Below are 288,358 nucleotides of genomic sequence, written 5' to 3'. Positions count from 1 at the left end.
CAGAGGAGAAATGGGTGCACCATTTTGAGGTTATGTTCCAGTGTTCACCTGACATGAATAGACCTGCCGGACCAGCGGTAGAAGAGGTTAGGAAAGGTATTGTGGGGCTGTCAAACAACAAAGAACTGAGCGCTGATGATATCCTGCTGGATCTTTATAAATCCGATTTAAATCTTTGTGCACCTGTCCTCACAGCTGTTATTGACGCTGGGTAAAAACTGGTCCTCCTGGCACTTGGGCCACCTCCACCATAGTGCCAGTTGTTAAAAAGGGTAATTGAGATAGCACCCATTGTTATAGAACAATTTCTTTGTTAGACTAATTGGTTAAGGTGGTGGGCCGTGTTTTTCTAGATAAGTTGACAAGCTGGGCCGAGGATAATGATATTCTAACCGACGTTCAGTATGGGTTTTGCCCGGGAAAGTCAACCATAGCCCAGTGCCTTAACAATACACAGATGCCCGCCCCGGTACCATTTTATGGGCTTTTATGGATCTGTCATTTGCATTTGATGTGTGAACAGGGCTAAGCTTTGGCAGACTATGCTGTCCATGGGGGTGGTTGGTGATATTGTTCATTTTTTGGAGGAACTTCATAGTGATGCAAAAGCTGAGGTTTGATATTCTCAAGGCCTCTGGCCAGTTCTCTATAAAAACAGGAGTACGTCAAAGGTACATCTCAGCCCCTTTTTTGTTTAAATTTGTACATCAACAAACTGGAGAAAGTTTTTTGGGAGATTAAGGTATTTTATCTTCAGGTGAGTCGGCGAGGCATGCCGGTTTTATTATACGCAGATGATACAGTCCTCATGTCTCCGACTGCAAGAGGGTTGCAATCACAGCTTAACTTCTTTTCCTCATTCATGGGGACTTGGACTTGTCAATAAAAGATTCCAAATCCTACAGGATGCAGGTGGGACCTCGCTCTAGAAAGCATTATCAGTTTATGGTTGGATCTGCTATGGTCCTCCGCACAGACTCCTTTTCGTATCTCGGGTTCCTGATAGACGATAAGATGAAATGGGGACCATTAAAAGAGAGAAAGAGGGGAGATCTAGTGTGCACTAACACGCCCATTTTCAATTTTGCCTCAAGATCAGGCAGGAGACCGATTGTGGCACTCCTGCAGTTATACCAGGCAAAATGTATTACTAAAAGTTCCTATGGCAGCGAAATATGAGGCTATGTTGCCATGGAGGAACTACAGGTAGCTGAGAACAATTTTTTAAAACGTCTTGTTTGTGTGCCCTAGCGAACCCCAAAATTGGCGGTTCATGAAGAATTGGGGGTGCCTGTTGGCCCTTTGCCCATTAGCACTACGGTTGCAGCTCTGCCTGAATCAAGGATTAACTTTAAGTAAACTGCTCCTAAAGGAGTGTATGGTCCTCGAATACGCCCACTACATCCCGTGGCTTAATCCATAAAGAGTTGCCTTGGGAGGCTGGGAAGAGCTGATCTACTCTTCATCCCAGATTCAGTGAATGAGAAAGACCTGGGCTGGGTTAGGGAGACTTTTTATAGCCATAGGAAAACAGATAGGGAAGAGTGCGAGTAGTGTTCATAAATTTGTCACTTTGAAAACTGCGATACACTGAGCCATATCTCCTAGGTCCTCTTAGTATTTATGAACACTTTTTATTGACTAGGTTTTGTTTTGATCTCTTCCACCTTCTGTTGGCACAGCCATGTGGGTGTAGTAGAGGTCAGAACTTAGAGTCCTGTGGCTGCAATGGTAGGTCTCCACAGGACATACTTCACTTTTTAATGTTTTTCAAGTACTACGAGTTCCCCATGAAAAATGTAATTATTCCCTTTTTGAAAAAATTAGACTTTAGGCAGGTGCGACCAGCTTTTATTTTGTTACAAATATCTGGTAACACAGTTTTTTATGTTCTGAATTTTTTTTTAATCAGTGGTGAGGCTTAGAGCTTGCTGCGATTTATTGACAGTGATCCATAAGTGATTGCACTGTGTCCCATTATGTATGGTTGTGGCGCACACAGTACAGTTAGGGAGCCCGTGCCTATTCGCATTCTTCTTCTTTTTTTATAATAACTTTATTCTATTGATTTTAAGCAGACAGAGGTACATTAAATCAAGGTGAGACAACCGATGCCCCTAACAGAGCCCAGCGGGGGAAATCATGAACAAAAACATCAAACCACAACACGTACAGTCGGCGTCCCCCTAGCAAACCCCCGGGAAAGAGGTGATGTATCTGCCTTAGGGCTATGAATGTCAAGGGTGCTATAGCCATCAATAAACGCATCTGTCCCTGAAGCGCACCCGTCCGTATACCCCCCAACCATCCCACCCTAGCCCAACTCCCCCCCCCCCCTCCCACACCGGAGCCCGGAACCGGTGTTCTATGTGCCCTGTAGGAACAATGGGTTACACATCTTGAGACCCGCAGGAGTCGGAGCGTCTGTGAGCCTAAGCAAACACAGATATTTGGGGCAAGCCACTTCATTGAATTCTTGCATCAGCAGCGAGAGCATCGGTCGCCACACCTCATGGAAAGATGCTGTTGAGGCCGTGAGGGTGGCTTGCAAGCGTTCCATGCCAATAGTGTACCATAGTTTGTGCAGCCACCCAGTATGCGAGGGCCGGGTTTTAGTGCCCCAGAGGGATAAGATATGATGTACAGCTGCTCCTAGGGCTATCCCCATTTGTTTCCCCCACAGAGACTTGAAAGGAAAAGTGAGTGTGTTAGGCAAACCTAGGAGGGTGTATGCGGGAAAGCGGGGGACCTCTATTTCAAAATAGGTGTCCACGTCTGTAGGAACTTCCTCCCAGAACCCCTGCACTTCCCTACACTCCCAAAGTCTATGTGTCAGGGTGCCCGGCTCTCCACAACCTCTCCAACAATCATGGTCGGGATTAATTTGATGCAGTCGAGCCGGCGTCAAATGCCAGTAAATGGCCACCTTGACTGCTGCTTCCTTGTTCCCCATATTCCGTGCTGTGTGGTGAGATCTATAGTAGATCTGTTGCCATTCCTTTAGCGAGAGACTCTGTCCTAATTCGGCCTCCCAACAGCGCTGACCAGCTGACTTGTCTTGCGCAGCGGGGGGAAGCAGCATAGGGTACAATTCAGAGATCAGTTTGTGATCGCAGTGCTTGGAGAGGAGCCATTTCCCATATGTCGTAAGTTTGCGGCTTACCCAGGGGCGCACATCTGAATGGAGCAGCCAGTGATGGAGCTGAAAACATTGAAACCGTTTGGGATCCTCTATGTCATACCAGTCAGGCAAATCCGAAAGGGGGATGAAGCCCTGAAGATCAAAAAGGTGGCCCGCAGAGTGGCAAGGCGATGCGCGCCATTGAGGGAAAGCTTGCGCTTCCTAGCCCGGGGGGAATTCAGGGTTGTCAAAAAGAGGAGTAAGAGGCGAGGGGAAGGAAGTGAGATGTCCCTGTACAGTGACCGAATCCCATACCCTCATCACTGAGCGGGTAATAGGAGATCTCCTCAGATACGAGGGGCGGTCGGTCGGCTTCAAAAAAGGTACCTTCCACAAGGGGAGGCGGGCCATGGCCCTATCCTAAAAGAGCCACCTCTTTTCGGATTCTGGTCTGCTCCATTCCACTAAATAGCGAAGCTGGGCTGCCTTATAGTAGGTCATGAGATGAGGAATTCCTAGGCCGCCCTCAATGGTAGAGCAAGAGGCAAAATCGCGACGGAGCCTCGGTCATCTCCCGGCCCAAATAAAGTGTTGGAACTCAGACTACAACGTGCAAATGTAGTGTAGGGGGGGTGTTACCGGTATCGTCTGGAAGATATACAGTATTTTAGGCAGTATGGACATTTTTTACTGCAGCCACCCTGCCCAGTAGCCACAAAGGGTGCGTTCTCCATCGTCGCAGGGCTGTGGTCACCTGAGAGATGAGGTTGGTGTAGTTGCGGGTAAGTGTAGAGCCGGTAGACGGGGTCAGTGTGATGGGTCTTTAATCCCCCAGTTCCTGAAAAGCATCCACCGGGTCACCCTCGTGGAGGCCCAGGGGCAGAAGCATAGACTTCCCCAAATTGACCTTGAAGCCCGATACCCTGCCAAACTCTTCAAGCTCCCCCAGAAAAGCTGGAACGGACCGCCGAGGAGAGGCGAGCGTCGCCAAAATGTTGTCTGCATATAAGCTGACCGTGTGCTGTTCGCCCCCAAAGGGGATACTGGATATCTGGGGGTTGTCTCAGATATGCTGCACGAAGGGTTCGACATACAACGCAAAGAGCAGGGGAGATAGGGGACACCCCTGCCTTGTGCCTGTCGAATATCAAAGAGTTTTGAGCAAATTCGGTTAACCTGTATCGTTGCCCTGGGTTTGTCATAACAGCTCGCCACCCAGGCCCGGAAGCGTTCTCCCACCCCGAAGTGAGCTAGTGTCTTATCTAAGAACCCCAATCCACCTGATCAAATGCTTTCTCAGCATTGACCGAGAGCAACAGGGCATCCAGGCCCATATAGTGGGCTTTGTCTATTAAATGCATGATTCTCTTGGTGTTATCGCTGCTTTGCCGATTAGGGATAAAGCTCGACTGGTCAGGTTCGATTATGCCGGGAAGGCGCGGGCCCAATCTGGCTGCTAAGACACCCGTAAATAACTTTAGATCGAGGTTGAGGAGGGAGATCAGCCGATAGGCAGTACATTGGGTGGGGTCTTTCCCTGGTTTGGGAAGAACGACGACGTCTGCTTCCAGCATCTCCAAAGGAATCGAACCTGGGCACTGAAAGGAGTTGAACAAGCGCGTCAAGACAGGCGCCAGGGACTGGCAAAAGTCTTATAAAAGCCGGTGGAAAAAACGTCCGGCCCGGTGATTTCAACGGTTTGAGGCGTGATATCGCACTGATCACCTTCTCCACCCTAATGGGAGCGTCGAGCGCTGCTGCCCCCTAAGCGTTAAGAGCTGTAGTCGCAGCCCGGCTAAGGTATCCCTCTCCTTCTCCGTCAATGGTGGGGTCTGTGCTATATAAGGAGGCATAAAAGGCACGGAAGGCATCTGCAATCGGCTCATCGCCTTCGACCCTATCCCCATTCGAGGTATGGACAACCGCAATTCTGGAGCGTTCTATGCTCGCGAGTAGCTTCCCTGTCCTGTCACCACCTATATATTAGGAGTGTTTAAGCCGGAGAGCGGCATACTCCGCTCTATCAAGATCCAGACTTGCCAACTGTGCTCTGGCTGCTTTGAGTTGCCGCCACATACGCGGGACCCCAGTCCGGCTGTGGATACGCTCAAATTCCAACACCTTGGCCGCCAACTCCTCTCTCTTTTCCCTACTTACGCGGTTGTCAGCCGCGGAGATCGCAATAAGCTCCCCTCTTACCAACGCTTTGAGAGCCCCCCATAAGGATGTCAGCAGAGTGTCAGCGTTGTCAATGGATGCCAAATAGTCCGTCAGGTACTTTTGCACTTGCCGGCAGGTATCCGGCTGCTGCAACAGAGACTCCCGTAGACGCCACTTCCCCCTTTTTTGGCTCATGGAGCGCAGGTCAATAGTCAACTGTACCGCGTCATGGTCTGACAATGCCGCAGGAATGATTTCGACCGAGCGGACCAGGGCATGGAGTTCGGAAGACCCTATGAAGTGATCTAGGCGAGCATAGGTATGGTGGACATGGGAATAGAAGGAGTATTGCGTGCTATGAGGATGGACCACCCTCCAGATATCCACCTGACCCCTATCTCAAAGCCAGCCCACCCCCCCTTGGAAAGAGCCCCTGTACCCCCGTGTCTATGACCTGACCTGACCTTATCTGGGTCCATAACTATATTAAGGTCCCCCCCAATAAGACCCTTCTGTCCTGATGACGGAGGATGTCCGAAATTGAGTCGACGAGAAATGGCTCCTGTCCAGAGTTAGGGGCGTAGATCGAACCGATAACCACTGAAACGTCACCCACCCAAAACCTGTATGCCAAGAGTCTTCCCTTCGTGTCTGCCACCTTATCTCCAACCCTACCGCGAAAGTGCTTTGCAAGGAGTATGTCCACCCACCCCCCCTCTTATCCGGCATAGAAGAATAAAATTGATGAGGCAAGGCGCGGGACCTCATTCTATGCCAATCTTTGGGTAGCAAATGTGTCTCCTGCAATAAACAAATAGAGGCCCCCGAATTCTCTAAATAGCTCAGAATTGCACGTCTCTTAATGGGGTTGTTTAACTTCTTTACGTTAGGCGTTAAGACTTGGGTCAAGGGAAAAGACCTAGAGATGGTGCTGTCCTACAGGGTCCCATTGGCTAGGGGAAAAAGATGTAAGCGTCGCTTGCGTGGGCCTCCGTGATGCATAAGCTCTTGGGCGCGCAAACCCCAATACCCACCTACCTCCATGACTGCACACCGGTTCCTCCCCCTTGCATCCCGTCCCGCCCCAGTCCTCCCCCGCCCTAACTCCGAGACAACCCCCGCCATCTTCCCCCTCCCCCCTCCCTCACCCCAACAAAACTGCCCCATCCCATCACCATTGTACAACGCCTGAAGTCCACAGGTACCGGCACTTGGAATGCAGAAAGAATGAGGGTCTACGTGGAATCAGGGCAACCCCGGCCTGCCAAATCATCGTGCTATGCAGACCCCGGTTGCTATTGTACAGTCACTCAATAGGGGAGGTATCTCGCTTCACCGCCTCCAGGGCCGTTTCTCTTTCTTGAGACGACACCAGAGTGTCCGGCTTCATGACGGTTTTGGGAGAGCGCCTGCGTTCCACTGTCTGCCAACCATCCCTCGACGGTCGCTGTGCTGGGGTGGGAGAGGACTCGCGGCTCTGCCTTTTGATGCCCAGCACAGCAGATCGCAGTTTTCTTGAAGTGATCGCAGATGCTGTAACTTGCCATTCCACTTAAAAAATTATGCGAAAGAGGTGCCCCCACGAGTAAGGCACCCTTTGTCTCTCAAATAGGATGTCACTTCCTTAAAGGCTTTTCGCTTTTGTAATGTTATGGAGGCAAGGTCTTGATAGAGAGCTACAGAATGACCCTGATACGGGAGAGGATGTTTCTTCCTGGCCTCCCTCAGAATACGTTCTTTTAGTACGAAGTCTGGGAGGAAAGCCAGAATGTCTGGAGGTGGGGCCGGTGCTCACCTACCCAGGCCCACTCGATGCGCCCAATCAATGCGTATTTCGAAGTCGGCTGCTTCGCCCAAAATGTCCCTTAAGAGGCCTTGTAGGTAGCCCACCATATCGGACCCCTCATCTCGTGACGGGACTCCTCTGACGCGAATGTTGTTGCGCCGGGACCTGTTTTCCAGGTCATCGACGTGCGCTTGAAGGTCCAATTGTTTTTCCTTTAGGTGAATGATTTCCTGTTGCAGAGATTCAATTTCCTCGCAGTTGGAATGTGCGCTCTGTTCGATAGCGACAACACGCTCCCCCAGACCATCAACATCTCGGCAAATGTCTTTTATCTCACCCGCTACATCTTGCTTTATTAACCGGAAATCCTCCCGGAGGGTATTGAACAGTGTCTCTAGTAACTCCCTCGTTACGGGGTTCTCTGTAGGCGTCAGGACCTGCGATGGCCATGCTGTCGTCGGAGATGCATCGCCAGCATCCCCTGTAGCGTGTGATTTGATGAACATGTCCTTGAGAGATCGCTCCCCCTTCTTCCTTGTGTTAGCCATGACCCACCCGTGCCTCGGTGAGCAGAAAGCACGGTCGGCCGCGTTGTCACGTGGGCCTCTCTGCTAGGTATCACTCTCTTGGCGGTATTTCTGTAATGCCGGACACCCTTGTGCGTGTGGGAGCGCCTTTGACCTTCTGCGCCAGCCGCCGCTCCTCTGTGGGCCCCCGGGCCCTTAAGCTAGCTCCACAGGCCTTGCGAGAGAGTGGTCAGGTGTTGCTTCAGAGTGCTACGGTGGGGGCGGGGTGCCACCTTCTGCGATATGGGCCCCAAGCGATGTGTCCATGCAGGAGCGGCGAATAGGCCCTCTGCGCCGCCCCACCTGGGGACTCCGGCCTCCGGTTCTCCCAATCCTCGTCCGTGAAAGCCGCCGTCTTAGTCTCCCAGGGCCCCCTATTCCTACCCTCCGGGAGCCCCGGGCTGGAGGTTTGAGGCCCTTCGTCTCCTCCTGTGGGGGTGTACTGCCAGCTCGTAGAATCGGGACCCCTGCCATCCCCGATCGAAAGAGGACCCAAGTTCAGCTAGGAGTCGGGGCCGCCGCCTCCATCCAACCCCCTGCCAGGGGTCTCAATTTCTGACCCAGTCCTCTGCTATGGCCACCCGGCTGCTCCCGGGCCACTCAGAACACACGGCCCCACAAGAGGTATGGCGGGAGCAGGGCTCAGTCCCTCCGATGGCCACCATTGTCCACTTCTCACCTCAGGATATGTAGATGCACCCCAGGGCCGGACTCCATCGCTGCAACCATCCGCCGGATCTCGGGCCGACAGGCCCACGTATCCCAGTATCAGTTTTTGCGCCTGCCCCAGCGGGGCTCTCCAGCCGCCCCGGCCACTGGCGCTGTGCTCCGCTCACCCCTGCCTTGTACCTGTCGAATATCAAAGAGTTTTGAGCAAATTCGGTTAACCTGTATCGTTGCCCTGGGTTTGTCATAACAGCTCGCCACCCAGGCCCGGAAGTGTTCTCCCACCCCGAAGTGAGCTAGTGTCTTATCTAAGAACCCCAATCCACCTGATCAAATGCTTTCTCAGCATTGACCGAGAGCAACAGGGCATCCAGGCCCATATAGTGGGCTTTGTCTATTAAATGCATGATTCTCTTGGTGTTATCGCTGCTTTGCCGATTAGGGATAAAGCTCGACTGGGCAGGTTCGATTATGCCGGGAAGGCGCGGGCCCAACCTGGCTGCTAAGACACCCGTAAATAACTTTAGATCGAGGTTGAGGAGGGAGATCAGCCGATAGGCAGTACATTGGGTGGGGTCTTTCCCTGCTTTGGGAAGATCGACGACGTCTGCTTCCAGCATCTCCACCGGAATCGAACCTGGGCACTGAAAGGAGTTGAACAAGCGCGTCAAGACAGGCGACAGGGACTGGCAAAAGTCTTATAAAAGCCGGTGGAATAAACGTCCGGCCCGGTGATTTCAACGGTTTGAGGCGTGATATCGCACTGATCACCTTCTCCACCCTAATGGGAGCGTCGAGCGCTGCCGCCCCCTAAGCGTTAAGAGCTGTAGTCGCAGCCCGGCTAAGGTATCCCTCTCCTTCTCCATCAATGGTGGGGTCTGTGCTATATAAGGAGGCATAAAAGGCACGGAAGGCCTCTGCAATCTGCTCATCGCCTTCGACCCTATCCCCATTCGAGGTATGGACAACCGCAATTCTGGAGTGTTCTATGCTCGCGAGTAGCTTCCCTGTCCTGTCACCACCTATATATTAGGAGTGTTTAAGCCGGAGAGCGGCATACTCCGCTCTATCAAGATCCAGACTTGCCAACTGTGCTCTGGCTGCTTTGAGTTGCCGTCACATACGCGGGACCCCAGTCCGGCTGTGGACACGCTCAAATTCCAACACCTTGGGCGCCAACTCCTCTCTCATTTCCCTACTTACGCGGTTGTCAGCCGCGGAGATCGCAATAAGCTCCCCTCTTACCAACGCTTTGAGAGCCCCCCATAAGGATGTCAGCGGAGTGTCAGCGTTGTCAATGGATGCCAAATAGTCCGTCAGGCACTTTTGCACTTGCCGGCAGGTATCCGGCTGCTGCAACAGAGACTCCCGTAGACGCCACTTCCCCCTTTTTTGGCTCATGGAGCGCAGGTCAATAGTCAACTGTACCGCGTCATGGTCTGACAATGCCGCAGAAATGATTTCGACCGAGCGGACCAGGGCATGGAGTTCGGAAGACCCTATGAAGTGATCTAGGCGAGCATAGGTATGGTGGACATGGGAATAGAAGGAGTATTGCGTGCTATGAGGATGGACCACCCTCCAGATATCCACCAGACCCCTATCTCAAAGCCAGCCCACCCCCCCTTGGAAAGAGCCCCTGTACCCCCGTGTCTATGACCTGACCTGTCCTTATCTGGGTCCATAACTATATTAAGGTCCCCCCCAATAAGACCCTTCTGTCCTGATGACGGAGGATGTCCGAAATTGAGTCGACGAGAAATGGCTCCTGTCCAGAGTTAGGGGCGTAGATAGAACTGATAACCACTGAAACGTCACCCACCCAAAACCTGTATCCCAAGAGTCTTCCCTTCATGTCTGCCACCTTATCTCCAACCCTACCGCGAAAGTGCTTTGCAAGGAGTATGGCCACCCCCCCCCCCCCTCTTATCCGGCATAGAAGAATAAAATTGATGAGGCAAGGCGCGGGACCTCATTCTATGCCAATCTTTGGGTAGCAAATGTGTCTCCTGCAATAAACAAATAGAGGCCCCCGAATTCTCTAAATAGCTCAGAATCGCACGTCTCTTAATGGGGTTGTTTAACTTCTTTACGTTAGGCGTTAAGACTTGGGTCAAGGGAAAAGACCTAGAGATGGTGCTGTCCTACAGGGTCCCATTGGCTAGGGGAAAAAGATGTAAGCGTCGCTTGCGTGGGCCTCCGTGATGCATAAGCTCTTGGGCGCGCAAACCCCAATACCCAACTACCTCCATGACTGCACACCGGTTCCTCCCCCCTGCATCCCGTCCCGCCCCAGTCCTCCCCGCCCTAACTCCGAGACAACCCCCACCATCTTCCCCCTCCCCCCTCCCTCACCCCAACAAAACTGCCCCATCCCATCACCATTGTCCAACGCCTGAAGTCCACAGGTACCGGCACTTGGAATGCTGAAAGAATGAGGGTCTACATGGAATCAGGGCAACCCCGCTCCCCCCCCCCGGCCTGCCAAATCATCGTGCTATGCACACCCCGGTTGCTATTGTACAGTCACTCAATAGGGGAGGTATCTTGCTTCACCGCCTCCAGGACCGCTTCTCTTTCTTGAGACGACACCAGAGTGTCCGGCTTCATGACGGTTTTGGGAGAGCGCCTGCGTTCCACTGTCTGCCAACCATCCCTCGACGGTCGCTGTGCTGGGGTGGGAGAGGACTCGCGGCTCCGACTTTTGATGCCCAGCAGATCCCAGTTTTCTTGAAGTGATCGCAGATGCTGTAACTTGCCATTCCACTTAAAAATTATGCGAAAGAGGTGCCCCCACGAGTAAGGCACCCTTTGTCTCTCAAATAGGATGTCACTTCCTTAAAGGCTTTTCGCTTTTGTTATGTTATGGAGGCAAGGTCTTGATAGAGAGCTACAGAATGACCCTGATACCGGAGAGGATGTTTCTTCCTGGCCTCCCGCAGAATACGTTCTTTTAGTACGAAGTCTGGGAGGAAAGCCAGAATGTCTGGCCCACTCGATGCGCCCGATTAATGCGTATTTCGAAGTTGGCTGCTTCGCCCAAAATGTCCCTTAAGAGGCCTTGTAGGTAGCCCACCATATCGGACCCCTCATCTCGTGACGGGACTCCTCTGACGCGAATGTTGTTGCGCCGGGACCTGTTTTCCAGGTCCTCGACGTGCGCTTGAAGGTCCAATTGTTTTTCCTTTAGGTGAATGATTTCCTGTTGCAGAGATTCAATTTCCTCGCAGTTGGAATGTGCGCTCTCTTCGATAGCGACAACACGCTCCCCCAGACAATCAACATCTCGGCAAATGTCTTTTATCTCACCCGCTACGTCTTGCTTTATTAACCGGAAATCCTCCCGGAGGGTATTGAACAGTGTCTCTAGTAACTCCCTCGTTACGGGGTTCTCTGTAGGCGTCAGGACCTGCGATGGCCATGCTGTCGTCGGAGATGCATCGCCGGCATCCCCTGTAGCGTGTGATTTGATGAACATGTCCTTGAGAGATCGCTCCCCCTTCTTCCTTGTGTTAGCCATGACCCACCCGTGCCTCGGTGAGCAGAAAGCACGGTGGGCCGCGTTGTCACATGGGCCTCTCTGCTAGGTATCACTCTCTTGGCGGTATTTCTGTAATGCCGGACACCCTCGTGCGTGTGGGAGCGCCTTTGACCTTCTGCGCCAGCCGCCGCTCCTCTGTGGGCCCCCGGGCCCTTAAGCTAGCTCCACAGGCCTTGCGAGAGAGTGGTCAGGTGTTGCTTCAGAGTGCTACGGTGGGGGCGGGGTGCCACCTTCTGCGATATGGGCCCCAAGCGATGTGTCAATGCAGGAGCGGCGAATAGGCCCTCTGCGCCGCCCCACCTGGGGACTCCGGCCTCCAGGTCTCCCAATCCTCGTCCGTGAAAGCCGCCGTCTTAGTTTCCCAGGGCCCCCTATTCCTACCCTCCGGGAGCCCCGGGCTGGAGGTTTGAGGCCCTTCGTCTCCTCCTGTGGGGGTGTACTGCCAGCTCGTAGAATCGGAACCCCTGCCATCCCAGATCGAAAGAGGACCCAAGTTCAGCTAGGAGTCGGGGCCTCCGCCTCCATCCAACCCCCTGCCAGGGGTCTCAATTTCTGACCCAGTCCTCTGCTATGGCCACCCGGCTGCTCCCGGGCCACTCAGAACACACGGCCCCACAAGAGGTATGGCGGGAGCAGGGCTCAGTCCCTCCGATGGCCATCATTGTCCACTTCTCACCTCAGGATATGTAGATGCACCCCAGGGCCGGTCACCATCGCTGCAACCATCCGCCGGATCTCGGGCCGACAGGCCCAGGTGCCCCAGTATCAGTTTTTGCGCCTGCCCCAGCGGGGCTCTCCAGCCGCCCAGGCCACTGGCGCTGTGCTCCGCTCACCGCTACCTGAGTCGCCGCTGCCCTTTCACCGCTGCTCACCACAGCCCCGGGGGCTCACAGCAGGGCCCAGCGCCCGTCCGCCTCCCAGGGGCACTCTGGGGCCGCGACTAGGCCCAGGTCCGAAGCCCCAGATGCCCGGATCTCAATTTTCGTGACCCCGGTAGCTGGGCCTCACACCTGCCTGCCGCACTCCCGGACTGCCGTCTCTCGTTCTGCCACCACTGCTCAGCTCCACTAGCACCTCCCGGCCAACCAACGACCGGCTGCGGCAGCTCTTCACATCCACAGGGCCTCCCGTGGGGATCAGGCACACCTTCCCCGGCGTCCAACTCTCGCAGCCGCCATTTCACGGCAGCCGGCCCCAATCGCCGCGTCACTCCACCAAACGTCTCCGGGGCTTCAAAACTTCTAATTGCTCGCCTCTCGTTTCTGCACAGCCCCGGCTCGGTTTCTTGCAAAACCGGGGTGTAAATGCGCAAAAACGGCCGGAAAGGGGAACTCAGAGCGGGGAGCCTCGAAGGTTTACTACCTCCTAGGTCGCCATCTTGGCCACGCCCCCATTCTTCTTTTAAAGATCTATTGAACACGCACTTTATAACTCACTTTTATGTATTGTATATGAGACTTTTAAGCAAGATCTGTTAATCATGTCACTTTTCTGTATTAAAGACTTTTCTAGATTTTTATCTTGTATAATATTTGGTTTTAGTTTATTTTTATGGTTGTACGCAAAAACCGAATAAAGTGCAATTGATTAATTGTTTGATTGAACTGAGGATTCAGTGTGGCGTAAACCCCCATGCCTTACCTCTCTTTCCAACATGGTCCAATGGTCTCCTTTGCACAGAGATTTCTAAAGTGATTTGTTTCAAGAGCTGAATGAATACAGCCCTGAAATTGACCCTGATTTGTTTACCCATTTACTGCAGTTGACTTTAGTCCCAGGACCTGCCCACTATACTGCAGCACTTTTTCCAGGACCAGTGCCTAAGTGGTACACCTACATGGGGGACAGACACCAGTACTAGACAATGCAGTTGCTGGAACACACATTGTATGTGGTCCAGGAAGGTTGGTCTGTGAGCACTGAGTTAGCACCACTTGAAGAGCAGTTATTTCAAGGTCCAGATTCAGAACCACATGTGTCTGTAGCTGTGGCAGCAGGCTATTACCCCCGAGATCTGGGCCCGATGATAAAACATCTTCAAGACTTACCAAAAGCAAAATATGTTACATTTCCTTTGGGTGTTGTGTTGGGAAATGGTCATGGATTGGGTGGACTTTGTGCGCTCTCAGAAATGACAGGACTGCAGTTTTTGGTAATATGAAGGGAATGTGATTTTGCATAAGACTAAAAACAAGGTTCTTGAGCAGGTGCCCCCTGAGGTTTGGGAAAAACACAAAATTGAGGCAGGATTGTTGAAAACATACCTTCTCCATAGTGATGCTAAAGGAGAAATGCAGAGTTACCTCATGTGCGTCAGTATAGACTGTCACCTCAGGCAGAGGAAGGAATAAGACCTGTGATTGAGTCCCTGTTACAACACGACATCCTAAAAAAGACTACCAGTCCATGTAACACCTATTCTTTCTTTGCCCAAGGGAAATAGTGAACACTATAAATCTGTACAGAATCTAGGCCGGATAAACAGCATTGGGATTCCCTTAGCACCTCTTGTGCCTGGCACCAATACTATATTATCCTCTATTCCAGTAGAGGTGGAGCTGTCTAGTTTCAATGATCTGATCTCTACTTTCTTTTCACTAAGAATACCCCCTGGGAACTGGTTCCTCTTTGCCTTTAGTTTCAGACAGCAACAAATGACCTGGTGTCATCTCCCACAAGGTTTTATGGAGAGTCTGACCATTTATGCCCAGGCAGTGAAGAGAGACCTTGAAAGTTTGACTTGGAAGGTGTTAGCGGAATCTTGCAGTACACTGATGACCTTCTTGTGGTATTTCCATCACTTGAGGCATGTGAAAAAGAAACTATAGCATAGCTGAACCACTTACACCAAGCCCCATTGTCAAATTGTCAGTGCTGCCAGCCAGCCAGAAGGGACTTCCCTGGGTTATGTGGTGTCCAAAAGCATACACAGCATACCCTTGACAGAATTAAAATGATTCAGAGCATGCAGCCCTCTTCCATCAAGACAGGAATGATGTCCTTCTTGGGGATGATAAACTAGTGCCACAAATGGATTCCTGACCTGTCAATCCTATGATGCTACCTTGAGACAATGCACAGTAAAGATGCCCGCCAGCACCACTGTATGTACTAATGGACCTGCAGACTGTTTCATGAAACTGGAAGAGATTTTGTGCACTGTGCCATCAATGGTGTTGCCAGATTACAAACTGCCTTTCCACTTCTGTGTGTCAGAACAAGATGTCATTACAAATGGTGTGCTGAGACAGCAACATGGCTCTGGAAAAAGGCCTGTGGTATACTACTTTGTGACTTTGTCTTTAGCGGTGACTGGTCATCCTGCCTGTTTGTAAACTGTGGCTGCAGCTGCTGTAATAGTTGAGAGAACAGCTCCCATTGTGTTAGATTATCCTTTTATTGTTATTATTTACACATTCGGTGCAGTTGTCATCTGCAGCAACACATCATTTCTCAGCTGCCAGTCACACATGTTATGAGGTTACCCTGCTACCTAACACTAATATTACCATTAAAAGATGTCCACATGTTAATGTGGCAACATTATTAGCTGCCACAGGTGATTCAACCCTGATCATGATTGTGTTGAAGTTGTACCATGCCCAGACCAACCTTGCTACAGACGCCATTAGACAAGGCTGACTAGTGGTACACTGATGGTTCTTCCAGCAGACTGACAAGCACTCATTACAGAACAGGATATGCTATTAACACAGTTGACAACATAGTAGAGGGTGCAGCCCTGCCACCTGGCATGTCTGCCTAGTACGTTGAGCTGTGTGCTGTAACAAGAGCACACATTCTAGCTGAAGGGAAGACTGTTAACATTTAGACTGACTTGCTTTATGCCTTTAGAGTTGTTTATGATTTTGGCCAACTGTGGCATTATTTTGGTTTCATATCAGCTACAGGGTGTCCCATTCAAAATAGTCCTTAGTAAAGAATTGTAGAAGGCAGTATTACTACCTCACATGACAGCTGTAATAAAGAGTGCAGCCACACAGGAACTAACAATGAAACTGCCAGATGTAAGGTAATAGCTGACACAGCAGCGAGAGAGAGCATGTTGCAACCAGTGCAGATGGTGCCTTTAATGGCCGAAAGCATACCAAAAGGACAATACATACAGAGACAGTTGTTGCTAGATGATGCTAAGGGAGCACAATGGTCTGCAACATCAGGGTCCCTTCACCAACATTTAGGTGGACTTTGCTTACATGCTCCCAGTGAATGGATTGAAATACTTGCTATTGTGCATGAGTCCATTTTCAAAGTGGGTAGAGGCTTTTCCCACAAGGAAGTATGATGCTGCAGCAGTTGTGTGGTGTTTGATTACAGATGTCATGCCAGGTTATGCGTCTGACCAAAGCATAAATAGTGACTGTGGGGGTGAGTTTGTGACTGCAGTTGTGCAAAAGATGTGTGTGATTGGGAATAGAGTGAAAACTGCATGCAATGCCCAAAGTTCTGGCCAAGTGGAAAGAATGAATTCCACTATTAAAAACAGATTTACCAAGACCACCGAATGGACAGGTCTTAAATTGCCCGACACCCTGCTTTTAGTGCTGCATTCAATAAGAGCAACACAATTTAGAAACAACTCTTTTGTCCCCACATGAGGTCTTGGTGGAGCAGTCTGTGTCAGCGGGTGAGGTTACCTCGCCCAGCATCCCAAACAGCACTGCTGTGGGTGGGTGAGAACATTTATGATCATGAGGCACAATTATCAGCTGTCTTTAGGCACCATCATCTCCAGGTGAAGGAAGCTTTGTCCCGTCTGTACTCAAAGCCAAAATACCCTTTTAAAGCTGAGGACATGGTCATGGTAAGAAAAATAAAATATGTTTCTCTTAGTTCTAGATGGACTGGGTCATACCTTGTGATCCTGGTGACACAGGTTGTGGTTAAGGTGGAAGGTCGTCCAGAGTTGATTTATGGGACAGGATGCTGAGCTGCACCAACAATACCTGAGACAAAAGCACCAGCAACTGATTAGCACCTGTCGCCGGATTGCCATTGCAAGACACCAGCAAAGGGGGAGCCAGCCCAGACCACTACAGACAGTCAAGTAGAGAGCCCATCGCCTTGTGTCACTGGAACAGTAACAGCAACTGATGCTGCTGAGTGAAGAATGACAGAGAAGTCTCGAAGAAACGTGATGGTCTGCGCGTGCAGAAAAAAAAACTGAAGAGACACGGCAGGACAGGTCTGGGAAACCACCCCTGAACAAGACGATTGTGGACCAGGAGGAGTAGAGGATAGCACACCATGTGCCTCTGAATTATTGATACCTGGTGGAAGCGTCCTAGGACTTGCTAAGAGACACCATTGTGAAATATATTACATTTTTTTTAAATTTCCATATCAACCTTTGCCACTTTTACTATAATGGATTACATAGAGCAAACAATATTTTGTAGCTTATTACAGCCACCAGAGGACCATCCCCACATCGAGGTCATGAGAAAGTTGCCCAAGTTTCAAGCCTAGATGACTGCTGGATTTGTAGACAGTTCTCAAAATAACCCAGCTACCTCATTGGACTATATGAAGCACCTGTTCCTATAGAGAATTATGCACAGAGGAAGGCTGTCTAATATCTAATGTAACTGGGGACTGTGGAGTGGGAAGAATAGGATGGCACCAGTTTGCACTTAACTGCCCAATGTCCAGGCCCATTATCAAGTGTCACCTGTGGTGGGAGACGTCACCAGAGTCAATGCATTTCTTGTGTGTATTAAGCATCATGTTTCAGGCTGTAAGCCAGCTGCCCAGTGCTTAGGGAATTTAGCAATCGATAGGTGCCCTAATGTATTAGAATTTCATAACACCACTGGTAATTAGAACATGAAGGACAAAGAGTTAGTGAGTAGGCAATGGACCACTAAGTTAAAAGCGAAACAGTTGAACTAGACTTTACATTTTTGGAACATCTTTATAGAAGAAGAGACTTTGTTGGTAACACCTAATGGGCTTTTAGATGACCTGCTAATGGAAAGAGAGAATGATAAGGCTATTAAACCATGTGTGATTTCGAAGATATTAGAATATCCATTATGGTCAGCTCGCTGTTCTTACATGGCACCATGGGCAAATGATTCGCCTAGCAGTGCCACCTGGATTAATTACAAATGGTGTGATAGATTTGAAAGCACTTTCCCCGAGGGGGTAGGCCTTCCTTCTAGCAAATATCACACATTAGACACACAATTACAGGGAGGTATGTATTTAATTTGGGACACAAGGGCATACAAGGTGCTTCCCCGTCATTGGGAAGGTATGTGCGCCATCACTTATCTTACTTATCTTACACCAAACATTTCAGTAGTACAGCACGTTGCAACACACGAGCCATTACATTTGGGGAGTTTTGCTCATAAGTATAAGAGACATACACCTATTTTAGAGACAAGGCAAGTCAATTTGTTTAGCTAATGCATACATTTCTCCCTGAATATGGCTTATATGACTTAGAGTGTAACGCCTGAGTCAGAAAGGTGTAGCGCGTGTCCTCACCTGCGTGCTGTCTCCCGCCTGGGACCCCGACCTGCCACAGCATCGTTTGTTTGGGGAAAGCAGTTCCTGCCACTTCATCGCCTCAGCTGTGTCCTCACCTGCGTGCTGTCTCCCGCATGGGACCCCGACCTGCCACAGCATCGACTGTTTGGGGAAAGCAGTTCCTGCCATTCCATCGCCTCTGCTGTCTCCTCCCCCCGCCGCAGCCCTCCAACATCGGGACTGCCGCCGAGCGGGGGAGTAGAGACTACAGCCCCCAGAAGCCTCCGCGACTGGCCCGGAAGTCGCGTAGAGGCTGAGCGCCTGGAGGCGCCGTAAAAGGGGCTGTTCTTGCGGCGGAGCGGGTGTGTAACGCCTGAGTCAGAAAGGTGTAGCGCGTGTCCTCACCTGCGTGCTGTCTCCCGCCTGGGACCCCGACCTGCCACAGCATCGTTTGTTTGGGGAAAGCAGTTCCTGCCACTTCATCGCCTCAGCTGTGTCCTCACCTGCATGCTGTCTCCCGCCTGGGACCCCGACCTGCCACAGCATCGACTGTTTGGGGAAAGCAGTTCCTGCCATTCCATCGCCTCTGCTGTCTCCTCCCCCCGCCGCAGCCCTCCAACATCGGGACTGCCGCCGAGCGGGGGAGTAGAGACTACAGCCCCCAGAAGCCTCCGCGACTGGCCCGGAAGTCGCGTAGAGGCTGAGCGCCTGGAGGCGCCGTAAAAGGGGCTGTTCTTGCGGCGGAGCGGGTGTGTAACGCCTGAGTCAGAAAGGTGTAGCGCGTGTCCTCACCTGCGTGCTGTCTCCCGCCTGGGACCCCGACCTGCCACAGCATCGTTTGTTTGGGGAAAGCAGTTCCTGCCACTTCATCGCCTCAGCTGTGTCCTCACCTGCGTGCTGTCTCCCGCCTGGGACCCCGACCTGCCTCAGCATCGACTGTTTGGGGAAAGCCGTTCCTGCCATTCCATCGCCTCTGCTGTCTCCTCCCCCCGCCGCAGCCCTCCAACATCGGGACTGCCGCCGAGCGGGGGAGTAGAGACTACAGCCCCCAGAAGCCTCCGCGACTGGCCCGGAAGTCGCGTAGAGGCTGAGCGCCTGGAGGCGCCGTAAAAGGGGCTGGTCTTCCCGCATCGCGGGACCGCACGCGGGGCCAAGCCCGGGCAAAGGGCGGGCCCTCTGTGGCCCTCAGAGGCCTGAGGAGTCTGGGCTGGGCACTACCTCCTGGCCAAATCTCTACCATTCACAAGGTATTTACATTCCTGTCTAACACCCTCCATATACATGGCACCTATGGAGCCCAAGTCTAACACCAAGAACCTGGTCAAAAAGACGCCCATTCATACACGTTCTGTCACAAGGAATGCTGCTCCAGTAAAAACACCGCTACCGACTTTAACTGCAATAGATCGCATGTTACAACAGACTATTGTGGTGGTAGCGAACGCAATTGAAAATACTGAGAGACGTCTATCTCTACCACCTAGTGCCTGCTTAATTCAGCATATATCACAACCCGTTGATTGCAGTGTAAACAACACTAATAACATAAACGTGACATCTCTATCTATTTTAATGCAATCTTACACGGGTCTTCCCGGGGGTGGGCCTACCCATGTGGAAAATGATCCTATAGTTCCTGCATTATTTCAAGACAGGGAAAGTCGGTTGTCCATAACGCCAAATTTACAGATTAATGTTACGCCACCTGAGATATCGGGGCATAGTAATACGCCTAAGCCCAGTGTAGTTCTGATTCCCTGTGAGAATGAAGATCTTATCCCCATAACTGATTCATCCATCAATAGCTGCGTAGACAGCACTCCTGTTCATGGCTCTGCCCTCAGCAGACCTAGACGCACACGAAATAGAAAACTATTGGCCCCAAGTAGGGTGTATGCGAAACAAAGGGGTAGGAAAAAGAAGGCAACTTGGTTACCATCAGAGCAGGCCAACAGAGGAGAAACCCCACCCCCACAGTTAAGTTTAAACCCTGGGCCAAGAGGCAATATTAATCCTACCACATTTAACGTGGAATTTCTAACGTGTCAAATTGCAGATGCTATGAAGCTCCTTATCTCCCCCCTAACCGACAAACTGGATCAGATATGTAAAAGGGTGGAAAATTTGGAGAAACTAGGTCTAGCCAAGTTAGACATCCTTCAACTCCTGGGTTCGCAAGTTATTTCAACCCCCTTGCACGTACCTCACATAAATAAGGACAACTTGACTACAACTAACACAACCAACACACAGGTTCCTTCTGTAAGAAACGTCGCCCCCACGGCTATTACTGCCAAGTCCAGTAATCTGCATACCCTTACCACAAGTAATACGTCAAGTGGGCCTCCTGAGGCCAGAGGTAGAGAGGCAATGGGTCATACCCCAGCAAACGGGAATCCATTAGCACACAGCCAATATAATTACATCATCCCTGCAGTGATTAATCTCCCGCCAGAAAGTAGACCATACGTGGCTATCCTTGCTAATGTCCCGAAATTAAAACCCTCCCAATTTGAAAATAACGAAACACTTAAAAATAAAATTTTACACTGGCTTGTCCACAATTGTGGATTCCCCCTGAGAGGGGCAAGTCAGATTCTTTCGACCCAAAGGGTAGGGTGGGTGGGTCCTAGTAAAAAGGAAATAAGTGGGGACTGTGTTATTATAAACTACAAAACAACTGAATGGGCAAGAGATTCCATCTTGAACGCCCCGATCCCATCCGATAATGACTACAACACTACCCTGTTCCCATTGGACTACTTTTATAGGAATCAGGTGGGATTTAAAGTCTCAGTGCAGAATTTCAAACATCCCAGAGCAACAAACATGCAACATCCACCCGTACAGCAGGCTCCAGTGCAACCAGCTGGGCACCTTATGTTTCCCCACGGCCAAAACATCCAGCATGTACCACAGCAACCACCGAATTTATTTAGAATATCAAACCCCAACTATCTCAACTCTAATGCTCCTGGGTTAGGTACTAGTGTTTATGGTCAATATGCAGTCCCAACATCTAACAGATTCCAGATATTTAACTCATTAGATGAAAACGACTGACTGGGGGATAATGTTGTTGCTGGATCACCTGTAATTGAAGAACCTAGGTCGATGGACGCCAATATAGCTGAGGAAACCCCAATAGACACCGCTGTAGTAAATACTGATGACTCAACCTTGGCAGATGTAATCATATATAATGGTGAGAACGAACTGGAGAATTATTTAACACCACAAATTATAACAGTTACCGACCCATCTCACGCAGTCACAGATGAGAATTTGAAGGTCATCACGTGGAATATAGCTGGGTTAGCGTCTAAGGTCAATATCCCTATTTGGGCTGACTTTATCAAACAGGGTTACGACATTATTTGCCTGCAAGAAACCTGGGACAGGGAAGATGTACATGTTGAGGGATATACATCTTTTAGTGTGCAGGCTGTTGCCACCCCGGCTGGTAGAGCCAAGGGTGGGCTAGTGACTCTGATATCCACCGCACTGACCGAATTCCGTGTTAGTGACCATGTTGTACTAGGAGAACACGCTTCTGTTCTGCGTATGATTCACAGCAGATATAGAGATCTAATAGTAGTGAACTTCTACAACAATATTGCGGGGCACAAACGGGGATTGATCATTTCCGATATTGAGCAGGCTATTGATGTGACCTTATCAAGTACACCCAAACCAGCTGCAATCCTATGGACTGGAGACTTTAACACTAAAATATGCAATTATGCTTTCAAGGGGTCATGTGGCCACAGGGAAGAGTATACGGGAAGGGAAATTAATGTATATAATCACTTCCCGCATAATAATTATGGTGGTGTATTAAACAAATTACTTGCCAAATACGACCTGGACCTCTTAGAATGTAACAAGAACGCAAACAACGACAGGTGTCCGACGTTTCATGGGAGAAACAGCCGGTCTTTTATCGACCATATAATGATATCCTGTTCCGTAGCTTACATCAACGTCTGGGTGATCGAACAAACTGTCAGTGATCATAATAGTGTAACTGTTGAATTATTGGGCTGGGGAGCCAAAAGGAACATTTATGGCAACCAATCCAGGACATCGTGGCAGAAAGACCTAATGGGATGAGGGTGAAATGGATAAAAGTGTACCCCAACCAACTTGTAGCTAACGTGATTACAAACTGTAGCAGTGAGGTTGAATATTGTTTGTCTTCTAACCCATGCCCACGAACTTTGTTATCAAACTTCCTAAATATAACAAAAGCGATTGAGAAATCATTGACACACAAAGTTCGAAAATCAAGGAAAGTCAAGGCGGCGTGGTTTGACGACAATTGTGCACAATCACTTAAAAGGTTGAAAACCTCACTCGATGCTACCCCAAGAGACGCTAGCAAGATTAGGGAAGAGCGCCACAACTATAAAACTGCACTTTCCACTAGGAAAAAGGAATTACAGGATGAGACATGGGCCAAATTAGAATTGGCTGCTGACACCAAAAACCACAAACTTTTCTGGGACACTGTAAACAGCCCATTCTTGAAGAATGATAACTTTCCCGAGCTAACTTCACACGTCAGTTGCCGGGCCTGGATAGCACACTTTACAGGGATTTTTAATTCTGAAATTACCCCAGGTTTTTTTTCTGATTTTAATCCTAATGTTTTTACTGATATATCAACCTGTTTTAAATGGGAGAAGATATTGTTTCCTGTGACATTAAGCGAGGTGACTGAGGCAATTGAGATGAGTAAGGGGGGGAAAGCCCCGGGACCGGATGGGGTCCCTGTGGACTTTTACAAATTCGAGACTTCCCTATGGGCTCCTATTTTGACACGCTATTTTAATGCTGCTATCGAAGATAAGTTGCCAACTTCATGGGGACAATCAATTATCGTGCCTCTTTTTAAAAAGGGTTCTAGGGCAGAAGCACGTAATTACCGCCCAATTTCACTTTTGGACTCGTCGCTAAAGATTTTGAGTCGTGTACTTTTGGTAAGACTTGAGTCCTGGGTTGATGACAATAACATCCTCTCACCTATTCAATACGGGTTTCGTAGGGGTCTAGGGACTATGGAGCAGTGCGTGAACCTGGAACTTATCATCGGCAAGTACACGAAGGCCAAGGAAGGGAATTTGTTTATGTGCTTTGCCGACCTAAGTTCCGCATTTGACTTGGTGGAACACGCACTGCTCTGGCCCACACTACTTGCCATGGGCGCTCCGCCCGAAATCATTCACCTTTTGGCCAGAATGTACAGTAGCCTCTCCAGTAAGGTTAGATTTGGAACTGATGGTGAATGTACCCCCTTTTTTTAAAATTGGCAGAGGGATCCGACAAGGGTGCGTGCTAGCCCCTCTTTTATTTTCCCTTTTTATTAATCAGGTTGACCAATTTTTACAAGAATCTTATGCTGATGCACCCATTATTAATGGAAAGCAAATACCCGTCCTGTTATACGCGGACGACGCGGTTCTGATCTCTAGGACCGCGAATGGGCTGCAAAAGTTATTTGAGAAATTTCATAATTTTATTCTTGGCAGAAAGCTTAAAATTAATAAGGGCAAAACAACGACTATGACCTGCGGAAAGAAAATGAAGAAAAACAAAACATTCTTTTTAGATGGGGATAAACTCGAGGCTGTTCAATACTTCTGTTACCTAGGTATCACTTTTTCAGGCGATGGGAGATGGGTAAACGAGCAATCAAGTGTTGACCTGAAAATGACTAGAAATGTAAACTGTATCTTTAGATTTGCTTCAAAACTAGGGGGTCGCAGAATCCGAGAGATGATGTCCCTTTATAATTCAAGGTGTATGTCCTCCGCTTTGTATGGAGCAGGGATATGGGGATATAATCCCCAGATTGGCCTGTCCATCCAGCAGGAGGAAAATAAGTACCTAAAGCGACTACTATGCCTCCCTGCTTCGGCCTCAAACGAAATTACCCACAGAGAGTTAGGTATAAATCATGTTACAGATTTAATTACATTGCGCCCTCTGTCCCTATGGCGGTCCATATGGGCCAAAGATGAAACCAAGTTTACCCAGGAAGTAATCATTGACTGTATCAAACTTGATCATCATTCAAAAATCCCCTGGCTAAAACACATTCAATCTTGGTATAAGATGCTTTTTGGCCAGGACATTTTTAAAGACTTGCTAACAGAATCAGTTTTAACTAAGCGTGACCTTAAAACCATTTACCTGGACCACGTACAAGGGAACAGAATGAAGCAGTATGCAACACAAAGTACGTTCAAATTATACATGGAATACAACCTTAGTACAGGTCTTTCCTTCTACCTCACATTTGTTAGTATCAATTCCCATCGTTTTGTCCTAGCCCGTTTGAGGCTGGGAATAGTTCACCACCTTGTGGCTTTCCCCACAGCAAAAAAACCTGGAACATGTCTGTGCCCATGCGATGGGAAATCCAAACAGAGCACCTGCCACTTTTTACTTTTTTGTAATTTTTATACTGGTTTTAGAAAGTTTTATCTGAAGCAATTATTTTTAGATTACAATATGTGCAATTCAAGAGCCGCAATGCAATTGATGTTTTACTTGGCTTCCCCGGATGTGTGTTATCGTGTGGCCACCTATATTCTAAAATGCATGTGGCAAAGAAAATCTATAATAATATGACCTTTTCCCTCCCGAATACCCTCCAGACTGTTACATTTTAAATAGTACTTGTTTTTTGCACTAGTGTTTTTTTTTTGCACAAATCCTTATTGTAAACAAATTGCTGCTATAACGTTTTTTTTTTTTTTTAGTGGAAAATAGCCTTTGCACTTTATATTTATTTATTTGGCATGGCTTGTCAATAGCACTTTATGTATATAACAGGTTCTCTGAACTTTTGCACTTTACATCTGCATTTTTTTTTTTGCACTTATCCATCGTACAATAATTGCTGCTAGAATAAACAGAGTGACTTCAATTAACTGTTACATCTTAAGTGGTACCTGCCTTTTGCACTGGCATTTTTGCACTAGCGCTTTTTGCACAGACCTTTAGTGCATACAATATGCTGCTACAACGTTTATAGGGACAAAATGGTCTTTTGCACTTTATATTTATTTGATATGTTAACAGCGTTTTATGTATATAACAGGTTCCCTTGCACCTACCTTTTGTATAATAACTGCTGCTAGAATATATAGAGTGAACAAAATTTAACTTTGCTCCCAAACGTGATATCCCTATACTATAACTGAATTAAAACAAGACTGGTATGGATATTGTTGTTATTCTTTTTAATTGTTTCATTATCTAATTCACATAAATATGAATTTGTAACTGTATTTATGTGTTGCTACATGGTTGTACCTGTACAAACCGAATAAAGCATTTTGAAACGAAACGAAACGAAACGACTTAGAGTTGGCACATATTAACATTTCTGCTGAATTAGCTAATGCATTTAATGTAACTAGGGATGCTCTTCAAGAGTTGCAGGTGGAAATTAATTTGGTTGCTGCCATGACTATTCTGAATAGCATTGCACTTGACCTTCTTGCCCTCAAGCGGGGGGGGGGCTTTTTTTTAATTCTACCTGCTGTTATTATGTCAACAGAAGTGGCAACATCGCAATGGATGTTGCCCAAATAAAACACACTGTTAAAGTATTTAGTTGAGCAGAGAGGGTCACCGACTCCATGGATTGGTCCTGGCTCTGGTCTTGGCTACCAACAGCATGATTAAAAGGTTTAGTTCCTGTACTTACAGGTGTGGTTGTAGTAATTGTTTTAGGTTTATGTTATCTTCACTGTTCTTTCTCTATAGTGCAACAGTTATGTAGCAAAGGCATCCTTAAACTTTCCGGAGTTAAGGTTCTACGTCCAAAAGAGCAGGAGCTAGCTCGAAGATATCATAGAGTACAACAGGAAGTAGAGGAAGCACACAAGGCCATTTTAATTTAATTGCCATTTGCATATAGCATATCTGTGCATTGAGTACTTTTATATCATTATATCTAAGTTTACCTGTTGATTAACTTATACGTATACCAATATATCTCTATAAATCCAAATATTTGAATTATCACTGAGCAATCCCATGAAACGCTTTGTATTGCACTTTTCTATTTTAATATTATGTTTCATACCATATATATGTTTACACTGTTGTTTGAGTTTTTCGCTCAAAAATAATGGATTGTCAGGAAAAATATATATCTATATGTATGTCCTATGTATCTATTTCCAATTCTTATCTGCACCTTGCCAAACCACTGAGCTATCTTGCAGGAGCTGCCGCTACAAGCCCTCCACAGCTCAGCCCATTCCTTCTTGCTGGTGTCCCGTCACAGGACCAAGCCTCTCACCTCCTTTTACAACCCCCCTCCCTTTATCTTGTTTGCTTTCGGTCTTGTACCATACACATCTGGTACCAATTATCTCACAGGAACTTCAGCAGGCTGCTATGCTTCTCTGCATCTCCCACATTGAACAAGCTAATCATAGCATTCTAAACACTTGGACCAAGTGTTACACCTTTTCCCTCTAACAGCCCTCTGTGCATGAGTTATGGTACAGAAAAACAAAGTTTTCCATTCCCTTTTATGCTTTCCCTGCATTTCTATACATGTGGTAATGTTTGGCTCTTTGCCTTTTTTTTCTTCTATACTGCATATAAGGCTCTTACACTGACCAAGTAAGGAAGAGGGGGACCCACTGTATACACAGAGTTTGTGTACTGTTGCTCTTCTTCTTAGGCCGCCCAACTAGCATTTCTACCTACAAATATATTCTGTTTGTTCCTGAGCATCTGGTGTTTTTTTTTCTGTCTGTCCGGGGAGGGTGCAGGTGTTATTCCCTAACAACAATGGGCACTCTGAGAAAAAAGGGCACCCTCTTCTCTACTGTATGGGAACGCCCAGGCATTCAAACATTAGGTAGGACATCTTCACATTCCTATCAAGGGTGGTGGGGTGGTCAGTCCAACCCTCCCCCACTCCATGTAATGAAGGGCATTGATGCCAACAAATATCTCAACTCCTTAGTGAACACGTAGGTGGTATTAGTCCAAATGAATATTGCGCAACTCTGATGTGCAGCAAAACCCTTAAGAGGACGGCCCAATAGAATGAACAAGGGCACATTCCTCAAACAACCAATTTGCTAAGCAATGTGTTGCACTCAGAAACAACAGAGAATTTGGGAGTTATTGCAGGAACACTTTTACCGGCCAACACCTCCAAATAGGAGCAAGTAAGAGAACTTTATTGCCATCTCTTTTGTGTATTATCTGTATTCATAAGTCTCTACTATTTATACGATGCTCACTCTGATTAACCTTTACCAGAGAAGTTGACAAAAAACGTTGCTTTCAATTATTAAAGGTTTTTATAGCTCTGATCACCCCAAATCATATGTAGTATCTTTTACAATTAAGCTTGTGGCCCCTTTACACTATAAGAATTTTTTTTTTTTTTTAAATTCTGTTTGTTGATTTTCAGAAACAAAGAAGGTACAACCATTTGAAAATGGCAATACAACAAATACCAGTACATTTCCGCATTCAGCATCCCAACATGTATGATACAGAAAGATCAGTGTTATAGTCAGTACAGTTTATGTGCTAGCAGTACGTTATTGCACATGTGTCACGGGTTCCACCTATTCAAATTGATGCAAGATGTATTAGCATTCACAATGTGTCAGCGGCATCATCATTCTGCAGATACGTTGTTAAATAAGTCCAATAGTCTTTTGGCCTAGATCTAGCCGATAGTTCCTCCTCGTAGGTCAGCAGTTGAGCTCTGCAATGCGTTAAGTCTTGCAGCCATTGTTTCGTGCCCGGCATTTTCGTGCCTCCCCAACATTGAGAGATTTGCCTTTTAGCCAATAACAGGGAGACTGCACAGAACTTACGCTTCCCGGCTTTGACCGTGGGAAGAAGACCCAATAGGCACACTTTTATAGAGCATTCAATCTCAACCCCCACCATTTTCTGAAGCATTGCGGTTACTTTCCCCAGTAGTCCTGTAGTTTAGGGCAGTACCAGGCCAGATGCACAAAATCTGCCTCCTGTTCCCCACATCGTTTACATTTAGCATCGTCTCGTAATCCATATTTATGGAGACGCGACGGGGTGTGGTATGATTGATGTAGATACTTTAGATGGAGGATGCGCAAATTCCCATTCGAAGTGAGTAACCTAATCAGTGCACATGCGGTGTACCATTCTTTTTCAGATAGTGGATCAGGTAATGCTTCATTCCAGCGTGTCCACGCTTTAGTGGAGGTGAATGGGATCTCGCTTTGGGCTGTTCTGTACAATCGTGAAACTAGGTGTGTTGAGTTGGAGGAGGTGATTATGCACTGTAGTGTTTCCAAGCAGGGGTGTTCTATCGGATAGTTCGGGTAGAGATCTCGGATGGCCCTTTGTAATCTGTAGTATGTGAAACGGAACAGTGTGATTTGATTGCTAATGTAAGATAAGTCGTCTATGTGTCTGAATACAGCATCACAGTAGAGGTCTCCAATCGTGTCCATGGCAGTCTGTTTTAGGAGCCCCGTACCTACTTGCTCACTTGTAACCGAGATCTGGGGATGATGGTGTAATGGCAGTGCTGGTGCATAAAGTGGCGTTTTGTGCATCAACCGGCCTAGCGATCTCCAAGCGGCCGCAGTCGTGTCAATCGTGGCAATTTCTGTTGCGTGCAGTGGTGGGCGTTTGTGCGTGATCATCGCAGTCAGTGGTATCGGAAAGGCGTCCCCCTCCTCAACCGCTGTATGTGTTAAATAAGGAACAGCATGGTACCAGTAGGTAGCATACTGAGCCTGGGCACAGAGATAGTATAAATAGAAGTCTGGTACACAAAAGCCACCTTTTTCATAGGGTAATGTCAACGTTCGTAGGTCTATGCGTGCTTGTTTACCTGCCCATATGAGTTTTAGAACCAGTGTGGTTATGTTTTTGAACACTGTTTTCGGGGGTGTGATTGGTATATTGTTAAATAGACATAAAAGTTTAGGTAGGATATTCATCTTTACTATGGCAATCCGGTCTGCCAATGATAGTGGCAGTTGTATCCACCTGTCTACTTTCTCTGTCAACTTATCTAGAACTCTACCATAGTTAGTGCGTATAACCTCCTCTGGGTCTCTGCTGTACCATATCCCCAAATACCTGATTGGGTCAGTTTGCCAATCCAGCGGGAAATCTGTTACGTGTTGTGAAGTGGTGTCAGTGAGTGGGATTATGGATGATTTATCCCAATTAATCTGTAGGCCAGAGTGTCTGCCAAATTTGATGTATTCGCGTAGTAACGGGTTCATATTCTGGTCGGGGTCTCTGATATATAAAAGCATGTCGTCTGCATACATGGATATATGCAATGGTCGACCTGGGAAGTGTAGCGCTGAATGATTATGCGACTGTCTAATGATGCATGCAAGGGGCTCCAGTGCAAGGGCAAATAGCAAGGGTGACAGGGGGCATCCTTGCCTCGTGCCTCGTTCGATGTGGAAGGGGTTTGATATGTAACCATTTACACGTACTCTTGCTACCGGGTCTGTGTAAAGAAGTGTAATCCAGGTTATGAATCGAGAGGGAAAACCCATACGCTGAAGTATCGTGAGCAGATATGGCCATTCGAGCGAATCGAATGCCTTGGCGGCATCGAGCATGACCGCCACCGCCTTGGTGTTGGGCGTTAAATAATGGGACAGTGCAAATAAAGTTCTAGTGTTGTGGGAGGTTGCCCTTGTGGGTATGAACCCCGCTTGGTCAGGCAATATCAATTTAGTCATTAGCGGCTGTAGTCTTACCGCCAGAATTTTGGCCAGTATTTTCGAGTCTACATTTAGTAGGGATAGGGGTCGGTAGGATTCACAGAGATCTGGGTCTTTATTAGGCTTCAGGAGTGTTATCAGTACAGCTTCTCGCAGCGACGGGGGTAATTCGGCTTGATCAAAAGCATTACCGTACATGGCAACCAGATGTGGCGCTAACGTGTCTACGTATGTTTTGTAAAATTCACATGTATACCCATCTGGGCCGGGTGCTTTACCATTGGGAAGCGATCGAATGAGGTCTGTCACCTCCTCCACTGTGACGGGCATCGCTAAATATTCTCGCTGCTGATCTGAGAGCCAGGCAATGGCAATGTCGCGCAAATATTCGAATGTTTCTTCAGGGGGCGCTGTGTGCTTGGACGTGTACAGTGCGCTATAGTTGTCAACAAAGCAGCGGAGTATGTCCTCTGGTCATGTCAGTGGTGTGCCCTCGGTGTCACGTATTTGTGTTACAGTTTGTGGTTTCTTCCCCTCACAGATTTTCGTTGCAAGCACCCTACCTGGTCGTCCTCCCTCCCCAAACTGCTTGGCTAGGGGTCGCTTAGGGATATATTTTAGTTCATCAGCGGCATACGTTTGATGTTCGGTGTACGCTTGTCTGAGGTCACCCAGTGTGGCAACATTCTGTGTCCTGTCATATTCCTTTTCAAGCGTTCTCATTTTAACCTCGCATTTCGTTATCTGTTCTCTGATATCCCTCAATATCCCTACTGTGGTGCTAATACAGACTCCCCGTAATGTCACCTTAAATGCCTCCCAGAGTATGCCTGGGTCGTCGGTCGTCTCTTCGTTAAATTGGAAGTATTCTTTGACAGCCATAGCTATTGTGTCTGCATATAATGGGTCAAGAAGTGCTTTAGCATTAAATCTCAAACTAAATGGGGGAGGTGTATAGTGTGGCATTTGTAACTGTAACATGATCAGGTTATGGTCCGATATAGTCCTAGGTAGTGTGGTGAGAGTGTTTGTCCACAATAAGACATTGTCAGTGCTCAACCAATAGTCTATCCTGGGCCAGCTACCGTACATTACATTGACGTGAGTGGCAGTGGTCACTTCCCGGTTCCTAACTCTCCATATATCTCGCAGGGAGGCATTATTCATTATGTCCCATATCTTACTTCTAGCCCGTTTATGTGGTCCCATGGAGGCCTCGGATCGATCTAGCGTGTCATTCAATGCAACGTTAAAATCTCCTCCCCAGATAGTGTTCGTGTCAACGAATTCCAACATATGATTCCACAGTTCTTGGAAGAATTCAGGGGAGTCTATGTTTGGGCCATATACATTCACCAGTGTTAGGTGCTGCCCACGCAGTCTCCCAGAGACAATCACATACCTACCATTTGGGTCTAAGATGAACCTGTCGATTTTGTAGTTAACACCTTTCCTGACTAGCGTCATCACCCCCCTGGAGTAAGAGGAATAGGTGGAGGAGTAACAGGATTCGGCCCATTTCGTTCCAATCTTTCTGCACTTATGCGGAGCTATATGGGTTTCTTGCAGTAGTGCAATATCTATATCATGTCTATCCAACTCTGCGAATATCTGTCTAGTCTTTTTAGGATTAGTGATGCCCGTACGTTCCAGGTCAATAGGTTTAGATTACTGTTTCTAGCCATAACTAAGCTTTTGTGCAAAATACAATTGTACAAATCCCATGAGAAAGGTAGGTGACACAGTACTCATCACATGAAATCGGCGTGAACGCTTACTCTGTACTTGATACACAATTCGGGAATTAGCAATGCATCTCAAATGCCCTGGTACTGTCTGCTTAACAAAACCCCAACTTGTCCCATACCCACCCACTTCAGCAACCCAATTTTGCGGGAGCCATATTCCCTTAGTAACTTCCACGGAAACCATAACTTTTTGGGGATCTCCCATGTGGAGGTCCGCCGGGGATACACTTCCACCACCCTACTGAGAGGGTGGGGCAGATCTTATAATAAAAGTACAGTATGTAGGTTGAAAGTTGAACAAATAATCCAGCAATACACGAATAGGGTACACTCGGGACTTCGTCCCTATCAAAGTGAGCGACTTCGTCCGTGTGAAAACACCCCTTGACAGTCTTGAGGTACCACCCCGCAATATGTGCATCCGGCTGTCTCTACTTTCACCTCCAGATCAAGGCCAAACGTGACCCATAGTATGAGTGCTAGGGTGTCGTTGTGCGAGTCATGACAGTATGATAACGCAGTGGCGTACCTCAAAAACGCAGTCCAAGCATGTAGTGTCCAGTTGCCAGTGAGTGCTAAGTGTACAGAACCCTGCATGTCCGTCAGCGTGACTCTGAGGAGATGGAGTTCGATAATGTATCACGTACCTGGGATTGTGTACATCCCACATTGCAAAGTAGCAGTTCGTCACCTTACCTTTACTCAGAGTCTGGTTGTCTCTCTCTGCCGTTCACCTTTTTACCCTTTGACGCAGTTCTTTTGATTAAGTCCATGGCAGCTTTGGGAGTTGTCAGGAAGATCGACTTTTCTTCCCATGTGACTCTTTGACGTGCTGGGTAAAGCATGGCATAGGGTATCTGTAGGTCCCGAAGCTTGGCTTTTGCAGCGTTGAATTATTTTCTCGCCTGTTGCACTGCGTATGTGTAGTCTGGGTAAAAGTCTAATTTATTACCTTGGTGGGTGATGTCGCCTTTCTCCCTCGCGAGGCGGAGGATGGTGTCCCTGTCTCTGTAGTTTAAGACGCGGGCAATTATAGGTCGAGGAGTCGCGCCTATCGGAGGGTTGGGCGCTAGTGACTGATGTGCTCGCTCAATGATGAAAATAGATGACATGGAACCCTCACCAAAGATGTCCTTGCATAACTGTTCGACATATGTCTCCATGCGCCGTGTGTTGGTGGTCTCGGGCAGGCCTGCGATGCGTATGTTATTTCGACGCGATCGCGCTTCCAATTCCTCCGCCTTAGCCTTGATGACTTCTAGTACCTTCTCCATGCCGGTGCATTTGGTGGTGGTGGAGTGTGTGTCATCTTCCATCGTGGATATGCATCTCTCAGCGTCGTCTAGTCTCTCCTCGTGTTTCTCCATTTTGGCAGCCATACTATCCATACGTCCCGTCAGGTTGTCTAGTTTGCCGTTGATGTCCTGGAGGTTGGTTTTAATGGCCTTGAGAATGTCCACCATATTGCATTCTTCTGAGCTCCCGACGCTGTGTCTTCTTCAATTGGTTCCGCCTGTCCTTTTGGGGGTTTGCGCGCTTCAAAGTTAATTTTGGGTTGTTGTCTGTCCGGTTTACCCATGGCTGTCTAGTATCAGTGAAGCCCCAGTTAGCGTTTAGTGGTGATCTGGCACTAGTTTTCTTGTTGTTAGGTTTCGGGAGGCGTGGAAGTCTGGGCAGTGATGGTGGTCGCTCCTAGTCACCATCCAAGAAAGACGCACAGACCTCGACAGCGTACGTCGCCTCCTAAGGCCTTGATCTTGTATGTGGATAATGTAGACTGGCTGATGAATGACAATCTCCGGTGCGGAAACGCGAGGTCAGGTTACACCACGTGTGTAGGAGACATAGGCCTGATGAGTTCACGCCACCCGGCGCGAGAACGCATACTCCGCCTGCGTAGTACACCCTCGAAGTCCGCAGCCTCCACCTCAGCGCTTAAGTTATAGGATTAGAAATAGAGCCGCAGGTCCTCTCGCAGTGGTGTCGGGTCGGGTGAAGAATGGTACGGAAGCTGGAGGCCGTCCGGTCAGCACTCGCTGTTGTTTACTGCCATTAAAGCGATGGGGGAGGGTTATGTCGCGAATCTCGCACTGCAGGCAAAGCGGGGGTAGGAGTGTGTCGAGTCACTGTTACAGGTCTGGCAGAGTTAGTAGCACAGACCGATTCATTCCCGCAGCACTAGCGCACTATATTTATGGCAGGATATAGCATCTTGCAGCAGAGGTACTTCCTAAAGTATGGGCGCCGCCATCTTGTGATTTCATATTTCCCCCTGTGTGAACACACATGCAAACGTCAAAGCTGTGGCATAAAGATAAAGTCCCATGGAGACAACACACTAGTGCCCTGCAGAAGCGCTGAAACATTCACGGCTCGTACCGTAGTGTGCGAGTCTTCATTACTTCATTTGGGGCTGGGTAAAAGTTCTTTTTTTTTTTGCCGGTGAGTCGGCGCCGCCATTTTGCGCGCTGGGTATTTACCGAGTCAGCCTCACCTTGGTCGCCGATATTATGGATCTCCAATTCGGAGCTGCTCGCCACGTTTGCCCCGTTGTCAGGTACGTCCAGTGATACTGCTCATGTACTTTTTGCCGTGTGCGGCGGGTGCCGGCATCTCATAGCCAAGTCGGGCGGCAGGCCGCCATGTTGCTGCCTGACCTTCGTTCGCCGTCCGGAGCTTATTCATCCAAATAGGAGGCTTGCCTTGATCTTTTAAGTCGCTCCGGTTGTGCAGCTAAGGCTTCTGTTTAGCTCCACATGTGTCCGTCTCGGTAAGATGCCTTTTTAACAACCATAAAACGTTGGTGTTAGATCCGCCCGGCGGAGCTGCTCGTTTAAGCAGCCATCCCGCTGTGCGCCCCCTAGCGCCCCACACTATAAGAACATTTAAACTAGAAAAGGGGAACAACAACTATAGGAATCACATAATGCCCATTCAATGTTGTTTGATCATTGGGCTACAAATTCCACAGAACTGGGATGCCGACTGGAAAGAGTTTAATTTCTTGATATTAACTTGAAATAATTATCTTTACGTCCGACATTTCTAACAGGGTTGAATGATATTAAGCATGGTGATACGCGTAATTGTAATTCTTGATTCGAGCTGAAGTTAGTGTAACTCTCAAACTGGTCTGACATAATAAAACCTTTTTTGAAATAGTTCTGTATTTATATATACATCTTGCACTTCCCAATATCCTCTCCTCACTAATCACTCTCATTTATATTACTATCCTTTCACACTCCCTCGGTCTCATCCATCAATCTCCCACCTCTCACATGCCTCTACACATCTTTCTCATTTGTCTCGCTCTCATATTTCTCTCCTCCATCATCCAGTTATAGCTTTGTGTGAGGGCGAGTAAGTTGTTAGTTGTAGCAAAAATAATAATTTGTTTTTCGCATTTTCCTTCCAATTTGAAGAATGGGGTTTTTATTCTGGAAGCCACTTCTACTCCATTGTTTGGTGATCTAAAGTGGCACCCCCACCCCACCTTTGTTTCCCCTGGTGGGTCAGCAACTTCTGTATTTGAACACTGAGGTTAACTATGGTAAAGTGACCAATCCTATATTAGTTTGGAAATGGGCTCAGATAATTTCCAGGCCCTGTGTTGGATTTAGATCAGATTTATTGTGGTAGATTAGTAGTTTATGGATCATCAGGACCTGTCAGACAACGCTCATATGCTCCTGAATAATTATCCTTGATAACTGAACTAACCAAACATCCAGATGTGGAAATATCAACATATCTCTGCAGCGAAGGAGAGCTACAATCAGTGTCAACAACTTTGTGAATACCCAAATAAAGGATGTTAGGTTGAAGGGCAGTACTCACAATTGTCAAGAGAACCTAAGATAGAGGTGGAAATATAGGCATATAACCTTAAGCATCCTTGACATCTAATGCTGTCATCCTCTCACCTGGATTCACCACTAGGAATCTTGAATCAAGTCTTTCTTAACAACTGATTCACATTGCTTAGGTTTTTTACAAGTCTGAAACGTTCTTGTGATTTCTGTACCAAAGGGAGACTGGAATAAAAGCCTTGTCCTTCCTGAAATTTTGGTACAGTGCAAATGGCATTCTTGGTAGAAGATCTGAAATCTCTTAAATCAAAGCCCATTGTTTTAAGGGGCCTTGTGCATAGTAAAAACGAAGTGGAACTAGCTCTGGAGGTCTCCTCAAACTCACAAGAGTAACTTTGTCTTATTATTTGCAGAAACCAAGCATGTGATATATCTTCTATCCATCATACATGATGAAAGTATGAAAGATGACTTAGTCGGGAACTTTTCCTGTGTCTAATTACCAGAACGCCTGTGATGACTGTCTGTGGAGGCAGACAAAAGAAAACAAGAAGTGTTGTGGGCTGCCTCCGTCTTTATTGTCCAGGTAATAGGATGGTCAATGGAGAGACACAGAGGGTAAGATTAATTTTGATTGGCTTACCCTGGGTCAAGTGGTACCTGGAAGGGAAGTGGTCACCTTATTTAGTAAGTATTTTTACGGGAGATTGTTTGAGGACATAATGCTTGCTTTCCTACCACTTCTAAAAATCCCATTACGGAAGAGGCAATTTTTTATCATCTGCAGCTAAAATTCAAATTAATCTAAGTGCAACATAATGGAGGTTGCTTGGGATACAAACCCTAACAGCCAATCAGCTGTTACTAAACAGTGTGCCAGGGAAATGAAAGGCCAGGCTATACGTCTCACTGCCTTCTACATTTTCATACAAACTGAGTGGTGGTATTGGGGCCTTAAAACTAGCTTCTACCTTTGTGCTGCTATGTAAAGACCTAGGTTGCCAGTGGACTCTCCTCCAGAAGTCATCAGTCTTCCAGGAAAGGGTTCCTGTGGCAGAGAACAGCCGAACAATTTCCTGTACAGGGTGCTAGTAAGTAGACTTGTGGCTGGTGGCCATTTTGTGGTGGTAGTTATATAAGTGTGCTGCATTTACCATATAGGCCTGCATGTTTCCTCTGTTCCTTTTTGGCCCAGGCTTCTTGTTGTTGTGGCCTGGCCATGTGGCTGGTGGAAATTTTGAAGCCAGGGAGTGTGCTTTTGCCATAGGCCTGTATTGTCTGCCTTCGCTTTCTCGTTGTTGTTTTGGGCCTGGCCATGTGGCTGGTGGCCATTTTGAAGCAAGGCAATGTACTTTTGCCATAGGTCTGCAAGCTTGTGGTCTAGTCTGCCAACAGGACTTTCATCTAGTAGGCTCGGAGTTAGTCATGGCTGCATGAAACAACTGTTTCTGTCTGTTCTGTTGAATTTAAACATCATTTAGGGCATGGATGGCATTGGATTGAGTTGCAAAATTTATTTTTTGGGGGTATTTCACTTTTTTGGTGTGTGTTAAATAAATGCCTTTGTTGTGTGTGGTGTTTGTTGTGTACCTTGCACACCTTGTTTAGCCCTGTGGATTTTCGCTTTTGCATTTTTATTGGATTAAGCAGTGTTGTTTAGCATGCCTCCTTTGCCTGGCTATTATAGGCCTGTTTCAGTTCATTGTTTTCCAGGCCTCCTGCTTGTTGCTTGTGACTGTGACCATGTGGATGTCGGCCATATAGGCCTGCATGTGTTTCGTTTGTTCCTTTTTGGCCTAGGCTTCTTGTTGTTGTGGGCCTGGCCATGTGGCTGGTGGCCATTTTGAAGCCAGGCAGTGTGCTTATGCCATAGGCCTGCATTGTCTATCTTCGCTTTCTCATTGTTGTTGTGGGCCTGGCCATGTGGCTGGTGGCCATTTTGAAGCCAGGCAGTTTGTTTTTGCCATAGGCCTGCAAGCGTGTGGCCTAGCGTCTTTCCTATGTTCCTCTGTCTTACTGATACCATCCATCCCCTTTGCCATCTGCAGCTCTCTGAATGACGTGATGAGCTAATAATTTAATGCCAAACAAAAAGGTTCCACTTCCATGACATTTGTATTTTTGTATTTGTTCTTCTTCTTTCCTATCCTTCCTGAGTGTACACAGTATAACATGAACGCCCTTGTTGTCAAAGTCTCACAAATGGCTACACTGTTATGTTTTTTTTTTATAACTTAAACTGCATTAATAAAATGTAATAATATATAGCACTAACAAGTGTGAACACCACATACTAAGTTATATATTACATTTGTTTGTTTGTACTAGTAGTAATTGAACCACAACATCAAATGCAACATTTCACTGATGTTCTTCTGGCTTCTTTGCTTTTAGGTGCACAAAAAGACTGAGGAGGAGGTGTCATCATCATCCCTCGTTGCACTGCCAGACTGAAGTCCTGCTTGTGCAACAGCGTCCTGCTGACATCTGAATAAGATGTCCCCAAAGGAAGTTACCAGGTCCCCCAGTACCAAGAAAATTGCTAGTGAGGAGAAGTAACAGAGAAGGAAGTGGCACTTGCCAAGACTGGTGTGCCGCCCTTGTTGTTTTTTGGGGTAAACAAAATTTACGCCTGCAGCAGCAGTGTCCGGCGGGAGCAAGCTGGGAGCAGCACCTCCGCATCAGCGGGCCCACCCCAACAACCTAGGCCCAAGCCATGAGTGTGGTAGAGGTAGCCAGTCTACTAACGAGCAGTGATGTTGAAATGTCATTATCGCAAAGTAGTACCCAATCAACGCAGGCAAAAACTCAGCAGATAAGTGGGCAACAACAGCCGCAACAGCAGCCGCAACAGCAAACACAACAGCAGCCGCAACAGCAGCCGTAACAGCAGCCGCAACAGCAGCCGCAACAACAGCCCACAATAGTAGTTGTTCCTCCTGAAGTAGGGGCAGTTCAGGAAATCGAGCTTCCTGCAGACGCAGAGGAGCAAGCCACTCTTTCAGAAGACCCATTGTCTTCCAGATCCTCCGCAAGAAAAAGGAGGGTTAGTCCATCAACTTCTTCTTCAAGCCCCGCTTCTGAAAATCTAGATGGCACTTGGAATCCACCAGCTCAGTCTGAGAGTGATGCACGCCAAAAGACAAGGCTAGTGAAAAGGAAGGTTCCAGAAAGCCTTAAAGTTATGGAGGTAGATGTAGAAGAGGGGGATGATGATGATGACGAGCCAGTCATCGCGAACATCACTCCCGGCCCAGAGTAGATGGAGACCAACTTTATTACCTTATCCAAAATCGCTGCGAGGGATGTAGCGCGGATACCACCAAGACATGTAACACCACCTCCAGCTTCCATATTTGCATTTGCACCTACATCAAGCTCAACCACCACCTCGGGTAGTGGGACTGTAAGTGCACAGAGTCAAATTCCACACCCACCCTCCATTTCATATTGCATTGAAAGTGGCACCTCCAGCAGCACCAGAAAGTACACCTCCCCAGTTTGGGACTTCTTTTCAGTTAGCAGTACGGAGGAGAACATTGCTATATGCTCAATTTGTCGAGGCGCTGTTGGGCGGGGTAAGTGTTGAAATGAAGAATCTTACTCAGGCAGGGTAAGTAAGAACGTCTTTATTCTGTCATCCACTCTCCGTACTGACATGCTTCCCAACATTCTAAGGAGAACTCTAGGAACAGTCCAAAGGGGAAGGAAGGAGGGGGGGAAGGAATGTACCTAGGAAAGTAGAAAGGAGATTACAACACATCTCTCCTAGTAGGGGAAGAATACAATGGAACCAAACAGAGCTAAAAGGGGTGAACACTGTCCTGCTAAGGAGGATAAAACACTCAAGGTCACAAAATTACAACACATCTCCCTTCGCAGGGGAAGGATACAATGGAACCAGATAGATGCTAAAAGAGATAACAAATTGCTGCTCAGGAGGGTAAAATGCTATGGTACATCTGTGAGACGGAAAAAATATACTGTAGGTTACAACTATGAGAAAGGCTAGATACTTGATTTGGCAATCGGATCTCTTCCCCTGATGGAAGCAAAAGGGGTTACTCCTGTTACCAAAACGGAAGCGGTGTGATATGCCCAAATGCCTTCTCTTACCGTATTGTCCACATCCATATTATTGGCAAAAGCTAGTTGCGTTGGATATCTTAGCAGGATTACCGATTTACTTGTGAGGTCAAAGTTCCCACAAACTTGCAACGTGATTTCCTCATGCTTGATACCCAGATCGTTTAAGAATGCCATAATTTCAATAGAAGAGAACTTAATACTATTGTTGGTAACTATGCAATCTGGCACACCTTCACATGCGAAAGAATCTGTTAAGAAATGGATGAGGGACTTGGTCGAAACCCCTGGAGCAAACTTGTATTTGATCCAGTCCACAAGTTTAGTCCACAAGTAAGATCAGAAATCGTTTCGGAACTCCTTAATGATCCATGGGGCCAATTATTTCTAATCCTAACTTAGTCCAAGGTGTTTTGGGAACTGTAGTAGTATTTCCCTCCAGAGCATTGGTTTCCTCTCCAGGCCCCATTTTAACACCATCAGATCCAGGGCCAGAACTTTGGTTCTTGATTATGTTCATTTCCGTGGGAAGTACACCGCAGGCATTACAGTCTACTTGGTAACCTCTTCCGGGAAACACTTCAAATGGATTAGATAAATTACTGCTGGTTACCTCCTCCCACTCAGCTAATTGGACCTGATATTTATTATTGGGGTCGAGCACAATCCCCAACTCTCTTTGAAGATGCCAGCCCAATAGATTGGAACCCTTGCTTACCATGTACACTTTGCCCCATATGGTTCTCCCTTTGAATTGAATATTCGCCATCATCATCCCTACTAACGGGATTTTCTCTTCTGCATACCCTACAGCTGAAATATCAGGTTCCACAATGTTAAGACTGGGGGTATCAAATAACTCATTTATGAAATCTATATTGAATAAGGTAACTGGGGCACACGAATCAGCAAACACCTCAATGGGCTTATTATTCAAAAGGATGGTACAATTCGGATATTCAATGGACTTGTGGTCACAGTATTGTTCATGAGAATTTGGGGAAGTTTGACAAACTCTGGCTTTTACTTGGAACACATACTTAGGGGGCACATCACCTTCACTGTGTACTATTTTCACTTGGTAGTTTTCACTGTTATTACACACTCTACCCAAATGCCCCTTCTTGTTACATTAAACACACGTGACATTGCGGCCAGTGCAACGTGCATCATTGGCAAGATGATTGCTGCTGCCACACCTATAGCACTTTAACCTTTCCTTTTGTTTGATTGGATGATTATCCTTGACCTCTCCAGGTCTGACCTTGAGCACTTCATTATCACTGTAATTGCCTTGCACATCCTTGCTATTTCGAACATTGGCAACAAGCTCATTAGGAGCCTTCATCTCTTTAATACACATAGCTGTGTGTTCTACTGAGACTGGTATATTGACTGCTTCTTTTAATGTGTTTTTTTTTGCTAGAAGCTTTTCTTGGATGCGACTATTGTTCGTGCACCTAACTAGTTGGTCCCTGATGAGTGAGTCAGTAAGTTCATCAAAGTCGCATAGTTGTGTCAGGCCTCTAAGTGCCGCTATATAATTAATGACAGACTCCTGTTTGCCTTGGATGTGGGTAAAGAACTTATGTCGCTCCAAAACTACATTCACCCGGTCACCAAAATGTGTTTCTAACTTTAAAAGGGTAATTTTGAACTCATCTGTATCATCCTCATCCTCCTCTAACTCAGGTTCAGGTAAGGTGTCATAAATTTTCCTACCTTTTATACCTAGGTTATGCAGCAATATGTTTTGTTTGCGAACTGCTGAATACCTTTCGCCGCCTATGGCAATGAGGTATGAGGCGAATAAATGTATCCATTCCTTCCAGTGAATTTCCGGTTCCCCGATTTCATTTAGGAAAGGAGGGGGTTGACTCATAGCTTGTCCAGCCATAGTGGAAGGGGCAGAACTAGCAAGCTGCTGCAGGAACCACAGGTCAGAAAAGGCCACACAATACAGCTGCACTAGGGGAGAGGATGGGGACTAAATCATAAGGGTGGGAGTTCCACAAAGGGCTATGGTATAAATAACTTGATATGAAATATGCATATAAGGTAGCACTACATAAATCTGGAACACAATATTTTACCTGGAAGGAGTAAAATTGGGTGGAATCAATCCACACAGACCTTAAAATAGTACTAATGTCCTTGAAGAAGTAGTAAAACAACCCCCAGATGGTATAGCATAGGAAATACTGTGTAAATACAACTACACTTTTTTGAGGTGTAACACTGAAGTCACTGAAGCACTACACAACTTCCTTCAGCAAGATATAAATTACGAAAGGGTTGTGTTCTGTAGGGAAGGTGTACACATCACCATAAGAACGGCTCAAGTGGAGAAATGCAGTTCACAAGATCACGTGCCTGGCTAACTTGGGGAAAATAGCAAAAAGGTAACAAAACCTTTTTAGATTCTTAAGACGATGGGGAGCAAAGGTAAGGACACCTAAATACATTTCTCACAAAGGGGTGCACACAAAGGTAGGACAGTGAAGTGTGTTTCACCATGAACTATAGTCCTGTAGAATGTCAGGTGTGCACATCACTTTGGGGTGCACACAAAGGTAGGACAGTGAAGTGATTGCCCAACCCGGAGGGAACATAGGCAAAAGAACAAGTTGGCTGGAACAGTCTGGTGAGAAAAGAAAACGTGGAGGCCTGGAAGTATAGGCAAACTGCAAGAAAGTCTGAGGCAGCCGTGAAAACGACAAAAACGCTTGAAACACCAAGCGAGGAAAGCTTACTTGTAACGCCGAAAGTTTATTTATTTATTTATTTATTTATTTATAGTGTTTTATATAGCGCGGACATGACCCGTGGGTATCAGAGCGCTTAACATATGGAAAACAGATTGACATAGTGATAACATTTATAACAGCAAGACATATATAGGGGTAGGGCAGTCTGCTTAGAAAAGGGATTACCTAAAGACATAGAAGAATTAAACAGTTGACATTATAATAGCAATTATAGCAGCAAAAACAAATCAGATGTGGGAGGTAGTGTGCTGTCTACGGTGATTAAAGTAAGATATATTCCTAAGGTCTAAGTTGTTAGTATTAGGATGTGACTATGTTTAGGTACGGTCATAGTCATGCAGTCAAGTTCTATGAGGTAGTATGGTATATTATTAACAAGTCAATATCGGCGTAATAAGCCATAAGAAAAGTATGGGAATCGTTGGGTGCATCGAACATAAATATTAACAGGTTCAGGTATGGGTGATATCTTCCGGTGAGCGGTATGGAATAGATATCACCTAATAATGAGGTAGCAATAGGTTGTAAAGCCGATGCTTGAGTGGCATCAGTCGTTTGTCTAATTGGTCTTCCAAGAGTTCGTGGTGACTCCAGTCCTTTTTGGCAGAAATGTTCGTATCACAAGTCTGTGGTCATCTCAATATAGGGTATTTACTCATCATGTGACTTTTCAGTTCCCTTTTAAAAGCTACGATATTTTGAATCCTCCTGATGTAAGGAGGGAGTGAATTCCAGACTCTGGGGGCCGCTCCTGAAAAAGCTCGGTCATAAGTCTTTTTTTTCTGGAAGAATGCCGGCCGCAATAGCAGCTCTTTGGAGCTTCTTGTTGTTCTATTACCTCCCGATATCTTAATTTTCTTGGCGAGATATCTCGGCGTGTTGTAGTGAACCGCTTTATGTGTGATGCAGGCCATCTTCATTTTAATTCTAGCATCATAAGGTAACCAGTTTAGGGCCTTCAGGTGCGGAGATATGTGGTCGAATTTCCTAGTTCCTGTGATGAGTCTTGCCGCTGCGTTGAGACAGGCTTTTAGTGGTGCGGTGGATGTTTTTGGTAGGCCAGCTAATGTGGTGCAGCCATATTCGATCCTCGAGATAACTAACGATTGGATGGCAAGTTTTAGGTCTGCTTCGGAGATAAAGGGCTTCAGTTTCCTTAGATAGTTTAAATGGAAGCGGGCGCCCTTGGCCATCAGGTTGATGTGTTCTTTCATGTCTAAGTTCTTGTCTAGTGTAATTCCTAATGATTTGGCTGAATTAACTAGGGTCGGGGTGCAGTTCAGCGCAGTCACCAGTTTCGCCCATTCCTTTGCCTCTGTGTAACTCCTTGTCGGTGAGATTAACAGGAATTCAGTTTTATTGGCATTCAGTTTCAGGTGGTTGGCTGTAAGCCACTGCAATGCTCTTTTTAGCGTTTCATTCATAAGATCAATGTCTTCACTGCAGGCAATCTTCATGTATATTTGGGTGTCGTCTGCGTACATGTGATAAGATATCTGTGAGGTCCGAAGAATCTCTGTGAGAGGTTCTACATACAGGTTGAATAGATCTGGGGATAGCGTTGAGCCTTGAGGGACCCCTATTGTGTTAGGGCATGGGGAAGAGGTTGCTTCGTTGACCCTGAATAGCTGAGTCCTGTTCTGCAGGAAGGAGTTAAACCACTTCAGAACGTTACCGGATAAACCCATCCTGTCATGAAGTCTGGTCATCAGAATCGCATGATTTACCGTGTCGAATGCCGATGATAAGTCCAGTAGTATCAGTAGGCACGCCTGATTTTGGTCAAGGGCTTGAAAAGCGTCATCAACAATGTGTAATATCGCAGTTTCCGTGCTGTGACCTGTTCTGAAACCTGATTGGCAGTCGTCTAGTAGTGAGAACTTAGCGATATGTTGACTCAGTTGATCTTGTACACATTTCTCAAGAAGTTTGGCCAGTAGAGGGATGTTGGTCACTGGTCGATAATTGTTCGGGTCTGTTGCATCAGCTGTCGGTTTTTTGATAATGGGAACTACCTGCCCCGTTTTTAGGCAGTCAGGCAGGGTCCCTTGTATTAGTGAAGCATTTATTATCTCCGTCCAGATTGGAACTAGAGTGTGACTGATTTCTCTTACACATTTTGCGGGTAGCGGGTCTTGGTAGTGATTGTTAGGTTTAAGTTTCGCTAGCGTTTTGGCGATCATTTCCTGGGTGTATAGTTCAAATGTGTCCCAGCTTGCCTTGTTTTTTGAGAAAAAATCCATCGATGGCGCATTCGTCTCCTTTTTTGAAGGGGGCGGGGTCGAGATGTTAGCCGCTGATTTTGTGAGCTCCGCTTCTAGCAATTTAGATTTGTCCGTGAAAAATGCGGAAAATTTCTCACAGCTTATAGGGTTTTTTGGGTTCTCTTGGGCGGTTTTAGTTAGTTTGTTTGACTGTTGTTTTAGGATCTCGAAGAGTTTTCGGGGTCTGTTTGTGGCATTGTCAAGTTCAGCCCTTATAAATTCTTTTTTGGCGTTGGTTATCTTTAAGTTATATTGTTTCCTCGTTTTTCTAAGGTCCTTCAATTCGGGGGAGGCGGGATGTTGTCTCCATTTCCTTTCAGCCATTCTCAATTTTCGCCTGTCCTCGTTCAGAGCCTCATTAAACCAAGGATTTTTGGGTTTTTCCGAGACTCTTTTCAATTTTTGAGGCAAGGTGTCATTGACAATATTACCGATTGAAGTTATGTAGTGGTCAGTCAGCTCATTCACATTCTGCCAGTTGTTAGGAGGCTTGAGGTCTTTCTCACATCTTTCAACCAACCTTTCAATATTAGCTTCTTTAGTATCTCGTATCAATTTTTTGACCCTGTGCGGTTGTATGTTCCTGCCCTTTTTCATTGTAGGTATCATGAAAGTTATAGCGTGATGATCAGACCAGTCACATGGGTCTATATCGGTAATTAGAATTTCTTTGTTTCTAGAAATTATCCAATCTAAAGTCGCTCCTTGTGAGTGAGTGGGCTGGGTGCATATTTGAGTGAGGTTTAGCTCATTCAGGAAGTCTTTGATCGATTTAACCATTTTGTCATTGCCATCATCCCAGTGTAGGTTAAAGTCACCTAGGAATATGTTGTTAGCGTCTGGGTTAGAATTAGCAGTTATGATCTCCATGAGATGCTCTGTGAACTTTGCATTATCTCCAGGTGGGTGGTAGATCGCATGCAGGTTGTAGCTCTGATTATTTGGTGATCTTATATTAAGGCCAAGGTATTCACATGATTCTATAGGGTCTGATTGGAATTGGTTAACCTTTATCTCTGAGCGGTGAATGCACGCTATACCTCCTCCCACTTTCCTTGGTCTGTCTAACCTGATAATGTTATATTGTGGTGGTACTAGAAGATCCATGGTTGGGGAAGATGATTCATTGAGCCAAGTTTCCGTGAGGATGGCCAGGTCGATTTCTTTGTTGAGTATTAGAGCGGCTATGTCGGATGCATGTTTATTAGCTGATCGACAGTTAAGTAGTAGGCAATTCAGTGTTTTCAGTGAGTTGAAGTTGTTTCCGTTTTCAGCTTCGGTTGCATTTATCTGGATGGGTTGTAGGTTGTGGAGGATTGCTTTCCTATCCTTTGTTGAGGCCGTTCTATTAGGGTCAATAGGTACAACTTCGATAATCTCTTCCTTTTTCGGGGCCTGTTGTTCATAAGATCGAAGTAGGGCCTGAGCTTCTTCGTTTGGAATGGGGTTGGTCCTGTTTGGTCGGTTGGGTCGAAGTATAATATTCTGGATGTGTGTGATCTTGGAGTTCGTGTTTATCGTCATCTCCCAAATTTTCTCAATTGTCTGTGAGACTTTTATTGAGTCTTGTGCCATGTAGCTTATTAGTTTTCTAAGCTCCTTCATTTCTTTCTGTGTTCGGGGTAGCTTCTTAAGTGCGGTAGGTCTGGCAGTTTGCGTTCTGTATTTGGCTCCCCTCCGTGATCGATCTGTTCTCAGTGTCCCAAAGTTTATCGTTGTATCCTTAATTTGGTTGTGATTCTGGATTCTATTAAGGGTGACATCATTATTTTCAATATTGTTAAGTTTCGGGGGTGTTTTTGTGGGTGAGGATCCGTGGGCCTCTAGTCTCGTATTCGAAGGGTGTAGGGGAAGGTAAATATTCTCTACTATGTTCCTTTCGTAGTTCTCGTCGTAGAGGGGCTCGCTCTGATCTGAGTTGTCCTCTGCCGTTGGAGTGGCCACGTGTGATGGTATCAGCGGTCCTTCTAGGACTGTCAAGTTCTTCTCTTCGTTTCCAATGCTATGATCCACCGTTATCCTTTCATTTTCATTCTCCGGTATTGTCATCACACTTCCAGGTGAATCTCCGGCGTTAGATGTTTGGTTGTCAGTTAAATTGACATCTCTAATGACTGGGTAGTTGTTGTCAGGTGTGGTCTCAGGAGGGGTCACGTTTTGTTGATGACTAAGTCTCACTGTATTTTGCAGGCGATTTGGTCCTACTATGGATTCCTTTAAGGCTTGGAAAGTTATCTCAAATTTCTCAAGTTCTTTGTTAGTTCCTTGTATAAGCACTATTCCCGTTTTGTATATAGTCACGCATACATCTGTATTACCTCTTTGAGTTAATGAGGTCGTTATTTGCGTGCCATGTGGTATATTTTTTACCGTTTTTATGAACAGTCTTTTTGTAATGATATTACGCCATTTAGCTGTTTTGTCTGTGTGGAATATTAGGTCATTCATCATGATACCTTTAACTCTATCAAAGTATGGGTCCACGAACAACGTGTCCGGGTTTTTTCTCAGAGTTGCATGTTTGAATTTTTTGGCTGCATTTTTTGATAGGGTGGAAGGATATTCTATATGTTTTGCATGAGATCCGGGCGACCCGTGGTATCTGCCCTCCATTTCCGCTTCTCCTTCACGTTGTGGGTCTCCAGCAGCCCTTTGTCTATTTAGGGTTGAGTAGTTCACTGTTATGACTCACTCCAGACTGAATATTGACTATGTTTATTTCGATGTGTCAATATAATTCACTTTAGAGTTTTCAATATGGCAGTGATGTTACTTTCATTTCCCATTCGTTATTTCAGTGTGACCATATAATTGGCTTTATTTAACTTTAACTTTAGTTAATTCAATGTGTCCGTGCTGATACTTCCACATTCACGATATAATTGGCTTTATTTGACTTTTGTTAGTTCAATGTGTCAGTGCTGTTACTTCCACTTCCAAAGCATTTCTTGCGCCTTGAGTGTTATAGTTTCTGGTGACACTACAGGTTACTTTCTCTGTGTTGTTTGGTAATTCTTAGTCCTTTTTCAATTTCTTGTGTTATTGAATTGTTTCCTTCCTTCTGAGTGGGCAGGGTTCGATGTCACAATGTTAATTGGAGTTTCTTTGTTCTTTTTGTCCCTTTTCAGTTTCTTGTTTTCATTTTGTTTACTTCCTTCTGTGTGGCTTCGATGTCTCAAGCGGCCGCCATTTTAAGGTCAGGCGCGCCGCTTTTGAATGCTCCCGCGTTAGTTTTCTTAGTCCCAGTTCTTTCCCTTTGTCCTCCCGTAGTGCCGCTCACCCGCTGTCTCTCTCCGCTTCCTGTCCTCGTTCTTCCTTCGCTCCTGGCTCCCGCTCCTCACCCGCGTCTCTAGCCGCACCGACAGTGCTCACTTGTCACCGTTCCTCACCGCCTCGCACCTCAGCCGGTCCCCGGTCCCGGGCCTCCGATATCAGTGTCGCTCTGTCGTCGGCGCCAGTGACCCTCTTCTCTCGACCACCTCTGGGGACATCGCGCAGCTAGGGCGCCATGGGCGTTGCCTCCCTCGTGACCACCGCTCCAGCGTGGGGGTCGGTCAGTGCCCCTCTGTCCACTTCCCCTCACGAGTCACCGGGCATGGAAGCGCTGCATTCGGTCCTCCGGGCCGTCGATCCTCCGTCAGGCAGTCTGGTCGATCTTCCAGGCAGTCGATTCTCAGCGATGGTGGTCCGGTCCAGCAGGGGTCAATCGTGGTGGACACTCGTCTCTCCCCACCAGTCAACCCAGGTATGTTGACGCTTATTTACTTATTCCTTGTGTTGTGGGGGCATTGGGAGGGGGCAAGGATGACTTTTTTGGATGGGTTTACAAGGATTTAAACTAAAAATAGTTATCCTTGACCCAGGAGCTCTCACCGGAGCTCCTATGTAGCGGCCATCTTGCTTCCGCCGGCAGCCGTCGAGCTGTGACACAGCTGAGCAGGAAAAGCTGGTGTGTCGCTGGTGTGGAGAACACCACAGTGCGCTTGACAGAATTACGGTCCTGAGAGGCTGGTACCAACGCTTGTGGAACTCACCACAGCTTTCAAGAGGTTCCTCTTGGAGACGACAGACTGAGGCAAAGCGAACATGCAGACGACTCACCACAGCCTTAGAGAAAGAAACGGCGCTGAAAAGGCTGGTGCGCCGGCAGCCGTCGAGCTGTGACACAGCTGAGCAGGAAAAGCTGGTGTGTCGCTGGTGTGGAGAACACCACAGTGCGCTTGACAGAATTACGGTCCTGAGAGGCTGGTGCGCCGGCAGCCGGCGAGCTGTGACGCAGCTGAGCAGGGAAAGCTGGTGCGTCGCTGGTGTGGAGAACACCACAGGGCTCTTGACAAAATTACGGTCCTGAGAGGCTGATGCGCCGGCAGCCGCCGAGCTGTGACGCAGCTGGGCAGGAAAAGTTGGTGCGTCGCTGGTATGGAGAACCCACGGGGCTCTTCACATAAGAACAGTTTTGAGGTACTGGTGCGCAGGACGGTAGTGAGTTGAGGACTCCTCCTACCAGACACTTCGGCGGATGTTGACTCGCACGCCAGGATGTCCTGAAAAACTGCAGAAAAAGTACACTCCTGAGGAAACACTCTCCGGCCAGCCAACCCCGTCAGGTATCGGGATGGAAGGGACAGTCGATAACAGGGTCCTCAACCAAGGCTATCAGAGTGGAATAATGACAGCGCCTCAGAGAAAGCAGACACGTGGGGTACCTGCTATCGCCAACACAGCAGGGCAGGAACGATCCGCAGAACAGCTTCCTTCAGGCAACCCCACGGCCTCGAGGCAACAGCAGGTGCAAGGAACCCGGAATTCCAGCAAGGTGTCACAGGTTAGGAGAAAATCGAAGAATCCACAGGGATGAGAAAAAATCTTAAAGGAAGATGCTGTAGACTTCTTCACAGAAAGAGACCCTTCTCTGTATTCAAACGAAAAGAACTGGGGAATCAGTAAGTGCTTGGTAACCTTCCGTGAGACCTCCACTCCATTAGAAAGGGAGCAAATTCTTCACAGCTTAAGAGAACGCTTCTCTGGAATCAATACATCAGAACTGAAGAATCATTGAAGAGTCGTCATGTTGAACCAGTAGGAGGGAGAGAGTAAAGAAAGGGGAGATGACAGGAATGGCCCCTTTCGCCAATTCGTCGCCAGTGTTGAAATGAAGAATCTTACTCAGGCAGGGTAAGTAAGAACATCTTTATTCTGTCACCCACTCTCGGTACTGACATGCTTCCCAACATTCTAAGGAGAACTCTCAAGGAACAGTCCAAAGGGGAAGGGAGGAGGGGGGGAAGGAATGTACCAAGGAAAGGAGAAAGGAGATTACAACAGTAAGCTTGGTACAAACTATGGTACCGGAGGCCAAACAAGTCATCTAAAAAAACACCACATGATCCAGTGGGAGGCTCACATACTTTACTTACAAAAAATAAAACTGCACCCATTGCTGTTGATGGGGATAAAGAAGTAGAAGAAGATATGATTGCGGTGGAAGGTGAACAAGAGGGAGACATTTCTAGCCCAGTCCCTAGCAGTGTAGTGGTACCGCCCACATCCTCAGCAACATCTCAGTGGCACCGTAGTAAGAGTCAGGCTGAGACACCAAGGCAACAGAGTACCGAAATGAAAAAAAGTACGTCATTGAGCCTAAACGGGTTCAAGAAGACAGCTGCACTACAAAGGAAAATATTCCAGCCTACCATTGACAGCATTCTTAGGTTAGAGGGCAGTACGAACGCAAACACCCAACGGCACGTTTGTAGAATGCGAAGCTGACTAAAATGTTAGTGCTGGACCTTCTCCCTTTTTCTTTTGTGGAAGGGTTGGGTTTCCTTGAATTTGTGTCAGCCATCTGCCCTTATTAGAAGGTTCCCAGCAGGATCTCTTTCATCAGAGTTACTGTTCCAGCACTACATCACGATGTGCTGGAATTGCTTGGACAAGCTTTGCAGCAGAGTGCTGTTCACAATATCCACCTAACAACAGACATGTGGACCAGTTGCCAAGCTACTGATTACATGTGCATCACTGCACACTGGATCTCTTTTGTGGGGGTTAGAGAGAAGATATTTGAAACAGGTGCTGTTGACACTGCGAAGATTTTTAATGCTACTCGGAAACATACAACTGTAGCCATGTTCCCCAAGGAGAAATCTCATACTGCTGCAAACATTTTGGAAGAGTTTAACAGTAAGGTCTTTGAATGGCTACACCCAAGAGGGCTTAACATTGGTTTTGTTGCCACGGATAATGGCAGTAATGTACTTAAGGCCATCGAGGATAGTGCCTATTTCAGGGTCCCGTGTTTAGCGCACTGCATTAACATTATTGTTCAAGACTTTCTGAAAAAAGAAGCCATAGTCAGCAACTTACTGACCACCTACAGAAAAATATGCACACATTTCGCCATTCTTTTAAAGCCCGGAAGCAGCTGAGGATCTTCAACGTGAATATGGAATGCCAGTCAACATACTCATCCAGGAGGTAGCAACACGTTGGAACTCAACTTATTACATACTTGACTGTCTGTTTGAGCAGTACAGACCAATCAATGAATATGTCATGCAAAGAGGGGATGTCACTGTGAGAGGCATGACCCTTCAGATGGACCAATGGTGCCTAGTTAAATGCCTGACAGAGATGCTTCTTCCTTTCAAGGTATTCACACAAAGTCAGCAAGGAGGACTGTACTATGGGCGAAGTTATCCCATTGTTGCACATGCTACAGCAACAGCTGAAGGAGGTGTCTGAAGCATACATAGGCTTGGAGGAAAAAAAAGAAGCATATGAGTTGGAGGAGAGCTTATCCTGTTGCTTAGCTGAAAATACAAGGGTGCAAACTAAGATTGTGTCAGAACAACATTTACAACATTACATTACATTTGTGCCACAATTCTGGATCCACAGTACAAATCGGCACTGAACAGTAAGACATTAATTCCTTTTTCAGAAGTGGACGTTGCCTGGTACCAAAGTTCGATAGCTGAGGTAGCCAGTCACTTTGAAAATGAACGGCTGGTAATTAAAGGCCAGCTACTCAAACCCACAACAAGTACTGCAGCAGGGCATGCGTCGTCAAGTTCCACTTCAGAGCCTGAGGGCAGTGCGTTTGGCTCAGAGCAGTCACCAACACTATCGACATCAAACAGCAAGAACCTGATCATCAGCCCCAGTAAAATCTACACAGGATTGGTATTTACAGCAAGGGCTTGCTAGGTCCAGTGCTTATGCAAAGACAAAAGAGGCCAAACAAACTGTAGCACCCCTGAACATTGAGCGTATGGTCCAGGCCTATCTGGATGACCCAACAGAGGTCTACATTGATCAAACCCCATTGCGGTATTGGTATGGGAAAAGGAACCAATGGCAACTGCTGAACAGGCTGGGGATAAACTATCTGGCTTGCCCTGTCACAAGTGTCTCTTCTGAACGTGTTTTCAGTGCTGCTGGTGCCATTGTAACAGTGAAAAGGACCAGTTTCTCACCCAAAAACGTGGAGAGGTTAAGCATGATCAAAATGAATCAGCACTTTATACCACCGAATTACACAATACATGAATCGACGCAGAAAGATGAGGAGAGCAACTTAGGCGACGGAGGTAGTGTGTTAGATGATGATTGCCTACTTCTGGTTGAACCCCCAGAGTTTGAGGACGAGCTATACTTCCCTGACAACTAGGCTTGAACTTCTTACTTTCTTCTTCCCTTATTTACTTTTATTTGTGTCTGTCTGTATTTCTGGTTAGAAACTTCGAATCACAACAAATCCATCTCCACCGTCATCTAGGCTTTTTATTTGCCATATTGTAGTTGCAGCTGTCTGCATTTCACTGGAGTCCACTCCTCCGATTCCTGCTCCTCCATCCTCCTGACTCGCCCTAAATGCATTTCCTCAAGACAGATGAGGATTGGATATAGAATAAAAGAAAAAAGAAAATGTTGCCCCGTTGAGTTCCTCCAAAATAACCTAAGTGGAACATGATTACTACTATAGCTATCGTCCTTTCCGAGTCAAGAGAGACTACCCCTTAACTTAAGATGAGAAGGAACAGATAATGAATGATGTAACCCTGGGTGTAGTGTGCGGAGTGGGGCTCCGCGGAGCTACGCGAAGTGGGCGCAAAACTACGCCCACCCGCGCACTCCGCGTAGCCCCACTCCGCGCCGCCCGCCTCCCTCCTGCCCTCCCTAAATACTGAAATAAAAGGATAGAAAGCTTTTAAAAACACTTACCTTGTCTGCCGCGTCCCCGGGGCTCCCTCTCGCCGTCCCGCGATTCGCGCCACCACCGATTCAGATACTAATGCGCATGCGCGGGCGCCCGCGCATGTGCATTCCTCATGAGAAATGCGCATGCGCGGCCGCCCGCGCATGCGCATTAGTATCCGAAATGGTGGCGCGAATCCAGGGACGGCGAGAGGGAGCCCCGGGGACGCGGCAGACAAGGTAAGTGTTTTTAAAAGCTTTCTATCCTTTTATTTCAGTATTTAGGGAGGGCGGGAGGGAGGCGGGTGGCGGCCGGCTATGCACCGTCTGCGGAGCGCGCGTAGTGCCGCCTGGCTACGCCCGCTACGCAAAATGCGTAGGAGACGGCACTACGTGCACTCCGTGCACGGAGCGTAGCTGGCCGCCCACCCTTAGAATGATGGCATGCACTGGACGCTGACTAAGTGATTTGTGTTGTTGTTGGTTGTGCATGAAGTGAATTCATTGTATACTATTATTTAATCTACACACTAAAAGTAACTCAAGTCAATGTTTCCCTTCTTGTTTTTTAATAGCAAAATTGTACTTCGACTGCTGGCAGATCCATTGTATTTTGAATATGGAAAGTGGACTCACTCTGTACACTGCACACTGAGTTGGACAACACCATGATGATGACCACAGTGACATATATCTTTGCAGTCATTCAGTAGGATCGGACATGATTGATGGAATACGTCAGGATGTTTCATGAGTAGAATAAAAGGTAAACAAGTCAACAACAACCCCACCAGACCTACGTGTGTGTGTAGAGGTATGACTGACAGCGGTGCATTGATTTAGTCACTTAATTTGTAATGTGTTTTGTCTTCCTCTGTCAAAAAATGTTCGCTAAATGGAGGATGGGTCACGGGTGCCGTGGGCCTGCTCTGTCCTGTTGTTGTTGTTGTTGTTGTTGTAGATTAATGCTGGAAGCAGAGTAGACATAATGTATCCTATCCATGCCGCCACTGAAAGTGTTCTTGTTGCACTTCACCGTAATGTATGCTTTTTTTCTCCTTGATGTTTTAATATCCCTTTTGTTTTTCCATCTACAATTACAGGCCGGAGCTTACCCTGTGCTATACTGGGAAAAACAACTCACACCTACCTTACCAATCCACAGCCGCCAGACAGGCAGGGCCGTCACCGAAGATTGATGGACGGAGCGTCCATGGAAGGGAGGACCAAGAGAAATGCCGAAATGCAACTCCCCAATTTGCCCAGGATAACAACATACAGTAACAGTATCAACATTCATCATCTTTTAAATAATTTGATTAATTTTTTATCTTCAATCATTATGACTGTGTTGTTGTTGTTATTATGTTTGCTTGCTGCTTTTAATTCATCCCTACAGCTATTTTTTAATTTTCTTTGCTATCTTTAAAAGTAAGCCCTGTACAACAGAACAGAAACTGTATGTAACTTGGGTCTTTCTGAGGGCAGACAGGCAAGGCACATTGCATAATATACCGCTGCCCTGTACTGTGTAATTGTCCAGTAGTAGTTAGTAAGTACTACTTACCATTAACCATCAAGTTATCAATATCATCATCATGCACGTAGTGTTTTTCTTTGTCAAACCTTTCCCCAAACCCCCCTTCCCAACCATTCATCAAACCCTAACCCTCTTACCCCGGGCTATGTGATTTATTGAGGTGTGACTAAATTAAATGTACACCAATAATTGATTACACGGTTGCTGGGGCGGATGTGGCGAAAGCAACACTAATTCAATTTCAAGGCAGGGTGAGGATCTTCTTCTACTTGCCTACCCATTCTCAGTATATTTAAATTGCAAGTCAATTTTTTTTCCAATGGAACCTAATCCATCATAATTAATTCCGGGCATCAATTGGATTCATCAACATGCCCTACACAGCACTAAAGGTTACGCTTGTGTCGAGTGACTCGACACAACTACGGTTTGTAACTTGTTATACTAGGCTATCCCCGCTACCAGTATGTTTTACTACTCCTCCCAGAGTCTCTCTCGGGAAACTGACTGTCTCATTTTCTTTTTTTGCAAATGCTACTGCCAGTGTCTCCTACTACTACCACAACCATGGCATCTCCGTTCTTTTGGGAAACCACACCATCATTGTCATGCAGTCATCGCTGTGCCTAACTTAAACATCAATCACAGTTAAGAAAAGAATTTTGGGGAGGTATAATAATGGACTAGGAGGAGAGACTGACAGTACTAGTAGGACAAGTCACTCAGTGAGGGGTACCACATCTATCTGTATGTTACAAAATTGGCAGATTATTTAAATCAAACACTGCAGCAGCAAGGAAGGAAACCATGTGACGTAAAACAGTAACCCCCCACAAAATATTAACAACGTATGCTATGTTTAAGTATAAATATAATTTAATGCCTTAACAAAAATAAACTATGAAAAAAATCCCACAACACCCGACCTACCCCTCTCCCTATCCCCAACCAATGTCCAAAACGAGAAAGTCCAACAGTAACCAATATCCAAAATGTCCATAATAAAGCCCAACGCCCATTTCCCACCCACCAAAAAAAAGGATTAAAAAAGGGGCAATCAAATAGGGTCTTTAAGTTAGCGGTGAGCTCTTCGGTTTTCCCTCCCCAGGACCTTGACCCTCTTCTTCAGCTCCTCTACCTGCTCCTCTAGTCACGCATTTAGGAGGAGCATGCTGCGCGCATATGCCCTGTAGTTGCAACCACCGGGGGGGCAGAGCTCACTGTTGAAGTACAGCGGCGGGCGGCTGCTTGACCGCGGTGCTGTACCACTGGAGGGGCCTGGGGCATTGGAGGAAGCTGAAGCTGCTGCCACATCCTCCTCCTCCGCCAGAACCACCAGCCACCGGTATTCATTGCGGATAGCCTCCAGCTTTCGGCGCCGGGCCATGGCTGCCAACTCCTTCCTGGTTGGTTTTGCTTGAGAAGGAGAAGCTATAACAAGAAAGAAAAAAAGACTATTACCAATACTCTTAGCAGAACAGTAACACAAAATTAATTCAACACATAGTGGCACAGTAGCACTATCAAGCACAGTACATAACATGTGTGGTATATATCTGTCCTCCCACTTCCTCTGCCTCTAACATTTGTGGGAGTTTCAGGCATTATATTAGCACTATGGACTCGAGTACACAGTACACAAGTCTTCTTCTTCTCTCTTGTTTAGCGAAATTACATAACCTTGTTGTAGCCAGCATGCCAGCTCAGTCAGCTTGCGCCCATTCAAACATACTCGAGTCATGACGCAGACTCACTTTAGTTTTATTTACTACGGTCTGCAGGTGGGAAAGCTTGTATTTTTCTATTACGGGTGGCACTGGCCATACTCTCTGTTACATTAAGGGCAACTGCTTAATTTCACTTTCTCCCAGCCCTGACTATTACAAAAAGGCAGATGATATCTGATCCAATGATCATTGCATACATATGGGATGACATGAGGTACTTTGTTTCGATTGATTGTGTAACCAGCCGATAAGCCACCCATGGCAGGCTGGCTGACACAGTGGAAAATAAATTAACATAGGTAGGGAGTAGTCCTCGGCATCGGAGGATGGCGCTTGATAACTACATACATACACAATATATATATGCTGTACTTGCAAACTACTGTGAGTCAAGGGAGTATTCTGAAAATACAACTTATAGTCTCCTCAACTTTGCTACTCTGGCGCGGATTCTTTTACATTCTCTTCAAACTAAGACTCTTTATCCAGTGACAGTCTCCACCTATGCTATCTATGATGAATAATCCAGGCATCCATCCATTCAAAGTAAATGTCTATCATTCTTCTTAATCTCTCAACAAACCTTAGTTTGTTTCACCAACAACAAACATTTATTCTTTTTTTATAAGCCGCCACCCATGCGTCCTTAATTGCTTGCTTTGGCTTTGAGTTTGACCCAAACACAACTGACGATTCTTGCTATCCACCCAAACAGTTTTACCCACCTAGGCAGGCATCTTTTGTTTCTCCTTCCACCCATCCTTCAACCACCCACGCATCTGATTCCTATCAGCCACCTATGCATGCTTCCCACGTATCCTTCACTGCCATTCATATTACATCTCGCCCGTCTACCCTTCTTTCCCTTTTCGTTCAACACATCCATCAAGGTCATCTGATCTGACTTTAAGTCTTCTCCATAAAACTTTCACAACTGAGTTGAAGTCGAATAGAGGAGGCCATTGGTTACTCAACTCCCGCCACTAATGCTATTGCTAATGCTAAGTAAAGGGTGTCTGTCTTCTTCAACCGTTGTTCACTACAACTTCATACTTACTAAGTCTCGTCAGTACCGTGAGTGTACACCCTTGCAGCGAGTTTAATGTCAAGTAAGGAATATAACTTACCACCGCGCGCCACTGCTGCTGGCTCACCCCCTGTAGCTCCTGCAAGTGCCACATCTCCTGCTCCCTTCCAAATGGCCGCGTCGCCATCGCCGCTGGCCCCGGCACTGGTGGTTGGTAGTACGCCCAGAAAAAACATTACACATTTTTTAGATGCCATATACACCCCCCTATTTATTCTTTTTCACTAGCAAGATTGAAAAAAAAGTTAATACATACATATACAACATGGATCACTAGTAGAAATCGGGTACTAGAGTAGAGTAGACACTAGTAGTGTTATATGGTCCCTAGGGTAATTCTAGTCTACTATTTGCTAAGTTAGCCTGAGCCATGCAACTATTTTAGCTTCGTGTCTTTGCGCACGTTACCGCGCAGCGTATTGTGTAAGACGCCTTTGAACCCACATGATTTCAAGCTTCTAAGGTGAGTGGTCCCCCACAATTCACTCAGAGATCTTTTGTCTTCTATGGACTTGTAGTTGTTACAGTATTAATTGTTTTAATCTTATGCATTTTGCTGTTGGTGCTGGCTCGTATACTGCATTATAGAACAACGTACAGAAATTTTTAGTTGAAAATAAACCTTTTGAACTTACATAGATTCTGTGGTATTTGTATTTGGTGTGGACTTACACGAGTGAGTGAGCGAAAGGGTGTGCATTGCTTCTGTGACTCTGAGAGGTCGGGAGTGTTATGTTCTGGATTGTCTAATCATTTATTTATTTATTTATTTACAAGCTTATATAGCGCTGGAATCGACTCCAGCTGGAGTATCTCTGCGCTTTTGGGCCAGTCATTGGGTATCTTTGGGGGGTTTGGGGAGCTAATGAGACACTATAGCTAATCGGTCAGGGGATTGCGGGTTCTGACTGAGGTGTGAGGAAGGTCCAACCTCCCATCACCAACATCCTATTTTCTTGTGCATAGTTCTGTATGTGCAGAATCCCTACAACAGTAGCAGTATGTACTATCCTATAAAAAAAAAGTAAAATATCTGGTTGGGCATTTTGTTGATGGGAATTGTCAAAAAGCCTAAAGATTAAGAAGACTAGAAGAGGACAACCCAAAGGACTGTGGCTAGAGCTATTGGTGAATCTGAGTTTTATTTAAAACATTTTAAATAAAGAGTGGCCAACTGGGCAAGCTTAGCTACAGACAGACTAATAGTAGTAGTACAGAGAGTCATAGCAGACGCAGTTAGAGGCAGGCATAACAAGAATTTAGAAACAGATAGTCTAGATCGAAGAAGATTTTGTAAAAAATAGAATTAATAAATCGAAATAATAGTTCGGAAAACATAAGGTGCAGTAAAAGTTAGGAAAATATAATTATTATTATTATTAACCACTGGAGGACTTACTGGGGCCAGCAGCAGAGCCCTTGGTAGAGGAGAGGTCCTGGCCCTGGGTGGCATCTTCTTCTTGTCCCGCCTGCACCGACTCTGACCCCGTCTTCTTGCCCCTTGGTGCTGATCTAGTAAGATATAATAAAAAGAAACAAACATTAATGATTGGTGTGAAACAAATAAAATATTTTTGAAAACGCTCAAAAAACATTTTAGGAAACAACAATTGCAATAAAATTGACCTATCTAATCTGATCGACTAGTAGTATTAAGGGATTCACAGACCGTCTACTTATTATTATTATGAACACTAATCCAGTGTTCCATTCTGATTACAGAATACTAACTAAGCCTAAGTACCACCTGACCTAGCCCACCTATTCCAGACGGGCCAATTGTTCACTAAGTCTGCATTTCTATTTATTTCAGCCCTCAAAAATGCATAGATGGAGGACGCATGCATACATTTTTGCATACACCAAATTGTTGGTTGGTTGCTGCTGATGTGCTGCTAGTGATAAGCCTATTACCACTCACTAAACAAACTACAAAAGATTCTACTAAGGACTGGGGTAAGCAGCACTCTGCAGCACATGACGTGACAGAGGATGCGTCACGCAGACCACAAAAAAAATTACCAACTAATACTAATAAGTAACTAAACCTATCAATCCACCACTATCTCTTCTTAGTGGCAGGAGGACAGAGGAAGGACTAGAGTCTCTCTAGCATTACCTAACTTAAGTTCTCTAAAGTAAACTCTTACATAATCAGGTCAAGCAAGCTGAGTACCTGTGTCATAACAATCTCAGAAGATTTTTAAACATAATTTACCTGCAATGTAAGCAGTAGCATTCTTGCTGTTCGGAAAACAAATATATTCGCATTATATAACACAGAGCAGAAGAACACAAAGTAGTGATATTAAATAGCTACTCACCAAGCCCCGTGACCTCCACTCCTAGCAGGTCCAGCAGGTCCTGCTCCCGGTCCAGGATATCGGACCATCAGCTGGGTATCGGTACGCCGGACACCAGAGCAGCGAAACACTGCCCGGTGCACCTTTCCCCACTGCTGGCGACGATCCCGGAGCTGCCTGCTGCTAGGGTTAAGGGGAGGTGGCGCTGCACAAAAAAACCAAGTGTGTCCACCTCCGTCTCACCAAATAAGGCCCGTGCCTGCACCCCTTGTGGGCACCGCCTTCCGCAGGGAGGCGGTCACAGCTACAGGCAGCCTTGCCCTTTCCCTTGTTGCCCCTGCTCTCTCCCTTGGGCATGGTTCTGGCCTGGGACTCGGGGGGCTGGAAAAGAAAAGGGAGGAATTAGAAAAGTAAGTAAAATAAATGAAAAAAGCAAGTTATAGAAAGAGTGAAAAAGTAGTAGAAAAAGTCACAAAAAAGTTTTTAAAAAACTCAAAATATAGATTCAGGAAAATAGAGAGATGAATAAAAAAAGATTTTAAAAAGTGCACAGAAACAAAGGATTGCAAACAAAGAGGGAGGATAGAAAAGCAAGCCCAGAACCATAGCAAGTTTGAGCGATATTTCCCCCCGAACACGCAAAAAGCGGCGCAAACACGTAATACGCGTTCCCGAACTGGAAATAGTCATCGCGAACGGACCGGAGCACGCAATACGCGACCCAGAACAGGAAAGAAGCATCACGAGCGGGCGGGACAAGTGAAAAAGAAGATGGCAGCGCCCCTTAGCGACCATATGGGCAAGTTAGCGATATATTTCCCAGCGAGCACGCAAAACCACATCGCCAACGGGCGGGCCAAGCAATTCCGCACATTCGCAAAATTTCAGCGTCCTGGCTGGGATTTTTTACAATTTCGCGAGAATTAGCGTAACGCAACTATGCAAATTACGCCCACCCTTAGTCTAAAGTTCCTTCCACTGATCGGTCAAGTGGGAGCGGTGATTTCCTATGGTGTCACTAATGGATCTAAGACCACATGATGCATTTCTGTTGATGTCATTATGCCAATTGGTGGTTTTGAAACCTCAGAAATGTTATTTCTTTATGATCACAGAATGTTAGCAAGTGTGGAAATAGACCCAAATGTGAAAGATGGAAGGGGCTAATTCTTATGTTTAACAAGATTGAGAAACTTGATTGTGCCACACAGGAGTAAGCAGGGACAACAAGTTGAAGGGAAACGTAATGATAAAAGTAATTATTTAGACCCAATGGCTCAAGAGAGAAAGAGTGAAGTTGGAGAATGTTAAGGTTTGTTGAATGTGCAAGAAATGGCCATCAGGTTATGAATTCTGTCTAGGGACATGCAAGATACACCATCATAATGACAATTGTCTGAACTATCCTAGCCTATGAGGAGGTAGTGATCCTCAAAAAATAGAGCTCACAACTCATCAAGAGTCTTTTGCTGGCAGTTTTACCCTGTGCTACTGCATTATCTCTCACAAAGTTCATGTGAGTTCTAGTGGTTAAGCTAACCATAGTTATTATCATCCCTCATCATTACAGGTGCCAAGGCATCTGTACCTGCTCCAGAAACTAGCCACTACCAACACCTGCACAATGCAGTCTCTGTGAAAAAGCGAACTTAGGGGTATATTTACAAGCAAAGTGATGGAGTGCGACTCTAGCCGCGCTCTGCCACTTTGGAAATGCAAGGCTGCACCTAATTTACAATACAGTGCATCCCTGCGTTTCCACCTGTGCTGATGGTAATTACAGCAGACTAGCACCAACACAGGTACCTTTGAACCGTAGTGGCAAGGGTGCCTGCATTGTGGGAATGATTAGTAATTTGCTGGAAGGTGCCCCTTCCTGCCATAAACAATCTTATATTGCGATTTGTGACTTCTATGTGTGCTGCATTGAGCAGCACATATAGAATTTGCAATTCATAATTTTTAAAATGATCGTTTATGCTCAATGCAGCACACACAGAAACAGCAAAAACGAGGAGTAATAAAGCATTTATCCTCATTGTGTATGTTAACACCATTTTTTTGGTCTTAATTTTGGCGCTGTCTCCTATTTACGCCACCCTTGTAAATATGAGGAAGCGCCAAAAACAATAGGTGTTGCGGCGGAATGCCTACCGTAACACACATTGCCCTCCCTTTCACGCCAGGTATAGCATGAAAGGGTGCCTTATTTACAAGGCAGCGTTAAGCCACATTATGTTGGTCAACGCTGCCTTGAAAATAAGGTGAAGCCTTTATCACCACAGGAACGCCAAAAAAAGTGACACTTCTGTTGCAATACAGGCTTGTAAATATTCCCCTTAGTTTAGTAGCACTTTTATTTGCATGCATGGTAAGTTGTAATCGCAGTGAGAATTGGGCACTTGGCCTTCAGAGACCAATGATTGTTGGTCGTGGTGGGATGACATGGACTGACTTTTGAGGGGTCTATGTTGAGATAAATAACCAAATTAGAAGGAATTGGATGAATGTACATTCTGTTGACTATGCAATATGGAGGATAGTCGACACCCAAGCTGGCTTCTGTCCGGGGTCCGTTATATCTGATGGTTTGGCCACATGTTTGGAGGCAAACAGAAGCGTGCTCTGTGCTTCTCATAGTAGACCCCGGACACACATTTGTCATGGGAGTCGTTGCCTCAAATGGCTTTAACTTAATCAAAGGTGAGACCTATTGCATTTTCAATGCTTGTTACTTCCTGCTGTGCTGAGTCGTACTGCTGCAGGAGTTTGTCATGGATTAGGTCATCTGTGTAATGGAGCCTCAGTTTCAGAGGTGTTACAGTTGGATGTTGTACAAAATGAGCTGAGATCCCTGCAATAACTTATCCTTGAATCATGCATGGGTGACTCTGAGCTATTTTGAGAGCATTATTAACCTGATGAAGAGGTAGTCATCGCGATTCCAGCATTGCTCCTTCAACCGTAATGTCAGCTTATTGTGAAATTTGCATTGTCTGCACGATTTACATAAACTGAACATAAATGGTTCCAAATAGCAGTTGAAAAACTGAAGGCCTGATGAAACGTCATTTTGTGGTTGCAACACCTACAATGCGCAAAATCCGAGGGTTTGGGATGAAAAAAGCCTTTTAGTTATGTACTAAAACCATTTAGCGATTCTTTAACTGGTTACTGAATAGGAAATAAGTTTAGAAAGTATAACAATTCAATATTCTGAAAGGGCGTGTTTAGGGGGTCCATTCCAAATAGTAATTTTTTTAATATGTATCTATGTTTTGCAACTGAACTCCAGTTGCAAATGACATTTTATGAATGCTTCAAAGGAGGTGGTAACCCATTCGCAAATGGGCAGGGGTCCGTCCACTTTGTGAATGTTCAAGAAAACAAATATATTGAAATATTTGCAGTGGTCCATAGGACAACTACCAACTCTCAATCAAAAACATTTCTTTTTAAATACAAACCTGTTACCTTTAAGGAAAACGGGCTACATTTACATATTTTTTTAAATGACTATTTAAAATGCAATCAGACAGATGGTCTGTCGACCGCAACAAGCCACCTTCCCTGTGATGGCATCCAAACGTGGAGATCTTTCATTAATATTGATACGGTAGGTTGGATTTCCCCTCACTATGATTCATAATTTTGTGAACTGATCTAGTAGTGCAGAGGTCGATTCGTAAAGTTCCTTTCCGTTCACAAAAAGTTGTTGTGCAATTTGTGTCCAGCTTTGAGAAAGGAAATTTCGTACAATGTGCACTAAGATGATTATGAACTTTGGTGAAGCACTAGGCCTCTGCGTATATCTAAAAAATTGTTGTGTACAATGTTATCATCAGTGAGATGTGCTCATCAGCCCTGCGGGACCGCTCATCCATGCTGTCCCCCAAGCTACTCAATTAATTGATGGCGTTCTCTGCTCCTGCCCCCACCACTTCCATGTAGCACTAATTATGTTCAATGCTGTGGAGAAACAATGACAGTTCTTACTGCGGCCTCCCGGCACACATCTGTTACTATGGATGCGGGAGTACCACATAGTTTAGGAAGTGATAGTGCATGGTGAACTGCACCATAAAACTGCATAGAAACTGCATGTTAATGTAGGAGATTTGTAAAGCACTCTACCATACAGTGTCCTGGCGCTTGTGAGGTTACCAGCGGTTAATCTGCCAGACTGGTAAAATCTGTGCTGTGTGCTAGGTGATCATTATTATTACCACATTTTTAATAAAGATCCCAGGGACCGTGTAGCATTACTATGTGATCCGAGTACTGCTGTTTTGGGTGGTGTAGAAGTACAGCTAGGCCAATCTAAGGTACAAATATTATTTTGTTTGCTAGAAGTGCCTCTTAAGTAGGCCCTGCAGCAGTCCAAAGTTGAAATTCGAATAAATGTATAGTTGTTTTTCTGCTACCTTACATAAGGTGTTCAAGCCCATTGTTGGGGAGGTTCAGCAAAACTAATTTGTTTTCAGCTGATAGAGGGCAGGTCCATGCCCAGGGAATAGTTCGGTTTCAGAAAGGGCGTCCTCCGGCCTGTGCACAGGTGATTGATGGGGATGTCCTGTGCTGCCTGGGGCAGGGGCCCCTCCCTCCAATGGGGCCCTCGCTTGGACTTGTATCGCTGAGATACTCAGCACTTTGGCGGTGTCTGTTGTAGCAGCGGACCGCGGTTTGTTTTCATGGTCGCGCAGAGAGATCAGTGATGCTGAGGGCCGCGTGCCTGCATGTGCTGCAGCCACGAGAGCAGAGCGCAAAGATCCAGGACCAGAGAACCCGGTGTTTGTGGTACACATGTGTTTTCAGACCCTGTAGTGGCCGTCCCATAAGGCACTGCGACAGAGCAAGCTGCGTCTCATTGACCAAGGCGGAAGAGAAGAACCTCACAATGACCATAGAAACACACTGACTGGAAGCAAGGTAGCGCGCTCTCAGATATCAAACAAACTAAGAGAAACTCAGGTGCTCCTCATTAACCAGAGACACAATAAATATGAACAGGTGCCTCTCAATGATGGTAGAGTAATACACACTGACCGCAAATAGGTACCTCTTCCTAACTATAGACATGTACACGCTGACCACATAAATATACACACTGAAGCAAGCAAGCCCCCCCCCCTACCATTGCAACAGACACTGGGAGCAAGAAATGTACATCTCACTGACTTTAAAGTCACAACGCCCGCAAGCAGGATGCCCGTCACTTAGAGGTGCGCGAGCCACTGAAATTGTCGGGAGCCAAGCTCGATCCAGATTCCTGCTCTGGCTGATTGCAGCGACTTTGTCATGTTTTTACATGATGCTTGCTGCATAGTTTGCCTGGCAATTATTTTTAGGCCTCGGCTCATGCACCGACTCTTAGATTGAAACTAGACCCCTGGCTTGGTGTTATCTGTTAAATTGTTTAACTCGCCCACCCCTCCTCTCACTAATGCTAGAAACGTGCACACTGAAATCAAGTTAGGCACCCCACACCAAAGACACACACTAACAAGTAGGCATAGTACGGTCATGGGCATCTGCAGACATTTTTCCAGGGGGGGGCAAAATGTTAACGTCATCACCATCCTCTGACATGATGTGTGCCAGGTGGGGCACAAGAAACACTGGGGCGCAGAACTTGGATAGACTCAATTAAATGCCAGGAATCCAGGACATGTGACTGACCCTGCCACAGGCCAACAAACACCGCCTGTAGGGAAAACGCTAAACTTTCTGACAAGGTGCTTTATCTGTCTGCTAGGTGTGCAGACTTCCGGGTCCTCGATCCAACAGCAATCAAGGCTGTCTTACCACAATTCGATTTTTATCAGAATCACATCACAAGTCCAGGGATGCTGAGTCTTACACAGTGGTCGAAATGGGGAAAAAAGTAGGGTAACAGTGGGCGGAGAATCAAAGGCCGGGAATAACCCAAGGATTGGATCTGTGGGTGGAGCCAGAGGTGTGGCCAGAATGCGCAGACATCACAATTATTAGTATTTGTTTGGCATTTCACTGCCCAGTTTAATCAACCAATGGATACACATGATTATTTAAGGTTATAATGAGTTATTGACATTAAAATATATTCACAAAGTGGGATATGCTTCTAATCACAGAATGTACCAAATACGATAAAATGTGGAAACACAAGCCATTTGTCTCCCAGCCATGGAGTTTCTGTCATCAGCACTTCTCCCTTTTTCCACAACAGCAGATCAAACATGAATGGCAAAATATCCTAGTTTGCAAATGTTTTCTCTAAAATTATGGCTCTGCCATATTTGCCTCATAATGCAAGATCTGCTGCATGATCTGACCATTTGAACTAATAAATTGTTTGTAGCTCAAACATATCAAAAGTTAATATAAAATGTGACCTGTGTTGCTGCGTAGTGGATGGCCTATTGCAAAGGTTGACTGGTCACCTTTCTCACTGCTGCGTTTATATGTTACACTGGTACTAATAAGGCTAAATCTTTTCAGAGACTGTTAGCATGTGTACACATGTCAAAATAATAAAATATCTGAAAATATACTGCATTACGCTGCAGCCTTTTTTTAATGCATAATTTAGTCAACACTACGGCATAATGTTGTCATCCTTTGCTGCATAATTAATTCCAGTGGCCCCACAGCAGGCAGCACATGTTAAAAGTGCTTGTGAATGAAGCAGGGAGTCTGTGAAGTTTGCGAACTTAGTTTGGTGTGCGTGCAAATCCTGCATTGCCACTCCCTGGCGAGTTGCAGCTACTACTGCTGAAACAAGGCCAATGGAGGTATCTATGGGTGAGGCAGACTGGCCTCAAGGGCAGGGCCAGCCATAGCACTGGTGGTGTCATGTGCATTAATGTTTGTTAGTGCCCCCCAATGACAACCTCTGCCATGGATTCCCCCACTGCCACCCTTTCACTGTGCCCCCCAAGTCTTCATAACCACTCTCTCTCAGATGCATTTCATTTGATTTACAGCGCCACCCATACCATTGTAGGATGTCAGAGCACTTTACATCACACACATTACACAGAGACAATCAATATGTGTGTAAATCACTGTTTAGAAAATGTTACATAAGACTAAGGACTAAAAGTTGTAGGAGTCACATGACAACCATACTAGGAGCCCGTATAGTTTTATAGTGATTGGTCTGGAGAAACACAATACCCGGAATTTAAAACGTAATACCATGGTTGGGGGTTCTCCTTAATAATCAGAATTGATTTCTGTCCAAAAGAACACTTTTTGGGACATTAGGCTAATCAAAGACTGGGGGTGGGTGGGGGGAAACATAACGCTTTAATTTATACCTTGCAGTTTGTATGCAGCTCTTAGATGACAGTTAATAGCTCACTGTTCTAAGTTAGGATTTTAACTTATAAACTGCAAGTAACTAAAGGATCTCTCTGACAAAAGCAGTAGCCCACTGACCTATTTACATTATGTGCACTTTGTGATCTGCATGGCGCATGTTCTTTGCAGCCGGTACATTAACCCTTTGAGCTACCTTTCCATGAGTCAAAACTTCCACTAGACAAAATTCTGATCTCTCTCTAGGAAGAACATTAATCACCAGAGTCATCATGACATTTTTATTGTTGCCGAAAATTGCTGGAGGCCAGTAAGGAGGCAGCAAGCGTTTTTAAAACCATAATATACTTGCAAACATGATGCCTCCACCTAAAGTCAGCACCCGGTGCGGTCAAACTGGTTGCATCGCCCTAGAGTTGGCCCTTCTCAAGGGTCCTGTGACCTCAGTGACTGTTGTTCTAGGGTGTGCTGCTTCATAGGCCTGCCCGCAAGACTGGAGGTGAACTTCAGTATGGATAGTGGTGGACAAGCCTTGAAGGTTAACCTACACTTGTCATGCTAGGGTCCACCTACTGATGCGAAGACACCAGGACTTCTAAGGTGTTGCGAAGCCTTCTAAGGTCTAGCATGTGATTGTGCTCTCGCAGAAGAGTGGTCTAGTGGACTGGTTATTAAGGCTGAACTTGGTTCCCAGTTCCAAATTCAGCAGCTCTGACCATAGTGCCACATCCTCTGCCCCACTGAACACCGTACTGTCCCACTGAAAAAAACTCCCACTGTCTTCAACTACAACCCAATTGTTGTCCGCTATAAACACCTGGATGCGGCTCAAATTAAATTACGCACTAGACAAGAGCAATATGCAGCCTACAAAAAAAAAAGTACCAACATCCTGGAAAAAGCAAGCACTTATAGGGAATGCAAAATTTAGCAAACCATGGGAAATGTAAGCAGGAACAACATGGTTACCTTAATGCTTTTACACACACTATTCAGAAATCAGTGAGTGCTTTTGCCTGAAAAGTTAAGGACACGATTTCAGAGCCCTGAATGGACCCATTTCAATGGGCATTGCTTATATCCTTACAAAACGTAAGCAGTATGGTAAAAAGACCACATCCCTGGACGCAGAGCTGCAGCACATATTTTGTTTTCCAATCCACACATTGCTGTACCTCCACGATTGGTGCACTAGTTCCAAGTCCAGGGAAAACAAAGACAAGAAAACAAAAATAGCGCTTCACTGGCAAACTCTGTAAAAGTGGCGCTAATGTGTTTCAGTGTGAATAAAATCAGTTTGGCCAGTTTGCTACCACTCTGTCTTACTTTATTTAGTTATTTATCTATTTTTCATATTTTTTGCCTTTTATTTCCAATGCTGCACTTAAAAAGTCAGAAAAATACGACATTTCCAGCAAAAGCTTGTTTCTTTTTTGGATCCATTCCACAGGGAAGCAAATGAAAGAAAAGAGAGGAGAGAGAGTGAGAACACCGTCTTGAAGTCACGGTTTTCATGGGCGTCCGCTGGGGGAGGCAAGGAAGGTGGCTCCGGGGGGGCAAGCGCCCCTCCTTGCCTCCCCCTGCAGACGCCCATGAGTACGATGCACACTGACTGCGAGTCTATCGCCACAGGCATACACCATTAGCATGCGATGTCCCTCTAGCCAGTAGCACGCTCTCCACTGGCGGGCAGTGTAGATTGTGGGGACTGAGAAGTGCCTCCCTGCAAAGAGACCACTGAGTTTTGATCGTGTTTTTTGGACACTCCCGCCCCCCTTGGCTCTGCACCCTGGAAACTACCTTACCCGGAGCTTATTTTTCAATGCGAATTTAAAAGCTGTTTTACAGTAAATGTCTGTACATGTAATAATTAGGACTCAAAATGTTTTCTACATTAGGAGGCTCTATTTTCGAATGGGGAGAAAGAAGACTCACTGTGGGTCCCCAGGCGACTATACTGACTGGGAGAGATGCCACCATCTTGGACCATAAACACCTATCCACCGATCGGGAGCAAGAAGATTTCGAGAATTCGAGACAGCATTCACTCGTATTCTTCTGTATTCAGTGTGTCAAAATATTACCACACTTCAAGCTATTCCCTTTGGACTTGCAAGGAATCTGGGAACTTCATCAAGACACACAGTATGTGGTAACATACCCTTTCCATTGCTGTTTTGCGCAACTTAACATTAGTAAACCTAGCGCTTGGTAATTTATTTCAGCGCTGACGGTTTCTTGGAAATTTGCGTGTATACACAGCACCCCAGTGGTGTTCTTTTGTGTGAGAGCGACTGTGGATTTGAACCTGTTACCTGTGTGTGTCACTCCTTCTGTGACCATTGTCGACCCCATTAATCGAGCAGTGAGGAACATTCTTCTCTCTGCATTTTTTTTTAACTGTAGCGCGTGTGCCTGCATGTTCTGAATTGCAACTCGTGCACACGAACAATACAGTTACAGACTCTAACACTTTCAGAGCGCTTTCCATGTTCTGCTCTGCTATGACGCTTTGTTTATCCCGCCAAGCATCCTGGGATTTGGCAAAGTTCTAGTTCACGCCTCCATTTTCAAGTCATTTTCAATCCGACTTTACCGACTAAGGATCTACGGCTTATATTTTCTCAATATTAGCGTTTTAGTTATTTATAAGTTCAGACCAGCGCATAGATTACATCTGCGCTAAATACTATCATATGTGCATTTTCTATTAATATTTTATTATTTGGCTGTCAGCGCATCATGGTGATGCGCACACCTTTCATCATCATCATCATTACTTGTAGGTACCATCTACAATTTATATATTTTTTGGCCATTTTATTTGATTATTTTCATTGTTTAACTACAATTTTGTAATGGCTAATATTGCTGCACCCCCACATTTTTTACAAGTAGCAGGTGAACCCAATATTGAATATGACCTTTGATTTCCTATATTTATAGCTTATGTAGATGTTCTTGAACAAGATGGTTGCTCTGCAAAAAGAAAACTAGCATTGTTTAGACATTGTTTGGGTGGTGCAGGTATACAAGAATTCAACAATCTTCCCCCTATTGAAGATGCTGGTGATATTGATGTTTTTGGGAAGGCTACTAAACAGATGAAGATTCGTTTTGGAAAGAAAATCAACGTAGTAATGGAAAGATTCAAATTCTATTCACGTGCCCAAAAAGTGGAAGAGTCAATAGATGATTACGTCTCTGCTTTACGTTCCTTGGCTTGTTCTTGCACATTTGAAACTATTTCATATGAACAAGTCCTCAGTGTTCAAATAAAGATGAAAACTAAAAGTAAAAAAAATCAAGAAAGACTTTGGTTGGGCACAGAAGCTTCTCTTAGTGCTATCATTAATATTGCAAAAGGAACTGAACAATCTGAAAAATTTGTAACCAAAATTAGAAACCAAACTTCAAAGGTACAAAATACAGAGCCTGAAGTTTCTTTAGTCAAAGGTCAAACAGGTACTAATGCCAATCAAAAAAGTTTCATCAGGAAAGAGGTTGATAAGAAAAATGTTGAGAACAAATCTTATTTTAAAAGGAATACTATTGTTTGCTGTATGTGTGGCAGCACCAAACATGTTGGTAATTATAAAGGGTGTCCTGCGTGGGATAAAGTCTGTGAAGTGTAAAAAAAAAAGGGCATTTTAGCAATGTTTGTCGTTCCACTCAAAAAGTTAATTGTATTTCTCATAAGGTAGAAGAAGTTCTTCATGGTCTAAATTGTATACTTTCTGTTAATGAATCTGAACAAAAGAAATTTCCCTCATGCACAGCAAGGATTGATGAGAAACCAGTTAAGTTAATGGTAGACTCATGTTCGTGGTACAGTATAATTAAAAATTGTTTAATGATCTTAGAGGCACGAAAAAATTGTTCCTTCCTGGCATTCACCCTGGAGGGTATTCAGGACATAAAATTGATCTTGAAGGTTTTTTTGGGGCTAATATTGAATTTGAAGGATGAAAAATTAAATGTAAAGTGTATGCGGCTACGAAAGGAGTATCTATTTTAGGTTGGCCACACCAACAAGAATTAGGTATAAAACTAGATCCTAATGCTTCTCCTTCAGTAAGTGTTAAGTCTATTAATAATGAGACATATGTTAATAACATCAAAGATACATACCCCAAAGTTTTTGACAACACATTAGGCAAATACACCAATTTGAAACAACAAAATCATTCTTAAAGATGGTGCCATTCCTGTAAGACACAAAGTCAGAAATGTACCTTAAGCTTACAGGATCAAACTTAAGGATATGTTAAATGATTTGGTTCATAAACACATAATTGAGCCTATTGAATCGTCCCCATGGGTTTCTCCCATAGTTTTATCACTCAAAGGCACAGGAGATCTCCGTTTACGTGTGGCTCTCCGCAGTTTAAACAAAGAAATTTGGATTGACAAACATCCCCTTCCCAATATTCATGAACTAATTTCAACCTTGTCTGGTGTTACTGTTTTTTCCGCAATTGACTTGGCAAGTGCCTATCATCAGGTGGAGTTGCATGATGATTCTAAGAAACTCACTGCTTTCGTAACTCCTGAAGGTATGTTTCAGTTTTTACGCATGCCATTTGGCTAAGCCAGCGCAGCTTCCATTTTTCAACAATTAATGAAAGAACTGTTAGTAAATTGTAAGGGAGCTATTGCGTTCCAAGACAATATTTTGATTTTTGGAAGTAATTGTGACAAACACGACAAGAATTTAGATTCTGTTTTGAAAAATATTCAAGAGAAAGGTCTTACCTTGAAGTTTTTCAAATGTAAATTCAGACAAGATAAGGTTGAATATCTAGGTCACGAAATATTGAGTAATGGAATTAAACCTAAACTCAACCATGTACAAAGTATTATTAATGCTCCTACTCCAATTTCGAAAGAACAATTATTGTCATTTTTAGGTCTTACAGAATTTTATGGAAAATTTGTACAAAATTATTCCACTATTGTCCATCCTTTCGGTTATTGTTAAAAAAAAAAAGCAAAATATGTCTGGGAGAAAGACCATCAGGAGTCATTTGATACCCTTAAAAAACTTATGTCGTAGGCAAAGAATGCATAGTTTGTGTTGATGCAAGTAATGTGGGACTTGGAGCTGTATTAATGCAGAAAGATAAAGGAGGTGAATGTGTGGTATCATATGCTTCAAGAACGCTTCGTGATTCAGAATTCAATTACTCTACTATTGAGAAAGATATATAAGCATGCACTTGGGCCACTCAGCATTTTCAGCAGTTTTTGTGGGGTACAACATTTTCTTTTAAGAACTGATCATAAGCCCTTGATCAATATGTTATCAGCTGGAGGAGGTAGAACGCTAACTGCTCGATTAGCAAGACTGGCTGCTAAACTGCAATAATAATAATAATAATATCCACATTTGTAAAGCGCACAATCACCCGTTAGGGTCTCTAGGCGCTGGGGGCTGTCGGGAAGATTAAGCAAGCTATTGCCCAGAGTCACATGGTGCTGGTCTAATCTGCCGCCGGTGCCGGGGATCGAACTGTGATCCCCAGATTCCGGAGTCAGTCGCCCTGGCCGCGGCGCCACACCTCTGCAAGAGGTTCGCTGTGAGGTTGTATATGGTCCTGGTCGTTTTAATGTCCATGCTGACTGTATGTCACATTTGCCTATTGGTAATTGTTCTGACACTGTACATTGCAAAGATTGTGATGTAGCTTACACCATGGATGACATCAATAACAATTTAGGGGAAGAACATTCCGCCATGGTGATTTCAGAAATTAAGTGGAAGGAGGCTATGGAACAAGATGATGTCTTGAAAGAAGTTCACGTTTTTCCACGTAAAGGTTGGCCTGAAGAAAGAAAACTAAGTGGTGAGTTAGCTTCATTTTTTAAAATAAAAGGATGAGCTCATGTTTTCTCAAGGAATGGTTGTTAGGGCTGACAAAATTGTTCCTCCAAAGAATCTCAGAGAGTTTATTTGTAAGCTAGCTCATGAAGGCCACATGGGAATGTCTACAACCAAAAGGAGAATCAGAGAATTTTATTGGTGGCCCGGTATAGACAGTATGGTTGAAAGATGGGTTAGGGATTGTTCTCCGTGTACTCAAAGTGATAAGTCTGTGAAACCACTTACTGTTGATTTAACTCCTATTGAATATGCTCAAGGTCCTTGGAGGAGGTTAGGCATTGATATCATTGGTCCTTTTTTAATTATCAATCAGGCAATGATATGTGTGCTTTAGTCCTTTTCGAAGTGGCCAGAATTAAACATTGTTGAAAAGGTTACTTCTGAGAAAGTTATTGAGGTTTTTTTTTGTACATACTTTATTGATGACTGTAACATCACATCCAATGCAACCAATATTATAAGGAGACAGTCCTTTTGTACTTGTAATTGGTACCATATGGTATACATTGCATGAATCTATCATACGTTTTTCATCCTATACGACAGAAAATGAAGAACAGATGATTCCTGACGACAACGTAAGTACCAGGTCAATACAGTTATGTCAGATAAAATTACAGCATAAAGCATTCACATTTCCAAATAACGAGAAGAACAGATTCAACCATGTCCCCTTCCTCCTTAACTCTCCCAACCCCTCCTCCTGATGTGTAGCTTCTGTGGTAACCGAAAGGGGGTTGTTAGTAGTGTGGTGTAACACCGAGGAGTCCTCAGCACCCGTGAGTTATGAAGTATGGGTCTGAACCCTGGAACCTATTGTTAAAGTAGCATAGGATGAAACTGTGTGTTATGTGGGTGGGGTGCCCTGTGGCGGCAGTAAGTCAAGTGATTCGAGGTTGTGTAGCATGATCTCGCAGTCCATCAAAATGGGTTGGCTTCGTAGTCCCCTCTCTTCTTCCCTCCGAAGAGCCGCACCCTCAGTTCTACCCCACTGCATCATGTCGGCCTGCCAGCTGGATACCGCCGGGCACCTGGGGGACTTCCACCTCATGGTGAGGGCTCTTACCGCCAATATGAGGGCTAAATCTAAGAATCGTAGTCGTACCTACTGCACCTTTCTACGTCTACGTAGACCTAAGAGGCAGTCCAGGGCGTCGTCCGATAAAGGGATTTGTGAGACTTTGCTTAGAGATTGACAAACTCCCCCCCAGTAGCCCCGCAGGCAGGGGCAGGACCACAGCATGTGAAGGAAGTCCGTCTCGTCTCCCTTACAACGGCGGCAGTAATGTGAGGCGTCCGGAACCATGCGATTAATTCTCTTGGGGGTGAGATACGACCTATGCAGGACCATCATGTGAATGAACTTTAGTTTAGCCTTACGGGACACTCTTTTGGGGTGTTCTAACATGCTCTTCCAAGCCTTGTCAGTGATTTCCGTAGCAGAGTCCTCGGACCATTGTGATCTAAGGGATTCAAGTGAAGGTGCGGTGTTTGCCCGAATGCCCGTGTACAGCCACCGAACTAGGTGTCCGCCACTCCCCATATAGTATAAGTGATGTACCAAGTTATGTTGTGAGGGTTTACTGCATTGTGGGGCCCATGTGTTCTTTATGTAATGGGAAACCGTAGCGTGTAGTAGATACAAAGGTTGGTGGGCCCATAGCCTGAAGAAAGGAGTCGTGATCAAGCAAGTTACCATCACCGAAGAACGCCCGACGTCTTACACTCCCGCCTCCGCCCAAGCATGTATCCTGGCCTTTGTAAGCCTACCCTGCGGTGTGGGGATGCCCAAGAGGGGGATGTTCCTTGAATAGGGGGTCGCCAAGGAGGTATATGACAATGCCTTCCTCCAGCACTGTAGTGCAGTCTTCAACAGGGGAGGGCTGTCCACAGGGATTTTGGCCTTAGGGAGGAGCAGGGAGTGCAGCACGCCCTGGTCTAAATCCCTAGGCGAATATCCAAATTCCTGTAGATTCCTCCCCGCGGTCCAGTAAGACAGCCATTGGAGCTGGCTGGCGTAGTAGTCCCTGATGTCCGGAACCCCCAGGCCGCCACCCCGGGTCTCTAGTTGAAGTTTCCGTAGGCTCACTCTCCTACGGCCCTTTCCACAAATTAGGCCCACCAACATAGTATTCAGTGTATTGAAAATAGCCTGCGGGACCATGACAGGTAAGTTCACAAAATAATATAATAGACGAGGGAGCATCACCATCTTGGAGATGGCAATACGCCCCATCACTGACAATGGCAGAGAGGACCAGAAGGCCACACTGGCACGGAGGGCTGTTATGGCCTGCACTATGTTGCCCTCGATTTTATCCGCCTGCTTTCTATAAAAATGAATGCCTAAGTATTTATTTCTTTATTTCTTTATTTATTTTTAAAAACCTTTATTGTTCAGTTCTGTAAAACATAATTTCAAGCCTACAACCCAGGGGCCGGCAGACATAATCAGAATTGCATCAATGAACACAGCCCTTATTTATTTATTTATTTATTTATTCAAAGTTTTATATAGCGCGAACAGGATCCTTACAGATATCAGAGCGCTTCACAAAGACAGGGTAGGGGCAGTGGGAGTCAACAGAGATAATGGGAACAGTATGATAGTCAATAACATGGTAATAACATGGATAATAAAAACATACATAAAACCAATCCATATACAATCAGGTAAGGAAGTAATATAGGACAGCACAAGTCATTGATCCCACTACAGAGGTGTTCAGGTGGATCAGTAAACCAACGTGTATCATATCTTGGACGGTAGTAAGAGAGTAGCGTAGTAGTGCCCCCAACAAGTAGAGTATAGTGCCAAGGGATAGGGTGAGCAGTGATACAAAGCAATGCAGAGTCTCTGAACCAACATCTATAGCGATCAGGAGATCTTGGCCAGAAGGATTGTTTTCACCTCTTTCTTGAAGAGTGCAGTGGAGGAGATCAGCCTGGTTTCAGGAGGGAGCGCATTCCAGATCCTGGGTGCCATTCCTGAGAAGGAGCGCTTGTAAGTTTTCACTTTCCGGAATCTACGAGGTTTCAGGAGTAGATTTTTTGTACTCCTATTGGATCTCGAACCTCCTGATATAGACAGCTTTTGAGCGAGGTAGTTGGGTGCCTTGTGGTGCACGGCCGCGTGTGTCATAACTGCAATTTTTAGCTGTATTCTGGCTTCAAAAGGCAGCCATTTTAGGGACTTTAAGTCTGGGGATATGTGCGAATGCTTTCTAGAGCCAGTAATGAGTCTCGCGGCAGCGTTCAGGGAGGCTCTTAAGGGTGCTGTTGTGGATAGCGGGAGACCGCTGAGGGCCGCAATTCCGTAGTCTATTCGAGGGATGACTAAAGCTTGTACAGCAGTTTGGAAGTCTTTGGCCGGGAGGAAGGGTTTGATTTTCCTCAGTGTGTGAATTTGGAAATTAGCTGCTTTTGTGGCTTTGCTGACGTGCTGCTGCATGTTGAGCTTGGCGTCGAGTGTGATGCCTAGGGATTTCGCCGAGTCCACGATGGTAGGTTGGACATTGAGTGCTGTTAGGTTGTTGAGCCAGGTTTGGGTGGTGGAGATTTTCGCCGGGGGTGTGATGAGTAGGAACTCAGTTTTCAGAGCATTTAGTTTGAGGTGATTATCGGCCAGCCATGATTGGGTGTTAATAAGCGTGGAATTCAGATGTTTGATATCTTCCGGGGATTGTAACTTTAGATAGAGTTGTGTGTCATCGGCGTACATATGGAATTGAACATTGGATGCTTGAAGCAAGGTGGCGAGCGGTTCAATAACGAGGTTGAACAGTGTAGGGGAGAGGGTGGATCCTTGTGGGACACCTAGATCTGCAGGCACAGGTGTAGATAGCACATTGTCGATCTTGAACCTCTGAGACCGATTGTGAAGGAAGGACGAAAACCACTTGAGAACAGTTCCCGATAGCCCCATTCTAGTGCTTAGCAGCTCCAGCAAGTTCTCATGTTTGACCGTGTCAAATGCTGACGAGAGGTCAAGAAGGATGAGGAGGCAGGACTCATTGCGATCCAGAATTTGGAGGGCGTCATCAATTATGTGTGTCATAGCTGTTTCCGTGCTATGTTTCGCTCTGAAGCCTGATTGATGAGGGTTGAGGAGGTCAAATTGATCAATGTGTTTTGTTAGTTGGAGTTGGACACATTTCTCCAGCAGTTTGGCCAGGGTGGGGATATTGGTGATGGGCCGATAGTTGTTTAGGTCAGACGGATCAGCTGTAGGTTTCTTGAGTATAGGCGTGACTTGCCCCACCTTAAGGGAGTCTGGAATGTGGCCTTGTTGCAAAGAGCTGTTGATGATCTTGGTCCAGAGAGGGAGGAGCAAGGGGATAAAGTCTTTTACAGCATTAGCAGGTAGAGTGTCTGTGAGGTGATTAGAGGGCTTCAAGGTGCAGAGCAGTTTGTGTATTTCTTCTTCCGAATAGGTATCGAAGTACTGCCAGGATGCTTTGTTTTTAGGTTGAGTGTCTGCCATTCTGGTGTGGTTGGGGTATCGGCTTACATCCATGATGAGGTCATTTCTTATGTGGTCAGTCTTTAGTTTAAAGAAAGCAGAGAAGGCTTCACAATGTGGGGTGTCGTTTGTTGTGCTGTTTGATTGTGTGGGTTGTGCCTTTGTTTGGGTCTTGATTAGCTCGAACAGTTTTCTTGGCCTGTTCTTCGCTTGGTCCAACTGGCGGCTGAAGAAGTCCGACTTTGTGCGCTTTATTTTCCTAAAGTAGGCATTTCTCTTGTTCTTAAGCTTTTTGAGATGCAGTGCTGAAGGGTCCGATCTCCAGGTGCGCTCTGCCATTCGCATATTACGCCTTTCGTCATTGAGTCTGTCATCATACCAGGGGTTAGAGATTTTGGTGGAGACTCTCTTCAGTTGCAGAGGGACGACTTCATTGACTATTGTATTCATAGAGTCAAGGTAGTGGTCAGTCAGTGATTGAACATCTGAGGCCCCTGAAGGGGGAAGGAGGAGGTTGCCGATGTGGGGAGGTAGGGTAGAGGGGTTGAGATTCTTCAAATCTCTTTTCCATGTTTTGGTTTTGATTGGTTGAGTAGGGTTAGGTTTAACTTTTTCGTTGATAAAGAAGGTGATAATGTGGTGATCTGACCAATCGCAGGGTAGAATCGCCTCCAGTTGAATAGCGTTCTCTTTGGCAATGATGAGATCGAGTATCGCGCCTTTGTCGTGTGTTGGTTTATCGCATACTTGGGTGAGGTCAAGCGCATTGAGGAAAGTTTTGAGACTATTCACCGTGGTGTCTTTCTGATCGTTCCAGTGGAGATTGAAGTCACCCAGGTAGACTTGAGTGGTCTGCCGACCGGCATTGGAAGTGATCAGGTCCATGAATTGTTGGGTGAATATGAGATTGTCACCAGGCGGGTGATAGATGAGATGTAAAGCACAGACTTGTTTGCCCTCACTGGTGATGTCGAGGCAGAGGAGTTCACAGGAGGAAAGGGAGGGGGAGGTGACTTGAGTAACGGAGAGGTTGCTCCTAAAAATGCATGCAATTCCCCCGCCCGTCTTGCCAGGAGACCTGTCCAGCCTAATGATGTGATAATTGGGGGGGACTAGTATGTCCATAATCGGGGTAGAGGCTTCAGTGAGCCACGTTTCCGTTAGAACGGCTAGGTCCAGATCCCTATCTGAGACGAGATCCGCGATGTCGGAGGAATGTCTCTGGGCCGATCTGCAGTTTAGTAGGATGCATTTGAGTTTGGGAGAGAGAAGGATGGTCGAGCTTTCTAGTGTGAGGGGAACTTTTCTGAGGTTGTTAGGGACGGAGCCTCTGTTGTTGAGTGTTGGGGGCCTTAGAGGGTTTGTAAGAATTGTGGGTATGGGGATGTGTGAGTTGGAAAAGTCTTTTACCGGACCTGGGCCATAAGAGCGTAGGAGAGAGCATAGGTCGCGGTCCGACAAGGGGTTGAGAACACGACGGGGGCGGTGGGAATTATTGCGAACGGGGATAGTAGGCCATTGCTGGTGTCGTCGGGGGCGAGGGTATGTAGGGAGGGTGCGTCGTTTGTAGGGTAGTGGGATGGTGGAAGGTAGACTGGGCTGTGAGGAGAGAAGGTCTTTGATTGCGTGAATGTCTTTTTTGATTTGTAAGATTTCCTCTTTGACTTGTTGGAGGGTGGATAAAGTCAGGTCAGGAGGGTCATTGGGGAAGGTGTTGGTGGAGAGAGCCGTTGGTGAGTGGTTGAGTGGTGAGCTGGAGAGCAGGCAGGGTATCGGGGGGGGGTATACTAGCGTTGTTGAGGGGTTCCGCGGTGCTAATGAGTGGGATGGTATTCAAGGTGTGGACGTGTTTGTGGGCGAGGGGTGTGGGTGATGTAGGTGAGAGAGGCGGTGGGTGGGAAGCATAGGTAGTGACTTCAGTGGGAGACGGTGCCGGTGGGTAGAAGAGTAAGTGAAGGCTGAGGACAGTGGGGGAGACAGGAGGGTAGTGAGGGCTGAGAATAGGAGGTGGGAGAGAGGGGGATGCTAAGGTAAGGGAGGAGGTATGTTCTGTATCTTTTGTTGGGAGGGAGATAGAGTTGTGAGTGGGAGTGGGGAGGGAGCAGGGAAGGGAGAGGTGTCTGCCGTGGGGGGGATGGGTGGATAAACTCCGAGTGATGGTGTGTGCAGATGTAGGCGTGTTGTGGGTGGGAGTTGTTGTGTCAGGTGTGAGAGACTCGTGGGTGGGAGTGGGGAGGGAGATGGGGAGGGAGAGGTGTCTGTCGTGGGGGGGATGGGAGGGGGGGTGGATAAACTTTGGGCGGTGGCTTGTTCAGATGGTGGTGTGTTGTGGGTGGGGGATGGTCTGTCCGGGGGGGGAGGGATGGAGGGGGTAAGAGTGGGGATAAGAAGGGTCATGTTAGAGGGGCTGCTAGTATGTGCGGTGGGGTTATTTGTGACTGTCCTTGGGGAGTGGGGGGCGTTAACAGCAGGTGGGCCATTTACTTGGGTGCTAGGGGTAGAAGTGTAGTAGGTGGTGGCTGCGACATCAGGGGTGATAGTGCTGGCGGAGTTCTGGGTGGGGGTCCGCAGCTTGGAGAGGTGCTCTTTGAACTTGGGGAACAGGTTGTCTAGTAATTCCAGGTTCTTGTCCGTGGATTGGATTAGGACAATCCCGTTATTGTAGATAGTAATGGTAGACCTGCCAGGGAAGAGGTGGGAAGGTGTGATGGTGAGAATTAGGCCATGAGTTGTTTTCCTAGTGGTGGAGACTGTGAGTAGGGATAGGAAAGTTTTTCTCCATTGGGCTCTGCGTGAGGTGTGGAAGATGATATCAGTATTCAGGGCTCCATTGCCCGGTGAGAAGTAAGTGTCGGCAAAGGGTGTTTCAGGGTGCGACCTCAAGAAGTTGTGTTTAAAACGTTTAGTGGCATTTTTGGAGAGAGGAGTGGAGGGGTAGTTAATTCTAAAAGTGTGCTTGCCGTTGAGCTCCATTTTATAGAGGCTGTGGTGTTAGGAGTAGGAAATAGGACGATAGTACAAACTGTCAACCGCTAGTTACAGGGCCAAGGAAGACACTAGTGAGTGTCACTAGTGATAGCCTATAATATAAATAATATACTGGAATAACATAAAATACCTATGCAGGCAGTAAAATACCTGAGTCGAAAGTGATAGTAGTGTGTAGTCAAAAATATGTGAGGTACGTGTGTCAGTAACAAAATACAATTGCAAACCAAAGTCAAATGCAGAAAAAAAGTATTCTCATTCTGTGCATTACAAATGTTCAAAATAAAGCTAGGAGTGTAATACTGCAATAAAAGGCAGACATTCTTTCATATATGAGGTAGCAATCTGCGCGATACATATGTTCAAAACATAGGTAGAAGTATAATACTACAATAATAGGCAGACATTCTTTCACACTAGTCTAAAATACTAAAGTCCAATAGAGACTAGTCTAAAATGTCCGCCAGGTAGTACAGATCGAGACAGTAGACCTCTGTTTGTTGCTGTTGCTTCGATAGCAGGGGAGAGCAGCTTCCCTTCACAACCATGCAGGCAAGGGGAGATAGAGATATTAGTCCTCTGTCTGCTGCTAAGATATTAGTCCTCTGTCTGTCTACCGTTATAGGTATAATACTGCAATGATATGCAAACAATCTTTCATATATAAAGTAGCAATCTGTACATAACAAATGTTCAAGATAACACTAGGAGTGTAGTACTGCTATGATGGCAAAACACTCTTTCACAAAAGAGGTAGCAATCCATGTCTTAAAAAAGTTCAAACTTAAGCTAGGAGTGTAATACTGCAATGATAGGCAGACATTCTTTCCAACAGAGACTAGTCTAAAATGGCCGCCACATAGTTCAGATCGAGACAGTAGTCCTCTGTTTGTTGCAGTGCCGGCAGGGGAGATAGAGATGTAGTCCTCTGTCTACTGCTGTTACTTTAGCAAAGGGGAAGAGATAGCATTTTCTGTTTAAGCAAGCAAAGCTCAAGGCTAGCTGGGAGGAATTCTTATCTCTGTGTGGGGGAGTTAAGCAGAGGGGCCACGTGGACAACAGAGGTACGGGGGGATTTATTGCTACAGTTTTATGGTCCCAGCCATTTTGAACAAAGGGGTTAGAATTTTTCTTAAAAGAGAACAGGCGGGTGGGAGAAGTAAATACCTTAAGTTTCTGTGCGCCTGTAACTATTTCCAGTAGAGTTTTACAGAAACACTGCTTTAGTCCATGAGAAGTATGTGGCTGTATGTACTGTATGTCCTTGTTCTCACATCGGGGCTCCCAGCCTGTATTATCCTGAAAAGCGGCTCAGCAGTTTGCCAGGTATCCACCGGTGTCGATGGGGGCAGGCTTCGGTCTTCTGTCGCCCCTACAGCTCCTGCAAGACTCCCGGATCACTTCACTCGCTTGCACCTATTAAAAAGCTCTCTTTTTTTAATTTTTTTTATTTTAAGTTGAGCTGTGCTTAGCTCACACTGGTTTGCCTCGAGAGATGGTGACACCACTGTGTCACTGTGCCAGCAGTCAGCGTCCCTCTCAGCCCTCCCATCCGCTAGTGTTCCTCAGTTGCGGAGTGGGCAGGAGAGGGGGGGGGGTTGCGTAACCGTGTCCCGGTGCTTATTTCAGTGCCCTTTGCTGCCGTCGGGAGGTCCCTGCTTCAGGTCGTGCTTGCGTGGGGAAGGGGTCCGGTGTTCCTCCAGCCTTGGTCCTGGTGCCAGCTCCGCTAGTGCCTCCGTCGCGCTCGTCGTTCTCCCTACAGGCTCTCTCAGCAGGAGGGTCGGCCCCGTCGTCCCGCTCTGCACCACTGTGCTGGGGCACCTCTTCAACCATCACAGACAGCCCGCCTCGCCTGCATCACCTCCCCAGTGCCCGTCAGTGGCGGCGTCACGGCAGACGGTCCCGACAGTCCTCACACCGTCAGCAGGGGGAAACCGGGGCGGGTGAAATGACTGATCCTGTGCCCGCCAGTGATCGGCGATCGCAGCAGACAGTCCCGGCAGCCACGGCCGCACCGGGGCACCAGACAGTAGTGCCTCCCCGATGTCCACAGCTTCCCGGTCCCCAGCCGCCACCAGCCTCCAATAGCAACCGCCGCATACAGTATGGCACTCCCCCGCTGTCTCATGCTCCGCCGATGCTCCGATGTTAGTCACAAGGGTCCCAGCCGCCAGTGATGAAGAGGTAGATGTCGTTTTCGATGGTGCTGTCCAATCCATTTACTATTAAAAGCCAATCCAGTTACTCGGTGAAATCCAGTTACTCTTAATTAAATTTCACGCAGGAGGATGGGTGCTATCCGGGATAAATCCCACCGAGGGATCCCGAGCACTAGGAGCTCCGGCTGAGAGCTCCTACCGTGCGGCCATCTTGCGGCAATTTCCCTTCAGCCGACAACCCTGGGGCCCGGCGGCGTGATGAAGTAGGGTGCATACAGAACCACCAGTCTCACCAAGGATATACGAACTACTTGGTTTTTGATTTTTAAATTAAACAAGGAAAGCAGAGTTAAATATCAGTCGCGCACACTGCAATACACATAGAGTCACATACAAAGCAATCAATGTCACTTCGTTACAGTAAAGGACCTCCCACATGGCCATCCCGGGACACGGGCCTAAGTATTTAAAGGTGGTGAGGACTACTGGTAATGCATAGTCGCCGAACCGTAGATTGTTAGGGTACGGAGTTTCTTGAAAGAAGGACGCTACAGACTTTTCCGGGTATATAGCCAGCCCGAGAGACATTCGAAGGTGGCAAAAATATCAGGAAGGGGGGTATTCTCGGCTGTTAGATCACGTAAGTACAAGAGGATGTTGTCCACATAAATGGAAATTAGATGGGTTGAACCATCAATTGGTATGACAAGTTGGTCTGCTGATTGCCTAAGCGCTATCGCTAGGGGTTCCAGAGCAAGAACGAACAACAGGGGAGATAACGGGCATCCCTGTCTCGTACCCCTGTGGACCGTATATTGGTCAGAAATGTAACGACCAGTACGGGCTCGGACAGTGGGGATGTATATAGTAGGCGCACCCATTCAAGATATGTGTCCAGAAACCCGAAGCATTGGAGAGTCGCAAACATAAAGTCCCAAGAAAGAGAATCAAAGGCCTGCTTAAGGTCCAGTGCTATGCATCCTGCGTATTGATAGGCATGTGGAGTGGCCTTCATGACATAATGTAACCATCTGGTATTGAGAGAGGTGCTACGGTTCGGCAGGAATCCGCATTGGTCACCATGTATGAGTGTATTAAGGTAGGGCTGTATCCGGTTGGCGAGGGCCTTACTTAATATTTTATATTCCGTCGCTAGCAGGGAAAGGGGTCTATAGTTGGAAAAATCCAGTCGATCACGTTCCGGTTTGGGTAACGACGTAACCAGCGCTTGCATGGTGGAATGTGGTAAATGGCCAGCCTCAAAGGCGGTCCTGTATACTGATTCCAGCGTGGTACCAGGGCCTCCGAGTACGCATGGTAGAATTCGATAGGTAGCCCATCAATCCCAGGCGCTTTGTTACGATTCATACCCTTTATCGCAGTCCTAATTTCTTGTTGGGTTATGGGGCCCTCCATTCCCTTTTGTATTGAGTCAGCGAGTACCGGAATGGGTAGATCTCTCACGAACTTTGCGATTGAAGAGTTCTCTGCACGTGTGGGTGCAGCATAGAGCGTACTAAGGTAATCATGAAAGGCTATGTTTATTTCTCGTTGGGTATGGGCTATTTGTGCGTTAGGCATACGGATTCTGGTTATGACCGGTGGGTCGGACCTATCCCGTACTATGTGGGCAAGCAGTATACCGGATCTGTCTGTCTCTGTGTGTTTGCGTTGCAGGAATGCCCTATGGTCGATTGTGCGTAGTGTCTCCAGTGTTTCAGCATGGTCTATACGGGCTGCCTGCTGTGCCTCTTTTTTGTCAGGGTCTGTTACTGCCTCTTGTTCTAGCGTGGTCAGCTGTTGTTCAACACTTAGTAAATGCTGGTGTGTTTTCGGTGGTGCCTCCATCAACTGACCTATCGATGCCCCCCATACCACCACCTTTAGTGCGTCCCATTCAATTAAATTACAGGAGGCCGTGTTGCAATTTTCAGCTATGTAATTTGTTATAGTGTTGGAAAGGGCTGTACGGAGTGGAGTGTCCTCTAGTAATTGTGGTTGTAGCTTCCAGGTGGGCACTGGGGTTGGCACATGACCCCAGTTAAGTGTAAGCTCTAGGGGGTTGTGGTCTGAAAAGGTTTTGGCTAGGTATGTGGATTGGCAGGGATGAGTGATGCTAGATCTAGAGCAGAGGAATCTATCGATTCTGGTATGGAGACTATGTACTGGGGAATAATATAAATATTCTTTATGAGTAGGGTGTAGACAACGCCATGCATCTGAGAGCGCCCAGCCGCGGGTCCAGGTAGCAAACATGTCAGCCAATTTACTGGCGTTCGTACCAAGAAGAGGAGGGTGAGATCTATCCAGGGTAATGTCTAGGACAGCATTCCAGTCCTCCCCCAACACCCAGGGGATACCATCCTAGTCAGTCAGGGCTGCACCCAATCTGTACAGAAAATGGTCCTGGTCAAAATTAGGGGAGTAAACACTACCCTGGATCACCAGTGATCCATCCAGTGTGCCTTTCAACAGTATGTATCTTCCCTGGTCATCGACCCGTCGCTCCAGTTCAAGAAATGGGACACCGTGGCATATCCAAATGGTGACCCCCTAGCAAATGCTGAGTAGTTAGTGGAGAATATCTGACCCCTCCATTTTTTGCATGTCTTCTGGGTTTCCGACTCGGTTAGATGGGATTCTTGTTGGAATACTATATGGGCTTTGCGTCTGAGGAGATATGCATGTACACTATGCCGCTTTTGTATTGCCCCCAACCCACGTATATTCCAGGTGATCAGGTTGTAAGACTCTAACGTGGTATCTGTTCTGGGCATGGCGCTGTATATAGGGTATAGCTCCAATTTACACTCAGCCAATAGACCAACAGTGACCAGGAGTCCCTTTCCCCATGAACTCTAACAAAACATGGCACAGCGACCGAACTACGCTGGGCCCAACAACAATTCACAATAATGATATAATAGAGAACAGTGCATACGCTTCTAGGGGAGCCGCCCCCACCAACAATGGTCATGTTTATAGTGACACCAGATTCTTGGTGACTCTACAGTACCCAGCAGAGGGGGGGACTATAATTCTACATATTATAGACAGTATTTCCCTATTAAACAATCATAAGCAAGAGAAAGCTAGAGTCCTCACCAAACAGAGCTGTATTCACATGCAGATTGAGATGATCAATGTATACATTTGTAGCAACCAATCCATACCCTCCATATCAATACAAAGGCTATAACATAAAGATAATGTTCATATGGAGAGTTGTGAAAAAAAAGGATACAATAGTTGCCGGGAGTTGGAAACCATGTTGTCTGCAGGAGCATTTGCAGCAGATCAGTTCCAGAATAATTCCATGTTCTTTTAGTGTCCCCATCGGCCTTTAGTTATCAATGATGTTGTCCGCTGCTCGGGGTGTAATCGTGGGGAATAGAGTTATACTGTGCTCGGAGTCTGAGTTCAAGGTGCTGTCTTCCGAGTCCGTGGGGATTTTATTGGAGTCTTCTCGGAATGCCCCGGCAACATCAAGGGCTCCTTCTTGATCACAACGCTGTTGTTTGCGCGATGGTCCCGTACCACCTTTACCCTGGTTAGGGGTCTGAGACCGGCGAGAGCCCAGTTTCGGGAGTTTACCAGTGCTCTGCGAAGAGACATCCGAGTGGCTGGACTGGCTAGAACCAATGCACATGACTTCGATCCATTCCTCGGCGTCCGCTGGGCTCTCAAAGAAGTGAGTTTTTTTGTCGTAAATGACTTTCAGCCGGGCAGGGTACAGAAGTGAGTATTTGAGTTGTGCTTTCTGGAGTTTCTTTTTTACTGCTTGGTAGGACGACCTCTGTCTCTGGACCATGACGGTGTAATCAGGGTACAGCGAAATGCGGTGGTTTTCGAACTGGATCAGTGTTTTTTCTCTCGCTTTCTGTAATAATATATCACGGTCCCTATAATTCAGGATTTTCAGTCTTAGTGGGCGAAGCGGTGCACCTTGCTTGGGTGGTACGGTTGGTATTCTGTGGGCCTGTTCGACGCAAAAGTACAGGGAGAGACCTTCTTGTGCTATATGGTCCCTGAACCATGCTTCCATAAATTCTGCCACCTTCGCACCTTCACTTCGTTCAGGAAGGCCTATGACTCGGATGTTGTTACGCCTGTTTCTGCCTTCAGCATCTTCCACCCGGTTCAGGAGGCCCGACATCTGTTTTTGTAGTTGTTGTAATGTCGAAGAATTCGCCGTGACTCGGGGGTCCAGGTCCTTGAGGGATTGTCCGTGGTCTTTGACGGTGTCCGCCAGTTTCCTGTGGTCCGCCCGAAGCAATGTCTGGCCTGTAGTGAGCGTGCCAATTTGTAGTTTGAGCGCTGCCCCAGAATCGTGGATTTACCTAAGGATTAAATCCAGCTTGTCTGGTGTACTTGCCATCAGCTCCGAAGACATAGCCCCCAGAGAGGAAGGCTGACTGGAGAGCTCCCCCATGGTGGAGGGGGGGCCTGTTCCTTGTTGGCCATCTAGCCTCTTTGCCCTGACTCTGCCCATGCTGTAAGCCCACCACAGTGGCTCGGAACAGTCTTATCGTGTGTGACGCGAGGAGGCGATGGCGGGACTCCGTGCCGCAGTGGGAGTTTGTCCAATCCTCCTCACGGTAGGTCGTGAATGGCTGCCACCGTCAGATCTACTCTGTCTGAGGGGGAGGTCAGGTGGCCAGAGGGGTCCTGTGGGGGAATTGGTGAAAGCACTTTCCTCACAGAGCAGCTGAAAGGGTTGTTAGACCAAAGGACCACTGTACAGCCAGCAACGTCGAGTAGGCCAATGTAGGGCTCTAAACCAGGTATTGTCCACGAGGGGCTGAGGTAACACAGCTCGCTAATGGCGTCATCAAATGTCAGCTGGCCGTGCCCCCCCCCCCGCATACACACAGCGCCGTAGCTGCCCCAGCCAGGATGATGGTCCTGAATCAGTAATAGAGCCCCCACCTCAGGGCATGCACGTGAAGTAATGGCGGCACAGCAATGATCAGTGTCACAGTGTAGGGCCTCAGCTGCGGTGGCGCCCGTCGAAGGTGGAGGAAAATCCAGTATTAGGTGAGAGGGGGAACCGGTAGGAATATTCAGTCTCCCATTGGGAGTCACCTGTGCCCAGTCAAATCAGTTGATCCACGCCTGGCCCCACAGCGCAAGGGGGAACCTTGCAGTGCGCCCTGTGTAGAGGCCAGGAGTACACCGCTGACTTGATGCCGGTAAGGCTCGACCTCACCTCCGGGAACAGCAATCTCCGGGTGTGCCTCACTTAATGGTGTGCTGGGCTGCCCGCACCGTGCGCGAGCCCGTGCCACTCCGCGGCCTCTGTGGGGATTGCCTTTACTGGCGGCGAAAAAAAAAGTCCCCACGTGCACACATTCTGTCCATCCCATGACGGGCTGCGCTTGTTGCTATACTGCTTGCATTGTTTTTCACGCCACCAGTAAAGCATCCAATCCCCAGTGCACATCTCCGCATGCACGCTTTGGAATCGTATCGAATCCAAAAGGTTCTCGTCAGGGCAAAAGTAGCGCATGCACGTTGCTAACGCCAGACAAGACCTAAAAAACGGGGGAAGCACATTCACTGATGCTTTAAAAAACAAGATGGGTGTGGGGATGACAATAGAGGGCAGAGCTAATAGAAACAAGCGCGCCCGTCATGGGACGGACAGAAGATGTGCACCTGGCGACTGCCTTTACTGGCGGTGAAAAAAAAGTCCCCAGTGTATCACGCCGCCAGTAAAGCATCCAATCCCCGCGTGCACATCTTCTGTCGTGCACGCTGGAATCGTATCAATTCCAAAAGGCCTCTGCATGGCAGAGCAGCGCGTGCGCTGCTTTTCGCCAGGCCAAGACCTAAAAAGCCTGGTAAGCCCTCCCACACCACTGACAATCAAAGCCAAGCAGCTCCGTGAAGGTGCCCTCCATTCTTGGAGCTCAAGAACTACTTCTGCTGCTAAATGCCTCTCATTCAATACCTCACCTCCAGTACAGTCACCAGTCCAGGTTCCACCTGCAACCTTGGGGAGATGGTTACAGCAAGCTCATGATATACTAAATGCGTAAATTAGAAATAATCACTCCTGATTTCCACCCAGTCAGGCATCTAGATGCAGACATGCCATGCATCATCTTAGGTCTTAAACCACCTATTCAAGATCTCCAAAAGGGAACAACAGTCTAGAGTTCCCTAAAGTGTAGTAGAGTCCCAGATGAACCCCACTGTCCCCGTCCCATCTATAATCCATTGCAACTCACCCAGAACATCCAAAATGTGCTAGGTCTCTGCCACTGAAGTACACACAAGCGCCAGCCTGGTAAACCATGTTATTATGTAGTTCGATTACATTGCTGTAGACTGATCGTATGGGCGAGCTCTCTTTATGGCCTTCACATTCAGATCATATTACACAACAGGAGTTTCCCTTCAACCTATATCCAGGCCCTAACCTTGGTGGTGAAGAATGTCAATCAGCATGAAACATGTGCCCAGTGATATCAGCACCAGCTGTTCCAACAGTGGGTGGAGAACATTTAATTATTGTACAAACATTGAAAAACTGCATATACCACAGTGCATTGCCAGGACTGGGGCTAGCAGGTCAGCAGTGTACTTCCCTCCCCTTCACTTAAAACTTTGCAGAGGAAGATCGGTTGACAAAACCAGTGGGTTCTGATGTAGCTGGAGTGGTACAGAGCACAAGAAACTAAAAGCAGCTTGCTAAGCACACCCAAGTTATAAGGGCACTCTCTGCTGAAGAATGGAAATTAACTGTGTGTCTTTTGAATAATGGAAATCAGCATTTGTCATTTGATGTCCAGCACCAAATGCATTGGGCAGTGAACACTTAATTGACTAAGCACCAAGCTAAATTGAGAACTGCACATACCCTAGCTACTAACAAGCCAAGTATGTGTTCCCATTGGCAGATTTCAGCTCTGGTTTTAGTATGTTACCAGCAGGGCACTGGTGAGTGTGATTTGCCCAAGAACACACAAACACAGTTAAACCAAACATCTCCCAATAAGTTCTCTTCCTCGAGATTTAAAATCCCAGGCCACACCCTCACAATTGAGCAGTCGCCCTGCAAGTGCTGCCATACCTGATCACCCCTTAAAACAAGCATAGGCAAAGCCTTTTTAGACATGTTGCACCGCTGCAGGGGTTGCTGTGCAACATGGTTTAAAGTAAATAAAAACAAAGCTGTATGGCACTGCCGACGTTGACTGCGTCATAGCACTTTTTTTGTGTTTAATTTAGGCCATGTTGCACAGCAGCCAGCGCTGCTGAGCAACATCTCGAACAAAACATTAAGAAAGCCAAATAGCTCTTTGTTTTCATATTGTGGGGGACAGATGAGAGATGGGTGGGTTGACAGCGGGAGGGGAAAATAGGGCAGGGAGGGAAAGCAACACAAGGGGCTGGGCGCTGGTGGAAGACAAGGAACTGAGGCAGAGGGGTGGAAGGGCACAAATAAATGGACAGTGGGGATGAAGGGGGGCAAGCAACACAAGTAGAGATGAGGGAGGGGATTTGGGCAAGACCACTGACAGCGGTAGATGAGAGGGAGACAGGAAAACCACAGACAGAGAGGGTAGGGTGGAAGAACTGCAGACACATGCATCTTAGAGAGTGCATACGTAAAAGTAAAAAAGAAGTACCTTGGGAAGTGCGCAGCCAGTGGAAGGACACTGGCCGCAGTCAGGAAACTGTAGTTGGTCCATGCTCCACTGCAGGGACCGAAACTCAAAGCAGGGAGGCACTGACCAGTTAAAAGCAAGGAAGCAAGAGTGATGTGCCAGCAACCAATTGTAAGTAATGGGCGGGCTCAAAGTCCGCTTTAAGCTTTTAGTTTACAAAAGATTTATCATGCGATGCAGTGTTGAGAAATTTGTGTGAAACACTGCACCCAACAAAACATAGAACTATCCGAAGCCACTACAATACACCCACAAAAGCAAAGATTCCCAGCAAACTATTTATTTACTTTGGGCTGAGAAATACAAGGCAATAAAAGCATAAGGTGCTCCTAATGGGGAAAGGTAATTAAAAGCACCAGGAGATGAAGAAGTGCCCTTGTGCCTTAATGCTCGTCGTAGATCCATTGGTGGGTGCAGCTCGTGTAAGAAATCAGTTCTTCCGGCTTGAACCACAGGTTGATCTCCCTTTTGGCACATTCCAAATTGTCACTTCCATGGCATGCGTTCCTACAGTAGGCAGACATATTAAACATCAGATGGTGTAGGAGCTACATTTTTGATGCAAAATCTTTAAGAGGCAAAAGTTTGAAGGGTTCACAAAATTGAGAATAGTGAGATCAAGGGATTAATAGACAACATGGCATTTGCAAATGAGTAGCAGCAAATGGTTAGACATCTGACTTGGTAAGACGTGTTTGCTATAGAAGTACCATTAGTAATGGGCTTTGATGTCTTGGATGGTTTTATTCATGTGACGTGGCAGTGGCAGAGCACAAGATGGGTCGGACAGGTCAAATAGACTGTCCTTGAAGAGATGAAGGGACTGGGAGGCAGAAGTGTCACTGCATGTATGGATTTACCTCCATCCTGCCCAAAAAGCTTAAGGTTGTGCTCGGGAAGGACATCTCAACTATATAGGGTTAGGAAAGTACCTAAAATGTAAACGCATGTCAGCTTCTATAGTTCCCATGCTTGATAAATCTAAGGAAAGATTTGAGCAGGCTAGTGTCCCAAATCAGTAGTGGCTGTCGTATATGGAAACAGCCATTACAACGCAGACGTTACCATGTATAACCATTACAACCCGGCTCTTACAGCACAGGTACCGTTACCGCACATAACTATTAAAACAATGCATATGCCTTTACCACACATGCCTTAACAACACATTTCGTCGCAAAGGCATGATTGATAAAGGCATATACATTTTAAATGTGAGTATTAGGTGAGTATTAATATATCATATGAAAAATCACACCATCTTCACTGCATGATACACAAGCCCATCCAATCGAAAAGTAAGCAAAAGGCAGTTATTTACAGCAGGTAATCCACATGATGCAGCATAATGCGTTTCGACCCTGACTGGGTCTGAATCATATGCCGAGCTCCAGGGTCAATTGCTCTGAGATTTAAATATACTGCAGTCTCAGACAGTGAGGAAGGACTCAAAAAGGCAGACACAGTGTTAGACAAATGACGATCAGTTTAGCATTTTCATTATTTCTTGTTTTATGATCAGCAAGCCTTTAACAAATACTCTAACTCATTTCCTACCAATACATTTTCTTTCAAGTAATGTTTGAGTTCTTATCGCTGTGATCATAGTAACCACATGTTACCAGGACTTCATTGTCCATAATGTCTTGAGAATGTTATCACAATCAATTTTGTTTCCGTTTCTCTTGTTACAGTGAAACCATGCTTCCAAGAATAAAACGGTGGAACTGTGCCCTCTTTATCCCTCAGAGGAGTCAATTCCATATAGGGCTTAGTGGCAACACCCTTCACTTTAATTTCCCAAGCCACTTTACCTCGTACTTTAATGTTGTAAATTAACCATGTGGCTGCCTTTTTTCTGTCTCTTATCTATTCCCGAAATGCAAGGGAAAACACCCTCGCAAACCCTGGCTGCTTCCAAAATGTCAATACAGTATCCAGCCGACCGGCCTCTTGTAGAACCAGTGGCAGAGCCTCCCGTATTTCAACAGTGGCACCAACTCAGCCAAGTGCTTGAATCCAACTCAAAAGCAGGGGGCGTGCATCCAATGAAATACATACCAAAAAAACCTGTGACGAAAATGGACACCCAGCCTAGCGGGTCGGGCTTGTTGGCAACGTCACCGCCTAACATCTTGCATATGAAAAATCATGCCGTCTTCACATCATGATACACAACCAATCAAAAGGTAAGCCAAAAGCAGTTTTTATTAAGATCACGTAATCCACATGATGCAGCATAACGCATTTTGACCCTCCCAATACAATACAGGACCATCCCAGTGTGACTTACAGGAAAGGCCATTCAATCAAAGATAAAATAGTGCAGCGCCATCGATCTACAGAAATAAATTAACCCAGGATTGGAAACATTGTGGGCTTTTTTCCATGCACCAAATGTAAAGCATGTAAAAATAGCACCAAGAAACTTACATCCTCGGTACCAGGATGTGGTAAACCAAGGTTTATGAATAAATTCATGAGCTGCAATATTTCATACGCTATCTATTACCTGCAATGTCCATGGCAATTAAAATATATTGTCAGCCATATACATCCGACATAACGGCGAATTTTAGAACATGCACATGCTATTTTGAATTAAATCAGTTATACCCTGTGGCAAGACGTTTTGAGATCTATATTAATAGCGACGGAGATTTGCTCCAAATTTATTGTCTCAACCATGTACCGTTGCATGGAAAGGAGGAGACAGAATAGCAAAGCTGAGACGTTTGGAGTCCAGATATATTCTAGACTTGCAAACAAAGACACCATTAGGCCTCAACATAGAAGAGGAACTTGCGGTAAACTTAGGCTAGAAATTTAGACGGATGAGGATACCCTTCGCCTCAGATTTGCAGTTTAAAATATTTTATTAAAGCTGTTCTCCACGTTTTCTTTTCTTTGCGGCCCACTATTCAGTTCTTCCCTCCACATTAGTTTCTCCCCTTACATTGATTTTCTTTTTTAATACCTACTGAACGTGATTTACTAATATTCAGAGCTCACCAAGATATGAAGCAAATTAGCTATGCGACCCCTAAAAGCTAAACGTTGAAAGAAAGCCCATACAGGGCACAATTGTGTGAAACACTTCAGATGATAAATTGAAGTGATATGTATCATTAATATGTTTAAAATATGCTATGATCTGGTAATGCCTTGGAATCAATACACTTTGTAAAATAGTAATGTGTACTTCCTAGAGTATATTAATTGAAGACACCAAACACAATTGTTAATGTTTTCAAATAACAGTATATTTATAAATGGACAGATATTATGTTACTCCCCTTTTAAATGCATAAGAATATCTTTTAGAAGGGGAGGACAACAACAGCTGCCGATATTTACTTGGGAGACTATCGAGTGAGAATACATAATGTTTAAACCAAGTAAATCATTATAAGGTGGAATACAACATTACCATGTTTGAAAGTCGATATGAAATAATATCATATAAATGCTTAATAAAGACAATGCCTCTAGATAAATAACAAAGGACAATGATTTATATAGATGGTATACACTGCAAAATGGCGGCCTCAATTGCAAATTCTCAGATGGAACATGTTGAAGTGTCACTGTTCTATGTTTCTGAATTTGTGATGTAACTGAAAGATGAACTAATGAACTGTGATAAAATGAATTGAATGTTGCTTGTCGGCTAAATGTTGAGAAAGGGGTCAGCTGAAACACGTCTGTGTAGCTTGTGCAATCAAACAAGGTTTTCTTCCCTCTTATAAATATGACTGGAAACACCGAAGCTAAATAAATCACTTTTTTGCACTGAACTTGGGTTTGTGTCCGTACTTGCAGCCTGGAGAAAGCCTGCGCCGTGCCGGATTATCTTTGGAATGTAAAAGCCGATTGGAGTCTCTTGACGGCTTTCAACGGACCCCCTCTCGTTTTGGGCCACAGCGTTTTTGAGAGACAAGTTTTCCCGCGAAAACCGCCAGGATCTCCGGAAGGAGAAAAGCTGTGGAACCCCCTCGACCTACTATTACACGAAGTGCCGGAAGACAGACCGAGACGCGGCTGTATCGGAGGAGACAGCGGGTCTTGTAGACTGCCTGAGGTACGTGTGCTCACGAATAAGGTCGTCCTACAGGGGTGAGAGGTGTGCAAGGCTAAAGGATAATACGGGAAGCATAATCTGTAAAAAACGTAACTCCAAAGCTACATAATACGGCTAAACCATTGGTGAATTCCCATTATGTCGTCTGACACAGTACAAGAAAGAGAGAGTGCAGCGCTACTGATGTTCGATGAGAAGAAATCGGAACCGGCAAAAGAGAGTGATGCGACAAACAAAATAAATGAACCTAACAATGCCATTAGAGAGAAATTCAAACTATTGGAGAAAAAAAGCCGCGCAGAACAAAGTAAATGGTGGGAGGCCAGATCATTAAAAATTTATTTAGATGTAAATCGGGTCCCTCGTGGGCTCCGTATTCTTTTAGCACCAACTTACGATAAACCAAACCCCACACTAATGCGCGAATGAGCCGATTGCAATTTGGATAATTCCAAAAGGCTAATGCAAATTCTAGTTAAACATGCGGAGTTGGACAGAACAGACCTACTGGAAGAAATTAACAAAATGAATGACGAAATTGAAGCTCTAAATAACGTGAAGAAGCAACTAAACTTAGAAGGGAAATGTGCATAAGATTAAAAAAAGAAGAAGACATTATAAAAAATCGAAAAACTTACAAATTCTTCCGGGACAAAACGGACTACGAAACAGGACAGATTTTTACCTTCTCCAGAAAATTTGAGGCACTAAGGAAAAATAGACAAGCGGGAAAACAGGTTACTACTAAAACTGCAACTATGAGATTAGAAAATACAACACTTGGCTCATCTATTTCGGAAGACAGTTCTAACCCAGATAGTGATCAAGAAAAAGACGAACAAGCAAGGGCAGCAGGTCCTAAAAATATATTGGACGAAGAGCTGGCCCTTTTTTGCGAGGACAGAAGACAAACGTTGCGCCCTCGGACAAGGCAACAGCACCATGCCGCTCAAAAAACTGCAAGGGAAGAGAGCGGAGGAAAGCCAACAAACGCATGGGCAAATTGGAAAAACAAAAACAAAAACAAAAAGAAAGGGGGATGGAACAAAAATTAGTAACCCCCATTGATCTTGACAAAACTGTTGTTAACCTTGGAGGAAAAGAACTGAACCAAAAGGAGAAGGAAATACTTAGCCTGGGTCTAACATACTGTCCCAAAAGGGATTTCAACTATGTAAACACCAGATTGGATGTGTACAAAAGCACAAGAAAGCTTAAACTAAAGAAACATTTTATATTAAACAAATTTGAAAAAGAACAAGCAGCGCCGCCAGAAAATATGATTACCAATGATAATCCAAACTCTCAAGCTACAGAGGCCCTAATGGAGAAACTTGCAGAACTGTGGCAATCGAATGCACCAAATGAGAGTGGTATGATTTTAACTTAATCTGAACGAACTGATGTAATTGGTGGCGCATCGGCCATACAACAGAGAAAGCCCTTAACGAACTTCAGAGCTAAGTCCACATATACTCCAGTCATGTTAAAGAATTCAATAGATCTCTTTCACGAACAAGTTACCAACCAACTAAAGGATTTAAATATGAAAATCCATAGGGGCAAATACAAGTACAATAAGGAAACAGTGGATTATAGAGCCTTAATTACTAAACTGCAAAAAAATAGCAATGTAATTGTCCGAGCCTCGAACAAAGGAGGTAATATTGTGTTGATTCATAGAGATATGTATATAAAGGAAGCCCTTCTACAACTTAACGATAGAACTTGCTATACTAGATTCTCATGGACAGAACTCAAGATTATGTATACAAATTGTTACAAAAAACTGTCCAAATGGAAATCGAAGGGCTTCATTACCAGTCAGGAGCACAAATTCCTCAAAAATGATTATCCAGTTGTACCGGCAATGTACTTTTTACCAAAGTTGCACAAGAATCCAATAAATCCTCCTGGACGTCCTATCATTTCGGCCAGGAACAGCTGTCTAGAACACAAGTCACAATATGTTGATTTCTTCCTGCAGGGAGAGGTTAAAGGGCTTCCATCTTATGTCAGTGATACCAGTGACTTTCTTAACAAAATCAGGAATATTGAGTGGCAAACTGATTATATACTAATTGCACTGGATGTGTGTTCGCTGTATACCAGCATTGTACACTCGGATGGCCTCAATGCCCTTAACTTCTATCTTGAAAGATCTTTACCAGACATGCCTGACCACAGAAAAATGTTGCTGGATATGGTTAGATTTTGCCTGGACAATAATGTATTTATGTTCAACAACTTGATGTACAGGCAGATGCAGGGTGTTGCCATGGGGGCCAGCTTCTCCCCCAGCTACGCGTGTTTACACATGGGCTGGTGGGAGGAGCTGGTCCTCTTGGTTCAACACTCAGAAATTATGCAACTTAATGTGGTAACCTGGTTACGCTTTATTAATGACCTGTTTGTGATTTGGAGGGGGGATATGACATCTGCCGAGAGCTTTTGTGTCAGATCTAAACAAAAACAATTTAAATCTCCAATTCACAGCCACTTTAAGCAAGACATCCATCATATTTCTGGATACTGAGGTCTTTATTGAACAGGGTAGAAGAGAAACCAGGCTACACCGTATGATCACAGCGGGAAATTCTACCCTGCATGCTGGGAGTTCACATATTAAACATCTAGTCAACAGCATCCCGTATGGCGATATGCTACGCCTGAAAAGAATACACAGCAGGCAAACAGATTTGAAAAATGCACAGAAGGATAGTAAATTGAGATTTTTGGAAAGGGGATATTCTCCCAAAATTATAGATGCAGCTATTTCTAAATCAAACCAGAAAGACAGGTCCCTATTATTGGCTGGCAACACACAGGCATTGGCAGAAATTGGGGAAAGTGCCACAAAGCCACCTGAATTTAGATTTTTTGTGCAATACAGCGCCCAACATAATGAGATAGAAACTATCATAAGCAAAAATTGTCCATTACTTCTGAGTGACCCTGTGATAGGAAAGGATCTCCCTAGGAGGCCCTCAATCACATACAGTAGAGGGCAGTCTATGAAAAACGAATTAGTGAAAACCAGTCCTGAGGTTCTGGAAGGGTCTGCTTGGTACCAAACACATACAGGATTTTTTAACTGCAAGGTATGTAAAGCCTGTCAACAAGCAATTAACAAAAACAGTTACCATTCGCCATTTGATTGCAGGGAACACAAGATTAATAAATTACTAACATGTAAGACGGAATATGCCGTTTATGTGTTAGTTTGTCCCTGCAATTTGCTCTATGTGGGAAGCACGAAGCTTCCCGTACATAAAAGAATTTTACAGCATTTACGGGCAATAGGAAATCAGGCTAATACATAACCTGTAGCTAGACATTTTAAAGCCAAGCACAACTCTAGAAGCAGTGAACTTAAATACTTTGTTATTGATTGTGTGCAGGCAAGTCGACGGGGTGGCAATAGGGAGGACAAACTACGCCGCCTCGAGACACAATACATAATCGAACTCAATACAAAGCATCCCTCAGGCCTTAATATCACGGAGGACCTTTATACCTGTCTCTAATACTGAAAATCTTTTGGCCGTTTTGCTATTTGCACAGGATTTTATAGGATTTGTAAATTATTAAGCATGTTTTAGGATTTTTAGACTGATATTTATACAGATTTTGTCCTAATTATTCTATGCTTTATACTTTTAACAATCAATTTATATATGATGGTTTTTTAGATGTATCATATGAATTCATTTTTTAGCCATTCAACAACCATTTTAAGGTTTTTATAGGCGTATTTATGAATCCCATGCTTGTGTATATTTATTGATTACCATGTATTGATTGTTAATTTATCTGTATGAAATATAAGATCTTATCTTTAAAACATGTGCTATTTGCACAACTTCCTATTTAGACATTATCAGTGGTATAGTTATTTGGTCAATGTAATGGGGTAATAAGGTATTTTACCGATATTATCTCCCAAATCTCGAAAACCCAATTAACTATTGGTACAAAATCCCTCAACGAGGTATAATTTCTAACCTTGCTATAGCACTTTACTCTCTTCGTTACCATAGTACATGGACATTAACAGCATATGGGGCTCCATATCGTTTCCATTCAAAACTTGTGCAATTAACTTTCTGTAGAAAGAGCACGTTCCGTAACATTACGAACATCAGTAGTTGCCTTGCACTTTAAATATTTCACATTATCTGAAAGTTTGATTTTATTACAAACACACACTTTACTTTTTTTGTTTATATCACTATCAATATCTATTTAAGACAAAGGGTTTTACATTTCACACAATGAATTATAACGGTGTTCTCTGTTTTAAATAGATTGTTGAACCCAAAACACAAAGTATACCAAACTGGTTAAAATTATGAAACAGTTTGTGTAGTTTTTGATGTTATAATTCTTCTATTTCTATGCCATTCGTAGGCTTTCATACCATGTGATGAATGTATTTAAACCAATGTCTGGTGATGAACTGTGTCATGTGATCAAGCGCTCTGTGAAGCGCGAAACGTGTCGTGATGACTGGGAACACCGAAGCTAAATAAATCACTTTTTTGCACTGAACTTGGGTTTGTGTCTGTACTTGCAGCCTGGAGAAAGCCAGCGCCGTGCCGGATTATCCTTGGAATATGTATACATATGTACACATACATATATATTACCTACTGGCGGTCGCCAGTAGGTAGTTATAGTTAGGACCTATTTTCCATAGGAAATCCGCAACATTCTATTTTCAATAACTTTGGCGCCGGTCGACGAATCTTCGTGAAATTTTCAAAACTCATGGAGCGCTCCTGTTTGGGGTGATTCGGCAAGCGGGAGCAGAGAAAAAATGTTCCCCATGCAATTTTCCATAGGAAACTTTAACCGTGGCTACAGCCCGAACTGCTGAATGGAATTACACCAAATTTGGCAAAAAGTTAGCCCTTGGTTCAGAAAGGTGCCTTTTTGTTAAATGATGTAAATCTGTTCAGTAGTTGCTGAGACAAAAAGTAAAATCACATATATATCTATGGCCACACAGGATTGGTAGAACTAAGGCACAAGAAAGCAGAGAAAAAATCGTGCAAAACGCAAAAAGGGGCCAGGATAGAAACACCCTGACCCCCTAGGCCTGCTTAGGGGGTCCCACAAGGACGCCCAGGGCCCAAAATAATTTTTTTTTAAATAATTTAAAGTCAGCAAAATCCGCACAGGGTGCGCGGATCCTGCCAATAGAAAAAACAAAACGCAGCGCGGGCTCACGGGCTTCTTTGCTAATTAGACCCCGGGAGGCCAAGTCCCGGGGGCAATGTGTTTTATGTAATGGGGGGCTTCATAAAAAAACAACACTTTGCAACGCAGCTCTGTGGCGCTTATTGGAGGTACCTTGTGGGCTAGTTGACCCCAGGGACCCTCAGGATTCAAGGGGACTTAATCCCCCAATTAAAACGCACCACGGGGCGCGTTTGCGCAGTGGTGAAGGGAGGGGGCAGGGCTTGAGGTGACATGTGTGCAAACACGCCCTGTGGCGCATTTTAAGTTGGGGAATTGATTCCTCTTCAATCCTAAAGTCCAGTGGGAGCCAAATAGCCCACCAGGTACCTCAAATAAACGCCACAGAGCTGCGTTGCAGAGTGTTGTAAAAAGGGGCTTGGCCTCTGAACACCTCTCTGCAATGCAGCTCCCTGGCGCATACTGGAGGTACCTGGTGGGCTAGTTGGCCCCCAAGGACCCTCAGGATTAAAGAGGAATTAATTTCCCAACTTGAAACGCGCCACAGGGCATGTTTGCACATATGTCACATCAGGCCCCGGCCTCTCCCTTCACCACTGTGCAAGCTCGCCCCATGGCGTGTTTTAAGTTGGGGGATTAACTGCCCTTGAATCCTGAGGGTCCCTGGAGGCCAACTATCCCATCAGGTACCTCCTGTAAGCGCCACGGAGAAGCGTTGCAGAGTGTTGTAAAAAGGAGCGAGGCCTCTGAACACCTCTCTGCAACGCAGCTTTCTGGCGTATACTGGAGGTACCTGGTGGGCTAGTTGGCCCCCAGGGACCCTCGGGATTGAGGGGGAATTAATTATCCAACTTAAAACACGCCACAGGGCGAGTTTGCAGACATGTCACCTACGGCCACGCCCCCTTCCTTCACCATTGTGCAAACACGCCCCGTGCCGAGTTGTAAGTTGGGGAATTCATTCTCTTTCGATACTGAGGGTGTATGAGGGCCAACTAGACCAACAGTTATATATCCAGTATGCACCAGGGAGCTGCGCTGCAGACAGGTGTTCAGAGGCCATGCCCGTTTTTACACCTCTCTGCAACGCAGCTCTGTGGCGCTTACTGGAGGTACCTAGTGGGCTACTTTGAGCCTAGGAACCCTTAGGATTCAAGGGGACTTAATCTCTCAACTTAATACGGCCAGAGGGCGCGTTTACACAGTGGTGAAGGGAGGGGACGGGGCCCGAGGTGATGTGTGCAAACATGCCCTGGGCGCGTTTTAAGTTGAGGAAATAATTCCTTTTCAATCCTGAGGGACCCTGGGGGCCATCTACTGCACCAGGTGCTTCCAGTAAGCGCAACTGCGCTGCGTAGCAGAGAGGTGGTCTAGGCCGTGCCCCTTTTTACATCTCTCTGCTACGCAGCTCTGTGGCGCTTACTGGAGGTACCTAGTGGGCTAGTTGGACCCTAGGGACCCTCATGATTCAAGGGGACTTAATCTTCCAACTTAAAATGGCCACAGGGCGCGTTTACACAGTGGCGGAGGGAGGGGACAGGGCCTGAGGTGACGTGTGCAAACATGCCCTGCGGTGCGTTTTAAATTGGGGAAATAATTTCCCTTCAATCCTGAGGGCCCCTGGGGCCCAACTTGCTCACCAGTTCCTTCTAGTATGCACCACTGCGCTGCGTTGCAGAGTGGTGATGCTGGCTGTGCCACTTTTTACAACCCACTGCTACGCAGCTCTGTGGTGCTTACTGGAGGTACCTAGTGGGCTAGTTGGACCCTAGGGACCCTCAGGATTCAAGGGGACTTAATCTCCCAACTTAAAACGGCCAGAGAGCGTGTTTGCACAGTGGTGAAGGGAGGGGACGGGGCCTGAGGTGACGTGTGCAAACACGCCCTGTGGCGTGTTTTAAGAGGTAGTTTTAATCCCCCTGCCCTATTATATACTAGGGGCTTACAGAGGAGGTCATGCTAATCGCAGGGAGACTACAACGCATAATGTTCCCTAGTGTATGTAGGTGTTTTCACTGTATTCTAAGTGTCTTGTAACATAGCACTGGCTCTAGGACTGGTTAGTCAGACTCAGTTACCACCAGTATCCGTCTGAAAAAGTTGAGGGCATAGGATAATTTTGCAACAAGGCTTCTTTCTGCTCTTCGGTTTGTTCTTTCTGCACGTTTTCCTTCTTCCTGCACTTTTCTTCGTCTTTGAGGACTTCTGTTGCTTCTTTCTGCATTTCTTTTTTTTCTTTCTGTGTGTTATTTCTTCTTTCTTCACATGTCCTATCTCTGTAGGCATAGTTAGAAATTAGCATTTAAAAAACCTTTGAAATTAACTGAAAAAATCATAGGTTTCAGGCACGTTATACTTACAAATTAGCATTTAAAAAACCTTTGAAATTCACTAAAAAAAACATAGGTTTCAGGCACGTTAATGTTAGGAATTAGCATTTTAAAAACCTTAGAAATTCACTGAAAAAATCATAGGTTTCAGGGGCATTATAGCTAATTGGACATTTTGCTCGTAAAAAACCATTGAAATTCCCCTGTTACATTTAGTTCAGCTAACTATAACTTGTGCGCCCGCAATGCACTGCTGATGACGTCACATATTATATCACTCATGACATGGACGGTGACATCACTCATGACATCACTGATGACATCTCAAATGACATCACTGATGACATCATCCTTGTGATAGAGTGGCAGACCTCCTCTCACCCTAATATAACCTTTGATACACACACTCAAAAATAGAAACTAACATTTTCAAAACAATGGACATACCAATACCACTTATAACACACCTATTTAGTAATTCCAAGATCTACACAGACATCCACTCATTTAGCAACAGTCCTATACAGTTACTCATACATGTACTCACTCATCATATGTACTCATACACCTATACATCCTGTTACACAATGACACTCATCCATAGTTACTCACACACATAGTCACACATGCAAAGTATCAAACATCCATTATATTGCATATACAGTTATACAGACACCACCACACTTATTGCTACAGAAGCTTACACATACTTACTCTCTTAAGAAATCACTTATAGAAACACATAGTAATTTATACAGGAACTCTTCCAATCTCTCACTCTCACATATACTCACTTATATACACCAATACTCACATATACTAAAACATATGTAGTTACTCATAAAGACACTATTGAGACAGTTATTCATTCACTAACACACCCATACACACACTCATCCACCCATACAGTTCTGCACACATGCTGTCTTCCACACATGCAAGCAGTGAGTCACTCATTCATGCACCTATGCACTACGTAAGTTTCGAGGTGTGGGGGCTGAGAAAAAAGGGGGTCCCAAAAAGTGTTTTTTCCATGTTAATTTCCAAAGGAAACTTTAGACCCGGCTACAGCCCGAACTGCTGAACGGAATTACACCAAATTTGGCAAAAGGTAGCTCTTGTTTCAGAAAGAACTCTTTTTTTAAATGGTGTAAATCCGTTCAGTAGTTGCTGAGAAAATGAAAAAATAGAGGTTTCGATATCTAGAGGCGCGGTGGATCCGCACACCCTGCCGATCCCGAGCTGCATTCTAATTGGCTGTCAACACTTCAAACCAGGAAGTGTTGGCAGCCATCTTGTGCCTTGGTAGAACTGAGGCACAAGAAAACAGTGAAACTAGCTTAAAAAACAAGAAAAGGGGGCAGGGTAGAAACACCCTGACCTCCTAGGCCTGCTCAGGGGGTCCCACAAGGACCCCCAGGGCCAAAATGTCAGGCAGATGCTTTTAGTAGTAATCCAAGAAAGCCACTAACCTTAAAAGATCGGCCAGCAGGGAAAATGGCAAGAGGAACGTTCCCTTCCTCCCCTGAGTACAACCCACACAGAGGGATTTGAACACCGCTATGTAAGAGAGCACCCATGGGAAAAAGAGAATTGGAGAAAACAAGAAAGGCTCGGCAGATAAGGTCTATCAGAGGAGCTACGATAGGTGAATAGCATAGCCCAACGTGGTATGTTGCAATTCTTCTTGGACACAGAAGTAGGGATAAACAACAAAGAATCACTCAAGAAGTATAAGCCTGGCAACTTACAATAAGTGTGTTCTGCACCTTCCCCCCTAGAATACTCTTACTCACTAGTTTTCTGTATGCAGAGATTCCAAAGGAAAGAGCGTTCAGTCTGTAGCTGGAACAAATGAACAGTCAAAGCAAAGTACAGCGCCTTCCTGCTGTACTGAAAGAGGAATGCTGGCACTTCTTACAATAACCAAGTCATCAATGAAGGAACGCTCGTTGTTAAATTCACAGCAAGAGCGTTCTTGTTACATCAAAAAGAAAATAAATGGAATCTTGAAGCCGGCAAGATGAAAGAATAAATATGGAGCCTGGACGACAAAGCAACTCCTCGTTGCTAGTTCACAGAAGACCTAAATACCTGAAATAAGGGGGAATTGTTCTGTGACAGCAAAAACGAACGTTCTGTAACATACCTGTCAGGCACTAAGTAGTACCTACTTAGGCTCCTCAATCCGTGCGGGTCAAAGTAGCGAGGATCCCAGGCTGAATACCTCATTGAAGAAAGCGCCCGACCTCCAGCGGGGAAAACACCATCCGCTTGGTGCTCGGAATCTGATCACTAGAAAAGCTCAGCATAAGCACAGGAGAACGCGGGAAAGAAGATCGCCTGACCTCCAGTGGAGAAAACCCCGTCCGCTTGGCACTCGAATCCACAGGAACGTATCGGGCAGTTTGTCAGGCCCCGATGTGAAAGGGGCGGGGCTTTATAGCCATCGAATCGAGAGGCGGCCCCTGCCTAGAAACGCTGGAGGTTGTCCCAGGACATTCTGGACCATGCCTTGTGATGTTCAAAAATGCACGTCCCTTCTTTGGCCAGCGGGGGACACCACCTGCAGATATCGACTAGGTTGCCGTGTAAAATAATAGCGTTTAGCGCAGCACTGTCTGAGGAGTGTAGTGACCTAGATACCCCTTTCCTGTCCAGATCATTTAGTACTGTGTTAAAATCTCCTCCCCAGAGAATAGTTTCACAGTTCGTCGCCTTCACTTTGTCCAATACATCTTGAAAAAAGACAGGAGAGTCCATATTGGGACCATATATTGCGACTATCACAACCGAAATCCCGCCTAAAGCACCCAGTAGTATGACAAATCTCCCCTCTGAGTCAACTTGTATGCCACCTTCCTTCCAGTCTAGACCCCGTTTGACCAACACGGCCACCCCCGTAGAGTAGTTAGAGCAAATGGATGCGTACACGTGGCTCCATATACTGTTCTTGAGCCTGGGAGACGGTGTAACATTTAGGCGTGTCTCTTGTAACACGCATACATCTATGTGGTGTCTCAGTAGATATGAGTGGACAAGTCGAGATTTCCTGCAGTTTTGCTATCAAAGGGTGGGAACCTCGCGGCTATCGCCCTGTCATAGCAAACTCTGGTTTGGTTTTTGGAAGAGAGAGCAGGGAACCAAACCAGATTGCTTTTCCACACGGGGAGCCGCATCTTAGCAGCTCCTCATGTGGAAAAGCAATGCCGGCTCCTGCAGGAGGCGAGGAGCCGGCAGGGACTGTGGGGGCATTGGGACCCCCCCATGGTCCCCAATGGAGAGGGCCAGCCCCAGGGGATGGGGTCCCCGGGCTAGAAGTGGACTGGGAGGGGGCCACGCGGCCAGATTGCTTTTCCAGATTGCTTTTCCACACGGGGAGCCACATCTTAGCAGCTCTCCGTGTGGAAAAGCAATGCCGGCTCCCGCAGGAGGCGAGGAGCCGGCAGGGACTGTGGGGGCATTGGGACTCCCCATGATCCCCAATGGAGAGGGCCAGCCCCGGGGGATGGGCTCCAAGGGGCTAGAAGTGGACTGGGAGGGGGCCGCCCTCCCCTACAAAAATTGTTTCTAAAAAGGAAGGACGGCCCCGGGGCCATAATAATTTTTTTAATGGGGGAAAGGCCCTCGGGGATTGGGTCCCCAGGGCCCAAAAAAAGTCAAAAGAAGGGAGGCCACACAGCCCCCCTTCTAAAAATATATAAGAATGCAAAACACTGCGATCGTGCCGGAGCCCGTCCCCTCCCAGCAATACTCTGCTCCCTGTGGCCCATTTTACAATGGGGAATTAATTCCCCTTTATTACTGGGGTCCCTGGGGGCCAACTAGCCCACCAGGTACCTCCAGGAAGCGCCACAGGGCTGCGTTGCAAAGAGGTGGTCCAGGCCACACCCCTTCTTACACCTCTCTGCAACGCAGCTCTGTGGCGCCTACTGTTGGTACCTGGTGGGCTAGTTGGACCCCAGGGACCCTCAGGATTCAAGGGGACTTAATCCCCCATCTTAAAACACACCAGGGGGTGGGTTTGCACATTGGTGAAGGCAGAGGGCGGGGCCTGAGGTGACATGTGTGCAAACACGCCCTGTCACGCATTTTAAGTTAGGGAATGAATTTCTCTTCAATCCTGGGGGTCCCTGGGGTCCAACTAGCCCACCACGTACCTCCAGTAACCGCCACAGAGCTGTGTTGCAGAGTGGTGTAAAAAGGGGCATGGCTTGGCCCACATCTCTGCAACGCAGCGCAGTGGCGCTTACAGGAGGCACCTGGTGGGCTAGTTGGGTTTTGGGGTGGTAAGGGTAATTTTAGAGTTTTTGGTGGGTATGCGTTTTTGGGTGTCAAGGGAAATTTTAGGGTGGGTATGGATGGGAAGGGTAATTTTAGGGTGGGTAAAAGTTTTGGGGTGGTAAGGGTAATTTTAGAGTTTTTGGTGGGTATGCGTTTTTGGGTGTCAAGGGAAATTTTAGGGTGGGTATGGATGGGAAGGGTAATTTTAGGGTGGGTAAAAGTTTTGGGGTGGCAAGGGTAATTTTAGGGTTAATGGTGAGTATGGGTTTTGGACGGCAAGGGAATTTTAAGGTTAAGGTTATTTATGGGTTTTAAGGATATATATATTTATGTGTGTGAGTGTGTATTTACAATATACATATACACACACACATTCATATGTATTTATGTTTATGTAATTATATGAAAATATACATATATATATAAATATATCTGCATATATATATACATATGTTTACGTATATATATGTATGTATGCGTGTGTGGGTGTGTGTGTACCAGACAAGTGTTTGTACCTACCTGTACATTTTTTAGCAAGCATGTGCCTTTATCAAACATGCTTTTATCACGAAAATGTAAGTATTTTACATGAAATATAAACCCTTTATCTATATAAAGAATGGGTTTAAACTTTCCTGGAAAATACTTATTATTGCTTGTAAAACCTTTGCTGCGCATATGCCCTTACCATTCATGTTTTTACAACGAAATTCATTGAAAAGGCATGTGTGGTAAAGGCATATGCGATGGAAATGTTATGCATGGTAATGGCATTCACGTTGTAACGGCCACGTTACAACGATAGCATGCCCTACCCTACTGCCTTGTGATACACGGTTTCTCCAGCCTAACCAAAAAGACTATTGTTTGGCTCCAGCATGCTAATCTTCTACAGCTGGGACACAGATGAAGACTCCTAAGGGGTTTAGACAGAACAAGGAGTCTTGGAAAAGGAAGCAAACTATTGATCGTTCAATTGGCACCGCCTTGAGGCTGGTTTCAGCTCCTAGGTACTCTCTACAAGCTTTAGCAGAAGTCCATTGTGGGACAAAGAGACTTTCAGGGGTGCCCTTAATGAAGTAATTACACCACAGGGATACACACTGGAACTACAACTGATTCGCACCGCGTTTATTATACACTCATGAGAGCAACAATGGGGTTGAACAGGGAAACCTACTCATTATTAGTTCATTTCCTCAGGGAGAGACATGTTGGGTGTGGACAAGAACTTTTCTCCATGCGCTACATACACAGTTTCCACCACATACCTGGCAGCCTCAATGCAATAGTCCGCGCGGATGGTCCCAGGCTCGGATGCAGTTGGGTCGGTCTGTCCCAGCATCAGTCGCGTCATTTTCACAACATTGTATCCCTCCCAGACCTGGAGGAAATAAGCAGAGAGCTTCAGGCTCCACCAAGGAAAATACTAATTCGACGACACATTTGATTTTAACATGATTAATCATGCGTCTGCACTTGAATATCCCTGCGCAGTAGTCCCAGTGTTCATATTTTAATACTGAATGATGCGTGGCAAACGTTCTTTGAATTCTCAAATCAGACTGCCCAAGGCATCACTTGCAAAACAATAACAAGCATTTGCAATGCAATAGGTCTCTCATTTGTTAACGTTAGAGCTGTTGGTGTTGAAGACTCCAGCTCAATGCCCGGCTAGGGACAGGTGGACCGCTGACATAGCTCAGGACAGAACTGATAAACAGTGGGGGTATTGCTGCACACGAACTGAGCATATTTCGTCCAGCAGCCGCCTGCGCATTATACATTACAGGTTCCTGCACCGCACGTACTACACTCCTGCCACACTGTACAAATACAAATTGCGCGATAACGATAAATGTGATAGGTGCGGCATAGAAGTAGCGGACTTCCTGCACCTCGCATGGGAATGCGGCGCTATACAGACATATTGGCAACAGGCCTTTCACGCTCTAGAAAAGATGACATCACTACAGTTACAAGCTTCTCCACTACTGGCGCTGTTAGGTTACACGGAAGATATCAGCATTGCATATTGCCGATGTGTTTCAATTGCTATTTTACTAGCCAAACGGAGAATCGCATGTCGATGAGGACGGGGCAGAGCGCACAAATTTAAGGAACGGATTAATGACATGATATTTTGGCAGGAACAGACACTAACATACACTGAACTCCTCCCTCTGACTTCCTGTCCAAAGGATATATGGGACCCCCTCAAGGCATATCTACTTGTGGACCCTATAGATGCCCCCCATACGACACCGTCGCCCTCAAAAGAGACAGGCCTACATGCTTCCACTAACACTGAATTCCATCCCTAGTGTGCACTGCATTCCCTAACTAGAGCTTCCCGCTCAATTCAGCAAAAAGTATCTGATTGTTTCTGGGGCACATTACTGTAAAAGACTGTCATGTTACTGAATACTACTATTTATGTATTTCGGAAACTGCTGTGCATGCATATTTGTACAAATCAGTCGGATGAGCATGTGTATATGCTGATCTTGGTTTATGTTCAATAAATCTAATAAAATATGAAAATAAAAGCTGTTGGCGTTGAAAATGACAATGTTTTTAACTTTTGTTTGTTTATTTGCAGTTGAGTAATTATATTTGCATAGCGCTATTGCCATTGGTATAAAAAAGCAAAAGTAGAAAATATTGTCATTTTTTAACACCATCAGCTCAAATTTTAAAAATGCGAGACCTATTGCACTGCAAATGCTTCTTTACCTAGCCATGGTGCAGGGTGTAGTATCATATGAGGCAAAAAGAGGTCCTGTGCCACCTCTTTTAGCCATGGTACTGCACCCTGCAACATGGCTAGGTAAAGAAGCATTGGCAATGCAATAGATCGCACATTTGCATTGGTATACAAAAAGCAAAAGTAAACAAGCACTGGTAATGCATTCGTTTTGCCTATGTGATAAATAATAAGTTGTTTTTGTCAATCACCGCCCAGGACAAAGGAAGGAGCTCCCTTACAAGTCACAAGAGAGGAGGTGAAACCTAACAAGCAAAGTGCAAGCGCTGTGCAGAAGAAACCTATAAACAGTGCATGCAAAGTGTAAAGCATTGTGACACTGGTTGGAGGTGAAAATATATGTGCTCTCATGGTTAAACAAGCATTTGCAATGCAATCGGTCTCGCCTTTGGGACCTTATAAGTGTTTAGCCATGCATTATATTATCCCACATTACTGCAATGGACTGTGTGGCAGTGATTATAAGTGTGGCAGTAGCTTTGGCACTTATTTCAACAACTTCATTCTCCAATCAACACAGCACCTAACACCGCTTAGAAGACAAAGAGGGACACTCAAACAACAGTCCATAAGTGGGTAAATCGTGAAACCACAGCTTTAAAGCCTACACAAAAGCAACGGGTCAATACCCAGTTCAAGCAGTGCAACAAAACATTTGAAGCAGCAACTGCCTATTCTCACATATTCAATTGCTCCAGACAGAGTAATATAGAGGCAAGTTCATTAATCACAATAATAAAATGCATTTCAACATTCTATAAAACGGCCTGCCAGTGCCTACAATAGGGAACAATTTTTAAACTCATAATATCTGTTGCACCCAAACACAGAACTAAAGCCACATAGGTGGCGACACTATGCCCCCATCTGCACAACCCCACTACCCACAGAAATAATACTTGTAGTTTCATAAAGACGCATTAAACACATTAAAGTTCATCCTCATGCCCATAGGACCAAATCCATAAATGCAGCAAGTTTTGGAGTAACAACAGAAACAAAGATACACTAGTCAGTTAAATGAACACTTTGTCCCAAATTCTCAGACTGATATAAGGGCACATCACTGGCACAAGTGAGTATACAAATGCTGAAAATATGATATAATATAATCTAACTAATAAAGTAATATTCCAGACATCCACCCAGACACAACTGCATAACAGTCATTCACTAAAAGCACTCTGATTGAGAAGATTTTGGAATTGAGAGATTCACTTTTCTTTAAGGCCACACAAAATGCAATGTCTACCAATCATTGTGCCCCATTTAGATCACTTGTGACCAAAATCATGACTAGTCAATTGTCAGGCAACAACTATGAGTGACACTTGCTTATGAGCAAAATCAAGTGATGAAGATGAGGGAAATATAAATATTAGAAATCACACCCATTTGAGCAACGAGCCACTTGTTATCATTGAACTAAAGTGTGCTAACAGCAGGCAGCTAAAAACAGGGCAGAGTCAGACAGCGTGGTTGCACAATTCTTATAATCAGTACACTACAGGCCAGGGGTGCAGGCAGCTCAGAATGATTGAAGCATTCATTTTAATGATTAATAACAGCCATAGGAAGTTAGCTGAACTACTAAAACACAGATGTGTTAGCCAGCCTTTGCCCACACTGGGCCCCCTGTATCCTCCCTGCTGCCAGCAGTCAATCAACCAGATCAGGATGCAGAGCATCGGTGGCGGCATCCAGGGCCTTTCTGTCACAAGTGGGACCAGGCCCACAACGTTAACATCTCTTCTCAGCTGCCTACTTATGAATCAACACAGTTAGCTGACTCACAGAGAAGCTCCGGGCATCGGGCAAGACTGAGGCGGAGGTGCACACAGTCCACCAGAGATTATAGCTGGCAGCCAGCACTCTAAGGTGATATTTAAAAAAAAATAACAAGTCTAACAGGTAGACCTCGGTAGGCCTGTGTACAGTGTATAAACGATGCAGCCAGTTTCATATACGGAGCTTGTAACTGTCATGATTACAATACTGAACAATTGCTCAGACAAGGAGAGAGTTTCTGCAGAAACAGACAACACAGCCCAAACATTGCTGTTAGGGTATTGGTGGATGTGCTGTGCAGCTAATATTATGAGTGAAGTGTAGGCCAGGTAAAATATAGATGTAGGGTTCTGCCCCAAAATTTCAAGAAGGGCTGAGACACGCAACCACTTGCAGTGAAAGGGCGGCAAAACAAGCAATATTGCAACATATTATAGCCGGACCTAACGAGGGGGCACGTTCAGAAACTATTAGACAGAGATAATAAAAGCTGAAGCAGGCCCCACTTGAACGGACGTGGATTTAAAAAAAATATGTTTATATTTGTCTGCATATAAGGTATGGTGTTTGATAAAAAACAACTAGCTAAAAAAAGAGTGGTACTGCTCATGCCCGTTTAACTTCTGAAAGGCAGTTGAAAGTTCGACCACCTTACATCAGCCCTTACTGGTCTTAGTCGGCTCCATTTGAATATCAAAATTAAATTCAATTAAATTGCAAAGCTCAGCACACAGCCTCACACTCATCCAAGGGTTCATGAAGCCACTCGTTGCTAATTCTGGAAGTTTCCATGTTCGGACTATGCAAGCATGATCCGTATTTTTCAGGCGCTGTGAAAACAGTTTAACTCCCTGCCTTCAAAACTTTGCACTCGTACCATGCATTTAACAATCTGAGTAGGGAAAAGCCCATAAACTGGCGGCCCGGCCTTCTTACGACCACCCACCATCATACAAGGGTCTTGTTTTTGGATGTCAGTGAGTGAGGACCGGTATTGCTGCACCGGCCAGTGAATACCCGGATAAATGAACAGCTTTTTACTAACGTGCTTATATGCGTTCATTAAGTTTCTACTGAGCGAACACCGAGTCTAAATGTTCACTCCGGCTTTGATGTGCCTTCCAAAAATAGCCACAGGTGTCAGCAGCAGCTGAGCCACTGGAAAGGCTCTCTGAAACGCACCAGACAGGAAGACATTCGCCTGGCTAATTTGCCCCTTCCCAGGCCATTCCCAGGCACCCTGGTAGCATGGAGTCGCCAGGGAGGAGACAAAAAGCATTATAACACCACAGCCCGATCCCAGCCGCCACAGCACTCACCATCTCCCGTACTCATCCTTGCTGAGCCACGGGGTCAGCTTTATGGTCCCCATGAAGACGAAGAAGAGCCTGAGAGCCACGGACAGGGTCACGATGGTCACGGTAATGGGGGTGGCCATGCAGAAGATGGGATGAGCGGGCGTGCAGGTGTGCTCCATCAGGAGATGGTGGGGAGCCTCACCATTGAGCCAGAGCCCCACAGCGCAAGGAAGCGGAGAGACTAGCAGGCAGTTGCACGGCGTTAGCTAGAAACCACACCATAAGTTAATTGCAGGCATTGCTAATGCGATACGCATGTTCACATGCAATGCGTGTGCATGCCTTTAAACAGAAACCGAGCACAGCGTGCAGTTCAGTTTTCTGTGCAGTAAGTTTGAGGGGCGATGGGCAAACCTGAGGGGCAGTTCAGGAGCCAGATGGACCAGCAAATGGTCACCGGTATAAAAATCGAGCTGCGGTGGTGACGTCGTAAAGGAAACGGCCGCCATTGTCCCGCTGCCTCGAAAGTGAAAGTGGGCATGGCTGCTGAATGGAAGCAAAGTACATCGTCCTGCTTGAGTTAGAAGAAACTTAATGCACGAGATCCAATGATAGAATTCTGTCAATATCACGCGCTTGCCTCCGAGTAAAAAAAAACCACAATTATAAGTCAGCACAAGATTAAACGTTCAAAGTCCATGAATATCATGTGCTTGCAGCAAAGTAAAAAAAATTATCAGTGTCTGAAAACACACTCGGCATTAGATCAAACCTTCAAAGTCTGTCAAATCACGCGCTTGCCTCGAAGTAACAAAACATTCTACGTGCCAGGAAACACACTTGACACGGGCTGAAACATTTCAACTCACATTAAAAAAAGAGATCTCCCCAAAACAACAGACCAAAAAAAAGTGGACGAATACAAGTAAAGGGTCCAACAGCCATAGGCGTACACAACAGGAAAAAAGGAAGGGCTCGGAACACTATTAGCCAATAGCAAGTAGTACATTTTGAAAGACACACTCAATAACAAGTAGAAACAGCATTGCCATAGCCAATAGGTCTCGCCTTTGGGACCTTATAAGTGTGTAGCCATGCAACAGTTGATGTTGTTGCACCAAGGATATTGTGCTGCATAACTAAATACGTATAAGGCCCAAAGGCAAGACCTATTGGCTATGCCAGTGCTTGTTTCCTTCTCTATTGGATGTAATACATTTGCTATTCTTTGCTGCTAGAGTTATGATTAAAGAAGATTACTCATGATTGAGCCTCCTGTCTAGTAATAAACAGTAAAATGTTAAACTAATGTTTTAGAAGGCGTGCTTACAATATCATTGTAATGGATACATTTTTTTTTTAATTAAATGTGTTGAGAAGCCCAGGCAACGAAAATATGGTTTAACAGTCAAAAGAAAAATAGTCTTTTATTTTAGAAAATTCAAACAGGGCTGAATAATAATGGGCTATGCACCAGTGCACACTCCTCTCTCTCCCTTCTCCTCTATGAACGTCTGTGTTATGAAAGCCTCAGGTACATGGGTCACATGCCTAACTTTAACTCAGATATAACCCATTTGTAAGCAAAGCAAGGAGACAACATATGTATTTCATTGTTGATCAAAGATGTATTCTTCTGGTGTCCAGAACAATTTCTGAAGCAATTTTATTCTGCTTCAGAAGCACCACATTAAAAACTGCTGTGCACATTATAGAATACCTAGACTTGGCCATTAAATTATAGGCGAGTACAACATAGAGCACCTTAAAGTGGGAACAGGCTCACAAGGACCTTTTACTGTATTAGAAGATAAACCGATAATTATTTGTTGGAATGGTAATTCATAGCATTGTGCACGATATTATTAGTAATTGAATTTGCACGACAAGTGATATTTATTGCACATGTATTACCTGTGGATTTAAATAAAACATTAATTAAATGTCTCTGCGGAGTGCGAATCGGCTGGAAACACTTGACAAATGTCTCTAAATACTAAATGAGAACATCGCCTCATATCATGTAGGGAGGGGACCTAACCACGAATGGCATACCAATCACCAAAAGCAGCCAGCAGGGCTTGTCTGACCAACTGTGTATTGACCCATCCGTAATTTACTTCTCACACTGGGTACCCGTGACAGAGGTCTGTCCAACCATCACATACTCTAGCCACCCAGAGCAAACTGCGACTGGCAGCAGGACCTACTCAGGCAGAGAGTGGTTATCAGCTCCTACTCACGTTTACTGCCAAGTAGGTGTCTGATTCACCGTAATTTATTCACAAACCAACACATAACGTCTATAACCTGAGTGGCATCTGCCACATGGTGGAGAAGGCAGCAGGCAGTGTTTATATACACAGCAGAGGCATGTGCGGACTGCAGAGGCAATAACACGTTTCGGCAGTCTGCCCAGAGAATTAAGATTGGCTGAGGTGTCACCAATGCACCAATCCTATGGAACCATACATTTTACCAGTCCCACCCATTCCCAGGCGACTCCCAGACTATGGGATTGGCTCACATGCGAAATTACTGACAAATGTCATCTGTGAAAAAATCAATAACGGACTACGGATATTAGGCTGATTTCGCGGATGAACCGTGCTCACATTACCCCCTCCCCGGGAAAAGATAGCTTGTAGACCATGACTGACCGCACCCCACCGGCCTGCCACTTGCGCCTGGAGTGGATGTACGTCTACCAGGGACATCAGTGCCGCAACAACCTCTACTACACGGTTGCGAAGGAAAATGCTTACTTTGTGGCTGGGGTCGGTGTGGTTTATAACAGCCAGGAACACCACCAAAAGTTCTACTGCAGAAACAACATTTACATCACCTGATAACCTTGCAGCTTTTAGTTTTCCTTGAACATCACCGTTTTCATTACAATTTTCAACTTTCGAGATTGGACACGTAAATATTTAAAAAGTGGAATTACTTACTATCTCGCATTTCCTGCATGGCTCTCAGTACTACCAGTTACCCTTCTAATAAAGTATTTAAATCCTGCTGAGAAGTCCCTTTACTTTCCTGTTAGATAGATTTTAACTGTGCTCAATCTCGTCTATTAAATTGTGCAGTCATTCTGTGAATTGCAGGTATGCATTCCCCTCAGAAGGTATATTCAATGCAGGTGTGCTTCAAACTTCTTGTGTGAGTGTTCTGTATCATTCCTATAAAGCATTGTGATGAAAGACGCTCCCAATTAATTAGCATGAAAAAGAAATGTAACAACAGATTGTATTGCACGCAGGTTGCCTGAATGTCAATGCATTTTTGGTGTTTTCTATACTGCCGCAGTGTCACCGTAGGGTCCATGAACTTCATATTCAGTTTGTGTAAGTCACCAGTAACTTATCTGAATAATGCCGAACCTCATAGGATTAAACGTATTTTCTTTAAAACATATCCACTCCATGAGGGGCATTCTTTTTCCCCAGGCCAAGACCTAGGGTTGCGACTTAAGACGAGAATTGGAGGTGGAAAGTACCCCAGTTTGTTTAGTTCTACACCAGGAGGACGACGGGTGTGCATTACTGTAGTAGAGCCGACTTGCTGGAGGAGACAGTATCGGCAATGGCATTAACAAAACAAGTGCTGAAACACATTAACGACTACTCGTGCATGCAGAGCGTTTGCCAAGCGGGAGCGAGCAGCAAGGCGGGATAATTGCAAACAGATGACGCCGCTGCTCGCTCCCGCAAGGCAAACGCTCTGCATGCACGAGTACTCATTGGAAACAGTGCAAAACATGCACGAGTTTCCAATAAAGTACAGTGCGATTCCAAGGGGTCCCTCCTAAGCAGTGCTTGAGCGCTGCATAGGCGAGACCTAAAAAAGGAGATGCGGACTCACCTAGTAAAGCATATACTGCATGTCTCAACGAGACAGCGCATGCGCTGCCTAGGCGAGACCTAAAAAGTGGTGGTGAATATCTGGACCACTGATCAAGCGAATGAGGAGAAGTGGTGAACAACCATAAGTTATGAATAGCTGCATGTACGACCAGTACACAGGATTAAGAAACTGCCATTACTCACCCAAATGTCCATGAATCAAACCGTCACGCTCGCGTGCACCCTCGTTAGTATGGATCGGAAAACAAAGTAACAGTCAAAAAGGTGTATTGCAGCGCATGCACAGTTATAGAAACTGAAGACAGGCTAACACAGTACAAAGAGAGTGTCCAAAAGCAGGAAAAGATAGTGTGGCAAAGTATGTGATAGTTCCAAAACCCCTCCCTGTGAACCCATGAAATAAACATCATTAATATTGATGACCTCAAACTAAATGCGTTTGTTATATTCAATGTGCCAGGAACTACAAAATATTGCAAAACAGCAGTTTGGATTTATAACCTATACTAGAATACAGAAAAAACCTTGTATCAAAGTATAGTAATATAATTTAATGAGTGTATAACAAATTATGTATGGTGCACATTTCTTTAACACATTGCGAATAGCCAAAAAGGTTAAATACAGTGACATATTCTTCTGTAATACACACATCTAATATACCTCCACCACAGCAATGATTGCAATTGTGCTTGTCTTGTAATTACACTTTTAAATGATACAATAACGAGAATCGAATGCCATGGAAACACTATGAATGGCGTATGTTGTTTCAAGAGTATTACTGTTGATGCAGTAATCAGAAAAAAACAAGTGAAAGAAAACAGGAGCTGCCTTATTCATTAAATGTGATAGACATTATCAAAGCTATGGCAAACCAAACAAGAATCACAAGAGGATGTGGCACAGTGGCCAGAGCTGCTGCCTCGAGAGCTTGGGAGCCCGGTTAAAGTCTTGATGGCGCAACATCCTGTGATGTTGGGCAAATCACTTAAGTATTCCTGGTGATACAGTTGTGCTATATAAATCTGCTGCAAGATGAAAAAGCATTAAGAGGCACAACTTTATGGAAAATATAGTTCCACCAAGGCGGATGTTTACAACATTTCAGCTACAGGAAACTGATAAGAGAAGCAGATGAGGAACAAGCATTGGAATATGCAGGAAAATAGGCTACCTCCAATAGAAATGGAGGAAAATTAGGTGGCATGCACAGTAACCAATGAAAAGCCACGAAAGAGAGGGGGTGGGATGCCCCTTTTAAGTTTATATTGAAAACAATAGATTTCTCAGGCACAGCGCAAGGAGGTGCATGCGAAACCTAAAAACATTGTCATTTTAATACCAACAGCTCCAACTTTACCCAATTTGTGAGACCTATTGCATTGGAAATGCTTGTTAATTACAGCACTCAAAGTCTGCAACAGTAAGACCTAAGCAGACTCTCTGCTATTTTACTGACAGAAGTGCTGGCCATACGCATGTGGCGCTTTTTTTTGAGACACAGGAGTGGCAGGTAGACTCGCCCAGGGTTAGTCAATACGGTCTTTTAGTTGGGATTAGAGCCCATGAGTTCTTCATTTACAGGTCATGAATTTTGAAAACGTGTCTGTTCTGCTGGGCAGAGGCTGGAGTGTAACAAAAAAGTAGTGCAAGTGTGACCAGCCGGGCCTGGGTAGAGCCTAGGAGATGGGGAGTCTGGGTAAAACACATTCCACTCTGGCTGTAGTGTAGTAACTATCCGCTTTATAGGGATCACCAAGTACAACTGTAAAAGAAAGAGGTGTGGTGTAATCACAAGCACCATAACAGTGCAACTGTGAAAATGTTTAGAAAAACCAGTGGGACTATTTAAGAATAAAAATGAGAATAGTTTAACACAGAGTGCACGTTTTGAAATTGCCCATTCATAGGGCCCTCAGGGGATGAAAGGTTGAGTCGGATTTCAAACTGCTCTCACCTTGGACAGCTCAGGTGCCTCTCTAGCATCAGCCAACAGAAGCCCTCTAAACATAACAACTGTAGTGGCAAGTCGATAGAGAGGGCAGGGGCACCCCAATAAATGCCATTAAGATGTAGTAAATATTAATCATGCCAGTTGGAAGAATGATGAAGCCAGTGATAGATAGGCTGATGTACACAGAAAGGCAAGGAGATAGGGAAGAGACAGTCTCTCTTACTCAGAGCTACAGGCCTTCGGAGCACAAGTAGGTAAGTTCATCTCATGAGTTCCCTATATGCCAGCTTTTCAAATCTGCAACACTAGAACTATGTTATCAAGCTTATTATTTATGCTGGCATCATAGTGACCCCCCGAAGCTAGAAAACAAGTTTTAAGGTGGATAAATAAAAGGGTCCCTTGTGATGATTTCAGGGGTCACAGAAACAGGACAGTTTTCCTGGTAAGATCAGATATGAACAGTGGGCAGATTTTGAAGAAAAATATCCTGCACACAAAAAAACACGGGGTCACATATAAAGTAACCCTGGGTGTAGTTCGCGTAGTAGCGCTGTGATGTATTCCTATAGGTACTGTATCGATTCCCCTATTCCTGACCCTGGTTTGGTTAATAATTAACTAGCAGCCATCCAACGGTGCAAAAACCGTTATCTGATTAAGCCACACCACGGCACAGAAGCGCGTTATCTGATTAGGTCATAACGCATGCCATCTAATTAGACAAGCGATATTCCTCCAGCCCCTGATAAGGCATACGGAGTTCTCAAAACAAATCAAACCTACAGCGACCTGGGAAATTCCCATAGCCATTGTTTTGATTTCACCGAGAACTTCAGCAAAAGAATGTGCGAACGAGCCCGTTCATATGACATCCTTATTGACGTATATATGTCCATCCTTACGTCAATCTCGGCACCTTTCAGGTATAAATATTACCGACATTGCCTTAAGCAAACACATGCGGTGGTGACGAGATCGGAGCAGCGAGACGTGCTGAGGAGCCCAGCAGAGAGCGAAGCCCACAGACGCTGCCCCGCCTTCCTGACGCGCTGAGAACGAGACGCTGCCTTTCTCCTGCCGAGAAATCCAGCTCCGGCGCTTCCAAGCAGCCCTCGCAGGCAGCTGGAATATCAAGACCTGGGATAAGAGATACCAGCCCTCCATCATTCTAGATCTCAGGTACAGAACTGAATAACCCCTTGCAGAGAATTCTCGAATCCGTCCCTTGGCAAAACAAACTTAACTTAAACTGCTACTTATCTACTCCCGCCCACGTATTAGGCTTAGGTCAGGTACATTGGGGTAGGCGTGGTTAGAAGCACCAGTTGAGTACGATTAGTCAAATGTATATATGTATGTATCTATTTTATCCATTTTAAAGTATCATATGGCTCAGAAACCATATCAATGCTTTTACAGTATTATTTTATAATTCTGTCTCTACTGTATGCACTTTACTTAACTACAAGTATTGCAATAATAGCGATTCATTTCTCTTGTATGAGAAAAGAGACTGATCAATAAATAACATCTTTTATTGAACCACGCCCATCTCTTATTTCTCTACAAACTGGTGAAACTAAGAATGCACGTACTGACTGAGTAAAATAAGTTGTCTATTGTTTTCACACGACTCTAGAGATACACTCTTGATTAGGGGAGAGCAAAGTTGTCATGTTCTATGGTTGTCAGAAACTAAATCCCTTCTTGTCTATCCAGGGAGGTTAAAATCCTCCTTGCCTATTCGAGAAAGTTTCTAGTGAACTCTCAGCTAGCTGGCAAACACAAAACTTTAAGTCTAATATCGTCGGTAGAAGACCTAGTTAACCTCTGCCCTAGGTCTATACTATTGAAGATATTATTCCAATGCGCAGAGCCTATTGGGATAATAGGAACTACACTACATGGCGCCCAACGTTTGGATAGGCGATAAAACTAACGCAAGACATTAGAGTAACTCAGTCGTGCTTTTTCACACAGAACCCCTTTTTTCCCATAATACTCCAAAGACGTCTGGAGTGGGTGAAAGGTCATATCCGCCAAACCTCGCAGGAGGAGACTCCTATGTATGGTTCTTGGTTTATTCAACGTTGAAGGATACACTGTTCCAAAATATTGTGCATCTAATCTTTATATTCCGTGGAAACTTGATCTGCAAACAAACAGAATAACCTTCATGTCAGTAAAATGTCAGACACTGAAGAAGAAAGAGAGACAGCTAGACTAGCAGCTGAACTAATAGCAGCTGATAATACTCTGCTACAAAATGACCCGGATATAATACTCATCCCGGTCAACATAAGAAAATCTATAACTTTAAAACTTATAGAAAATGGACTGACACCAAGAGGTGGTACAGTCATATTCGTAATTGAGGCACACGAATATCGGCAGACAGAGTATTCTATTCATGGATAAACTTTCCAGCAGCAAACGCTGTAACAAAGGACTTCCACTATTACAAAATAGAGGAACCTCCTAATGAGTACACTCCTTTCGAGGAGGTGGAAATACCACTCAAATTCCAAGAGCATCTGCTCTTGTTTAATGGCGCCCTAAAACATAATAATAACATCACCAGGCTCGGTCCACTAGGTAGACCAGGAGCAACGTGGCCGGTCCTAGCCGGATACACACCACATCCAGACATTGAAGAAATGCCCGCACCAGAACTTTTAGCACAGCTAAAACAATTAATAAAAATACATAGACAATTAGTCCAATATGTAATGCGGACTTCAACAATCCAACCAGCAATTAAAATTCCACAGCTGACCAGTCATCAGGGGAACACAAATAAAATTACACCACAGAACATACAGTCCTGTCTAGGTAAGGTACCCGCAAAACGGGAACAAATTCCTTTCTGGCTAGCACAAAAAATAACTCAAATAGAGGCGGTGTTTCCAGATACCACCCCTGTTGAGAAACATAGGATTCTGACTATCTGTCTTCCAATGGGAATCGCACCACATGTGAAGGATTGTGACACTTGGGGAACAGTCTTTGCTTCCATTTACACAAAAACACATGGTGTACCATCCATGTCAGTAATACCAGATGTGCTAAAACAGATTCAAGATGAATACGGTCCAGAACCCGCTTTAACTCTCGGTATGAAACTACTGAAAGACTTCAAGCAGGTCTCTGTAATATTATTAGCCAACATAAAGGGAGAAGCAGCAAATGTGGCGATTCGCCAGAGGTTAAAAGAGACAAATATAGCAGACCAACCATCGGAAATTGCCAGAATCATAGAAAAATCCTATGAAGAACTAGGAAGAGATAGTTTGGGTGGAATACCAGTGAAACCCCAACTAGTTGAAAGTCCTGAAAAGGTATTTATAAAAAATAATTTAAACACTCAAAAAAAGAGCTGGGATGGAAATAAACAATCCAATCCTAAAGAAAAAAGATTCCAGTCCAGAGGAAGGTCTCCTTGGCGGAGAGAAAGATCTCCCGACCAAGGACGCAAGTCTCCCCAACGGGAGCCCTCTGTGAAAAAATACAACCTTAGAAATAGGGATAATATAAAGAAACCTGATAGATATCAAGATATTGATACACGTCCCTCTCAATCTTTTCAGACTTCCTCGCAGAAATCGGAAAGAAGAGGACGATCAGAACAAAGGGAAGAGCACGTCAAGTCCAAAGACAAAGAACCTGCTCAACTGAATAAAAAATTACAATTTCCAAAAAAGAAGGTAGCCAGTATTAAAGTAATCAACAATGCCGAGAATACTGAGGACACAGCTGAAAAACGGAGAATGGGCTCAGACAATGCTAGACAGCGCAGCAGAAGTGAGCATAGCTCGCAAAGTCCTTATGAATCATCTGGAGACAGTGGACACGAATGAATACATTCAGGTGGAAACTGCAGATACCAGAGTTAGCAAACCTCATAAAATATATGAAATAACATTGCGTATAGAGGGGGATAAGACTAGAAAAATAAGGGGACTATTTTGGGATAATCTGTCCAAGGGCTATGACATCCTTCTAGCTGAACGAGACTGGCCTCCAGAGTTTGTCAGGGAGTGCCCACATGGCGAAGAAATAATTATGCCTGCCTTCTCAAACCATATTCCAATTCATAAAAAATATACACTTGCAAGAAAGTGGGCAGTAGCTCAAGCCCCTGCCTTATATAAAAATCATGTGGGATGGGATGAGGACTCTCCTCCTCACAAAATCCAGTTAAAATCACAACCTACTGCACAGAGGCAGTACCCGATTAAGCAAGAAGCTAAAAAACAGGTAAAAGAGATCCTAGATCAACTTGAATACCAGGGGGTGATTGAAACCTGCACCTCACAAATGAACAACCCTTTGTTTCCTGTCTCCAAGCCAGACAATTCATATCGTCTTGTTTTGGACTACAGACACCTTAACTCATGTTGCAAAACATTTGCAGTACAAAACTCGCACAGTGCTGCACTAATGAATAACATAGTGCGCAAAAAATACAAAACAACCTTAGACATTTCTAATGGTTTCTTTTGTCAAAATATAGCACCAGAGAGCAGATATTTGACGGCGTTCTCAATAAATGGCACGCAAAAAAAATTCTGTTGTTTGCCCCAGGGGTTCAAGAACAGCCCAGGATTATTCTCAGCGAGAGTAACAGAATTACTACAAACATATGATGACGAGGCATTATCTTATGTCGACGACATCTATCTAACAGATGATGACTTGGATACTCACTTGAAGAGAGTGAACACCATAATACTTGGGTTCGCAGCAGAGGGTTACAAATTTAACTTTAAAAAGTCAAGAATTGCCCATCTAACAGTCCTGTTTTTAGGATATGAACTATCAAGTGAAGGCAAAAGCCTGGCTGACAATTTCCTAGAGAAATGTGCTGTAATCCAAGCACCTAGAACACTAAAAAACTTACAATCAATTCTAGGCTTCCTAAATTTCGGAAGAACTTACATTGTAAATTATGCAGAGAGAATTAAACCTCTCTATGATCTAATAAAACCAGATTTTAAAAGAATCAATTGGACTCAAAAACACACAGAAATTTTGAGATCTTTACAAACGGATATGTTAGTTAAAACAAAATTACAAACACGTGACAACACACACAACATTGTGATTCGAGTCATCCCAGGAAGATGCGGATTCACATACCTGACCTCTAATGAGGGAGAGAAGGTACCAATAGCATACAAATCACATTTGTACACAGAAGCTGAAAAAAGGTTCAGCATTAAGGAAAACATTGTTCATGCGGTTCAAACAGCTGTAGAAAAAGAAAAATACCAAGCAGACGGTAGACAGGTTACAGTCAGAACAGCAGAATCAGCTTTTGAGGCATTAACAACACCATGTAATTTACCGACAACTGCACTAAATCCAGAATGGATACAATGGGTAAATTCTCTTGCTACAGACAAAGTAAAATACTATTTTGACCCGGAAATGAAAGAATTAAAATATCTAGAATATGAGAAAGAATACCCTCTGCCAATCGACATTCTGCCTTTACGACAGTACGCCTGTGTAATACATACAGACGGGCATGCTCAACCCTCAGTTTGGGGAGAGCTGGCTTACAAGGCCACATGCGAAATTGTAAAAGAAGTGTGGCGCGGAGGTAAATTAAGACCTCTACTTATAAAAACACACTCAGTGGAAAATAATTCAGAACAACAAACTGAAATAATAGCGTTAAAAATGGCGCTAGATAATGCCGATCGCGAATTCCCGACACTTATTGTGTGCGATTCGTATTACTGCGTCAAATCATACAATAACGATTTACAGAAATGGAGTCAAAACGATTATAAAGATGACACAGGTGCAACAATGAAGCAAAAAGTGCTTTGGGAACAAGTAGTTCTTTTACAGAAAGAACTACCAAAAACTCACGTGATACATTCACTGAGTCATCAGCGTGATGGCGTTCACGTTGCAGGGAATTCATTGGCTGAGACAGCCACAGCGGTAGCAACTAAACCGGCTTCCGTAGCTACAAAAAAGCGTACAGTAAAACACATTGACGGTGAAACTGTGCTGGCGGTGAAAACGTCATCAAAAGGCGTCTGCTCGGCGCTACCGATCAATTATCCACTCAATTATACATACATAATCGATGCAAACTCAGTCCCTTTTGCTCGAATCCCTGGAGTGGGGGATAGAGTGATTCCAAACACGGACAGGAGAGGCTTGTTAATAGCAGACGCACATATGGGTGAGGGTCTCAGACACCTTAAACAAAAAGATTCTCAGGAAGAATTACAATCAGTGTACTGGTGGCCAGGCATGAGCCTGCATCATCACATTTTTGTAAAAAACTGCCCAGACTGCAATAGAGATCGCAGTGGCGAGCGGGGAGGACTATTACCATGGCATTTCACTCCAGATAAACAACAACAATAAGAAAGCCCCCATCATGAAAAAAAAGCGTTATATTAACATAAAAAGACTAATTTTCACTTATAATGTAGACCCCAGCGCTCGGCTGACGTCTGGACTGTTATAAAAGGATTTGCGAGTCTATAATGGCATATACGCTAGGAGAATGCTACGTTTTGACTAATGTATTCCTTTTAGCCTTCAAGCTTATGGGGAAGCATGGCCAAATGAGCATAGCATAGCGGGACTCTTCTCACTTCCTTCCTGAGGGATACGGGATGGTGTAAAGAAAAAACCAAGACATAAAGCAATCTATAACGGAAAAGGTATTAGGTTCGGGTGCTGGGTGGGTCAAACATCTAATAAGTGTCCAACGTAGTCTAAATAACCTGCCAAGGAATTCTCTGAAAGGGTTCAGTCCGTACGAACTATTGTTCGGGACTAGAATGGTGATCCAAGATCTTGATAGTCAGACTTCAGTGGTTAAAGACAAAAGCTTTGATATCAAAGATCGTTTGGCTATTTTACTGGACTTAAATGAAACAAGAAAAGACCTGAGCAACATAAAACTGAAACAACAGCCAACAACCACTGAAGAGAAACCACCTGTCCCAGCAAGGCCTGTCTGGATTCCAAAAGTCGGGGATCTAGTCAGAGAAAAGATCGCAGTAAAGAAGGAATTTGGGCCTTCTTACAGAAAAGCAGTTCCTGTCTTGTCTATCAACGGGACAAGATCAGTAGTACTACCGCCCCTTGCTGGTAAAAAGGATAACCGAGTCATATCCATCGACCTGGTAAAACCACAATCATGTGGCCGATAACAAACAGTAGGCCAAGTGGACTCCCGAGAAATAGCAGAACACCAATGTTTGCTACAAATACAGAGGCTCAAACTGGAAGACTGATCACATTTGGAAAATCTACAGTGAATCAACAAGGACTATGCAACAAAGCAATGGAACTTGAACCTCTTAAAACCCAAATTAAAACTTTTCATCAAGAAACAACAACCTATGATGATGTAACTGCAGACTTTGCTAATGAAACAAAGCAAAATCCAAAAGCAATTGGAACAATTGACAGAACAGCATCTGGCTACTTCATCAACTTCGATGATTCATCTGAAGCCCTGAGTGAAGCAAAGAAACAGCCATCAACAAAAACTTTTAAAGACAAAGCTAAGGAACTTTTTCAACAGCTGAAAGAAACCTATCTGATCTCTCCATGGATTGAATTTTGGGTGGCCTTCGGTGCATTTATCCTCATTCTTTGGCTCATCTTAGTACTATGTTTGGGACATTTCATTGAAGGGAAATATGCTAAAATGGACACAGCAAGCCAGAAAATCAACTTGGTCCTTAAACCACACACATCTTCACACATCGAGAAAAGAGAACTTTCTTCAGTAAACTTCACAGCCAATCCTATACCAGGCGGTGTAGCATGGGACAAAACTGATTATGAAATCTATGGTCCGGTTGAAATCCTGAAGTATCCACACCAATTCAAGATCTCATTGAGTGATTTTGTAAAACCAAGCTCATTTGCGGATGATTGGGACTTTGAAAGTATTAATGATATGATGTCTGATCTTGTGATGTCTGCTAAATTTACAGAACATGATTATTTGCAGGGTTCGTCTAATTATGATCAGATGTTCTGCTACAACCATTATGGTAACCATTATCTACATAAATCTGCTCAACCTAGAAATGTTTTAAATTATAACCAATGGGAACATTGTGCTACTCCTCCAAAAGATAGCTCGAAAACATTTTATGATAAATATTCATACTTTTCAGGGTTTAACACAAGTAATGCAGAAACATTTTATTTCAAATTGTCAAATAAGACAGGTATGAAGACCATGCTTACAAACACAAAATTGATATATTCCGATTCATTCTTTGAACAAATGAATACATTTGGGTTTGATTTCTGGAACAATAATATTGAAACAAAAACTGTTTGGGGTACAAGAGATTGGCAAGTACAAGGTATAGAATCATTGTTTAGAGCCTGCATGATCCCAGAACAAATTATATTTTTGAACGACACTATTCAACAAACTACCTGTCTTGGCTTAGCCAAAATCAAAGATTTGAACAAACCGTCTATTCCAAAGCCAACAGTGAACAGTAATAGCTCTATAGATGTTGAGATAGACGTAAACCATATATTAAACCCAAACAGAACACATCCTGAATGGAAAAAATGGTTGATCTGGCCCACAGATACAAATAACTGTCAAGACAGATTCCTGAACAAAGTACAGGGGTTCACATTGACTAGGCCAGACCCTAGATATTCCCAAAGACAACATCCAGGGATAGTAACCACCTACAGCGTGGGCAAGCTCTGCCTTCAATGGCTACAAACGTCCACACTGGCTGAAATTAAGCAACACCTAACTTTACTTACAGAAGGTGCTGACTTGCGTGATTTCATATTGGGACCACGCAAACAGCGTCAAAAACGTTTCATAGCGGCCTCTATATATGCAGCTTATAACGAAGTCTGGAAAGTAACTCAAATTGAGATAGCAGAAAAAATACGGGAAATTGACCGTATTAATTTGGAAAAATCACTTTCTGTGGTGGACAATGGGTTAATGACTCTGTCCTCCAGAATATATTCTCTGGACAGCATTGTGTCTTCAGCAATCGATATAATATCGCAAGACTTACTGATGTTAAAACACGGTCAGTCCCAATTGCGTTCTATTGTACAGCTTGGCTGGACGTTACAAAATTTGCGTTCTGGCTATGTGCCTTGGCGTTTAATCAACACAACGTCATTATTTAATATCTTTAACCTCACTGATAAACAAATCAGTTTGGCACAGAAGGGTGCTGACTATACAATTCTGAGCATTGAAAAACTTGAGAGATTACCATTGACAATGTCAGAACGACCTGTCATTGAATGGATAATAAATATTCCGATAACTACTTTCCAGTTTCAATTCTGCCAAAAATATATACAGGCAGGCCTGTATGAAAGGTTGGGTAAAGGATACATTAAGTCAATATGGAACTTGCCCTATACACACGAATGTGTCAGCAATAAAGGCCAGAAAGTGTTTCTCAGTGGCGATAATTGTGCAAGATCACTGAGCGGTACACTTCTGTGTCAGGGTATTAGTTTGCACGGAGCCTGTGAAGGGACTTCAAATAACCTTTCATGTTACCAGCTAGGCACACCTGCAACACGAATAGAACCATTCTTTAGGAGACTCTCGAACGGGAGTTACATTCTAATAGTAGATCGCAGATGTTGTAGTTTGCTGCCCGGAAAACCTTATCTCATAACTGTGACTAGGAAGGTCATGTGCTGTGAACATGTATTGTTCCCCAGCGAGTCTGCAGACAGGGAGGCAAGGTTATGGCCCGATTTGAAAATTGCTTCTATTCGAATAGATACTTTAAGCAGAATGAAGACTGTGCTCCTACAGACGCCGACCAGGCTCACGTCATCAAAAGAAACGTATGATCTCCAAGTTGCAAGGACAACAGAAGAGATTCATTCATTATTATCAACTAATTCCCCCATACATTTCGCAGAAATACTGAACAAAATCTTAAATATTTCTGATACCACTGGTATCTCCAGTGTATTTAAAGCAGTGTTTTCGGGTGCTTTAACTCCATTCAAAGCCATCCTGGGTATTTTTCCAGACTTTGTCCATTCCATTTTTGGTGGACTTCCTCTCCTTTTAGGACTAGTAGCGGGTATTCTATTTTTGATCCTGTTATTTCGCTATGGCAAACCATGTCACAGACAAAACACCTGCGACAAGGGAAGAAATGATCCTAGCCACTGGCTACCGGGACCGGGTAACTAAAATCCTTGGACTATCCCGGCTTAGAGACCTGAACATGACTTGGTTTCTTTCATTTAGACCAATGTGGCAAAGTTGTGTTATGCCTGTATTAAGGTGCTTGCTATGCGGCGAAGAATGCGTGTTGGACACCTGTCTGGCACTACAATCGGATGTGCCAATGGACGCAGATACCTTGTTGGGTCCGGTAACGGCTCATGCATTGTGCTGTCCCCAGCGGCTACCAATCCTGATGACGGCATTCGTGGAGTCTTCACCACTACGATTGAGGGGTAGTGAAGTACAAGATGAAAGCAGCATCGATCAGGTACGACCTTCAGTCAGCTATGCTGATCCAAACATCAATGGAGGCAATCATGCTCAGGCTCATGAATGCATGGTAACAACCTTTTCCGAATTAGTGGAACTTACGCAAGAAGCTGTTGACAGTTTTTTCAACAGTCTAAATGATATGATGTTTTCACCAGAGCAGCAGGAATAACTTTGAGCAAACTAGCACTTGGAGTTCCCTACATGCTGAATTTGGCCTTCAACTTTTTGAAGAAAAGCGATATGAAAAATTTTTCTCATAATTTTTTTTCAGACTGCAAGAATTTTTTCCCCAATTCCAAAATATTTACGATTTTTGGGACACTTATCTTCTGCTTAAATTAGACGTTATTCTTATAGAACTAAATTTCTATTTTTAGGTAGTCACAAGACATTCGCTATGCTAGCACTGTTATACATAAATTTATGATTGTGATGAAATGGTCTTGCACTTTTTTTCTGTATTAAGAGCCATTTCATGTGTGGTTTTCGCATTTAGATTATGCTGAATTTTTAACATATGAGTAGCATTATTAGACTGCTTGTGCTTATAGTATATGTGACAGTACATGTGATTGTGTTTCGTATATTTTATAAAATCCAATTTTCGGAATGCATATAAATGTATTTTGGGGTGGTACGGTATACACAAACGCTACTGATATTCACTATGCCTAGATTTGTAAATATGGACATAGTCTACGTGGAGTGGGTGTGATGTATTCCTATAGGTACTGTATCGATTCCCCTATTCCTGACCCTGGTTTGGTTAATAATTAACTAGCAGCCATCCAACGGTGCAAAAACCGTTATCTGATTAAGCCACACCACGGCACAGAAGCGCGTTATCTGATTAGGTCATAACGCATGCCATCTAATTAGACAAGCGATATTCCTCCAGCCCCTGATAAGGCATACGGAGTTCTCAAAACAAATCAAACCTACAGCGACCTGGGAAATTCCCATAGCCATTGTTTTGATTTCACCGAGAACTTCAGCAAAAGAATGTGCGAACGAGCCCGTTCATATGACATCCTTATTGACGTATATATGTCCATCCTTACGTCAATCTCGGCACCTTTCAGGTATAAATATTACCGACATTGCCTTAAGCAAACACATGCGGTAGTGACGAGATCGGAGCAGCGAGACGTGCTGAGGAGCCCAGCAGAGAGCGAAGCCCACAGACGCTGCCCCGCCTTCCTGACGCGCTGAGAACGAGACGCTGCCTTTCTCCTGCCGAGAAATCCAGCTCCGGCGCTTCCAAGCAGCCCTCGCAGGCAGCTGGAATATCAAGACCTGGGATAAGAGATACCAGCCCTCCATCATTCTAGATCTCAGGTACAGAACTGAATAACCCCTTGCAGAGAATTCTCGAATCAGTCCCTTGGCAAAACAAACTTAACTTAAACTGCTACTTATCTACTCCCGCCCACGTATTAGGCTTAGGTCAGGTACATTGGGGTAGACGTGGTTAGAAGCACCAGTTGAGTACGATTAGTCAAATGTATATATGTATGTATCTATTTTATCCATTTTAAAGTATCATATGGCTCAGAAACCATATCAATGCTTTTACAGTATTATTTTATAATTCTGTCTCTACTGTATGCACTTTACTTAACTACAAGTATTGCAATAATAGCGATTCATTTCTCTTGTATGAGAAAAGAGACTGATCAATAAATAACATCTTTTATTGAACCACGCCCATCTCTTATTTCTCTACAAACTGGTGAAACTAAGAATGCACGTACTGACTGAGTAAAATAAGTTGTCTATTGTTTTCACACGACTCTAGAGATACACTCTTGATTAGGGGAGAGCAAAGTTGTCATGTTCTATGGTTGTCAGAAACTAAATCCCTTCTTGTCTATCCAGGGAGGTTAAAATCCTCCTTGCCTATTCGAGAAAGTTTCTAGTGAACTCTGAGCTAGCTGGCAAACACAAAACTTTAAGTCTAATATCGTCGGTAGAAGACCTAGTTAACCTCTGCCCTAGGTCTATACTATTGAAGATATTATTCCAATGCGCAGAGCCTATTGGGATAATAGGAACTACACTACAGCGCTACGCGTAGCTACGTGAAGTGCACTTTGCACTACGTGCAAAATGCTGTTCGCACTCATTGCACAGTGCTGGATGCTTGTCCACACTGTGCAATCAGTGCAAACCGCATCTTGCACAGTGCAAGCGGTCCTTTTCTGCCGCTCGAGTAGATTTCTACTCGAGCGGCAGCTTTCTCAACGCGGACTGGTAGTTTCTCATCGCGAGCGGTCGCAAGCATACACAACCACTCGCAATGAGATACCTGACCTCCCCGCGTTGAGAATCTCGCCAGGAGGTTTATTTTCCACGCTCGCAACCGGCAACTTGATGTTGCTGATCACGAGGAAAAAGTCTCATCGGGATGTCATTTTGCACGCTCGCGGTCACCAACTTGACATTGAGGACCGCAAGCAAGCAAAAAATGACAGCTATGCTACGCTACGCGTGTTTGCACTGTGCTACATGGCAATTTGCGTAGCGCAAACTTCGCAAACTACACCAGCGTAGCACTTCGCCCAGGGTTAATATAAAGTACCCGGTAAAATAACTCTAATTGACATTACACTATGACTGAAAAAGACAAAGAGATCGGTGTGAAATCACAAGTGATTGTTTTAGGTCTGCCTATGCTGTGATATATGTGTGTCGCTGAGGTTGGTGTGTGCAACATTGGGTATGGGGTATATATATATATATATATATATATATATATATATATATATATATATATATATATATACATGTGTGTGTGCGTGTGTCTGTGTGTGCAGTTAATGCATGTGTGTATACACTTGATATGGATGCACAGGTGGGGTGTGTATGTGTGTCACGGCTTGAGTCGAGGTAAAGAGCTCCCAGAAGTGATGAGAAGGAAGTGCTTAAATACGGCTTTTACTGCGATTGTTGCTTTATCGTTTACCAATCAGCACAGTGATCTCTTTCTGAACACTGCTATGGAGATGGGCGGTGGTTGCCTGTAGTTCCGTTGTATCGGGACCGGCCAGACCTAAAAGTAAGGCTAAAGGCTGTATTACTACTTTTATGTCTGGTCTGTCTGGTATTTTCTTCTCAAAATCTGGTCACCCTACAAACATCTCACTGCCTCTGTGTTGCTCTCTTTCTCTTCTGCCCCTTGCAAAAACAACCCCCGTGTTCCGTCTCGCTGTCTCGTGTCCTTGCCCCGCAACCCAGCCTCTCTTTGCGTTCCTTTCCCTCGTGCTCTTTCTCCCTTGCCAAACACTTCCTTCTCTTACTATGACAGACATCCTGCCTTTAGGTTGGGATGGAAAATAAAACCCTGCGCAAGCATATTAACAATGAAGATAGCTACGTGGGATTAGCGCCGGCCACTGATTCTAGTAGTTTGAAAACCTTAGCAGGGGAGATAGGGAGAGAGAGAGAGGGAGAGGGAGTTAAAAACCTCACAAACTGACTCAGCCTTTCATCATTCCTTGATGGGTAGTTCACTAGGAGTTATTCTGTACTGACATTACCATACTCTATGACAACTATTTCACTCTCCTCGTGCTTCAGCGCACATGAAGGCCGAATGGAGCACAAGGGGGGTTTGGGGGGGGGCAGCAGACCGCAGGGAGGTCCCCCCCCCGGGCGTTTTGGGAGGGCTGCGGGGGGGGGAGGAGTTGAAGCCCAGAACATTCTGGATTGTTTTGGGCTATTTTCTAGTAGCCTTTGGTAGCATGGCTATTTAGGTCCCTGACTCCTCCTCCCAGCCACCATTTTAGGTTTGGTGACCTGGTGGCTGGGAGGTTAGATAGTTAAAGGTTTTTTCAGGTTTTAGTATCGTTTTATTGAGGTTTAGTTGCATTTAGTGTACTTTTAGCTTCAATATAGCGTTTTATCTTCGTATTATTATGGAGGATCTTCGTGTTCTTGAGGCAATGCGCCTGTTATCCGAGGCTGGACGTCTTGATTTGTTGGTCGGCGGGGGGCCAGCGCGTCCCCAGCGTCAGGCTTCTGCCGGTGTAGCTGCGGTGGTTGCAGCGTGCTCTTCCCCGAAAAGACGTCGGGCCGGTCAGGTGAGTGAGAGGGGCCGGTCGCTCACTAAGAAGCCGGACCCTCATGAATCAGCGCGCACTTTCGCGGGAAGTGGGGTGGATTTTGTGCTGTCCGGCGTTCCTTTGGGTGTTTCAGCGACAGTGGGGGGGCCGGCTGAAGCACCGGTTCAGGAGCAGGCGGGGCTCATGCCTCGCGCGCAGGCGCGGCTTGTTGAATCGCTTCCTGCGAAGCCTGTAGCTAAACGGGGGGGGGCGGAGAGGGAGCAAAAAGCGCTCCGCCTCTGACCCTGTGTTAGAGCGTTTTTCTGTGCCGGTTTCAGGCGCTTTACAGCGTTGTACACGGAGAGGTTCTCTGCAGCTGGGTGATGGGCAGGGAGTAGGTCGAGGGTTTTTACAGCCAGCTGAGCCTTTATTAAATCCTGTGAGGCAATTGGTAGCTGAGACACAGCTCATGGGAGCGAGTGCCCCTGTCACTCAAGGGGCAGGTGGGGCAGGGGGGCATGGAGAGTTTGTTTTTCAAAGAGGTAAAATATATTCTGATAATGATGCAGGATTGCGCTTTATGATGAGCAAGGTAATGTGGGTAGTCCTTTGTTGTTCTCTACTCCTGGTTCCCAGACAGCTGCATTTTCTGTGGTAGGGAGTTCTAGGGGCGAAGGGGAGTGGGCTCAAATGGGTGAAGGGGGTTTTATTCCTGGAGTCATGTTGGATGTTGAGGGCACGTCATTTGGGGCTGGTGAGTCATTATTAGCAGCCCAGAGTACTTTGCGGGGTGTTCCTGTTGGTGCACATCAATTGCTACCTGTTGTCCTTCCTTCTCATGGCAGTGGTGTGGGTCTTTTTGGTGGTTTTCAAAATGTTGAGCTGCATACTACTGGTGGGGGTAGGGTTTGTGAATTTTTGGGTACAAGGGCTGCCAACAAGGCAGGTTTTTCTCTTCAAGGTGAGGGAAGGGTAGGAATGGGAGGGCCATTGTCTACTAGATCTGTGGGGGATTTGCACAATATGGATAAGGTTGCTTTTGCGGATGTGATTCCTGGTCCACTTCATCAATTGGGTAGGGGTTTGGGTCACGCAGTTGGTTTTTCATGCCAGGGGTCTTCTAGGTCTTTTCCTCATCGGTCGGAGGGTACAGGTGGCCCACATGCGGGCCAGGATGGTGCATACAGGGAGATGGAGAGACAGGCGATGCTAGAGGGTTTCTTGCATGGAGGTGATTCTTCGGCAGTTTCCGATACTAGATTGGATTGGAGTGATGAGGAGGATGTGGTAGGTGCTTCTCCGGTAAGGGAGGTGCCACTGAAACATTTTGGTAGGGGGTTTTCACTTGATAGGTGGCAGGGATGCTCAGTGAATACTGTGGTGTTCCAGCGGCCAGAGCTTGGGCCAGGTGTTGTTGTTAGGGATCCCAGCACACTAGTCCAAACTTTTTCTTTACAGGAGAAGGATAGGTACGGCGGTCCAGACTCGGTAGGGCGTGGCCCAGCCCAGCTTCGCCGAGAGGAAGTGAGGAGAGCGCCTAGCGCGGCCCTTTCTGTTCCACCGAGGGAGCCCGTCGCGGTCAGCACATGCAGGTTTGGCGCGATCTCGCTGGCCCCGCCGAATAGCAGGTCTAGGTGGTCTACCTTACCGTCGGCTATGGAGCTCCAGAGTCAACGCACGGGGAGGTACAGGCGAGTACAGTCTGCTCCCCCGCCTGGAGGATCTTCACATCACCTTAAGAGTAATGTGGTTGATAAAGGGTTGGGTAAGACCCGGAGTGTTGCTTTCCCTCCTGATATGGAGGCAGTGGTTTTGGATTATGACGAAGATACTCCTGAGGAAGGTGAATTGCGTGAGGTGGATGGGTGGGAGCCCTCTAATGTATCTCGTAGTGTTTTTCAGACAAGGCCAGTTCAGGAGAGTCGAGAGCGCGGCACGCCAGCCAGGGCTCCTCTAGGGCGACATACACTTGATGTGCCAGCACCACGGGCGGAATCTGTGAGAGCTGTATCTTTGTTGCCAGGTGAGAAATCAGTCACACAGGCCAAACCTACAATGGTGTCTGTTAGGACGGCGGTGGTGGGGGTTACTGGGGTTGGTGAAGGGAGGTTGTTTAAGGGAAGGTATGTGAAAGACACTGCTGTGGGCACAGATGAAGGTCTTGGGTTTGCAGGGGGAAAGGTAGAAAGTAGTACTAATACTGAGGCTGCTGGTGGGGTTAAGGAGCCCCTTGACAGTAAAGATTTGAAGTTTAAAAAATTGCCCTACATGGGTGTTACAAAACCTTTGGGCACTCATTTAATGTTGTCCACGAAGGAGCGCATTTGGAAGGGTGAGTATGTTGAAATACTGAAGTTCCTTCATCGTGAGGTACGATCAAAAGAGGGTTCTAAGGAGGAAGAATATGAGCTTGCAAAGCGTCCAAGAGTTCCTTTGACTATTGAAAACTGGACTGCAGCATTTCTTATATATGCAAGTGTTTACTGTGAAAAGTTTCCGGAACGCAGCGTATCTATCTTTAAATACATGGATGTCATTCGGAAGGCACAAATAACTGGAGGGGGTTATGCTTGGGCCTACTATGATGAGGAGTTTAGGGCTAGGATGGCGTGTGATTCGGAGGCAAAATGGGGGGAGCTGGATACAGATTTGTGGCAGCATACGATGGGGGCTGCCTCAGGGGGTAAGACAATTTTTACAGCCAGCGGTTTACCCTTGATTTATCGGCCCTTTCAAGGCAAGCCCACCCTTGGTGGGGTGGGGAGCACGTCCAACACACAGTCTGGTACTGGCACCTGCTGAGAATTTAATAAGGGGACGTGCAGCAGGGAATATTGCAGATATAGGCATGAATGTTCCGGCTGTGGTAAGCGACACCCCTTGGTTAGATGTTGGGATAACAAGACATCAGGTGGACAACAAGGTCAGCAGTCAGGCGCGGGAGGTTCTGGGATGTCCCGACAGTTTCAAGGAGGTCGGGGTGGTAGAGGTGCACAGGGTACTGGGCCCAAGGGCTCATACGCCAGTTAAACTGGAGAAGCTACCGCTTGCCCTTCAGGAGTATGAGGATATAGATGTCAAACAGACATTGCTGGAGGGTTTTCAATTTGGTTTTCATTTGGGCTATTCGGGACCAAGGAAGAGACGTTGGGCTCAAAATTTGAAGTCAGCGTCTGAGCATAGTGCAGTGGTGCAAGAAAAATTGAATAAAGAGGTACATGAAGGAAGGGTGGCAGGCCCTTTTCATGACTGGCCGATCCATAATTTGATTATTTCACCTATTGGAGTGGTCCCCAAGAAAGAGCTGGGGCAATTCAGACTTATTCAACATTTGTCATGGCCGGAGGGGTCATCTGTAAATGATTATATTGATATGGATGCTGCTTCGGTTTCATATTCCTCAGTTGATGTGGCCATGTCACTTGTTGTGACCGCGGGCGCAGCTGCTGAGATGGCTAAATGTGACATTAAGTCTGCTTTCCGGCTGCTTCCAGTCCATCCAGATGATTGGTGTCTTCTGGGTATCCATTTTGAAGGTAAATGGTACGTGGACAAAGCATTGCGGATGGGTTGCTCTATATCATGTGCCCTTTTTGAATGTTTCAGCACCTTTTTGCAGTGGCATTTTACACACCAGTCTGGTCATTCACTGGTAACGCACTATCTAGATGATTTCTTCTTGGTTGGATCCCCAGGCTCCGCGGAGTGCCAGACAGCTCTGGACACCTTCCAAGGGCTCATGGATGATTTGGGGGTTCCCTTGGCGCCTGAAAAAACAATGGGCACTGCCACCACCTTGTCATTTTTGGGGATCGAAATCGATTAGGTGGCAATGGAAGCCCGCTTACCAGTTGACAAAAAAGTGAAGATGTTGGAATTGCTGAGTGTTATGTTGCCTAAACGGAAGGTGTTGGTGAAAGAAATTCAAGTATTACTGGGACATCTCAATTTTGCGTGCAGAGTGGTAAGAGCAGGGAGGACTTTTTGTCGCAGATTAGGTAGGGCTTTGGCAGGTCAGCATTTGCCTCACCATCGTGTACGTTTGTCAGCAGGTGTCAAAGAAGATTTGCGTATGTGGGAATTTTTTCTCACTTCCTTTAATGGTGTGCCTTTGGTGAGAGAGGTTGATTTCCAATGGGATGTGCAAATGTTTTCTGATGCTGCAGGCAGTGAGGGTTTTGGATTGTACTGGAATGGTAAATGGTGTGCGGAACATTGGCCTGAGGATTGGTTGAATGGTGGTCGGAGCATAACTTTTTTGGAGCTTTTTCCTTTGCTAGTTGCCTTGTCTCTTTGGGGAGAGGATTTGGCACACAAAAAAGTTCTTTTCCGCGTTGACAATATGGCTGTGGTGGAGATTGTGAATCGGCAATCTGCCAGAGATGAACAGGTTTTGAAACTCATGAGAGTCTTTGTGCTGGGCTGCTTGAAACATGACATTAACTTTCGCGCTTTGCACATACCTGGTGTGGACAATGACATAGCGGAGGCTTTGTCTCGTTAACAGTGGGAGAGATTCCGTGGAATGGCCTGGGAGGCGGACACATCACCGACACCGATGCCGATACATCTGTGGCACGTAGGCAATGTCGGGTCTTACAACTGGTGGTAGGTTCTTTATCTGTGTCTACGTGTTCTGCATATTCCTTGGCTTGGAGGGAGTTTTTGGAATCTGGAGCTTCCAGGCGTGAAGAGGTTTGGCGTCGTTCAGAGGATGTAGTTAAGTTAATTTTGAACCTCATGGACAAGGGTCTGTCTAGAGTGACTATTTCTGGGAAGTTGGCGGGCATTTCCTTTATGGGAAAATTGTTTTGGGGTTACTCCCCCTCTGCTGGTGAGATTGGCAGGAGAATGCTTGAGGGTTGGGCCAGGGAACAGGGGAGTAATAGGAAGCTGAGGGCTCCACTATCTTGGCAGACTCTGGCGCGTTTATTAGCAATTTTGCCTTCTGTTTGTATAGATGATTTCGAGGCTTGCTTGTTTGCCATGTTAATGGCCTTTATGTTCTTTGGTGCTTTTTGGGTATCCGAGTTGTTGGGTTCTAAATCCAGGGGTGGGATTTGTTGGCGAGATGTTTTTTGCTCAGAGGAAGGTGTTCATGTTTGGCTGTCTGGCTCTAAAACTGATCAGAAGAACTTGGGTAAAGGAGTTTGGTTGGAGGCGAGTTCCCCTAGCGTTACGTGTCCATTGCTGTTGGCTCGCCGCTGGCGTTCTTTATCAGGGGGTGGTGATGGTGACCTTGTGTTCCAGCATATTAATAAATCCCCTGTTACAGCCTATCAATTTCGCATGGTTTTGCGTAAGGCTTTGCAGCGCATTGGTCTGGACGGGGAGCATTATGGCACGCACTCTTTTAGGATTGGCGCTGCGACTGAAGCATTTAACAGGGGTTGGTCACAGGGGGACATCATGAGGTTGGGGCGATGGTCTTCCAACTGCTTTCAGCGTTACGTGAGAGGTGCCCCGGCTGAGGCGCTTGCGTCATCTTCCTTTGCATGAGTATTTACTGTTTTTTCTTTTTCAGGTTCTGTTGCTGGGCCCCGTTCTCCAGCGGTGACTGTTTGGATTGTGGGCCACTCGTTCGTGAAATGGGCCCGGGTTCAAGCGGCCCAAAGTTATTTCGGGGAAACATTGGGTTTTAATATCAGAATGTTTAATATGGTTTGGAAAGGTAAAGGTGGGATGCTTTGGAGGGAACTGATTTCATGCCTTAATAACGGTTTGGTGGGAGGTTGCTGTCCGGACATTCTAGTGATACATTTGGGTGAAAACGATCTTTGCGCAACCAAAGGAGTGGTGCTTTTGCGGGCCATCAAGAAAGATTTGGCTCTTATTAAGGAGCATTGGGCTGGTTGCCATGTTTTTTGGACGGAATTGATTCCACGTAGGATTTGGAGGGGAGCAGTGAATCCTAGAGTGGTTGATCGAGCCAGGAAGAAAGTGAATACGGAGGTCTCTAGATTTTGCTGCCAGCTTGGCTTTGGGAGAATTTCTCATAGGGAGATTCGTTTTGAGTCAGTGGAGTTTTTCAGGGATGATGGGGTCCACCTTTCTAGAGTAGGTATGGATTTGTACTTGTTAGAGTTACGAGAAGTGTTAGCAAGGGCCTTGACGATGCAGCAGTAATTTTTTGCAGGTTTTCTCTTTTTCTTTTCCTACTGGGGGGGCAGGAAGGAGAGGTGGGGTAGTTTTCCTCCCCCCACCCACCTTCCTGGGTGGCGGGGTCTAGTTGTTTCAGGGCTGTTGGTGTCAGTTTTTGTGATTAATGGTCAGGTTGGTTTATCGTCAGGGAACAATGAGTTGGTCATTGGTTGACCGTTTAGACGTTTTGTGGGGGTTTTGACAGGGGTGAAGGGTCAGGCAGGTGATTGGTTTATGGTGGGTCTGGTATTCATAATGTTATTGGGTTTGTTGATGACGCAAGTTTATTATGATGACGTATGTTTTATAATGATGACAACATGTTTTATAATGATGGCGTAATGTTTATATGATGATTGTTAGACCTGGCACCTTGGCGTGAGTTTCCCTTCCACTTTTTGCTGTTGTGCCTCAAATGTTTTGCTGGTGTCTGCTACTCAGGGCACTGCGCCACGGCCAACCCGTGCCGCAGTGCAAGTGCTCCCTACTGTAAAGTGTACATGTGATTGATGTCCATGATTGGTTCATTGGATTTACTGTTAGTCCCTAGTAAAGTGCACCAGGAGTGCCAGGGCTTGTGAATGCCAACACTGCTAGTGGGCCTGCAGCGCTGGTTGCGCCACCCACAGAAGCAGCCTAAAAATGTGTCTAGGGTCTGCCATTGCAGAACCTACGTGCAGTCTGGTACTGTCATGCTGGCTGGGCAAGTGCACACACTTGCCAGCCCCTAAACCTTCCCTTAACTTCATATTAGTCACCCCTATGGTAGGCCTGAGGGCAGGGTGCATTGTAAGTTTAAGGTAGAACATGCCCTGATGTGTGTGGCATGTCCTAATAGTGAATTACTGCCAAATTCGTTTTTCACTATTGTAAGGTTACCAGTTCCCTTCTAGGCCAGTTGGGCTGCTGGAATTATTACACTCTATAATCCCAGCAGGCTCAGGGAACATGGTAGAAATTAATGTTTAGTATGCCTGAACTCAGAATAATAAAATACTTCTTTTAGTAAAGTTTATTTTAATATCCTGTGTTTGCAAATGCTACTTTTAGAAAGTTAGCATTTGCTGGCCTAACCATTTCAGCCCGCCTCTGCTTGGATGTGGACCTGACTGTCTGGTGTGTGTGAGTGACAGGGCTGGGAGTTGACAGGTAGTGATTAGCAGGATGACCCCTTAGTGGGTGGTGGGAGTTTCCCCTGAATGATGCATCAGGCTGTGCCCCTGCCTCCACAATGCTGGCTCCGCCCTCCTGGGGAGCGACTGATGACTCAGCCTGCACCTGGCCCAGGAAGGACCGAAGCCTGTCAACAAGGTGCTCAAGCTGCCCCTGCCTTCACAATGCCGGCTCCGCCCCCCTGGGGAGCGGCTGATGTGCCTGCCCTCACACTGAATGCAGAAGCCAGAAGTACCCACAACAAGTGCTCAGAGACTGGAGCAGTTATGCAGAGGCCCCCCTGGCTTGCTAGAACAAAAGAAACTGGGTATAAAAGAAGGAGCCCTGCTCCTTGTAAATTAGATCCTGTTTGTGCTACAGAAGAAACTCTGCCCGAAGAGAAGGACCTGGAAGGACAAGGAGGAGTGCTGTCTCTGGCCTGTGTCTGGTGCCTTGCTGCCAAAGGAGAGGAAAGAAAAGACTACCAAAGACTTTTGCTTATTGAAACTTTGTGCCAAACTCTGCTGAAAGATCTCCAAGGGCTTGCCTGTGAACTTGCCCCCTGACCAGCGCTCCAGGAACAGTGAGCGCTACCCCCTGACCCAGGAACCACTGGAAGACGCTGTTTTCCTTTTGCAAGCCTCCCCAGGAAAAAGCGGAGCGCGCTGTGTCCATCGCGCTCCTCAGCAGCGCTCTGGGAGCTGCCCGCCCTCTAAGCAAAGTGACTGCCGCCTGCCTGGCCCAGAAGCATCGTGAAGACCAGCTCAGCTGATCTGAACACCGTGACTGACCCCGAGCTGCAGCTCGCAACGTGAAGAAGGGTGGTGCCCGGTGCCTGCTTGCACCCCGTCGTGTCTGTGTGCCCCTGAACGCGCCGCCGCTGTCCGAGGAACAGCTGTTGCGTGGGGTGCCTGAACGTCGCCTGGATTAATAGAGGCCTGCGCCGAGGATCTCTGCCCTCTGCGTGTGCCCTCCTGGTCAGGAAATCTCAAGGTGCTCCGTCCCTGTGGCCCGGCCCGCGCCGCAACGCCAACCTCCGAGCTCGAGCCGAGCCGCCGCTCGCTCCAGCCCCGGGAGGAAGACTCCGCGACGCGGACCACCGCGCTGACCCGTGGCCGGACTGCCTCGACCCTGTTCACCCAAGACAAAGGTACTGTTGTTGCCCCCGCGGTGCGAGCCTCTGGCCTGTTCGCTCGCACCGCCCTCTGACCTGCCAAGCCCTCGGAGTCGCGTGTGGAGCGCTCCCAGGGCCCCCGCTCTCTCCCCCGCCAGCCGCGCACAGCCGTGCGGCTCGCACAGAGGGGCGGACTCGAGCCAACCCGCCGCCGCTCCCGCTAGTAGCGTGAGCCCGGGCCGGTCGGGCCCATTCAGTCCTCGGAGGTGCGCTAAGGCCCCAGCAGGCAACTCCGCCTTTGTTCTGATAAAACGTGAACAGAAAGGCCCCCAAAGTAATACTTCACAACAATAGAGAGAGAGAGGGAAAATAATAATGCTAGGCACTATGTGAGGTGGGAACTCCTGGTCCCCCAATAAATCTGAAAAAACAATAGAGGAGTAACCCCTCGTGGGTAGGGAGAATAATAACTCTCTGACAATGAGCACTAGTGCTCTGGTTAGCACATTTTGCCCCAACCTGTTACTGGATAAAGTATATCCTTATAGAAGACCCCTCACTCACCAACCTAGTTGGTGACATGCTTCATCATCGGGGTCCCACCCCATAGGCCGAGTGCCTACAGGGTGTGCTGCGACACCTGATTACAGTGGAGCTGGTTTCGTTTTTTATGTGTACAAGACTATCAAAATTGTGTATTAAAAAGGGCCAACACTACTCACTTCAAGTATTTATTCTTGAGCGCTTGAACCCTTAGTAAAAATAAAGTGTGGCACCTTTGCCTAATTAGGAAGGCTTTGGTGTCAAAAAAGTCGTGTTAAAATATATAAAAATAACGAAAGCCCTAGTTCAATTTAGAGATCGTAAATAGGGATCTCGTGCAAAAAGGTGCGTTTTTCACTTTTGAAATTAACCTACTTGGTTCTTGCTCGTGCCACTCCACGGGGCACGCCGAGCAAGAACCAAGTAGGTTAATCGGTCTGATGAACAGAAGCGACAAGAGACGGAATCCTGTCCACTTGGTAACGCTGGTGCCTATGAAGCGAGAGTTTCGCTTTCAAGCGTTTTTTCAAAAGTGAAAAACGCACCTTTTTGCACGAGATCCCTATTTACGATCTCTAAATTGAACTAGGGCAGGACGCTCCTTAGCGTGGGCGGACCACCCAGTTCAAATCACCCACGGTCCTGACGAAAACCCTTGAATCCATGTTTGGGTTGAAACATGTAGACCTTTTAAAACAATAGTTTTGTATATTCACATTCACATAGCACACTTTCGCTATTTTTATATATTTTAACACGACTTTTTTGACACCAAAGCCTTCCTAATTAGGCAAAGGTGCCACACTTTATTTTTACTAAGGGTTCAAGCGCTCAAGAATAAATACTTGAAGTGAGTAGTGTTGGCCCTTTTTAATACACAATTTTGATAGTCTTGTACACATAAAAAACGAAACCAGCTCCACTGTAATCAGGTGTCGCAGCACACCCTGTAGGCACTCGGCCTATGGGGTGGGACCCCGATGATGAAGCATGTCACCAACTAGGTTGGTCCCCAAAGTAATACCACATTTGGGGGAAATTGGAAGCTGATAAAGAACTGTTTTGAAACGCTAAAGACTGCCTATTGCTAGAAAGAACTGTGGCAACCCAACTAAGTAAACTGGAACCGCTATTGAAAGTTTGACAACTGTATTTACAAGCCTGCTTGAAATTTATATAAAGAAGATATATTTTTACAAATACAGTTTGGTGTCATTGTGTGGTGGGTTGGTGGTGATGGTGTAATGTTGCAAATGTTTAACCCTACATGCCCCAGAGATTAGCCTAAGACTGCTTAAGCCACACTACCTAGAGGGTAAGCAGAGGTTGTCTTGAAGGTAACCCTCAGCCCTGACGGGGAAGAGAGAGTCCCTGCTTGTCACCAGTGCTGCACTGCGCCAACTAGAGACTCCCCCTTCCTACAATGATGTAATGTTTTATAATGTTGTTGTAATGTTTTAATTGATGTATTGTATGGGTGGGGGAGGGGTCATAAAAATTTAGGGGAGGGGGTGGGGGCGGGGTTTAGGGTATTTATTTATTTAGGGAGGTTTAGTTTTGGAAGGCTTTGCCAAGGTTTATTATTTGTGATGTGCACCTGTTCCTAATAAAGCGGCCTTTTCCACACTCAAGTTTTTTGGTCTGCTTTAACTCCCCCCACCTCGCCCTCCCTCCCAAGGGGGATTTGGGGGGGGCAGCTGACCGCAGGGAGGCCCCCCCCGGGCGTTTTGGGAGGGCTGCGGGGGGGGGAGGAGTTGAAGCCTAGAACATTCTGGATTGTTTTGGGCTATTTTCTAGTAGCCTTTGGTAGCATGGCTATTTAGGTCCCTGACTCCTCCTCCCAGCCACCATTTTAGGTTTGGTGACCTGGTGGTTGGGAGGTTAGATAGTTAAAAGTTTTTTCCCCTCCCTCCCTCCCTCTTAATTTTTCTTTAGTGCAAAATGTTTGCCTTTTTGCCGGGTTCCTTATCGTTTTCCCTCCTCCTTCATTTTGTATATTTTTTTTCCTTTTTTCTCTTTTTTCTCTTTCTCTGTATGGCCTTTTTCTTGGGAGCAGGTGTGCTGGGGATTTAATTTTGTAATTGTCGCTTGGAACAGGTGCGGTGCGGGGTCTAGTTGTTTCAGGGCTGTTGGTGTCAGTTTTTGTGATTAATGGTCAGGTTGGTTTATCGTCAGGGAACAATGAGTTGGCCATTGGTTGACCGTTTAGACGTTTTGTGAGGGTTTTGACAGGGGTGAAGGGTCAGGCAGGTGATTGGTTTATGGTGGGCCTGGTATTCATAATGTTATTGGGTTTGTTGATGACGTAAGTTTATTATGATGACGTATGTTTTATAATGATGACGACATGTTTTATAATGATGACGTAATGTTTATATGATGATGTAATGTTTTATAATGTTGTTGTAATGTTTTAATTGATGTATTGTATGGGTGGGGGAGGGGCCATAAAAATTTAGGGGTGGGGGTGGGGGGCGGGGTTTAGGTTATTTATTTATTTAGTGAGGTTTAGTTTTGGAAGACTTTGCCAAGGTTTATTATTTGTGATGTGCACCTGTTCCTAATAAGGAGGCCTTTTCCACACTCAAGTTTTTTGGTCTGCTTTAACTCCCCCCACCTCGCCCTCCCTCCCAAGTTGGTTGGAGCCCACTTGCACAGAACACAGATATAAAATAGTTCTTGAGCTATTATTTTCCAGACAGGGCTGTGCCACACCACGTGTGGGCGTTTGGATAAAAGTTTGAGAAATGTTTAGATGACAGTAGTTGCACCTGTATAGTTCACACTCAGAGCGTCTAATATCTGTTGTTTGATTCAATGTGTCAGTGAAACCACGAGGTCCTTTTTTACTATATAAACACTTTAGTGCTTTTTCAATTGCAGTCGCGATCGTGAATAGCATTTGAATAGCGTTTTAACATTGCGCAATGTCAGCCATCGTAGGTTCACCATGTGCGGTCCCGGAACGCTTGGTTTTCCGACATGCGCAGTTGCGGCGAACCGGCTTACAGGCAGTAGGTTAGATGCCTCTCGTGCAGGACCCCCTCTCTGAGACAAATGCACGCAAGATGGCCGCCGCCGGTACCTCCGGTCATTACTCAATGACCACCCCGGAGTACCGACGGATAGGTAAGGTTACTACGCTTCTTTCCTGCCAACTTTAATTTACTAGCTACGATTGTAGTGGCAATGTGTGAATGTGTTTCCTGTTCGCTTTGAACAAATTGTTTATCTCGGATGTTAGACTGGACGTCTGTAACCCTTAATGGCATTAACAAGAAGCACCTTTTCTGTAGTGCACAGCGGTGTTTTCTGTGTTTTTTGTGACTAAGGCTGCATTGTCTCACTGCCGCTGACGATCGTTTTACATAAGATACATACAATTGACTGTGTCTGCATGCTTCGCCATTTGCACTAATACCCTCAGGTGATAGATGTAGTGTTTGAGAGTTTCTCACATATGTTATCATTACAGCAGATGACACCTTCTCTGAGGAACTCTCCACTGCTCCTATGTGTCTAACGATAACAGGGAGGGAGATTTCTCCACTGTTTGAGTAAATAATAATATTGTGAATCTCCAACTGAATTCCTAAAGTCAATTCGATTCTTGGGAGCAGGCGGTATTTAAATGAGAGTGCTGACAGATGGTGCCTGATGGCATCAGAGAGAATGATGTGATTGGAGAATATGCCATGAGCAAATGGATCATGGACGTTATTTTTTATTACAGAGCGGGGCCCCCTTCCCTGAGTAATTACCAGGTAATGGTGAGGGTTACACCCAACATTAGTGGGTAAGTGTACATACTATATGCACTATGTAGATGGTTTGGAAATCTTTAATGATTTCACTAGAGCTGTGCCTCTTTATGAGAGGCGTTATGTGTGGTGCATTATGAGTGTTATGTCCAGCTTTGCTTTAATATATGCATATTGTTTTACAGGTAACCGATAATTTGCTCCACTGCTGTCCAGCTGGATATTATCGGTGGAGTATATGAACTGTTTATTTTGAAATGTTTCACCTTTTTGGTTTTTCACTACTAGAGCAGCAGCTATATATATTTCTAGCTTAATTGGTCCTGAATAATGCCCGATACTGTTAGATCCTTGTGAGGGCAGAAACATGTCGACCTATTTCATCGCTTAGCTTTTGACCTTCAATTGGTAGCATTCTGCTTTTTTAATCATGACAGGGGTACTCCGAGAATAAAGTTTGGTATGGAGCTCCCCTAGTCATTTTTAACACACTTTTTTCGTATTATTTAGCGCTGCACTTTTTTGTTTAGAAACCCTCTTCACGTAGCAAGAATTTATGCCCATGGGTTTCTTGGTATATTCAACCATCCTCTGTTTTGAGTCAATTTCCTAGACTGAGTACCCGACTGAGAGGAGGCCAGACCCAAATGATGACAACGCACAACTTGTGAATGATGGGTTTTGGCAGTAAAGCTCTCTCCTCTTCATGAAGAGGTGGTTGTTATCCTAACCTGTTGACATATTTTCATCCTAGCTGGTCACCTTTCGCTCATTGTTCACCTGTGTTCCTAGACCCAAGGTGTTGTATGGTATACAATTTCTAGCCGCTCATATTTCTTCTGTGATTTACGGAGTCAGAATTGTAAAGTTGCAAATGTTACCCCTAGAATTCTGCAGCTAGAATATCCAGTTACCCCACACAATGGACTGGTGTCACTGTTGAGCTCTATGTACATCTGTCAGTCCAGACATGGTATACTTTATGTTTAAATGCGTTTCCAACACAAGATTTTCTGTCAGGCCCTTTGGGCTGCAAATAAAAAGTTTTAGTAATAAGAATTAAGCCAAACCTGAAATGATGAGTTAAATAAACAAATACACACATGCACACCCCCTCTGTGCACTGTATTCGGTTTTCATGTGTAAAACCATAAATGTATCCAATATTAAAAACAATACTTAATAACATTTCATAAAATCTTTGCACAAATCATCACATGCAAAAACCAGACCCTGTTGAGATCTCATGCAAATCATAGGCAAAGTACAATGCAAAATACTTGGTCCCCTAGAGTAAAAGTTGTCTTTTTCTGTCATAACGTAATGTTCGTCTCACTAGTCATGACAATTAGAGTTGATTTGACCCTGTACTTTTATACGTGACCCCATCTTTTTTTTTGGTGGTGACCTCATGGGAGGGTACAAGAAGAGACAAGGTTGTACTAAGGAGGGACTACTGAACCTATTGGCCTATGAAAAGCTACCATTTGCAAAGTGCAGTGACAGGATCCTATTAGAAAGATGGGCAGAAAGTGGGTGGAGCTTCATGCACCTATACTAAATACAGAATGTCTCGAAGTGACAGCGCAAGCACTGCCTGTGCAAGACCTAAAAAAATAAAACATGGAACCATCAATTAACTGTGTGTAAGGGTTGGGTTTGGATGCAGCTCAAGGGATGGGTTTGCATGCAACAGAGGGTATGGGTTTGCATGCAGCACAGGGGATGGGCTTGTGTGCAGCACAGGGGATGGGCTTGCAAGTAGCACAGGGAATGGGCTTGCATGCAGCCCAGGGGATGGGCTTGCATGTAGCTCAGGTGCTGGCTTTGCATGCAGCACAAGGGATGGGCTTGCATGCAGCACAAGTGATGGGCTTTCATGCTTTCGTGCAGCACAGGGGATAGTCTTCCATGCAGCACAAGGGATGGGCTTGCATGCAGCACAAGGGATGGGCTTGCATGCAGCCCAGGGGATGGGCTTGCATGCAGTCCAGGGGCTGGCTTTGCATGCAGCCCAAGGGATGGGCTTGGATGCAGCTCAAGGGATGGGTTTGCATGCAACAGAGGGTATGGGTTTGCGTGCAGCACAGGGGATGGGCTTGTGTGCAGCATAGGGGATGGGCTTGCAAGCAGCCCAGGGGATGGGCTTGCATGCAACCCAGGGGATGGGCTTGCATGCAACCCAGGGGATGGGCTTGCATGCAACCCAGGGGATGGGCTTGCATGCAGTCCAGGTGCTGGCTTTGCATGCAGCACAAGGGATGGGCTTGCATGCAACACAAGTGATGGGTTTGCATGCAACAGATGGTATGGGTTTCGTGCAGCACTGGGAATGGGCTTGTGTGCAGCACAGGGATGGGCTTGCAAGCAGCACAGGGAATGGGCTTGCATGCAGCCCAGGGGATGGGCTTGCATGCAACCCAGGGGATGGGCATGCATGCAGTCCAGGTGCTGGCTTTGCATGCAGCGCAAGGGATGGGCTTGCATGCAGCACAAGTGATGGTCTTTCATGCTTTCATGCAGCACAGGGGATGGTCTTCCATGCAGCACAGGGGATGGGCTTGCATGCAGCGCTAGGGATGGGTTTGCATGCAGCGCTAGGGATGGGTTTGCATGCAGCGCTAGGGATGGGTTTGCATGCAGCGCTAGGGATGGGTTTGCATGCAGCACTAGGGATGGGTTTGCATGCAGCTCAAGTGATGGGCTTGCATGCAGCACAGGGGATGGGCTTGCATGCTGCTTAAGGGATAGGCTTGCATGCAGCACAGGGGATGGGCTTACATGCAGCAGAGGGGATGGGCTTGCATGCAGCACAGGGGATGGGCTTGCACGCAGCACAGGGATGGGCTTGAATGCAGGACAAGAGACAGGCATGCAGCAGGCCCCATCGTTGTGCACTCACCCATTCGAGCCCCAGTTGGCAAGTCCGTGATGTGCTGAATGGTTGCATTGAGATGTATGCTTAACAGGAGAAGGGAGGGCAGAACTAAATACAGGATTATCGTGAAGGTACATTCTACTCTCCCTCTTATGATACAGTTATACCACAGCCCCAAGAAACGATACATTTTGTGTCAGAGCAAGCTATCGGTAGCCGTGACCTAAAAGGCCAACATGGCATCTTGCCATTAAAATGCATCCAGTGGAGGAGGAGCTTCGCTCGCAACCGGAATGGTCGCGTGAGCACAGGGCTCCCGGACCTTCGCCACCTCCGCCGCTTATCCTGCATCTTATCCTGGCCACGACGACGGGTCGTTACTGGCACAACCTGGCTGACCTACTAGCCGTTTTCAGATTCCGTTTTGGATTTTGGGAGCCGAAGTTACGGGCTCCTGAACTTTTCTGGCCTGCTCCACGGTGCTGGCCCGGGCTCGATTTCTCTGCCAGCCGGGCAGTAATCGAACACCAACGGCTTGCCCGAGTCTCCTTGCACTGCCATTCACTTTCGGTTTCGTTTTTGGTTACGAGGCCTCTCCGACTCTGGTCTCCCTGATCTGCCCTGGTCACACTCTGTTCTCCTGCTTCATCTCGAGTGCTGCGCTGGCCTACGTCGGTTCATCGTGTGGTGTGAAGTGCCCACTTTATACTAAGGACCCATTTTGGGCGCATCGAGTGTAGCCATTTTCACCAGGTCCAAGGCTCCCCTCCTGGGCGCTGTACCCAAGATGGCCGCCAAGCCCGAGGGTGAGAAGCGCAAGACCAAGCCTGCTCTCCGTGGGAGCTCCGTACAGTCAAATGTCATGGACAGATACACTCTCTCCAAGGGCTCTCCGGGGGGACCGAATAAACCCCCGAGCAACGTTGGAGATGATTCCTTGACGGGTGAGGACCTGACACTGCGAGATGTCATGGGCGCCATTGCTGGCATGAAGGCCTCGCTGGGTCAACAGTATGAAGCCCTGGCCCACAAACTGGACACAGTCGCTATTGATGTCACTTTGATCAGGGCAGATCTAGCTAAGACCAATGAAAAGGTCGAATCTCTCGATTTGAAGACCTCCAGTCTCACCACCGACGTCTCTTATCTACAGACGGAGGTCAGTAACCTGCGATCTTCACACGACTTTTTCTCTCGGCGCCAGGAAGATTTTGAAAGCCGAGCACGACGGAACAACATTCGTGTGGTCGGAGTCCCTGAAAAAACAGATGCCTCTTCGGTTGACCTGCTTGTGGAGGACCTTGTTGTGAACCATCTCGCTCCCAAGGGTCTCAGTAAGTTCTTCACTGTGGAACGGGCTCATAGGATACCGGGAGGAATGCCCAAGCAGGGGGCCACCCGCGACCCATTATTGCTAGGATTTTCAACTTTCGGGACAGAGACGCGATCCTGCAAGCGTCGCGCCAGAGTGGTCCCACTGCCTTTGAAAACACTACAGTGAGTTTTTACCCGGACTTCACCCAGCAGGTACAGAAACAGTGACTGGGGTTCCAAGGGGTGAAAAAGAGATTGAGAGACAGGGACATGAAGTATGCTATGCTCTTCCCGGCCCGGCTACGTGTGGTGTACGAAGATCGAACTTTCTTTTTTAACCATCCTGAGGCTGCAGGAGACTGGCTTGACACACTGCCAATGCGACAAGAACACTCTGATAATTCCGGAGGGGCTGAGGGTGGCCCGGTGGAGCAGGAATAGGGGGCAAGATCGGCTCCCGGATCAACATATTGACTTTCAGCAGTGGTTTGATGCTAGGCGAATTTGTTTGCTACCATGCTGTCTTCCGGGGGTACGGGCGGGGGGTGGGTGAGTCTTTCCTCCTCTAGGGTTCTTTTCGTAGATTAGTTGTATGTTAGGGCGACAGGCACACTGCAAGTTGGGGTGGCTTTTGAGTCTCACGCAGGGGTGCAGGGTGGGGGGTATGATGTTTGGGGTTCGTTTGGGGGTTGAAGGGGCAAAGTTACTGTTCTTCTGTTTCTTTCAAGGCAATGTAGTGATGATCTCCTGTAGTTCTGTGTTTCATCTGTTCTGGGATGGGGATGGGGTTGGTTTCTGGGATGGGGGTAGGGGATTGAGGTTATTGTGTTGGAACGTCAATGGGTTGGGAGATAGGATCAAACGGGGAGTAGTGCTACAACTGCTACGTCATTTATCCCCTGATGTGGTGTTGCTACAGGAGACGCATTTAATAGGCAATACGTGCCATGCTATGAACAGGCGTGGTAATCGTCTCTTAGCGCACTCCGGATTCACCTCTGGCTCTCGGGGGTTGGTATTTTAGTTAGGAACTCCCTCCCTCTTCAAGTTGATGATATTATCCTCGATGATAGAGGGCGGTACGCCGCCATTGTTGGGCGCTGGGAGGGGAGGGCCATCACCCTCCTCTCTGTCTATGTTCCGCCTGGTCTGCAGACTACTACTTTTGCCGATTTGGGGAAGGTGATCCTGGGAGTTCCAGAGGGTCAGCTGGTGGTGGGTGGAGATTTTAATTCAGTGGTGTCCGGGATGTGCGATCGCTACCCTCCTAGGGAAATTGCGAAGTCTCAATCCTGGTTGGGTGGCTTCTTGGACACTCTGGGACTGGTCGATTGCTGGAGATTGCTCCACCCGGGGCAGTTGCAGTACACGTTCCACTCCGGTGCCCACGGTAGTCTCTCAAGACTAGACTATGTGCTGGTGCCCTTTCCGCAGGCCTCCTCAATCCGGGAGATTAAACATCTGGCTAGGGGTATTTCGGATCACTCCCCGATATGGTTGGTTATGGACTCGGTGCTGGGAATGGAGGGTCGGGTGGCTCCGATTAACCCCTGGTACCTCCGGGACCCTAAGGTTCGAGCAGAATTGATCAAAGCGCTAGATCATTCCTTTGCGGAGAATGTGGGTTCTGTGTCCTCCTCTGTCTCGCTGTGGGAAGCGTACAAGACTGTCATTCGGGGTCAGGCCCTTTCCTTAGTTAGCAATGTCAAGAAATTTAAACAAGAGGCGGTTGTTCGAATTGAAAATGAAATAACTGCTTTGGAGGGGGAGTTGGACTCAGGGGTTACCTAAGATAGGCTGCACCTCCTTGGTCTTAAGCAACTCGATTATAGAGCACTGGTGACTGATGCCGCAAAAGTAATGAGCAGAGAGCAGCAAGGACGTCTGTATGATGTGGGTGACAAAGCGGGGAAATTACTCGCGTGGTTGGATAAGAAGGAGTGTGCTAGTCGTGTGGTTCCGGTGCTTGAAGGTGCGGATGGAGCGAGAATAACTGGCCCTGCTGAGATAGTGGAGTGTTTTGCGGATTATTTCCGGGATGTCTATTCCCCTGTGTCGGATAGACCTGAGCAGGACTCTCGGCTACTTTTGCGGGATATCGCGTTGCCTTGTTTGTCAGACCCTGAAAGAGAACTCCTCGATGCCACACCCACTGTCGAAGAGGTGGCGACTGCCATCCGTCGGTTCGTTCGGGGGAGGCCATGGGCCCGAATGGACTCCCCATTGAACTCGCCCAGATACGATAGCCCCTTATCTTAGGTCTATGTTTTTGGAATCGTTGGAAACGGGCTCCCTCCCTCCTGATCAAAGATTGGCTTCTATTGTTGTAATACACAAGGAGGGGAGGCCGCGCGACCGCTGCGCTTCTTACAGACCCATTTCTCTTTTAAATGCCGAGCCTAAGATCCTGGCCAAATTGCTTGCTAATCGCTTAATAACCGTCATTGGCGACTTGGTTCACCCCGATCAATCCGGTTTTATACCACACCGCAACACGGCATTGAACCTCCGGCGCCTGCACGGCGCCCTCGCGAGGGCAGCGACGTTACGTGAGCCGGCCATTTTGGCTTCTTTGGACGCCACAATGGCGTTTGATACGCTGGAATGACCATATCTTTGGGCGGCCCTCGCGAAGTTCGGTTTCGGCCCAGTATTTATTAGCTGGGTGAAGTTGCTCAACACTGATCCGTTAGCTCAGGTGGTTGTAAACGGCCGAATTTCCGCTCCTTTTGCCCTTGGCAGAGGGATGCGCCAGAGTTGCCCCTTGTCCCCGCTTCTTTTTGCTCTCGCCTTGGAACCCCTGGCGGCCTGGCTGAGGTGGGAGCCATCTTTGAAGGGCATTCGATGGACTTCAGACTTTGAAGACCGTGTGTCCTTGTACGCGGTCGATATCCTGTTGTATCTCACGTCACCTCGGAAGTCATTGATAGTCCTGTTCGACGTCTTGAACTCTTTCCGTAAAAATTCCGATCTTGTCATCAACTGGTCCAAGTCTTGTATCTATGTTCTCTCGGGCGACACTCCCCTTTTGCCTCGTGGATGTCCTATACAGGTGGTGCGGGAGGGATTTAAGTATTTGGGGATCTTCATCACCATGGACCCCGTACTCCGTTATGAGCGTAATCTGTTGCCTCCGCTGCAGCGCCTCAGATCCGACGTTACCGCTTGGCGTAGACTCCCTCTATCCCCTTTAGGACGGGCGGCATTGTTCAAGATGATGTCGCTGCCCCGGTTCTTATATGCGTTGCAGAATACTCTCGACACTGTGCCTGCTAGCTACTTTCGGGAGGTTGAAACTCTACAGAGGCAATTGCTATGGGGGGGTCGTCCCCGTATTGCCCTCGCGAAGATGACACTCCTGTGGTATGATGGTGGAATCGCGCTTCCTGACATTCGTCGTTATTATTGGGCCTCTCAGATGGGGGCGATTAACCACTGTACTTATGGTCCCGCGCCGAATCCGGCGTTTGAGATGGATAAGTGGTTGTTGCCCGGCGGGGACTACAACAGAGTTCTGTACGCTAGATCCGCGGAGAGGGCACTCACGGGCCCCACCAGGATAGCAGTACAGGTATGGCATCGCGCCACAGCTGCCCTGGGTTGGACGGATAAATTGACTCGAGCGACCCAGCTGTATGCGTCTGAGAGACTGGGGTCTCTATGGAAAACGAAGGGATTTGATAAGTGGGACGTAATTGGCATCTGCAGGGTGACTGATGTGTGGACCAAAGGTAGGGTTAAGACGTTTGAGGAACTGAAGGTAGAGTATGATTTGAGTGCTAGGGAATTCTTTCGTTACGCGCAAATTCGGCATGCGGTGTTATCTGTCTTTCCAGTGGGTGTTGATATTCCGGAGGCATCCCCACTTGAGGATCGTATACTGGACGGGTATGTCCCGGACAGCACGATTTCGCTAATATACAAAAAGTTGATTAACAACAGGGTTGACCTTCTGGGTCGCCTCCGAGAGGCTTGTACTAGTGACGGCTTGGAGCTAGATGATGAGGATTGGGAGGCGGCAGTGTCTTCTCGAGGTGGCAATCCCGGCGCGCCTTCGGTTTGTTCAACTCAAAATTCTTCACAGGGTCTACGTTACTGGGCCGCGTCTGGTGCACATGGGATTTTCTCTGGATGGGCTGTGTAGGCGTGGCTGTGGCCTCGTCGGTACCTTTCTGCATATATTCTGGGAATGTCCTGCGGTGGCGCGCTATTGGACTCGTGTGCATGCAGTTATGAGTGAGGTCACGAGTGTCACGTCGATGCCTGAGGCTAGACGGTGCTTGTTGAATGTGTGGGAGCCGAATGACTACAATGTGGCGCAGCTTCAATGGGTAACCCTGGGCAATATGATTGCTAAGAGAGACATAGCCCAACTATGGGGTGCCCAGGGACCGCCCACGGTTTTGGCATGGAAACACAACATGGATTGGTGCATGTTCAGAGAGAAGACGGTGTACGTTGCCCGTGGCAGACCTCGTAAATGGGGGAAGATCTGGAATCAATGGAACTCGTACCGTGGTGAGATATGTACTCCCCCCCAAGCGGACTTAGAGACTGAACTGCTTCCCTCCCAACCTGATGTTTCCTCTGCAACCATTTAAGTATTTCTCCTGTCTCAGATTCCTCTCCCCTGCCTATCCCGTGATTCTGTCGATTGTATTGCGATTATATGTCCCTATCCTCGCGTTGATGTGACACATTTATGTATGTACTGCCTTGTGCTTTTTTCTTTTATGTTTATGTGTTTTTCATTTAATAAAAAGAAATATTTAAAAAAAAATGTATCCAGTGAGTAACACTTACAATGGGTATGTGAAGTAGCTCATGTGGGTGCCCTACAATTCCGCCGAAAGGAGTGTATGCCTTTAAGAAGACAAATGCTGCTTTGGCTCACGTGGAATGTGTATGTCATGCTTGTTTAGGTAAAAGACGCCAACAACCGATACAATCAGGGTATTATTCACTGTTGAACTGATGACTGAATGGACTGTCGTTGGATGTTAAATAACAAAGGTCAAGTAAAGAGGTGTTTATGTGACTAGTAGACAGCCCTGGTCTTTGTTGCAAATGAAGTACATGATCAAGGCACTGGAATTTGTTGATCGAAAACAACTTAAGAGTAAATATTTTGCCCATCTTAGCCTTCGCAGGGAATTCAGAAAATTAAGGAAAAATTTGATCATCTGCAAAGGTTCGAAACCAGAAACTTCAGAGATCCTTAAAAATAGACACCCAGTAAGAAGGAAACAACTAACCCGTTCCACTGTACTTGGGACGGGCATGTTACTCATATAAAGTGGAGCTGCATTACTCAAAGTGGGGTCACGCTGATTTTTAGGTGGTGTCTGAGTAATTAGTGTATTTTCTTGGTGGATTGTTTGGGATGAAACATCTGCTTAAGTGTTCCCTTTTCTGACTGAAAGTTATAATACCCAAGGAATCCACTGAAACTGTTCCTTTCTGGTGCAGGACTGCAATCTGCCCTGTACGTTCCCATCGAAGGCTATGTTTCAAGACAGGTGTCAGGCCATGTTCTGGGGAGAGGTTGTCTCACCGGGCCTGCTAGGCCTCTGTCGTGGGGTCTGGGTCAGTTGTCTCTGATGTCCTGTTGTCTGTCCTGCTCTGGCTTTGCACAACTGGGCCAAGTACACCCCCTTCAGCACTTGACTCTGTGGTAGGGATGGCGAGCACTCATAGGCTTCTCAGGAAGGTGGCAAGGTGGTGTATCAAACTTCAAACTCATCACCTAGCAGTGCAGTAACTGATTGTCCAAACCTGGGTTTGTCTTTGTAAAAGAGATTAAAACACTTGTAAACAAAATTCTGGATACTTTAAAATACAGTTACGACCAAGTGCTGGTGCAGAGCAACTGTACCAGGGTTCAAACACCCCCCCACCACCCCCACCTTACTCTGTCTCTAGGTTAAGTATGTGGTAGGCTTGTGCACACAGATGTAGTACTACCCTCTCATGCAAAGTTCTTGCACTAAAGACCACATTATGCGTGCTCTGAATAGTTCTGATATGCGCAGGAACAACTGTTACCCCACATATGACAAAGATGAGTTGTGGGGATTTTATCACACCTAGTTACCTCCAGGTGTGATTAAATTCACACCCCAGATATGTTTTCAGCACATCAAACCTGCCGATATTCATCAGGGAAAATATGCCCACAAAATATTGTTACATGTGGAGAAGTGTGGCTCACCGGTTAGAAGCGGCAGACCCTGAAGCAGAGGTCAGCCCGGGACCAGGGTTCAATTCCCGAAGCGGCAGGGTCTTGGGTCAATGTCCGCGGACTCGATAATTCTCAGTTAGGTGCCTACGCTAACCATGGGTCCCACTCTGCAACTCTGGGCAATAGCTTGCTTAATCTCCACAACGGCCCCAGCAACGCCGGGGATGCCTGGCTTCACCTTGGGGTGCCCTCTCACTGGGAAAGCCAGGACGGGTTCCCCAGCGGTATACAGCGCCAGGACGCCACGTAACGAGGTAACAGTGCGCTTTACAAGTATACATACATTACATTACATTACATGAGGATATAGGTGCATTGAGCACCAAAATCTGTGCGTTATGCCCCATTTTGCGAGCAGAACTTGTAATGGGCGATAATTATTGGAAAAAAATACAATTTAACCACTTGGATGCTAAGGCATGTTTCATGATTTACACTAAATTTCCATTGAAGTCAATGGAAACTCCATGACGAGCTGGGCTCGTCATGAGCGTCGAAGGGGTTAAACATCTCTGTATAGGATTTTATCGTAGACAATAATTATTGCACAGGTAACACGGGCCCTTGTAATGAGGCCCCAACTTTTTACAGTCTTAGGGTTATATTTACAAGGGGATCACGCCACCGGAACATCACTTTTACCGACGTTCTGATGGCGCAATGCCCTGCTCTATAGCTACAAAATGCGTTCAGACACTTTGCATGGCTTAATGACACTTTGTAAATATGCTACTTTTTCACATTCAATGGGTGTTGCTGTGAGCGTTCCAACGCAGCACAAATTGCTTTTCAACACTGCCCCAGATCTCTGTGTTGGTGCTAGGCAGATTTTTTTAGCGCCAGTGTATGGGTGCACCGTATTCTTGTAAATACATCTCTTCCCTGAATTTTTTAAATGACGCAGCACAGCGCTGCAAATAAGCTCTCCGCGCCGCACCTTTCCTTGTAAATATACCCCTCAGTGTTACTCTTCTCATCAAACGTGAGTTGTCTTGGCTGGTCAAGGTCAGGCAGCAACATGCAGAAAATCTCTTCTCCAGGAAGAAGACACTCTGACTGCGAGAGTGTGGCACTCCGGCACAGGCCCAGGAGCGGATGTGGGGGCTTTCTGTGTGACAGCAGCCTTTGTGGGGTTGGGGGCCCTGATCCAGACACCGAATGAGTCAAGGGCATCAAAGGTCACCACAGGACCTGTGCAGATGGAGGGGCAGCTCTGACAGCACACGCCTGATGCTGGGGGTCAGCAGAAGGGGAATGCGAAGGTCAGATAGATCAATAAGACGATGCAGTCATCTTCGACCACATTTCCGACTCATAGCAGGTGGGACACTACAAGGCACAAATAATTTCAATCCATGTTGATGCAGTCTTTCGGGTACATATCTGGGCAGAACAACCAACTAGTCACAGTTAGGGTTTGCAATGGTGCCTTCCATTCAGGCAGTCTTCGTAAAAGTGCCACAGGCTAACGCCTGAGACAACAGTCCAGTCTGAGAGCATGTCGATCACTCTATTGTGAGTCTCTGGTGGAAAGACCTTCAGCTCTGGGGTCACCTGCTTCTGTCTGCCTTGATAGACAGACCCTAACACGAGGCTGGGACACTAACAGCCTGATTCATGTAGCCAATAGCGCTCGCAAAAGGGCCAGATTCTGAGAATCTGGCCCTTTGCGAGTGCGATTTTTGCATTTGGTATTCATGATCCCAAATGCAAAAATCGCTATTTAAGAATTAGCAAATATGCGAGGAATAGCATTTAAGGAATCTCTATTAGAGATTCCTCAAATGCTATTCATGACACATTAAAAAATTGCGATTTTGCACTTTTGGGGCCGCTATTTACCGAGAGGTCAGACCTGTCGGTAAATAGCAAAAACTCAGAAAAATGCTTTTAAAAGCATTTTTCTAAGTTGCATGTTGCACACACACATGTCCTTTGGACATGTGTGTGCGCAACACCTGTTCAAATGTGCATTTTAGGGGTGCTACAGGGCGTCCTTTGGACACCCCTGGCACCCTTAAAATCGCTATCTTATTTGCGAGTAGCAAATTGCTACTCGCAAATAAGGGATACTCCCCATTCATTCCTATGGGCCTCTTGGCCCATAGGAATGAATGGGGAGTTTTTGCGAGTAGCAAATTGCTACTCGCAATTAAAGAACATGTAGGAATCGCTATTTAATTAGCAATTCCTACATGAATGCCGTTTTGCGTGTCCTCAATAGCGAGTCGCTATGATTCGCTATTAGGGCCACCCAAAACGGCCTGTACATGAATCAGGCTGTAAGTCTCAGGAAGGTGAGCTTCAAGACACTGCAGGACCGGAACCCAGCTCTTCCTTGCCAGTCATACTCCATTTCATATCCCATCACCTCTGGGAAGCTGGCTGTTAGGCAGAGACCAGCTTGGCTTGCACAGCAGCCCCCTGGGTATTCTGCACAGCACAAGCTTCCTTGCGCTTAGAGAACTTGGAATTGGAACAAGGGGGTCACCTGCTCCCACTTTCATACAGGTGCACCACATAGGGATGTCCCCTCAGTCTGCACTTTCAGACATGGTATTGTTGGTTCTTTTTTCATGCATCTTTTCCATGCTGTCTTCTAGACACAGTCTTTCTGCAGAGCGAAGCTCCTCATAGCAAAATAGTCTCCAGTCCGGTGCACCCACAGAAGCACAAGGAGGTGAAGGCATTCTGCGCCTGTCTTTAAAGACTCACACTTCAGTGACCAGGAAAAGAGACAAACAGTTAGCTTCAACTAAAGGATAACACTCTGAATAACAAAAACTGCTGCCCATCCCTCCTTCGCACCATCTACCAGATGGAGGTGATGAGGAAAACTTAATTGAAGCTTCTTGCAGCAAAACGATACAATTGAATTTACAAAAAGAGTCACATTTCCTCTCTTCAGTGTTCAGTTTCAGGAATGTCAACTTTAGACACCCACTGTCTATGAAAACAACGCAAAGAAAGACCTTAGATTCGTCAATCTTGAGTTGTCCTCAGCCTGTGCTGATACAACGCACCTTTGTGATTAGGTACACGTACTGGTGTATCCGTGCAGGAATGGGTCTATATTGACCATATATTGCTTGAGGAGTTGTCCGTTTAGTGCCTGCCTGCCCTGAAACTTTTTAGGCTGAGGACAACTCGAGATTGACGAATCTAAGTTCTTTCTTTGTGTTTTATGACGAGCGTGACATATCTACTTTGAGCGACAGCTTAATAGGGAGCCTAAGGAAATTACGTCGCCAAACATAGGAAAACACGTACATAGTGATACAGAAGAGGAATTTGATTTCATTTCCTGTCGTTAAGAAGAAAGGATACTCAGTGGTGATAGATAGTAATTTTCCTGTTGCAGAATGTTCTAATGATGTTATGAATATGTTAGCCTGATGTGTCTAACCAATATGCAGTTACAGCTTATTATTCATGTGCTGCAACCCACTGAGCTATTTTTGTAATATGCAAGCTTCAACTTCTCTCATAAGAGAGAGAGGCTTGTCTATGGCAGACAGACTTCTGATGCTGACATTTGCTCTGCAGCTCCAATGTCTCATGGTACAGTTTTCCCCCCTCCCTTATGAGCAGAAAATCCCTGATTCAGCATTTCTTGCCTTGAGTTATGTTTGCAGAAATGTTTCCATGCCCTGGAGAAGCAGAGCCTCGGCTCTGTGGCTTTGAGGGGCGATAGCAGTGTTGCCTCCGCAGGTGCAGATGCCGCATGTATGAGTTCATTGTTCACCATTTTGCTAGTTCTGTAATTTTCCAGGCTGGGCGTGTCTTTACCCTGCCATGTTATGTTATAATGTATTGTCATGAAAGGATGAGTCAGTCCTCTCGGTGCACTCCCTGGGGTGTAGTACTGACGGGGCCCATCTGCAGATGAATCTTATGGTCAAATAAATATATTACTAATTCTTCTCCACTGTCTGGCTGGCTTATTATATGAGAGTGATAGATGAGTGAGGTAAGTCGCTCAGGTGGATTTGAGCCACGCTTATCAGATGGCGCCCGAACAGGGACTCCGCGATAAGGATCTTTCTCACCCGTAAGTGGGTAGCAGAAGGCCGGGGACCCTCTGGTCGGCACGGTGGGTCTGGGTACCCACTTTGATGCCGAGCTTGGTTCTTGCAGCGCTGCCCCACCCTGCTGATCGGGAGAGGTCCCGGTTCATGATCCTGCGCCGGGGTCCGGAAGACGGAACTTTGGAGCTGACCGTGTTGGTCCCAGCAGCCGGCGGTGGAGAACGGTGGATGTCGGTTCTGCGAGCAGGAGGTGAGTGGTCCGACTGTTGATTGAGGGAGCTGGGATGCTCCATGAGACCGGTGTGTCTCTGAGACCGGTGTGTCTCTGGTGATTGGAGGAGCCGGTTTGCTCCTGGGGCTAGTGTGCTCTGGGGAACTCAGAGTGCAAGTGGCGCTCTGACAGACTATTGGTGATGGGGGTATTGGGTGGATGTCTGTTTTAGAGCATCCGACCGGGTGGTACTGAGACTGGAGTGTGGCTCATCACGGTTAAATACTGGGAAAGGACCCGAACCCTAGTGTGAGTGGTTTGATGGAAGAGTCCCAGATCTTCCGGGGTAAAGTGCGCAACGGTCTGTAGTGCCGCCCAGGTGGCGGATGTGTCCTCCAACCTCAGAACAGTTAGTGTACTGTTCGGTCTGCGGTAGGGTCCAGGTTCCCCAGGACTTGGTCGACGGGCCTTGTCCCATTATGGTAACATGTGTTTGACAGGGACTCAATGCATAGGACGTGCGTGTGCGTGTGTGGTTGTGTTTTTGGAAATATTTGCTTGGTTCTTTTGTGTCTGGGAATGTGTGAGTTCTTTGGCGGTATCTGATTGAGTGAGTTTGGTGGTGTTTGATTGAGTGTGCAAGATGCCGCGTTTCAGTAAGTTGCGATGTTTTAGGTGTTGCTGCAGTTCAACTGATGTCAGATTGGCCGAGAGCCAACCCGCTTCTGTAGAAGACTCTTTGAATTTTGAGATGTATGTGAATATGGATTTATCCCGATTTTGTTTAATATTTTTGATGCAGTTAAGATAGATTACTTGCAAGAGAGACTGTTTGCTAGGCACAGCTGTCAGAGCATGTTTGATTCCCTAAGGTTGTGGCAGAAAGAGGTTCAGCAAAGACATATGAGAGGATAGCCCAGAATATGGACAGATCGAAAGTTTAGTTTTAAAAGAAGACAAAATGTGTACATTTAAAGTTGCTTTTAATGGCTCAGTGAGCCAATGTGAGCAGTGATTAAGAGGATGAGGTATGTATTTCATGTAATATGTTTGGTTTGGTTATAATTGGTTTGGTTTGAGAGCAGTCTGTGGGCTGCCTTTTGTTTGTGTAAATGTTTGTTTAAATGAAGTGAGTGCGTCTTGTTGCATGAGTTAGATTGTCTGGTCCTTGTGAGCTACCTGAGATGGTTGTGCCTGATTATCAGTGTTGATTTCATGTACTTTAAAAGTGCATGCAGGGCTGTGCTCTATGGAAAAAAATGTGGTTTCTTTCATCCCCTTAATTTGTGAACAGTAGAAGATGAAGAAAAAAGGATTTGATTACCAGTAATTAGAATGTATATTAATAGAATGTAGGAAGAGTGTAAAGTTAGAAAGAAGAAAAAAAAGGAAAGAAATGTATTTGTCAAAATAGTGTTAATTATTGTATGTTAGAAAGAGTTAGGAAAGCTTATTGGCTTTGTCAGCGCCAGAACGACGAGCGTGGAGCGCGAGGCAGATTTGGCCTTGGTGATGAATGCCAGGGGGGCCAGGAAGGCTGGCTAGCAGCCCAGAATTCTTAGCTCTTGGAAGACGGTGAGAGTGAAATGCATTTTTGAACGGCAAAAGCGGCCTCCAAAGGGGGTGGAGAGCAGAAGTTGTTTAGTTAGTCTTAAACATGACCTGTTGAATGGATGTGTTTCAGTCCACAATAAAATAAAAAAGGGTTGTAGAGCTCTGGGCTGGTAAGGTTTAGAATAACAGTGTGTGAAAGAGCAGAGCAGTTGTGACCTTGGTGTGGTAACAGCATTCCAATGGGTTCGCAGAGCACAGACAGAAGATTATGGGGGCGGCTAGGAGGCTCAGCTATTGGCACGGACAGGCAGAGATACACAGTTGGAGCCATGTGAATTGTGAATTTGGAGCGAGTCTGCATAATTATGAGTGCAAAATGCTGCTGGTTTAGACTAAAGTATAATGCAGTTGTTCAGAACACATGTGATTTAGTATTAGGAACAAAATTATGAATACCTTTCAACAGGTTATTCCATTTGGACATAGAGAATTACACTTTAAAATAGCCTAGTCTGAGAAAAGAAGGATTGTTTTGAGAAAAATTAATTTACTAAATATGTTAGTGAGTGTTTCAGATGCAATAATTTAAGCACGTTACTCCTATTGTTTGAATTGTATTCAGTCAGTGATTGATTTGTGTGCAGTTTAATGGCAAAAAGAAAAAAGAGATTTATTGGTTGTCTGTTGTGTCCCTTTTTGTTGTTGATTTTTTTGTTTCACTGTTGGACCACGTCATAGTATAAAAGTTTTCTATTTCAATAACTATTGAGTTGGGGGGTCTCTGATTGGCATACTGATTAGTGACTTTGCTAGTGGATCCTTAGTGGAGAGTACTGATCATGCGAGGGTAGGTACAGAATATTGATTGAGTTGCTCATAGGAGCGGCCTGGTGGGAATGTATATATGTGTGTGTAATGTATATATGTGTGTAACAGTATTTGTATGCAGTTTGTCCATGGGACACCATTGCAGTGGGCCCAGTGCCCCACCCGCTGAGTGGAGATGCAGAGCGCGTGTTTTGTGCAAATGTCTGCTAGTGTGCACTGGAGTATTTAGTATGTTCTGGAGGTGAGAATATACCTTTGGCAACAGGATTAAATGTGGTGAGATGGCGCCCTTTTTCTTTAAAGATGTGACAGTAAATGTATATATTTTTCCCTTTTTGATGCTGCATTAAATGTCATTACAAGATTGTCATGTGATTTTCAATGTTGGTAAATGTTTTATCTTTTTGGCTGATGGTTAAAAGAGGTTAGATCTGTTTCTTGTCTAAAAGAGCAGACAGGGTTTTCAGAACGGAAAGTGAACAGTTAGTATATATAGGGTGATGATAGATAATATATATGAACTGGTGTGAATGAGCTCCAAGCATAGGTTTTAAGGTAAGTATTTGTAGAAGGTATTTTTACTAAATGGTTGCCTTTTTGTCCAATATTTTGTGTGTTGTTGTTTTTTTTTATGTGTGGTTTGATTTGTTTCATTTCAGTGCAATGGGAAATACTTTTATCTGTGTGTTACGGTGAGTATTGATGCAGCTTTGTGCTAGACAGATTAAGTGTGCACTGACACCGCATGATGCATGACATGCATGAGAAAAATATAGTCCTTTGAGTAACTAATATTGTGTTTTCCTTTTGTGGCCTTTGTGTTTGGTATATGTATTATTAGGTATTATTTTATGTTATACGCATGTACCTATATTGTGTGTTTTATGTTTTCTTTGGCTTATTGTACATTGCTTGTTCTGTTCTGTGTGGATGGTATGCTGATCGATCTTAAGCCTGACAAATTGGCTAATTTCTTTGATAATAAAATAAAGAAAATCCTTTCCTCCCTACCCGTCACCAATCAGGCCACCCGCGGATTAGCAAAGGATTGTACCCTCACGTCAAAAAATCCCACCGACTCCTCCGAACTCCCCAGTTTAGCTTCATTCGGACCTTTTACGGAAGAAGAAGTGGCAACCACCCTAGCAGCCACGAAAAGTGGCGCTCCCAGCGACTCAATGCCCGTTCGGTTCACAAAAAACATCGCCAGGACTATTGTAGCTAGACTCACGGCCCTAATCAACACCTCGTTTACCCAAGGAGAAGTCCCCCAAAGCTGGAAGGAGGCCGTGGTCAAAGGTATATTGAAGAAGCCATCACTAGACCCCACGGACTTGTCCAACTACAGACCCATCTCGCTCCTCCCCTGGATAGGGAAGGTAGCAGAGAAACTTGCAAATAAACAGCTGTCCCACTTCTTGGAGGCAAACCTTCTTTTAAAAAACTCCCAAACCGGCTTCAGACCAGGTCAGGGGACAGACACCGCCCTCCTAGCGGCCGTAGAAAAAGCGAGGGAAATCATTGACACAGGAGGATCAGTGGCAGTGGTCCTCCTGGACCTCAGCGCGGCATTCGACACTGTCAACCATCAGGTCCTAGCCCAGCGCCTAGACAACACAGGCATACAAGACAGTGCGCTGAGATGGCTTACATCCTTCCTCTCTCAACGCTCCTTCCAAGTTTGGGAAGGAGAAACCCGCTCCCCCCCAATCCCCCTCCGGTGTGGAGTGCCACAGGGCTCTTCACTGAGCCCCACGCTTTTCAACGTGTATATGGCCCCACTGGAGGAGCTGGTCGCCCCATTCGGAGTCACGATCGTCAGCTATGCTGACGACACCCAGCTGGTGGTGACTCTCTCACACCCCAAGCTAAAACCCTCCAACCTGCGTGACTGTCTCTCCACCGTCCACCAATGGATGAGCGACTCTGACCTAAAGCTCAACGGGTCAAAAACAGAGATCCTGCTCCTTGGCCACAAAACCTTGAGTCTCCCACCTGACATCTGGCCCGCCTGTATGGGTGACCCCCCCTCCCCCAAAACAGAGGTCAAGAGTCTGGGAGTGTGGTTGGAGACAGACCTCACCTTCAGAACTCAGGCGAGGAAAACTGCCGGCATCTGCTACGGGCTTCTGAGATCATGCAGAAAGGTACTTCCCCTACTACCATTCCAGTCTCGTCTCCTGCTAATTCAAGGTCTAGTGCTAGCAAGGCTAGACTACAGCAACGCTATTTACCTCGGTGCGCCGGAAGCCACCTACCAGATCTTACAAAAAACCCAAAATGCCGCAGCCCGCCTGCTCACAAACACCCCATCAAGAACATCGGCCAAACCAGCGTTGAGAAAACTTCATTGGCTCCCTGTGAGGGAGAGAGTCGCATTCAAGGCCCTCTGCCTAGCCCACAAGACCCTGCACAACGCTGGCCCCCCCATTCTGGGCACGTGGATCACCCCTTACAGACCACCGAGAGCGCTCCGGTCTGAACAGGGAAACCTTATCGTTGTCCCTAGGGTGAAGAAAGCCCGCTTTGGCGGTCGCAGATTCTCGGTAAACACGGCCAGAAAATGGAACGCTCTTCCCCCGAGCCTTAGAGCGGAACCTAACCTCCTAAGATTTAGGAAGTCCCTCAAAACCCTCCTCTTTCCTCGATCTACTTGAAGTTTCCCTTGCCCCCCCCCTGTAGGAGTTCGAGGTTTCAGCGCTGGGATACTCGAGGGTGACTACGCGCTCTATAAAAACCTAAAATAAATAAAATAAAATAAATAAATTAAGTAGGCCAGCATGCTGGGTTTTGGGCCGCAGGCTCACTGTGCATGAAATGCATGGCATCGTGTTGTGTGTCACAGCTCATTTGCATGTGTTACTGTGATTTGTCTATGCTTTCTGTGCTTAGCACAGCAAGTATACCTGCTGCCTTGGTATGCTTGTTTTTATTTTATGTATGTTTCTGTTTTGTATTGTTTTGACAATTCTATTATTGATACTAGAACAAGCTCCTCTGTGGGGAATTTGTTCTGGTCCCTAAATTTCACAGACAACACTTCAGCAGTGTATGTCTATTTGGTTAAATGGTAGAGAAGAAAAATACAAGAGTTCTACGGTGTACTCATGGTGTTGTCACAAGCCTGACCATTACCTAAGTAATTTTTGTTCTTTTATAGATTTTCCTTTTGCCGCCCTTTCCCTAATGAATGTTGCATAGTGCCTAGTTATGGGGGACTTTAGCTGTGTCCCAGTCCCATTTCCTTTTCCTTACTCCTTTTCCTTAGTTACATTGTATTAGATATTAATAGGCACACACATCATTTTATGGAAAGTGAACAGTTAGTATATATAGGGTGATGATAGATAATATTTTTAAGGTAAGTATTTGTAGAAGGTATTTTTACTAAATGGTTGCCTTTTTGTCCAATATTTTGTGTGTTGTTGTTTTTTTATGTGAGGTTTGATCTGTTTCATTTCAGTGCAATGGGAAATACTTTTATCTGTGTGTTACGGTGAGTATTGATGCAGCTTTGGGCTAGACAGATTAAGTGTGCACTGACACAGCATGATGCATGACATGCATGAGAAAAATATAGTCCTTTGAGTAACTAATATTGTGTTTTCCTTTTGTGGCCTTTGTGTTTGGTATATGTATTATGGCAATGACATTTGTACATGTGCTAAAAGATGTTCTAGCCCTCTCAAAAGTGCTATGTATCTCCTAGAATTTTGTTTATGCTCAGTGCTACACTCAGGGGTTGATGGTGTTGACTGAAGTGAAACATGTTTCAGATTTCCTTCTGTCAAAATGTGGGAGGAGGCTAGCTCCCCGCTGGAGCTAGCTCCCCGCTAGCTCTCCTATAAATTAAAACTAGGTAACATGTATATTGCTCCCTCCTGTCCTGCTTTGATCTAAAAGGGGAATTAGATGTGGGTAGTTTTGTTCTACAAGTGTTGGGTGATAATACCATTATTGTAGTCTTGCAAGTACATTGCTAGTTCTTTATTAGCTAGTCTGTGAAAATAAACTGATAGTCTTTATTAGAGGATTATTTTAATTGGATAGGGATGAAAGGGATTAAAGGGATGAAAGGACTGGTAGCCCCAGACTAGTGTTTCCTTATTTGACCTTTGAAGGGAACAGCCCAGATTAGTGTTTCCTTATTTGACCTTTGAAGGGAACAATAGGTCGGTACCTTTTTGTTGATTAAGGGAACAATAGGTCCGTACCTTTTTGTTGATTTTTTCCTTCACATTCCTAGGTAACAACATCATTATTGTGCAGCACTAAGTAAAGGTGTACAAGTCTCTTATCAGTTAGCCTGTATAGTTGAGCTGATAATCCCTATTAGAGCTGGTGAAAAGGTTTTCCCCTAAATAAAATGTTACACGGTATAAATAGTGAGAAAGGTGAAAGATGCTTGTGTGATGCTCGGCAAAACATTTTTTAGAAATGAAAGATTTGTAGAAGTTAGTTTCCTGCTGCATCTATAATATGTGAGCATGGTCATGAGCAAAAATATAAGTTGTTTTAAGTAAGAAAAAGAATATTAGAAGTGTTTGAAGTTTTGCACAACAGTGAAGGTTCACAAAGTAGACGCTGTGTGCTCGCTATAAGAAGAGCAGTTGGAACTTCCCTTTTTGCTGTTTCTCAAGTGCAAATGGGGGAATACAACATGTCTGTTTTGTTTTATTTTTTCTCTTCTCTTAGAATTCAGTAAATGCATACGTCCGTCCACAGGTAATACAGCGAAAAGTCAGATATGTAATGTATTACCTATTGTCAGTGCACAAATTTATTAGAGCGATATGAAAGCACAGAATAGACCTCATTTGGTTTCTTTGAAACTGAATTTCATTCATATGCCTTTTCTAAAGATCTTCGTTCCCTTCATCAGCAGGTAGCAGACACACTGAAGCCGCAACCGGAGGGGCCTGGACATATCATCCAACCCAGGGACTGGGTTGTTGTCAGAAGATATCAACGAAAGTCTTGCTTGGAGCCGAGGTGAAGTGAGCCGAGGCAGGTGCTGCTTGCCACCCGAACCGCACTCAGGATCCAGGGCCATAAATCATGGACCAATGTAAGCCACGTAAAGAGGGTCCCGCTTCTGTTGCCCTATGATGAGTGGGTGAGAAAGGGCGTCGCTGAGCCGGATAAAAGAGCGAAGAGGCCAGTTCTGATTGCAAGTGGTGAAGCCTCTCCCGATCACAGTGAGCAAACATCAGCAAATAAGCCCGCTGTCATTGAGCCCCCCATTCTGTTCACAGATTCAGAGGTGCGAGGGAGCACTCAATATAATCTGCGGCCCAGAAAGAAGAAGAAGGAGAACAGAGCACCGGAAGAAGGGCTGAGTTAGGGACTTAGAAGAGAACTGTGCTGAAGAATAGTTAAGTGGTAGGGATGGACTGCTGGTAAGAGCCCTGGTGCACTGTCGAGACATTGTCAAATGGGACACTAGGATTGCACCTGGGCCCAGATTAAGTGCTCCTCTGAGTCGTGAAGCTGTGCGGCTCCATTGTGGGAGTTAGGGAATGAATAATAGGAGTCTGCCTGTGAGGCTCTAACGGACACAGGGAGAAGATCCCTTGAAGGGAGAAGATCCCCTCTGGTTGGCCTCAGTGTGAACTGTTTTTCCCCTAGTTTACTTTGGACTTTTAGCTAGGAAAATGAGTCCCTTTGAATGTTCCTATTCCCCAGGAAGAGCAGCCTCTGCGGCTCCTTGTCCAGATGTCCCTGATCTCATTTGGTTCTCATGGCCTACAAATTTAATATTGTGTTTGTTTGTATCCTAACTGTTGCTTTCATATTTCTCTTTAGAGAATTAGTTTCTTGTTGCTTGGCGAATACCCTCATGAGTATTATTTCAACGCCACGTGAGAATGTCATTGGTACCCTAGCTCCTCACGAAGAGGAGCACTGGGAAGTTCATTAGGATGATGTAGTATTCAAATGTTGCACCTGACACATGTTATTTATAGAACAGCAAATTATTGGGTGTGTGGGTCATTGCCTTCATACACACACAGGGGTGGAAAATTGTTGCTTGTATTCTTGCCCTATTGGAAGTAGCTGTGAGGGTTAGTATACTTCGAGTAGTTTAGTAAAATACATTTCTCAGCCCGATAAAAATATACTTCATGGATGTTAGATATAGGTCCTCGCTGATAATGCAAGTGAGCCCTCAGTATTGAATGCAATAGGGTGTTGTCCCTGATAATGACAGTTTGATCTTATTTGCATTAATTCCTGCTCATGACTTAAAGTGTGATGTATTTTTAAGTAGTCCGATCATGACATAGTGTTATAGAGAAATGGTACCTCAAGAACATATGTTTAGATTAGTCAAAAAGGAGGGTGCCTCACACCCAGAGAATAATTGTCTTAGTAGGTATTGCAGGGGTTGTTCTTTTACTTGTTGCCTCTGCATTTCCTGCCCTATAGTATGCTGCACTACTTCTGTGATTATGCTCATCCTAGTATTTCATTTCCCGAAGCCAGATATCTTTTATGATGATATACTATTGGTTATACTTGTGTTTTTTTTTGTTTCCCTTTGATTGATGAGTGATGCCTTTAGAATTGTATAGACCTTACCTTTAAGCTGTAACTGCACTTATGTTAGCCACGATAGGCTAAAAGGAGGGTCTGATAGATAGTAATTTTCCTGTTGCAGAATGTTCTAATGATGTTATGAATATGTTAGCCTGATGTGTCTAACCAATATGCAGTTACAGCTTATTATTCATGTGCTGCAACCCACTGAGCTATTTTTGTAATATGCAAGCTTCAACTTCTCTCATAAGAGAGAGAGGCTTGTCTATGGCAGACAGACTTCTGATGCTGACATTTGCTCTGCAGCTCCAATGTCTCATGGTACAGTTTTCCCCCCTCCCTTATGAGCAGAAAATCCCTGTTTCAGCATTTCTTGCCTTGAGTTAGTTTTGCAGAAATGTTTCCACGCCCTGGAGAAGCAGAGCCTCGGCTCTGTGGCCTTGAGGGGAGATAACAGTGTTGCCTTCGCAGGTGCAGATGCCGCATGTATGAGTTCATTGTTCACCATTTCGCTAGTTCTGTAATTTTCCAGGCTGGGCGTGTCTTTACCCTGCCATGTTATGTTATAATGTATTGTCATGATAGGATGAGTCAGTCCTCTCGGTGCACTCCCTGGGGTGTAGACCTGACGGGGCCCATCTGCAGATGAATCTTATGGCCAAATAAATATATTACTAATTCTTCTCCACTGTCTGGCTGGCTTATTATATGAGAGTTATAGATGAGTGAGGTAAGTCGCTCAGGTGGATTAGAGCCACGTTTATCAGTGGGACAGATACATGGATTGAGGGGCCCTGAAGAAGTCCTTCAAAAGGACGAAACGTGCTGGCTACTGAGAAGAATAATAAGAAAATAAAGATTGAAGGAATATACATCTGTGTGAATTATCATTGAATGAACGGACTGTTTGTTGTGTGTGCGGACCAAAATATTTCTGTTGTCTGTTATGGAAGGTTTTTTTCACAACAAAGGGAACCAAAAGGGTCTGGTTCTCTTTGGTCAACGCATCAAATGTGATTATATTTCCCAGCAGCTAAATAAGTGCGGGTCTATATCCTAGATCCTTTGTGTAAATCATTTAGTGGTTTGGTTTGAGAATTTTTGCCAGGTGCTTTTGGATCCCCAGTCTAGCCATGGAAGGGACTACTGGGCCTCAGCCAGAGGCGCTGGGCTAGTTTGCGTCTGCTATCCCAGGGTCTGCCCTACTTTGGCTCGGCTACTTGCAAAGCTGGCCCAAAAAGAACCTGTTCAGCAATTGACTTTCAGTGGTAGTGATGGTATGCCATCACAGGCCTCTCAGGGAAGTAGTATGTGGACTTCATCAAGCTCACAAACTCAACAATCACCCTGCAGCCCAACACCTGATTGTGCAACCGGGTACTTATCTTTTTAGAAAAGAAAGTACTTTATTACACTTGAAAACAAAGCACTACATATTGCAAAATGCAGTTATAAATAAATACTGGCACATGGCCACTATACCCAGCGATCATGCTCCCCAGTAGCTGTTCCCAACTTCCTCTAATTCTAGGGTAAGTATGTGGTAGGTTTTCAGACACAGGAGCAGTGCTACCACAACTACCCCAGGTCTCATGCAGAGTTTCTTTACAGTTGGGGCTTCTCTTCTCACCAAATAATAGTCTGTTGGTCTTCAAGGTCGGGATCCCTCCTCCAGAAGGAAGATTCTTATGCTGTGTTGCACTCCAGCCCAAGAGCAGCAGATGAGGGGTTGCTCCCAATAGGATGGCTGGTAGACACTTTTTGTCACTGGTGGCCTTTGTGGGATTACACACCCTCTTCTGGGCACCATGGGAGACAGCAGGGGTCAAAGGTTATGAGTCCACCGCATGCAGTGGTGAAGATCTGATGATAACCGCTCACTGCTGGGGTCAGCAGATGGGGGTTGTGCAGGTCCAATAGATCGATGTGTCCGCTCCTGCCATGCTTCTGACTTGCTGCAGATGGACCAGTTTGTGCCACAAATAATTTCAGTTAATGGTGACGTAGTCCATTCTGGCCAACATCTGGTCAGTGCCATGGGCTAGCCACGGTTAGGGTTTGTATGACCAGTCAGCATTAGGGGGATCTTCCTCAAAATGTTTTGCTTTACTCCTCCATTTTTTCTGATCTCGTTTTTGTCAGCCTTAGGACTTTGTGCACTTTACCACTGCTTACCAGTGCTAAAGTGTGTGTGCTCTCTCCATTAAACCTGATAAAATTTGCTTACAACCAATTGGCACATTTAAGGTACTTGTAAGACCCTAGTAAAATTGTACTGTATGTATCCAGGGGCAGTAAATTAAATGCTACTAGTAGGCCTGCTGTTATAAATAACAAGGGAACCCAAAGTAGCAATAGGTCTGGGACCTTGGGAGTATACAGTATTTCAAAAGACAATGGTCCCAAACATCTACACAAATAAATGAAGCAAAATGAATATAGACCAAGATTGAAATCTATATTAACTGTCCAGCCGGACAGGTTTAATAGCAGGTATAGTCAAATGTAGCCAAGATGTTAGACAATTTCCAAGCGGGACACAGCCTGTGTCCAACTACCACATATGTGAGGACAGATGACATACATACAAGTGAGAGGCAAGGAAGGGCAGTCTGCAAATTATTCACAATTAAAACAGACAATTGATATTGGAGTACACTTTGTGTGATTTTTCAATACAACATTTAAATCATCAAGTGTAAGCTGTCGACGACGTTTCGATCCCTACTTAATATGGGATCATCATCAGGACATATTGATTCATGCATTTACTCAATGAAAAAAAGGGGGGGGGTTTGGGGGAAGAGGCGAAGTCGTCTCCTATCACATGGCAAATGGGCCTATGCGTAGAATAACCGCTGACACGTTCCACAGAGTAGCGGGGGACCATCAAGGATAAGAAGCCACCACCAGCGCAGTCGGGTGCCGGTCGAGAGATTTAAGTGGGTCCCATAAAGTCAACAGATAGACTCCGGAATGGGAGTCAGCAACAGCGGGCAAGTCGATGCTCGGTCCGTCAATCCACGGACCGAGCATCGACTCGCCCGCTGTTGCTGACTCCCATTCCGGAGTGTATCTGTCAGCGGTTATCCTGACAGATAGATAGCGATGATCCCATATTAAGTAGGGATCGAAACGTCGTCGACAGCTTACACTTGATGATTTAAATGTTGTATTGAAAAATCACACAAAGTGTACTCCAATATCAATTGTCTGTTTTAATTCTGAATAATTTGCAGACTGCCCTTCCTTGCCTCTCACTTGTATGTATGTCATCTGTCCTCACATATGTGGTATGTTGGACACAGGCTGTGTCCCGCTTGGAAATTGTCTAACATCTTGGCTACATTTGACTATACCTGCTATTAAACCTGTCCGGCTGGACAGTTAATATAGATTTCAATCCTGGTCTATATTCATTTTGCTTCATTTATTTGTGTAGATGTTTGAGACCATTGTCTTTTGAAATACTAGTGGGCCTGCAGCACTGATTGTGCCACCCACTTAGTAGCCCTGTAAAACATGTCTCTGGCCTGCCATTGCAGCCTGCATGTACAGTTGTAAACTGCCATTTTGACCTGGCAAAATAAACATTTTGCCCGGCCTAAACCTTTCTTTTTAGTACATATAAGTCAACCCTAGAGTAGGTTGTAAGCAGCCCATAGAACAGGGTGCAGTATATTTAAAAATCTGGATATGTACTTTTAACTTTTACATGTCGTGGTAGTAAAAAACGTACATTTGTGTTTCCTACTGGAAGGCCCCCCTCTCCCATAGTATAACAATGGGTTAACTTATTACAGTTAATGCATGATAACTTTTCATTGGGAGCAGGTAGGGATCTTGAGTTGGTGTCTAAAGAATTGTAACTTAAAACCCTCTTTAATGGTAAAGTCATATTTTAACTTACATTTCTAAAAATACCACTTTTAGAAAGTTGGTATTTTCTTGTACCAACCATTTAGTGTCTGCTGCCTACATCTTGGGTGACATGACTAGGTGTAGCTGGCAGCTGTTCTTTGTGTATTGGTGCCAGACAGTGAGACAAAGGAGCATAGGTGTTGCCGGATGGGCAATCTCTGACTTTATGAGGGAGAGGTTCTGTCACCTACCACACTTGCACATCACAAAGTTTCAGCCTGAGCAAACTCACAAAGGGTTCAGTTCAAATGCAGCAGTACCCCCAAGTAGGTTTAAAAGAAGCAAGGGTTTACATTCTATAAAGATTTGTACAAACTCACCATGGGCACGACAGGGCGGCCGCTCAAATATTTCACCAGCCGAGCGTAGAATGGCTCATCCTTCAGTTCAGTGTAGTGCTCCCTGTAAAGGTCTTCGGAGGCCTGCAGGTGGCAAAGCATGTCCGGTTAGTGTGTTGCCATTCTCAACCCTGTTCATGCCAGTGATCAGAGCACAGCAGTAAAAGCAAGTAGAGCATTACCCAACAAAGTGTAAAAGCTAGAGCGTTCATCAATCACTTTGATACGCAAAATTAACTAAAACCAATAAAGATGGTTATACACACTTGCGTAAGCTTCATGGCCACCAGGAGGTAGCCCTTCTCTTCAAAGCGGGTAATTATCTTTCCTACCAGGCCCCGCTGGACACCATCTGGCTTGATGAGAAGCATGGTGCGTTCTCTGCTACCACTATCAGCCATGTTTCTAAAAGAAAACAATAGTATATTAGACAGCATAAGCGAAAACTGTTGGTCGTAAGAGGGAGGACACTGGATGAAAAAGATCCAAGTCCCCTCAGGGATGTGGAATTCCTATAGCCCGACGCCTAGGAACATTGTTTGGGGTCAAGGGCAACAAGTTTTCATGAGTATTTTGCCCTTGGGACAAGTAGGCCCAACCCCCCGCAGGACAACCCCTATGGCTGCCAGTTTACAGTACCACATTATGGATCAGGGAAGGGCACTGTCTGCAGTCAAGGTAATATTTTTGTCCATATGTTAATGCTGCTCAAACTTGTATTTATGGTTCATTAATTGAAAGCCTTTATTATTAGGGTGAGTGCTCTAAGTGAATGTTGGAAGCTCTGACTACACTACTGACAGTGGTTCCAGTAGTTTAGCAATATGAGGCTATGTATGATGCCCCCAGAATGCTCTCTGATTTGGTTCAAATATTTGCAGAAGCTTGAAAGCAACATTGATGATTTTTTCCTTTCAAAATAAAATGTTCATAAAACAATTAAGCAAAACCAAAGGGGATGATGGACAGAGTGTTGAACATTGCAAGCACTCACCCCCAGTCTACTGATCTGGGTTTAATCCATCATTATTCTTTCGCTCACTCCGCCACCCCAGCTCAGACATGGCCATATGCAAATCAGTCTGACCCTGTGCCTCATGGGAACAATCCAGCCCAAACTGCCAAGCCATGTCTTCCCTGGACCAAAAACAAGCATCCTGGGACCGGTTTCTGGCTAATCAGCCGTCATCAGCCAGGCTAGCTTGAATCCAGTGGCAAAGTAAGCAAGGGACCCACGCCTGGGCATATCCTGCCAATTTAGGGCGAACAAAGCAAAACCAAAGGGGATGATGGACGGAGTGTTGAACATTGCAAAATTCAAGCAGGATAAAAAATGCATTTAGCTAAACCACAGTAAAATGTTAGGTACTATTTCTTTGCAGCATTACTTAGTAAAATGTTGATGCATGCTAGTATTTCCCAAATATATTCATAATAGAAAATCAGTGTAACCAGTTTCAATAAGATTATTGGAAACAAAAATAAACAAGCATTGGCAAAGCAGGCAGGTATGAAATTGGTGGTCAGCTTTTCAGTTTTGTTAATGTGGAACTTGTTTTGGCATGGTTTTTGTAAAAACTTATATGTGTGGGAGCTACCGGGCCTTCACCATTATAACAAACATTGTCAAAGGCAAAAGTTGTTTTTGGTCTCAAAAAGCACACACTGCCACAGTTACTGGCACTGAACAAAACTACTTTGTATGCCGATATGCCCCTTGTGAAAGAGCAGAATAAACTCAAAAGATCACGGTCAACACCAGACCAAATTAGGGGCCCAATTATTAAAGAAAGTCTCAAAAGTGCACCCATGGTATATGACCATGTCTTAAGTCTAGCTATATGGCTTTCGTAAATTCCCAAGAATTTACAGGAGTAGGACAAGAAATAGAATTCCTAGAAAATATTTAAGAACTGCATTTTAGCATGGGCAGATATGCATGTGCAGATTTGCTCAAGCAAAAATCTGAGTGTTTGCAAGTACACTTTCTCTCCAACCACTTTCCCCCCCCAACTCTGGAAGAAGGGTTATGTCTGCCATTGTCAGGAGTAAATTGCCAACATTTCACAGTATTAGAACAGATTACAGAAGAGCTGTTGAAAACCCTTAAAACATGCAAGTTAGTAGGTTTGCACAGACTCAAAAGGGCATTCTAACCCTGGAACTATTAACTACCACTACCTTCAGCCCCAGTATGTAGATCTGCGGAAACCTGGCAACATAACAGGATTGCACGTATTCAAACACTACTAAGGTATGAGCCCTAGCATAATCAAAGAGGCTATATCAGAGCTCTTGTATAATGAGATTGCTGCCATAATTGGGCACTGCCCGGGAGACAGCCATGACAACGCGGGCTTTACACCCCGCTGCCATTACGACGCTGCCATCACAACGCAAGTCGTTACAATGACTTGCGCTGGAGGGCGCTCTTGGTAAAGGAATAGTTTTATTTTCTATTCTAACACCTTCCCTACTGTTACGTGGGCTGGAGTTGGAAAAGAAAATTAAACTATTCCACAATCCAGCGCCTACAGCGCAAGTCGTTGTAACGACTTGCGTTGTAATGGATGCGTCGTAATGGCAGCGTGGGGTAACGCCCGCGTTGTCATGACATACATCCGTGCTGCACTACATGACAGCAAAGGGACAAGTGGATTTTGTTACAGGACAAGTAGATTTATGAAGCAACCTGCCCCATGGAGAAGTAGATATTTTATTAAAGTCCACACCCCTACCCCTTCTACTGTGTTAATGTAAACAATCTCTCAGCTTTGCACCATTGAACATGTAACCTATATATAAACGTTTACACAAAAATGGGTCTTATTGAAGTGCCTCACAATATTTTGATATAACCAGAACAACAGCACTTTATAGAAAAGGAGATGCTGGTCTATTGGAACCCAAAACAGGAGAATTCGAGGATAAACTTCGAGCTGCAGATTAAATGGACTCTCAATTTAAATGTACTTCTACTTAATGGACATTGTAAAGATATTCCATGAATGTATATCAGCAGGGACATTTCCCATGAGACCTTGCAGGACTCATAAGTGATACTGGACAAGTTATTTATTTGAAAAAGGTTTTGTGTTCAATGCTCAGTGGGATTTACAGAGGAATAATTGCATACAATCCACTCACTAGTATATAGACATATAAAAACTATTGTTGAGTGAACATAATAGGAACATAGTGTCTCTAAATGGGATCAGAAATCAATAGCAACAAAATTTGTTCAGAAAAATGCCCTCAAAGGCATGACTTCCAAAGTTTTAAAAGAAACATAGTAGGTAACTATCCTAAAGTCTGACAGCATGCAGTTCCACGTCATAGGTGCTCTTCCTGAGAATCATTGGTTGCCCTCTCATTGCAAGGCGAAGGCTGCACCTGCCCCGGTAGACAGGTTATCCACCAAAGAGTGTTCATAAACATGATTCTAGTCAGAATGCATCTGTCGAGAGCCACTTCACAGACTATGATTGGCTAGATCTCTTCAAACTATATTGTGCCAAGGCAAACCTGGCAACTGCACGGAATGCTGCTTTGCGAGGGGCCGATGCTTGTGGGAATTCCAATAAGTATGGACTTTCCCCTGTCAACTGTGGCTTAACCCTCCGTGCAACTTGATGATGAGTCAAAAATGCCACGAGTCAAAATCCGATCTCTCACCAGTAGGAACATAAATCACCAGTTATTTTTGACGTTGTTGTTGTTGCCTGAAAACTGCTGGAAGCACAATGAAGTTCACGTGTTTTTAAAATCAGTAGTTATTTTTAAGCACAGTGCCCCCCACCATAATCAGGAACAGGTGGGGCTGCACAGGTCGCACTGCCCTAAAGCTGGGGCTGCTGGGGACAGTGCACACAGCTGAACTCCATCTATCCCAAACACAGATGAGAACAACAGATACAAGCAAACACACAGGCAGCTCTGAGGGGCCCCTTTGGCACAGGTACTCCACCTACGAAAGCCCCGCCATCCCGAACGCCCAAATGTTTAGTAGTCTTACCCAATTTTTGAAAGCTGCCCGGGGCTAACGCATTGCAGAAACCCGGGGGAGAGGTCAGGACTACGGAAGTCCGGAACAAGACTATGGTCGGCATTCATTTCTGCGGGTAATGATGCGCAGTGACACGTGTAGGGAAGCTGTGGGGCAAAATCCGAGAGGACACAACTTCACCGTGCTGGGAGAGTTTGGGTTATGGAAGGATGGGTGATACCATGCGCGAGGGTGGGGGTGCTGTACCTTCGTGGAAGACTGGGAAGGGGATCGAGGGGGCAGGGAGAACTTTTGCTGCAGAGCAGAGATGCACATTGAAAATAGTTGTACCTGCGGCAGGGAGTGCTGTAAGTCTGTCCACGAATGCAGCAGTAAACAGGCATACAGCGGATGACAGGGGAAGAGAGAAGAGACCGTATATGTACCGCCAGTGAGTAGGGGGGCACCGTCTGGCGCCTCTCATTGGCTGCTGCCAATCTTATTGGCTGGCGATGATTGAATGAATTCGGCAGCCACGCCCAAGTATTCGCATTACACCACGAGGTAGAGCAGGATATGTGCCTTCGGTACTTGCCTGTTGAGCCTTACACACTTTGGTTCTAAGCCATTTTTAATGCATTTTTTTTTAAAACCTTCATAACTTTTTTCCAGAAAAAGTTTGCACACCAAATTTGCACCTTTTTTCCCTAACAACAACCCTGGGATTGTAAAGGTACCTGTGGTTTGTAGACTACCCTGGAAAGAACCGAGAAAATAGTCAAAATACAGCTACATTTTGGTTTTTTAGGGGAAAATGGGAAAAAGTGCTGCGCAAGAAGGCATACATATATTTTTAAGTGACATCAATTAAAGGTTGGCTGTGCTAGCCTCACCGTCTTCCCATCTTCCAGGAAGAAGCCGAGTTGTATCAAGAAAGCAATTTTTTCCAAGGTTTTGCAGTTTTCTAAGAGGTAGTTTGTCATTTTCTCTATTTTTTTTGTTTCAACGGTACTTGCAGTTTGTGATGATAATGTGTGGAACCCGGGCCGCCCAAAGCACTGGTGGCGCTCGGTGCAACACTCGTTGCTTGTGACCCCACAGACTTCCTTCTCCACTGATTTGTTCATTACCAGCCTCCAACAGCGCACCTCATGCCTCCAAAGCTCCTCTTTCACAGGCATTTCATTTGTTTTATAGCGCTACTCATTTTAGTGTAGAGCATCAGAGCTCTTTACATTATACACACATTATACAGAGACATTGGGCCACAGCTGTAAATCAGTGTATAGAAAATGTTACATAAGACAAAAAGGTCTACAAGGTGTACGAGTCACATCATCCATACTTGTAGGTAGTTTTTTCATGAATGCTTGGTCTGAAAAAGCACAAACTCAGTATTTAAAAAGTAACATAGTGGTTGGGGTTGGCTTTACTAATACTTCTACCCAAACTAACCCTTTTTGGCAAACTTAGGATAATGAAAGACTGGGTAAAATATATGTTCTAACCTATACCTTATAGTTTGCATGCAATGTTTTGATGGCAGTAAATAGCTCTGTGCTATATTAGGATTGTAATTTAGAACTGCAAGTATCAAAAATGTCTCTCTGACAGCACAGTAACCCAATGAGCTAGCTACATAAAATACATTTCTCTTTGCTGGATGGTACATGTTCTTAGCAGCGGCTTATTAACCAGCTGAGCTACTTCATAATGAGTTAAACCTGCCACTAGACACAATTTGATCTCTATAGCAGGTACATTAATCACTAGAGTTATCGTGACATTTTTATTGTTGCCTGAAAATTTCCTGGACACACATGGAACTCTGAGGCAGGTGCTTTTAAACCCATAATATATTTCAAAACACAGCACCCCCTTGAGCTCGACGCTAGGTGCCGTGGTGCCAGTCACAGTACCCTAAAGCTGGCCTTGCAAGGAACCAAGGGTTGATCCCATAAAGCCATACATTTTTGATAGACTACATTCTGAATTCAGCTAGGGGTCATTTATGTAGATCCCTTAAGGTTTCCCAAAGAAACTAACCATTGAAATAAAAAAATAATGACAATAAGTAGGACAAAAATAGCCATTGTTGACAAGATTTTCAAACGCAATTTTTTCGTGTCTGTGGCCAATGTCAAAAGCAATTTGCTGTTATATTCGATAGACTCTTCCGGTTGAGGCGTTAAAACAGGTTCTGGGTATCAAAAAGGAGAACCGTGCGGCTTGGCCATTAGGAACAGTTTAAGTAACAGGAACAGCCGGCAATAGCAGCCACATCTCTTGCAGTTGCGTGCTGGAATTCAGTTTGCATTAGGTACATGGCATGCTTTAGACTGTACAATGGTGCAATTAAGTGAAGCTTGCTCCCCTTTGGGCAGAAAATAGTACAGTGGGTCATAAATTGCATGTTTAGATGCTTGATCTCACTCTTATAGAAGAGGCCATAAACACCAACTGGAGGTCACATTCTGAGGTAGTCCAGTTGGCTGCGTGTCATGTGTGTTATCTAGGGTGACCCTTACTACTAGGCATTGTTTGGACTTTACCTGATGAGTGCAACTGACCAGCAGCTCTTGTATCGTGTCCTTGGGTTGAATGAAAGCTCTCAGGATTCCTGCCACATCCCACCTCTCTTGACTATCCCAAAATATACTGGCATGATTCCTATCATTCTTCCGAACACTTATGAATGAACACACATCTTCTACCCTGGACTTTGACCATATTACATGCTGTTGGTAATAGCTAGCTGCAGCTGGTATCCCCCGGTTTGTTTGAAAAGGCCTAATGGCTTTTACAAATGTGCTACCATGCATATGTGAGGTCAGGTTTCAGGTGCCATGAAAACATCTAGAAAATCCACCAGAATAACTATCAGTCAACAGACATAAGTGGCCTCAATGTGAACCCTCCAGAAGGTAGTCCTCATCAAGTTAACCATAAGCACCTGTTTCATGTTACAAAACAATTAGAACACAAACTTTGTGAATATTCTAAGGTACCCTCTAGAAGACAGCCTCATCAAATTAACCACCTGCACATGTTCCTTGCTATAAACAATTAGAATGTGACTTTTGTGAACATTCTAAAATACCTTCTAGAAGTCAGCCTCATCAAGTTAATTATCTGCACCTGTTCCTTATTACCAACAATTAGAATGCAACGAAAGCGCGTCCAAAATCTGGAACTCCATTCCCTCTCACATCAGAACCATTCCCTCGTTTGTAAAATTCAAAAGCCAACTCAAAATACTGTTCCTCAGTCGTGCCCTAGGGAGTCGATAGGAGCACTCGGAATGGGGTAACTGACACCGCACTGCTCCAACATCATGTCAGCGACTCTACGAAACAGATGTTCCCTTGACTACGAAGCAGACCCCTCAACAACGCCCTGCATTATTATTGTGTTGTTCTCTTGTCTCGTTTGTTGTAATCTCTGCAAAGTATCCTCTGTAAAGCGCTCCAATACCCTCTGGTCAGGCCAGCGCTATATAAAACTTCTAAAATAAATAAAATAAAATAAACGTCTGTGGTCATTTTAAAGCAGTGCCATTAACACTCATGTGTAAAACAAAGACAAGCCGTCTTATTTAAAGACCGTTCACACTCTTTCCCCTCGCTTAGCCTCTTTGCCGGGCCACTTCGCTGTTTCCCGGTTCCACGGCACTGTCTTGCCAGTCCCCTTGTTCCTTCCACTTCGATCTCACCACAAAGGACATCCTGCATTAGTCTCATATCTGGATGGAAAAACAAGAAGAAAAGGAGAGACGCATTAAGAGACTTTATTTTATTATGCGCTGAGTTCAGTCGTAACATCATGTTTGCAGACAAGTTAACCAGTGTTTTTGTTCAACTTGTACATTCTGTTGCCAGGGCTCTGCCAGAAAGGACTTGACTGAAGCTAATCTCGTCCAAATTAGCTTGTGGGTTTGATGCTAGAATCATAGAGATATAAGAAGCTTTTATAAGTTGATATCTTAAAATATATAGCTATTACTAAAGTCATTTTTTTGTTTGTTTATCGATAACATATCTGCTGGTACCATTCATTGGGCTGGTGTGAAAGTCTGCTGCAGTGTTGCGGTTGAATAAACGAGCCTCAGCATCTTTTAACTCCACACGCTCTCTCCATCTCAACCTCCTTCCCCCTGGAATTTGCCACTGGAGCAGTGTCTCCTGTAAACCGAGGGCAAGTCTCGAGAGGATTCGGGAACTAGCGTCACTGCTCCATTGGAATCACCTGGGATCCAGGTAGATGGCTTATGGCAGCAGGCCCTCTGCTGTGCATTTATTTGTGTTTAAGAGTGTGTGCATCTCACTTGTTTCTTTAGGTATTACATCCTTGGGCCATAGGTCATTTACTGCTGCAATCTTCGAGGGGTGTTTGAGACTTGTTCCGTCATCATGAGAAGCACTAGGGGTGAACAGAGGGCAGCTGTGTTATGTTGATCTTATAAAGTGTCACTCCAAAACTATAACAAGTGTTTTATTGTGAATTTGGGTAGTGCAGGAAACAGTTGCTTTGTGGTGTACTGGACTGCTAAGAGTGGGACCTTTCTGCAAATCGATGCAATTCTAACATTCACCCCTCTAGTTAAGTTATCAGCTACTACCCTGGCTGTTAGCGTCCGTGTCTTGGGCATGGAGGTTTCCCGCTTGTGGTGTGTGTGTTTCCCTTGGCATTGGGTGTCCTAACCAGGAGTCTCCCCCCTATTTTTAGGGTAGCCTTTTTCACACAGGCACATATTAGTTGTAGGGTGCAACAAGAGCAAGATTACAACCACTGATAGCAAGGCCTTGCATAGGCCTGCGATCCACCTTGGTAGCAAGGCAAACAAACCTGTGAACCATTCCATGTTTGAGCCACCTCCGTCTTTAATTATGACCTGCTGTAGGTTGTGCAGTGCTTGAATGGTGATTGACAGTGTGCAATTGTCCAGGTCATTTATGGGGATGAAGGTAACGCAGGCTGTACCTATCTTGACGCATATGCCCCCTTCCAATGCAGTCATTATGGCCAACACATACAGGTGCTGCATTGCCATAAGGGGGATTGCGTACATTTCTTCTTTGATTGCGTTGAGGTTATTTTCGGTGGTGTTCATCATTTTTAGCAGTTCCTACCTGGTGATCTGCAGCCACCAAGAATTGGCCTTGGATTATACGGTGAAGAAGGGAATTGAACCTGCGCTTGGTATAGAAGGGTGGCGCCTTTGCTCATGAGGTGGTGATGCAGTGCAGAAAGATCTTTTCCAGCTATAACCAATGTCGGCGTGGAGAAGGTGAGCATCCCTCTCTCCAGCGTTGGACGAGCTGGACGTAGGAGTGCTCGCTCCATTGCCAGTAGTAGTCCATCAAGGTGGAGGTGCCCCACTGCATATCATTATTATAGGTTATACTCTTACAATTGCTCTTCACCCTGATGGGTATTGTCCCCTTCCCCCTAAAATACAAGAAATACACTGGCAGCTTCCTAACTACTATGGGTTCCTCCATTCATGTGTACCCTCCTGCCTCTGAGTTCCAGGTGCATTGTGTCAGTAATGTGTCATTCAACCTGGCACATTGGGACGTGCTATCACTATTGTTCGCCAAATTGATGGCTCTGCCGGTAAACTGAGTGTTGGGGGTGTTCCACCTGTTCATAAATATGGCTCCAGTTACACTAAGGGCTTGCCACAGGTTGGTACTTGTGCAGACACATTGTTACACTGGGTTGGGGGCTTGGTGAGCTCAAAGAAACTCTTGTGGGGCTAGTTGTAGGCCCTGTGATCCAATAACATGCCTGTCCCTTTTTCTTGCGTTTGTTTAACTCAGACTGGATCTCATCCAGCTCTATTAGGATATAAAGGACTTTGGTGCGACATCATATTTGGTTAGGTTCTCTGTGACTTCATGTGGTGCTATGGCGTTGGGCTGGAGTTTGGCTTTTATTCGGTATAGGTATAAGTGTATGAGGCAGGTATAGTCTATCTGAACCTACTGCATGGGGTATCAATGAGCAAAATAGCAGGAGTTGGTAGACCCTTGGCTCTCTACTGAGGTCATGTATTGTGTAATAGTGCGTGGTGTAATGCATGTGGAATGCCGTCATTGTGTGTGGTGAGGTTGTATGTTAAATGTGTTAAATCCCGGGATGACTCATGCTGGACTACTTTAACTGGCGACCTTAGCTGAAACTTGACCTGTTCCTTTACGGTGACACATAGCTGAAAAAACATTAAAGCACATAGAGTAAAAGGCAATACACAGGTGAATGTTTTTAGTCGGGGTATGAAAGATTCAATGTAAAGTCCGGGGGGAACCCCAAGGGCGCTGTTATCCACAAAGTGTTTGCAAAGTCTTGGGACAGCCTTACAGACACTTCAGTCCCCAAAGTGTTCATAGTTCATATTGGAAAAGTCTGTGATGGTGACTCCTTTGGTGGTAGTGGAGTGATGGGTCCAAGCAAATATCTGACAATTACCTTTTCCCTTCGACCTTGACAGCTATTAGTGTTGAAAAGATTACTTTGAAGGGCCTTTCAAAGTTGCTGTCCCTTCACTGGCGATGAAAATTACGGATCAGGACTTGGTCACCGGGCTGCAGCATGATGTAGGGTAGGTCCACTGAGGTTCACACCACATTTCTTTGGGTAATCTATTCAGAGAGGAGTCTGCAAGCTTTGGTCAATTCAGATATATATTCACTGAAAAAACCATAAGTTTTGCAGACGTTATAGTTAGGAATGAGCACTTAAAAAACCTTCGAAATTCACTGAAAAAACCTTAGGTTTCAGGGACGTTATATTTAGTTGGACATTTCACTCATAGAAAACCATAGAAATTCCCCTTCTATAGTTAGTTGAGATAACTATAACTCGTGGCCCCGCAATGCACTGCTGATGACGTCACATATTACATTATTCATGACATGGTCAGTGACATCACTGATTACATCACTGATGACACCTCAAATGACATCACTAATGACATCACTGATGACATCATCCGGTGACTATGTGTTTCTATATAATGTAAATATGTTTTATATTTATATGCCAAGGTATATTGAAGAATGAATGGGTGTAAGACTCAGGATGGATGATTAAGTAGGTGTGTAACTCACTGTATAACTGAGTGATCAATTGTGTCTTACTTAATGGATGTATTAGCGACTGAGACAGACATTCACACAGTTTAGGTTGTCAGTTGGTGTGTAAGCGATTGCATGGGTTAGTTAGCAGTTAAATGAGGATCTATATGGGCTATTGGTTGGTTGTCTGAGTATCTGTATGGGTACCTGCGTGTCTGTGTGGGTGGGTGGGGGTTGTGACTCTCTGCATAGATGTGTGAGTGGATAATTCACTGGGTATATGTGTTCAAGTCTATATCTGTGAAGGGCTGTGAGTAGGGTATGAGTGTCTTGGTGAGTGAATGGATGCCTCAGTGGTACATGTGTGAGTAACTGCATATGTGAAAAGCAGTATATATTAGTGTTGGAGCGTATAAATTACTATATGTGAGACTGAGTGATTGTGAGAGTGCCTGTATGAATCAGTGTGTGCTTGTATTAGTTATTGTATTAGAGTGTAAGTATGTGTTAGTATATGTTTAAATAAGTGAGGTGGTGTTAGATCTGGGGGTCTCTAGTTGGCAATGGTTATCACCTTTGTCCAAATAGGGACCCTTACTTCTAAGTCAGGACAAGGGTATTACTCTCCTTAATAACCCCTGCTCACCCCCTTGGTAGCTTGACACGAGCAGACAGGCTTATCTCAGAGGCAGTGTGTTAAGCATTTGTGAATATACACAGTAATACAGTGATAGCACTACAGATGGACACAACACAGGTTTTATAAAAATAGGTATTCTTTATATAGACTTAAACACAAGACCACAAACGACAAAAATCCACAATACTATACTAAAGATTACTTAAAAGATGATAAAAGTCTCTTAATTCAAGTTGATGGTAAATGCGACAAAGTTCTCAACAAAGTTCTTGGATGCGGCACGCAAAGTGAACAAAAGGCTCGCAAAAGGGGAGATGCGCCGGTTCCGTGACCCGGGGGAACGGCTGCGTCCTTCCTCAATGCTTGCGCAGAGTAGGGGACTCGTCGTGAGCCTTACCGGTGCGGAGGTGATGCGTAGATTCTCGACCTGTTGCGGTGCGCAAGATGGCGCCTTGATGCGATGCCGATGCGATGATCCAGTTGCGATGCGAGAAGATGGCTCCCTTGATGCGACGATGTGATGGCGATGCGATGACGCCCTGGCAGCCTTGCGACGACTCTGTACTTTGGAGCCACGACAGGCCCTGCGATGCACTTCTCCGTTGATGCGATGACGGATCTCTCGATGCGTCACGCTTCTCCAGCGATGTGACAGCAGGCAACTTCGATGAACATACGCTTCCAGTGAGATACGACAAACTCTCGCTTCTCCGGCGTTGCGATGATTTCAGCTGCGGCGGCGACACGCTTCATCTCGATGCGTCGCGCTTCCAGCTCCCAGCGGCACGCAAGTGACTGGAGTCAGAATTCCCAGCAAGGAAATTCAGGAGGGAGCTGGAGGTGAAGTCTTTTGGCCCTGAGACTTCAGCAGGAGGCAAGCACAGTTCAAGCCCTTGGAGAATATTCTGTAGATGAAAGTCCTTAGAAAGTTCCTTCTCCTTTCCCTTGGCAATGATGCAAACACTGCAGGCCAACCCAGTAAACAGCACACTGGCAGAGGGGCAGTCCAAACTCCTGCAGCTTCCTTGGTTCTTCTCCTTGGCAGAAAGGTTTCTTGTTCTAGAAGTGATCTAAAGTCTGTGGGACTGGGTCCCAATATTTATACCAAAAAATCCTTTGTTCTCTGAAGGCAGAGAGGCCTCTGCCTAGTTCAAACCAGTTCCTGAGCACTGTGTTTACATGACTCTTCTCTTTCTTTCACTGTGCAGGGTAGACATATCAGACGCCCCACAGGAGGTGGAGCCAGCACAGGGGAGGGAAGATGCAGCTCTGGAGCACTCTGTTGACAGGATTCCCCTTATCCTTTCACTGTGCAGGGCAGAGACATCGGACAAGCCACAGGGGGTGGAGCCAGCATTGTGGAGGGAAGGCCCAGCCCTATTCAGGTCCCAGGTGCACTCTCCCCCTCCCATCTGGAGGTAAATCTCCCTATTCACCACTGGGCTGTCCCAGACTGTCTCCTGGAATTTCCCCAGCCCTGTCACACACAAACCCAGACAAGGAATACACAAGTCACCAGAGGCGGGCTCAAATGGTTAGGCAAGCAAATACCTACTTTCTAAAAGTGGTATTTGCAAACACAGAATATTAAAATAAACTTTACTAAAATATGTATTTTATTATTCTGAGTTCAGGCATACTAAACTCGAATTTCTACCATGTTCCCTGAGTCAGTTAGGATTGTAGGGATGTAACAATCTTCACTGCCCATTCTAATCTATGAAAACAGGTAGCCTTCAATAGTGAAAAACGAAAATGGCTTTAATTCACTACTAGAACATGCTACACCCATCAGAGCATGTCCTACCTTATACTTACAATGCTCCCTGCCCTTGGGCCTACCATAGGGGTGTCTAATATGAAGCAAAGGGAAGGTTTAGGGACTGGCAAGTGGGGGCACTTGGCCAAGTCGACATGGTAGTCACAGACTACACACAGGCCTTGCAATGGCAGGCCTGAGACACACTTTTCAAGCTGCTTCTGTGGGTGGCACAACCAGTGCTGCAACCCCACCAGCAGCATTTGCTCTACAAGCCCTGGGCACACATGGTGCACTGTACTAGGGGCTGACAGTAGATCAAATAAGCCAATCATGGAATCCAATCAGTATATCAATTTAACATAGGGAGCACTTGCACTGGGGCACTGATTAGCAGTGGCACAGGGCCCAAAAGATACAACCAGCAAAAATAGGTCAAAACAGAGGAGGCAATCCGTCAAAAATGGAAGGGACACTCACGCCAATGATGTCAGGTCTAACAGGTGGTATATGTATAACTGTACAGGTGAGTACATAAAAGTGTGATTCATTAGTTCCATTATTGACTAGATGTGTGAATAACTCTATCATTGAGAGGTGGTGTGAGTGTCTGTATAGATATGTGACTGGATATGATAATGCTGTATTGATGGCTGACTGTATGTATGAGTGACAGTATGGGTGAATGAATGGATGTGTGTGTAGACCTAGGAATTAGAGAGTGGATATATACTAATTGCTATTGGTGTATTCATGGAGTCGAAAATTATAATATGTATTTTAGAGTAGGTGGTCCAAGTGTTATATTAGGGTCTGATGAGGTGCATCAGATTTTCACGTGGATGATGTCATCAGTGATGTCATTTGAGATGTCATCAGTGATGTCACTGATCATGTCATGAATTATGTAATATGCGATGTCATCAGCAGTGCATTGCGGGGCTCGAGTTATAGTTAGCTCAACTAACTATAACAGGGGAATTTCTATGGTTTTCTATGAGTGAAATGTCCAATTAACTATAACGTTCCTGAAACCTATAGTTTTTTTCAGTGAATTTCAATGTTTTTTTAAATGCTAATTTCATATTTTAATATTTATAAAAACCTATATTTTTTCAAATGTTTAAAATAATATTTTGGAAGTCTATAATGCTTTCTTTAACTTTAAAAATGATGTAATGTTTTATATCTTCCCAAAAAAATGTATCTAAATAATTTTTTTATTTTTGAGGGAAAACTAGAGTCCTGTACCAGTAGTCTACCAAGCTCCATCAGCACACGAATCCTATCCGCCATATTGAAATGATGCGCATTTCGTATCCAACGGGTTTGTGGCACCACGTCCCACGTAAGAACATAAACATATGAGGTCGCGGCAGATGCTACTTTGGTATGCGACGGGCACGCAGTCCCAAACCGGGCGTTACGTCATGTACGTATGGGGTCACACCCGCTGCGCGTTGCGTATGTGACGAGTGCACGTTGCCAGGCCCTGCGTTACGTTATAGACGTATGGTGTCGCGCCGGGTACACAATTCCCTCATTTTTTTTGTATCTCCCAAAACTATATCTACAAAACTTTAAAGTGTATATGAGAGCAAGCGATAATCTAAAATATTTTAAACATTTGTATATTTCTAACTGTAATAAACTTATATTATAGTAAATATAATTTCTCAAAATCGCGTCGGGTGCGGTCTCCTTGTGCGCTGAGTGCCCGATTGCCATGTGACCTAAAAAAAAGCATTTGATTGGTTCATAACATTTCCCATTGTACGAGTTGGAAAACGCCGCCCATTTTAGTCATTATCTCTACAGAATTTGATGAGACACACCTCGCTTTTTTGAAAACTTTTTGCTATGTACACATATCTTACACTACACACAACATGCAACCATCATCTTCATCAATATTCATGGTCTCTAAAGTAGCCTTCCACCTGTGATAGGCACACACCTAAAAGTTACATAACCGAAGTTTTCCCCACTGCCAGAGGTAACATGGTTGCATACTCTGTCCACAGCACAATGTAATGTGGTACGGCTCAGGGGCAGTATCATGCATAGATAATGAACACACGGACACAGATAGATAGTGCAAGTGGGTACAGACACGTGCGCTCAACACCTTTTTATTACCAGGGTCACATATCCAGTGACGTCTCTGCTGGATGCGTGTGGGGTGAGTGTAAACCCGCCCTCATGGAATGGTTGCTGCTAGCATCAACTACAACAGAAATCATTGAATCACACACAGAGATTCACCAATAAAAGAGTCAATCGTTTGTGCTGCAGTAAGGTAGGGACAGTAGATGTAAAATAATACAGAAAAAAATCTATCGTAAAAGAACCACAACTTGTGCTATACTCAGACACAGGCAATAGATCTGAAATAATACACAAAAGATTGTATCATAAAGGGACCAGCAGTTCTAGTGCATTCAGATAAACACATCAAAAGCATTCAGCATGTACACAGCCAGCGATGATGCGTGCTGCTGGTGGGCCATACTAGGAGCAATGTCTGTTGCCATAAACACTGCATCATCTGCAATAGCGACTAGATCTCAATTGTGAACACTGCTGTCTGCAGTGTAGGCCAAAGAGAACCGTCAGCAAGGACCCACAGCTACGTAAGGTGGACTTGAGCTACACAGTTTGTCATACGCGAAGCAAAAAAATGCGGGTGCGGAGCCTAGGATGATGCGTCTGCGTGGTGCGGACAGAGCGCACTGCAGCAATGTCTTTTCCTACAGGACTGCATCATCTATAATACCGACTCGATCTGAATTGTGAACACTGCTTTCTGCAGTGTAAATTGAGGGCATCAGTCACACAGACATCCATGATTACTTTTTCTCACGTCCTCTTCACACAATACAACAACATAAATTACAGAAAACTCTGCAACAAATAAATCAAAACAATTCGAATTGCGATTTCTGCTGTCCACAGTGTAGACTATTCAGTGTTCCTGTGAACTTGCACAATGAATTTCACCACTGTAGGAAACCTATAACTCATCTAAAAAAAGTTATTCAAGCAAGTATACTAAAAGGATATACTGTATATTTCAATAGACGTTGTAGTTAGTTGCCTACTGGATTTTGTAATTAAACAATCACCACTCGATCTGAATTGTGAGCCCTGCTGACCGCAGTGTAGGCCCGAGGCAGTGGTCATTAATGCCTCACAGCCATGTGCCGTTGGATTCGGAAGCATAGACTTTAACTTCTGACATCCTCAATCATAGAATCAAGACCCCATTTCACTGTTGGGACCTGCTGTACCACGGTGTACTCCACCGACTGGTGTCACCCAAGCACAATAATCATGTACAACAGTTATCTACGGAAGCACAGAGTCTGATACACCTCAACGGAGGGAGTTCTATGAAAACCAAGCAACAAGTAATATCAGATATTGTCCATTGTGGGATCAAGACACCTTCCACTGTTGGGACCTATAGTTGGTAGCACCTGGACGAAGGGAGTATTGTCATCTCCACTCTCAGATGCAGTTCTAACATCGTCCATTGTGGGATCAAGACACCGTTCCACTGTTGGTACCTGTTCGACTACTGTGTTAGTAGTATACAGAGCACTCCACGCTGCTGGGCCTCAGGCTGGCGCTGTGTCCCTGTTTCGCAGTAGCCAGTGTTGATCTCAGGAACCTTCTGAGCTCCCAGACCTCGGCCCAGCAGCTTCCGCCTGCACGTGGTGAGCCCTCTTTCACATACGGCGTTTTTTGAAAGGTGAACTGTGGGGCATACATGCTTCACATCGGTCATGATGGTTTCTGAGTACCAGCAGGCTGAGAGCATCATTCACGCAGCAACCTTCACTCACGGGGTCAACCTCGTGGCAGTGTAAGCTGCTCAGACCTAGCAGACACGTTCGCCATTCCGAAAGAGAACCACACCCAGAGAAACGTGCCTTTGATTCATAGCCCTACGCTAGCCTTGCGTACACCGAGCCAGCCCACTATACTAAAGATTTTGGGGTAGCACGCGCTACGTTTCTGTAATCTACCCTACTGACAGTACTATCATGGTTGCTTCCACTGTCTACTTCACTCAATAGACCATCAGTATATGTTGACATGTACATGTCTGTGCTCTGCATACTCAAGTCTGTCCGGCACATCCCCTCAACACTTTGCATTGTATACTTTTATAATCAAGAATCACTTGCCACCTTCACACATACTTTGCTCCCATCTCTTCCCGCATTCTGCATTGTGTAACAGAGGTGCTATGCCATGTTTGATTTCTGTACATGGCTAGCCACAGTTCCCACAGTACGTAGTGTTGTGTCTGCTAGGTGTACATGTTGTTTGTCATGTTGTATGTAATTATACAAGGTAGCATGTTTATTCACGAGCAGTGGTTTCTCCCATTTACATATCGCTGTCTTAAAGAGCACACAGAAGTTTTTCTCACAGGTGAAAAGTGAGACCACAATGGCAGTCATTCATTACTATGCAAGAATGTCCAACTACACGATGCTTATAAGCTTACAGCCCCCAATCTTGCTTGCTTCCAACTCCCACTATCAGACCAACATTCACACAGCTTTCTAACGGTAGTTATCTGCTTCTCAATATCATGCACTCCTATGAATGTGAGCGGGCATACCGTATGTCCTTACTGTTTCAAACCGAGTAACTTCCTGTGGCAATGTCTACTCCCACCCACACAAAGTAACTCCCAAACTTCAACTTGGCCTTCAATCCCTACTTTGAAAACCGATTTCATTAAACTAACCAAAGAAAAGCGCTTTTGTTCAGAACAGAAGTGTCCCTCACTTCTGCAAAATAAATGTATCGACTGCAGATAGCACGAACTTCAAGTAAAATACAATCCCTTTTAAATTCGAACCTCCCATTACACTTTGTAAATTGTTACACATTTTCAACACATCTCACACTCAAGGTCTGGCACACTTTTTAAACACAGTCACCTCCGTCCTTCTCACAGCCTTTTATACTGTTTTTGGTATAATACCAGATTTCATTCATTTGATCATCTCTGGAATAATAGGAACAGTGCCCAAAATTCTTGCTCTCTTTGCGGCCATCCTACTACTATTTTTGCTTGTAAAAAATGGCTGCGCTCCCTGTGGTAACAAGCATGTCAAACAGAATATGTCTCTGTACGAAGCTACATCAATACCGTGAAAAAATTGAACTACTTTTCGGCTGCCTGCCTCTATCTATTATCGGAGCCAGCTACAACATGACATTTATTTACACGTATGCAATCTGCGTGCAACCATCTTTTTATTGCAAAACTTGCCCGTTCGACTGGCAAATGGATGTATGCCTTTCCAACATCCCAACAATCGCTCCCGGTATCCAGCAGGTAATGCAGTATCTTGAAAACCAGGAACTTGATTGTTCAGGCCGTGGAGCAATGGCAGATGCAACGGAAAAAGGTATTGTGGCGGAATGGGATTTCTGTGCAGCTGCGAAAGATCTCCTGCAACATGCGACCTTTCACAACACCGCAGATTGCCTGCCAATTCAAATTGGCGCTCCAATATTCGACGAACATTACTGTCTCTTCGAGGATATGAATTGGATCACTTTGCTTTTCTCACATGATGGCAACAATGACCTCTTGGAACATTATGCATCTGAAGCCGCTGAAGAATTATCGCACGGCAATCTCCAAGACTTGTAAGAAACTCACGTTATTCTTGGATTTAATTTTTCCATCTTTTTTTACTATTTCCTTTAAAAAATTGAACACACTAAAATTGTATTACTTTCATATAATAACTTTCTAAGTATTTTCAGGCATTTGAAGTCTGTTTTCGTTATTGCCCCTTACGTCTCCACTTTACCCAGAGATCGGTGATGGATGGCCTATACAAATACACTATTTACTTGCTAAATTAGCCTAAACCCAACATCCATTTTGAAACAAAGATAGGAATACAAAAATGGCCGCTGGACAGGAGCTCTAGTGAGGAGCTCTGGGGTTAGGGATCTCCAATTATGGAATAAATCCCCGAATAACCCTCAGTGCGACCCAGAAGCGACCGGAGCCATTAGAGAAGAAAGAGAGCAGAGTGAAAAAACGGGAGGAACAGAGTTACAACGCGGAAGACAACGTACCTGGTCAGCGAACTACAGGGGTGCCTCATCTCTCTCATCGGACCCCACAGATGACGGACCTTGGACGACAGGACCCACAGTGACTGAATTGGGAGCCATCGGGTGTCGCCCTGGGCTGCGCGAGGCTGGGGACGAAGAGGGTTCATCGACGGTATCCCCGGTGTCTGAGGACGGGATCCGGTCGTTGTGGAGAGAAGCGGAGCGGCCTCGGCGAACCTCGGCAAACGTCGGGCAAGGTATGAGCACCCTTGACCCACTGCGCGGCCCCCACTCCACCACCCCCTTCAGTGAGCATACGCGAGGGAGAAAGAACCCGGTAGAAACGAGAGGAGTATGGAAAAGCGGCACGCCTGACCCTGAAATGGCGGCTGCTTAAGACATCATATGCACACGATCCCCTCGGTACTGCCTACAAGTACAGAGTATCATCCTGGCAGATATATTTGACAGGGTTTGAATATACAGAAAAGGAGAGGAGCTAATCCAGATCCCGTTCACAGAAGGGATAGTGAATTGATCTAACTGCATCGACAGCCACCAATTGCCAGCAAATACATCAATACAGGGGCATAGTTATTGAAAGGGGACTGTCGACAGACCAATTGCCAATGAGTAAAAGAGAAAGGGGACTAACTACAGGAGTGGAAAGAAAGAAAGTCTACTCCCCCACAGAAGAACAACAGAAACAGAAACGGTGGACATCTTGTAACGGCGAGCTCCACACCAAACCTATCAGAATAAGGGATAGTTAAATTAATTTCTTGTGGATATGGTAACACATATATAAAGGTATAATTAGGATAAAGCAGAGAAAATATACTTACCACGAAACACTGATATATGTTTTATTCTCCAATCCTCTTACTACTACTGCACACTAAGAAGGGACCAACGAAGTACAAACCATCATATGACGTACAACCGGAAGGGAAAATGGATGAAAGACACAGAGTGATGACAGGCTCCAATGCACAGAGAATAAAATATCCTCCTATGTTATCCAATAATGCCGCCAAAAAGTTCAAACATAACACTTTGAGAAAAAACCCGGACATATTGTTCGCAGACCCTTATTTTGATAGAGTGAAAGGCACTATAATGAACGACCTAATTTTCTACACGCTTAAAACTGCTAAATGGCGCAATGCCTTCACAGAAATGCTGCTCATAAAAAGTATGAAAAACATTCCGCATGGCACAAAATTACTGACCGCTCCATCAAAAAGATGCAATGCAGAAATATGCATCACTTTATATAAAACGGGAATAGTGCTGATACAAGCAGCCAACAGAGACCTCGAGGAATTTGAAAAGTCTTTCCTAATATTAAAAGAATCTCTGGAGGGACCAAGATACCAACTACCCAGGACCCCATCTGATGCCACTCCGGACAACAATGATACTACCATTAGAGAAGCCAACCGAACTGGGGGTCTTTACTCTCAAACGTCCTGCTCCGGAGGGATAACTGAAATTGGGATGGCAACCCCAGAGAACGAGACAGAAAGGACAGAGAGATCTACCAATCTCGCAAACGAAGAACAGGACCAGGTTCAAAGGGAAGAGCTGATGTCGCCACTACTCGGGGTGAATTTACTTGAAGAGGGTACCTCAGCACCTAGCGAGTCTCCTGTTGACCCGCCACCTCTCTCGAATTCGATACCAGAGTCTTATAGATCCTCACCCACAAATTCACTAATAACACCACACAACATAGATAATACTCGTGACACCTCATATAGAATCGGAAGTGAAAACCTAACTAAGGATACGAAGGAAAGAATTGTGGGAGTGAGAACAAATCAATTACGGAGAAGAGCAAAATGCAAAACACGGACTAACAGATCAATCCTCGCTAAGAAATCACCCCGAAACCAGAAAGAAATTAAGGAGCTCCTGAAAATAGTAGGCAAACTGGCACAAGGCTCGATGGAAATTTCAAAAGCAATTGATAAAATGTGGGAGATGACGGTAAGCACGCACTCCAAGGTTTCACATATTCAGAATCTGGTACTATCCGCACAAAGAAGGAATGAAGAGATGGCCTTGTCTCAAAAAAACAGGTTCAGTAGACCAGATAGGACAAATCCCTTATCAGATGAAGAAACCCTAGCCTTACTCCGAACATATGCACAACCGGCCCGGGGGAGTGAGGAGAGAATCGAAACAGTACCAATAGATGCTAACAGAAGATCCAGAAAGAATGACAGGAAAGCAATCCACCTCAACCTACAACATATCCAATTAACAGCAACTGAATCAGAAAATGGGAACCTCATTAACTCAGAAAAACCTTTGAGCTGCCTTCTACTCAATTGTCGTTCGGCAACCAAACATGCATCAGACATAGCAGCCCTCATCATCAATAAGGAAATTGACCTAGCAATACTTACGGAAACATGGCTCAATGAATCATCATCGCCCGCCATTGATCTCTTAGTACCACCGCAATATAACATTGTGAGATTAGATAGGCTAAGAAAAGTAGGAGGAGGTATAGCCTGCATCCATCGATCAGAGATAGAGGTCAACCAAATCCAAAGCGACCCTCTAGAATCTTGTGAATACCTGGGTCTGAATATAAGATCATCAAGTAACCAAAAATGCAATCTGCATGCGTTTTACCATCCACCAGGAGATAACGCAAAGTTCACAGAGCAACTAATAGAGATCATAACGGCCAACTCCGATTCCGATGCCAACAACATTTTCCTGGGAGACTTTAATCTACACTGGGACGACGCAACTGACAAAACGGTTAACTTGCTTAAAGAGTTCCTCGCAGAACTAAACCTTACACAAGCTTGCACCCAACCCACACATGCGCAAGGAGCGACTTTAGACTGGATTATTGCAAAAAAGAAAGAGACATCAATACGCGCTATTGATCCGTGTGATTGGTCGGACCATCACGCCATAACATTCGTGATTCCCACAGTGAAAAAGGGTAGGACTGTGCAACCCCTCAGGTCCAAAAAAGCGATCCGAGATACAAAAGAGGCGAATATTGAGTTATTGGTTGAAAGCTGCAAGAGAGATTTAAAGTCACCTAACGACATGCAGAATGTAAACGAGCTGACTGATCACTACCTAACCTCAATTGGAAATATCGTCAATGACACCATGCCACTAAAACTGAAAAGAGTCGCAGAAAAACCAAAAAATCCTTGGTTTAATAGGGCACTGAATGAGGAAAAGCGCAAACTGAGAACGGCCGAAAGAAACTGGAGACAACACCCTTCCTCCCCTGAGCTGATAGCCCTCAGAACCATCAGAAATCAATATAACAAAAAGATAATCAATTCCAAGAAAGAATATATAAGAGCAGAACTTGACAATGCCAAAAACAGACCACGAAAACTCTTCGAGATCTTAAAACAACAATCAGACAAACTGGCCAAATCGGCCCAATAGCATTCAAAAACTCCCTTAAGCGGCGAGGAATTCTCCACATTTTTCACGGAAAAGACCAAGTCGCTAGAGGTAGAGCTCTCAAACGCCGCGGCTATCCTCCCGACCCAACATTTGCCGACAAACGCGGCCCCCATGACAACAGAGAGTATTAAGGCAAAAAATAAAGCAAATTGGGACACATTTGAATTATATGATCAGGACGAGATCGCCAAAACGCTGTCGGAAATCAGACCGAACAACCACTATCATGACCCTTTACCGGCAAAATGTGTAAGAGAAATCAGCCACATCCTGGTCCCAATCTGGACCAAAATAGTAAACGCGTCACTTGCACAAGGGATCCTCCCTGACTGCCTAAAAACAGGACAAGTAGTGCCAATAATCAAAAAACCGACAGCGGATACAACAGATCCGAATAACTATCGTCCAGTAACCAACATCCCTTTATTGGCTAAACTTATTGAGAAATGCGTGCAGAGCCAACTGAATCAACACATCACCAAGTTCTCCTTACTAGACGAATGCCAATCAGGATTCAGAGCAGGGCATAGCACGGAAACAGCGATCCTGCACATTGTCGATGACGCGCTACAAGCCTTAGACCAAAAGCAAGCTTGTCTATTGATTCTATTAGACCTATCAGCGGCATTTGACACGGTAAATCATGAAGCATTATTGTCCAGACTACAGGACAGGATGGGATTGTCCGGAAATGTGCTGAAATGGTTCAATTCTTTCCTACGCAACAGAACACAACGATTCCTGGTTAACCAAGCAATCTCACCCTCATGTCCTAATACAATCGGGGTCCCGCAAGGTTCAACGCTATCCCCAGATCTATTCAACCTGTATGTCGAACCTCTTACAGACATTCTGCGGAAATCACTGATTTCCTACCACATGTATGCAGACGACACGCAAATATACTTGAAGATTGCCTCTCTTGAGGACATTGACCGAATGAATGAGACACTAAAGATGGCTCTGGAATGGTTAACCTCTAATCATCTGAAACTAAATGCCCATAAAACAGAGGGGCATATTATCAAGGGCTTTATCTCCGCTTTTTTGGCTTTAAAAGCCAAGAAAGCGGAGATTTATTTATTTATTTATAATTTATTTATTTATAAATTTGTAAAGCGCCTGGTGACCCGGAGGCATCCCCGCGCTGTGGAAATGCGATATCCAAGAGGAGGGGGGGGGGACCGGACGACTATTTGGGGAATAAGAAAGTCTTAAGTTTTTTTCGGAAGATGGCGTGGGAGGGTTCCAGTCGCAAGTGGCGAGGCAATGCGTTCCACCCTGACGAGGCTTTGACCGAGAAGCGGCGGCCGCCGGTACGAGCCTTCTTAAATTTAGGGACGATGGCTAGATGTTCGTCGTCCGAGCGCAGTGACCTTGGGGCTTTGTAGGGGGTGACAAGGTCTTTCAGGGCGGCCGGGCCGGCGCCATTAATGAGTTTATGACTGGTGCACATTGCTTTAAAATCAATTCGCTGGCGGACAGGGAGCCAGTGAAGGGCCTTGAGGGCTGGTTTGGCAGAGGCTCTAGGGGGGAGGTCCATTATGAGCCTAGCCGCAGCGTTTTGTGCCCGTTGGAGTTTGGCTAAGGTGAACTCTGGTGCACCAAGGTAGACGGCATTGCTATAATCAAGTCTGGCTAGGATGAGCCCTTGAACCAGCAGCTTCCTGGAGAGCGGGGGGAGGAGGGGGAGGATCTTGCGGGTAGACCGCAGGAGGCCAAAGCATGTTCCAGCGGTCTTGGTCGCCTGGGTTTTCATGGTAAGGCTTGGTTCGAGCCAGACGCCTAGCGTCTTGACTTCAGTCTTTGGAGTGGGAATCTCGCCAAAGGTATCCGGCCACACCGCGGCGGGGATAGAAGACCATTTATTACCCAGGAGCATAATTTCGGTCTTAGAACCGTTCAATTTTAGGGAGGATTCGCACATCCAGGAATAAATGTCCTGGAGACAGTTCCGCAGGCTGTCTGGATGTTTGTCCAGCTGGGAAAGGGAGACGACCAGTTGGGTGTCATCAGCGTAGTTGACAACCTTGATCCCATGGGGGGTCACAACATCATCCAGGGGGGCCATGTAAACATTAAACAGGGTGGGACTAAGCGAGGACCCCTGCGGGACTCCGCATGTGAGTGGAAGGGGGTCTGAGCGAGAGTTGCCGTCCCACACCTGAAAAGTACGGCCTGATAGAAAGGAGTTAATCCAGGCGTGTGCAGAACCCACGATTCCTGCCCTGGCCAGGCGATGTAGAAGGACACGGTGATCCACCGTATCAAAGGCGGCACTGAGGTCCAGGAGGATCACCGCCACTGATCCTCCTGAATCCAGAATGCGCCTTGATTCCTCAATGACGGAGAGGAGGGCTGTGTCCGTGCCCTGGCCGGGCCGGAAGCCGGTTTGAGATGGGCGCAGGATTTTGTTGGTCTCAAGGAATTGGGAGAGTTGGGAATTAACTAGTTTCTCTGCCATCTTGCTGATGCATGGAAGGAGTGATATGGGTCTATAGTTAGACATGTCGTCAGGATTCAGATGGGGTTTTTTTAGCAGGGCTTTGACAACTGCGTTTTTCCAGCTGGGTGGCACTGTGCCTTGGCGTAAGGAGGTGTTGATAAGATCCCTGATGGTGGTGACTATGCTGGGGGCGGCAGTTTTTAATATTCTAGCCGGGGCTGGGTCAAGAGGTGAGCCGCTTTTCATTTTGGATAACGTGGAGGTGACCTCAGTGAGAGAGGTAGCTCTAAAGGAGGACAGCTGCGGGCTGTTCGTGCAGACCTCAGTATCCGGGGGGTTGTGAGGGGTAATCATGGGGAGGGAGTCCAGTATTCGTGTGATTTTAGAGTCAAAGAAGGAAGCAAGGTCATTGCTTCTGTCTGGGGGGGCATGGGAGGCGCTAGGGGCCGATGGTATGTTGAGGAGTTCTTTGACGATCAAGTACGCTTCTTTTGAGGAATTGGAGGCGTTTTGGATTCTGTTGTCATAGAAACCTGCCTTGGCAAGTTTGAGAGCTGATTTATAGCGTCTTACTGAACTATTGTAAAGGTCTTTGTTACTGTGTAGCCAGTCTTTTCTCCATTGCCTCTCGGCCTTTTTGCACTCTTTGCGTAGGTCCTTGAGGTCAGCATTGTACCAGGGGGCTTGGCCCTTTATCCTGTTTTTAATCTCCCGATTTTTTATGGGGATGAGTTTGTCGAGGGTGGACGATATCCAGTCTCTGACTTGGGAGTCAGCGATGGCGGGGTCCTCAGAAAGACTGGGGGTCGAAGCGTCTAGGGCTGTAGACCAATCTTCCACCGAGAGTCTAGCCCACGCTCTGTCTCTGGTGAAGGTGGGGGATTTTTGGGGCCTTTTAAAAGTTCCAGGGAGATGGGTCGTGACCAAAAAGTGGTCCGTCCACGGGAGGGGTTGGGACTTGATGTAAAGGAGGAAGGGAATATTGGAGAACACCGGGTCGAGAAGGTGCCCTTTCGAGTGAGTAGGATCAGAGTTGGCGAGAAGCAGCCCCAAGGCCGCTAGGTCGTCGATAAGGTCGGTTGCCCCAGTATCGAGGGGATCCTCGAGATGGATGTTTAAGTCACCAGTTATGATAAAGTTAGATGAAAGGTGAGCTGTGGAGGTGACGGTTTCCAGCAGGGCAGCTGTGAAGGGGCCCGAGTAACCGGGCGGCCGATACACCAGGAGGCCTGACAGGGAGTTGGTCGAAGACAGCTGAATCGTGAAGAGACAGCTCTCTGAGTCTTGGATCGCGCAGTCTTTCGTTCGACAAGTAAAGTGGTCCCTGTAGATAATGGCCAGTCCACCTCCTCTACCTAGGGGGCGAGGTTGAGACATGATGAGGAAACCCGGGGGGAGGGCCATAACAATGTCAGCGTTGGAATGCTCCGTAATCCAGGTTTCTGTGAGTAATATTATGTCCAGGTTAAGGTCGACAATAAGATGGTTGATAAGCAGGGCGTGTTTAGGGAGTGATCTGCAGTTAAGAGTTGAGATTTTGAGAACAGGGGGAAGGGCCGGGGGTTTTGGAAGGGAGAGATTGCTTGGTTTGCATTTATCGCAACGAGGAAAGGGGACAGTAGGATTGAGTAGTGCCAGACAGGCGCTGTTTTTAGTGGGTCTAAGGCTGAGAAGCTCTCTACGAGAGTAGCTTACCTTGGAGGCGGCTGGGACAGGCATAGTGTCTGGCCCAAGGCCCGGTCGTGCGCGGACGGGCGCAGACGGGCTTGCCTTAGGCGCGCCTTCGGCGCGCAAACGGCGCTCCCGCTGCGCTCGTCCGCTGCGCGTCCTGTAGTTGCACATATTATGGGAGGGGGAGGGGGCGTGGCCTCAATGTGGGCGTGGCCTCCCTTCCTCGCCGGGAATGGCGGTGCAAAGTCGCTTTTACTCGCGCGTTTTGCGTCGGTGCAGCGAAGGAGTCGCTGTTCAAGAGCGTCTCTACCCGCTGAAGAAGCTGGCAGCCGGGTGAGTGAAGAGTTTTAAAAAGTACAGGGAATTCAAGTGACACACAAGTGAATAATAACAAGTTTTTTTAAAAATTGAGCGTCTCCCGGCTTTCCGCCTCAGGAGTATAGCAGTTTCTGACTAGTAGCGCTGATGGCGGCGCTTAAATACTGTGGCGGGTGGGCGTGGCCTCAATGTGGGCGTGGCCTCCCTTCCTCGCCGGGAATGGCGGTGCAAAGTCGCTTTTACTCGCGCGTTTTGCGTCGGTGCAGCGAAGGAGTCGCTGTTCAAGAGCGTCTCTACCCGCTGAAGAAGCTGGCAGCCGGGTGAGTGAAGAGTTTTAAAAAGTACAGGGAATTCAAGTGACACACAAGTGAATAATAACAAGTTTTTTTAAAAATTGAGCGTCTCCCGGCTTTCCGCCTCAGGAGTATAGCAGTTTCTGACTAGTAGCGCTGATGGCGGCGCTTAAATACTGTGGCGGGTGGGCGTGGCCTCAATGTGGGCGTGGCCTCCCTTCCTCGCCGGGAATGGCGGTGCAAAGTCGCTTTTACTCGCGCGTTTTGCGTCGGTGCAGCGAAGGAGTCGCTGTTCAAGAGCGTCTCTACCCGCTGAAGAAGCTGGCAGCCGGGTGAGTGAAGAGTTTTAAAAAGTACAGGGAATTCAAGTGACACACAAGTGAATAATAACAAGTTTTTTTAAAAATTGAGCGTCTCCCGGCTTTCCGCCTCAGGAGTATAGCAGTTTCTGACTAGTAGCGCTGATGGCGGCGCTTAAATACTGTGGCGGGTGGGCGTGGCCTCAATGTGGGCGTGGCCTCCCTTCCTCGCCGGGAATGGCGGTGCAAAGTCGCTTTTACTCGCGCGTTTTGCGTCGGTGCAGCGAAGGAGTCGCTGTTCAAGAGCGTCTCTACCCGCTGAAGAAGCTGGCAGCCGGGTGAGTGAAGAGTTTTAAAAAGTACAGGGAATTCAAGTGACACACAAGTGAATAATAACAAGTTTTTTTTAAAAATTGAGCGTCTCCCGGCTTTCCGCCTCAGGAGTATAGCAGTTTCTGACTAGTAGCGCTGATGGCGGCGCTTAAATACTGTGGCGGGTGGGCGTGGCCTCAATGTGGGCGTGGCCTCCCTTCCTCGCCGGGAATGGCGGTGCAAAGTCGCTTTTACTCGCGCGTTTTGCGTCGGTGCAGCGAAGGAGTCGCTGTTCAAGAGCGTCTCTACCCGCTGAAGAAGCTGGCAGCCGGGTGAGTGAAGAGTTTTAAAAAGTACAGGAAATTCAAGTGACACACAAGTGAATAATAACAAGTTTTTTTAAAAATTGAGCGTCTCCCGGCTTTCCGCCTCAGGAGTATAGCAGTTTCTGACTAGTAGCGCTGATGGCGGCGCTTAAATACTGTGGCGGGTGGGCGTGGCCTCAATGTGGGCGTGGCCTCCCTTCCTCGCCGGGAATGGCGGTGCAAAGTCGCTTTTACTCGCGCGTTTTGCGTCGGTGCAGCGAAGGAGTCGCTGTTCAAGAGCGTCTCTACCCGCTGAAGAAGCTGGCAGCCGGGTGAGTGAAGAGTTTTAAAAAGTACAGGGAATTCAAGTGACACACAAGTGAATAATAACAAGTTTTTTTAAAAAATTGAGCGTCTCCCGGCTTTCCGCCTCAGGAGTATAGCAGTTTCTGACTAGTAGCGCTGATGGCGGCGCTTAAATACTGTGGCGGGTGGGCGTGGCCTCAATGTGGGCGTGGCCTCCCTTCCTCGCCGGGAATGGCGGTGCAAAGTCGCTTTTACTCGCGCGTTTTGCGTCGGTGCAGCGAAGGAGTCGCTGTTCAAGAGCGTCTCTACCCGCTGAAGAAGCTGGCAGCCGGGTGAGTGAAGAGTTTTAAAAAGTACAGGAAATTCAAGTGACACACAAGTGAATAATAACAAGTTTTTTTAAAAATTGAGCGTCTCCCGGCTTTCCGCCTCAGGAGTATAGCAGTTTCTGACTAGTAGCGCTGATGGCGGCGCTTAAATACTGTGGCGGGTGGGCGTGGCCTCAATGTGGGCGTGGCCTCCCTTCCTCGCCGGGAATGGCGGTGCAAAGTCGCTTTTACTCGCGCGTTTTGCGTCGGTGCAGCGAAGGAGTCGCTGTTCAAGAGCGTCTCTACCCGCTGAAGAAGCTGGCAGCCGGGTGAGTGAAGAGTTTTAAAAAGTACAGGAAATTCAAGTGACACACAAGTGAATAATAACAATTTTTTTTAAAAATTGACCGTCTCCCGGCTTTCCGCCTCAGGAGTATAGCAGATAAAATTATCTCCCTATTACCAAGCTGTCGCTAACACCAGTTAGCGACAGCTAATAGGAGATAGTGACCATCTTGGGCCCCGCTTTGCATGTCAGTGATATTTATCACTAATGACATGCAAAGTGGGCGTGCCAAGATGTTAGCGACTGGAAACAGTCGCTAACCTCGCTATCTCCTATTACCAACTTTTGGAGATATTCGCGCTAAGCGCGAATATCTCCAAAAGCTAACACCTGCCCAGGAGCAGTTCTTAGCCATGTTATCCAATGGGAGGTGGATAACATGGCTAAGAGCTTTTGCTCGATAATGCATGAATATCGCTGAGTTTTCAGCGATATTCATGCATTGCGGCTGTTTTTTATCGCATTTGCGATAAACCTTGCTAATAGCAAGGTTTATCTGCGATAAAAATCGCCGATTTGCGGCGATAATTTGTGTCTCTAAACAAGTTAGAGACAAAAATTATCTCTATTGGTTGGTAATATGCCCCAGAATTCTTGCTAATTTCACCACCAAGGAGCAATTCTGAAATAAAGGAATGGACCAAATTGTTGACGGCGCTAAACTGCACCCCAACCCATGTCAACTCAGCCAAATCATTAGGAATCACTTTAGATGAAAATCTCGACATGAAAGCCCACATTAATTGAATGGCAAAAAGTGCCCGCTTCCATTTGAGCTACTTAAGAAAATTAAAACCATTCATCTCGGAGGCAGATTTAAAACTGGCTATTCAATCCCTAGTTATATCGAGGATCAAATATGGTTGCTCCACACTAGCCGGCCTACCAAAAACATCCACAGCACCACTAAAAGCCTGTCTCAACGCAGCGGCAAGACTCATCACTGGATCTAGGAAATTTGATCATATATCTCCTCACTTGAAAGCACTAAACTGGCTACCTTATGAGGCTAGAATTCAAATGAAGATAGCATGCATTACCCACAAAGCGGTGCACTATAACACACCAAGATATCTAGCCAAGAAAATCAAGCTATCGGGAGGAAACAGACCAACCAGAAGCGCCAAGGAGCTACTGTTGCGGCCAGCCATCTTCCGAAAGAAAAAGTCTTATGACCGAGCATTCTCTGGAGCTGTCCCCAGAGTCTGGAATTCTCTCACTCCAAGCATCAGGAAGATTGAAAATATTGTTTCATTCGAACGGGAATTGAAAAGCCATATGTTGAGGAAATACCTTGAATAGGGAAGCTGACGGATCTCTAGGACGAATATCCATATCAGCCGAAGGGCGGCCATCTTCAGGAACAATATCATTGATAAATGACTGACTCCACCCACAAGCCTCAATTTTGTCCTCATTGCTATCACCACACTATGTGAACCTATAACTGTTTTTATAGCCGAAAACTATATAACCTCTACCTCTTCTTATTGGTCGATATAGATAGGGATATAAGCTAAGCCTTACCTACCTTTTATTGTTAATTGCACATGCGTTTGGAATATATATATTTATGCACCCCCTCATAGCCATAATTTCGTCTACCTCATATCTGTTTGTTTTTTATAATTGTTATTGTACTGCCAATTTGCAACTGACCTAGATGTTAAGCGCTCTGATACCCACGGGTCTTGTTCGCGCTATACAAAACACTATAATAAATAAATAAATAAATAAACCATGTCTATTCTTTGGGCATACTTATGTCTGCCTGCCTGCTATCCACAAACCCCCTTCACACAAATGTACTCATCCTCAGCCTCTGCTCACAAGCTGGCGATCAAGATAAAAAAACACGACATTGTTTAGGAAGTGGTTGGCACAGTGTGGTAATCGTATCCTACCTTTATTTTTATTATAGAATTTACTAATTCATGTCTAATAGCTATTGTTTATGTCACATGGAACTGTAACATGTAATATGGAATTCACTGATGCAGGAGCTTCAGTTTGAATACAGCAGAAGCGGTTGAAGTTTGCCTAATGTCGATGCCTTAGCTCTCTGCACAAGAATGTTTTTTGAAACAGCTAAAGACAATAATGTATAGTTTGACCAGAAGGGTACTGAATGTGCTTTTCAGAAGCGCTATGTTTGTGTTGCTCCTCAAAGTTCCGATGTGGGTAGAATTATTACCAATTCTGACACACACCAGATTGAATCTACAGTACAAGAGATTGCTGACTGTTCTACTGTTGATAATTTTGTGTTACAAAAAAGGAGTACCAGGGTACCTAAAAAGTTTGATGATTACATTTTACAATTTCTTTTTTCTTTGTTTTCCTAAAGGATACATGTGGTAAAGGTATCCTACCTTTATTTTCATTATAGAATTTAGAGTCATTCAAGTGAAATAGGTATTGTTTATGTCACATGGAACTGTAACATGTAATGTGGAATTCACTAATGCAGGAGCTTACGTTTGAATACTGCAGAAGCAGTTGACGTTTGCCTCAGCTGGATGCCTTAGCTCTTGCACCAGTGGATCCATTTATGGCACATAAATAAAGACACTTTTTTATATAACTTTCAAACTCCATCCCTTTATTACACCAGCCACTTTCTTAGACACACCTGATTTCACCATTTGTCTTCTGTGGCATTGAAACATTCTGTATTATTTTCTTCAAGAGTATTTCTTTATTCCTCCTTGCTAAAACGCTGCACTCGACTCTTCAGACCGGTAGGGGTGAGTAATTCGCTTCCCACTCCCTGTATCGTATAAACGCATACTAACACTACTTACACAGGTATGCTGCAGTGGCCAGTATCCTAAAGCACCCACAGCACATGACTTTACAGCAATCAGCTCACAGCTTAGGCTCACGGTTTCATCCCGAGTCTTCAGACCGGTACCAGTGAGTAGTTTGCTTCCCACTCCCGCTATACTCTAAAAGCATACTTACACCACCTGCACAGCTTTGCTACAGCGGCCAAAATGCTACAACGCCCAGAGCACATCAGTTTACAGCACTTAGCTCACACTTTAGGCACACGGTTTTATTCCCGAGTGTACCGCACCTCACCTCAGCACCATCTCACTGTGCGCAAAACAGCACTTTCACACCATTAGGGGTAAATACTTTGCTTCAGCCACTATGCTACAGCGCCCAGAGTACATCAGTTTACAGCACTCAGGTCATGCTTTAGGTGCATGCTTTCATCCCAAAGTGTACCGGCACCTCACCTCACCACCATCTCACTGTGGGCAAAACAGCACTTTCACACCGGTAGGGGAAAATACTTTGCTTCACACTCCCTCTATAGCACACCCTAGCCACCCCACAGAGCTCACTGCGCTCCTACCCTCCTCTTTCCTAGTTTTTTCTCCCTTTTTTCTCCTTACTCGCTTTAACGTTAACACAAAATGGCTGCCAACACTTCCTTGTTGCATCCGTTTGCAGCCAATTAGCAGCAAGCTTGTGCTCGTGCTTGTACTGCCTCAGCCAATCAGATGGCAGAATTCCCAAATAACGATATATGTAAATTTGGATTTTTCTAAAAAACTACTGAACGGATTTATACCAAATAAACAAACGCGTGCTTTCTAGACCAACACCCTTCTCCCTGCCAAATTTCGGGTAATTCCGTTCACCCGTTCGACCTGTAGCCTTGTCTAAAGTTTCTTGTGGAAATTAACATGGAGAAAACACGTTTTGGGACCCCCCTTTATTCTCGCCCCCCCTTTGACGAATCTCCCCCAAACTTTCAACATAGGAGCTGATATGAACAAAGAATTAGTTTGGAAAATGTCATGAAGATTCATCAACCAACGCCAAAGTTATAAGCAAAACAAAAAATGCTCTTCCTATGGAAACTTGGTACTATCTATAACTAGCTACAGGTGACCGTCAGTAGGTAATACATATATATATATATATATATATATATATATATATATATATATATATATATATATATATATATATATATATATATATATATATATATATATATATATATATATATATATATATATATATATATATATATATATATATATATATATATCAACACACAAGGTTTGCCTGCTGTAGAGAGAGCCTCAATCAGGTAGGTTAATGTCCAAAAGTATTTATTGCAAGCTGCAGCGGGTTTCAGCAAAACAAAACAGAGAAATAAAATCCATTTCGCCTGACGCGTTTCATGCTGTGCATTTCATCAGAGGCTTGGACTGCAAGATTACTGACACGGCATTTCGGCAAAGTTATAACCGTTGATAATCCCTCCCATGTGGGTGTGGTCGCCCTCGTGGCTGCTGGTTATTGTAGTGCCATGTTTTGCTTCAGTGAGCTGCCGTGCCTTCATCAAAAATAGTGCAATTCTTTCCCAAGTGGGTTCTGGGGTTTGCTCGAAGTCCTGTTTGCACTTTTCACCTTACAATAACATGTACCTGATCCTCTGGCAGTGTCGTTGTTTAACGTCATTGCAGGGACACCGCGAGCGGCATCAGGGTTCTCTCTGCGGCTCAGGCTGGGCCGCTAACATCAACACACAAGGTTTGCCTGCTCTAGAGAGAGCCTCAATCAGGTAGGTTAATGTCCAAAAGTATTTATTGCAAGCTGCAGCGGGTTTCAGCAAAACAAAACAGAGAAATAAAATCCATTTCGCCTGACGCGTTTCATGCTGTGCATTTCATCAGAGGCTTGGACTGCAAGATTACTGACACGGCATTTCGGCAAAGTTATTGATGAAGCAAAGCTTCGCATATTTTGCGGCTTGCCGAAGTCAAGAACCTCGTTTATGTATAACAAGGTAATCAATGTACGTCTTACTAACATTTATATTAAGTTTGAGTAAAGTTTATGACGCTTGCCTATGTGTATTCCTAACTATTTTAATCCGTGTTTATAAAATGGCCGCTGCTTGTATTTTAGTTACTGCGCATGCGTCAGCCACACTCACGTGTCCTGACGCGTCTGCAGAAGTGGAGGGAAAGTTATGCGCATGCGTAATTCATAGCTGTGCTCATCATGTGGTACTGCTCGTGCCACTGCTCTTGTGGTCGTATCAATGTAGCTAACATTTAAATGCATAAGTCTATTTCTTGATGATGAGTTAAAAGTACAAACCCTGTGATGTGTTCTCATGATGACATTATTATGTATTAATTTGTTTTCGCTTACCTTTCATGTATCGCGGGGAATGGGGGTCTGAGTGAGAGGAGAGCCATATTGGAGGTCCCTTCTGCGCCTGCGCCACTTTCGGCAGCACAGTGGACCTTGACTGATGGAACATAGCCAGTTGGCAGCGATGGGCGAGATGCTCCTGAGAAAGTCACCTCTGCCCTGCGAGAACGGCGAATGTTGCTCCTCATATGATACAATGTTAAATTGTCATTGTGTTTCTGCACAGTTTCTCCTGGGAACCCCAAACTTACTAGGCGGTACCCTACTATGCAAATGTAGGCTTGAGTTACTATGTTGTGATTGGTGTGTTACCCAAATCCTACCTAAGGACCAATCCAAATTGAGGGATTCTGACACTTTGCAACATTGGGGGGTGGTACACTGTCCCCAAACTGTATATCTACCCTGGGTTCCCCTAGGGAGCCGTCCGACTTGTCTGGTTTAGCTGACCTGTCACTGACCCAACGCACTCAATAGGTGACTGAAGATACAGAGAGCTGCGGAGCACTCTGTCCGAATTTGACCATAGACTAAGGTTCTACTGAACCTTAAAGTGCTGGCGAAGCACTTAACTGGGAGTTCGCTGACCCAATCGGGGTCTTGATTGATAGCTGCAGAGCGGGTGGAGCGCAGGCGTTGCTTCCGAACTGTGGATTCCGGTCCTGTCCTGAGCGGTCCTGTCTTGAGGGTTTGCTGTCCTGTCCTGAGGGTCCTGTCCTGATTCCTATCCCGAGGGTATCCTGTCCTGTCCTGGGTGTCCATTCTGCACCTGCTGTCCTTTGAGGGGTATCTTTCCTTGAGGGTTTCCTGTCCTTAACTGACCCGTGGCCAGGGTTTGGTTTTCCACACCAATCTAGGTAAATATTGCTCTGAAACTCTTAAAATCTTGCACCTTCTGAATTTCTAACTTTTGCTTTAATAAAGTTCATCATTGCATATGTTATATTTTCCATGCCTTTCCGCAAACTACTGAAAGTCAATTACATATTTTCATAAGTTTGTTCCTATGTCTTCTCACTTGTTAGAGATTATATTTTGCATTGCAGTTTGTAATTTTCTGATATGGTCTAGAACTTCATTACCTAGACTGTTCAAAGGCCCCTTTACTTTAAGTGAAGCGTGTTACTCATTATAGGCCCTCCTATAGTTACCCATACATAGTCTGCCCATGCTTAGATATTACTGAATTGCATAGTATTTTTTCTCTTGCATTTTATATCAGTATTTCAATGATTACCCTATCATTATTTTTATATAGCTACATAATTTACATTATCTTGGTCATTGATTGTCTCATTCTTGTATACTTGATGCATGAAGAGAACGAACTTTAGATAAACATTTTAAAACTTCCAGTTGTCCGTGGTCATTTAAACAGTATTTGAACATTATTGGTTGGGTTTGTATTTTGCTGCCTTTTCTTTACAGCTAGCTCCCTGATTCATTGTGGTCATTAGGTACCCGTGTTAGTGGATGGTAAGTCGGGTACGCTGAAACAAATAGTAGGGAACACACACAAATTGGTAGAGCTCGTGAAGTCACCTGGTCAATGTGTATGGTAATTTGAAAGTATATGGGCCCTGAAGCCGGAAAACGGCGAAAACTATTGGTCGGGTGGCCTCGCGCGCTCTATCATTATAACCGTTGATAATCCCTCCCATGTGGGTGTGGTCGCCCTCGTGGCTGCTGGTTATTGTAGTGCCATGTTTTGCTTCAGTGAGCTGCCGTGCCTTCATCAAAAATAGTGCAATTCTTTCCCAAGTGGGTTCTGGTGTTTGCTCGAAGTCCCGTTTGCACTTTTCACCTTACAATAACAGGTACCTGATCCTCTGGCAGTGTCGTTGTTTAACGTCATTGCAGGGACACCGCGAGCGGCATCAGGGTTCTCTCTGCGGCTCAGGCTGGGCCGCTAACATCAACACACAAGGTTTGCCTGCTGTAGAGAGAGCCTCAATCAGGTAGGTTAATGTCCAAAAGTATTTATTGCAAGCTGCAGCGGGTTTCAGCAAAACAAAACAGAGAAATAAAATCCATTTCGCCTGACGCGTTTCATGCTGTGCATTTCATCAGAGGCTTGGACTGCAAGATTACTGACACTGCATTTCGGCAAAGTTATAACCGTTGATAATCCCTCCCATGTGGGTGTGGTCGCCCTCGTGGCTGCTGGTTATTGTAGTGCCATGTTTTGCTTCAGTGAGCTGCCGTGCCTTCATCAAAAATAGTGCAATTCTTTCCCAAGTGGGTTCTGGTGTTTGCTCGAAGTCCCGTTTGCACTTTTCACCTTACAATAACAGGTACCTGATCCTCTGGCAGTGTCGTTGTTTACCGTCATTGCAGGGACACCGCGAGCGGCATCAGGGTTCTCTCTGCGGCTCAGGCTGGGCCGCTAACATCAACACACAAGGTTTGCCTGCTGTAGAGAGAGCCTCAATCAGGTAGGTTAATGTCCAAAAGTATTTATTGCAAGCTGCAGCGGGTTTCAGCAAAACAAAACAGAGAAATAAAATCCATTTCGCCTGACGCGTTTCATGCTGGGTCAGCGCTGATTTGCATATCGCCATTGTCTAACCCAGGGTGGTGTGGAGTGGAAAAACGATGGATTTGGGCCCAGATCTTTTGACTGGGGTGAATGTGTGACATTGATCCACATTCTGTCCATCATTGTTGTTTTTGCAGTAACCGCTCTAAGTGTACTGGGGATGCTCAGACGTGAGTCCCAGGCACTCCACACCACTGGAAGCAAGCTAGCCGGGCTGATGAGAGGTGTTACCTCGAAACCGGGCCGGTCCTCGGATGCTTGTTTCCGTTCTGGGAAGGACATGGCTTTTGTAGTTCGGACTGGACTGTTCCCATGGGGCAACAGGGTCAGCGCTGATTTGCATATCGCCATTGTCTAACCCAGGGTGGTGTGGAGTGGAAAAATGATGGATTTGGGCCCAGATCTTTTGACTGGGGTGAATGTGTGACATTGATCCACATTCTGTCCATCATTGTTGTTTTTGCATTTCATCAGAGGCTTGGACTGCAAGATTACTGACACGGCATTTCGGCAAAGTTATAACCGTTGATAATCCCTCCCATGTGGGTGTGGTCGCCCTCGTGGCTGCTGGTTATTGTAGTGCCATGTTTTGCTTCAGTGAGCTGCCGTGCCTTCATCAAAAATAGTGCAATTCTTTACCAAGTGGGTTCTGGTGTTTGCTCGAAGTCCCGTTTGCACTTTTCACATTACAATAACAGGTACCTGATCCTCTGGCAGTGTCGTTGTTTAACGTCATTGCAGGGACACCGCGAGCGGCATCAGGGTTCTCTCTGCGGCTCTTTTGGACATTAACCTACCTGATTGAGGCTCTCTCTACAGCAGGCAAACCTTGTGTGTTGATGTTAGCGGCCCAGCCTGAGCCGCAGAGAGAACCCTGATGCCTGATACTCATGAATTTAGGCTGAAAAGAATGGCAAATGGATATATATGCTGATTTTGCATTTATGCAGCTTAAAAAGATTAGTATTCAAAAGTTATGTATACATTATGCATTGGTACAATAACTAAGATATGTCCTGAAGAGGATGGACAAAAAAAGTTATTTTCTAAAGTCCCTGTATATTTGCAGAAATTTGCACACTTAGACAAAATTTGCACAAATGACAATATTTTGCACTAATTATTCAATGCATTAATTTATTTTGATACATTGATTTTTAGTTTATAGGGTCTGAGGATGTTATCATTGCATTTTATGAGATATGAGATTCATGAATTGTTTTGTTAAATTTTATACAGATGAACGTATGGTATTTATATTTAACGTTTTTTTATATATTTAATAAGAGGTTATTGCACTTGTCACTTTATATAACTTTAAGCATTTATGCTGCAACAATAAGGGATTTGAATGTTTCAGTATTATAACAGTGAATACCTAGAGAAAAAAATGTGAAGCCTTCAATGAGTATTTTTTCTATGTCTGTACATGCGATCATGTGACTCACAGGGGGGTGGTACACCAAGCAAACATTAAAAGAATGGCTGATGCGGTATTCGTTGTTTGAGCAAGGGCACTTGGTGCTCGAAACGCGTCAACAAGAGGAAAGGTCAAATCAATAAAGAACATCTACCTGTCTGAGCTGCTGGGTCCGTGTATCTCATTTCGCCTGCCCGGGAAGTGATGAGATTGTGCATATATATATAACTGTGGAACAGGAGGTGCCCTTTATTTGCGGGGTGCTTGCGGGAACATCGGCAATCCTTTAAAAAACTTTTTTTGAATGTGAGTGGCGGCGGCGACCCACTGACCCACTTGGGTTTTACTAAACCACCAGTCCCAGAAAGCATTGCTTCAGGTGGTACACCTGAGTACAATTATTGAGGAGATTTACTGGTGTTTGCCGCATGCTGTCATGTCACATGGTCTGCCCCTGAAGAGGGCGTTGGCCTGAAACGCGTCTGGCAGGAAAACCGAAAAGGACTTTGTTCACGGCTCGTGCCCTTGCTTTGGCATAAATTCCTACCTGTAAGTGCATCCCACCTAGGGGCAACTCTTTCTTCTTTTTGATAGCGGCCAGCCCGGTCGCGGGATTGCACTACCGCGAAAAAATTGCGGGTCCACAGCTGCTTTATTTGGGAAGCTAACTGTGAAACAGGAGGTGCCCTTTATTTGCGGGGTGCTTGCGGGAACATCGGCAATCCTTTAAAAAACGTTTTTTGAATGTGAGTGGGGGCAGCGACCCACTTGGGTTTTACTAAACCACCAGTCCCAGAAAGCATTACTTCAGGTGGTACACCAGAGTACAATTATTGTGGGGATTTACTGGTGTTTGCCGCATGCCGTCATGTCACATGGTCTGCCACTGAAGAGGGCGTTGGCCCGAAACGCGTCTGGCAGGAAAACCGAAAAGGACTTTGTTCACAGCTCGTGCCCTTGCTTTGGCATAAATTCCTACCTGTAAGTGCATCCCACCTAGGGGCAACTCTTTCTTCATATATATATATATATATATATATATATATATATATATATATATATATATATATATATATCCTGGCTCCAAAGTTACACCACAAAAAACGAGTCACTTTTTCGAGCGGGTGCCGCTTACACGGTGGCGTATCCGTGATAAACAAATGCAGGCTCCAAAGTCTTTCTCTCCATTCTGAGAAAAAACAAACAGCACTCCCGGGCACAGTTGCAAGAAAAGTGGGTTTAATTACGCCTTCGACATGTTGAAGGCGTAATTAAACCCACTTTTCTTGCAACTGTGCCCGGGAGTGCTGTTTGTTTTATCTCAGAATGGAGAGAAAGACTTTGGAGCCTGCATATATATATATATATATATATATTCACTGAAAAAACCATAGGTTATACACCATATATAGTTAGGAATTAGCATTTAAAAAACCTTATTGTACTCACACAAAACCATTGAAATTCCATATATAGTTAGTTGTACTAACTATATATCGCGCACCCGCAATCCACTGCTGATCATGTCACATATTACATCATTCATGACATGGTCAGTGACATCACTGATGACATCACTGATGACATCTCAAATGACATCACTGATGACATCACTGATGACATCTCAAATGACATCACTGATGACATCACTGATGACAACATCCAGTGACTGTATTTTTCTGTAAAGTTAAAATATGTCTTACATATTTAAGAATGAGTGGATGTATAAATGTCTGGATGAAGGATTTAGTAGGTGCATGACTGACTGTATGAGTGAGTGATTAAATGTGTCTCACTGAGTGCATGGGTTAGTGACTAAACTGTCTCAATTTGTGCATCATTATGTCTGTTGTTCTATAAACTGCTGCATGTGTTGATCATTAGCTATATGATTAACTATATGCGTTATTGATTGGTTGCCCAAGTATTTGTATGGGAGACTGAGAGTGTGTATGGGTGGCTGGGAGGTGTATGACTCTGTGCATAGATGTGTGAGCAGTTGATTCACTAGATGTATGGGTTCAAAAGTGCATGTGGAAACAGCTGTATGGGCGGTTGACTGTGTGCATGAGTGTATTGCTGAGTGAATGGATATCTCATTGCTACATGTCAAAGTAAGTACATATGTAAAACACAGTACATGTGAGAGTTGACATATATAAATAACTGTGCATAAGAGCCAGTGAATGTGTGAGTGGCTGTATGGATCATTGTGAACTTGTATCAGGGATTGTATAAGAGAGTAAATATGTGTTAGTATATGTTTGAATAAGTAAGGTGTGTATAACTGTATAGTTGAGAAAATGGAGGTGTGATTGATTCTTTGCATGACTGACTAGGTGTGTGTGTAACTCTATGGATGAGTGACAGTCTGTGAGTGTCTGTTTACACTTACTGTATCTAAGGTTATATTAGAGTCTGAAGAGCTTCATCGTATTATCACATGAATAATGTCATCAGTGATGTGATCAGTAATGTCAAATGAGATGTCATCAGTGATGTCATCAGTGATGTCATTTGAGATGTCATCAGTGATGTCATCAGTGATGTCATTTGAGATGTCATCAGTGATGTCATCAGTGATGTCACTGACCATGTCATGAATGATGTAATATGTGACATGATCAGCAGTGGATTGCGGGTGCGCGATATATAGTTAGTACAACTAACTATATATGGAATTTCAATGGTTTTGTGTGAGTAAAATAAGGTTTTTTAAATGCTAATTCCTAACTATATATGGTGTATAACCTATGGTTTTTTCAGTGAATTTTCAAGGTTTTGTAAATGCTAATTCCTAACTATATATGGTCTATAACCTATGGTTTTTTCAATGAATTTCATTGGTTTTTTAAAAGCTAATATCTATAGCTGTAAAAATTATTCTTCTTTAAATCCAAAAATATATTTTATATGTTTATTAATAAATTTTTTTAAATATTTTTTTTGTTTCGCTCCCGGTCCGCGAACCGGGAAGCTTCCCGTTAGCTCAATTTGATTCCGCGATCCGGTCCGCGAACCGTTAAGAAATCAACATAGTGACGGTATCGCGTTGCCGCGTAATGCGTCTTATGACGTACTGCGTTAGCGCACCCGGAAGTGCCCCGGGGCGCGGACCGAGGCGCAAAACGCAACTCCCCGGAAGCGATCCGCGGCGCGAAAGCGCGACGTATCGCGTTGCCGCGAAATGCGTCTTGTGACGTATCGCGTTAGCGCACCCGGAAGTGTCCCGGGGCGCGGACCGCGGCGCGAAGGGGAGCGACCCGGAAGCTAACCGGGGAGCGTTCCGCAGCGCGTAACATGAGCGTGAGAGGTCATGTGACTTGTTAATAAAACTTTTCATTGGTTCATTTCACTTTTAGTATCATAATTATGGAAGGCTAGGTCAGGTGACCTAAAAATAACACTTTTCATTGGTTGAGAAGTATTGTTTTTTCCAAATGATGAAAACCACTCCTTCTTTCCTCACTCTGACTTTCATTATTGTGAGAGGAAGACCTATTTTGCTTGTTGGAAGACCTATTTTGCTTGTGTGAAAATGGCTTCATTGATTGCTTCAGCTGGTGGACCCCCACCACCACCTCCACCTCCTCATGGGAAGAGAGGACCACCTCCCCAGGTGGTTACCAACACTGAGGAGGAAGATGAAGAAATGGATGAGGAGGGAGAACAACCACAATTCCTGGAAGAGTTGCCCCGGGTTTCAAGAAAGAAAGCCAGTTTCATCTGGCAGTTTTTTTCCATCCCTCCTGGCCAAAAAAAGGTCAATGCCAGGTACGCAACATGCCTCATATGCAAGGAACAATTGTCCAGAGGGACGGACATAAAATACAGTTATGGTAATCACACCATGCATAGGCACATGACGAGGAAACATCCCCTAAATTACAGCCGGGCGGAATTAAGGGATATGATGGACAATCCTAGACCAACTCCTGTGGCGAGACCAACAACATCGGTTTCTTTAACACCAGAGGAGGCACGGGAAACTGTGCCAAATATCCAACCAAATTTTGGGCATATGATACATTTATGTATGCACTGTCGTGCATTATTAGCTTGTGGCAACATGAGCATCAATGCACTCAACCTTGCATATGAACACCATGATTGCCCTAACCGCCCCCAGTAATTTTTTTTTGCTCCTGTTGAGCCCTTTTCAACGCCTGTTTTTTGTTGTTTCCCCCCCCCCAAAAAAACCAAAAAAAATATAAAATCGTTCAAAAAATACAAAAAAAACAAAAAATGTTCAAAAAATACAAAAAAATATAAAACAACAAAAATATAAAAAAAAAGTTCTTTTCAGAACTACCTTCCCTTTCAAAAAAAATTGCTACAATGTTTAGCACTCTGGCAAGCTCTATTTCTTTTGGTTCACTCCCGGGTTAGCTTCCCGGTACGCGGACCGGGAGCTAACCCCCCCAAATTTTTTTTTTTTTAAAAAGTGTAAGTATAAGGAAAGTAAACAGAGAGTGATGTTAAAAGAAAGACAGCTATAGGGAGTAAAGAAGAGATACTGTTTAATAGATCTATTTACCGAAGAAAAGACAGAAGAGGGTATAATTGTGAAAAACAAAATAGATAACGAAGTGAAAGAAAAACAAGCATTGGCATAGCCAATAGGTCTCGCCTTTGGGACCTTCTAAGTATTTAGTTATGCAGCATAATATCCTTGGTGCAGCAACATCAACTGTTGCATGGCTAAACACGTATAAGGTCCCAAAGGCGAGACCTATTGTCTATGCCAATGCTTGTTTCTTAAGTAGAATTGCAATACGTCTGACTCTTCCATGTGAAAAGATCTTATCTTGTGCTCTAAAGATTGCTAAAGTCTCGACAGAGAACAGGCTAGGCTGTAAGTAGGGTAAATTGCGCTTGGTGATCTGTTTGAGGGAGCGTCTGCTTTGCCTGGTGTCTTTGGAGAGCAATTTTGATTGTTATACTGGACAATGTTAGTTTTATTGGTCCAGTAGACAATTAAACTGCTGCATGACCACACTGTGTGATCATGGGCACACTTTACAAATCCTACCTACCATCCAGCGGCTGAAGTGCAAATTGTAAAACCTGATAGCTGGGCACAATTACAGTGTCATTGCAGGCACACCCTGTGTGATCTTGGACATTTATCACATCTCAAAGTACTTTTAAATGCTTGAGCTTGGGATAAACCCTAGAAAAATACTCTCATGCATTTGACCTACCCAGGTGTTTGCTGCTACGTGCTTGATAAGAAATAATGCAACACACAATTGCAACTTCTATGCCCCTTCCAAATAAACACTAGAAATCAGAGTTGTAATTAGTCTCTAGAATGAGTAAGATGCCCTCCAGCCTCCACTTGAAAGCAGGGGTGTATAGTTTGAGGGGAGTGAGGGGGGGGGCGAGGGAGGCATGCAATACTTTAACGCAGGTAAAAGTGTCCAAAGTCACACCATCTGCCCACTAAAGAGCGGCTCGCAGTGGCCGGCTGGCCCGGCTGATTAGGGGAGCTGTTGGTGCCGAGCCTGGTGGGGCAGGTGCCAGCTGTGCTCTGCCGGGCTGCAGGCAGCTCAGATATTAGGCAGCTGGTGGCGTGGGGACCACTGCTATTCCGTCTGTAATGTGCCCGAGCCTCCCGGCAGGCGGAGGGATCACAAGAGCGACCGCTCCCACCCTCGGAGGCTAATTAATTGGCAGAACAACAGCGCATTAAGGCGGATATAGGAGGGTGCCCTGTGCTGGCACCTTCTGAGTGTATGAGCTAAAGGCAGGTGGTTGAGTGTTTCAAATGCCTCTCAGACTACAAAACTCAGCGAATGCTATGTCCAAATCTGAAATTAGGAGTGCTCGTGTGCACGTGCCTAGGTATGTCTATCTAAGTGTGTGTGCTTCATAGTAATAGTCTATGTGTCACTGCATCTTAGACTGTGTGCCACTTTAAGCATGTAACAGTGTGAGGGTATGCACTACTGCGCTTGTGAGTCACGCTGTTTGCGAGTGGGTTTGTACCTGACAATTACTGACCTTGCAGTTGTGTGTGACTCACTCTGTGTTTGTGCCACTTTATGCGTGTGCATTTAACCTTGAGTGCCTGTGTATGTCGAGCGTGATGTACTGCGTGTGTGTGCGCGTATGTGTACAGCGAGTTACTGTATGTGACCTACTGTGAGTGTGCGTGTGTGAGCCACTGTGTTTGTGTGCGTGTCCCACGCTGTGCTGTGTATCTATCTATGTTTGTTAGTGTGTGTGTGCTGCTGTGTAGGTACCACTGTATGTGTAAGCGGGTGCTGGAGTGTATAGACAAACACACGTGAATCCTCAGTTTGTATGCAATGTACGTCACACGTAATTTACGGTCCTGTTCCGCTTTATTTTATTTTGATTGCAGTATAAAAAATGCTTGTTTATATTAGACTGGGGAATACAAACAGGAATCTAGTCTTCAAAGGGAGAGCTGCATGCCAATGTAGAACAAGCACCGGCCAGCTTATAACCCTACTCTGCGATGCTCTTGACTCCCATGCCATTGTTCACCATTTGAATGAAGTCATGACCCCGCCTACCGAGCGGGGTAAGAAATGCTGTTCACAAGTGTGGTTGTAGCTCTCTGGGCACTTAAATATGTTGCAGCTGTCACGTTACTTAAAAACATTGTGAGAGCCTAAGTAAAACTAGAGTGAATTATCGCACGGCATTTTATGTACAGCCCTAATGTAAATAACATAGGGGCATATTATCAACATAGGCAATAAAAGTTTTGCAGCTTTTATCGGCAGAAATGTGTCGCTAAAGCTGCTTTTGCGGCAGAAAACTGCCGCTAAAGCCGCTTTTGCACCAGTTTTCTGCCAATAAAAAGAGCTATAATTTTATTGGCTGTATTCATAATATGCCCCTTAGTGTGCTTCAACTACACAGAGAAAGCATTATGAACAAATAGTGATACAGTGATCAGTCAAAGACACTAAGAGTAATAGAGACGGAGTGAGTGAACAAGAGTGAGGAACTATGAGAAGAGAGGGACTGAGAAAAGGAGTGGAAGGAGTAGAGTAAGTAGGTAATAGAGAAAGGAATGAGGGAAGTAGCAAAGGCAGGAAACTGAGGGTTAAAGAAATGAAGCTGTGGAACTACATACCAATCCCTACCATTTTCACAAATTTGATTGGAATTCCATTTAGCCATTTAGCCTGTAGACCTCTCTAAATACCCTGAGGTAAATTACTTCACAAAACACATCTGAAGTGTTGGAATTGACAACCAATGAAAATGTTACTTTCATTTTCTATTTTTTTTACCTGACATTTGATTGGTTATGTACCTGAATATATATAAAGGAAGAGAGAGAAACACAGCCATTTTGACTACTACTTCCTGAACTACATTGCAAGATCATTTTCACTCACAACTTAAACTTGATTTTAGAAGGTGAGATATTATTTTATAAATTTGAAAACATTTTCAGATAGTTATATACTATGCCTCTGTAAGAGTTAGACATTGAGAAAGGCTTCTTTATTATAATTATGGATTGATTTAGGTTTCTGTGGTATAATTATGAATTTACTTAGGCTTCTTCACAGGCACTTTTTAATAGTACTACTTCACGCCTGAAACCATACAGTGCCCATAGATTACTTCTCTGTTATAAACTCACAAGTACCTGTCTGAACTTAAACCCAACAGTGCCCTATCTCTACTGATATATTTATTTTTTATGCAAATTACAGCAAGAAAATGGAAGGTGAGCAGAATGTTTCCTTTGAAATTGTTCTGGAGAACAACACAGAAAAAGATATTGAGGACAATGATGACTCAGATTTCATGGATGAATCACGGGACCATGAATTAGTTCAATGTGTAGAATCTGTGGATCATTTACTTCATTATGATGACGGTCAAATGTGGGAACTTATGTTCACTCAACAAGAGGACATATCGGACAGTCAAATGCTAGACGTACTAATAAATTTTGAAAAACAATCCGAAAAATAAAATTGTATGTAATATTAAAAAATTGTTTGAGTCTTTAATCATTTTTATATGTAATTAATAAACTAGTTAAATGTTAGAAATGTTATTAAATTTTCAACCACAATCACAATAATAAATAATTGCTTAAAAAACTTAAAAAAATAAAAAATAATCAACAAAACCAACAATCAATTAACATACTGCATTTGAAAATTCTCTCATTCATTTTTCATTGCAGTACGCTGCCCAGAACGCTTCCCGGTTCGCGGACCGGGCGCTACCCACGAAAAAAAACAAAAAAAAATTATTTTTTTTTTGCCCCGCGGGGCCCTTTTAAAGCCTCCACATTAAACCTAGGGGGTCAGGGAGGATCTACTATGCCCCCTTATGGTTATTTCCCCCTTTGTTTTGGCCTCCTCTTGTCTCTCAATCCTACCGAGAGACAAGATGGCGGCCGCTCCGGACTGTTTAGAATGTTGACAGACACCGGAAAGCCAATCAGCTTCGCTACGCGAAGTTCTGGTACGCTCCCCGGTCCGCGAACCGGGGAGCTGCCCGGTCCGCTGTTACAGATATATATCTTTTTTTAAACGGTAATTTCTCAAAATCCACTGGAGCACATATATTGAGACCTACAAAAGGCACATCGGGCTACCAGTCCCTACAATTTTGCCAAGTTTCGTGCAAATCCATTCAGCCGTTCGGGCTAAAAGTGAGGCTAACCGCCCTATGGAAAAATCAATGTTAAAAACACGTTTTGGGACCCCCCTTTTTTCTCGGCCCCCCCTGGACGAACCCCCCCCAAATTTTCAGGGGCTGCTCAGAAACAAAATGTTCCATTTTCCAGAAAATTTCATCCAATTCCGTCCACAAACGCCAAAGTTATTAGACATAGAATTTTCAAAAATCCCATAGGGAAAAAATCCTAACTATATATACCTACTGGCGACCGCCAGTAGGTAATATATATGAAAGAAAACAATCCTGCTTCAGAGAAGAAGAGGCACGTACTCGAGGTATGTATTGATCAGGCTTCTTTATTGTTATTCAGGTCTCCCACGACCCCGCAATGAAAGAGAGACGCGTTTCGCCTGCGCAGCAGGTTTTATCAATCTAATTGGCGCCATGAAATTTTCAGTATATATAGCCCTCCTCCCTCCTTCAGGCATAAATGGACATAAAGAATAGACTGCGTGGTTGACAATATAGATGGAAAACATACTGGCCTTCGACAAATGCATACATTGCAAAGTGCAAGACATTCAAAGTTATAAATAACTGCATATTGCACTCTAAGCATATAATGCCAACAATTAAACATGAACTAATTCATGATATATACAGAGAAAAGATTATATACATCAGTCTGTTCAGCCTGAGATATAAACAAGTCATAATGACATGCCGAGGTACTTTTATAATAAACAACGTTATGGCGCCAATACTCTCAACATATGCTGCCTTCCTGATAATAAATCTAGTAAATACTGAAAGATTTAAAACTGCTTTAAATACAGTTTGTGCTGCCATTGTTAATGATGCTTACTCGCTCCCACTACATTTTCTCGTAGTCCAACAACCCAAAGTCTATCCGGTAAAATCTAAAATGAAGACACACTGAACAGCAGTTCATAAAGCTGTGTTTTCAAATGTGCGCGAAAACATGCACTCTAGATGAAAGCATGTTAGGCGTGTAGCACTTCCCTGGGGCTCCTAGTTGCACATGCTGTGCATAATTTCAACGGCAATGCCAGCCTCCGGGTACTTGCTACTGCTCCGAGTGGGAATACATCACCCATAATCCCCTCTGGTGGCTTTACGTGTCCGAGTTTCATCAGAATCTTTTCTGAAAGTTCAAATTGCAAGTGCTTCATAAACTGATGCGGTCATTAACCGGAACCTTGTCCCACAGAGGACTCGAAGCCAAAGTTTCAAGTCATTAATGCAGGGAGTATCGCAAATGTCAGTGTTGCCAGGCAGCACAAAATATGTTTATCTTAGGCACACAAACGGGGTAGTAGGAGACCGGTGGAAATAAATTAGATATGCCCAACACACCTCACCGCCTATACATATATATACCTGCAAATTGAATTTCCTTCCATAAGATAACATTGGTAATTCCAAATGTAAAAGTTTCTAAGTGTCAACTTTTAAAATACAATAATATTCCTTAAAGATCACTACTGTAACCAAAACGCTTTTACTTAACTGTTTACAGCTCATGTCCCGGCACTGAATCTAGGATCCAGTCATGTGGTTAGGAAAGTAATCTACAAAGTAACTAACCAGAAATTCCCATTGAACTCAATGTTGCATTATGTTTGAAATTGTGTTGCCTATTGCAACAAACTGTAACTATTGCATTCAAAAAGTCTATTGCCTATTTGAAAAGTATTTAACTAAAGTAACTCATCCTGAGAAAGTATATTTTTATATCTTGTTGGTTCTAAAATAAAACAACTATATCTTTTGATACAAAACTATGGGCCTAGAGTTCAGATCTTGAGTGTGTGAGACCATTTGTTGACTGAGTGTGTACAACAAATGCTTTACACTGTCCTCTGATACAGCCTTACTGTTCGACCAAGCTACCACTTTAGAGAGTAAGGTTATATCTAACTGTAACCTCTGCCAAACCTCTGGGGACTGGTGACTCTATACACACTGTACCTTACTTTGGTTCAGTATATATAGAGCCTTTTTCCTACACCATCCCCTCCCTTCACCACTGTGTAAACGCGCCATGTGTCCGTTTTAATTTGGGAGAATAAGTCCCCTTCGATCCTGAGTGTCCCTAGGACCAAACTAGCCCACTAGGTACCTCCAGTAAGCGCCACAGAGCTGTGTTGCAGAGAGGTGTAAAAAGAAGCACGGCCTGGGCCACCTCTCTGAAACACAGCGCAGTGGCGCTTACTGGAAGCACCTGGTGGGCAAGTTGGCCCCCTGGGGCTCTCAGGATTTAAGGGGAATTATTTTCCCAACTTAAAACGCGCAACAGGGCGAGTTTTCACACGTCATCTCAGGCCCCATCCCCTCCCTTCACCTCTGTGTAAACGCGCCCTGTGGTCGTTTTAAGTTGGGAGATTAAGTCCTCTTGAATCCTGAGGGTGCCTAGGGTCAAACTAACCCACTAGGTACCTCCAGTAAGCGCCGTTGCAGATAGGTGTAAAAAGGGGCACGGCCTGCACCACCTCTCTGCAATGCAGTGCAGTGTCACTTACTGGAAGCACCTGGTGGGCTAGTTGGCCCCCAGGGGCCCTCAGGATTGAAGGGGAATTGATTCCCCAACTTAAAACACGCCATAGGGCGTTTTTGCACACGTCTCCTCAGGCCCGTCCCCTCCCTTCACCACTGTGTAAACGCGCCCTGTGTCCATTCTAGATTGGGAAATTAAGTCCCCTTGAATCCTAAGGGTCCCTAGGGTCAAACTAGCCCACTAGGTACCTCCAGTAAGCGCCACAGAGCTGCGTTGCAGAGAGGTGTAAAAAGGGGCGTGGTCTCCGAACACCTGTCTGCAACGCCGCTCAGTGGCACATACTGGAGCTACCTGGTGGGCTAGTTGGCCCGCAGGGACTCTCAGTATTTAAAGAGAATTAATTTCCCAACTTACAACTCGCCACGGGGTGCGTTTGCACAATGGTGAAGGAAGAGGGCGTGGCCTGAGGTGACATGTCTGCAAACACGAATAAACAAAAGGAATCCTCCTTGAAATGGCAGGGAAGTGTTCACCACAGTGGTATGGGAGCACTTAGTGTTTCTTAAAATACCCCTCACACACCAAAAGACCCCTTGGTGTCATGCTTCATCATAGGGGTCTTCGCACCCCTCTAACGGGATGCGGCGTGCTGCGACCTGCGACTACGTGGGAGCACTTTAAGTTAATGATTATATGTGGTGCATGTGAGTGGGTATGTTTATTATGTGAGTGGTTGGGTTTAGGTGAAGTAGTTAAAAGGTACCTGGCTCGTCGGTGTAGTAGAATTTTTTTTATTCATGGCCCCGGGCTGGTACTATTAAAAGAAGTGAAGTGCGAGGTGTGTATTGTCGTAATTATGGACAACACCTCATGTGTGCGTCGACATGTTTCGGAGGCAAAGCTCCTTCTTCAGGACAGGGGCACAAATTCCCCACCTTACTCACGTTTCACTAATGGTTTACAGATGTATTAATGTGATTACCAAAAGTAAAGAAAAACTATAAATATATGTGGATATATATAGGCTATTATGTGCCTACAGCGGTTCAGCTCAAGTAAATGCAATGTGCATGACCTGAGAAAAAAGAGAGAAAAAAAGAAAATAATGGTCTCCCTTATCTAGGGTAGCTCAAACAGGTGCAGTCACCTGGAACAAACCATCCAGCTTATTTAGCCCTGTGGTTAAATCAAATAGTAGAGTACAAAGTTCCCCAGGGAAGGTGTGATAACAAGGAGGGAGGAGTAGGTATCAAAAGTAAGGTGACTGAAAGGAGTCCCTTGTCGGAACTTAGAGAGCCTCACACACCCAGAGTATTCGGTGTGAAACACACCTTGACTGGAGGGTGTCCAGTGTCATCATCGACTCACTGCCCCTCGACTGACCGGCGCTGCAATGTCTGTCGGAGCACCCGGAGGCACTCTTTTGGCGGGATTCTTTTGTTCCTAGCCGACGATGGGTGTGTGTGAGGATGAAAGAAGTGTAGTCTATGCAAGTGTGGGTGCAAGTTAAAAAGGGTAGTCAGTCCACAATGACTTTTATTAACGTGGCTGATTCCCTGGTTAAAAGGGGTGAGAGGGGAGCTAGAGATCGTATAAATATACAGCAGGCTAACTCAACCCCCTGATGTGGTCAACATGTTTCTCGCCAACCGGCGATTCGTCAGGACCTCAACAGGGTACTACACATTAGCACATGCTCATTCACTTTGAAGAAGGCAAAAACAACCTCTCTGGGTCGATGAACTAGAGGGCCAGGGGGTCCTGCTCTATTTAGGCGACCCTATAAGGCTGGACAGGAGCCTCGCAGTATACTCCCGTGAGGCCAGAGCTGTTAGGTAAGTTGAACCTTAAATCGGGCGCTGGGTCGGCGGCAGACCTACCCCTCACGCTCACGGCACCTGGTCAAACACTTACAAGACATATAACATAGATAACATAAAACACACTCTTAAAAAGTGCAGAGGTTGGAATCATACTTATGTAATTGTGCTTGCACGTCTGGGGGGTAACTGCTACTGCGCAGTCTAGGAGGAAGACATGTAGGTTTCAAGGTGGTGCATTACTTACTTAGGCTGCCTCAATAATCCTGTTGTTACACATGATACTGTGGTTGTGATTGGAGTGAGCTTTATAAGGACAGGTAATTCTGAGTTATGACAAAAGGTATACCTCGTCCATTCCAAGGATGTCAAGGGAAAGTCCGAATTAATTAGACAGTTGACCCCAGGGTACATCATCATTTAGTCCATTGTTTTGTGTACCCAGACGGAACACCCATCTCTGTTCCTTCTGAAAAAGGCCTGTTTCAGATGGCAATTGCTCAATCACAGTCCACTTTAGATCGTTTACGCAGTGTTGAGCATTCAGGTAGAGTGTTGTCATCTTTGTTGTGCTTTTTTTACAACGGACATTACTTTTATGTACATTCATACGTGTCTTGACCGCTCTAGTGGTCATCCCCACATATTCAAGGCCACACAGGCAGGTGATCAGGTAGACCACGTTTTTGCTATTGCAGTTCGTCATTCTGCGCTGCTCCCAGGTTCTGCCATTCCTAAACGTTAGTCTAGTGCTTTTTTGTGTCAGGTGACAACTGCTGCAGTTCCCACAGGGGAAATGACCTTGGATACCTAAAGAGGGTTGTCTCGACTCTGGGACTGCTTTGGGACGTGTGTGAACCAGAATGTCCTTCAAATTCCTGCCTCGGCGATGTGCGAACATTGGTTTCTCAAGTTCTAAAGCTCCACATGTTAGAATTCCCCAGTGCTTATTGACTATTTTCGAGATCTCATTGGACATGGTATTATATGTTGTGACACAGATTGGTTGTTTGACTTCCGATACCACTTGCTGTCTGTCCTCAAGTAGTGCCTCCCCGTTATTATTCCTGGTCCTCTTCATTGCTTGGTTGATTATCCGTACAGGGTACGGTCTCAATTTCAGTTTCTCTTTGAGGTCAGAGGCTTGTGTTCTGAATTCTGTCACATCCATGCAGTTCCGTCTCAAGCGGAGAAACTGACTATAGGGTAAATTCTCCCTGAGGTGTCGGGGGTGCAAGCTGTCGAACCTTAGGAGACAGTTCCTCGCTGTTGGCTTAAAGTGTGTTGTCGTTTTTAGCCTTCCACCCTCAGCATAGATATTTAGGTCAAGAAAGACCAGTGACTCGTTAGATACTGAGTGTGTGAATTCCTAAGGTGCGCGGGGCCCACAGGCTGTGTGAGTTAGCTCATCGCCATCGGCCACACGCCTCACCGTGTCGGTTCCGCGCTCCTGTCCGCTCCTCCCCGCGGTCCTGTCCGCTCTTACCTCTGGGCAGGTCCCATGTAGCCTCTACGCCCTGACGCCATCGGCCACACGCCTCCATCGGATGTTGGTTCCGCGCTCCTGGCCGCGTTGTAAACAGACACCCATGATGCCAAACGCCGCGTTTACCTAACGCCACGCCCACACGCCATTGCGCCTCTCGCAAGCCGCGATCAAATCACTGTATGCATACGCCCATGCCCAACGGACTACTTTCCCCCTAAAGTTCTTTTCCTCCCCTAATGTATATGGTGTGGTGCTCTATAGCCTATGTCCATGGCTGTATTGGGTGTTGTGATTGGTGGTGTACTTCTGGAGTTTACCCGCCTCAAAGGTTCACAGTTCTCGCTTTATAATAGTAGTATAGATATGTTGTGGAGAGGGGACAATGAAAGTGCAAATGCTTTTTTACAAGATATCAATGTGAACAAAATGAATCTGAATTTCACTTCAAACATGAGTTGTACTGAGGTTGAATTTCTGGACACAAAGGTATATGTGAAAAATAGTGAGTTACAAACAACATTACATAGAAAACCCACAGCGGGTAACTCGACGTTACATGCCTCTAGTGCCCACCCCAGACATCTAATCGACAGCATTCCCTACGGTGAGCTTCTTAGAATAAAACGCATATGTAGTGATGAGAAACAACAGACTATATGTATGCAAGAGGCTGTGGAGAGATTCCGTAGGAGAGGCTATACGGCAAAAATTCTACAAAGGGCTTTGGACAAAGCCAATAGTAGATCCAGGGAATCATTATTATCTAATACAGAAGAAAATGCCTTGCAAGAAAATGAGGATACCCCCAATACACCCAGGCTGATATTAACCTACAATAACCAGCACCGTCAAATTCGCTCAATAATCAATCAAAACTGGGCGATAGTGCAGACAGATGCAGTCATGACACCAGAATTGCCTCAAAAACCCACTATAACCTTCCGGAGAGGCATTTCGATGAGAAATAAAATAGCTAAAAGCGTCCCAGACCTTAGTACCAAAAAGAAGAGCACTCTTTGGTTACCAGAAAAACAAGGTTTTTTTAAATGTTCATCCTGTCGGGCCTGTAAATTTGGTATAACCACCAAAAAATACACTACACCTTTCAGCCCGAGGGAATTTAAAATTCAGGGATGCTATGACTGCAAAACTGAATATGCAGTTTATATTCTGACGTGTACTTGCGGGCTTAGATATGTGGGTACTACCAAGCAGCAAGTACACGTCAGAATTCTGCAGCATCTGCGTGCTATCGTGAACAACGACAGCACGTATCCTGTTGCAAGACACTTTAAGGCAGTCCACCAAAATAACTTAGCAGACTTAAAATATTTTGTCATCGGAGCAGTAAATGAGAATCCGTGTGGTGGAAACAGAGAAAAAAGCCTTAGACAGCTGGAATCCAAATTCATTGTAGAATTAGACAGTAGACAGCCTAATGGTTTAAACAATACAGAGGACTTACATCATTTCCTCTAAGAACTCACCTATTGGGTTAGTATGTGCCCGTCAAAGTTTCTTTCAAACCTTCTGTTTTCTAAAATGAAGTCCAATAACTTTACTGTAACCCAAGTACCTTTTCCACATTCTTTTAGAAAATACTTTTTCAATTTTGGTTTTAGTCTTTCACGTTATAAGTATAAATTATTTTTATCTTATAAATTTTAAAATATCACACGAAGCTTGTGAATATCAAGTTTTTTCTGCCCTTAAAAAGGAAACACCACTATTATGGAATGGGAAAATATCACTGTTATTGTTTGCACTTTAACTGAAGAAATACTTTTATGCTGCTATAATACATCGTATGCACTTTATTTGTACTTTTGCACATGAGCTCTATTTTGCACAAACTCTCTATGTTGCTTAGTTCAATATTGATGAGGTTAGGTCCTTATAATCTTGGAATTCAATCCGATATTTATGTATAGCCATCTTTGAAGTACCAACATTTTTATAATATATTTCTATTTTTATATTGTATATAACATGCATATTTATTTATATATATATTCACAGAAAAAACCATAGGTTATAGACCATATATAGTTAGGAATTAGCATTTACAAAACCTTGAAAATTCACTGAAAAAACCATAGGTTATAGACCATATATAGTTAGGAATTAGCATTTAGAAAACCTTATTTTACTCACACAAAACCATTGAAATTCCATATATAGTTAGTTGCACTAACTATATATCGCGCACCCGCAATCCACTGCTGATCATGTCACATATTACATCATTCATGACATGGTCAGTGACATCACTGATGACATCACTGATGACATCTCAAATGACATCACTGATGACATCACTGATGACAACATCCAGTGACTGTATGTTTCTGTAAAGTTAAAATATGTCTTACATATTGAAGAATGAGTGGATGTATAAGTGTCTGGATGAAGGATTTAGTAGGTGCGTGACTGACTGTATGAGTGAGTGATTAAATGTGTCTCACTGAATGCATGGGTTAGTGACTAAACTGTCTTAATTTGTGCATCATTATGTCTGTTGTTCTGTAAACTGCTGCATGTGTTGATCATTAGCTATACGAGAGGCTATATGTGTTATTAATTGGTTGCCCAAGTATTTCTATGGGAGATTGAGTTTGTGTGGGGGTGGCTGGAAGGTGTGTGACTCTATGCATAGATGTGTGAGCAGTTTATTCACTAGGTGTATGAGTTCAAGAGTGCATGTGGAAACAGCTACATGGGCAGTTGACTGTGTCCATGAGTGTATTGATTAATGAATGGATATCTCAATGCTACATGTCATAGTAAGTACATATGTAAAACACAGTACATGTGAGAGTTGGTATATATAAATAACTGTGCATGAGAGCCACTGAATGAGTGAGTGGTTGTATCGATCATTGTGAACTTGTATCAGGGATTGTATAAGAGAGTAAATATGTGTTAGTATGTTTCAATAAGTAAGGTGTGTTTAACTGTATAGTTGAAGAAATGGAGGTGAGATTGTTTCTTTGCATGACTGACTGGGTGTGTGAGTAACTCCATGGATGAGTGGCAGTGTGTGAGTGTCTGTATACACTGAGTGTATCTAAGGTTATATTAGAGTCTGAAGAGGTTTATCATTATTAGCACAAGAATGATGTCAAATGAGATGTCATCAGTGATGTCATCAGTGATGTCATTTGAGATGTCATCAGTGATGTCATCAGTGATGTCACTGACCATGTCATGAATGATGTAATATGTGACATGATCAGCAGTGGATTGCGGGTGCGCGATATATAGTTAGTGCAACTAACTATATATGGAATTTCAATGGTTTTGTGTGAGTAAAATAAGGTTTTCTAAATGCTAATTCCTAACTATATATGGTCTATAACCTATGGTTTTTTCAGTGAATTTTCAAGGTTTTGTAAATGCTAATTCCTAACTATATATGGTCTATAACCTATGGTTTTTTCTGTGAATTTCATTGGTTTTTTAACAGCTAATATCTGTAGCTGTAAAATGTATTCTTCTTTAAATCCAAAAATATATTTTATATGTTTATGAATAATTTTTTTTTAAATATTTTTTTTTCTTCGTTCCCGCTTCGCGAATCGGGAAGCTTCCCGTTAGCTGACCTTGATGCCGCGAAATAGACCGCGAGCCGGTAAACGTTTCTTTACCGCAAGTGCCGCGTTAGAAAACAACATCGTGACGCCTCCCGTCCGCATGACGTTTCACGTTGTTGCGTGATACGTCATATGACGTGCTACGTTAGCGAACTGGTACGCGAAGCGAGTCGCAAAGCGCAGGTTTCTGGAAGCAAACCGGGAGGCCCTGCAAAGCGCTTAACGTAAACACAGCAAGTCATGTGACTTGGTAATAACACTTTTCATTGGTTCATTTCACTTTTGGTTTCCTAATGATGTAAGACTAGGTCATATAATCTAAAATGAACACTTTTGATTGGTTGAGAACTCTTGTTTTTCCCAAATGATGAAAATCCCTCCTTCTTTCCTCACTCTGACTTTCATCATTGTGAGAGAAAGACCCTTTGTGATCACTGAGCAATGGCTTCTTTAGTAGCTTCAGCTGGTGCTTCCCCACCACCTCCACCACATCCAAGGAAGAGTGGACCACCTGCTCAAGTTATAATTCAACAAGAAGAGGAAGAAGAGGAAGAGGAAGAAGAGCAAGAAGAGAGGCAGTTTTTGCCTGAGCAGCCCAGGACGTCTCACCGGAAAGAAAACTTCATTTGGCAATTTTTTTAAATTCCCAAAGGTCAGAAAAAAGTAAATGCAAGATACGTAACTTGCCTTATATGTCAAGATAGACTGTCCAGAGGGACCGACAAAAAATACAGTTTCGGAAACTACACAATGCATCGCCATATGACTAGGTGGCATCCTAACAACTACAGTGCTGCACAGTTTCGGAACGACCTAGATAATCTCCCTATTATGGCCTGAAGATCTGTTGTACCGGAAGTAACGGGACCGGAGGGCAGGGAGATGGTGCCAAATATACAAATGAGATTTGGTGAAGTAAAACACACCTGCGTATATTGCGATGGATTCATTTCCTACGGAGAAAGAAGCATCACTCTGATCAACAGAGCTATTGACTATCATATGCAAGTTTGTACGAAACGCCCAAAATAATAAATACTTCTTTTTTTGTTTTGTTGCTCCTGTTGAGCCCTTTACAATGAATCGTTTTCATTGCCCCCTCCAAGAAAACCCCCAAAAAATATAAAACTGTTCAGAAAAATTAAAAAAAAGTAAAAAAATGTTCCGAAAAATAATAAAAACAATATAAAACAACAAAAACAATAAAAAAAAAAGTTCTTTTCAGAACTACCTCCCCGTTATTAAAAAATTGGTACAATATTTGGAACTGTGCCAACCTCTATTTCTCTTAGTTCGCTTCCCAGTTCGCTCGCCGGTACGCGAACCGGAAGCGAACCAAAAACAGTAAGTATAAGGGAAGGAAACAGACACTTATGTTAAAAGAAAGACAGCTATAGGGGAGTAAACTAGAGATACTATTACCCGTAATCCACTGCTGATGATGTCACATATTACATCATTCATGACATGCTCAGTGACATCATCAGCAGAGGATTGCGGGTTTTTTGGCAACGTGCCTTATCCACGGTTTAATAACGCTGCCTTTTGCGTTATATAAGTTTTCAAATTGTATGAAATATATACCAATAGGTCGTTATGAACCTTTAGGTAGTGCTTTTCTTCATGAGGTCTGGTCGCTTCCATACACATACAGATGTTTCAAAGATGATCAAGAAGTTTATCTGAATGGAGAGGAATGCACTGAGACGCCAGATCATTCACTAATGTGTAGGCACATACAGTTACACGGTTCATGCAACAAACACCGACCAAATATGGCTTGCGTGTTGCAAGGCACGCCAGTTCCTGCTATCATCCCCACGTTCAAGTTGTTGGAAAATGGTAGTTATTTGATGCTCAATAATGAAGATTGTTCTGAGTTAATTAAAAGTATTCCTTTTATCGTAACAGTAAGTGAACGGGTTATTTGCTGCAGAAATGTTCTATTTCCTCCCACACATGAACATAGGGAGTTTTCAATCTGGCCACAAATACCAACCTTGGGACAGATTTCAACGGCATGGCAAGAATAAGAGCTCTTTTGTCTCAGAGAGAGGTGGCCTTGAGTTCGGCCCGTGAAACTTTCGTGCTTCACATAGCGAACACCCGTACAGAGGTGCACACCCTTTTCAATTCAGATTTGCCTTTCAATTTCAGCAACATGGTTCCGACTATCTTTAACGCATCCTCCACAAAGGCCCTGGCGCACTTTTTTAAAGTTGTTACCAGTGGTCTCGTGACTTCATTTGAGAAAATCTTTGGAGTCATCCCTGCTTCCTTTCATTCTATTTTCTCCACTCTGGTTCGTGGATTGGCATTTTTACTTGCATTACCAGCGGACGCTCTTGTGCTTTTTTACATTTTTAAATATGGATGTCCCTCCTATGCAACCTCCCACCCTGCAGCTGCTGACACTGTTCCGCAATCGCATGCTAGAATATTATGGCACAATGCCGTTGGCGATATTAAGCACGGCATATGGATTATCTTTTCGATTCTCCTACTTCACCTGTGTCCAGCCTGTATTTCACTGCCTGACCTGTGATTTCGATTGGGCCATTGATTTGTGTCTCTGCGGACCGGTTTCTCCTGACGTCGACTTTAATCAGCTGATGACTCCTATCATTACTCACGAGTTGGTTTGTCCTGGCGAAAGGATTATGGCTGTGGCATTGATGCATGGACTACTTGGTCCCTGGAATTTACTGGCGGCAGCACAGTCTTTCTTGGAACAGAGCTTTCTTGAAAACCCACCGAGCTGTCCTCTGATGGTGATAGAGGATCCGGTGCTGGGAGAGCACGTATGTTCTTTTCCGCTTTTAAATTGGATGGCTGAACTGTTTTCGGATGAAGACGGTGACTTCCTATTGGAGGCTGTTGCAGCTTATTTTGCATACACAGTTATGTCATAGACCTTTTTCATGTTTGATATGCTGAGTACTAGCATTTCATTGACAATTCATTGACTTATTTGTCAAGTTTTTATTATTTACCTTGCCTATTGGCTTAAGACTCGATAAAGTACTTGGCTGTTTTATTTTTCTTTAGCATTAAATTTTCCTAGTTTTTAATGCTTTACCTTGCGGACCGTCCACATATAAACTTGCAATCTGCTCTCATGAGATGGCACTTCTATTATCTTATTCAGTTCGTTTCCGGATCATGGGGAGGTGTCATCTAGGTCCTGGATATCTTTACACCGTGTTAAGTTAGCATGGGCTCATTACCGGTTCAAACGCCATTTTTCCTTTTTTGCAACTTCTGCACACGACACTTAGTTGTTGCTTTAGCTTTCCACCTAGTAGTTCATCGTGGTTTACATGAGAATAATATGTTATTGCTCTACTATCTGCTTTGCTTGTTAAACTATATCTGTACAGCGAGTGCTAAAGTTTCAAGAACAACACGATACAGAATTGTTATGAGGTCTGATCTCCACGACTTCATACTCATAACATAAGTGCAACTTCTGCCAATTCTGGGCATGAGGCGGGTTTTATATTGCTTTGCCGAACACACATACACAACAGTTGATGCGGTTCACATGAAGAGAGAGCTGCTGTATGCTGATGTGATTCCTTCAAATCTAAGACACTAAAGTATGGGCACGCCCTAAACCAACACAAAGAGACCTTCTTAGCAAATAATATAATATGTGTATTAGGGAGGGTGAGATATAAGCAGCCGCGGGCCGTGGAGGGAGTTACGGTGAGGCAGGGAGGCGGGGAGGGGGAGAAGCAGGGTGGAGCCCTCTCTACCTTGCCCCTCCCCCTCCCCGCCTCCCTCCCCACCGTAACTCCCTCCACGGCCCGCGGCTGCTTATAAGTGTTGCTAACTCTTATTCATTTACAGCATGTTAACATACTATCACCATTCGCTTTTTATGTACTAGTAACTATGCTGGTAATTTTGCTACTGATAATATGTGTACTTGTATTATCTAAGATACTACGCCTGAGAAGACGGCATTAGTAAATAAACATTTCAAATACACATGTGTTCTTCTTAACTCCATGTTCTGGTTTCTAAGAAATATATAACGACCGACTGTTCATGAGTTCCACGTATCCTGAGGTACTATAAGTTCATATTCTGGATTGTCTAAACATTGAGAGTTTGTTATATCCAATGTGACACTGTACCTAGCTTGCTAAGGAGTTTTTGATTACTAACGTGAGTTTTGGGACACCCTAATTCGCCGAGGTTCCAATCCTCTATCCACAGTTCTGTGTGAGAACAGAAACCCTGCGACAGGGGCACCCCCGACCCTTGCTGGAGCTTCATCACACTTGCGATACAACTCCAGCAATGCGCCACCTTTACGGCACAGATACATCACGCATCTGTGCTGTTTTTGCCCCATGATGCGCCGCATTGTAAATGCAGCACACCATAGGTGACGGAACAGCGGCACAGAATGACTAACACATCCCTGGTGATGCGCCAGTCATCATAAATGTATCCCTATGCTTCTTATCTTGTTAGAGATGAACCGCCATATGTATCATCAAAGTTTTTTGCATTTCCTAAATAGCGAACTTTAAGGAATAAATAGCGATTCTTTACCATTCCTAGTTTGCGATTAGCTATTTGCTAATTACAAATTACCCATTCATTTCCTTCATTTCCATAGGGCGGTTGGACTCACTTTTAGCTCGAACGGCTGAATGGATTTCCACGAAACTTGGCAAAATTGTAGGGACTGGTAGCCCGATGTGCCTTTGCTATGTCTCAAGATATATGCTCCAGTGGTTTTTACGAAAATTAACTTTGAAAAATATATATTGGGCTACATTGGCCTATATATATGTTGGAGCCCAAATGTAGCCCAATGTAGCCCAATGAAGCCCAATGTAGCCCAATGTAGCCCAAAGATGGCCGCCAGACACACAAAAAAACAAATGTAGCCCAAATATCAGACAGATGTAGCCCAACTATAGCCCAGTGACAGAATGACCAATCAGCTTCGCAAACCTCCGTTACGCGAAGCGGAGCGCTGTTACAGATATATATCTTTTTTTGAACGTTAATTTCTCAAAATCCACTGGAGCACATATATTGAGACCTAGCAAAGGCACATCGGGCTACCAGTCCCTAATATTTTGCCAAGTTTCGTGCAAATCCATTCAGCCGTTCGATTATTATTATTATTATTTTTTTTTGCCCCGCGGGGCCCTTTTAAAACCTCCACATCAAACCTAGGGGGTCAGCGAGGATCTACTATGCCCCCTTATAGTTATTTCCCCCTTTGTTTTGACCTCCTCTTGTCTCTCGATCCTACCGAGAGACAAGATGGCGGCCGCTACGGACTGTTTGGAATGTTGACAGACGCCGGAGAACCAATCAGCTTCGCTTCACAAAGCTCCGTTGCGCGAAAAGTACGCGTCCTGGGCCGCTGCCCAGTCCGCTGTTACAGATATATATCTTTTTTTAAACGTTAATTTCTCAAAATCCACTGGAGCACATATATTGAGACCTACAAAAGGCACATCGGGCTACCAGTCCCTACAATTTTGCCAAGTTTCGTGCAAATCCATTCAGCCGTTCGGGCTAAAAGTGAGGCCAACCGCCCTATGGAAATTAACATGGGAAAAACGCGTTTTGGGACCCCCCTTTTTTCTCGGCCCCCCCTTGACGAACCCCCCCAAAATTTTCAGGGGCTGCTCAGAAACAAAATGTGCCATTTTCCTGAAAATTTCAGCCAATTCCGTCCACAAACGCCAAAGTTATTAGACATAGAATTTTCAAAAATCCCATAGGGAAAAAATCCTAACTATATATACCTACTGGCGACCGCCAGTAGGTAATATATATTTTTTTTTCATATGAAAGGGAAAATGATATATATATATTTTATATGTCATGGGTACATTCATGAATAATAATGGAGTTATACGCATAAGTGACCATAAGCGCAAATTATGACATGCTCTGTGCTAATATATCAAATACATTGGTGCACTATGTTTTATCTTCTATGAATCAGCATTTATGCGGTTATGTTGTTTTGATTTCTATATGAAATACAATTGATTTGGGTATTTGGTCTAAAAACTACAAAACCCAGTATACACATGCATATAGTATCTCTTCTATGTTTAGCACTTAGATGAGGTGAAAGCATCACACCAAAAATGTATAAAAATAAAAAGCGGACCATCTGTTTGTCACATTGAGAAAGAATACGGAGGTATTCGAAACGCGTCTGGCAACATTTGAAAAATAAAAGACCTGCTGATCCACGAAAATTGGAGTCTGTATTTCGTTCCTTTGGCTGTGTCCCGGCTGGGCATTGCAGAGGGGATTCGGAGATATCGTCATATATATATATATACATATATATATATATATATATATATATATATATATATATATATATATATATATGCGATATACCTCCTCCCAGCACTTCCTCTCGAAAAACTGAAGGAAAAGAGACCACCAGGACAATTCAAATGGCAATTTCTTTATTCCTCAATCCTCATATCCATGACGCGTTTCGGGCATCCAGTGCCCTTGATTATATATATATGAACCCAATCCTGTGTTCAAATTTTTCCAAGAGCAGGCACCGACTCCGTGGGATTCATAATCAAGGGTCTTTATTGGCAAGAAAGCCTTGCTTACTACATCTGATTTCCCCAAGTGCATAAGTCATATATATAGTGGTACAATGTAACCCATTGGTTCAAGAAAAATGACAAAACTGACATGTGACACAGTAATAGACATAAAGGGTAAAAAAACGGCATACATTTGACAATTTCTGTATTTGAAATGTAAAACAAAGTGTGTAAATAATTCTTTACAAATTAAATTGGTTTACCCTTGTGATTTCTTTACATCTTGTAGTTTTTAACCACAATAATAGTACCTGGCTCGAGAATTTGAAGTGTGCCTAAAGCTCATCACTGCTGAGGATGTTGCTACGGACATGGCAAAAAGGTTTGCGCTTTGTTTAAAGCCTGTCAGCGCATGTCCATTCTGTAACTTTCCAGCAACAACATCAGTCAGTTCCTCGTGTTTATGGCAGCAGTGAAGAGACGTGAGTCATGGCTAATCCCCGTCAGAAGTGAATTATGTGAGCATGATAATGACAAGGGGCTGTTAAGGTCAGGGTTCCATCCTTTTCCACACTTAACTCGCGAGATTAATGATTGCAGTAGGGGTTTGGGCAAAGATAGTGAAAAGCGGCAGGCGCGGACAAAAAGTTAAAGACCAAAATGCTGTTTAAGGAGAGACAGCAAGCCACTAGTCGAGAATAAGCTGTATAGAGTTAAGGCAAAATGCTGGACACCATGTTAGAGTTGCATTTATAACAGGTGGAAGTTGATACCCATATTCTACATTGAGTACCTATTGTGGTATGTGGCTGGCTATAAATGTTGTTCAGACGTGAGTCCCATGCTCTCCACACCACTGGAGTCAAGCTATCCAGGCTGATGAAGGCTGATAGCCAGAAACCGGTCCTTGGATGCTTGATTCCGGTCCAGGAAAGACATGGCTTGACAGTTCGGGCTGGACTGTTCCCATGAGGCACAGGGTCAAGGCTGATTTGCATATGGCCATGTCTGACCTGGGGTGGTGTGGAGTGCAAAAAACGATGGATTTAGGCCCAGATCTCTGTACTGGGGTGAATGTATGACATTGTTCTGCATTCTGTCCATCAATTGTTGTTTTTGCATTTGTCACCCCGAGTGGGATGGGTATGCTCAGACGTGAGTCCCATGCTCTCCACACCACTGGAGTCAAGCTATCCAGGCTGATGAAGGCTGATAGCCAGAAACCGGTCCTTGGATGCTTGATTCCGGTCCAGGGAAGACATGGCTTGGCAGTTCGGGCTGTACTGTTCCCATGAGGCACAGGGTCAAGGCTGATTTGCATATGGCCATGTCTGACCTGGGGTGGTGTGGAGTGCAAAAAAACGATGGATTTGGGCCCAGATCTCTGTACTGGGGTGAATGTATGACCTTGTTCTGCATTCTGTCCATCAATTGTTGTTTTTGTATAAATGTTGTTGAGCACATGTGGAGTGGCCATAAACGGAAATTATGCCCAAGTTGGCAGCGTAATACCCAGCAAAAATTAATTACATTTATCCTGAATATACAAGTATATATGAAAGTGATATACATAAATATTTTTGTTAATGAGTACCTGCCTATTGTTTATTAGGAAAAATTTCCCTCTAAATATAAATATAAATTTGATGTATACATGATGAAAAGTTGAATAACTAAATAAGGTTCTGGTCCAATGCGGAGAGGGAGAAGAAAAAGAAAAAGAAAAAAGGGGGGTGGTTGGCGGGCCATGTAAAAAATGATAAAAACCAGGCACTGTGGTCAGTGGTGTGGAGGCCTGTGTAATATTAAATCCTAATGTCGCTTGTGTGATTAAGTGACTGGTATTTACAAAGATTGATGTGAGTTACATGGATTAAAAACTACGTTTAAAGATGGTGAAGCTAGATGTTAAGCAGATCCATGGGAAATGTGTTACGCGCGAGGAAAGGCTGAAGGAGTTCGCTTTATAAATAGAGTACACAGTTTAAAGGTGGACACTGAGTGCTTTGTCAGCGTTGTGGCCATTGGGTATCTTCGAGTTTAGCTGAATGATGTATCTGGACTCTAAGCGTCTAAGTGCTTGTAGTCTATTTCCGCCTCTTGGTTTTTGTGCCACACTATCAATGACAAAATACGTCAGGTCTTCTTTGTTCCCACTGTGGTGTGCATTTATGTGTCTTGCAAAGGGGTAAGTCGGATCATCATTACTGATGGCAAGCAGGTGCTGCAAGATCCTGACATGGACTGGATGGATTGTACTTCCCACATATAGTTTCTTACAGGTACAGCTGAGCACATATACTGCGTGGTCAGTCTTACAAGTATAGTGTTCTCTGATTTTGTAGGGCATTTTCCTGAATGGGAATTCTACTGTTTTAGTATTAACTCCATGTAGGCAGGCCTTACATTTTGAGCACTTAAAGAAACCTTTCTGGGCATCTAACAAGTTTATGTTCTTGTTCATATTTTTGTTCACAGTGGGTGCATTGTTAACCAATTCTTGTCGCATTGAAATTGCTCTGCGGAAAGTTAGCTGAGGTAATTTAGCACACTTATGTCCGATGGTGGGGTCAATTTTGATAAGTGGCCAATGCTTGTACATGATTCTGCGAAGGTCCCTATGGTGTTTGCTGTACCCTGTGATCATTCTAGGAGTGAAGGGTTTGCTATCACTACAGTCAGCTACTGCTTTTGGTTTCTCTTTTAGTAATTCCTGTCGAGTAAGTTTTTCACTCTTTTGCTTGGCTTGATCTAGTGTCTTTTCTTTGTATCCTCTTTCTCTTAATCTAGAAAAGAGGCTTTCTGTGTTTTCACGTAAATCAGTTTCTAGACTACAATTTCTTTTCATGCATTCCGCATATGGAATGCTCTCCTTCAGCTTGACTGGGTGGAAACTGGTGGCGTGTAGGATAGTGTTACCCGCCGTCTCTTTCCTATATGTTCTAGATTCAATCCTTCCATCAACCTGGAAAACCTTTAAGTCTAGAAATGTGATTCTGGTGGGATCTGTGGTGCATGTAAACTTCAGGTTTAGGCTGTTATCATTGATCACTTTAACAAAATCATGTGCACTTTCTTCACTCCCCTTCCACACCATAAAGATGTCATCTATGTACCTCTTATACAAAACAATGTGGTTGAGGTATGTGTGGTTGTGTTGGGCTATGAGTACTTGCTCCTCCCACCAGCCCATATGCAAATTAGCATAACTTGGGGCGAAGCAAGTACCCATGGCCGCACCCAGTGTCTGTTGGTAAAGGTGTTTATTGTATGTGAAAGTGTTGTTTGCCAAGCACCATTCCGCCATCTGTACCAACATCATGGTGTGTTGATGTAGTGTGATATTGCGACAACCCAAAAAGTGTTTCATGGCATTTAGACCATCTACATGTCTGATACTGGTATAGAGGCTTTGAACGTCTAATGTTACAAATACAAAGTCCGGTTGCCATGCAAAGTCATAAATTTTACATAGAAAATCTCCAGAGTCTTTCAGGAATGCTAGTAGAGCCTGTACCAGCAGCTGTAAAAAGTAATCTATGAATTTACTGGTATTCTCAAAGAGACTTCCTATGGCTGAGATGATAGGTCTACCAGGGGGACAGTCAATGTTCTTATGGATCTTTGGTAGCAGGTAGAGTTGGGGGGGTTATTGGATGGTCATTTTTTAGGAAAGTAAATTCCGGCTTGTCAAAAGGCCTTTACTTCTCCAATCGTACAGACTTCTGTGGTATCTCTCTTTGGTGTTAACAAGGTTGGAGCTATTGATTCTTATGTAGCATTGTCTATCTTGTAGTTGTTGCAACGCCTCGTGATTGTACATGTCCAGCGGCCAAAGGACTATATTGCCCCCTTTGTCGGTACTGCGGATTACAATGTCTTGGCGTTGTTTTATTTTATCCATCCCTTTTTCATATTTCATTCTATAATCATTTGATTTTTTTATTGAAAGTTGTACTGCTCTCCAAAGCCAAGATTTTGAGGTCTTTGATCACCCTTTCAGCAAAAACATCAATGTTGTCTTTTGGCATCGGTGGGTAGAAGACTGATTTGGGTCTGAAGGGGGAAGGTTCTGATGCATAGATTGACAGATTAGCCAATACTCCTGCTTGTGCACCACTCAAAACTCTTTCTGCCAGGTCTAGTTCTACCTCAGTCATGTCTCTCAGAAAATCCATGTCCTCTACATTCAAACCAATTGTTGGTGCGGGATTGATTGTTTTCTCTTGATGATCTAGAGTTTTTTCTTTTTGGTTTGTAAAATACTTGTTTAGTTTTAATTTCCGAGTGAAATGGTAGAGGTCTATCCTGGTGTCGGTGTAATTAAAATTTGTCTCTTTACAAAATGAGAGTCCCAGTTCCAAAGTTTTTAGTTCTTCAACATTCAAATCCATGTTTGAAAGATTTATAACTGTGTTTTGCACTTTTGGTGTGGGATTTACCTCCTCCTGTTGCGCCTGTATGTGGGTTTGGTTTTTTGGGCCATGTCATCCCCATCTTCTGTTCTTCCTCCTTCTGCTCTTGGAGGGTTTTGTCTGTTCGTTTCCCGATCCTGTCTTTGTGTACTTGATCTTAGACTTTGTAGCCGTTCCATGCGTAAAAAAGCAAGTTCACTCATATAAACTTGTAAACTAACTGCAATTAGGTACTATGCCTAAAATTGATGTTTATACGATATATATACATTATAACAATTGGGTGTTAATTGTAATAATGATGTGCAAGAAACTGTGATTAACAAAATATATATAACTGTCACAAAAGGTGTCACTTTGTATAAAGTAGAATGTATAAACTACAAGTCCCAGAAGTCCAGGGAATGTAGACCATGATGCAAAGCCTTTTAAGTAGAAACAGAAGTAGTGCCACCCACCGTGAGAAAGGGCGTGAGCCCGAAACGCGTTGGTGTGACAGACCTGCTTTGGAGTTTGCCGAATAAATAATAACTATAACAAGTTCCTGAGTGCGGCGCAATTTTTGGAAAAAATTGAATTTGACCTGTGGTTGGTCCGGCGCACGCACCCGCTGTTGAGCGCTCCAGCTCTAACCAACATTGCTGAATTATATATATATATATATATATATATATATATATATATATATATATATATATATATATTCGTACACAAAAGGTTGCCCTTGAGGAGCCGCCCCATACAGAGGGGTTACAGCGCAAATCGCCACAGGTAGCTCCGTTGACAGCATGCCCCACAGCTCTCCATGATGCCATACGCGTTTCGAGCGCGTTTGCCGCTCTTGTTCACTGGCTGACAATGACGAAGGAAGCAGGCTCATTGAAACCAATTAATTTATTTGAATAACGAGTCCCGCCCATGTGCGCGTTTTACAGGCATTCTGGTCGTGGTAGTCCCAAAATAATGCCATGACTCCCGGTTTCTTACAAAACAAGTGTGCTGCTGCCTTTCGTCATTAAAATATAACTGTCCTTGTTAGGTGAGGAGCGATGATTGCACCACTGTCCACAGCGCCAATATCTGCCTGTGGCTGAGGCCCCCTCTGTTCCAAAAAGAGTCCATGAATCACAGCTCTCAGGATCCGCAAACAGCGGCAGGGCAGCTCCGCGACCGAGCCAGCCGCTCATAAATTTGTACACAAAAGGTTGCCCTTGAGGAGCCGCCACATACAGAGGGGTTACAGCGCAAATCGCCACAGGTAGCTCCGTTGACAGCATGCCCCACAGCTCTCCATGATGCCATACGTGTTTCGAGCGTGTTTGCCGCTCTTGTTCACTGGCTGACAATGACGAAGGAAGCAGGCTCATTGAAACCAATTAATTTATTTGAATAACGAGTCCCGCACATGTGGGCGTTTTACAGGCATTCTGGTCGTGGTAGTCCCAAAATAATGCCATGACTCCCGGTTTCTTACAAAACAAGTGTGCTGCTGCCTTTCGTCATTAAAATATAACTGTCCTTGTTAGGTGACGAGCGATGATTGCACCACTGACCACAGCGCCAATATCTGCCTGTGGCTGAGGCCCCCTCTGTTCCAAAAAGAGTCCATGAATCACAACTCTCTGGATCCGCAAACAGCGGCAGGGCAGCTCCGCGACCGAGCCAGCCGCTCATAAATTGGTACACAAAAGGTTGCCCTTGTGGAGCCGCCACATACAGAGGGGTTACAGCGCAAATCGCCACAGGTAGCTCCGTTGGCAGCATGCCCCACAGCTCTCCATGATGCCATACGCGTTTCGAGCGTGTTTGCCGCTCTTGTTCACTGGCTGACAATGACGAAGGAAGCAGGCTCATTGAAACCAATTAATTTATTTGAATAACGAGTCCCGCCCATGTGGGCGTTTTACAGGCATTCTGGTCGTGGTAGTCCCAAAATAATGCCATGACTCCCGGTTTCTTACAAAACAAGTGTGCTGCTGCCTTTCGTCATTAAAATATAACTGTCCTTGTTAGGTGAGGAGCGATGATTGCACCACTGTCCACAACGCCAATATCTGCCTGTGGCTGAGGCCCCCTCTGTTCCAAAAAGAGTCCATGAATCACAGCTCTCAGGATCCGCAAACAGCGGCAGGGCAGCTCCGCGACCGAGCCAGCCGCTCATAAATTCGTACACAAAAGATTGCCCTTGAGGAGCCGCCACATACAGAGGGGTTACAGCGCAAATCGCCACAGGTAGCTCCGTTGACAGCATGCCCCACAGCTGTCCATGATGCCATATGCGTTTCGAGCGTGTTTGCCGCTCTTGTTCACTGGCTGACAATGACGAAGGCAGCAGGCTCATTGAAACCAATTAATTTATTTGAATAACGAGTCCCGCCCATGTGGGCGTTTTACAGGCATTCTGGTCGTGGTAGTCCCAAAATAATGCCATGACTCCCGGTTTCTTACAAAACAAGTGTGCTGCTGCCTTTCGTCATTAAAATATAACTGTCCTTGTTAGGTGAGGAGCAATGATTGCACCACTGTCCACAGCGCCAATATCTGCCTGTGGCTGAGGCCCCCTCTGTTCCAAAAAGAGTCCATGAATCACAGCTCTCAGGACCTGCAAACAGCGGCAGGGCAGCTCCGCGACCGAGCCAGCCGCTCATAAATTCGTACACAAAAGGTTGCCCTTGAGGAGCCGCCACATACAGAGGGGTTACAGTGCAAATCGCCACAGGTAGCTCCGTTGACAGCATGCCCCACAGCTCTCCATGATGCCATACGCGTTTCGAGCGTGTTTGCCGCTCTTGTTCACTGGCTGACAATGACGAAGGAAGCAGGCTCATTGAAACCAATTAATTTATTTGAATAACGAGTCCCGCCCATGTGGGCGTTTTACAGGCATTCTGGTCGCGGTAGTCCCAAAATAATGCCATGACTCCCGGTTTCTTACAAAACAAGTGTGCTGCTGCCTTTCGTCATTAAAATATAACTGTCCTTGTTAGGTGAGGAGCGATGATTGCACCACTGTCCACAGCGCCAATATCTGCCTGTGGCTGAGGCCCCCTCTGTTCCAAAAAGAGTCCATGAATCACAGCTCTCAGGATCCGCAAACAGCGGCAGGGCAGCTTCGCGACCGAGCCAGCCGCTCATAAATTCGTACACAAAAGGTTGCCCTTGAGGAGCCGCCACATACAGAGGGGTTACAGCGCAAATCGCCACAGGTAGCTCCGTTGACAGCATGCCCCACAGCTCTCCATGATGCCATACACGTTTCGAGCGTGTTTGCCGCTCTTGTTCACTGGCTGACAATGACGAAGGAAGCAAGCTCATTGAAACCAATTAATTTATTTGAAAAACGAGTCCCGCCCATGTGGGCGTTTTACAGGCATTCTGGTCGTGGTAGTCCCAAAATAATGCCATGACTCCCGGTTTCTTACAAAACAAGTGTGCTGCTGCCTTTCGTCATTAAAATATAACTGTCCTTGTTAGGTGAGGAGCGATGATTGAACCACTGTCCACAGCGCAAATATCTGCCTGTGGCTGAGGCCCCCTCTGTTCCAAAAAGAGTCCATGAATCACAGCTCTCAGGATCCGCAAACAGCGGCAGGGCAGCTCCGCGACCGAGCCAGCCGCTCATAAATTCGTACACAAAAGGTTGCCCTTGAGGAGCCGCCACATACAGAGGGGTTACAGCGCAAATCGCCACAGGTAGCTCCGTTGGCAGCATGCCCCACAGCTCTCCATGATGCCATACGCGTTTCGAGCGTGTTTGCCGCTCTTGTTCACTGGCTGACAATGACGAAGGAAGCAGGCTCATTGAAACCAATTAATTTATTTGAATAACGAGTCCCGCCCATGTGGGCGTTTTACAGGCATTCTGGTCGTGGTAGTCCCAAAATAATGCCATGACTCCCGGTTTCTTACAAAACAAGTGTGCTGCTGCCTTTCGTCATTAAAATATAACTGTCCTTGTTAGGTGAGGAGCGATGATTGCACCACTGTCCACAACGCCAATATCTGCCTGTGGCTGAGGCCCCCTCTGTTCCAAAAAGAGTCCATGAATCACAGCTCTCAGGATCCGCAAACAGCGGCAAGGCAGCTTCGCGACCGAGCCAGCCGCTCATAAATTCGTACACAAAAGGTTGCCCTTGAGGAGCCGCCACATACAGAGGGGTTACAGCGCAAATCGCCACAGGTAGCTCCGTTGACAGCATGCCCCACAGCTCTCCATGATGCCATACACGTTTCGAGCGTGTTTGCCGCTCTTGTTCACTGGCTGACAATGACGAAGGAAGCAGGCTCATTGAAACCAATTAATTTATTTGAATAACGAGTCCCGCCCATGTGGGCGTTTTACAGGCATTCTGGTCGTGGTAGTCCCAAAATAATGCCATGACTCCCGGTTTCTTACAAAACAAGTGTGCTGCTGCCTTTCGTCATTAAAATATAACTGTCCTTGTTAGGTGAGGAGCGATGATTGAACCACTGTCCACAGCGCAAATATCTGCCTGTGGCTGAGGCCCCCTCTGTTCCAAAAAGAGTCCATGAATCACAGCTCTCAGGATCCGCAAACAGCGGCAGGGCAGCTCCGCGACCGAGCCAGCCGCTCATAAATTCGTACACAAAAGGTTGCCCTTGAGGAGCCGCCACATACAGAGGGGTTACAGCGCAAATCGCCACAGGTAGCTCCGTTGACAGCATGCCCCACAGCTCTCCATGATGCCATACGTGTTTCGAGCGTGTTTGCCGCTCTTGTTCACTGGCTGACAATGACGAAGGAAGCAGGCTCATTGAAACCAATTAATTTATTTGAATAACGAGTCCCGCCCATGTGGGCGTTTTACAGGCATTCTGGTCGTGGTAGTCCCAAAATAATACCATGACTCCCGGTTTCTTACAAAACAAGTGTGCTGCTGCCTTTCGTCATTAAAATATAACTGTCCTTGTTAGGTGAGGAGCGATGATTGCACCACTGTCCACAGCGCCAATATCTGCCTGTGGCTGAGGCCCCCTCTGTTCCAAAAAGAGTCCATGAATCACAGCTCTCAGGATCCGCAAACAGCGGCAGGGCTGCTCCGCGACCGAGCCAGCCGCTCATAAATTCGTACACAAAAGGTTGCCCTTCAGGAGCCGCCACATACAGAGGGGTTACAGCGCAAATCACCACAGGTAGCTCCGTTGACAGCATGCCCCACAGCTCTCCATGATGCCATACGCGTTTCGAGCGTGTTTGCCGCTCTTGTTCACTGGCTGACAATGACGAAGGAAGCAGGCTCATTGAAACCAATTAATTTATTTGAATAACGAGTCCCGCCCATGTGGGCGTTTTACAGGCATTCTGGTCATGGTAGTCCCAAAATAATGCCATGACTCCTGGTTTCTTACAAAACAAGTGTGCTGCTGCCTTTTGCCATTAAAATATAACTGTCCTTGTTAGGTGAGGAGCGATGATTGCACCACTGTCCACAGCGCCAATATCTGCCTGTGGCTGAGGCCCCCTCTGTTCCAAAAAGAGTCCATGAATCACAGCTCTCAGGATCCGCAAACAGGGGCAGGGCAATCATCGATGGCAATATTTTGGGACTACCACGACCAGAATGCCTGTAAAACGCCCACATGGGCGGGACTCGTTATTCAAATAAATTAATTGGTTTCAATGAGCCTGCTTCCTTCGTCATTGTCAGCCAGTGAACAAGAGCGGCAAACACGCTCGAAACGTGTATGGCATCATGGAGAGCTGTGGGGCATGCTGTCAACGGAGCTACCTGTGGCGATTTGCGCTGTAACCCCTCTGTATGTCGCGGCTCCTCAAGGGCAACCTTTTGTGTACAAATTGATAAGCGGCTGGCTCGGTCGCGGAGCTGCCCTGCCGCTGTTTGCGGATCCTGAGAGCTGTGATTCATGGACTCTTTTTGGAACAGAGGGGGCCTCAGCCACAGGCAGATATTGGCGCTGTGGACAGTGGTGCAATCATCGCTCATCACCTAACAAGGACAGTTATATTTTAATGACGAAAGGCAGCAGCACACTTGTTTTGTAAGAAACCGGGAGTCATGGCATTATTTTGGGGCTACCACGACCAGAATGCCTGTAAAACGCCCACATGGGCGGGACTCGTTATTAAAATAAATTAATTGGTTTCAATGAGCCTGCTTCCTTTGTCATTGTCAGCCAGTGAACAAGAGCGGCAAACACGCTCGAAACGCGTATGGCATCATGGAGAGCTGTGGGGCATGCTGTCAACGGAGCTACCTGTGGCGATTTGGGCTGTAACCCCTCTGTATGTGGCGGCTCCGCAAGGGCAACCTTTTGTGTACGAATTTATGAGCGGCTGGCTCGGTCGCGGAGCTGCCCTGCCGCTGTTTGCGGATCCTGAGAGCTGTGATTCATGGACTCTTTTTGGAACATAGGGGGCCTCAGCCACAGGCAGATATTGGCGCTGTGGACAGTGGTGCAATCATCGCTCCTCACCTAACAAGGACAGTAATATTTTAATGGCGAAAGGCAGCAGCACACTTGTTTTGTAAGAAACCGGGAGTCATGGCATTATTTTGGGACTACCACGACCAGAATGCCTGTAAAACGCCCACATGGGCAGGACTCGTTATTCAAATAAATTAATTGGTTTCAATGAGCCTGCTTCCTTCGTCATTGTCAGCCAGTGAACAAGAGCGGCAAACACGCTCGAAACGCGTATGGCATCATGGGAGAGCTGTGGGGCATGCTGTCAACGGAGCTACCTGTGGCGATTTGCGCTGTAACCCCTCTGTATGTGGCGGCTCCTCAAGGGCAACCTTTTGTGTACGAATTTATGAGCGGCTGGCTCGGTCGCGGAGCTGCCCTGCCGCTGTTTGCGGATCCTGAGAGCTGTGATTCATGGACTCTTTTTGGAACAGAGGGGGCCTCAGCCACAGGCAGATATTGGCGCTGTGGACAGTGGTGCAATCATCGCTCCTCACCTAACAAGGACAGTTATATTTTAATGGCGAAAGGCAGCAGCACACTTGTTTTGTAAGAAACCGGGAGTCATGGCATTATTTTGGGACTACCACGACCAGAATGCCTGTAAAACGCCCACATGGGCGGGACTCGTTATTCAAATAAATTAATTGGTTTCAATGAGCCTGCTTCCTTCGTCATTGTCAGCCAGTGAACAAGAGCGGCAAACACGCTCGAAACGCGTATGGCATCATGGGAGAGCTGTGGGGCATGCTGTCAACGGAGCTACCTGTGGCGATTTGCGCTGTAACCCCTCTGTATGTGGCGGCTCCTCAAGGGCAACCTTTTGTGTACGAATTTATGAGCGGCTGGCTCGGTCGCGAAGCTGCCCTGCCGCTGTTTGCGGATCCTGAGAGCTGTGATTCATGGACTCTTTTTGGAACAGAGGGGGCCTCAGCCACAGGCAGATATTGGCGCTGTGGACAGTGGTGCAATCATCGCTCCTCACCTAACAAGGACAGTTATATTTTAATGACGAAAGGCAGCAGCACACTTGTTTTGTAAGAAACTGGGAGTCATGGCATTATTTTGGGACTACCATGACCAGAATGCCTGTAAAACGCCCACATGGGCGGGACTCGTTATTCAAATAAATTAATTGGTTTCAATGAGCCTGCTTCCTTCGTCATTGTCAGCCAGTGAACAAGAGCGGCAAACACGCTTGAAACGCGTATGGCATCATGGAGAGCTGTGGGGCATGCTGTCAACGGAGCTACCTGTGGCGATTTGCGCTGTAACCCCTCTGTATGTGGCGGCTCCTCAAGGGCAACCTTTTGTGTACGAATATATATATATACATATATATATATATATATATATATATATATATATATATATATATATATATATATATATATATATATATATATATATATATATATATATATATATATATATATATATATATAAAACAAAGGGAGTCTCCAAATGGAAAGGTCACACCAGGAAGGGTTTTCGCTCCCCATCTCCGGCAGTTGCCACCACCACAGCCTGCGTAGCGTTCGTAATTGAAGAATGCCAAACATTTCAAGCTGTAGCCCTTGATCACTGACCTGCAATTAACACAAAGAGGCATCCACATAACATAGGAAGTTTTTATTTGCTGATAACAGTCCCACCCCAATGGGTGTAGGCAGGCATTGCATCATGGTAAATGTAGTCCATCTGCTAAAGACCTGACATTCCAAATATAACCCAGTGGCTTGGATGCCTCACAGTGTCAAAATATAAGCCCAAGTGGGAGAGCGCTTGCGTGATGACCGCAGTGTGTCAGACCAATATGGTCCAGCGATGAGGCCCCTTCCACTCCCGATACGCGCCCGTAATCATGAGCATCAGGATCCGCCATGATACAGCAGCGGGACCATTCTGCGGCCGGACAAGCCGCTAAACATCAAAAACAAAGGGAGTCTCCAAATGGAAAGGTCACATCAGGAAGGGTTTCCACACACCATCTCCAGCAGTTGCCAACACCACAGCCTGTGCAGCGTTCGTAAATGCAGGATGCCAAACGTTTCAAACCGTAGCCCTTGATTACCGACCTGCAATTAACACAAAGAGGCATCCACATAACATAGGAACTTAGTATTTGCTGATAACAGTCCCACCCCAATGGGCGTAGGCAGGCATGGCATCATGGTAAATGTAGTCCATCTGCTAAAGACCTGACGTATGTATATATATATATATATATATATATATATATATATATATATATATATATATATATATATATATATATATATATATATATATATATACACACACATTTGGGCAGTGCTTCCCCCTGTGGGTCCTCTCAGTCACTGTTTCCTCCTCCATGTTATATTCTGGGTCCCTGATGAATTTTAGGCGGTGACCCAGGTGCTCCCTGCACTAGCAGTGTTCAGCACAATCTGACTTTGCCCTTGAAAGTTCTGAGCTTTCCAGGTGGAAAATCTCTGAGCTAAAACAAGTATCTCATGGACCGGAAGAGTCTAGGAACCAGGGTACTTATCTCCCCTTGCTCCACAACAAGCAGCACACACCATGCCCTTCCCATGATCAGTGGGATTAGTGTGCTGAGGCGGTGGCCTACGGCAATGGCTTCTGAATGAAGCGACTTCTTTTCTGCTATTCCTGTTGGTACGTTGGTGAAGCCAGCTTCTGGACTTGTTCCTGAGTCCCTCAGCTAGTTGCGTAGACTCCTCTGACACGATGATCCCCCCAATGGTCTTAATGGCCTCTCCTGGCATAAAAGTTCAGATACAGGTGGCAGTCCTAATCAGCTGGATTCTCTCGGTGACGGCCCCAATAGTCTCAGTGACCAGCCACTGGTATAAAGGACTCACAGACACATGCCGCGGCCCCAATAAGGTCTGCGGCATTTGCCAATGATCATCGATTTCACAGCAGCCCAAAGGGGGTTACCAACTTCCGCAAGAGAGCGGATGATTCTCTCACAACACTGGTCCCATCTGGACTGGGCACATCACCATGCTCATCTGGATCCAATCACCAAGGCCCCCCCTGAGCCTCGCTCCCTCCTGGCTCTGTCCTTCTCACAAGGCACAAAGACCTTGACATGCAGGCAGAAAGCTGGTGCTTCAGGAACAGGACGAGTATTCTTGGCTCCTCAGTGGGGGCCCCTATCCCAGATTGGAGACTAGCAGACCTTGGTCCCCACTCCTTTTCTGGCAGCAAGAATTCTTGGTGCTTTTCCCTCTCCTGATGAGACAGCGCTGTTTAACCAACTATGGGGCTCATGCCCCTAAGTTTATAGTCCACATCCAAACACATTTGTGATTTAGTGTATGGCCTTTGAAATTCGTTTTGGGGGTGTTAGCTTCTTTCAGGTGCTTTCTCCTCCGTATAGCCCTTGACCAAAGTGACAGTCCGCAGCAGCAGGAATAGCTTCAATTCTAAGTTATACACAAAACAAGCTGTGGGACTAATATGGGATCACACTTGGCTGTAAGACTCCACTGAAATATGCCTCTTAAAATTTAAAGGACTAACCCTTCCTCTCTATCAAGCCTCCCTGGTAGTGCCAAACTTATTAGCTCCACCATTTTCCCGACAATGAGCCCAAACCTGTCTGACCGGTAACTCTTCCTGGAATCAAAAAGCCCTTTGATATGCTCAGAGGGTGCTCTGCTCTTCTCTCTTTAGTGTGAGTGTGTCCCAGCCCTTCCCTCACAAATATCAGCAATACATATCTCCTATCTGGTGGATGGAGCCCTCGCCTCTCGAGGCCCTGGGCATACAAAAGGGAATACACTTGTCTTCATGTTATGCTTCACGCACAGGCACACACATGAAACCCAGCACACAGAACCAAGTGTCACGCGCTGTCTGGTGCTGCATACAATCCCTGCAGGCCACGGGTGAATTAAGTACAGTGCCAAGCCAAAGACATTTACACAAGTGAGCCTGCAGGCCCAATTTCAGTTACGCAAATGAAAAAAAGAACTGTTGACATTAATGCTTCTACTCAACTCAAAATATGTATGCTGCCACCACCGGGCTCCTGTCACTTAACTCGAAGTAAGGGCATTAGCCCTCTTCCTTCATGAGGGTAGCAGTTGGTGCGCCCTTCCAGGTCTAAGCAGACAGCATTACCGTGAGACAGACAGAGGTCATGGCACACACGCATGATCCATGTTCACCCATAACCAAAAGACAGTGCCAGGGATCCAGGTATCATTGTGGTTGGGGCATTCATGGCAAAGGTGCAAGTCTGTCACCATGCTGGGAACTTTTCCAACACGGTTTAAAAGGCGGTTAGCTTAATTTTTCTAGTACAGGGTATACTTCTTGGGCATATTACTTTTGAAACAAAACATAAAATATTTAACAGAGATAGAAAGTTTGTTTTGGGTTTTAGGATAGGTATTATCATCTTTTTTTGTACTGAATCTTAAGGTGCTGGTTTTTCTTTGAGTGCCCCACTTCCTCTACTTGACTGCTATCCAAAATGTCATGCTTGTAGGATAAGGAAGGCACAGATAAAAGCGGCTTGCGTAAACTGAAGCTGCCTCATGATGGGATTCAGGAGTTAGAGAGATCCAGCTCTTCCTCAGAAAGGACAGTAAGCAGGAGTCTACTAAAGAGGACACCCACTTAAGTGTCCATGATATGGGTTATTCCGCAGTGAATACCGAAGTGCAGCCTATGAATCAGGCAGTGAGCAGCTTAATTTTCATGGCTTGTGACCGTCTTAACTCTCATTTGCCACCATGCCTTAGAGATGGTCAGAAACTCAAATATATTACTTAGTTGTCTCAGTAAAATGATAGATTAGTGACTTTTGAGACTGTTAGTGGATCCTCTCAGGCAGATAATCCCAGTAAGAAGGCAAGAGTGTTGAGTTTTCTTGGGAACCCTTTTTTGTACAGACATTCTGCGGTTTCCCCACTACTAGAATCCCATGCAGATGGGCCTCTGGATATTATGTTATATTAAGTTGTATTGATTTGTATAGCACACTAATCACTATAGAGGGTATCCAGGTGCTTGGGCAGGGGTGTAGGTGTGTGGTCCCCAAGGTGCTATACTCAAGAAGTGAGGAGGCGGCTCTGATGTGTTGAGGACAGTCGTTACAAATCTTGGGTGCGATGTAGGAGAGTGAGCGATCTCCAGATTTGCTTTTGCGGAAGTGGGTAGAGTGTGCGAGTGAGAGTGAGGCAGAGAGAAGGTGTCCGGTGGGTTAGTGAAAGTGTTTGGGGCTGTTCAGATATTCTGCCCTGTGTTGTGTAGGGCTTTGTATGTGTGTGTGAGAAGTTTGAATTGAATGTTGTTGGACTTGGCCCATTTTCCCAAAAATTTTCGCTACCCTACACCGCGTGCGGCCGGAGAGAGGGAGGGCTGCTTACTTAAAGAAGGTGGGAGGCCACCCCGCCCTTCTAGATTGCCAAACTCACCACCGCCGCCAGCCGTGTCGGGCCGGGATCCGCGCCCGAGAGGAAGATGACTGCGTGACCTGGCATCCCGCTGCGGCCCCCGGAGTGAAGGGAGGGCCGCTGCGGTGTCCGCAAGGGCCGCGCTAGGCCCTGGTAGCGTGAGAGAGGTGTTGCCCCAGCAACCGGGGCGCCGGCCGTGTCATCAGCCCGCCCCCAAGGAAGCCGCGCACCGATTGGCTGGCAGGCCAGGAAGAAGCCGGAGTGGCTGGGGAGGGCCCCACAGTGCTGCGATCGTCTGGTGAGGGCGGAGGGGGGGCCTCGAGGCACTCTGTCTGTGTCTGCCCCCCTCCACGGTGAAAATCCCTGCTGCCTGTTGAAGTCCCGGGCCCCCAAGGGGAGGGACCCAGGGGGAGAGCCAAGTAGCGGCGGCGGCCTGAAGGCGCCAGAGAGGGCAGCCCGATGTCCGCAGGGCTCCAGGTGGTGAGTGAGCCCTGCAGCTAATACAGAGCCCGAACGAGGAGAGGAGCGGGTGTGGACTGCCGGGGCACATTGTCGGTGCCCTTCCTGCCCGCAAGGACACCAGGGAGCCGCGCAAGAGGAGCCTGGTGAGTGTGGCCCTGCCGTTCTGTGGTTGGGGGGTATGTCGGGGCACAAGGTCAGTGCCCGCCCCCGGGGACCGGACTGATTTTACAGGTGCCCTGCCTGGCAGCGGGCACCTGCGACGTTGTGCATATTTCTATTACCCGAGTCCCGGAAGAGGGGTTCCACCCTAACCACGACTGAACAGTGCTGTTCACAACAGCCCCGCTGGACAGTGGGCATTGTCATGTTGGGCCCAGGAGGAGGCTCCAGGCCTAATGCTGGTGGTCATCCCTAATGTGGAAGTAGGAGTGCAGTTATGCCCCTGATGCCTGTCGCACAAGGTTAAGCAGGTTTACGCCCCCGCCATGCCCACATGGTTGTTCATGCATGGTCTACTTTAGGTCAATGTGACTTGCACCAATGTTGGTATGCACCGTGGGCCTGGGGTACATGATAAGGTTTTCAGGCCCTGTGTTCTGCCTATATGATGGGGCCTAAAGTTAATTACGATTTATGCTAATGCCAGTCATGCTATGCTCTTACCCCATATATTTTATTTTATGCTGACATGCCCAAAGGCTGATGCCTAGTGGTTCTTCCCCTCACGTTTATAATGCTGATGTTCTATTCCATTTCTCTTTTTCTATGTGCACTGTGTTTCCTGCCCCATGATTTAGGCCTATGCCTGATGTTAATACTGGGTGCTTAATGTTCCTTTTTGCAGGGGATGCTGATGCCATGCCTAATGTGCTTTTACGCCTAAGGTTAACGCTTTAAGTTTTTATTTCAGCCCTGGAACTAATGGACTTACCTGTTTCTTCTTTTCAGTTACCCTGTAAATAATCCCCCTTGTATGTATTGCCCTGGCGCCAGTTGGCGCAACATTGTGATTACTGTGATCTCTGTTGCAGATTGGAGACAATATGAGAGTTATTCTTTTTCATCAACACTGGTGTTGTGTCTCTTTTTGTGGTGTGCCTTGTGTGTCGTCTGTGTGTACTGCATGGGTGCTTCACACATGTCCTCAGGAGTTTGGCCTGCCCGCTCTGCACCATGCTACCCCCCGTAGAATTGGCTACCCCATTTCTAATAACTGTGCTGTAAATGGGAAGCCAGTGAAGCTTCTTGAGCTGTAGTATGATGGGGTGTGGGGTGAGAGATCAAGTATGAGTGCTGCAGCGGTGTGCTGGGTGATCTGGATTCTGGTTAGGAGTTCTTTGGTCATTCCAGCTTTAAAGAGTGCTGTCATCGTCCAGCCTGCTGATGATGAGTGTTTGTGTTATGGTCCATATGGTGTTCTGAGGCAACCATTTGAATACCTTTCATAGCATACAGAGGAAGGGGAAGCAGGAGGTGGATGCTGCATTAACTTGACCTGTCATGTTGAGCTTGTCGTCTAGGATGATCCTTAGATTTCTTGTATGGTCTGTGGGTATTGGTCCAAGCTCCGATGTCCACCAGGTCGAGTTCCATGGGAAGGTCTTGGTGCTAAAGACCAGTACTTCTGTCTTGTTGGAGTTGAGCTGCAGGCAGTTAGTTTGCATCAAGTCTGCTACCATGGTCATGCAGTTGGTGAAGTTGGTCCTGGTGGTGGTTGTCTTTTCCGTCAGAGAGAGGATGATTTGGGCGTCATTGGCGTAGGAGATGATGGTGATGTCTTGTGATCAGATGATGTTGGCGAGCTGTGTCATGCATATGTTGAAAAGGGTGGGGCTGAAGGACGATCCCTGTGGGACTCAGCATATCAATTACTTGTTCTCAGATGTGAAGGGTGGCACCCTGACCCTTTGAGTCGTTCCTGTGATGAAGGTACAGATTCATTTGAAAGCAGATCCTTATATGTCAATCTCGTGGAGTCTTCTGATGAGGGTCTTATGAAAGACACTGTCGAAGGCCACTGAGAGATTGAGTAGGATGATGGCCACTGTTTCTCCTCTGTCCAGGATGATTCGAATGTTGGTGGTGACCGCAATGAGAGCTGTTTCGTTGAAGTGGTTCTTTTTTAATCCTGATTGAGTGCTGTCTAGAAGATGGTGAAATTCAAGGTGGTTTGTGAGTTGCTCGTTGATGGCCTTCTCAATCACTTTGGCTGGATAGGGGGCAGGGAGATGGGTCGGAAGTTGCTCAGTTGGGTCAGGTTGGCTGTGGACTTCTTGAAGAGGGCGTTGATTTCTGCAAGTTTCCCTTTATCTGGAAAAGTTGCAGACGTGATGGAGGTGTTGATGATGTAGGACAGGATGATGATGATTGGTGATGTTCCCAGGTTGTAGATGTAGTGCGGGCATGGGTCAGTTGGGGCCCCTGAGTTGATGGTCCCCACCATTGCTGATGTGTCGTTTCTCATGAGGGTTGTCCATTCGGTCAGGTGGCTGTCTTGAGTGATAGTGGATAGGTTAAGCAATGAGCTTTCTGTGATTGTGTTGGTGTGTGAAGTTGATGCTTGTGATATTGCTGTGGAAGAAGATGGATAGGTTGTTGCAGAGTTGTTGGGAGGCAGCGATGTTGTTGACAGTGGCTTAGGACGAGGTGAAATTCTCAACGATCAAGAAAATATCCTTGCAGCTTTTGGAGCCTTCTCTGATGTGGTTCACTAGTGCTTTTTTCTTGGTGTCTCTTATTTGCTGGTGATAGAGTCTGCTTGCAGCCTTGTAATTCTTGCTTTGGTGTTGTGCCTGGCTCTCTATTTATTTTCTAGCTGTTTACAGTGTCATTTGTTGTCTCAGAGGTCTTCTGTGTACCAGCTGGTTTGCTTGTTTGATCTACTATGCTTGTTGGGTTTGAGGGTGCAAATGAGTCCGCACTGTTCTCGTTTTAATTGTTGATGTTGTTGATGTCCTTGTTGAGGACGCCGGTGAGGCTAGGTTGATCTGTGCTGAGGGCACTGAGCAAAGTCTGCATTTGTGATTTTGCCCCAGCTGCAGCTTGAAAAGCTGGACCTGGCAGGGGTGTTGACTTGAGGTGTGTTGATTTGGAAGTGGATAATGGTGGTCAGTCCATGTGAGTGGTGTGGTGGAGTTGTATTTGATGCTGTCACTTGTGGTAAAGATGGGGTCCAGTGTGTGTTGCTTCTAGGATGAGCAGGGTGAGTCCGATGTTGCTTAAGCATTTGAGGAGTGCTGCGGAGCGCTGAGGAGAATGTAGGCTCTGGAGTCAATTGTGAGCAGAGCGACGAAGTTGATGATGAGATTGGTAAAGGTGGCTTGTGGTCAGTATGCGAGGGTTCCATTCAGAGTGAAGTTTTCAGAGATTTGCAGCCTGAAGTGCAGGTTTTCCATGAATGTGGTGGCATTCTCTGTGGGTGTTATGCATTTGATGGATTCCTTGTAGATGATAGCAAGTCCTCCTTCTCACTTGTGAAAGCAGTCCTGTTGAGCGATCTTGTAGCCTGCTGGGATTGCCATGGGGATGTCGGGAGCTAATGAGGGGTTGAGCCAGAACTCTGTGAAGAAGAGGATGTCAAGTGCATTGCTACTCAGCAAGTCCCATATTTTGGTTGTGTGTTTGCTGAGTGATCATGTGTTGAGAAGCATGAATGGGAGTGGGTGTTGATGTGCAGGTTTGCTGTGGCGTGTGTTGTAGAGTGAGGTGCAGATGTTGATGGTGCATTTGTGTGGTGTGTGTGTTGGGAGGGGGTGTTGAGGGCGTTGTTTGTATTTTTGTGGGAGGGGTGGGTGGGTGCCTGCTGGAAAACTGGCAGTGGATGCAGGTGAAAGCTCCTATTGTTTTGTGAGGTTCGACACAACTGCAGATGGAACGGCGTCCAGGGTCTAACATCCTAAGGAGTGCTGCAAAGTATTGCTGGCCTGTGATTGAACCAAGGTTCCTGGCACTGGAGTTGGTCCTGGTGCAGACAGGCGCAAATGGGCTTGCCTCTGGTGCACCCTGCCAATGTCCACTACAGAGTTCCGTATTGCAGCTGCCATTAATTATGTCTTGGGAGGGTCGAGAAGTGCAGGGTGCCGTAATGTCATTTCCTATACTTATGGGTGATGGGAAATGAAGTCCTCTTGTTTGGCTTCTTTTTTTTTTAAACTGTTTTTATTAGTTTCCAAGTTTGCAGTCAAACATTTCCAGTACACTGTGATGGTCTCTCTGGTTATTACATAGTTAATAAAAAATACAGCTCACGTATTATAAGAACCATTTAGTACAGTGTTGTCCTTGCGTTTATCCCTACAAAACATATGTAACCCCCCTCCCCACCTGAGCCCCTTAAACATAACTGTGGTACATAAATGTGTTCCTATTGGAGTATTAGCGCATTAACTGTGTACGTCACCCCAGTATTCGATTATATCGTAGATGGTGAGGGCTGCTCCCCCTTGACTTCCCACCCATAGCTCAGATCCCTTAGAATTGTGCAGCGCTCTTGTGAAGGTGGGGCATGCATACAAAGGCAGACCTGTAGAGAGAAAGCTTACTAGTGAACGCCAATTTCACTTTGTCAGCCCTTTGTTCCATTGTGACTGCCAGCCATAGCCTGGCATGCCATTGTGTTATTGAGGGCGCGGTTGCATGCTTCCATGCTGCAGCTATCACTGTTTTGGCAGCTCCCAAGCATAGCCATATCACTGCTTCATCTCCCCTCGTCTGGTATCTTAGATTGTCGCTGCACAGCCCCAAAAGGATTAGTCTTATGTAATTTGGAATGGGGTATCTTAATATTACAATTGGGGGTGGGGTCGCACACTACTCACACTCCAGCGGGATCGCCCCTAAGGACTGTGGTAAGTGTAGTTCGTGTTCCGCGATGCATCTTCTTTCGATTCTCTGCTATCTTCGCTATCTTCGCCATCCCTGGACACGTGTTTCGGGGTATTTACCCCTCATCAGCGGGGATTAGGCCGTGTTCCCCAATTGTATCTTAATATTACTTTGATTTGGTCAAGTATCTCCTCCCAGAAGGGGCGTATGTTTGGGCAATCCCATCATATATGTTTAAAGTCTCCTAGTAGTCCGCAACCTTTCCAGCACATATCGATGTCTGGGGGAATATTTTCTTGAGTTTTGTGGGGTAAAGGTACCAATCTAATTTATACTAATTTATAATGTGCTTTCCTCAGTCCCATGGAGTGGTTGCACTTTGAGATGTCTTACCACAATTGTTACCAGCTAGAGTTGGGGATTTGTTCCCCTAGTACTTGTTCCCGTGGGGTCAGATTCTGTGGCGTAAATGGAACCTCCGTTTCTAGTAAATGTGCGTACAGAAAAGAGATTCCCTGGACCCACAACCTCTTTTTGCAAATTGATCCAGTGGGGTTAATTCTCTAATGGCGGCCATCCATACTGTCTCTTGCATGACTCAGTGTTTAAGTTGAGTGTAGCAAAATAACCCTGTCTCCACAAGGTTAATGTCTCGCCCACACTGTTCAAACGGTTTAATGGCCCCATCTTGAAACAGATCTGTGATTGTCAAGCAGTTTCCCAATCTCCACACTTCGTATGGCCCCAGGCGTTGTGCCGGTGGGAATGCTGGATTAAGGTGTATGGGTGTAAAGGGGGATGGGAGAGTTGTCCATCCCATTAGCCTACTGGTATTGTCCAATACCTTCCAAATTAAATCTCAAATGTATTTCCCCATCACCTTCCTGTACGTGTCACCAATGTTTATCGAATTCCCTTGCAGACCATTCAGGAATCACTCAAAGTTGGGCTGCCCTATAATGGAGCTGGAAGTCTGGTAAAGCCATAACGCCAGCTGATTTGGGTATTCGCAATAGTTTGTACGAGAGTCGGGCATGTTATGCCTGTCACATAAACTGCATCACCAACGAGCGTAATTCAGGGTGGAACCCCCTATCCAGCTCAATAGGAAGGCCCTGTAACAGATAGAGAAGCCAGGGCAGCACCATCATCTTCACTGCCTGAATGCGCCCTATCCAGGACAAGTATAGCGGTGCCCATCTTTTCAAATCCGCTTTCAGTTGTTGCAACAGTGGGGGTAATTGGCTTTGTATAGCTCCCCCAGGCATGGAGTTATTTTTAAGCCTAGATACTTTAGGTCCTTCTCAGCCCATTGGAAAGGAGTAGTTTTCTCTAACGCTTCCCTCTCTGCCTGTGGTCATGTTAAGTTTTGTAGAAAAGGACTTTGTTAAGTTGATTCAAAAGCCTGCCACCTGCTCAAATATGTCCAACTCCCTTATGAGAGAGGGTAGCGAAATGTGGGGTGAGGCCAGAGACAGCAGGATGTTATCTGTAAACAGGGAGACTTTATGCTCCATTGAGCCAAAAAGTACCTCCTTTATCTGCTCTGTGGAGTGGATTTTAGCCTCTATAGGCTCAATGCTCAGCGCAAACAGTAGGGGGACAGCGTACACCCCTGTCTGGTTCCTCCATTTAATGGGAAGACCCTCAAGCTCAGTCTGTTCACCAACATTCTCACTTTGGGGGTTGCATAGTTATCTCTAATCAGGTGTATGAATTGGTCACCAAAGCCGAATTTCTTGAGTGTAGAAAATAAAAAAATTCCAATCCACCAGATCGAAAGCGTTTTCAGCATCAAGTCCCACTAGAACCGCTGGGACTGCCTTTTTTGTTGCTTTCTCCATGAAGTGAATGACCCTTTGAATGTTATCGTGGGTTTGGCTACCCTTAATAAATCCTGATTGTCTGGGTGGATCAAATTGGGAAGAATGGAGCCCAATCTTGTGGCTACAATGTTTGAATAAAATTTTGCATCGAGATTAAGAAGAGCGATTGGTCTGTATGATCCACAATGTCTCGGGTCCTTTCCCTGTTTTGGCAATACAGAGATAATTGCCTCACTCATTAAGGGTGTTACCTCCCCTGTACCTGCAATTTAGTTAAGGAGCCCAGTTAGTGAGGAATGAGTTCTGAGCTAAATGTTTTATAAAACTGGGCCGTCAGCCCATCAGGCCTAGGGGCCTTATGAGGCTTCAGGGTGTCTACTGCTGGTCGTACTTCCTCTTCCGTTATCGAGCTCCCCAACCAGTCGTTTTGTGCACTTGTTACTTGAGGGAGGGTGATCCCCTTTAAATAATCCCATTGGACATGATCGGCTGGGTCCTCTGCTGAGTACAGAGTTTCATAAAAATTACCAAATATATGTGCCTTTTAAGTGTCACACCCCGCAGTTCTTCCCATGTTATCCCTGATTTCGCCTATATATTATCTTTCTTTCTTGACTCGTATAAGAGTTATTTCTGCTTGGTTATTGTAGATGGTGTTAAGCTTTTCTCGCAGGGCCGTCACTTTACATTGTTGGGCCAATGTCTGGTTGTCTTTGTGGTATTTTTCTGCTTCTGTGAGTTTGGATTCTAGTGTCTGTCTCTCTATTATTCTCTGTTTTTTGAGGGAGGAATTCAGGGCAATGCGTTGCCCTCTTAGCACCGCCTTGAAAGCATCCCATGTGATTCAGGGTGAGGTCTCCCCTGAATTGTTATTTTGGAAATATTCCTTAATAGATAGCGAAGCTCATCTCTCAATAGTCTATCTCGAGTTAAGGAGTTAGGAAAAAAAACAACGCTGGTATTTTGAAGTGTGTTTCCTGTATTGCCACATACTGATTTTATGGCATTTTGCCTACCTTCACATTCCATATGAGTGTAGTGATCACCATACCCCCAGTTTATTACGCCTGTGTCTCTTCAAGCTCATTCCATTTTCAACTCTTACGCTCCCCATCATCCTCTTGTGATAGAGCCAATGTCTGCCTCGCTCTCCTGACCTCCAGTACGACCCTTGGGAATGTTGATCCATGTACCAGTATAAAATGAAAGAAAAATAGCCAAACATAACTACCTAACACAATTTGTCTAGAAGGTCTAAACATTCCTTAGATAGGTTAACTCTACTTGGGTGTGTCCGCTTTAGGCAAATCAGTTTGAACCTTATAATGACGGGACCAAAGAACAAAATAGCATATAATGGCAATAGTCGCCTTGCGTCCCTCTTCGTGCCCCTTGAATAATGCCCCTTATCAATAAAATCCCAATGTACCCCACCATTGCTTGTCTGATCAATACTCAGATGCTCAGCTGCGAGTGCGAACTGTTCATATTTCTGGGAGTTTCGTCCGATGATCCAGTCAGCCCCTGTTGGCTAGCTCTCCTTCAGTTCCACCTGTTTCCTCTCCCCCTTTGAGCGTAGTTGAATATTTCATTGCTGATGTCCTTCTCCTGGTTGCAGAACTGGCCCCTTCCCCAGTGCTCTGATTATTGGCTCTTCCTCATTGCAGCTTATTCCAATGATGTTTGCCGCTTCTTGGACTTCAGTGACATGGTGCGCCCTGTTTTGAAATTCATATGCCAGACCGAATGGGTACGTCCAACGATATCTGATTTGCTCCTGCCGCAATTTGTCTGTTACTGGCCAGAATTGGAGGCGGCAGGCTATGTGGCTGGTGCAATATCCTGAAATAGAGTGCATGATGTTCCCTGGAAAGCGACCCTCTCCTTCTTATGTACTGCTTGAAGAATTGCCTTCTTCACCCTGTAGGAGTGGAGCTTGGCCAGTACATCCCTGGTGCATTTCTGGGATCCTTCCTGCTGCGATCCTACCCAATGAACACGTTCAATTTTCCCTTTCAAAATGGTGTCATTTACCAGGTCCGAAAGCATGCTCTCTACGAATGACTCTAGGTGTGATCCTGTAACTGACTGTCGAGTTATGTATTTTTATGATATCTCTGCGGGCCATATTTTCAAGATCTTAGCACTTCAGGATGGTAGATTGGAGTTGTAATTGCATGGATCTTGTTGTTCGCCTTCATCTTTTGCATCTGTTGCTCCATCTCCTGTATTTTGGATTCTACGTCAAATGTCCTCGTGCCCCTTGAGTTGATATCACTTTGGATCAACACCAGGGGGCTCTGGATGTCAGCTTTTAGGGTTTTAAGGGTAATGTTCATGTCTTATTTCAATTCCTCCCAAAGCTCCTCCTTGAAGGACTGCAACAAGGAAAGAAGATCTCCTTGGTTAAGGCCATGGCACCCTCTGCGCCAGGGGTAGACGAGCCTCCGTTGGTGCAAAATAGCTGGATTCTCTGCTTTGCTGACCCCTGTTTAGTGGCATAGGGGCATTTACTCCACAGTCCGATGTTGTCTACACTTCTAGAACTAACAGTGTCTGTATCTGGACCGTCCAGGTATTGCCCCCTTGATGTTGGAAAGCCGCTCTTCACAGTCTGTTATGGAACTCCATATGCCACTGAGGACGTACCCCTCCTGTGTGTACCTCCAAGTGCTTAATGGACACTCTCCAATTTAAACAGGCCCCTGTGTTCGTCTCAGTTGCCTCTGATGTGTTGGGACCTGGCTTGCTTCCCCCCTCTATTGGCTCACTTTCCCCGACGGCTGCCTCTGCCTCCGCCGCTCACAGCTGCCATTTTGAGGACAGGAATTGTTTTCCCTGTGGGGTCCATGCCGCCAGGATCTCATTACTGGCCTCGTCTCCTCGGGGGGGGGGGCAAAGTGTTGCTTCCCCTCCATGTGGTGCTTGACGTCTGCCCACTTAGTTGGGGCTACTGTCTTTATGTGATGTCTCTAGGGCCATGCTGGGCCGCGCTGAGATTGCCCGGCTTGTACCTGCTGCTTCTTTGTCCCAAGGCGATTTCCTGCAGCTGTTGCATTGATCCGCCTCAATCACTGGAAGGGGGGCTGGCACAACACCAGTTCTCCGGCCATGCCGTGTCTGCTCAAGATACGCTCACAAGTCCCTCTCTGCCACCATCTTAGAGTCAGGCACTTGCTTACCTTCCTGTGTGTCATGAGCGGTGCAGTCCTCCCATTGAGCCCTAAATGCTCTGCTCTTCCTCTCGCCCCAGCACCCACCTCAACACCATAGATCGCCACCACAGGTACGTCGCTGAGGTGTTCTTGGTTGCCTTCTGTAATCCCCCTTTCCTTGCTGCAAGCTGGTGTTGGGTGCAGCCTCATCTCCGCGGTCCCATGTTTCACTGTCTATGGAGGGCTGAAGAGACGCCAGCTCCAGTTACCACTAAGCTTGTCCACCGCTCGTCTATTGTAGGGGCTCCAGTGCTGTGGTATCTATAGTGTTTGTTGTTGTTGGGCGACTCCATGTCTACGGCCTGCTGCATCCACAGCCTCCGATGCACTGGGGGAGCTAGTAATCTTTTCTTCCCCATATTTATAACCTCGTTGCAGCGGAGCCCTTGTGGATCACGTCCATCGGCCATCTTGGTTGGCCATGCCCCCTCGGCTTCTTCTTTTAAAGACGCTTTTGGTGGGAAAATCAGTAATTTAACTTCCTGTCCATGTGGATGATGGGAAATTCAGTGATATCACTTCCGTAAAAAAAATTTATGTCAACCAGTTAATTTATTGGGTAATTAGTGACATTAGTGCAGACAAGACGGAGATCATGCTGTTTGGGAACGCTGTCTCTATATGGACGGACGATTGGTGGCCTCACCAACTGGGTTCCATCCCGGTACCCAAACAAGTAGTAAAAAATCTTGGCATGAAAATAGACCAAGCACTAACCATGAGAGAGCACATCATGGCCACCTGATACCATAATATGCACCTTCTACGCAGAACTCTCCCCTATCTTCCAACTTCTGCCCGCAAGATCCTAGGCTAAGCCTTAGTAATGAGCAGGCTGAACTACGGCAACATCCTCCTAGCAGATATAAATGAGACCCTTGTTGAAAAACTCCAGACAGTTCAAAACACTGCAGCCAGACTTGTTCTTAATCGTCCATCAGCAACGGCGCCGTGCCTTGGCGCCGTTGCTGAGGGAACTGCACTGGCTTGGCTACCGGTGAAGATTGTGTTTTAATATCTGCTGCCTTACCTATAATGCCCTAAAAGGGAAAGGCTCGCAATATCTGCAACAAAGACTCAAAACTTATATTCCTAGATGTTGCCTAAGATCCCTGGGTAAAGCCCTATTGTGCATTCCTTGCATTCGCTTGACCCGCAGTAGAGGAAAAGCCTTCTCCTATCTTGCCCCCCAGTACTGGAACAGGCTTCCACTGTATGTTCGCACAAGTCCAAACTACCCCAAATTTAGGAAACTCCTCAAATCCCACCTGTTCTGCTCTTCCTCTTTCTCTTGATCCCTGCTTCCACAACAGCGCCCAGATGTCCCCAGGTGAGTTCTGTGCTATATCAAATATAAATGACAATAACAATGGAAGATTAAAATATGTGACTGCCACCGAAAGTGAGGGCACTCTACTTGAGTCCATATGTGAAAAAAAATGATGTGATTGAAAACATCAAGAGTAAATTGAAAGACCAGTCTCTAAATTTAGGGTGGACAAAAAGGGACCAGTATGTACATCTAGGGAGGACAAATGGACCAGTCATTGCAGTTTTTGGGTAGGTCCCCTGCATTGTACTTTAGGAAGCTTGATGTTAAGATGCAGCATGGTATTAAGACGTCTGCAATTATCTTCCAGCTGTCCTTTCTTCCTTAAAGCTGTCAGTTCCTCCCACTGGTTTATTCTTTTTTTAAATTATTATTATTATTGCCTAGAGAGAAAGCAAAAAATACATCCATTAAATATGCAATAGATATCAAATTCATACATTTACATATATAAGTAGCTTGTACCGAGTTCATTAACTTCAGTATAAATTAGTTATACAAATAAATAATTATATAAGTCTCTTTTGAAATAGGTGGAATAAATTACAGCAGGGAACATTTCGTTGACATTATGGACCTCAAACAGGTTCAAAATTAAAACCACAAAATATTACCCTCCCAAGCATTTCCCCTAGGAGTCGTGTACATACCAATATCTACTGCCATGATCTTTGGTAATCAGCTTGGTAAAAAAGGCACCAGATCTTTTGGCCCCTTTTCTTAAGGCATCTCCACTTACAGTTATATAGGGCTCTTTATTGGTTATATTTACCAAGTAAATGACCCAACCAGGCTTTATAGGTAGTGGGCTCAGGATCCTTCTAACTAGAAGGAGCAGAGCTACTGCAATTAAGATAAAAATAAAGTTAATCTGGGTTGTGTCTAATGCATCTTTATTGTCATAGCCAGAAGCATCATAAGTGGTGTAATAGTGACCTGCTTTCCTATCTCCACCTACATGAACCCCTCCATTCCCCGCCTTAAAGTGTCCAATTTTGCACAGTTCAGAAACTTGTGTGTCATATCACCTTGTGTGATCCGGGGGCATTTATTATCCTCCTTTTTTCCCCACCCAAATAGCTCAGTGATATCACTACCTGTTTAGGCAGATGATGGGAGCTCCAGTGATGCCACTTCCTGTGCTGAAAGGATCCCTCTGGCCCTGGTGATTCTTTGGATGATGGATTATTGGGGGGGGGGTTGCCCATTTTCTTAAATTATGCAGCTACTGTGAGCAGGAGTGACAGAGAAAATCATGGGTTCCTTAGGCCAGCCTTAATTTGATCCCAGTGTAATAATCTACTCTAGAGCTGAAGTATGGCTCCCCTCTCTGTAGATCAGATTTTATGGCACAATGGATTAAGTGTTCCATGGGAAAGGCATTTAGAAAGAAGGTCCGACCGAAATGTCCTAAGCCAATCCTTCCTAATAAGTTTACCGCTTCTCCTGTCATTGACAATTACAAAGGTGGCTTTCTTATCCAACAAAATGAAGGACCCAAAAAGGGGATCGATGAAGCCTTAAGGGTTAGGCAAGACATGCTTTTGGATTTTCTGGAACCCTTGACTCAGATTATGGAGATGGCAGCAGGAGCTACAGAATCCTATGAACCTATAGATCTTCCATTCTCAAGGGACTGGATTAAAAAATCAATTAGCATTCTAGAGAATGCAAATTCAGCCTCTTTTGCAGAACACAGAAAACTATGTGGATGTGCATTGATCCTAAACTGGCGGAGATGGCAGATAAGTACCTGAGGGCTGCTGCACATGGTCGACTGTTTGTAGAAAAGGTTGTTAAGGGGATAACAACTTATGTACAAACTTTTACCTCTCTGGAGTAGGCCCAGCAGAATTTACAAAGGGTGTTTACACTCTGGTTTGTGCTTGAGCCGGCACAGATAGGGCTTGCTTTACAGGCTTCTAACACCTGCAGAGCTCAAACTTTCAGCCAACTTGTTATACTCCCAGGTAGGCTTATGGATCCACAGGCAGAGAAAGAGGAGGATTTATACCCTTTTAACCATGTAGGCTTGGGGGTCAGTGAAATGGTAGAGGTCAGAGGACATTCCCACTAGATTACCAGTACATTGGCAAACCTTAATTTTTTTTACCCTCTATGTGTTTCAGTGGCATATCATAACTTTAGACCCCTGTGTTATGTGATAAGAGCTCTATCCCAACCGGTAGAAGTGAATTCTCGTCCAGGGTTTTTTTTTCAAAGCAGTGAGGGTTCTTGTCTCGGAGGAGGTCAGAGATATACTGAGTAACGCTGGATAGAAAGAGTCCAGGGCTCTGCACCTGGGTTTTTGAGGCAATATGTTACTAGTAAGGACGAGACGGGGTCTAAGGATTTCCATCTCATGAAAAATTTGAGATAGTTGAATGTTTTCATCTGTAACAGACATTTTAAGATGTAAGGGATTTACTGCCTGAGGGATTATTTTCTACAGAGGGATTAGATGGTGAAAATAGATTTAAAAAAATGCCTGTCTAACAGTTCCTATTCATCCAGATCACAGACATCTCCTTCAGTTCTATTGGGGTCAAAAAAGATTTCAGTTCAAAGCTCTCCCATTTGGCCTGTTGTCCAGTTGTTGGTGCTTTACAAAGCTCCTAAAGCCTATGATAGTTCAGTTCAGGTCATGGGGTATTCTGGGCACAGTGTAAATATACTGATTATGTCTCAGAGCAGGACTCGGTTGCAAGCTCAGATAGTTTGGGTGGATTCTTTCTTACAGATGATAGTTTTTTTGATAAATCATAAGAAGCCTTTTCTAGTTCCCACTCAGATGATTCAATTTCTGTGTTTTGTTATGGACTTTCAGAAAGTGCTTCAGTCTCCCAAGACAGATAATCAAGGTTATAAATAAGCAGATTTGATTGGTTTTGAGGAAAGACAGGTTTTTCTCTGGAAGTGTAAGCCCACATAGTAGGACTTTTAACAGCGTCCGACTGATGTGCCCACGGCAGGAAAACGGCTGTGGATGTCGATCCGCACCTCGTTGCCTCCAGGACAGGAACAGTTGCCTGGGAGGTGCGACCAACTGACGGTTCCAACTCTCCCTCATCTCGATCCAGCCGAGTCCCGGAAAGCAGCTGACTGAGGGACGGTCACGGCAAGCTTGAACATGGTGGTGGATACGGCAGCAAGAACATCAAGTGAGACCGAGGAATGCCGACCAGGCGGTGCCGGTACCGCAAGAGGAGAAGGAATGCACAAACAACTTTGAGTGGTTCCAGCATTGACCCCAGGATCGATAGAATAAGGAGCCCCTCCAACGCATTACACCGCTCACTCGCTTGGAGTCAGAGACGGAAGACGGCTCTAGTGAGTGATGAAAAAAAATGGGAGACGTCGAGTGATGCACCGGATTCCAGGGGCGGCCAAGCGCGATGCACGGCAAGCATCTGAACAAAATACTCCCGCACGGATCCCAAAATATCCCGGATGCCTGACCCCAAAATGGCGGCTCCCCGGGGTCAGGCAAAAACGGCTTCAGCGTCCTCTACAACAAAGAGGTACGGGCTTAATTTGTTGAGCGCAGCATCGCTCACTTAACTGAGTGCAGACACTGAATCACCTGGTGACACAAGACAGCACTGTATGTCTATGAGACAGATTGCAGATTGAGTGGTCTCGATATAACGCGGGTGCCTGACTCTAAGATTGGCGGTCCCTCGAGTTTGTTTATCCACAATAAGTTGTCCTTAACAAATGCATGCGGAGCGGTACTCGACTAATGAACATTGCTGTAGGGTGAGCGGAACTTTGATTATCTCTATCTTGAGCTCTACTCAACTTTGTGATCCTTAAAGCTTGGGTGCCTGACAATTAGATAATCGCTCATTATTACACAAAGGCCTGACCCTAAGATGGTGGCTCATCAAGTGTATTCACTCCATTGTGTGGTTCTTAATAATTACGACAGGAGCAGCATTTGGTCACATTTTGCTACTGTATGGAAGGAAACTATGATAAGTTCTATTTTTTGAGCTCTAGATGGAGGAGTACCTGCAGGCATGGAAACTGTGTTGCCTGGCACTTAGAGGGATGCGGAGACCCCGTGAGTTCTATCTTATCTGACCATTACTTAACAACCGTGCGAGGAGTGACACCTAAATACCTGATACCTCTGATTTATTAGCAAAACTGTGATCAACTCTATTCTGAGTTCTAGTTTGAGGTTTACTTGCGGTAATATAAACTTAAGTGCCTGACATGTAGATGGCCGCTCATCAGGACACTAATACCTGACCCTAATTTAGTAGCTCATTGAGTTCTTTGACATTCATAGCACCATCCGCAATGAAAAGTGCAAGGAGTGGTACCGGATTACAAACTCATTCTGGAGAATGTGGAATTTAATGAATACACCAGCCAGAAGGTCCTCTTGAAAAATCCTCAACTGCTGAACTCCCCTAGAGAATGCCTCATCAGGTCACAAAAGGAAGGTGGGTGAAAGCTCATCTGACACCTCCTCACGGCATCATTCGCGCCGCAGCAAAAAGACAACATGCAACCTGACATCTCCTGAGGACCAATCATATACTAGACAATGCAATCTTGACAAGAGAAGAGGACCATTCTTATATTTGACAGTGTAATCTGTCAAAATACCCACTTACTGGAACAACCACAAGTCTAACTAACCTCACTAACTCGATTACCAAGAGAAGAGCAAAACTCAACCCTGCCTCCCAGTCTAACCCTCTATGACCGACAGACTGAGGTAAAACCTAGGTGGCAACCTACACTGACAACAGGGACAAAATGATTCCGTTCACCTCATCTTCCCGCTGCGCCCTTACGACATGAAACCCCACGGCCCAAACTCTTTCTCCATCATCTTCCTCCCCAACCTCTCACTCAGAGCGAAAAGAAACTTCAAACAAAGGATGATCCGACAGTACCGGAAATACGATTCGTTGATTTTTATCACTGCTCCTCCAATGGCCAGCAGAAAATGGATCTCATATTCCACACCCTGAACCCCGAGGAATGGAATACCATTTTGAGAACCCACCTCCACATATCCAAAACAACCAGCACCCCTTTCAGCGGCAAACTGACAATATCATTATCTAACCGCCCGAAGCACAGTGGCAACACCTCGGCAACCATTTACAGCAACGGTACAGTACTGATCCAAGCCAATAATAACAATCTTGACTCATTCAATACCCTCTTCCCCACGCTACACAACTCCCTCACCCATCTCCGACATGCCCACTCGAACAACGCCCTAGCCAACAACAGACCAACCCCCCTGGAGAATTCACAAAGCAACCACATGACACACCACACCAACCCCAACTTACACCCCCCTGACGCCACCTTCTGCCCCTCCCACTGCTCCCCAGACTTGCACAATACAGACCTCTTAGCCAGAACCAATTGAGAGTACGTCTCAGCCGAGACTTTCCAAACCCATGTAGAACTACACCTCCCCACATCTCCACAATACTATTCCCAACAAGCAGCTAGCGTAATTGACCCTCAGTCATTGTCTCCTAACCTTCTACGTTCACCAACTCTCAAGAAATTGACGCTTGAATCACGACGTGCCTCCCCACACCACATGACCTCAATCACCCCAAAGGGCGAATTAACAAACACCCGCACTGTGAGACACTCTCTCACCGGCAAGCTATCTCCATCCCTGGACAGACCCACTTGGGGCAACAGAAACCTGAACTCCACCATCCCCTACTCTTCAATCATGACTCAGAGACTGACAACACTAGAAAACCAACTAGAGACTGTAATACAGGGCATCAACAATATCATATCACACCTCTCATCACCTCTGGAGCCTTCCCAGCGCCCCCACCTCCCATCCACAGTTACCAACACTAAATTCACAAGATCCCCAAGGCTCAATGGCACAGCTGGACTACAACCCCCTTCCTGAATGAGCCTCGAAGACCCAAAAGAACAACTGCAGCAATGTCAATGAGTAAGGTGTTTGACCTTGCCAACTCCTATGACGCATCTTCAACGGTCAACTCCGGCTCCAAAATCCCATTAATCATGGGACTTGGAAGAGAACGCTCCCCACCTAGAATGCCGATTCCTCCAGCTGTCCTCACTAATATCCCCATGATCCCCCAACAAAGAAGCTCAATGACAGAGGTCGACCAAATGCATGCTCATTAACTGTAGATCGGCCACCAAGCATGCCACTGAACCGGCAGAAACCATCCTCACCAACGACATAGACATCACATTCATTACAGAAACTTGGTTGAATGAGTCCTCCCCCCCAATCATGAACATGCTTGTCCCCCCGGGGTCCTCAATCATCAATTAAGATAGAACGAACCGCCGAGGTGGGGGCATTGTGATCATCCAAAAGAGCAACATCTCCGTAATGGAATCAGACTCCTTCAAATATAACTCATTTGAATATCGAAACCACCACAATTAAGACGAGTGACAACAAAACGCTAAACTGCAATCTCCTCTATCATCCTCCTGGCAACACCCATTTATTCGGAGAACACCTTTCAGACCTGATATTGGAACAATGAAAACAACGCTCTGATCCAATCCCTGAAAGAACTTCTTCTCAACAATAATCTTACCCAGCAAAGGACGTTGTGTTTGAAATAAACCTGCACTAATAATAGAGGCCACGGCTCCTGTGTTGTTCCTTTCCGCGACCTAAGGATGGAATACGCCGGTTGGATGTGTATATATATATATATATATATTACCTACTGGCGGTCGCCAGTAGGTAGTTATGGATAGGACCTATTATACATAGGAAATCTGCAACATTCTATTCCCAATAACTTTAGCGCCAATTGACGAATCTTTGTGAAATTTTCTAAACTTTTGGACAGCTCTGGTCTGCTCCTATCCTGAAAGTTTTGGGATGATTCGTGAAGCGGGGGCTGAGAAAAAAAGGGGGTCGCAAAACGCGTTTTCCCCATGCAATTTCCCATAGGACCTTTAGCCACAGCTACAGCCCGAAATGCTTAACGGAATTACGCCAAAATTGGCAAAGATGTAGTCCTCAGTTCAGACTTGTGCCTTTTGCTTAAATGGTGTCAATCAGTTCAGTAGTTCCTGAGAAAATTACAGTTAAAAGCATTTATATATCTATGGCCTCGGTAGATCCGCGCACCCTGAGCGCACCATGAGCGCACCATAAGTGCACACTTCCGAGCACACGCTGAATGCTAATTGACTGTCAAGTTGTTATCAACACTCGAAACCACGAACTGTTGGTAGCCATTTTGTGCCTCGGTAGAAGCGATGCTGAAGAAGTCAGTGTGCAAAACGTATAAAGGGGGCGGGGTAAAAATATCCTGATCCTCTAGACCTGCTTAGAGGTTCCCAGAAGGAAACCCAGGGCTCACAAAATGTTATTTTTTTTAAAAAGACCCGGCAGGTGCATGTAGGGGCGCGTACACTGCAGTAAAAAAAATAAACAGAGCTTTTTTTATAATTAGCCCCCGGGGGGGGGCCAAATATCGGGGCAAAATTATTAAATTTCATGGGGGGCCCAGAGGGGCCCCCCAGCCCCAGGTATCGTCACCCCCTGGGGCTAAAAAAAATGGTGGGGGGAGGGGTCGAAAAGCAATGCCCATGGGGAAAAGCAATGCCGGCTCACAAACGCGTAGAAGTTGTGCACCAAAGGCGCTGGAGTCGTGCACCCTACAGATTATGAGTCGTGTATTCAGCGCGTGCACACCAGGGGGTCGCACTGAGCGCCTCGCTGGGTGCGTGACTGCTAATTTTACCGTTAAAAAAAATAGCCCCTATCAGTAATTTCTAATATCCCCAGGGATCCTATCCCCTGGGTGTTATAAAAAATGTTGGGGACCGTGGGGGGAGCCACAATGCCCCCACGGTCCCGCCGGCTCCCAGCGTCCTTTGGGAGCCGGCATTGTTTTTCCACATAGGGAGATGCTAACTTGCATGTGGAAAAGCAATCTGATTTGGATTTTGAAAGAGAGAACAGATTTCACTGCTCTGTCTTTCAAAATCCAAACGAAGTTTCCTATGGGAGGGGCTGGAGCTGCGAGACTCCCGCCCTCTGTTAGCAAACAGCAGTGTCCCGGGACACAGCAGGAGCCGGCCCTCAAGTGCTCCTGGCGTATGGCCACCCAGCCTGCCTCCCACAATACACAAATCCCCGGGGGTGGTGGTTCCCGGGGCTTGAGGGGGGTCATTGAGGCCCACACACTTCTAATTTTGCAGGGGGGGGGCCTTGGACGCGAAAGTGGTGCAAGGGGGTTGTAAATCTGGTACATGGTGTTGTGTTTTACTTTGCTTTCCTTTCTGTCAGGTAGAGGATCCTGGGTAAATATAACAGTTTCTGTACAGCCAGTATCTTTCAAACCTACATCCAAACTGCTTACCGCCTGTTACCATAGTAACAGTTCATGGAACACTTAAGTGAGCACAGAGGTTAGAAGTTCACCAGTTACTGTGCTGGAGTTTTAAATGTTTTTCATAGGAACCGTTAGTCGTAGCTATAGACTCTGGTAAAGAGGTGGTAAAGATTTAGCCTCAGTATTATACTTCTAGTTATAAATATCATTTCTATTTTTAAATGTTTTATAACTATATGATTATCACACCAAATAATAGTAAATGTTGTCAGAAAAAGATGATGTATTTACTTTTTTTAATTAATTTTTATTAAAACAACAATAAATAACTAGAAATGTAACTTTAAGATAACAATATAATAAATAACTAGAAACATAACTTTAACATAACAATAAGTAAACAAAATGTGATATGGACTCCAATGGAAGAAGGGTAGGTAATCTGCAAAACAAAAATAAAAATAAGTGTTCAAAATTAGATTGATGTGACTAAATAAGGTCAAACATTACAAGTTAAGGTAATACTTGGTGATATTTTTTAATTTGCACGTCTGCAGTGTGCCTGATACATTCCACCTCTCTTATAGGCTCGCGTTCAAGAGGTGTCTGTACGGAAGTACCTACTGCGTCAGGTTTACAGTATGGATCAACAGGTCTTTAAAATGATTCAGAGATGAGACAGAATTAGGTGAGAGATCAAGTCATTATGCAGGACAATATTCTTTGGGGCTTATTTACAAGTCCCTTGCGCCACTTTTACGTTACTTTTCCCATGTTAAAAGTGACGCTAAAGTGGCCCAAGGGGCTTGCAAATAAGCCCTTTTATTTCTAACGCATTTAATCAGAGGCATTGTATATTAAGGCCGCTCTGCTTGCCTTGTGTAAACACTATGACCAACAGAGTTCACAACTTGAACTCAGCTTTGGTTGTACACGGCAGAGTGGACAGCAGCGTTAATAACTTTAAAAGAGAAAGAGAAACGATGTGAGAGAGAGTGAGAGAGAGAAAGAGAGAAAAAATTACATTAAAACGTGAGAGAGAGAAAGTAATACTGGAGAAAATCTTCGTAGCTCACCTTTTGCCTTCGTCGTGTGTCAAAGCACGTGCTGGTTCATAGTGCACCCTCCAGTTTAGTGAACTGAAAGATCGTATATAGAGTTAGTAATAGCATAGTACATACAACTGCACAAGTATATTTTTGTTTATTTATGTGTACACTCAGGATAATGTATTTCATCAACTTCCACTGTAACGAGGTGTCTGTGCGCTGTTTTTCTTCCAAAGTACTATATCCCATGCACTCCTACTGCATAGAGGTGAGTTCTCAATATTGCGTACCTAGACTGTTGCACCCCATTGACTCGCAGAGTCCGGAGGTGAGTGCTTTTTCTTGCAAACTCATAGGCAGATTTAGAAGCTCCTTGCGCCACTTTTCCCATGTTAAAAGTGAAACAGAAGTGGCGCAAGGGGCTTGTAAATATGCCCCTCAGACTGTTGTAACCTATCTATTCTCAAAGCTCGGAGATAATTGTACATTCCTATGCAGTGAAGCTGCTGCACACTATCCACTCTCTCCGTCCACAGATGACTTGTCGTTGTTTCGGAAACAAACTTCTTTGCTCACCTTGTGCCATTGGTGTGATTTAAAGAGGGTGCACCACGTGTCGAAGCAGCCTTCTCAGACGTTGTTACGATGGCCACGCATCATCGCAGAATGCACGAATGTAGAGCTTTAGAGGTGTTTGGGGAGTGGGGTAACGCCAATTTGTGAAACACAACCTGTAAGTTAAAAAGGAAGTTAACATTGTGGGGTCGATTCCGATTCGGGAAAAAAAACGTCCGTACAATTTGTATCCGGAGCCCTCTCCGTACGAATTGTACCCGTCCGTCCGAGTCGCGAAGTACGATCCGTATTCCGTGAATCCATCCGAATCGTCGCGATCCGTACGTATTGCAAGGCTGAAACCATGAACCGTACGACTCGTACACATACCGTACGACTCGTACACATGCCGTACGACCCGACGAGTACGATCCGGACCGGGGTATGAGGACGCGATTCGTACGGTCCACGTCAGGTAAGGGCGAGTCTTACGGAAAAGCACACAAAAACATACACACCATACGGTCTGTAACCCCCATAATCGCAGGGGTACGCACCGTACCCCTGCGATCATGGGGTGTACGAGCCGTACCCCCATTGTATGATCGGTGTACGAGCCGTACCCCATGTACGATCGGTGTACGAGCCGTCCCCCATGTATGATCGGTGTATGACCCATACCCCATGTACGATCGGTGTACGAGCCGTACCTCCATTGCACGATCGGTGTACGAGCCGTACACCGATCGTACAATGGGGGTACAGCTCGTACACCGATCGTACATGGGGTACGGCTCGTACACCGATCGTACAATGGGGTACGGCTCGTACACCGATCATACAATGGGGGTACGGCTCGTACACCCCATGATCGCAGGGGTACGGTGCGTACCCCTGTGATCATGGGGGGTATGCACCATACCCGGGGGGTCGTTCCGTACCTGTTTTGGCGCGAACTCTGCTTTTATGGCTGTTTTCAGCTCCCGTAGAAAAAGGTTCGTAAGGTGAGTACCCGATACGTATCGTACTTGCTGGGTCGTAAAAACCAGCCGCGAACCGTACAGATGTCGCGTACAGCGGGTTCCGAGGGAGAATTGTACGGAGATTACAGTCGTACGGTGTCTTGTATGACTCGTACGGAGTACGGCTCCTGGTACGAATCGTACTTCGTCGTACGTACGGGACGTTTACAGGTACGATTCGTACGGGGAAAAACCGCTCCGTACGACGATTCGGAGTGCTTTTTACCAGATCGGAATCGACCCATGTGTGTTATTTGTTGATCAAAGGACAGAGGAAGTGAGAGAGTGACTGCAAAGAATATTCACAGCTCACCTTTCTGTCACCTGTGTGTTTTTCACCACGTGCCGGGACATAATGCACCCTGAAGCTCTACATCTAAAAGATAGTAAAAGAAAGATGTTATGATTGGTATTTGTTACTATCTTAATGTGGAGTAGAATTACATCACCCTTTCACACACCTTCCCTCTCGCATTTAAAAACAACAATTTGTACAGTTTATATACCGGATATTTGACCGATTATAAAAACGTTCCTGCTATTGGTAAAAAAAAATGTAATGCAATAAGACATGGTAAATAGGACTGCGTAAGCCTAAATCGCTGCGTGGCTTTTTTGTATCTAGTCTGCTGCACCCCATCAACTCTCTCCGATGCGCATCGAGGCCTCACTGCTCACCTTTTCTTGGACAGGACACCTTCTACAACAAGTAGTCCAGGTCTGTCACCAAGAAATCTGATATATGGTGCAGAGTCTTGATATCGGTATGGCTAACGACATACTCGTGCTCCCATCAAAATCGCAGGTTCCTCACCCGCTCAGTCCTTGCGGTACCACTAACTCAGTGACCAAAGAGGCCAGGCATGTATTGGTGGGCCCTTGTACTCGGTAGTTCGGGCCTACATGAGGCTTCTGAACCACCAGGATGGACCAGCACAGAGCTTGCGATGGGAGCAACTCTAAAATAGCATAGAGCACGTGCGCTCCGTCTTTTTTATTGGTAGGGTCACATGTGTAGTGACGCATGTGCTAGATGGGTGTGGATGTATACCAGCCATGAGGGAGTGTGTGTGTGCCGTTTCTGACAACTAGACCTGGAACTAAGAAATCAGTACAATGGAAATCTGGGCAATGTTGCGTTCTTGCTTTTTCCTGGAAGCGTAAGCGGAGTGGCCTGGTGTGACGTATGCCAGTGCTGCGTGAGAATCTGAAATTCTGATTTCAGAGTTATGGGCGTGGTTCCATTGTGAGTTATATGAAAAATCAAGTGAATCGGGTGTCCGTTTTGTAGTGCTGACGTCACCCGGGTCTTAAACGCAAATGTATCATTTTGTCTGTAAATTTCCAAAACATGGCCAATATGAAAGGTACGGGGTATCACTGTGTTGTACCTTCCATTATATTACTCTCCCATATCTTTTACCTTATTGCCTAATTGTTGTATTAGCGCTGTTGTATTTCTTCCCTTTCTGTACTGCGACATCCACGTCACTATGAGTCACCATGGAACTCCCATCTGGTATAAATGTGCACGGGTATCACTGACTCTATATTCATTCACAGTTGCACACATAAAAGATGGTGGACATGACGCATTTCTGTGATTATGAATGTTTGTTGTACATTGAGTGGAGTGTTTTAGCTGTAGTAATACAGGACTGTGAAAGGTTTAAGTTGCAGTTTTTGGCACTTGAAGGGCAACTAATATATATAAGTATGTGGTCATTCAGGTACACTGTCGAACTTGGTGCTGGAAATCAGTGTTCGAGGCTTGGAATTGCGTCCACATCCTGATATTGTAGAGTAATGACGTTATCTGCGTGTGCCTGAAAATGTACTGTAAATACGGTGCTCATGTAAATTGCTGATATAGTTTTGGGTTGATATTGCGCTGTATAAATATGCTAAAAAAAAGTTTTAAAAGGAGGAGTAGTCTACACTTACTGTCAGAGGCAAGATGGTTGCATACACCATTTATAGCACAATATAATGTGGAAGGGCGCAGGAGAAGCATTGTAGAAACATAATAAATACACAGACACAGATAGATAGTTGAAGTGGGTACAGGCACATGCACTCGACTCCATTTTATTACGTTGCTGTTGGTAACAAGTAGAATAGTAATCATGCTATCATACACAGATATTCAATCGTAAACGGTTTATGACTTCTGCTGTACTAAGGTAGGATCACTATATGTGAAATAATGGACAGAAGATTATATCGAAAAGTGTTCATGAGTTGTGGTACACTGAGGTAGGGGCGGTTTATGTAGAGCCTGCGATGATGCGTGGTTCAAGCAGAACAAACTGGTAAGAATGTCTTTGGGAAACTGAATTTTGCCTTAATAAGGCCACGTGGCGAATATTTATGGTGTACTGAGTTAGTGGTACGTGTGGTGCTCAGCATGTGCTCACCCTGCGATGATGCGTGGTTCAAGCGGTCTGTACTCAAAATATTGAGTGTTGCATACTGGTCTGCATGAATTTTGAGGTTAAATAAAAAAACTATCATCAGTGGTTATCAATTGCTCTGCAAACTATGTCTACTGATTGCTCTCCATAAGAAATTAAATGATTGCATTTCACGCAGTGCATTCTAACTTTCTCAAATTGGGGACGTATGTCTGGTTGCGATGTTAAAGGTGATACCCCAGAGGTACTTGGTATTACCGGTGGTGGAGGGACATTTTGGCACTGTGTTGTACTTTCTTTGTAAACATAGTCACAGGATGTAGGGATTAAAGGTGCTTGTGCATACTAGCAGTGCCACAGGAGTATTTTTTGTGCGTGCCTTAAATAAATCAAGGCTAAATTCTCTACTGTCTGTAGTGTAGATACAGAGCTGAATTGAAGTTGTAAACCCTGTTGTCCTCAGTGTAGATCATAGAGTGGACTGCATCATCTGCAATCATGATTTAAGTAGAAGATAGAACATATATGCAGCGTAAATTTTATTATTCAACTAAATCTATAAGTGATATAAAATACGTTTTTCAAGGAAACATTATAAAGGGATATTGTGTAGGGTTTGATAGGTGTTATACTGAGTTTTGTTTGCACTGAGTTAGTGGTATCTAAAACAACAAGGTTCTGTGGAGCCTGCGATGATGCGTGGTCCGGGCAGGCTGTACTGATAGTAATGTTTTTTGTGTTGTGAATGCTGCCTTAGTAAGGCCACATGATAATCATTTTTGATGCACTGAGTTACTAGTACCTTTGGTGCTTAGCGTGTACATATTCTGCGATGATGCGTGGTCTGAAGGGGAGGGGAGCACAGTAATTGGAGTAATGTCTTTTGTCGATTGGATTCTGCATGAATTCCACTTAAAAGTGATAGTATGCCTCATTGGTGACATAAAACTGTTCACTCCTCTTTCCGATGATTTATGGTGCACTGAGTTAGTAGTATCTTTGGCGCTGAGCTTGTACGTACCTTGCAATAATGCGTAATGCAGGGGGCTGTACTGGGAGCAATGTTTTTTGCCTAGTGAATTCTGCTTTAATAAGGCTACGGGGAAATGACTTGTGGTGCAGTGAGTTAGTGGTACCAAAAGAACTCAGCGTGTGCATACCCTGTGATGATTCGTGGTTCGGGGGGCGCAGTGGTATAATGTCTCTTGTCTACTGGAATGCGTCAAGTACAATCGTCATTCTATCTGAATGGTGAGCCCTCACAATGTAGATCGAAGGCAGTAGTCATCACTGACATCAAGAAATTATTTTTTGTCGTATCTTTTAACAAAATCTGAGGACATAAAGTACAATTAACTCTACCTTAAAAAAACAAGGCTAAATTTCATGCTGTTAGTATAGATTCAAAGCTGAGTTCAAGATGTGAACCCTGCTGTCGGCACTGTAAATCGAAGGCAGTAGTCACCAGAGATATCGACAAATGATTTTTGTCACTTATTTTAACAAAATCAGAACACATACAGTACAATTTTCTCTGCATTAAATTAATCAAGATTGAATTCCTTACTGTCTGTAGTATACATGCAAAGGTGACTTCAAGTTGTGAACCCTGCTGTCCGCAGAGTACATCAAAGGCAGTAGTTGACACAGACATCGAGGAATGCTTTTTTTGTCACATACTTTAACAAAATCTGAGGACATAGTACTATTTTTCTACCTTAAATAAATCGAGACTGAATTTTATGTTGTCTGTAGTGCTTATGCGCCACTGGTATCAAGTGGTTAACTCTTTTGATCGCAGTGTACATTTGAAAACAGAACTCAGTACAGTCATTGAGGAATTTTTTTTGTGGCACCCTTTAACAAAATAGTCTTTGCCTTACATAAATCAAGGATAGCTTGAATGCTGTCAGTAGTGTAGATGGAAAGCTGAATTGAAGTTGTGAACCCTGCTGTCCGCAGTGTCGATCGAAGGCAGTAGTCTACACAAACATCGATGAATGCTAATTTGTCACAGTTAACAGAATCTGAGGACACAGTACAATTATCTCTGCCTTAAATAAATCGAGACTGAATTAAATATTGCCTGTAGTGCTGATACGCTTCTGGTATCAAGTAGTGAACTCTGTTGATCGCAGTGTACATTTGAAGGCACTACTCAGTAAAGACATTGAGGAATTTTTTTTGTCGCATCATTTAAGAAAATTGTCTCTGCCTTACATAAATCAAGACTAACTTGAATGCTGTTGGTAATGTAGATGGAAAGCTGAATTAAGTTGTGAACCCTGCTGTACACAGTGTAGATCAAAGGCAGTAGTGACACAAACATCGAGGAAAGCTTTTTTGTCACATACGTTGAAAAAATGTGAGGATACAGTACAATTGTCTATACCTTAAATAAATCTAGAATGAATGTAATGTTGTCTGTAGTGCATTTAAGCTTCTGTTATCAAGTGGTGAACTCTGTTGATCGTCGTGTACGTTTCAAGGCATTACTCAGTACAGACATAGACGCATGTTTTTTGTCGTATCATTTAACAAATTTGTCTCTGTCTTACATAAATCAAGGGTAATTTCAATGCTGTCCGTAGTGTTGATGCAAAGCTGAATTCAAGTTGTGAACCCTGCTGTCCGCAGTGAAGATCGAAGGCAGTAGTTGACACAGACTTCGAGGAATGCTTTTTGTCACTTATTTTAACAAAATCTGAGGACATAGTACAATTGTCTCTGCCTTAAATAAATCGAGACTGAATTCAATATTGTCTGTAGCCCTTCTGCGCTTCTGTTATCAAGTGGTGAACTCTGTTGATCGCAGTGTACATTTGAAGGCAGTACTCAGTACAGACATTGAGGCATGTTTTTGTTGCATCATTTAACAAAATTGTCTCTGTCTTACATAAATCAAGGCTAATTTCAATGCTGTCCATAGTGTTGATGCAAAGCTGAATTCAAGTTGTGAACACTGCTGTCTGCAGTGTAGATCGAAGGCTGTAGTCAGCACAGTTATAGACGAATGCTTTTTGTCACATCCTTTTACAAAATCGGAAGACATAGAGTACAATTGTCTCTACCTTAAATAAAGCAAGGCTGGATTCAATGCTGTCCGTAGTGCAGATGCAAAGCTGAATTCAAGTTGTGAACCCTGCTGTCCGCAGTGTAGATCGAAGGCAGTAGTCGATACAGACATAAGTCTGCGGTGCTGTGACGTTGAGTTCGGAATGGGCCTGTATCAGGGAGGCATGCGGTCATGGTGGGAGCCACGTGGCAGGGCGTGGACCTTCGCTGTGGCGGTGTCTCTTCTCTTTGCAGAAGTGAACCACGCCCAAGGCGTAGGCTAACTATTTATAGTCTTACGCTGACGTTGCGTACGTTGGAACAGCCCACTCAGCTTCTGCTTCAAGGGAGGTGGGGAGACAACACAGCTACATGACTGAAATATTCCCCAGTGTCTGAGATAATATTGCGTCCACTGTGCAGTACACTACACGTATCAATAGCATATCTACACACGGAAAAGTTTTTGGTTTTGATAGTGTGTTGTGTATAGCATATCATCGGTAGTACTAGCAGTGTGTACATTATTGTTGATGTGTGAGATCTTCCCTTACACATAGTTGATTGCCACATCTCTGAACATTGAGCTAGTGCGCTGTTGAGGGGATATTTATTTTGGGAAGGTCCGTTGTCCTGTTTTGCGCTGCATCTGAGGTAGTAGAGAGAGAGTGATCAGGAGGGGTGGTTCTTTTGGTGGTGGCGCTAAGCATTGTTATTTTGTTGGGTGTTGGAAGTTTATAATTAGTACCTCTATTACATATTTGTCTTTAGATATGGGTGTCAGTTGGATGTAATTTACACAGTACATAGTCGACGTGCTTACACTAGTTAAATGTTGATATTAATTTGTTAGTGGTAAATGGAACTATCACTTTTTTTGGATAGCATTGTAGATTTGGTTTGTTTATGAAAGTTTGGGAAGTGGTGTTTTTATTTTGTTTTTTTCTACGAGAACGCCTAGTTTGTATATTATTAACGTTAGTTGTGGTTCTGGTTTGTAGCGATTTTCCTGGAGGAATGAATACATTGAAGAGTGGTAATGTTTGCAGTTTTTACTACGTTGAGAATGGGATGATAATTAAAAAAGATAGAAAAAATAGATATGCTTATTGAACATTATAAATAGGAATTATTTAAAAAAAACTTACAAATTCACTGAAAAAACCATAGGTTTCAAGCAGATTATACTAAGGAATTATCTTTTTAAAAACCTTTAAAATTCACTGAAAAAAACATAGGTTTCAGGCATGTTATAGTTAGGAATTAGCATTTAAAAAACCTTAGAAATTCACTGAAAAAAAACATAGGTTTCAGGGGCGTTATAGTTAGCTGGGCATTTCTCTCATACAAAACCATTGAAATTCCCCCGTTATAGTTAGTTCAGCTAACTATAGCTCGCGCGCCCACAATGCACTGCTGATGACGTCACATATTACATTACTCATGACATGGGCAATGACATCACTCATATATATATATATATTTGTTACATTTTTATATTATGTTAGACTTATAAAATAAATTTGAAAAAATAGTTTGTTAATGATTTGAAAGTAAATGTATATATTAATTAGTATATATGTGTGTTTAACTTTTTTAAATTAAGTTCATTTATTATATTAAATCTAATTTGTTGTTTAAATGAATATTATTTAACATATTTTATATTTATTTTGTTTTTATATAAAAAACAATATTTTGAACAACTATATTAGTATAATAAGAATTTATTTTTGATATTTATATACTTACCTTTATAACTATAGGATGCCGATATTTTTGACATCGATATTTATAACTCGATATTGTTGTATGGGGATATTTTGGGTGTCGATATTCTGTCAGTGAACCCCACAGATCGATTTTCCTTCAATTGATCACCTCTGGGGACCCCTACATATAGCTCTGTTCACCTCTCATCTGAATCCCAGCTTTCTTGGTTTTCAGTTGGCGGCCAGATCGAGAAACAGAAGCATGGACTCTTTCACTCAGTCTTGATCACATCTGGAAGGTTATGATCTTCCACCATTTGTAATGATTCTCAGAACATTGGTTCATCTTGGAAGGGACAAAGCCACACTGGTCCTTGTCATACCATTCTGGACAGCTCAGGTTTGGTACCCTCATATTCTGGAGCTATCAGTAGACTTTCCCAGGCACCTTTTGTTTTTTTCTGATTGTTTTATCTGACCCTTCCGGGAGTTGAATTACAAGGTCATCTTCCACTGACACAATGCCACTCTAGTCCTAGTCACGCCATTATAGACACCTCAGGATTGCAAAACTCAAGTTCTAGATCTACCAGTAGACTTTTACAGACTCCTTCTGTTTTTTTCTGCTCATTTTACCTGACACCTCAGGGAATCAATTTGCAAAGTCATTTTCCTCTGATGGCATGGAAGGTTTCAGGGGACCCTAGAATGTTCCAGACATTTTACAAGAAGTGTTGCCTGCAATCAAAGATTCCTGGGCTCTTGTCTGTAGAGCAAGTTATGAGTATGCATCGTTAATCTGGGTTAGCTGGTATATGGAACAACATGTTCATCCCATTTCAGCTCTTCCAATGGAGACATTCGCTGAATGTGCTAGATTCCTCTGCCACCTCCATAATGTGAATCAAGGGTCCCAGAGATTTCAAACGCTTGTCTTGGCAGTCTCTCAAGGCTTTATCAATCCCCTTTTTGGTATCCTTCCCTTTTTTGGATAAGAAGTCCACCATTGTTGGGTCAATGTCAGGAGTAGAGGCCAACCTATTAGGTCAGATGTGCTTAGGACATTCAAACCTAAGCTTGTTTCTATTTGCGTTTTCCATGGGACCGCTAATCCATTATGCCACAAAATCTGATCTAAGGGGAGAAGGCAGCCATTTGCCAGATATAGAGTGGATTATTACACAGAAATCAAAATAAAACTGGCCTGAGGAACCTACAATTTATTTTTCACACCTGCTTACAGTGGCTGCACCATTCAAGGACACCCCCCTCTCCCCCCCCATTTAAGTCAGCCTCCAAAGAATCAGGAAGACCAGAGGGATCCAGAAGCCTGTCAGCATTGGAGTCCACTACAGAGGCAGCCACAGAAAGTTTGTACAAATAAGGTTTCCTAGGGAAACTCATCACTCTTGCCTTCTTTCTGGAAAAACTGCCTGAAATGATCTAAAAGCATATTCAAAAGGCACTAATCCAACATCCTTCAGAGATGACTCAATAATATACTTGCAATTCTGCAAACATTTGTTTCCCTCACCAGCAGTACAGGGGGAACCTTCAGCTTCCTGTAAGCTAGCCTGACCATCTTTAGGGCATGGTCGCAAATGGGAGATAAAGCGGTCAAAAGAGGCGGAAATCAAGCTAGTCACAGCCTGATTCATACATTTCACTGCGGCAGTCCCAGCTGAATTAAATTTGGACCGGATTTAGAGTTTAACGGATGGAGGTTAAGCCATCAGTATGACGGAGTACTTTACTGCTGCCATACCGACCATCCTCCTCTCTCCAAATTTAGAGATGTCTGCTGGGCCAGCGGCTATTTCTTTAGATGGGCTGTAACATTTCATGGTGGTTCAGGAAGTTCCAGTCAATGTATTAAAGTTTGACAGGCTGCTCAGTCAGCATGATGGTACCATCCATCAAACTTTTAGCATGTTTTTGTATTTTCAAAAAAAATCGCAAAAAGGCATTTTGTTTTTAGAAATCATAAACCTAATGACCCCCACACCATGTGAGATGTCACTCATGGTGTGGGAGTCATTGTGCAGTTTCCTCTGCCCCTTAATGCTAGTTTTCACTCAGCTGTGATGGACAGTAAAAACTGGCCTTTCGACTGCCCTCTCTAAATCAGGCGGGAAGTCGAGTGGCCAAACCGCCGACAGCCCTTACATCTTTGGAGTATGTCAGTGACAGAGACAAGGATGCATCCATCTGCAAATTAGGTGGACCTTCAGTTTGGAGAAGAGGGTACTCTGTCACCTTTGTGAAAGAGTACCCTCTGCACTAAACTCTAAATCAAGTCATTTATCATTGGCACCTTAGTGGGTATCCTGTTTACTAGGCCCCCGATTGCTTCTAAAAATTCTTCCCCGGGGTGTGGCCAAGAATGCGACTCTCTAGGTCGTGATTGCCTGTCGCTCTGGTCTAAAACCAGGTCCCAGCCTGAGCATTGAGCAGCAGGGCCCTGCAGTTGTGACCTGCACCCAGGACGCTTCCCGGAACATACAGGGACTGCGTGGGGGTCTGCGCCGCATCCTGGGTCTGGCGAATGCCACAGTCTGAGTGATCTGCCGGGAGTCGCAGAGAGTGTGGCCTGATTGCGGGCCGGGCCGCGAGAGAAGGGGACCGTCAGAGTAGTGAATTGGCAATGTGGGACCTCCGGAAGGCAGCAATCAGCAGGGGAAAAATGAGTGCGGGACCCCCCTACTGCTGGCCGAGCCGCGGACGACAGAGTGTGGCACGGAGTTGAGAGGCCCGGTGCCGGATTCCGGGAAACGGCCACTACAACGCGGCCCTTTCAACGAAAACCTTAACCACGCATGCATTACAGCGCATGCGTGGTTACAACGAAATCCTTTACCACGCATATGTTTACTACGAGGTACATAGTAAAGGCATGTGTGGTAAAGGGTACAATTAAAAAAAGGGGGGTCGGAGGGGCTTCCCCCCCCCAAAAAAACACTAACCTTTAGTCGAGATGTGCAGTCAATCGGCGTCGTAGAGGAAGGAAACGGCCGTTTCTTATTTACTACGTATGACATCACCACGGAAAAATACGTGGAGAAGGATAAGCGTGAAAATAGCATTCCGTTGTAACGCATGCGTGGTAAAGGCATGCGTTACAACGGAGTTCGTTGTAAGAACATACAACCCCGGATTCCCTGGAGGTGGAGCCACCCCGTGAGGCACACCATAATCGAGAGACGCAGAAGGCCTTGTGATGCGTCCTGGCAGAGCATCGGAGCGTGCAGCCGCATCAGGGGCTCCTGTATGACTCCATGAGACCCAGTGGGGGCAGCAAAGGTGAGTGGAGCATTATCCGCGTGCCATGGGGCCAGAGACCTGTTTTTACGGCACTTCCCACAGCCATAGAGCCCACAGGGAGCTGAGCAAGCAGGCCCGGCCGGGCCCGAGACAGAGCAAGACCCTGCACAGATTGCGCTGCTGCCTCAGAATCCACCTGACACCACAAAGTATTCAAAGGCTTAGCAGGCACGGGCAACAATGCGGGGGCCATCATTGCACCGCACATAGATATAAGGCACAACCGACCAGGCAGAACCTGGCAGTCCCCCGTGCACGACCACCCTGTGGGCAAAGCAATACCCCGGTTTCGCGCCCAGACCCGGGGCGAGACGCGAAGTCCCTCCGCTTCTTGGAGCCTTCACCTGGGTCCATCTCAGCCATTGGGTGGGATTTTCTTCCCAGCAACAGCCCCCTCACTCCTCTGCCAGGACCAGCAATGACCGGACCTTCCTGGATGTAACCGAGAGGTGTGCTGTCCCCCTGATCTGCACCCCGGCGAAGAGGTGGCAGGACTGGTGAGGGGTTTTGGTGACGGGGCAGCACGGTGCGACAGCGTGCGGCCTTCCACCAGGGATAACAGGCCCCGAATATAGAAGGGGGACATGCCCCCAGACAGAATTCCTTCCCCCTATGGAGCCTACACACAGCGGAACACCGCCACGCCGCCAGAAGCCTGGGCTGCCTAGAGCCACCGCGGAGATCGTTTGCGAGCGCAACCTCTGCCCAAGGATGGCACACAAGTGCCGGCACAACCTAGTATGGCGACTGCAAAAGGAGCAAAAAAAGACAGGTCTGTCAAGGAGATGTTGACAAAGACCTCATCTACACTCACAGAGAGCCTGACAGGACCACAAGATAACGAGGATGGGGATGCCCTGGTTACCCGTGCCATTATCAAGACCCTTTTTGCCTCACTGAGAGACGACTTCAAGCAAATGAAGGCCGAGATAGTGCAAGACATCAGCGAGGTACGAAAGGACGTGGACTCTCTCTGGACAGAGTGGACACTTTGTAGAACCAAGCTGCAAGCAGGGATGAAGAATTAGAATCCCTACAGCAGGAAGTGATCCGCCTACAAGAGCAACAACTCGATCTCCAGGCTCATGCATAGGACTTCGAGAACCACTCTAAGCGGAATAACATCAGCATCCGCAATGTTCCACGCGGGGCGGAATGGCAGAATATTGAGACGTATGTCCAGAGCATGTTCAGAGAGATACTTGCCGCTTCCGATAACACAGTGATCAAACTAGACCGCACGCACAGAGTGGGGCATGGTAGACCCTCAAACCCCCACCCCCCCAGACATCTTAACTTGCATGCATGACTTCCGCTTGAAGAAGCAAATTCTCCAAAAAGCCAGAGATACCGACTCCTTCCAGTAACAAGGACACAAGCCTCTTCTATTTCAAGACCTGGCAGCGTCGACTCTTCAGAAACTAAGAGAGTTCAGAGTCATCACGCTTATCTCTGCGACAGCAAAATCCCGTACTCATGGGGACACCCATTTAGGCTCATCTTCCGAATCAACGGGAAAACTCAGCAGGTCTGCTCTGTCACAGAAGCCCGCACCATGCTGAACATTCCGGAAGAAGCAACAGGCGATGGGGCATCGCCCAAGCTGTTGAGCAGGAACAGGAGACTGAGCAGATGGCAAACAGGGTGCGACAACTCCCTGAAATCAAGGCCCGATCTCGAAACAATGGCAAAGGAGAGACAGGCCATCCTGCCGCCATTGGAGGAAGACTCCAAAGGTCCAGCCTGAGCAAATGGAGGGCAAACACGGGCGATACCTGATGCTGGGTCCAAGTACCCACAGATGGGCTCATACTATTAGCTGCTGAGCTGAGGTCCTGAAAGGGCCTAGCGGACTGCACTGAACTTCTTCCACCTCCACCTCATGGGATGGTATTCCCAGGACTTTCAGGTTCAATTTTATGTTCTTTGGTAGTTTTTGGTAATACGTTGGGGTTGTTACTGAGGGTTGGCCTCCTCGTGTCACTTCCATAACACCTTCAATGACTCACCTAGGCCTACTTCATGGCCAACATGTCAGCTTCAGTTATTCTTCGCTTCTAATCACACAAGGCAGCCTAATAGCACCCGGGCCTGGATCGCTGCCATGCCCCACTATCTCAGATCCTGATGCTCAATGTCAAAGGGCTAAATAATCCCACCAAATGCAGGGCGATACTATTGTATCTAAAAATTCTTCCCCTTCTGAGGTAGAGCCAGATCTGTCTCACTCCTGAATCCCATCCCTAGGCAGCCTCACCTTACGCAAGCTGCTTTTATCTGTGCCTTTCTTTTTTTTAAGTGAAAGTATAAAACTGAGAATAAAGACCAGCGAGAAATATTGGCTAGCAGATAAGGAGTGGGAATGGCAGACTCACTGAAAAAACAATTCAGTACAAAAAAGCTAATAATAGCTATCCTACAAACCAAAACAAAAATATATTCCTATTATTTGTTTTTCAAATGCAATATGCCCAAGAAAAATTATTAGTAACAGAAACATTAAGCAAACCACCTTTTAAATACAAATGCCAACCAGGAGGGAATGGACTATGCTGGTGTCAGTGTGGTCAGCCTGGCACCCTTACACATATCTTTTAGTCCTGCCCGAAGAAACAAAGTTACTGGGCTGCAATCTTCCTAGATATAGACAACATGTACCACACACATTTACCCAAACTCCCCACCTTCACACTGCTAGGACTCCCCAACACCCTGATGGACCCAATTAGATCCTGTCGAGGCAGAGCAATCACCCTAGCACTGGGGGCCGCCAAACCGGCGTTGTTTT

The 288,358-nt window shown here is 45.3% G+C and overlaps 1 protein-coding gene across 4 annotated transcripts; it reads right to left on the bottom strand.

Moving 5' to 3' along the window:
* Positions 1-90,348: 90,348 nt before the first annotated feature.
* LOC144768613 (nucleoside diphosphate kinase A-like) lies at positions 90,349-252,657 on the bottom strand. 4 transcript variants are annotated; one of them, XM_078652411.1, is made up of 6 exons: positions 252,463-252,657; positions 180,369-180,507; positions 173,047-173,185; positions 172,763-172,864; positions 107,247-107,359; positions 90,349-90,585 (listed from the first exon to the last, which is right to left on the bottom strand). In XM_078652411.1, the coding sequence occupies exons 2-6, from the start codon at positions 180,503-180,505 to the stop codon at positions 90,462-90,464; spliced, it is 615 nt and encodes a 204-aa protein (XP_078508537.1). In that variant the 5' UTR covers positions 180,506-180,507; positions 252,463-252,657; the 3' UTR covers positions 90,349-90,461. The 4 variants fall into 4 exon arrangements, with proteins under 4 accessions (XP_078508537.1, XP_078508540.1, XP_078508539.1 ...); XM_078652414.1 differs by lacking the exon at positions 180,369-180,507 and having other exon boundaries at positions 252,463-252,640; XM_078652413.1 differs by lacking the exons at positions 180,369-180,507; positions 252,463-252,657 and adding an exon at positions 177,117-177,234.
* Positions 252,658-288,358: the final 35,701 nt, after the last annotated feature.

The sequence above is a fragment of the Lissotriton helveticus genome, chromosome 7 (genome assembly GCF_964261635.1).
Source record: "Lissotriton helveticus chromosome 7, aLisHel1.1, whole genome shotgun sequence".
In the NCBI taxonomy this organism is placed as follows: domain Eukaryota; kingdom Metazoa; phylum Chordata; class Amphibia; order Caudata; family Salamandridae; genus Lissotriton; species Lissotriton helveticus.
The sequence above is the reverse complement of the archived record's forward strand: the minus strand, read 5'-3'. Positions and strand labels throughout refer to the sequence as shown.

Bases quoted from the DNA above. Each gene is read 5' to 3' on its own strand.
- LOC144768613 (XM_078652411.1), bottom strand. From the start codon at position 180,505: ATGAGACTAATGCAGGATGTCCTTTGTGGTGAGATCGAAGTGGAAGGA. The intron at 172,865-173,046 runs GTGTGTATAACC...TGCCACCTGCAG, and splicing joins TGGCCATGAAGCTTACGCAA to GCCTCCGAAGACCTTTACAG. The intron at 90,586-107,246 runs GTATGTGGTGGA...TGCCTACTGTAG, and splicing joins TATTGCATTGAGGCTGCCAG to GAACGCATGCCATGGAAGTG.